The sequence below is a fragment of the Canis lupus genome, chromosome X (genome assembly GCF_048164855.1).
Source record: "Canis lupus baileyi chromosome X, mCanLup2.hap1, whole genome shotgun sequence".
Lineage (NCBI taxonomy): Eukaryota > Metazoa > Chordata > Mammalia > Carnivora > Canidae > Canis > Canis lupus.
This window is the reverse complement of record NC_132876.1, coordinates 8414583-8702940: the sequence shown is the minus strand read 5'-3', so window position 1 is coordinate 8702940 and position 288358 is coordinate 8414583. Positions and strand designations below refer to the sequence as shown.

Below are 288358 nucleotides of genomic sequence, written 5' to 3'. Positions count from 1 at the left end.
TCATAGCTCTAGAGTTCCATAGCCCAGTGGCAAATAAAGGTACTTCAAGAAATAACACTTGTGTGGGGGCACCTGGGTGGCTCAGCGGTTGAGCATCTACCTTGGCTCAGGTGATCCCGGGGTCCTGGGATAGAGTCCCCCACCGGGCTCCTTGCATGGGGCCTGCTTCTCCCTCTGCCTGTGTCTCTGCCTCTCTCTCTCTGTGTTTCTCATGAATAAATAAAAGCTTTTAAAAAAAAGAAGTAACACTTGTATGATTGTCACCATGCTATGAGTTGTTAGCATCATAACAACTGTTGTGTTAGAATCACAAACAATGGGGAGGGAGAGGTCACGCCCTTTTAGTTTATGGTGAAATTCTTCAAGACAGTAATGTCTGTTTATTGGCCCTTTTTTTATTTTATTTTATTTTATTTTATTTTATTTTATTTTATTTTACTTATTTTATTATTTTATTTACTTTATTTTATTATTCTATCTTATTTTATTTTATATTTTATTTTATTTTTATTCGCCCTGTTTGTGACCTCCCATTTATGTCTTTCTTCCTATAAATTGTCTTCTCTTCCCCCATAACTCCACTGAAACATCTCCCAAGGATGACCTCCTACATCTCCAGCTGCTCTCCAGCAGGCCTTCCCAAATTGGAATTCACATCCCAATCGCTTGGGGAGCTTGTTAAAATGCAGGGTTTTTTTTTTTTTTTTTTAAGATTTTATTTATCTGCTCCCGCTTCTCCTTGTGTTTTGCCTTCCAAACCCAATAGAACCCCGATGGCAATCTGGGAAATAGGGCTTCCAAGCCTCCAGCCCCTGAGAAGGAAGTGTGGGGGCTGATTATTAACCACAATATCTGGCACACACGCCCTCGAGCGTCAGTCCTCAACTCTACTCTCTCTTCCCATTTCCCTTGCACACCCCTTCCAGGCTCCTAGGCATCGCGGTGGAAACACTTGGAATCCTTTGTGACTTCTATCTTGTTGACGACTCGCAGAGAGTCACAGAATCTTGTCAAGTCTTCAACCATCCCTCCCACATTTTCCCTCCTTTCCATTCAGTTGTCATTTCCACGGGCTCTTATTCCTTTACATTTGGAGAATCAGAGAAGCCTTTGGAACGGCTCGCCTTTGTCAGCTTGCCTTTGATCTGTCACCATCCACCTCCTTTCTCCACCTCTTCCCCATGTACTGCTACCAGCAGTAAAAAGAGCTAGCAATATCAGAATCAATTTTTTGAAAGCATGTGGACTTCCATTTTTTAAAAAATTTATTTTTTAAGCAATTTCTACACTCAACATGGAGGCTCAAACTCATGACCCCAAGATCAAGAGTCTCGTGCTCTCCCAAGTGAGCCAGCCAGGTGCCCCAATATCTGAATTGATTCTATCCATGAGATGAGCAAATTTACATATTGATGCTAGAAAAAATATTGTTTAGAGCTAGTACTCAAGGGACCCCTGGGTGGGTCGGCGGTTGAGTATCTGCCTTTGGCTTGGGTCGTGATCCTGGGGTCCCGGGATCAAGTCCCACATCGGGCTCCCTGCATGGGGCCTGCTTCTCCCTCTGCCTGTGTCTCTGCCTCTCTCTGTCTCTCATGAATAAATAAATAAAATCTTTGAAAAAAATATTTCTAAAAAAAATAGAGTGAGTGCTCAGAATGAGAGCCCCTACAGGCTCTCCACTGGGCTTTTACCTGGGATGCGGGAAGATGCCTTGGGACCAGTATGAGTCTGGGAAGAAAGAACTCAGAAAACTGAGTTCTTGTTCTGTCTTTACTCTCACTGTGTGGCTCGGACAAGTCACTTCCCCTCTCTGAGCCTCCTTTATTCTTGTAGTAAAGTGAAATGGGTAGGCTGAGCTATCATTTTCTGGCCTTAGTATTTTTTCCCCCATGCTGTTGACAGATACCTTAAAAAACACATATCATGCTTGATTTGGGGACTGGATGCATTAAAATGGCCAAATCAGAAATAAACATTTCCTCACCTGACTGCAAATCATAATAGGTAGTGGTGTTTTACTTGTCTTATAATAATGAACTCAACAACTGTATTCGTACATGCGCACACTGAGATGATGTGTTACGAGAAGGGGTGACCTATCGAACTTTACCAAATTGCTACCAGAGAGCCGACAACAACTTCTTTCTGTGCAAAAACCAAAGCCTCTCCAATAGTATGAGCTTCTCGAGGTTTTCCCTAATTTTGCACCTTGCTAGAGACATGTCTTTTTTTTTTTTGAGACATGTCTTAACAATGTTTTTTTGAGTGTCTGCATTACTGATTGATAGATATTTGAAAATCTTGCACTCTGTACTTATCGACTTATTTTTTGAAGACTTTTTAAAGAGAAGTTTGGGGTTTACAACAAAGATTCCTTTTATACCCACTGTCCCCCACAAGACGTAGCCTCCTCCATGACCAACATGCCCCACCAGAGCGGTACATTTGTCACAACTGATGAACCTACACTGACACATCATAATCACCTCAAATCCATAGTTTACCTTAGGGTTCACCCTAGGTGCTGTGCATTCTGTGGATTTGGACCAAAGTATAATGACATGTATCCATACAGAGAATGACCATATCATACAGGATATTTTCACTGCCCTAAAAATCTTTTGTCTCCTCCCATCTGCTCTCCTGGCCACCACTGATTTTTTATTGTCTCCATAGTTTTGCCTTTTCCAGAAACTTGTACAGTGGGAATCACACAGTACATAGCTTTTTTAGGTTGTTTTTTTAAACTTATAATATGCGTTTAAGTTTTCTCCATGTCTTTTCACGGCTTGAAAGCTCATTTATTTTTAGCACTGAATAATATTCTATTGCCTGGAGGTACCACAATTTTTCCATTCACTTACTGAAGGACATCTTGGTTGCTTCCAAGTTTTGGTAATTATGAATAAAGCTACTATAAATATCCATGTGCAAGTTTTTCTGTGGACATAATTTTCATCTCCTTTGGGTAAATACCAAGGAGTGTGATGGCTGGATTGTGTGGTAAGAGTATGTTTAGTTTTGTAAGCAATCACCAAACTGTCTTCCAAAGCGGCTATAACGTTTTATATTCCCACCAGCAATGGCTGAGAGTTCCCATTGCTCTACATCCTTGCCAGTGTTTGGTGGTTGTGAGAATTTTAGATTTTGGTCATTCTAATAGATGTGTGTGGTGGTAGCTCATTGCTCTTTCAATTTGCATTTTCCCAATGAGATATATGAATTATCTTTTCATATGTTTTTCTGTCATCTGAGGATCTTCTTTGGTGGGTGTCCCAGTCTTCAGCCCATATTTAAATGAGATTGTTTTCTTGTGATTGAGGTTTTTTATTTAAAGATTTTTTTATTCATTTGAGAGAGAAAGAGAGAGAGAGAGAGAGCACAAACAGGAAACAGGGAGGAGGGGTAGAGAGAGAGGGAGAAGCAGGGTCCCCACTGAGCAGGGAGCCTGATGTGGGGCTCAATCCCAAGACCCCGGGATTATGACCTGAGCCGAAGGCAGATGCTTAACCAACTGAGCCACCCAGGCGACCCTCATGATTGAGTTTTAAGAGTTGTTGGTATATTTTAGATATATTCAAATATACCATATGTGTCTTGTGCAAATATTTTCTTGCAGGCTGTGGCTTGTCTTCTCATTCTCTGAACAGTATTTTTCACAGAGGAGAAGTTTTTTATTTTAATGAAGTCTAGCTTATCATTTATTTCTTTCATGGGTTGTGTCTTTGGTGTTGTATCTAAAAAGCCATCACCATACCCAAAATGATCAAAGTTTTCTCCTATGTTATCTTCTAAGAATTTTATTGTTTTCCATTTAGGACTGTGATTCCTTTTGAGTTATTTTCTGGGAAGACTGTAAAGTTTGAGTCTAAATTCTTTCTTTCTTTTGCATGTGGATGCCCAGTTGTTCCAGCACCATTTGTTGAAAAGATGATCTTGGCTCCATTGTATTGCCTTTGTTCTGTTGTTAAAGATCAGTTGATTATATATATTTGGGTCTATTTCTGGGCTCTGTATTCTGTTCCACTGATCTATTTGTCTGTTCTTTCTCCAACACCACACTTTCTTGATGTCTATAACTTTATAATAAGTCATGAAGTCAGGTAGCATCAGTCCTCCAACTCTGTTCTTCTTCAATATTGTGTTAGCTGTTCTGGTGTATATTTTTATAATGTATATCAGTTGCTAAAAACTGACATAAGAGAATGCTTCAGGCTGCTCTTTGAAAGCATTTCTTTGCAAATGACACTTTCTGGATGGGATAGTTTTTGGTCCTAATAAATGAATAGACAAATGATATATTCATTACTTTATTGCCTCTTTTAAGGCTGGCTTTTAAAGCCTCGAAGTCCTGTTTTATCTGAGAATGTTGATTAATCACAAGTCACAGACCATCAGAAGGCAAATTGGCAGAATTATTACCATTTTTGGATTCCTCAGTTGTGTGCTGTATATCAGCATCAGGGTTCCCTATGTTTCTATCTTTAACCTGGTATATTAAAGATGAAAATTAAATGTATATGATAAGGATAAAAACAGTTGAAGTCTGAAGTCTGAACCCTGAAGTCAGTTGGTGTTGATAGATAGAGATGCATCACGAGTTAGCTCATCTATTAGCCAACCACTATACTCACATTTGACACTTATTTTTATTTTTTTGAAGATTTTATTTATTTATTCATGAGAGACACACACACAAACACACAGAGGCAGACACAGGCAGAGAGAGAAGCAGGCTCCCTGCAGGGAGCCTGATGTGGGATTCGATCCCAGGATCCTGGGATCATGCACTGAGCCAAAGGCAGACACTCAACCACTGAGCCACTCAGGTGCTCCTGATATTTATTTTAAATGGTACCCAAAGATTAAAATAAGTATTTTGTAATGGATTGATTTTATTTTATTTATTGCAAGGGAGGGAGGGATGGAGGGAAGAGGGAGAGAGAATCTTAAGCAGGCTCCATGATGTGAGGCTCCATCTCAGGATCCTGAAATCATGACCTAAGCCTAAATGAAGATTTGGACACTTAAGCAACTGGGCCACCCAGGCACTTCTATAATGGACTGATTTTTTAAAAATATGAATCCCAGTATAATTAACAAACAGTGGTATATTAGTTTCAGGTGTACAACATAGTGATTCAACAATTCTATACATTACTCAGTGCTCATTACAATAAGTGTACTATCTCTCTCTTTTTAAAAGATTTTATGTATTTATTCATGAGAGACACAGAGAAAGAGGCAAAGACATAGGCAGAGGGAGGAGAAGCAGGCTCCATGCAGGGAGCCCGATGTGGGACTCGATCCCAGGACCCCTAAGCTGAAGGCAGCCGCTCAACTGCTGAGCCACCCAGGCGTCCCTCCTTTTTTTTTTTTTTTTTTTTTTTTTTTTTTTTTTAATAAAAGTAATCTCTATGCCCAACACGGGGCTTGAACTCAAGGACCCTGAGACTAAGAGTCAAATGCTCAACCAGACTGGGCCAGCCAAGTGCCCCACAATTAGTGTGCTCTTAATCCCCTTTGCTTATTTCCCTCCTCCTTCACTCTCTCCCCTCTAAAAACCACTAGTTCTCCATATTTAAGAGTCTGGTTTTTTTTTTTGTCTCTTTTTTTCTTTGTTCATTTGTTTGGTTTCTTAATTGTGTAGTGGACTGATTTTTTAAAAGTAGAAATTGCAACAGACACAATGGCCACCATTACCACCTGAACCCTTAGGACCTCTGAGTATTTACAAGAAACACTGGGGTTAGTGATCTCTCAGGACTCTTCCAGCTATAATGTTTTAAATATCTATGGATTAAATTGCTAAAGGGCTCCATGAGCTGGAGAGATGCAAATTACTCTACCTTGTAGAAACTCTGGCAGTTATAGTTGTTATGAGACTATAGAATAAATATTTTAGAATCCTTAATTTCAGTTATCCTGAGAAATAGTATGCATTTTCCATAATGCGGTGGTTTGTTTGCTCTTTTACTTTCATTTTAGTTAGGCTATTACATTGTGTTGGGAAATTCTAGGAGGGAGAGAGGAGTCCTTTCAAAAGAAAGCCAAGAGGACATGCTGAATAAAGGAGAAAAGATCATTTGACATTTCTAAAGGTAAATTAAGTGTTATAAAATGTCAACAGGAAGTATTACTTTATCTCATGGTTATTTGATTTCTGTCTTCGATTCAAGGTAGCCTTTTTTCTCATCTTGGTATTGTGAAAAGACAGCATTATATTGAACATTTCACAAGAAATGTCAATTCTGTAGTTTTTCTCATTCATATGTTTTAACATAGAGAGCTTGTGGAAAGTGTAAGAAAATGCTGCCTATTTAACTAGACTGAAAAACAGACTGGTTCAGAGAGAAACAGATAGGAAATAAATAAGCAAAGATAAAAGCCTTTTGCCTTCTGTACTTCCTCACCAACCTTCCGTCTTTGTAGTGAGTTTTCTTAGATTCTGTATTTGTGTGTTTGGTATCCCTTAATTGCAGGGCCAAACTAATTGCCAAAATCATTTACTTCCTGTCTCGTGGTCCAGCTTTTACTGAATAAATGGACAAGGAAAAAGTAGTGTGTGCATGTTTGTGTGTGTGTGTGTGTGTGTGTGTGTGTAAACACACATATACATACAATGGAATGCACATGCACACTGGAATATTATTCAGCCAAAAAAAAAAAAAAAACAAAGGAAATCCTGCCAATGTGACAAAATGAATGAACCTAGAGGGCATTGCGCTAAGTGAAGTAAGTTGAACAGAGAAAGACAAATACTCTATGATCTCACTTATACATGGCATCTAAAGGCATCGAGCTCATTGAAGCAGAGAGTAAACTAATGGTTGCCAGAGGTTAAGATTGGGGAAAGGGATTTACCATATTGTGGACATGAAATTTGCTAAGAAGGTGGATCTTAAGTATCCTTGACACACACACAAAGGAAAATGATAACGATGTGAGATGGCAGGTATGTCCAGTAGCTTATTTTTGGTGCTGATTCCCCAATGTATGCATACATCAAAACATAAACTTGTATGTGTAAATATATGCAATATTCACTTGTCCATGATACTTCCATGAAGTTGGGGGGTGGGGAGGCAACCCAACCAAAACATAATTACAAGATTTTTCTTTGGACTGTCACTTAAGTACGCCAATGGAAGCCAAATAGCCAACAATACACTATTTGGGTGGTGCTGTCGACTCCAATGCATAGCAGGAACTGGACACAGGACGCGCGGCACCACGCGAGCTGGGTGCTGGGGAAGTGGGCCCAGGCTGCGAGACATGGACACTAGGGAATCTGATTGGTGGGTGCTGGGCTCTGGGAAGGGTGCCCACACTGTGGAGCTGGGCGGTGGGGGAAGCAGCAGGTGTGGAAGCTACCAGTGATGCAGGAAGCTAGCAAGAGGACAAGCAGAAACCAGGAAGCAAAAGGCTTCGCTGCCAGTGTCTGTCCAGCACCTTCTATTGACCAGACGTGACATCACGCCTGCTGAGAGGAAACCCATTTCAAGCGCCCACACGATTTCACAGAGCAGGCAATAGTGGCCAACTTTGTGAGAGTATATACTACAATATCATATGACATATATATATATATAGTAGGTCAGATGGCAATAAGTGGCATGGAGAAAATTAAAACAAGGTAAGAGGACAATGGGTGACTGAGTGGGATCTACTTTAGATTGGCCAAAGGGCTGATATTTGAGCCGAAGTGAGAATGACACAAAGAAGCAAGCCACGTGACCCTAGAGAGGACAAGTATCTGTCAGTAGAAGACCCAGCAAGTGCAAAAGCCCCGAGACAAGAAGGCGTCCAGACTTATTGAAGAACACGATAGACACCTTTAGGATTGGCAGCATGTCTGTTGTATGCCTGGAGCTGGGGACAACTGAAGCCACCGGAGCAGATCTAGGAGGTCTCAGTGACTTCTGCTAGCCCCATGGTATGAAATTGTTCCTTGTCTTAGTGCAGGGAGTAAGATAGTCTTCCTGAAGCTCTCATCTCCAGAGATCTCATAGGTTTTAAGTCTGTCGCTGCTCCTTGAGAGGTTGGACATGGAGTTATAGGACCCGGTGACGCCACTCCCAGGTATGTGCCCAAAGCTAACTAAGATGTGTGTTGACACAACAACTTGGGCATGAATGTTGGTAGCCGCCTTATCCACTGAAGCCCAAAGGTGGGAGTAGCCCACATGTGTACCAGCTGACGAATGAGTCAGCAAGCTGTGGTGGACCACTACCACGGAAGAGCACTGGGCCCTAAAAATGCGTGAAATACCACTACGACACGAAGGACATTACACCATGGATGGACCTGGGAACCACTCCGCTCGGTGAAAGAAGCCAGACACCAAAGACTGCTCATAGATACGAGGTTTTCTTTGGCGGGAGGTGGCGGGGGTGGGGTGGGGTGGCGGTAGTGGGGAGGGATGATGAAAATGATTGTACTGGAAATTGAATGTGGTGATGCTTGCCCAAGTCTGCAAATGTACTAAAAAGCCTCCAATTGTTCACTTTAAATAGGAGATTTGTATGGCATGTGAGTTGTATCTCAATAAGGCTGTTACGGTAAAGATCTACTGCCGACTCCTTGCATGAAAGGTCCAAGAATCCTTTGGAGTCCTTAATGCAGACCAAAATAGGGGCAGCCCCGATGGCTCAGCGGTTTAGCGCCGCCTGCAGCCCAGGGTGTGATCCCGGGGTCCCAGGATCGAGTCCCATGTCGGGATCCCTGTGTGGAGCCTGCTTCTCCCTCTGCCTGTGTCTCTGCCTCTCTCTCTCTGTGTCTCTCATGAATAAATAAATAAAATCTTAAAAAAAACCAGGATAACAAAATGACACGTCTGTCAACACGCACCTTTTCAGTGAACTGACGACCGGGATCTCCAAGTAGACTCAACCCATGGCATTATCGACATGTACATCTGAAAAGGTCTGAAAAGTCCCCTACAAAGCCCAGGTCAGTTGTCATATGGACTTTTGCCTCATTCCACCACTGGCTTATAGGAGAAACACTGAATTTGGGATCAAGATCTAGATTTGAGGGATGCCTGTGTGGCTCAGTGGTTGAGCATCTGCCTTTGGCTCAGGGCATGATCCTGGGGTCGGGGATTCGAGTCCCACATCAGGCTCCCTGCATGGAGCCTGCCTCTCCCTCTGCCTGTGTCTCTGCCTCTCTCTCTCTCTCTGTGTGTCTCTCATGAATAAATAAATAAAATCTTTAAAAAAAGGATCTAGATTTGAAACAGGGCTGTCACTAACTAGCTCTGCAACCTCGAGCTATTTACTTAACCCTCTCTGAGCCTTAGTTTTCTTTTCCTGAAATAGGTAAAAAGTAGAACAGAGGCCTACAACATTGTGAGAAGCGAATTAATTAATGTATATAAAAGTGGTTTGGAAGCGATGCAATTATAGAGATACGAGCTCTTGTTCGATGGACATTCACGCATGTATGCGTGTGCGTGCACACACACTCCAAATGACCTCCCAAACTGTGTCATTCTTTCATTTGGTAGAATGTTATCTAAATTGCATTTCTCCAGAAGCCTGTTCTGTACACAAACCCCTACTTGGCGACAGCAACACCAACCAATCAGGAAGTCAGGTTGGTTTATTGGATCAGTATGATTGCTAAATCTCCCCCCCCCCGCCCCATTTTGCAGAAGAGGAAGTCGAATTGAGGTAAGATTAAATGACTCTACTTGTGTGGCAGTCATGGAGGTGTACCACTTGAATTTTTTAAGAGAGAACTTTCTAGAAAGAGTACAGTGCGCTCTGGATGTGGTGCCTTTGGTCTCATCGTAGCATTCAAGCCTGAGGCGGGCTCTCCTTGGGCAGCTCCAGTCAGTGGCTGAGCGCAGTGGCATCCTAGGGTCTGGCTATTTCTACCTCCTACTCCAGAGTTCCCTCTTGGGCTGGAGGAGACATTCTAAAACCTACACCACAGTCTGGTTACAGCTCTTTGTAGCCAATCCTCCTTTCTTCCTCCCTCCTTTCACACCTGCCCTCCTGTGTGGCTCTCTGAAAGTCTTCCACGCCAACTCCTGCCCTCTCTCCCCCCTTATCCAGCACAATGGCCACCCCCAATAAATCTTCTGTGCTTCTAGCTCTGTCTTGGTATGTCCATTCTGGAGAACCTCAACTGACATTCTTTGGTGGAGCCAAGACTTAAACAGTCTTCCGACTCCAAGCTCATTCCAGAGAGTTCTCTGTGGCCACTGTGTGTAGCTCCCTGGGACTAACTCGAAGAGACCAGCTAGGGTCATGAACTGTTGCCCGGGTTTGCCATAACCCAGGCCCTGTAGAGTCCTGTGTGGATAAAACCAAGTTATAGAAAGAACAGGTGCCTGCGGTTGAATCCCATAGACTCAAGAGCATTCATCCATTTGGCAAGAGGAGAGAAATGAGCCAATCGATATGCTGGCAAGGACTATTCTGAGGCTTATTCATGGCTTTCCACGAAACATTTCCTGGGGGCTTTCAGTAGACACGTGCTGTCTACTGTCTGTGCCCCCCAACCCATGCCCCCGCAGATACTACCCACTACCAACCCTTCCCTCCTCAACGCCCCCACTGAGATTGGCTACACAGGATGGAGGTTTGGAATCAGATCTGAGATGGCAGCAGGGAAGAGGTAGCTTTTGTGCAGAGCAGCTTGGAAGATTCCAGATCCGCCAGGATGAGAGGATCAGAACTGAGGCGGGGAAATATGCAGGCCAGAGAGGACTACAGACTTGCCCTGGCTGCTTTGTTTTGTTTTTTTTTTTGGCTTTGCATTTTGTCCCCAGAGCCCCTAGCCGGCAAGATCTTTTGTGCCAGCTTGGCCGCCTGTAACCTCAATTAAAATGCAAACCGATAGGCTTTATTGAGCACTTACTGTATGCCAAGCTCCGTGCTAGGAAGCTTGGGGATTCCCAGACTTCCGATCAAATGGGGAGACACATGGGAGGCCAACCTCTAAATGCAAGGAAGGATGTGATCACAGCCCTAATAATAGCGCTCAGAGGGACAGCACGTGGAGAGATTGGTTCTGGAAGGGACTCTCTTGGGAAGGCTTCCTGAAGTCAGGGCCTAAAGGGCTGGGTGCACAGAGAGGGGTAGAAGTCGAGCAAAGCAGGCAGTGTAGGGACGCCTGGGTGGTTCAGTGGTTGAGCGTGTGCCTTTAGCTCAGGGTGTGATCCTGGGGTCCCGGGATCGAGTCCCACATGGGGCTCCCTGCATGGAGCCTGCTTCTCCCTCTGCCTGTGTCTCTGCCTCTCTCTCTCTCTCTCTCTCTCTCTCTCTCTCATGAATAAATAAGTAAAATCTTAAAAAAAAGAAGGCACTGGAGGTGGGATCAGTGAGAAACCCTCCCGATCGCTGACCGCAGGCGTATGGCTTCACTTTTCTGTGTGCGTTGAGCTTCGCCTCGCGCTCGTCGGTGCCTGGACTGTACCGGGCAGTGGTACTGTTCTCTTCAGGCTGCCATGCCACCGACTGGGTGGCCCCAACCACAGGGATTGATTTTCTCACAGCTCTGGAGGCTAGAAGTCCAGACCGAGGTGCTGCTGGCAGGTCGTGTCTGGTGAGAGGGCTCTTGCTGGCTTTCAGGTGGCCACCTTCTTGCTGTGTCCTCATGTGGCCTCCCTGTGCATGTGCAGAGAGAGGTCTCTTGTGTCTCTTCTTCTGCTTAGCAGGTCACCAGTTCTATAGGATTAGGACCCCGCCCTTATGACTTATGACTTATGACTTCGTGGAGCCCTATATCCCAATACAGCCCCATTGGGGTTTGACACTTCTGCGTATGATTGTGGGAGGGGGAGACACGGTTGGGTCCGTAACTGCAGCTGACCTGCCTTCTTGTCCCACTTGCCAAACAGCCCACGCGTACATGGAGAAAGAACTTTATTTTTTTACTTTATTTTATTAAAACAAATTTTTAAAATTAATTTTATTTATTTATTCATGAGAGACCCAGAGAGAGAGAGAGAGAGAGAGAGAGAGAGAGGCAGAGACACAGGCAGAGGGAGAAGCAGGCTCCATGCAGGGAGCCCGATGTGGGACTTGATCCCGGGACTCCAGGGTCACACCCTGGGCCGAAGGCAGTTGCTCAACCACTGAGCCACCCAGCGATCCTTTTAAACAATTTTAAAAGACATTTTAAAAATCTATTTATTTATGAGAGACACACAGAGAGAGGTAGGGACACAGGCAGGGGGAGAAGCAGGCTCCCTGCAGGGAGCCCAATGCAGGACTTGATCCTGGGACCCCGGGATCACTACCTGGGCCAAAGGCAGAGGCTCAACCACTGAACCACTGAGATGCCTCCACCCTTCCCCCCACTCATGTGTGCGTGCTCTCTCAAATAAATAAAACCCTTTCACAATAAAAAAAAAGGCATCTGAACTTTCATGATCAGAAACTATATAACAACTATTATTTCTTCAATGTGCCATGTGAAGATTCTAGTTTTGTTCAGTGTTTCCAACGTTGTATCTTTTTAAAAAAATGATTATATTTATTTTAAAGATTTTATTTATTTATGAGAGAGAGAGTGAGAGCGGCACAGACATAGGCAGAGGGAGAAGCAGGCTCCATACAGGGAGCCAGGATCACGCCCTGGGCTGAAGGCGGCGCTTAACCTCTGAGCCACCTGGGCTGCCGGATGTAGTTATTTTAGAGAGAGAGGGAGAGAGAGAGAGAACGAGCAGGGAGGTGACAAAGGGCAGAGGGAGAAGCAGATCCCCCACTGAGCAGAGAGCCCAACATGGGGCTCGATCCCAAGATCCAGAGATCATGACCTGAGCCAAAGTCAGGTGCTCAACCGCCTGAGCCACCCGGGTGCCCCCACGTTGTGTCTTTTGATTTCTCTCCTGGCAAGAGGGGTCAGAGACTCCTGGTTGTCCTTAGTGTCTGGAGCACGAGCATCACTGTCCATGCTGATGTTGGACCTGCACTTGGGAAATTTTTCACTCAGCGCCAGGTAACCGTGACCTGGTCAGCTGAATGGCCTCCCTTTCCCCAGTTGCAGCCTTGCCTTCCATGCTCTTCTCTCTCTCCTCTCCCCACAACCCCTGACTTCTCCACGTCCTGGAGCCCGTAGTCCTCTTTCCTCCCCAATCTCCAGAACCCTCTGGGAGTGGCCAGCCAACTGGATTGCAGGCACTGAGCTTGGCCACTTAGCCTCCGTCCCCCTCCCTGCAACCTGATAGGGCACACGAGCTGTGAGTGCCACACTGGTTCCCGAAGCCCACATCTGAATGGCTAGTTGCTTAAAGGCCTGCTGAATGAGTGCCACGGAGCAGGGTTAAGGTCATAAAGGCTGGAGCTAGAAATACCAGTTGTGAATAAACTTAGCATGCAAAGCTCCATGGAAGGGAAACGTACTTCCAACATCTCAGCATAATTCTAGAACCCTGCCTTTCCTTTCCCCGATACTGGCCTACGTATATTTTTCTTTAATATAAAAGTATTCATTGGCCATTATTTATAGATGGAAAGATCATATATATTGGAAGCATAGCGTTATTTTCACTTGGAGAATAGGATAAAAATACCTAGTTGTGATAAAACGTTCAGTCGGAATGATATCATAATTATACGCTGTATCCCCAGCCCCTGTAACGGTGACTTGGCACAGACGGGGTGCTTGCCTATTTGTAGAATAAATGAGTGAACAGAAAATTGAGATAATATTTAACAGATTAATTCAACAGAAATGCACTGTGTACCAACTAAATGTTAAGCAACTTGCTGAGGCCGGGGGCGGAGGAGGGGTGATCTAGCTGTGGTCACACCTGCTCGTAGGCCCCTCGTCTATGCCAGGTGCTCATGCTCTTTGAAGCCACGGTTTTGGGAGAGATCCACAGGGGGGACCAGCTAGATGAGCCTAAGCCAGGGACGAGCTTTGTCTGCAAAGGGCCAGAGAGTAGATATTTTAGGCTTTGTCTCCACCGTGACTACTCAGCTCTTGCCCTGTAGTGCGAAGAAAGCCATCCACGATTATGTAAGTGAATGGGGTGGGCTATATTGCAATAGAGTTCTAGGAACAAAATCGGTCAAGCCAGACTTGACTGGGCTGTAATTTGCCTACCCTGGAATCAGTGTGGGAGCCATCGGGGTGAAATATCACGTTTGCACACCTCAAATTATAGAATTTGGGAGCTGAATGGACTGTACAGATGCGGCCTTCTGTTTTATTCCAATAGCAAAATCCCAACCCTGGTAAATCCGACACTCCGCTCACCTGCCTTCCTACTGTTCAGCTCTTGGGGAACATGGATTGAGAAAAGCTCACAATCGTGCAGACTGGTTTCTGTTTAGTCAATACATGACCCCTAATGCCAGGTGAGTCCCTAGGGCTACCCAGAAACCTTACTTCATTTACCTCATACACCCATTACCCTCTAGAAGACTTGTTTTTTTAGGCTTTCACTTAAATTCGAGTTGGTTAACATATAGTGTGATACTGGTTCCAGGAGTGGGATTTAGTGATTCATCACATATAACACCCAGTGCTCATCTCAGTGAGTGCCCTCCTTCATCCCCACCCACCTCTCCTCCGGCAACCCTCAGTTCTGGAGTTATACAGTTCTCTATAGCTAAGAGTATCTTGGGGCACTTGGGTGGCCCAGTGGGTTAGGCATCTGCCTTTGGCTTGGGTCATGATCCCAGAGTCCTGGGATCGAGCTCTGCATCGAGCTCCCTACTCTGCGGGGAGCCTGCTTCTCCCTCTCCCACTCCCCCTGCTTGTGCTCTCTATTAAAAAAAAAAAAAGAAATAAAATCTTTAAAAAAATGAAGAATCTCTTACGGTTTGCTTCCCCCTCTCTTTTCTTTTAATGCCCTGTCTCACCAACCCTCCAGCACCTCCGTGACAGCCATGGATGTGTGTGCCCAGATCCCCACAGGAAAGGGGTGCAACCTCCCAACGGTTCCCTTCTTAAGGAAACATCTCAGCCTTCCAAGCAAGGCCATGTTCTTCCCAGGTGACCCTGGCCAATGGCTGAAAATGACAGAGGTACAAGGGCCTGGCCATTTTGGCCAAGGTGCAAGTCTCTAGCTCTTCCTCTTGGCCCCAGAGCTCTGCTAGGGGTTGGCCAGGACTTTTGCAGAACTCGTCACCATCTGAGGTTTTCTCCTCCTGTTTCTGTTTCCTCTACCCTTCCTTTTCACGGGTGTCCAAACCTACAGCCTAGTTTATTTTAAACAGAAATATCATATGCAGCATGAAAAAGCATTTAGAGCTAGCTTGAATCCTTTCTGGTCTTAGCATTTAAAATGTTTGTTATCATAAAAGATTTTTTTAAAAGATGTATTTTTTTGGTATTTTTTTATTGGAGTTTGATTTGCACATATAGTATGACACCCCGTGCTCATCCCGTCAAGTACCCCCCTTAGAGCCCATCACCCAGTCACCCCCACCCCCTGCCCACCTCCCCTTCCACTACCCCTTGTTCGTCTCCCAGAGTTCAATCTAGTTAAAGGAAAGCACTGAATCATCATCCTGCTAATGGTTGCTGTTGCTTTAGCTCTGTTCTCTGGAAACCCTTCACTGCACCAAAAGCACTGAGCCTTTCTCCCGGGAGACTAAAGTAGCAGTTCCAACACCACAGAGAATCACTGACCGGAAGATAACCAAGTATGCCAGGGGACTGACAGCTATTTTTCCACACCGTTCAGAATAGTAAAGGACTGTCTCCCCAGTGGCTGCGACTTGAAAATGCATTTATTGCATTTTATACTTGTGACTTGACTCTATGATACAAGAATCTTTTTTTTTTTTTTTTGAAAGAGAAGAAGCATAAGGCTTAAATAGTTATTTTGGCTTTGTGTTGATTGAATCAGTACTGCATCAGTTGGCTGGTTCTCATGTAATGTTCACACCTCCCATGTATGTGCACAGTGCTTTACAGTTGGGAGATTTTACCCTCCCATATTTCATGTGAAACTTTTTATAATCTTGGGAGGGGACAAGGACAAGCATTCTTACCCATGTCTTACATATAAAGAAAATGAGGTTCATAGAGGTTATGTCCTTTTTTTTTTTCTCAATGTCACATAGCAGGAAAATAGCACCAAAAGTGGTGACTAGACCCTAAGGTGTTCAAGTTTGACCGAGACCCTTCAACGGTACTGCATGGCTGGAGAGATATTACTCTGATGACATACAGGAAGACTTCTGTTATTTCAGCCCAAGATTTTATCAAGCATGGCTTAGTGCGTGATAGCAAGGAGATGCACAAGGAACATTTGTTTCTTTATTCTATTTTCATAAGCTGCAAAAGAAAATAAAATATGCATTAATAAAAATTCCTCTGAAGTAAAATACTTGCATGCCCTGCTTAAGTACTAAAAGCTCCAATTGTTCATATTCACTAAGACTGTATTTTTTAAAGAAGATTTTAATTTATTTATTCATGAGAGACAGAGAGAGAGAGAAGAGAGAGAGGCAGAGACACAGGCAGAGGGAGAAGCAGGTTCCGTGCAGGGAACCAATGTGGGACTCGATCCCGGATCTCCAAGATCACGCCCTGAGCTGAAGGCAGGCGCTAAACCGCTGAGCCACCCCGGGATTCCTGACTCTATTTTTTATACAAAAAAGTTTGATTGTGACTCCTAATGAACGCTTAGTGGATATAATGATTCAGGAATGGAAGAAGCAGAGAATTCTCTGCCATTGGCATTTGGCTATGAACCAGCATGCTGGACTACTGGATTAGACTCCGCAATAAGCCATTGGCCATAATATGACTGTTGGAAATATGTCCAATGATTTTTTTTTGGCCCAAGGAAACTAATGACATTGAGCAGTTATGCAAGGGTTTTCTTGTTCCTTTTATAGCTCTCCAACTAAGCAGAATAAATTCACTAGGATTAAAAAGTCGAATTTACAATAGTTTAATAAAGCCAGTGGAACTTTTAAGTGGGTAATTACACTTATCATATTAAAAGGAAATAAGAAAAGATATAATGAAGCTTATGTAAATATGATTTATTCAGGAGAAGGAATTAGGAAAGAAAACAGAGATATTTTAATTTGTACTTATGCAAGCAGTATGTGGGTACCATCTTATAGTGAAAGATGACCTCAAACATGCAGAATATAAGATAAAAATTAAAAGTATGTCTTTATTTCCCTTTTCTTTCCCAGAGATAACAACTGGGGACATGTACAAATAAATATTTTTACGTCAGTTGGACTTTTTTCTATGTATGATTCCACCCCTCTGTTATTTTCACTAAATGATTTATATTACAGGTCTTTCTATATCAGCACATATGTCACTGTGTTGAAATGGATCATATTAGGGGCGCCTGGGTGGCTCAGTCAGCTAAGCATTTGACTCTTTTTTTTTTTACTTGTTTTTATTGAAGTTCAATTTACCAACATATAACACCCAGTGCTCATCCCATCAAGTGCCCTTCTTAGAGCCCATCACCCAGTCACCCCATCCCCCCCCGCCCACCTCCCCTTCCTCAATCTGTTGTTTCTTTCCCAGCGTTAGGAGTCTCTCATGGTTTGTCTCCATTTTTTCCCACTCATTTCCCCTCCTTTCCCCTATAATCCCTTTCACTACTTCTATTCCCCGTATGAGTGAAACCATACGATGATTGTCCTTCTCCAATTGACTTACTTCACTCAGCATAATCCCCTTCAGTTCCATCCATGTCGAAGCATATGGTGGGTATTCATCTCCTCTAAGCATTTGACTCTTGATTTCAGCTCAGGTATGATCTCAGAGTTGTGAGATTGAGCCCTGTGTGGCCTCTGTGCTGGATGTAGAGCCTGCTTGAGATTCTCTCTCTCCCTCCCCCTTTCCCTCTGCCCCTCTACCCTCTTCTCACATGCCTCTCTCTAAAAAATAAAAATAAAAAATAAATGTATCACATTAATCTATAGTATATATGGTACTATAATTTATTTAGCTATTCCCCAGTTAATGACCATGTAAATAGTCACCCAGCAAAGATGGTGAGCAGCATTGTATATGCTTCTTGGTTCACATAAGGATAAATACCGAGAAATCAAATCCTGGGTTTGAAGCATCTGTGCATTTAAATTGTATGTAGACCCCACCAATTGCTCTCTAAAAGGACTAATCACTTGTGTTATCCCCAGTAACATATGAGATTAAATGTTTACTGACAAGAGTGTATATTGTTATAATTCAAAAATTTTGTTTATTATTTTATTTGTAACCTCTCTATTTTTGTCCTTCTTTGGCTCTCTAAAGGTTTGCTAACTTTATCTTTTCAAAGAACCAACTCTTGGTTTTGTCAGTCTTTTCTATTGTATTTCTATTCTCCATGTCATTTATTTCTGCTCTAATCTTCATTATTTCCCTTCTTCTGGTAACTTTAAGCTTAGTTTGTTCTTATCTTAAAGGTTTCTTGTGGTGTAAATTTAGGTTGCTTATTTGAGATCTTCCTTGTTTCTTCATGTACATCCTTATCACTAAAAACTTCCTTTTAAGGGCTGTTTTCTTTTTTGCTATATCCATAAGTTTTGGTATGTTGTGATTCTATTTTCATTTGTCTCAAGATATTTATTTCCATTTTCTTTTTTTTTTGATTCGGGGGTTGTTCAGGGTTGTGTTATTTAATGTCCATCCATTTGTGAATTCTCTAGCATTCATCCTGTTACAAATTTCTAGTTTCATTCCATTATATTATGGTCAGAAAAGATACTTGATATAATATCTAGCTTCTTGAATTTGTTGGGACTTGTTTTGTGGCCAAGAATATGGTCTATCCTAGAACATGTTCCATGTGTGCTTCAAAAGAATATGTACTCTGCTATTGTTGGATGGAATGTTGTGTATATATCTGTTAGGTCCATTTGGTCTATAGTGTTGCTCAGATCTGCTGTTTCTTTATTGATTTTCTGCCTGGATTGTTGAGAATGGGGTAGTGAAGTCCCTTAATATTATTGCTGTTTGTTTCTCCTTTTAACTTTGTTAGCATTTGCTTTATATTTTTAGGTGCTCTGACGTTGGGTTCATAAATGCTTACAATTGTTATATCTTCTTGATGGGAAATAAATAAAATTATAAATGAGACAGGAGACATTATCACTGACACCATAGAAATACAAAGAATCATCAGACTACTGTGAACAACCTATGCCAACAAACTGCACAACTTAGAAGAAATAGATACATTTCTAGAACCATACCACCTACCAAGACTGAATCATGAAGAATTAGAAAGTCTGAACAGTCCAATCATGAGTAAGGAGATTGAATCAGTAATCAAAAAACTCCCAACAAAGATAAGCCCAGGACCAGATGATGTCATTGGTGAATTCAACCAAACATTTAAAGAGGAATTAGTGCCATTTCTTCTCAGACTCTCTGGAAAAATAGAAGAGGACAAAATACTCTCAAACTCATTTTATGAGATCAGCATTACCCTGATACCAAAGCCAGAGAAGGATACTACAAGAAAAGAAAACTGGAGGCCAATATCCCTGATGAATATAGATGTAAATATTCTCAACAAACATACTAACAAACCGAATTTAACAGCATATTGAAAATATCAGACACCATGATCGACTGGGATTCACCCCTGGGAAACAAGATAGTTCAATGTATGTAAACGAATAAATGTGATTCAGCACATTACCAGAATGAAAGATAAAAATAGCACGACCATCTCTATAGATGCAGAAAAAGCATTTGTCAGAAATCAACATCCTCTCTCTTTTTTGAAAGATTTATTTACTTTTTTGAGAGAGTGAGGGGTGGGCGAGGGGCAAAGGAAGAGGGAGAAAGACTCCAAGCAGACTCTGCACTGAGCATGGAGCCTGTTGCGGTGGCTCAATCCCAAGCCAAGACCAAGAGTTGGATGCCTAATCAACTGCACCTCTCTGGTGCTCCCAGAATTCAACATTCTCTCTTGATAAAAGCTCTCAAACAGTTGGGTAGATAAGGGACAGATCTCAATATAATAAAGGCCATTTTTAAAAAAGATTTTATTTATTTATTCATTATCTATCTATCTATCTATCTATCTATCTATCTATGGGGGGTGCAGAGGGAGAAGCAGGCTTCATGCAGGGAGCCCAACGTGGGACTAGATCCCAGGTCTCCAGGATCATGCCCTGAGCTGAAGGCGGCGCTAAACCACTGAGCCACTGGGGCTGCCCAATAAAGGCCATTTGTGACAAGCTCACAGCTAACACCATACTCAGTGGTAAGTGGTTGAAGGTTTTTCCTCTAAAATCAGGTACAAGACAAGTGTGCCCACTCTCACCACTCCTATTCGACATGGTATCAGAAGTCCTACTCAAAGTAATCAAGCAAGAAAAAGGAATAAAAGGTGTCTGAGTCAGAAAGAAGTAAAATTCTCTCTGCAGATGATGTTATTTGACATATAGAAAATCCTAAAGACTCCATCAGAAAAACTGCTAAAACCAATAAACAAATTCAGTAAAGTTATAGGATACAAAATCAATATACAAAAATCACTTGTATTTATACACACTAAGAAGGAATTATCTGAAAAAGAAATGAAGAAAACAATCTCATTTACAATAGCATCATAAGCAATCAAACACTTAGGAATAAATTTAACTGAGGAAGTGAATGATCTATATGCATAACACTATATGATATTGACTAAAGAAATTGAAGAAGACACAAATAAGTGGAAAGATAGCCCATGTTTATGGATTGGAAGAATCAATACTGTTAAAATGTCCATACTACCCAAAGTAATTTATAGATTCAGTGCATGCCATCAAAATTGCAATGGCATTTTTTATAGATATTGAAAAAATAATCCTAAAATTAATGTGGAACTACAAAAGATCCCAAATGGACAAAACAGTCATGTAGAAATAACAAAGCTGGAGACATCACACTTCCTGATTTCCAACTCTATTGCAAAGCTAAAGTAATCCAAACACTATGGTATTGGCATCAAAACAGGTACATCAACCAATAGATCAGAATGAAGAGCCCAGAAACAAACCCATGCGTATACAGTCAATTACAATATACAATGGAGTCAAGAATACATAGTGAGGAAGTATCCAGTTTGCTGGCCAAACTGGATATTTACATGGAAAAGAATGAAACTGGGCCCCAATCTTACCCCACTCATAAATATTAACTCAAAATAGATAGAAAATTTAAATGTAAGACTCCAAACCTTAAAACTCCTACAAAAAATAGGGAAATTTTTTCTCGATGCTGGCCTTGACAGCGATTTTATGGATATGACACCCAAAGTATAAGCAACAAAAGCAAAACAAGACAAAACAAAATATACATTTCTGATATTTCCCACTCATTTTTCTCCGATTGACTTATTTCACTCAGCATAATACCCTCCAGTTCCATCCACGGCGAAGAAAATGGTGGGTATTTGTCATTTCTAATGGCTGAGGAATATTCCATTGTATACATAGACCACATCTTCTTTATCCATTCATCTTTCGACGGACACTGAGGCTCCTTCCACAGTTTGGCTATTGTGGACATTGCTGCTAGAAACATCGGGGTGCAGGTGTCCCGGTGTTTCACTGCATCCGTATCTTTGGGGTAAATCCCCAGCAGTGCAATTGCTGGGTCGTAGGGCAGGTCTATTTTTAACTCTTTGAGGAACCTCCACACAGTTTTCCAGAGTGGCTGCACCAGTTCACATTCCCACCAACAGTGCAAGAGGGTTCCCTTTTCTCCACATCCTCTCCAACATTTGTGGTTACCTGCCTTGTTATTTTCCCCATTCTCACTGGTGTGAGGTGGTATCTCATTGTGGTTTTGATTTGTATTTCCCTGATGGCCAGTGATGCGGAGCATTTTCTCATGTGCTGTTGGCCATGTCTATATCTTCCTCTGTGAGATTTCTGTTCATGTCTTTTGCCCATTTCATGATTGGATTGTTTGTTTCTTTGCTGTTGAGTTTATTTTTTTTTAATTTTTATTTATTTATGATAGTCACAGAGAGAGAGAGAGAGGCAGAGACACAGGCAGAGGGAGAAGCAGGCTCCATGCACCGGGAGCCTGATGTGGGATTCGATCTCGGGTCTCCAGGATCGCGCCCTGGGCCAAAGGCAGGCGCCAAACCGCTGCGCCACCCAGGGATCCCTCTTTGCTGTTGAGTTTAATAAGTTCTTTATAGATCTTGGATACGAGCCCTTTATCTGATACGTCATTTGCAAATATCTTCTCCCATTCTGCAGGTTGTCTTTGAGTTTTGTTGACAGTATCTTTTGCTGTGCAAAAGCTTCTTATCTTGATGAAGTCCCAATAGTTATCAGAAAGGGAGACAGAACATGAGAGACTCCTAACCCTGGGAAACGAACTAGGGGTGTTGGAAGGGGAGGTGGGCGGGGGGTGGGGGTGACTGGGTGATGGGCACTGAGGTGGGCACTTGACGGGATGAGCACTGGGTGTTATTCTATATGTTGGCAAATTGAACACCAATAAAAAATAAATTTATTTTTTAAAAAAGAAAATAAACATTCTAGCAGGTAAAAAAAAAAAAAAACAAAATACACAAAAAAGCCTCCCACAAGTGGAACTACATCAAACTAAAATGCTTCAGCACAGCAAAAGAATCAACAAAATGACGAGGCGACCTACGGAATGGGAAAAACTCCTTCCAAGCCATGTATCTGATTAGGGGTTAATATCCAAGATATATAAAGAACTCCTACGACTCAATAGCAAAAAACCAAACAAATTCAATTAAATATGGGCAAAGAACCTGAATAGACATTTTTCAAAAGAAGACATTCAAATGGCCAAGAAGTACATGAAAAGATGCTCAGCATCACTAATCATCGGGGAAAAGCAATTATAAGCCACAATGAGATATCACTTCATTCCCTTCAGAAAAGCTGTCATGAAAAAGACAAGAGATAACATGCGTTGGCAAGGATGTAGAAGAACAGCATTTTTTCCATTTTTTAGAATTTAAATTCAATTAATTAACATATAGTGCATTATTAGTTTCACACTTGATTTTAGCCAAAAGGCCGAGTAGTTTCAGAGGCAGGGTTCAGTGATTCATCAGTTGTATATAACACCCAGTCCTCATTATCTCATGTGCCCTCCTTAATGTCCATCACCCTGTTGCCCCATCCTCCCACCTCCCTTCCCTGCAAAATGGAACTTTTGTACGCTGTTGGTGGAAATTTAAATTGGTGCAGCCACAATGGAAAACAGTAGGGAAGTTCCTCAAAAACTGAAAAATAGAATTATCAGCGATGGCTTAATCCCACTTCTGGGTATTTATCTGAAGGAAAAAAAATTACTATCTCAAAGGGATCTCTGCATCCCTGTATTTATTGCAGCAGCATTATTTACAACAACCAAGACATAGAAACAACCTAACGGTACAAAGACAGATGAAAGGGTAAAGAAAATGTATATATATATACAATGGAATATTAGCCACAAAAAGAAGAAAATCCTGCCATTTGCCAAACATGGATAGACCTTGAGAGCATTATGCTAAGGGAAATAAATCAGAGTAAGACAAATACCATAGGAGCTCATTTTTATGTGGAATTGGGAAATATCAGAAAAGGAGACACAACATGAGAGACTCCTAACTCTGGGAAATGAACTGGGGGGGGGGTGGGCAGCGGGGGGGGTGACTGGGTGACGGGCACTGAGGGGGGCACTTGATGGGATGAGCACTGGGTGTTATTCTATATGTTGGCAAATTGAACACCAATAAAAAAATAGAAATGCAAAAAATAAAATAAAATAAATAAACACATTTGGCACCTGGGTGGCTCAGTGGGTTGAGCAACCAACTCTTGATTTTGGCTCAGGTCATGGGATCTAGCCCCACATCAGGCTCTGCGCTCAGTGTGGAGTCGGCTCGAGCTTCTCCCTCTCCCTCTGCTCCTCCCCTCACTCGCACTCTCTCTCTCTCAAAGCAAAAATCCTTTAAAACAAATCAAAAAGCAACAACACATACATACTCATGGAAACAGAACAGACTAGAGGTTGCTAGAGGTTGGGGATGGAGGTGAGGGAAATGGAGGAAGGTGGTCAAAGGGTATAAATTTCCAGTTTTAAGACAAATCCTGAGGTATAGCATACAGCATGGGGACAATTAGTTCATAGTGCTGTATTGCATATTTTAAAGTTGTTGGGAGAGTAGATTTTTTGAAAGATTTTCTTTATTTGAGAGAGAGAGGTGGGGGAGACTTCCCACTGAGCAGAGAGCCCAATGTGGGGTTCAGTCTCAGGACCCCAAAATCATGACCTGACCCAAAGGCAGGAGCTTAACCCGCTGAACAACCCAGGTGCCCCGGGAGCGTAGATTTTGAAAGTTTTCACCACACCAGACAAAAATGGTAACTATGTGAGGTGATGTATGTGTTAAGTAACCTTATTGTGGTATTTATTTCTCAACAGATATATATATAAAATCACTACATTGTATACCTTAAACTTACACAGAGTTGTATGTCAATTCTATCTCAATAAAGCTGGAAAAAGTTTAAAATTTTGCTTATCTGATGGACAAACAAATCTAATGCTTGGTTTTAATTCTAATTTTCCTAATTAATCATCACAGTACATATAAATGTTATATATTTATTGCCCATACTACCCTCCTATGAAATGTATTTATGATTTTTCTTGTTTCCCTGTTGAGTTTTTGCCTTTACTTTAGGTTGGTAGATCTGCATATATTCTGGATTTTATTTTTTAAAGATTTAATTATTTGGGGGGAGGGCAGAGGGAGAGTCTTTATTTTATTTTATTTATTTATTCATGAGAGACACAGAGACACAGGCAGAGGGAGAAGCAGGCTCCCTGTGGGAAGCCCAATGCAGAACTTGAACCCAGGACCCTGGGATCGCCACCTGAGCTGAAGGCAGACGCTCAACCACTGAGCCACCCAGTCGTCCTGAGAGAAAGAGTCTTAAGCAGATTCCATGCTGAGCATGGAGCCCAAGGTGGGGCTTGATCCCATGACCCTGAGATCATGACCCGAGCCAAAACCAAGAGCCAGACCCTTAACAGACTATACCACCTGGGCACCCCATATTCTGGATTTTAATTGTGTCTGTAGTTTATTATTTTCTCTAAGCCTTCCACTTATATATTGCTTTTCCTTATGGTGTCAATAGTTAAATGATAAGCATTTACATACTCAAATCTGTTTTTTTTTTTTTTTCCTGTAGGCTTCTGGTTTTTGTGTCTTACTTAGGAAGGCCTTTTCCACTTTGAAAACAAAAAATTCTCTTAATTTTTCCAGCATGGTAAAAATTGTGTAGTTTTCACACACAAGTCTTTAATCTGTATAGTTTAATTTTTAATGATACAATGAAAAGATCCAATCATGTTTTTCGCAGATAGACAATTGTCCCAAGACTACTTGATAAATATTCAATTTATCCCTGACTGGTTGATTACATATTAAGTTTTTCTATAAACTTGCATTTTTTTAGACTTTATTTTATGTTCCACTGATGTATTTTTCTAGTCCTGTGCCAGAGGTACACTCTCTTAATTACTATAACTTTATAGGTAGGGCTACTGCCTCACTCCAATTGTGATATATGAAGTATATTCCCTGATTCCCATGCATTTTCTTTTCCAAATAAATTTTTGCATGAGCTTGCAGAGTTCTATACCAAAAAGGCTAGAGTTTTAAAAATTGGAACTTGCATTAATTTTATGGATTATCTCTGGTTACGTTCCCTTTCTCATTCCTAAAGTTAAATACTTGTGCATTTATCTGGTCTTCTTTTTTTCTCCCAACAATGCATTCAGATTTCACAAAGATTCGCTAATTGTATTTTTTTTTAATCCTGGCTTTTACACAGGCAATAGAAGTAAAAATATATACAGAGAACTACATCAAAATTAAAAACTTCTGTGCATCAAGGGACACAATCCCTTCATTGTGAAAAGTTACAGGGTGAAAAGTCACCCTATAGAATGAGAGAAAATATTTGCAAATCATTTATCTGATAAGGGTTAATATCTAGATTATGTAAAGAACTCTGTCAACTCAAGAACAACAAAGACCAAATACCTGCCATAAAAAATGAGCAGGGCGCCTGGGTGGCTCAGTTGGGTGGTCGGTTAAGCAGACCGACCCCTTAGTTTCGGCTCAGTTCATGATCTCATGGGTCATAATCTCATGGTTGTGAGATCGAGCCCTGGGTCAGGCTTTGCTCTCAGCTGGGAGTCGGCTTGAGGATTCTTTCCCTCTGCCCTTTCCCCCCACTTGCTCTCTCTCTCTCTCTCTCAAGTAAATAAATAAACCTTTAAAAAAATGAGCAAAGGACTTAAATATAAATTTCTCCAAAGAAATGTACAAATGGCTAACAAGCACGTGAAATGATGTTTGACGTCACCAATCATTAGGGAAATGCAAATAAAAACCCTGAAGGAGATATCAGCTCACACCCAGTTTGATTGGCCAGTATCAAACAAACGAACAACACAGACACACCAGAAAATAACAAGTGTTGGTGAGGATGTAGAGAAATTGGAACCTTTCTTTGTGCACTATTGGTGGGGATGTAAAACGGTGCAGCTGCTATGGAAAAGTTATGGCAGTTCCTTAAAAAACCTAAACAGAGAATTGTCATATGATCCAGCAAGCCCACTGCTGGGTGTACACCCCCCAGTGTTACACTGGTATCTCAAAGACACATTTGTACGCTTCTAGCAGCATTATTCCCAGTAGCCAAAAGGTGGAAGCAAACAAATGGCCAGTGGTAGAGATGAGCGGATAACCCGAATGTGGTATATACACACAATGGGATATTATTCCTCAAAGAGGAGGAATCTGACATGTGGTACAACATAGGTAAACCTTGAGGTCCTTATGCCAAGTGAAACAGCCAGTCACCAGCAGACAAGCACTGTATGATCCCATGTACATGGGTATCTAGAGTCGGATTCATGGAAATAGAAAATAGAACAGTGGTTGCCATGGGCTGGGGGCAGTCGGTGTTTAATGGAAGTGGAGTTTGTTTTCCAAGATGCATAAGCTCTGGAGATTATTTACAAACAATGTGAATATACTTGGCCCTACTGAACTATACACTTAAAAGTGATTAAGGTGGTCAGTTTTATGTTATGTGTGTTTTTAAAAAAGATTTTATTTATAAAAAAAAAGATTTTATTTATTTATTCCTGAGAGACACACACACACAGAGGTAGAGACACAGGCAGAGGGAGAAGCAGGCTCCTCGCAGGAAGCCCGATGTGGGACTCGATCCTGGGACCCCGGGATCACGTCCTGAGCCGAAGGCAGATGCTCAACTGCTGAGCCGCCCAGGCATCCCTGTTATGTGTATTTTATCATAATTTTAAAATCTCGCTTTTGTCTTTATTAATCAGGTCTATGTTTCTAATGTTATCCATTACTTAATTTTGGCTTTCATTTGTTGTAAGTCCTCCCTTTTGCTTCCTTTGCAACAATTTTATTATTTTTGTTAGCATTTAGAGTAAAAAAGAGGTGTGTTGATATTTCTCAATGTGATTGTGAACAAATGTCAAAATTTCTTATATTTCCAGAAATTTACTTTATATTTTATATTTGTTATTATTTTTATTTTTTAAAGATGTATTCATTGATTTTTGGAAGGGGTGGAGGAGAGGCAGAGGGAGAGAGAGAGAGAGAGAATAGATCTCAAGCTGACTGTCGGCTGACCATAGAGCCTGATGCTGGGCTCAATCTCACAACCCTGAGATCCTGACTGAGCCAAAATCATGAGATGCTTAACTGACTGAGCCACCCAGGTGCCCCTATTTTATGTTTGTATTTATCTATTTATTTACTTATTTATTTATATTTTTAAAGATTTTATTTATTTATTCATGAGAGAGAGAGAGAAGCAGAGACACAGGCAGAGGGAGAAGCAGACTCCATGCAGCGAGTCTGATGCGGGACTCGATCCCAGGTCTCAAGGATCATGTCCTGGGCTGAAGGTGGCCCTAAACCGCTAAGCCACTGGGGCTTCCCTATTTTATTTTATTTTATTTTATTTTATTTTATTTTATTTTTTTAATTTTATTTATTTATTTGAGAGAGAGAGAGAGTGAAGGAGAGAAAGCATGGGGGGAGCTGCAGAGGGAGAGGGAGAAGCGAGACTCAACCCCAGGACTCCGGGATCATAACCTGAGCCAAAAGCAGATGCTTAACTGACTGAGCCACCCAGGCGCCCCTACTTTATGTTTATTAAATGTTGCTAGGCTCAGAGAGGCTTCTGGATGACTAATCTTTTAGGTTTTAGATTGAACATTTTTTTCAATACTAAAAGTTATCCTAAAACCCCCAATTCAATCTTTTTTTTCAAAAATATTTTATTTATTTGAGAGAGAGAGAGAGAGAGAGAGAGAGAAAGCAGGGAGAGCAGCAGAGGGAGAGAGAGAAGCAGGCAACCCTCTGAGTGGGGAGCCTGAACTGGGTTTTGATCCCAGGACCCCAGGATCATGACCTGAGCCGAAGGCCGACACAACCAGCTGAGCCCCCCCGGGGCCCCAATTCAATCTTTTTGGGTGTGAGTTCTCCTTTGTATTAGTATCAACACACCTGCTTCTTCCCAGTAGCTTGTTGGCTGGTATATTCATTTTTTTTTCTTTCTGTCCCTTCACTTTCAATCATTCTCTGTCCTGTTGGAATAGATCTGCCTCTTATCAATAAAACACACCTGGATTTTGAAATTTGCCTCTGGAAGTCCCTACCTTGTAATAGTGGAATTTAACACATACACATTTACTGTTATTGCCAATTTGTTTGATCTTATTTCTGCCACCTAAGCTGATGTTGTCTGTTTGCCATGCCCTTATCGTTTTGCTTTCTCTGCCTGCCATTTGTTGGGCTGTTCAAAATTCCTTCGTTCCATTTTCCCTACTGGTTCTATTTTCTAATACTTTACAATGTTTATACATACTTAAGTTCCTATTTTTTTTCTGTAAGCATCTAGCACAAATCAGCATTTTTATGCTCCTTCTGAAATAGAAGAAAGTCTATTACTTTCTTCCATTCCCCTAAGATCCCTTGTGTAGTCTTCATTTCAGGTTTTTGTTCTATTTTGTCATCAACGTAAACACATTTATTTAGATGTAACCAGATATTATACTGCATTCTTTGCTCACCACTCATGTGTCCTGTATCTTCTCTCCTTCCTTCCTTCCTTCCTTCCTTCCTTCCTTCCTTCCTTCCTTCCTTCCTTCCTTCCTTCCTTCCTTCCTTCCTTCCTTCTTTAGTTTTGTTAGAATGAGTCTTCAAATATTTCTTTTAGAGAGGGTCTCTAGACAGTAAACTTTCTGATTTCTTGTTTGTCCAAACATGTCTTTAGCCTACCCTCGCATTGGGATGGTGGCTTGGCTAGATACTGATTTTTAGGTTCAGAATCATTGTTGTGCAGATTTACTAATGATAAGTCTGGTGCTGGTCTGATTTTTGTTTTCCTTCTCTGGAATCTCTTCAGATTAAACATCTAAAATATTGCCAGGATGTGTCCAGATGCGGGAAGCTGGTGTGGGGAATGGGGGGGGGGGGGTTCCTGTCTTCATTCACTCTGTGCGATAGTGGATCCTTTTACATTGAAATAGTCTGTGTTTCCTCCACTCTCAGGATTGTTCTCCTGCTTCTTCTCAGATTATTTCCTTTTATCCATCCACTAGGTTCATGTTTCCTTGACTCCTATTAGTGGTTTTTCGAAATTTGTATCTCTGAGTGTCCCCCTCCCCCACTATTCCATACCTTGTCACTTTTTTTCTACATTCTGAGAGATTCCCTCAACTTTATCTTACATATCATGAATCTAGGTTTTCCCCGTTTCTATTTTGTTATTTGGCCCTTTTATTAAATGTCATATTTTGCCAGTCATAGTTTTAGTTGTTAAATACTTTTGTCTTACTGTTGGATTGCTTTTCATCATAAAAGCCTGTTCTTTTTTTAAAGATTTTATTTATTTACTCATGAGAGACAGAGAGAGAGAGAGAGAGAGAGAGAGGCAGAGACATAGAGAGAGAAGCAGGCTCCATGCAGGGAGCCCAACGCAGGACTCAATCCTGGGACTCCGGGATCACGCCCTGAGCCAAAGGCAGATGCTCAACCGCTGAGCCCCCCAGGCGTCCCATAAAAGCCTGTTCTTAATGAATGAAATTTCTATTCACATTCTTCTAGGTATGCAGGCTTCTCCTTTGGTTCCTAAGTTACCTGTTTTCTATAGAGTTAGTTGAGGACCTTTGTCCAAGTTCTACATCTTGGTTCTTTTCTTTTATCTTCCTTGTTTCTCTCAGATCTGAAGATCTTTATTTTTTATTTAAATTTTATTTATTCATGAGAGACACGGAGAGAGAGGCAGAGACACAGGCAGAGGGAGAAGCAGGCTCCCCATGAGGAGTCCTTTGTGGGACTCGATCCCAGGACCCAGGATCACAACCTGAGCCAAAAGCAGATGCTCAACCACTGAGCCACCCAGGTGCCCCGTGTTTTGTTTTGTTTTTTAATTTTGAATGAAGACTTGGATTAGCTAGATTAGCTAATGGATAATCTAGATTAGCTAGATCCAAGAGGAGCAGTTCTGTTGGCCCTATAGTACTCTCCCCCACATTACAGCAGCTAGTTGACTGAGGCTCTGGGTGAGGGTGTCAACTGGAAGGCCTCTCTACCAGGTGGGTTGGCTTAGAGGCCTCTGTAATCCACTGCCAGTAAGAGGGCTTTAAGCTGCTGGTGGAACACATCTCTCTTCTAGGCAGTACTGCTCTCCCCACCCATCCACATGGTGGAGGCCCGTAACTACCGCACTCATGGTGGAGGCCCGTAACTACCGCACGGCCTTCTCTGCTTCTCCATCAGGATCCTAGGCTCTGGTAAGGAGCTTTGTTCAATCAGGTAGATCGTTTTGGTTTTATTTTTTAAAAAGATTTTATTTATTTGACAGAAAGAGGAAAGGGAGAGCACATGCAGGGGAGCAGAAGAGGGAGAGGGAGAAGCAGGCTCCCTGCTGAGCAGACAGCCTGATGCAGGGGCTCGGTCCCAGGACCCCGGGAACATGGTGTGAGCCCAAGGCAGATGTTTAACTGACTGAGCCCCACCCAGGCACCCCCATTTTGGTTTTAGTTGAAGGCCAAATGCCACAATGTGTGTGTGTGTGTGTGTGTAGCTATGGGGATTGCTGGGAGGGGGTGATGTCTTTCTCTTAACATTCTGAATATGGTGTATTAATTACCTTAAAAAATCTCCCAGGGATCCCTTGGGTTCTTTGGTTTCTTTATTCCTGGAGTTTCTATAACTCTGTCATTGCCTTAGAAGTGGTTTGTTCCTTCCTGTCCTTTAGACGGTGTCTCCTCTTGTTTCTGCATCTCAGACAACTCACTTGCTTTTATTTCGAGAAGCTCCTCAGAATTTCTGAGTCCTTAGCAGTATTTCCTCTTATTTTTCGGGGCCATTGTAGGTCTGGGTGCATTTGGTGGCGGACGGGGGAAGATGTGTATAACAACACATGTGTATAACAGGTCTGTCAGTGTTAACAATTTGAGCAGAAGTTCAGGTAGACGTGTGATGAGTCGAACACCATCTCGGTGAAAAATGACAGCCATCCTCTCCTCAGCATCTTTTCCAGGCCTGGTGGTAGGTACTTCAGATGCATTTTTTCTAAAGCTCACACACTCTTAGGACGTAAGTTCCATGTGGACGGGGACCATCAGATGTCTTGTCCACTATTAGACACCTAGTGCCTAGCGCAGCACCCAGCATATAGTAGCTGCCCAGTAAATCTTTGCTGAATGGAAACCCTACCAGTAGGGTTACCAGTAGGGTTTTACTGCCATTTAGCAGATGGTGAAACCTAAGCTCAGACAGGTTTATTAGCATCCTCTAGATTGTAAGCCCTGGAGAGAGGGTGCAAATACAGATCCCTATGTCCCAAGCTTGCTCTTATGTACTATGATATATTATAAGGGGTTCTTTCAGTGAAGCTCTAGAAAAGAGATGTGAACCATTGGTCCAGAGCTCAGTTTTTCTCTCTATAATGAAGTTGTGTATCAAGATTTGCTCTTGTGTGTGATGCGAAACAATAATCTCTTCTCTAGGCAATGGACAGAGATTTTAGATGGGAGAGATGTGGCTTTAGAGCCATTCATATTAATAAGGCCTGAGGCTTTTAATTTTCTGTGCGTTCAAAGTGACCTCACAATGTGAAAAGATTAATGCAAAAATTCACTTTAAGGCAAATATATAGAAGTATGATGCCCAAGTCCAGTCCCACTGTATTCTATACTCATTAGCTCTGCTCTGAGGGTTCTGTTTGTCTCTGGGACATTAACCAAATATGTCACATGTGACATAGTAAAGGACCAAGTACATTTTCTATCTGGCTGTGTTTGTGTTTCCAATTTACACTTCTCTCTTTGTACCCCAGACACCGCCTTCGCTGAAGACCCCATCATTCTTTGCCGTTCCACCAACCTACCAGCTTGTCTCTCTGTCTAGAGTCTTGTCACTTCAGATCCATCCTCTACGCAGCAGCCAGAGTGATCTTCCAAACACAAAAATCAGATCACAACATACCTCTTACTAAATCCCTTTAATGACTCGCTAAGGGTCCAAAATAAAATAGCATTAGAGATGATGACCTGCACGATCTGGCCCTTCTACCCTCTCTGGCTTCATTTCCCGTCACTCCCTTCCCTCACGCTGGGGGAGGAGGCAATGCTGAACTGCAGTTGAGGTAATTTGATGAATTGGGGTCATGGAGTGCAGATACTCAGGATGAATGCATTATATCGTCCAAGTCTGTGCTTTCCTACATTATATGGCTAAGCGTTATTTGGTGCTACGGATATTAAGGTAGAGGTCTCAGAACCCAATTGGATAAATACAATCAGTATGATTACTTGCAAATGCTTATTCATCAAGAGTGGCAAGTTGGCTAGATTCCAGAAAATGGAAATCTTCATCTCCTAAGCCTTTTTCTAAGTTACAGACATATTGGAGTTCACTGGCGTATGGGAGGCAGCGGCTAAGGGCAGGCCAGAAGGCCCTTGCTCTCAAAGCTAGAGAAGCCAAACGGTCCTGGGTGCCTGAGGCAGCCCAGCAGTTCAGGGAAAGGAGGTTGGGAAAGGCAAGTCAGCACAGTGTTTACTCTGGCTTGGCTCTTGTCTTATTTTGGGTTTCCTCATCCCCTTTCTAGCTTAGGGTACCCGGACAGAATTCAGGGTCTTTGAGATGAATTGCATTCCTCAGTTTAACCAACAGCAATCAAGGTCATCATTCACTGAACCATTCGTTCGTTTGTCATTTATGACGAGACTACAGTGTGAGGCAGTGTTGGGTGCTGAGGTCGAGTAGTTGGAGGGCTAGGTTCTGTAGCAGACAGCTCCAACATCTGGGTGGCTTAGCCCCCGAAAAGCTGAAACTTCTGCTCTCATCGCAGTCCTGTGTCGGGCAGTGGAAGAGACCTTCCACTCTCAAGACCTTCCACTTGGCTGCGTGCAGCCATTCAGTGAGCTGGGCTCCCTTCATCCTGAGTTTCACCCTGCTCTTGGACCTTGGAGGCCTCTCTCATTCGGTGGGCACATGGAGAATGAGAGAGATGTGAGCCAGGCCTGGGAGAGGCACTTATCCCTTCTACTCACACCCCTTTAGCTCAGCTCAGTAGTCACATGGCTGCTCCTCAATACCAGGGAGACTGGGAGACACAGTCCTCCGGTGGATCTGAGGAAGGAGAGGAGAGCACAGGCATTAGTCATCAGTAGCAGCGGTGACGGGTGGGGCTCATCGAGATTTCGCTTTATAGAGATATGCAAAGAAGTTGAGATCCAGGGGTGTGGCTGCCAAGGGGATATAGTGGGAAAACACGGGGTGGGAGCGTGGCAAGCATAAAGAACTACTGAGGAGGCACCACTGATTTTTCCAAGAGAGAAAAGTAGGGTCAAGTGTCTAAGTGTCGTTATTATCCCTGGATTTTCCAATAGCTCGACAAAAGTCTTCTTCTCACTCATGCTTTCCAAATACCACTTAGCTGAGCTTCGGGGAAGAAACCCAAACGAAACACATCACTTTACCAGTCCCTCGGCATTGGCTTGAGCAGTGCTCTTGGCCGCATCCTGAGCTACGGAGGCGGCCAGCCTCTGCCCTTCACGTAGTTCTCAGCCCAGGGAGGAGGGATGCGTGTAGGCCGCTACCCAGGCACCACTTGGAGCATGCTCTGCGCTTCTGGTCCAGGGACATGCTGTCATGCAGGAGGCCAAGCGAGGAGACATTCATCCCTGCATGGGGGGGAGAGGGCTTGGGTGGCAAGGAGCGTGTCTGCATTGGAGCCTTAGGGGATGCGCAGAGGGAGAATGGGAAAGAGTAAAAAAAAAAAAGAAAAAAAAAAGGGAAAAAAGAATAGGAAATGGTGGGTTCTAAGGACACCTGAAGCAGGAAGAAAGGCATGAACAAAGACATGGGGAGATGAGAGTATGTGGGATCTCTAAGGCATTTCTCAGGAGCTGGTGGCTTATTTTTTAAACCCCAGTGGGGGGCACCTGGGCGGCTCAGTGGTTGAGGGTCTGCCTTCGTCTCAGGGCATGACCCTGGGGTCCTGGGATCGAGTTCTGTGTCAGGGTCCCTGCAGGGAGCCTGCTTCTCCCTCTGCCTGGGTCTCTCTCTCTCTCTCTCTCTGTCTCTCATGAATAAATAAATAAAATCTTAAAAAAAATGAAACCTCAGTGGTCTTGAGAAAGACCTTTTGTGACAACTGGCTGTCCTAAGGGCGAACGGTTTAAAATAGCGACTTCTGGATCAGTGCTTACAGACCGAGACTATTTTACATCAAACTGTGGTGGCCGTTTTGAGAGATTGTGAGTTTTCTCCTGGGCAAGAAAGGTTTCCACACGTAACTACCAGCACAGCAGAAATCTTTGTGACCCTATTTATGCTCTGTCCAGTTTATTCGTTTTTAGTTAACCTCATGTGACATTTATAGTCTGTGGGGCACTGTTCTAGGAACTTTGCGCCTTCACCTGTTCAATTCTCAAAACAACCTAGTGAGGTAAGGGTCATTACTACCCGCTTTTTACCAATGAGGAGACCAAGGCCCAGCGACATGCAGGAAGCTGCCCCAGCAATGGGGTGGGGGGCGGGTTTCGGGCCCCCAGCAAAGGAAGGCTCCAGAGTCTGGGGCTTTTACCGGGTGTGCGTGTGTGTGTGTGTGTGGGGGGGAACTTTCCATCATCGGTTCACACCGATCAAGACACACGGAGAGTTGTTCTGTCTACACCTCAAGGAATGAACAGCTGAAGGGGGACTAGGAGGTCACGTGCAGAAGCGGGGACTTGTGCGGAGGAGGCCCCGAAGCTCGGCGGCGGGGCGCTAGCGGGGGACCGGGATGGAGGGGGCTGTGGAGTGGGGGCGGGTGGGGGGAGTAGAGCGTGGGGGGCGCCCGGGAGCCTGCGGAGGTGGGGCAGGGGGCTGGAGAAGGCCGGCCTGCAAGCCAACCCAGCCGGAGCGCAGCAGCAGGCTCCGGCAGCAGGTGGTGGGGAGGAGGCGGCGCGAGGCACGACTCTCCGGCTGCGGCCATCTGTCGTCTTGTCGCTTGTCTGCCAGTCGGATTTCGCTGGGTGACTTCTCCAAGCCCACTGCCCTTCAGCCGAGGCCCGGCTGGTTGCTACGGACAGTCGCAGGCCTTCAGCTGGCTGGCTTGGCTCGGAAACCCTCAGGGTGCACACCCAGCTGTCCCCTTCCCCGGAGGGTCCCGTGCGCCCAGCGCCTCTTGTCCTAATGCCAACCCCCGCTCGGCCGGGGCTCCTCAATCCGGAGATGACGGGAGGAGACGGCAGAGGGGAGGACCACCCACCCGCCTGCGCTTGGAGCGCCCGGGGGCCCGGCGTGGGCAGGTGCACCCGGGGAGCTCTGCAAGTGAACTGGGTGCCGAGATGGACCATTCTCTGCTTTCAAATCAGTTGCTCGCACCCACTGAGCTCCCTTTGCCATGGCAGCGGGTTTGGTTCCATCACTTTTAACCCCCTCGTGTCGCTGTCGCTCGTGTCGCTCTTCCTTTGACCCCAGTGACTCCCCGGGTGTTCTTTTTTTTTTAAAAAAAATTTATTAATGATAGACATATTAAGAGAGAGAGAGAGAAAAGCAGGCTCCATGCACCGGGAGCCCGACGTGGGACTCGATCCAGGGACCCCAGGATCACACCCTGGGCCGAAGGCAGGCGCTAAACCCCAGAGCCAGCCAGGGATCCCCCCTCCCCGGGTGTTCTAAGAGAAGCATGCCTTGTTGGGGGTATTTCGGCCTGGTGGTTAGGACAAAGAGGTCACTCTCCCTCCTCTCTGGCATTTTCCAAACCAGGTTGACTAGCCTTGGGCAAGCTGCTGAAGTCTCTGGGCCTCTCTGCTCGCCCGTCTGCTGCCCACGCGCATGCTGAGTCTCCGCCGTGAAGGACCCGCTCAAGTACAAAGAGTCAAGATGTGACACCCTCCAAGCGCCTGTGCCCAGTGCCACGCGCGCGCCCTCAGCTCAGCCCTTGGGTCATTGGTTCAGGAGGGTGTGCAAGCCCCCAGACGGGCGCCCGCAGCCTTCAGGTGAGTGGCAAGCCATTTCCATGCCCGATCTGCACGCACTCCTGTTCACAGGGCTCGGCCTTGGCGAAGGGTGCGTTGGCTGTTGCTGGAGTTGCCTCTCTCTGGGGAGGTTTTCCCTCCCCAGGACACAACTTGTCAAATTACTCATCTGATCTATCCCAGTGACTTGCCATTTCATTTTTACTTCTTTCATTTTTATTTGAATTTCATTATTATTATTACTTTTTTTCCAAACGACTGTCACCTCCTTGACAGGACCTGCGTTTCCGATTCAGAGGGCAGACTGCTGTCTCAGCTCGGTTATTTCACCCCATCTTTCTTTTTTAATCGAGGCATCGTTGACACCTAACACCGCCTGACTTCAAGGTGGACAGCGTGTTGATCTGATCCATTTCTATACTGCAGTATGATTATCAGCCTAGGGAAGCATCAGCTGACACCCCATCACATAACATAATTATCATTTTACTGTGTTTTTCCTCAATCTTGAACCAAAGAAGAACCTGTTCTCAGATAGAAATTGATGGGCGTGTGAGAGGTGGCCACCGCGCAGGTGCAAGTCACGGAGCGTTGACAGGTACATGGGTTAATAATTGATTTAGGTCGATTTTAAAGGTCAGCACATCTTCCTTCCTGCTTCCAGGCCCCAGGCCGAAGCTCCCATAAACTAATGGGCAATTTCGGTTTTACCAGGTTTCCTTAATTCCCAGGCCAGATGTGTTAAATCTCCCCCTGGTTTCTCTTAACAAAGCGACAGCAGGTTTTAATCTTCTTGTACACGCAGCAGCAGCTGTGCAAACATTTCATTAACCAAAGAAAAGTGGGGAACATTAAACCTGTGGGTACCTTGTGCCTAGCATTTGATATCAGCAGACTTTAAGATGCCCCAAAGTAAGGATAAATCTGTGTGCCTTAAATTCTACTTTATTTCAAAAAGCTTGAGTAGTCATAACAAAGAAATTAAACTCCATCTAGGGAATTAAAAAATGTAAGAAGACTCTCTGAATTAGTATGCAGCTACACAATTCTCTAAAAGCATATGTGGCAGAAATAATAAAACAAAGCAACTTCCAGGCAAAAATTCGCATTCTGAATGGGAAAGCTATAAAATGTGAGGCAGGCAAGTCTTTTAAATGAAACGCCGTTGAATATAATATATTTACATGCTGTCCTTCACAAGTTTTTGGAATTATGTTGACATTTGTTCTCAAGATACAAAATTGTTCGAAGATAGCTGGAAAGTCAACACCGGGACTTTGATTTGTCTTGGTTTTATTACCATTAAAGTGATTTATTATGTTTATTTCATAGTTCTCCTCCCTGGGAATTTTTAATGCTTTGCTGATATTTTATTAGTTGGAGAATTTTCTTTATACCAACGAATCTGCCTATGGATTCTGTACTTACTGGTATAAAAAGTAAGGCCAGGTTTCTACTGCCTTCCTCGCTCATTTTTATGTGAACGTAATTCATACTATGTACAAACAGAAATATTTATTGCCTACTTTCTATCTTCTTTTGGTTTTCTTTTGTTTATTTTATTTTATTTATTTGTTTTTAAAGTTTCTCTGTAAATTCCAGTTAACGCACAGTGTAAGGTTGGTTTCAGGCGTACAATATAGCGATTCAACACTTCCTTCACCCGGTGCTCATCGCACCAGGTGCACCCCTTCATCCCCATCGCCTCTTTTGCCCCTTCCGCCACCCACCTTCCTTGCCTCCTTTCTGTTTTAAAGGACACAGGGTGCATGCTGCTTCCTCCATGCAGTCCTCTCTAATCCTGTAGTAGAAAATCATTTCCCTTAATCCTCTGGTAGGGCTTATTTTTTTTTAATACCTCCCTCATAGTATTCATCATAGAGTTCACTGTATGTGTCAATAATCTTACTCCCCAGTAAGCTCCTTGAGGCCAGGTGCTAGGAGCTGATCCCAAGTTGTATCTACTTACAGCCGACACTTGGTCCCAAATGTCTGCTGAGTGAAGACCTTGGGTGGAACTCAATGCTTGCAGTGAGAATCATACTTTCGTCCTGTTCAGCCGCTTGTTTCAGTGAGTGTACACCCCCTTCCCCAGCTGTGTGCTGAGTCTGGACACAGAGAGGTGAGAATCACAGTCCCTGCGTCCAAGGGGCCCACATTTCAGGAAGGAGATTAGCAAATCAACAATTAACATATCTGGCAGGTTTAATAAAATAACCTCATAGTTATTTTGGATTAAATTCGTTTATATTGGGGGCAGCCCTGGTGGCTCAGCGGTTTAGCGTCACATGCAGCCCAGGGCATGATCCTGGAGACCTGGGATCAAGCTCCCTGCATGGAGCTTGCTTCTCTCTCTGCCCCCTCCCCCCCCGCCCCTGTGTGTCTCTCGTGAATAAATAAATAAAAATCTAAAAAAAAAAAAGAATAAAATCTAAAAAAAATTCGTTTATATTGGGATGCCTGGGTGGCTCAATGGTTGAGTGTCTGCCTTTGGCTCGGGTCATGATCCTGGAGTCCCGGGATCGAGTCCCACATTGGGTTCCCCACAGGGAGCCCGCTTCTCCCTCTGCCTCTCTCTCTGTGTCTCTCATGAATAAATACATAAAATCTTAAAAAATTCATTTATATTACATTTAAAAAGATTTGATCAAAAGAAAATTCTTTTATTTTTTAAATTATTTTTTTCTAAAGACATTCCATCTTTTTAAAAAAACTTATTTAAATTCAATTAGCATACAGTGTATGATTGATTTCAGAGGTAAAGGTCAGTGATTCATCAGTCTTCTGTATCAGTCTTGCTCATCACATCATGTGCCCTCATTAATGCCCATCACCCAATTACCCTGTCCCCCCACCCACTTCCCCTCCAGCAACCCTCAGGTTGTTTCCTATGGTTAAGAGTCTCTTATGGTTTGTCTCCTCTGATTTTATCTTGTTTTATTTTTCCCTCCCTTCCCTTATGCTTCTCTGTTTTCTTAAGTTACACACATGAGTGAAATCAGATGATAATTGTCTTTCTCTGATTGACTTATTTCACTCAGCAGGATACCCTCTAGTTCTAACCGCGTTGTTGCAAATGGCAAGATTTCTTTCTTTCTTTTATTTTTGGTGACTGAGTAATATTCCATTGTATATATATATATGCCACCTCTTCTTTATCCATTCATCTGTCCATGGACATCTGGGCTCTCTCCACAGTTTGGCTATCGTGAACATTGCTGCTATGAACATTGGGGTGCAGGTGCCCCTTGGGATCACTACATTTGTATTTTTAAAAATATATATTTATTTATTTACATTTGTATCTTTAGGGTAAATCCCTAGCAGTGAAATTGCTGGGTTGTAGGGTAGCTCTACTTTCGGTTTTTTGAGGAGCTTCCATACAGTTTTCCAGAGTTTTCCACCAGCGTGCATTCCCACCAACAGTGTACAAGGGTTCCTCTTTATTCGCATCCTCACCGTCATCTGTTGTTTCCCGACTTATTATTTTTAGCCATTCTGACTGGTGTGAGGTGGTGTCTCATTGTCTCATTGTGGTTTTATATTTCCCTGATGCCAAGTGATGTGGAGCATTTTTTTGTCTGTTGGCCATTTGTATGTCTTCTTTAGAGAAATGTCTGTTCATGTCTTCTGCCCATTTCTTGAATGGATTATTTGCTCTTTGGGTATTGAGTTTGGTATGTTCCTGATAGATCTTGGATACTAGCCCTTTATCTGATAAGACATTTGCAAATATCTTCTCCCATTCTGTAGGTTGCCTTTTGGTTTTGTCAACTGTTTCCTTTGCTGTGCAAAAGCTTTTTGAAGGCAAGTGCTAAACCGCTGAGCCACCTAGGGATCTGTGCAAAAGCTTTTTATCTTGGTGAGGTCCCCATAGTTCATTTTTGCCTTTGCTTCCCTTGCCTCTGGAGCTGTGTCTAGCAACAAGTTGCTGTGGCCAAGGCCAGAGAGGTTGATGACTGTGTTCTCTTCTAGGATTTTGATGGATTCGTGTCTCACATTTAGGTTTTTTATCCATTTTGAGTCTATTTTGTGTGTGGTATAAGAGAATGGTCCAGTTTCATTCTTCTGATGTGGCTGTCCAATTTCCCAACACCATTTGTTGAAGAGACTGTCTTTTTTCCATTGGATATTCTTTCCTGCTTTGTCAAAGATTAGTTGACCATAGAGTTGAGGCTTCATATCTGGGTTCTCTATTCTGTTCCACTGATCTATGTGTCTGTTTTGTGCAAGAAAATTCCTTTAAATCTAAGCAGAAAGGCTCAGTCTCTGCAGTTCTTTCCTTTTCCTGTAGGTGATACTGATTTTTATTTGGAAGTTGCAGAATTCCACCTAGGCACCATGCATATGTATGGGGGACCCCGTTACCAGGGAAGCCATGTAGGTCTAGGGCTTACAAAGGTTCTCAAACCTTAGTGTCTTTAGGAATGACCTGGAGTGCCTGTGCATTCCAGAGACTTAGGACCAGAGGCTTTGTTCCTGTAGACCTGGAATGGGGACCAGGAAAGCCCCTTCCCTCTCCCCCTCCATGAACACAGACTCCACACCAACAACCCAAGTGACTCCGATGCAGGGGATCTGCAGACTGCAGAGACATCATCTTAGACCTTTCTAGCATAGTGCCCACCAACGAGTTCATTTTTGGTGTAAATACAAGTCCTTAGTCCTGAGGACTAACTGCCAGTTCTTGGGGGTGTGGTAGGGGGAGACATCTCAAAGGAAGCCATATTTGAGCAGAGTGAGAACAGAAGGTTCAGAAGGACTTTCCAGACAGAAGGAACAGAGAATGAAAAGACTTGGGGATCAGAAGGGGCCTGGGTAGCAGGAGCTCCACAGGCAGGCTGGGGCGGTTCAAGTCAGGGGCAGAGGGAAAGCAGTAAGAGCCCCAGCTCTACTAGCTGCTAGCTGAATGATCTTGGGAAGATGCGTAACCTCTGTGAACCTGCAAGATGATGCTAATAACGCCTACCACACTGCTAATAACGCCTACCACATTATTAGATGATGCTAATAACGCCTACCTCACTGAAAGAAGAGGTACGTGAAGCACAGAACATTCACCTGGCTCAAAGCAGGCCTTTAAGAAATGGTCATTGTTGGGGCACCTGGGTGGCTCAGTTGTTGAGCATCTGCCTTTGGCTCAGGGCATGATCCCAGGGTCTTGGGATCGAGTCCCTCATCGGGCTCCCTGCAGGGAGCCTGCTTCTCCCTCTGCCTGCGTCTCTGCCTCTCTCTCTGTGTCTCTCATGCATAAATAAATACAATCTTAAAAAAACAAAAAGGAATGGTCATTGCTCTGATTAATACCATCCATGTGATTGGAATTCTCCAGTAGTAAAATGAGTACATGAACATAAAGTAAAAAAAGAAACAGAGGCTCTAAGATTCATAAAGCCACATCCATTTATTCATGAATTATCAAGGGAATTGAGGCATACCTGAGATCCAGGCTTTAATCCTCTTGCTCATTGAACAGCATCTATAGACGACTTAAAACGTGTCCAGCACTGGACAATTCGCTCAGTTCTTTTTTCCCTTTTTGCTGTGTAGACTCAGCCAGGAGGCTACTTTGTTCTATTTCATCAAAGGATAAAACGTGTTAATCCTGAAATCCCGGCCCAGTCATACCCATACTCCCTCTGCACGAGCAGGATCCTCTCTCTCCGAGGATGGCAACTCCCCGCTGTCTGGGGGACGAAGCCTGAGTTCCTCAGTGCAAAGGCACAGGTGTCAATGACCGGCCGCCCCCTGCTGTCTACACCAACTTGAAGCAACATCTGATGATTTGAGAGGATGCATCTTCCTGGTACATAGCTGTAACTCAAATACATTCTTCCCCAACCCAAACCTCAAACTTAGCTACAGACCAAGTCTTTTAAATATTCAATGTGTATCCTATCGAATGAATTCATTCTTGTCAGTCTTTGCAACAGTGCCTGGCTTTTGGTAAGTGCCATCCATATGTTAAATAAAATAGAGAAAATATTTTCAGCCTTATGAGGAAGGGGGCCATGCTAAATGCTCACTCTCTCCCCACTTCCTGAAAACTGACGCAAGCACACCTGGTTTTTTGGGTTCTTTGTTTTGTTTTGTTTTAGTTGCTTTTTCGCAATTGGTCATTCCAAAATAGATCTCTTAGAGAAGCCTTTCCCAGCCCAGTGATAGGAGCAGTGAGCAGTTGGGTAAATTATTGGAGTTGAGAAGGGAAACAAGTCAGCAAACATATTAAAGAATAAACATAATGTGCTGGTTTGTAGACAAGTGCTTGAAAGTTGGAGTTCTTGAATTCTTCAAACTATGCTTTTTTTTTAAAAAAAAAGATTTTATTTATTTATTTAAGAGAGAGGGAGAGAGAGAGAGGGAGAGCATGGGGAGGGGGAGGAACAGGAGAAGGAGGCTCCCTGCTGAGCTGGGTGCCCCATGTGGGGCTCGATCCTAGGACTCCAGGATCATGACCTGAGCCCAGGGCAGACACTTAACCAACTGAGCCCCAGGTGCCCCGGGGCTTTCCCTTTGGAAGATGATTTTCCTCTCTTCTTTAGAAACTCCTCTAAGAAGTTTCTACTCCATCTCCTTTTGTGACTTCATAAATTTGTGTTTTTGCTTACGCCTGTATTTATACTTTCTTTTTTAAAAGATTTTATTTATTCATTTATTTATTCACAGAGAGAGAGGCAGAGACACAGGCAGAGGGAGAAGCCGGCTCCCCACAGGGAGCCTGATGTGGGACTCGATCCCTGGACCCCGGGATCACGCCCTGAGCCGAAGGCAGATGCTCAACCGCTGAGCCCCCAGGCGTCCCTAATTTATACTTTCAATAAGGCTATTAATAGCCATCTGTCCTGAGCACTTGTCCTGTCACTAGGATTTAGTGACCAGGCGAAACTCAACATCCTTGAAATCCCTGTTCCCTGCACTTGATACATTCATAGCCTAGCGGGAGAACAAGACATTTAAGAGTAACTAGAGTACTCATTTCAAGTATAGTACTCATGAGTACTGATTTTGTGCCATGTACCATACAGAGTACTTTTCATGCCATAATCCCCACAGTAGCCCTGCAGGGTAAGGATTAGTACTGTTCCCATTTTATAGATGGCAAAATTGAGAGATGGGAGGGAATTGTGAGCACATCAGAATACAGCTTAATATTTGGTCAATTTGAGTCACTCTGGTCTTGCTTCAGTGGAGACAAGTAGAAATACCCTTGATATCAAGACAACTCTCTGTGCATAAACCAGATTCAGTCATGGGAATGTTGTACAGAATTCTATTCAGTGACTGGATGAGAATAGACTCTTCTAGGACCTGGGAGTCCCTCAACCCTTCTGAGTCAGGGGGACAAGGCCTGTGGGCTAGAAGGCTTGGTTTGCCATTTGGGGAAGCTTGGGGATAGGTATCTTTTCTAATTTCATACTTAAGGTTTTGGATGCACCATTTTCTTTTTCTTTTTTTTTTTTTTAGATTTTATTTCTTTATTTGACAGAGAGCGAGAGAGGCACAAACAGGGGGAGTGGCAGGCAGAAGGAGAGGGAGAAGCAGGCTCCCCGCTGAGCATGAAGCCCAATGTGGGGCTCTATCCTAGGACTCCAGGATCAAGACCTGAGCTGAAGGCAGATGCTTAACCGCCTGAGCCACCCAGGCGCCCCTATCTTATGTGTTCGTTGGACAAGTTGGAACATGCCTGGCTGGAAGAAGGCACTCAATAGTGGTACCTGTTATACATATCTTACTAAGGAATTGTTCTTACTTTGCACTTCTTTCAATCTTCAGCCTCTGCCACTTTGTAGTGATAACTAAGTTCCGCGTGTAATGACAACGTATGTCTTTTCTACAGACCACTGAAGCAGCCATGCTTGGTTGAAGCAGTTTGCCAACTTCCTTTACACGTGGTCCCCTCATATTTGATTGGGATTCACTTGCATTTCTGCCGTTGCATAGTCTATTTTCCTGGTGCATGCAATAGACGCTCAGATGGGAAGACTGCTGAGTTCAATTAGGAAGAACAGCTATTTGGAGGCACTTGGCTGGCTCAGTCTGTGGAGCATGTGACTCTTGATCTTGGGGGTTGTGAGTTCAAGCCCCATGTTGGGTGTAGCGACTACCTAAAAACAAAATCTTAAGAAAAAAGAAAGGACACCCATTTTGAATCCTATACTGCAATACTGTTCCATATTTGAGAATCTTTGAAGAATATTCCATAGCAGATGTTGCAGAATGTAGGAGGGAAAGTGTCCCACCCATTAATGAGTCATAAAAATCATGTCAAGATTCTGTTTACTTAACCAACATTTTGGAAGACCTACTATGCACTGGATTCTCTGGTAGGCACTGGGGATACAATAATGGGGGGAAAAAGGTTCTTGTCATTTAGAAGCTTGTAGCCTGGTGTGAAAAACAAGCAAGCAGATGATTAGAACAGGGATGGCAAGTCCTATAGTGAAAATAAGCAAAGGCACTGTGGGGAGCCAGGAGCAGGACCTAGCCCAGTCTCCTCTTAAAAGCTGTTTTGCTGGAAGAATGAGACAAACTCCTCACAGAGCACAGGCCCAGGCCCACCCACCCTTCCTCGCACTTGCAATATAGTAGTGACCTGCCAAACATTCTTCATGGCTAAACCAATTCCTATCCTTGCTTGGCCCAACTGGAGGTAAATTTGTCAAAAAAATATTGGCAAGGAAGAGAAATGGATAAAATCAAACCAGACAAAGCAGCATGTCAAAATTGTGTCAAAATTGAATTATCTTTTATCACTGTACAACTGTACCCACATACACACACACACATACCACACATACACACACACACACACACACATGCATGAACACAGACACAGTTAAGTTTTGTGTACCCTGAGGCAATTTTGAAATGTATTTATGTGCTTTTATGCATTTCTGGCTATTTATCCCTCATAAAATATTTTTGGTAATTTCTATAAATGACAGGAAAGTTTTGCAGTGAGTTTCTTCGTTAATAACTTTTATTCTCTTTTTGAATTGAAAAAAATTCAATTCATTTTCCAATTATACCCTGTTTTTCAATGCTGCTTGAATTTTAAAATTTTGCCTCTGGCTCGAAATGAATTGTCAGGAAGTAAAGTGGTCAAAAGCAATGTTAGCAGCCACTAGTTCCCTTATTAGTGACTTGAGTCTATCTCGAGGTGATTCCAGAGCATGTGTGATAGTTCCAAGATATTTCTTCCATTTTCTAGATCATTTTTTTCTTTTTAAATTATAATTCGTTTTTAGTCAGAGAGGCTTCTTTTACCTATTTAGTATTTCAAACTTAAAATACTGTAAATTGCTTTTTATTTTGGATTTAAGTAGGGTTAAGAGTCTTCATGGCAAAGAAAAACAGAAAGAAATCTTTTAGTAGGAATAAGGATTAGCAGTTTGGTTTTTGGATAATTTTGAAATTACATTTATAAATGTTGATTTAGCATTCGCATCAAAATGTGAAGAGATGAGAAATCTGTTCTGTTGATCGCTTCTTATTTATTAATCCTTACAATACTAGGAGGCGTTTTGTCGCTTTCACCAGACTTAATTAGATATTCTAATTGGCCCCCGAGCTGGGCCAATCAGTGTGAATAAAGAGAATGTAGACAAGACCTGCCAAATACTGACCCGATCACTACCTGGAAACATTCATCTTCTGGCAATTCATTGTGTCAGCTTAGATGCCATTTCAACCAAATGTTTTCAAACAAAATATTCTATCTCCTTTCTATAGTCCCCAGAGTTCAGTGCTTGAAACTTGCCTGTCGCCAAGGCTCTTTCTTGCTCAAAAAAGTCCTCTGCTGAGTTAGCAGGACAAATTGCAGATTTCTCAGCTTGGCCTTCCGCACTGAGGACAGAGGAGATACGCGATGACTTCTGTTGGTCATCAGAATAATATTATTTTTTAGTGTGCTTAACATGTGCTAGACACTGCTAAGGGCTTTTCATGGATTCTGTTCTAGAGTCGCACAGAACAGTTCTGTGTGGCACGTGCTATTGCTGCCCTCCTTCTCCGCATAAGGAGGTGGGAACTCCGAGACGGTGGTAACTACTCCAAGGAGACTCTGAATTCGAACTCATCTCTGTTGGACCTTACATTCTTTTCATTGCTTTCTGCCATATTGCTAGCCATATTTCTCTGGCTCAAAATCCTAGCTCTGCCAGTTAATTTTAATTTTTGATTTTTTTTAGTCACGCCGAAATATGCATAGCATAACATTGATGCTTTTAGCCATTTTGAAGTGTACGATTCAGTGGCATTAAGTAATTGACAATGTGGTACAACCATCATGATTATTTATCTCCGGAACTTTTTTGTTACCCCAAACACAAACTTGTCACCCATTACACGATGACTCTCCAATTCCCCTTTACCCCCAAGTCTGGTCGCCTTCCTTCTATCTTCTCTCTGTGTAAATTAATCTGTTCTGGATGCCTTATGTAAGTGGAATCATAATATTTGTCCTTGTATGTCTGGCTTAGTTCATTCAGAATCGTGTTTTCAAGATTCATCCACGTTGTAGCATGTGCCAGAATTTCCTTCCTTCCTTTTTTTTTTTTAAGATTTTATTTATTTATTCATGAGACACAGAGGTAACCACTGTTACCCTCTGCCTTCATTCTCACTCTACAGGTTATATGAGTTCAGGGTTTTTTTTTTTTTTTTTTTTTTTTTTTAGATTTTACTGATTTATTTATGAGAGACACAGAGAGAGAGGCAGAGACATAGGCAGAGGGAGAAGTAGGCCCCCTGTGGGAATCCCGATGCGGGACTTGATCCCAGGACCCCAGGATCATGCCCTGAGCGGAAGGCAGACACTCAACCACTGAGCCATCCAGGTGTCCCAAATTTCCTTCCTTTTTCAAGGCAGAATATTCCCTTGTATTGTTTACCACATGTTTATTCATTCATCTCCTTAAGGGGATCTGGGTTGTTTCCACCTTTTGGCCATTACAATAGCGCTGGTATGAACATTGGTGTACAAGTATCCGAATCCCTGCTTTTCTTTTGAATATGTGATTAGGAATGGAACTGTTGGTTCATTGGCAATTCCATTTTTAATTTCTTGAGAAACCCCCATCTTCTTTTCTACAGCAGCTACACCATGCTGCCTTTCTGATGACAATGCGCAGGAGTTCCGATGTCTCCATATCCCCTCCGACATTTATCATTTTCTGTTTCCTTTGTAGCAGTAACCGTCGGAATGGGTGTGAAGGGGCATTTCATACAGGTTTTGAATTGCATTTCCATAGTCACGAGTGACGTTGAGCATCTTTTCATGGGCTTATCTGCCACTGGTGTAGCTTCTTGAGAGATACATCTAGTCACATATTTTGCCCATTTTTAACATGGTTTATGTGGCTTCTGTTGCTGCACTCTTTAATTTTTAATAAAAATATTTAAGGAGAATGAACTACATAGAGGCACTGGGTTAGATACCTTGAGGGACACAAAAATAAGATACTTGTGACCCTTTTTATAAAATTTATTTTTTATTGGTGTTCAATTTACCAACATACAGAATAACCCCCAGTGCCCGTCACCCAATCACTCCCACCCCCTGCCCTCCTCCCCTTCTACCACCCCTAGTTCGTTTCCCAGAGTTAGCAGTCTTTACGTTCTGTCTCCCTTTCTGATATTTCCCACACATTTCTTCTCCCTTCCCTTATATTCCCTTTCACTATTATTTATATTCCCCACATGAATGAGAACATATAATGTTTGTCCTTCTCCGACTGACTTACTTATGACCCTTAAGGAGTAGTAGCAGTAGGGAAGCTAGAGAAGAACAGAAAGGATGAAGAGGTAAGGCTGAGAAGTGTCCGAGGAGGCTCTGACAGGGGAGGAGACATGACATGTCTTTCAAGTGTTTTGAGAAGTCAACAGAGAAGCCTGCACAATGAGTTTTAAGAGAGATTGGATTTCAACAGGTGCAGTCAGGGGAGGCAGGACATTCAGGTAGAACATGTGGCCTGATGAAAACTTGGATGCAGGAAAGCTCAGGTCAGGTTTGTGCACCAGCAGCTCACCCAATGTGTTCACAACGGGTGGGGAAGGCTTTACAGCAGAGGGCCTGGAATGTCAGAATAACAGATTTCTAGGTGTTAGAAGTAATGCTTTAACAAGCAGTAGGAGCTTGTGGAAATTTCTGAGAAGGGAAGAGATCTGAAGAGGGCTGGGTCTTGAATATTTCCTCCATTCTCATGTGTTTGTTTAGCTGGATGTCACGTGGCCTCTAGTAGATACTTGGTACGTGTCAGCTGTCTGATAAATGATTGATTGATAGCACAGAGCCCTAGGCCCCAGTCCCTCTTCTGATGTGTTGTTTATGTGAAGATGTAGAAAATCAATGGATTTTTTTAAACAGTCTGGCTCTCTATGTAATTATTTTGTCAAAGCTACCAAATGGTTTTCCAGAATAATGAATGGGTTACCTGAGTGTGTCTTATTCCAATGGATTTTACAGGGACTGCAGCTGTTTTATGAGAGTGTGTCTTTGCTGAGACAATTAAAAAGAAAACAAGGCTGTTACAAATAGAGCATGGGACTCCAAACCAGCCCTCCATCATTTTCTGGTTGCAGATATGAAACCCAGTCAGTACCAGCCTACATTCTGTGGTTCAGTCCTGTGATGGCCAATGTGAATAGTGGATTATTTATTTATTTATTTTTTCAAAATAGGCACGATTCATATTGAAATCAAGAGAGAGAAGGACAAGGTTTTCTTCCAGGCACCAGATTGGATGGCATATTTTCTTCTTCTACACAAGAAGAGTGTTTGTGCTTTCTGAGATCAGCGGAAATTGAGGCATTGGCGAGCTTGTTTAAGTGCTTAGAGTAGCTTCAATGATAAGCCACGAGGCCATGTACATGGTTCTGTAACGATCTGAAACAACTCAGACTCACTCTTAAGGGCCAATTTCCACCACATAAAGATGTTATCATCAGGAAATGAAAGGGAAGACTGACATTCAGAAGTTGCAATGAATTGATGTAAATACTTAAGGATGAAGAACACTACATTTACTGGGTACTTACCATGGGCCAGGCACTGTGGTGGACATTCGACACATTTACTTCTCTCAACATCCCTGTGGGGTGGCTGCTATTCTCCCCAAATTATAGATTGAAGTGGCAGTTATGCAGTAGTCGGACTTGACTCCAGGATCTATGGCTTAGCACAACAAGGGTTAATTTCTTGTTCCTGTCGTGGGGTGACCTGGCTTAACAAGGGATTCTATTTCATGCGGTCTTTGAGGGACATGGCGTTCTTCTATCCAGAGCTCTCGCCCTCTGAGCAGGCCTTGGAACCCTCCACTGGACTGTTGCATCCATCTAGTAGGTAATGAATGGAAGGCAAAACCATGGATGATGGTGAGGGGTGCTTGCACCCCTAGTAGATCCTTAGTACAGATTCCACTGGCCCAATCTCAGCCATGTGGACCCATGTAACAATTATTAAAATGTAGGCCATTAATGTGAGTCGTTGAATGGGAAGAGAGCTTTAAGATCCAATCCAATCCCCCATCCAACACGCAATCTCTGTCTACTTGCCTTATGTGTCTTGGTCTGCTAAGGGTCCACCCTTAAAGCATCGCAGGACCTCCTTGTGAAAGGCAGATAGGTGTCTGAGGGCCATTAAATTTAGAGTGTTGGCCATAAAAGGCTTCTCTGTTTCTGTCAGGACCTCAGTCTGCTTTTGGCAATGGGCACATAGTCAGGAGTGATGCCCACAAGAGCCACAACTAGTAGAATTTACTGAGAGTCATTGTGTACCTAGCATTGTAGGGGGACATTATATGGACTATTTTATTAAAGATTTTATTTTTAAGTCATCTCTACACCCATGGTGGGGTTTGAACCTACAACCTTGAGATCAAGTGTCATGTGCTCCACTGACTGAGCCAGCCAGGCACCCCATTATATGGATTATTTAATTTGTTTTTATTTTTTATTTTTTTAAAATATTTTATTTATATATTTGAGACAGAGAGAGAGAGAGTGAGTGAGCACGAGTGGGGTGGAGAGGGGGCAGAGGGAGAGGCAGACTGCCCGCTGAGCAGGGAGCCCAAGACGGGGCTCGAATCCAGGACCCTGGGGTCATGACCCGAGGTGCCCTGAATTACTTTAATAAATGACAAATCCCCATGAAAGTGGCAGTGTTTTTATTCCCATTTCATAGGTATGGAAACTGAGACTTGGCATATAGCCTCTTCAAGTTACTCAGCTAGGAATTAGCAGAGCCAGATTGCAACACAGGGCTATTGTGCCCTGAAGCCTGTGCTCCCAAGTACCAAGGACAGTTACAAGTTTCACTGGCACCTCCTGCCTCAGAAAAAATGGAGGGTAGGGGTGGGGTATGACACTTGCCTAATGTTTCCACAGGACAGGGGGGAGGCAGGAGGGGCAAAGCACTGCTGCTGAGCACTGACTCCTTGGGGGTTCAGAACAGGTTGTGGTCACCTGGGCGTCAGGATTCCTAATGATCGATGCAAGGTCAGGCCTTTGGAAGTGTTCAGTGTGCATTGTGCTGGAGTTGAAATTAGGATTTGCTCAACACACTCTGGAAAGGAATTCCACTGCTTCGCGAGAGTAGCATGCTCGGCACTTTGTCTAGTTAAGGAAAAAAAATAAAGTACATTTACCACGATGAGCACCGAGTAATGCGTGGAGTTGCTAACTCGCTCTATTGTACACGTGAAGTGGCAAAGATATGGATAGAATGGAAACCAGATGACTCAATGGTGTCTTTCCTGGTAAAGAAGCTTCAGCTGAGTTTCCAACAGTCACCCAATAGCAGGTGATATAAACTCATGAGCATGCTTTCCTTTCAAATCATTTGCTGTCAGTAAATCGAATTCTTAGGTTGTATGGGTCCAGAGATTTTCCTCTTATCTTTAATGCAAAGAAGATGGAACGTTCTGGACACAACACTCTCTATTCTTGAAAGTCCCTGGAGCCTCCAAAAGTGTGACAATTAGATTCATCCTCATTTCTAATTAATTTAAACTTGTTGGGAAACATTTTGAGAGAACAAGGATGCCGAGCCCATGGCAGAGCAGGGGTGAAAGCTTTGGCAGGCAACTCTTCAGTCCCCGTCGCTCACTGTACTCCAGTCACACTGGCCTTTTTCCTGTTTCTTTTAAAAAAGATTTTATTTATTTATTCATGAGACACACACACACACACACAGAGAGAGAGAGAGAGAGAGAGAGAGGCAGAGACACAGGCTGAGGGAGAAGCTCCCTGCAGGGAGCCCAATGCGGGACTCAATCCCAGGACCCCAGGATCACAACCTGAGTCAAAGGCAGACGCTCAATCACTGAGCCACCCAGGTGCTTCTTTTTCCCATTTGATGAACACATGGAGCTCACCCCTGCCTCAGTTGTTCTCAGCTCAGGGCCTTTGCACTTTCTGTTCCCTCTGCCTGTGGTGCTCATCCATCAGCTCCTTGTATGGCTGCCTCCTCCTTATTCTACTCTGGTGGAAGAGTGCCCCAGGGTCAGTAAGTGACTCCAGGTCATTCCTGAGATAGGAATCCTTGTGCACCGTTGGCGGGAATGCAAACTGGGGCGGCCACTGTGGAAAACAGTGTGGAGCGTCCTCAAAAAGTTAGAAATGGAACTACCCTAGGATCCAGTAACCGCGCTACTGGGTATGTACCTCCCAAATTCAAAAAGTCTATTTTTTTTTTGTTTTTTGAAAAACTCTTACTTTAAAGGGATACATGCACTCCGATGTTTATAGCAGCATAATCTATCATAGCTGAGGATCCCTGGGTGGCTCAGCAGTTTAGCTCCTGCCTTCGGCCCAGGGTGTGATCCTGGAGTCCCGGGATCGAGTCCCACATCAGGATCCCTGCATGGAGCCTGCTTCTCCCTCTGCCTGTGTCTCTGCCTCTCTCTCTCTCTCTCTCTCATGAATAAATAAATAAAATATTTTTAAAAAATCTATCATAGCCAAACTATGCAAGCAGCCCAAGTGTCCATTGATAGACAAATGGATAAAGAAGATGTGTATATATACACACTGGAATATTACCCTGCTGTAAAAGAGAGAGAATGAAATTTTGCCATTTGCAACAACATGGATACAGGTAGAGAGTAAGATACCAAGCAAGAGAAGCCAGTTGGAAAAAGACAGTTACCATATTATTTCACTCATATGCAGATTTTGTAAAAAAATATTTTATTTATTTATTTGACAGAGAGAAAGTGAGCACAATTGGGGTGGGGAAGGGGCAGAGGGAGAGGGAGAAGCAGACTCCCCGCTGAGCAGGGAGCCCAATGTGGGGCTCGATCCCAGGAGCCTGGGATCAGACCCTGAGCCAAAGGCAGACACAGACGCTCAACCAACTGAGCCACCCAGATGCCCTTGGAATTTTTAAAAAAGATTTTATTTATTTATTTGAGAGAGAGAGAGAGAGAGAGAGAGAGAAGGAGTGTGTGTGTGGGGGAGGGTCAGAGGCAAAAAAAATAAAAGTAAAAATAAAATAAAAAATAAAATAAAATAAAAATAAAATAAAAGAGAAGCAAAAAATAAAATAAAAACAGTACTTTTATCATGATGAGCACTGAGTAATGTACAGAATTGCTAAATTGCTATATTGCAATAAATATATATATATTGTTATATAATACACTTAAAACTAATATAACACAGTATGTTAACTCCACTGGAATTAACATTTAAAGACTTGATTAAAAAAATAAAAGCAGACTCTCTCTCTCCCTAGTTCAGAGTTCCATGTGGCTTTGTCTTTCACTCCTTTGTAGAAATGCGCACACTGTGATCACTTGTTCATGGAGACATTTTTATTTTTCACGACCGTGGTTGGGGTCTGCACTCCTGACATCTGGTAGGTGGGGGGCAAGGACGCGGCTAAGCATCCTGTAGTACACAGCACAGCCACCATTAATTAAGAATTAATAATCCAGGCCGCCTGGGTGGCTTAGTCAGCTGAGCATCTGCCTTCAGCTCCGGTCATGATCCCAGGGCCCTGGGATCGAGCCCCAAGTCTGTTTCTCCCTCTCCCTCTGCCTCTCCCCCCGCTGCTCGTGCTCGCTCTCTCTCGAATAAAATAAATAAAATCTACTGGCAAAAAAGAATTAATTATCCAGCCCCACATGTCCATAGTCCTGGAGTTGAGAATCTCTGGTGTGAGACTGTAAGGCTCAGGAGGGTAGGGATTGTGCCTCCTGTATTTATCATTATATTTCAAGCTTCTAGAACAGTGCTTGGCACAGTGACTATGTGGCAACTGAGTTAATGAATGGATGGGTGACGATGAAGGGACCCGAGGAAAGGATTCCTGACTCCGGATATGGCCCTTCATGTTAGCAAGGTGCCAGGATAGGCTGCTGTGTTCTGTGCTGCTGAGCTCTGGGCTGGCAGGTAAGCTCAAGGCTGCATATCCCGGTGGGGTGGGGAGAAGGTTCCAGGCCAAATCCTAGGCGTATTGGGGCCAGACAACCACAGTCATGCCAAACCAAGCAGGCGGAAGAAGCAGCTCCCAAACTATTTCTCATCTTACAAATCCTTGTTATTCACCGTCTCTGTGACCTGATTTTGGAAACATGAGTTAATAGAGACAAAAAGGTCGAAATGATCAGATATAGCAAAGTATGTAATTAGTCATGTGCGGATTCTTTTTTTTTTAAAGATTTTATTTATTGGACAGAGAGCACGAGTAGAGGGAAGGGCAGAGGGAGAGGGAGAGGGAAAGGCAGGCTCCCCGCAGAGCAGGGAGCCCAGCTTGGGGCTCCATCCCAGGGCCCCCGGATCATGACTTGAGCCTAAGGCAGACGCCTAACCCACTGAGCCCCCCAGGGGCCCAGTCATGTGTGGATTTTTACATATCATTCATGTGCACACCCACACGTACACACACTCAGCCTGTTTGGTTTTCCTTGATTTCAGTCATGCTGTATGGTCAGTTTTATGACCCTACACCTCACTTAACAACATTACATGGTGACCTTTTCATACCAGGGTGTATATTAATAGATGCGCTTTAGTCTTTTTAATGGCATTCCCTCAAATGTGTGTTTCAAAATTTAACAATCCCTTATTGGTGAATGTGTAGGTGGTTTTCTGTTTTTCATTTTTACAAAAAATTTTTTTTTTCATTGACTTTTTTCATTTGAAAAAAGTGAATTTTTCATTTGAAAAATGAAATTTTTTCATGTCATCTCAGCTTCGTTGACTTATGGCTCCCAGCCTTCTAGAAAACTTAATTTAGTAATTCCGTGCACTTCCGGGCGCCTGGGTAGCTCACTTGGTTAAGTGTCTAACTTCAGCTCAGGTCATGATCCTGGGATCAAGCCCCACGTCTGGCTCCCTGCTCAGTGGGGAGCCTGCTTCTCCCCTTGGCTCTGCCCCTCCCCCAGTCTTGAGTGTGCTTGCTCTCTCTCTCAAATAAATAAATAAAATCTTTAAAAAAAAATCCATGCATCTCCTCAGTCTAACCCAATAATTTTTTGGTTAATGCTTGATGTATACTTCAGCTTCCCTTGGTAAAAATGAAAAATTGCTCTCCTTCTTTTCCCTCCTCTCTTCTTTTTGTCCCTGGGGTAATATAGCTGGCAGTGGGGACTCGTATGTCATCCTGGCGTCAGAGAAAGACCACCTAGCACCTGCTTGCTGTCATTTTGGACATTGCACATTCATCCCTCATCCCCATTCTCTGGTTTATGGTCAGTTCTCATTCTTATAGTCTATGAAGTTGCTGTGAACACAGATTATACTAATGACTACTGAACCACTGCGCTCTCTCTCTCTCTCTCTCTCTCTCACACACACACACACAGAGCTAGATAAACAGGTATGTATACACATATCTCACATAGATTATAACCCTTTTGCCACGTAGATTATAATCTTTGATCATAAAATCAGCTCATCTTGGTAGTTTCCATTTTCTTTACAACATCTAAAAAAAGAGTGAACCAGGTTCAACAGTGTTCAAACACACACACGCACAACCAGGTTCAAGAGTGACTTTTGGAAGCCGCCTCACTAAGAGGTGATAGAGTTGGGATTCAGACCTTGTGCAACTAGCCCCAAAGCTGGAACTTTCGCGCTGCCCCTGCTGGCTTCGTTCTCTGGTCCTCTTGGGGTAAGAGCTGACATAGGACGGCCAGGCGTCTCCCTGCTACACCTCATCTGGGAACTCGTGGGGAAAGTAACCCCGAATTTGGCTGCTCTGGACATGCCTGCTAATGACCAGGAAAGTGCTCAGGAATTGATCCTGCAGTTAAAATAACTATCAGTGAGGAGGCAAATTCACAAATACAGAACCCACAAATAAGGAGGACCAACTGTATCTTTATTGCCATGGCTTCTCTGGTTATTTTGAAACTCGGAGCTGAAAATGCAATTCATTGCTCTTTTTGGGTTATTTTGGGACCTCCCCGAGGGCTAGAAACTTCAGACTTTAGATCCAGTTGGCGGAGATTAACTCACATGATTTCACAAGATTATCACTCAAAAGCCTTTCCTTGTTCAAAAACATGAATAACTCGTTTCTTAGTTTTCTCTATACTAAATATGAGGGTTGAGTGAGGTGGTTTAGGGTCAGTTCTAGATATGAGATTATGAGTTTCCTGTGGCTGCTGTGACAAAATATCCCAAGGTTAATGGCTTGCAACAACAGAAATATGTTCTCTCATAGCTCTACAGGCTGGAAATCCAAAATCAGTATCACTGGGCCAAACTCACAGTGTTGGCAGGGCCACGCTACCTCCATAGGCTTGAGGGAAAAATTCATTCCTTGTATCTTCCAGCTCCTGGTGGCTGCCAACAGCCCTTGGTTGGTGGCCATATCACGCCAATTTTCAAGGTTAGCGTCTTCAAATCTGTCTCTGCTCCGTTTTCACATCTTGCTTCTCCTCTTATGTGTCTGTCAAATCCCTCTCTGCTTCCTTCTTATGATGTAGGTGATACCATTTCAGGCCTACCTGCATGAACTGACCATCTCAAGATTTTTACCTTAATCACTTCTACAAAGAACCCTTTTCGTTATAAGGAGATATTTACAGGTTCCAGGGATTGGGACCTGATGTCTTGGGTGACTGTTGTTCAGCCGACTACAGTAACCATCCATGAATTTTTTTAAAAATGTATTTATTCCTGAGAGAGAGAGAGAGAGAGAGAGAGAGAGAGGCAGAGACGCAGCCAGAGGGAGAAGCAGGCTCTATGCAGGGAGCCTAACGTGGGACTTGACCCTGGGTCTCCAGGATCAGGCCCTAGGCTGAAGGCAGGTGCTCAACTGCTGAACCACCAGGGCTGCTCTCCATCCATGAATTTTATGTCTCTCTGCAAAGTCAAAGATGAGGACCTAGAAGCCAACAGAAAAGGTGATCTGTGGTGCTTCCTTACATATTTCTTTCTTTCTTTAAAAATTTTATTTATTTGAGAGAGTGGAAGAGAGAGAGAGCATAAGCAAGGAGAGGAGCAGAGGGAGAGGGAAAAGCAGACTCCCCACTGAACATGGAGCCCAACGTGGGACTCAATCCCAGGACCCTGAGATCATGACCCAAGCTGAAGGCAGATGCCTAACCGACTGAGCCACCCAGATGCCCCTCTATTCATATTTCCATTCACGTGAGCTACCAGACTCGGTCTTTGCCTGGAGTTCTAGAACTTTACCTAGGTGGATTATTCATTCCAAATGAGCTCAGAGAATGTTTTAGGTAAGATCTAGTGGGCAGTTGGGTTGTGCTCTTGTCAACATTAGCTGCAGAGCATCCAAGGCATCTTTATGGGAGAACCTGGTAACAGCAACTCCTCTAGAGCCATCTGACAATGGACTTGCACCTGCTAAGGACTCCCCAGGACAAATGTCAAAGGAAAGTAGTATAACTTCTTTGCCTTCCACAACTGGCTGAAGTGAAATCTGTTGTGGCATATTAACATGTTACCTGAGCAGGAACCTGATGCTACATAGGTTTAACTTTAGTCCCATATAGAGAGGTACTATGAATGAAACACAAGGAAAATGAAATTAAATGAACAGAACACTTTTGGATTCCCACCCCTCAAGCCATTTTCTCATTTCCCTCTAAGAATTTGGAATTACCACTTCAAGGCAGCGTAGCCTTAAATGGCCAAATATTTATAGAAAGACTCACATGTTTTCTATAGAATTTCTGCATCCCCATAGGAGATAGGCTTCCTCTTCACCGATGAACAATCTGGTATTTATGTGGTGGTGATATCTGCCACACGCGGGGGTGTGGCTTTGGAAATGCTGGAGATCTGTTGGCTTGTTTTAATCTCTTTGAATTCTTGTGTTGGGTGACTTGTGGCCCAGTTGACAGACAGAGATTACAGGGCTAAATAAGACTAATTTTGCCACAGTAGATGCTTGATTTCATGGATTTTTTTTTTCTTCAGGTGTGAACAAGACTGTCTTTTTCTTTCTGGTTCAGCCACATAATTGGAAATTAAGAGCCTGAGTAAGAAAGATGAATGTTGGGGATCCCTGGGTGGCGCAGCGGTTTGGCGCCTGCCTTTGGCCCAGGGCGCGATCCTGGAGACCCGGGATCGAATCCCATGTCAGGCTCCTGGTGCATGGAGCCTGCTTCTCCCTCTGCCTGTGTCTCTGCCTCTCTCTCTCTCTCTGTGACTATCATAAATAAATAAAAAAAAAAGAAGTGGTTACTTCTTTCTGGAAATCTTTACTCAAAAAAAAAAAAAAAAAAGAAAGATGAATGTTTTGTCTTCATAGCTACTATTCACATATACCCCTTCACTTGTGTATCTGAATCTATAGGAGTCCTTGTTTCCATTTCTTCTTCTTCTTTTTAAAGATTTTATTTATTTATTCATGAAAGACAGAGATAGAGAGAGACAGAGACACAGGCAGAGGGAGAAGCAGGCTCCCTGCGGGAAACCCCGATGTGGGACTTGATCCCAGGACCCCGGGATCACACTCTGAGCTGAAGGCAGACGCTTAACCAATGAGCCACCCAGGCGTCCCCTTGTTTCCATTTCTGATGGTAGAATTAATCTCCACCTGATGTTTTTTTAAATCAGGGACACTAAGTAGCATTGATTATAGACTCTGGGACACTAAGTAGCATTGATTATAGACTCTGTTTTCAACAGCATGGTCTCTGGTATGTATGTATGTATGTATTTATTATTTTTTGGAAGTATGTATAATTGAGGTACAATTAGTTTCAGGTGTACAGCATAGTACTTTGACAATTATATGCATTACCAAATACCCCGATAAGTGTAGTCACCATACAAAGTTACTAAAAAGATTATTGACTATCTTCTCTATGCTGTACTTTTCATCCCTATGACTTCTTTCTTTTTTTTCACATTTTATTTAAATACTAGTTAGTTAACATCTAATGTAATATTGGTTTCAGGAGCAGAATTTAGTGATTCATCCCTTACATACATCATAACACGTGTCCTCTTTAATGCCCATCCCCCAGCTAGCCCAGCCCCGACCCATGTCCCTCCAGGAACCCTCAGTTTTTGATTTTTGTTTTTCAAATTTTTATTTAAAGACTTATTTATTTCATAACTGGAAGTTTGTACCTCTTAGTCCTCTTCAGTGCTTTTATCCGTCCCCTACTTCCCTTCCTTCTGGCACTACCAGTTTGTTCCCTGTATTCATGAATCTATTTCTGGTTTTTTTTTATTGTTGTTTGGTTGTTTTGTTTTTTAGACTCCACATATCAGTGAGAGCATATGGTATTTGTCTTTTTTTTGGTCTGACTTATTTCACTTAGCATAAAAGCCTCTAGATGCTCCATGTTGTCATGAATGGCAAGATTTCATTCTTTTTATGGATGAGTAGTATTCCATTGTGTAGATACACCACCTCTTCTTTATCCATTCATCTACTGGTGGTCACTTACATTTATTCCATATTTTAGTTATTATAAATAAAGCTTCAATAAACATAGTGGTGCATATGTCTTCTAGAATTGTTTTCTTTGAGTAAACACCGTGAAGTAGGATTATTGGGCCCTATGGTGTTTCTATTTTTAATTTTTTGAGGGTCTTCTATACTGTTTTCCACAGTGGCTGCACCGTTTTACATTCCCACCAACAGTGCACAAGTGTTCCCTTTTCTTTGCATCCTCACCAACACTTGTTTTTCACATATTTAAACCACCTAAAAATGCACTATGGCTTAGTAGCTTCCTGCGCCTTCCATCAACTCTCATCACCTTTCTTATGACTATCCTAGTACGCCCTCCCAAGTGCCCCCAACAGTTATTCCTCTGAACTGAAACAACTGGGTTATAGTTCAGGCCTGGTTATTACTGTGAGGCAAAGCTCTCAAGGGAATTTTGTGTCTAGTTACATAATAAAGTAGGGCCACTTTTGTGATTTTTCTCTACAATTTCCGGAGTAGCTTTCAGAACAGACTGTCTATGCTGATAAACTAGATGTTAACTAGTTTAACTAGATAAACTAGATCCAAGGCATTCAGCCTAACCAAGTGCAGTGAGAATTTTGGGGCAGCCTCTTCCAATGTGCTATCTTATCTTCATTAATGGTGGTGATTAGACTCTTTGTTATATGTATGCTGCTTGCTTGCAAGGATCATTTGAGGTGGTTTACAGCAAAAATATGTTTTTGATAAGACTGTTAAAAAAAACTCCATGGAGATTGAGGAGGAAGCAGTAACACAGAGGAGTACCTCACTAAGACAACAATGACCAGTTGACTATGAGTTTCCTGGCTACCAGGATATAAAAGAAAACACAATGAGTTACACAATTCCTGTGATCTGATACAAAGAAAATGTACACTTTCTTTATGGAGGGGCGAACCACATTCTGTTTACTAAGTTCTTCCTGGGGTCACTGTTTGGGAGAGGAGTGGTTGAGCATTCTAAAAGTTATTTATCATGGGGATCCATATGCATGAGACATTGGACTACAAAACTGAAAGCATCTTTGAAAGCTGTTTATCATAACATGCAGAGAAGCATCATTCATTGTCACTTTGAGCATTAAATTTTGAGTATTTATATTGAGCATTAGTAAACGCCAAGGGCATGATGATAAGGCAGTCATCAGGAAAGGTGCTCAGTGGGGAACTAAGAGTTAGGCCCCCGCCAGATTTGTTTGTTCATTGTTTTATTTTTGTGATTGTTGTCTTTTAGGTATGTTTTTTTTTAATAATCTGCTTTGGAGAAAAGTCTCACATTTGGGGGGCACTTGGCTGGGTCAGTCATTGGAGCGTGTGACTCTTGATCTTGGGGTCATGAATGCAAGCCCCAGTGTTGGCTGTAGAGATCATTTAAATAAATAAACTTAAAAAAAAAGTCTCACATTTTATACTTTATGGGTAGGTCAGACAAAATGATGTGTGGTCTTGGATGAGCTGACTCTTAAGAGTTCTGTTTGACTTTGGCCATGTTTTCTTGGGATTTATAAAAATGGAAGGATAATTTTCTCTGAAGCACACAGCAATATACTTCTGGTTCTTAATAGCATTACTCATTAGAGTGTAATTCAGTGATATTGCTCCTGAGACCCGAGAGGCCATAGTCAGGCTTTTTTGGCCAATAGACCTTCACTCTTAGAGCAGAATGAATCGACAAGTTCTTTTGATACGAGAAACTGCTTGCTACCTAATAGCTTGAGAGAATAGTATCATTAAACTGACAGCAGACAAGCATGCTTTCAAAGGGCAATATTGCAGAATAAATAAGAGTTCATCTTGTTCTGTATCTGAGGAAAATAAATGTACGAAAAGGCTAAAATGTTCAATGATTCCAAATCAAAGCTCCATGACATTTGGATTGGAAACCAGGAAGCCTTGTCCCTACTTGGCCACTCATTGGCCCTAGGCTCTTATTCTTTATGTTCCACTTTACGATTCTACAAAACAGTAGTGTGGGATTACATGATATCTCAATGGCTTTTAATTTTATTCTTATTTTCTAATATTTTATTTTTAAGTAATCTTTCCACCCAGTGTGGGCTCGAACTCAACCCTGAGATCGAAAGTCACCTGCTCCACAAACTGAGCCAGCCAGGTGTCCCTAAACGTCTTTTCATTTTTAAAAATTACTTTTTAACTTAAAAGAAAAAAAATTATTTATATTTGAGAGAGAGACAGAGAGAGAGTGAAAACAAGAAGGGGGAGGGGCAGAGTCAAAGGGAGAAGCAGGCTCCCTGCTGAGCAGGAGCCCCACATGTGGGGACTTGATCCCAAGACCCTGGGATCATGACCTGAGCTGAGGGCAGATGCCTAATCACCTGAGCCACCCAGGCTTCCCTGTCTTTTCATTTCAAAAGCTAGTTTTATGAAATCCAAAAAAGATTACATCAAGCTATAGCAAGTGACTGATTATCAGAATGAAATGTAAAAATGAGTAAAGGTCTGGTTCTGCACTTGGGTCAAAAAGCAAACTATACACCTACAGAATGTGGGAGACATAACTTAATATTAACTAATGGGGTTGCCAGGTAGACATTTTAGGACTGTGAACATCACAAGGGTTGGCCGTATTGTGTAGCCACTGAAACAGTTCTTCAAATCCTTCTTCAGATACATCACTTCAGAGGTGTGTTACCTAGACTGAGAGAGGTGAAAGCCCCAGCCCTGTTGCAAGGATTCAACCGTGTTGAATGGAGAATAGAAATGTGGGATGGAGAATGGGCTTTCCTATATCACAGGAAGAGCCCATGGAGGAACAGAGGCTGGTTGGCTGGAGACGAGAAGACTCAGGGAGGACATGAATATTGCCTGTGGATATGTTAGATGCCCTTTGAGATCTTTCCCCCTCTTTCTCCACTGCCTTTCCCCGTGGCTTCTGATTGGCTCAGCCAATGAGAGGTGCCAACAAGAGGTTGCTAGGGGAGGAGCCAAAGAAAGACCATGTATTTATTTTCCCCTGTCCTTGCTGAGCTTTGACCTGGCAGTGTCTGTGCTCCTGCCCTGAAGGCCATAGCTCCTGTAGGGTTTCCTTCTCTTACAGATGCATCTCTCTATATAATTCCTCCCCTCGTCTCCTCAGCAACTTTCTAGCTCAAGGTTCTTTCTTTTTTCTTTTTTAATTTTATTTATTTGTTCATGAGAGACAGACAGAGAGAGAGAGAGAGAGAGAGAGGTAGAGACACAGGCAGAGGGAGAAGCAGGCTCCTTGCGGGGAGCCTGATGTGGGATTGGATCCCAGGACCCCAGGAGGCAGATACTCAACCACTGAGCCACCCAGGCGCCCCCCAAGGGTTCTTTAACACCCTTTTACCTGCCCCCTCATACACAGTCTCGTTATTAAACTTTTTAATTATATCTTTGAAGGCACCATCTGTTTCCTGCCAGTATCCTGATGGACATATGTCTTCATGTAGAAGACAGATGAAATTGTGGCACCGGAAGAAAGTGCTAATGTTAAGCGATGGAAGGTTTGAGGAGAAATAGTTTGGTTCAACATTTCTACCACTAGAGCTCTCCGAAAATGGAGCAGGTTACCTCAGAAGGTAGTGAGCCCCTGTGCCTGGAGGCATTCAAGCCAAATATCACAAGTTTAGGGGGAAGGGGAAAGTGAGCAGAGATGGGAGTTTGTAATAGATAACTTTTCAAATGCCATTTAATTTGATGTTGTAAGAAACAGTCAATTGTGTTGAAATATTTTCTCCCTTTTGTTCCCCTCCCCACATCTCTTCTTGTTTTCAGCTTTATTGAGGTATAGTTAACAAATAAGAATTGTAATGTATTTAAAGAGCGCATGATTATATATACATAGTATTTAATTATATATAGATTTATAGATATAGTGAAAGGATTCCCACAATTGAGTTAATGACATCCATCACCTCACAGATTTACTTTTTTTTTTTTTTTTGGTGAGAATGCTTAAGATCTACTCTCATCAAATTTCTTTTTTTAAAAAAGATTTATTTATTTATTTATTTATTTATTTATTTATTTATTTATTTATTCATGAGAGACACAGAGAGAGAGGCAGAGACATAGGCAGAGGGAGAAGCAGGCTCCCTGCGGGGGGAGCCCCATGCGGGACTCAATCCCAGGACCCCAGGATCAGGACCTGAGCCAAAGGCAGATACTCAACCATGGAGCCACCCAGGGATCCCCTTTCCTTCCTCCCTCTCCCCTCTCTCCCCCTCCTTCTCTTCTTTCCTTCTTTCTATTCATTCTTTCATTTCTTTGTCTCATGGTTCCTCAAGAATACAGGTGTCAAGAAGTATGCAAGCTGCTTCCTTAGAAGGTTAGGAGGGGCAGCTGTGCGTTATAAAAGGAAAGAACACAGAGTCCATGCGGCTCATGCCTGCAAAGAGTTCACAGTCTCATAGGAAAGACAGGCAGATGCTGACAAAATATTTTATTCTTGTTTTCTCGAACTCTTCTGTATGTTGGAAATTCTCCCGCCACATGCCCACACATTAAGTTTTTCTTAAACCCTTCCTCACCCTCTGCTAGTCCACGCTTCATCTTTGCCTGTGCTTTTCCATATTCTGAAATGCCCCTCCTACAGCCATATCCTTGTAGCTGATTCTCACCCCTCACAGTTGCCTCTCTTGACTCTCTCTTTTAACCGTTACCATGATGACACTCACAGCCCGGGCAAAGGGAAGCGCTTGCATATTGCTCTCTGCTTCCAACCAGCATAATGAATGGTTTGTGTCCTCTTTTTTCCCTTGAGAAAAGAAGCATAGTCATAGTCAAACATAAGAAAACAACCTGTAGTTATGATAAAACTTGGGAAAGAACATATAAATGCAAGAAAGCAAACCCTGATCATTAAGATTGAGGAGGAAAAGAAAATGTATCAGTAGTGTTGAGAAGCCTGATAAACATTTAAAATCATTGTAGCATCACTAGACCAGAATTCTTTTTCTTTTAAGGATCTTTATTTTTATTTTTTAAATTTTTAAAAAAGATTTTATTTATTTATTCCTGAGAGACACACAGAGAGAGGCAGAGACATAGGCAGAGGGAGAAGCAGGCTCCCCATGGGGATCTCATTGTGGGACTTGATCCTAGGACCCCAGGATCACACCCTGAGCCAAAGATAGACGCTCAACCACTGAGCCACCCAGATGCCCCTCTTTTAAGGATTTTTAAAAGTGACTTTCAAGTTCTTACACTTGTCAGCCTTACTACCCCCAAATACCTTCATCATATTAGCTGCAGTGGGATCCTGCATTAAGACCACAGAAGACCATCATACCCAACTTGCTGGTCTGGTTTTTGAAACTTCCAACACTCCACTATTCCTTTAGGGGTCATTACATTTAGAGATATTGGATTATGGATTTAGAAGGTAATAATCTCTTTCAGTCATATTACGTAAATGCATGTTGCAGAAGAAAGAAGGAAATCAAATGAAAACCATTGTACATAGATTGTTCTGAGCCAGGCTAAAGAGACAGTTCCTAGCAAAGAAAGTTGTCTTCTCTTGACTGGGACTGGTATTGAGGATAATAAGCATGTGCTTTGTATTGTGCTCACTATAGTTCAAAAGCTATTGGTGTTCCACACCGCTCATTGCCCCCAGCGTGACATTTAGAATGCATGGCACTGCTAGTCCCAACCCTTTACCTGTATCTTATTTCTTATTTGAATAACCATCACTGAGTCAAATGTCCTCTCTAGTTGTGGCAGCTGTGTGATGTACTAATGAATATTCAACATAAAGTGGTATGGGGTAGGGGTATGGCATATTGTCTCATTTCCAAAGGTATGGTTTGGAATTGGGTTAACTTTTGCCATTTTACATAATATGAGAAATGTGTATCTTCCACATCCCAGAGCATCGAAGGGGAAATCTCTCCAACTTTGTGTGCCAACCTTTGTGTTGTTGGAAAAAGACAATGTAGCTAAGTAGATACCACATCTTATGCAGTTTTTTTGGTGCTCACCTTTTTTTTAAAAAAAAAAAGATTATTTATTTGAGAGAGAGAGAGAGAGCAGAAACAAGGAAGAGGAACAGAGGGAGAGGGAGAAGCAGACTTCTCACTGAACAAGGAGCTTGACTTGGGGTTGGATCCCAGGACCCTGAGATCATGACCTGAGCTGAAGGCAGATACTCAGCTGACTGAGCCATCCCGGTGCCCTCATCTTTTTTTAAATATTTATTTATTTATTTGATAGAGAGAGAGAGAGAGAGAGAGAGAGAGAGAGAGAGAGAGATGAGAGACCAAGGGGGCGGGAGGGGCAGGGGAGAGGGAGAGAATCTCAAGCTGACTCTTCACTGAGTACGGAGTCCAATGTGGGGCTTGATCTCACGACCCTGAGATTATGACCTGAGCCAAAATCAAGAGTCGGATGCTTAACCGACTGAACCACCCAGGTGCCCCTGGTGCTCATCTGTTACTGTGATGCTGACTAGTCTAAAGTTAGATAGTGGCCCTAAACATCTTTAGTATAGACCTGCACTCTTCAATACAATAATCATTCTCCATATGTGGCTATTTAAATTTAAATTAGTTAAAATGAAATAAAATAAAAAAAAATTCAGGGGTGCCTAGGTGGCTCACTTGGTTGAGCTTAGCATGGAGTTTGCTCGTTCCGTTCCCTCTGCTCCTCCCGTCTCATGCTCTCTCTCTTTCTGTCTCTCTCTCAAATAAACAAAAATCTTTTTTTTAATAAAATAATTTTTTATTGGTGTTCAATTTACCAACATACAGAACAACACCCAGTGCTCATCCTGTCAAGTGTCCCCCTCAGTGCCCGCCACCCACTCACCCCCATCCCCCGCCCTCCTCCCCCTCCACCACCCCCAGTTAATTTCTCAGAGTTAGGAGTCTCCATGCTCTGTCTCCCTTTCTGATATTTCCCACACATTTCTTCTCCCTTCCCTTATATTCCCTTTCACTATTGTTTATATTCCCCAAATGAATGAGAACATACACTGTTTGTCCTTCTCCGATTGACTTACTCCACTCAGCATAATACCCTCCAGTTCCATCCACGGTGAAGCAAATGGTGGGTATTTGTCATTTCTAATGGCTGAGGAATATTCCATTGTATGCATAAACCACATCTTCTTTATCCATTCATCTTTCGATGGACACCGAAGCTCCTTCCACAGATTGGCTATTATGGACATTGCTGCTAGAAACATCGGGGTGCAGGTGTCCCAGCGTTTCATTGCATCTGAATCTTTGGAGTAAATCCCCAACAGTGCAATTGCTGGGTCATAGGGCAGGTCTATTTTGAACTCTTTGAGGAACCTCCACACAGTTTTCCAGAGTGGCTGCACCAGTTCACATTCCCACCAACAGTGTAAGAGGGTTCCCTTTTCTCCGCATCCTCTGCAACATTTGTTGTTTCCTGCCTTGTTAATGTTCCCCATTCTCACTGGTGTGAGGTGGTATCTCCTTGTGGTTTTGATTTGTATTTCCCTGATGGCAAGTGATGCAGAGCATTTTCTCATGTGCATGTTGGCCATGTCTATGTCTTCCTCTGTGAGATTTCTCTTCATGTCTTTGCCCATCAAATAAACAAAAATCTTTAAAAATTTTTTAAAAATTTAAAAATTAAGCCCCCACTTGTGTTAATGTGCTTTTAATTGCTCAGCAGCTACATGTGGTCAGTAGCTACCTACCTATTGGACAGTATAGATATAGAACATTTCCATTATAACAGAAGGTTATAATGGATAGCACTAGTATAGACAACTCCCTTATTCATTGGAAATCCTCACATCCCAAAGCTAGGGTGAGTAGTAGAGATATAAGCACACGAGACAACTATAAAGTAATGAATATTCAGATGACTGAAGGGAAGTGGGGCCTGGAAAGGTATGCTATTCTAATCTAGTGTGATTTAGAAAAAAATATTTTTTTATTATCTGTATGCTGTTTAATTTGAAGAATTAATAATGCATTAAAAGCAAAACAATAAAGAGAATTTTGAAGTGTTTTGACATTTACTGCATAGCTTTTTACAGTTGCAAAAGCTGATATATAATAACATATAAAAAGCTTTTAGCAGTCTCCAAATGTAAGTGCTATGGTCTTTTTTCTTTAGGATTTAACAACTGGTTTCCTGAAATGGTTCTTAAATATTGACCTAGCTAGAAGCAAAGCCTTGGGGGACTGGGCTTGCCCCAGTGTAACATTGCATGTCATATTGCATTAATGTCATGTAGCACCACAATACGGCAGTTTCAATACAGGTGTGAGAACACATGAATATCCTATGCAACAAATAAATGGTATGCATCTTCACAGGAACACCATTGAAATAATACCCATTATATTTTAAGCAGCTTTCTCAAACTACCTATGCATTAGCAAAGAAGTACTTCAGAAGAACTGAAGCATATCCAGGTTATTTAAAACTAGCAAATCAAAGATTAGAAAGATTGCCTAAATAAAGTCCATCTCTTGTGAGTGGTCTTAATGAGGAAGATGAAAGACATGATTCTGGAGTTTCATCAGGTATAATTCAGGTGTCTGTTCCTTCCTGTTTATATGTTCCACTATTCGCATGGAATGATGAGGGCACTGTAAATGAGTTATTTCAAGATGCCAAATGCTCTAGTATCTAGCAAAGCACTTTATTTCCATGGGATGTTTTACTCAAGTTGGCAAATCATGGGCACAGAGATTTTGAAGATAGCACTTACATATCAAATAAAGGAAAGGGCTTTGAAGTTTTATTTTTTCCTAAAAATATGTTATTGAAATACTATTTTATTTTTGCTCTTGGGTCATAGATGTCATTGCACAGTCAACTGTCACCAGGGAGGACTATCTAGTACACATGCTTCTCTTGGCCAGAGAAAAAGTAGACCAATTAGGAGGTAAGTAGGCAGTTTTTAACTCTAGTGTACATTTCTGAGTGGTACCCACTAGGCAAGGAGTTCTCTAATTCATTATTTCCAAAATGTTCATGATATTGTGAATCATTTGGAGAAATTGCTAAAAAAAAAAAAACCCTCCAAATTTACAGTCCCACACCAAAGAAGCTGAAGCACATTCTCCAAGAGAGAAGTTTGGCAAGCTAGATTAACAAGCTTTCCAGCTGATTATCATAATCAAGAATTTTGGGAAACACTTCCTATCTTGCTTCCAGACCAAAGATTGGGGGATCATTTTAAAAATGTTTCATTCTGCCTGACCTAAATATTAAGGAACTGCCATAGAATTCAAGAAAATGGTAAAAAAAAGTTTGGTAGTTCTAAAATTCTTTTCTAGTTGTGATAATTTTGGAGATGAGCCCTGGAACTGAGAAATAGTCTGTCTTATTGGAATCATCCTGATAGATATATAATTCATATTAAATAGGGGAAATCCATAAGAATGGTACATTCTTATTATATGGATGCTTTGCTTTTTTGGGTTCTGCTCATGTGGCTTATGCTTATGTAGTACCACTGTGGTCAGAGATATGATCTGGGAAGAAAGATTGTGATCTTTAGCCTAGGAGTAATGATACTGACTGTGTTTCTCTTCCTATCACTTGTCTCAAACCTAGTGTTCTGTATGTAGGTGGAAGTTAATGCATGGTGAAATAATAATTATTGAAATAATTATGCCACCTTGGTGATTCCATGATAGAGACATCAGGGTATGATTATATATAATATACAGAATGTTCTATATAAAAACACATGCAAGACTTCTGTTTCCAGGCAAGATGAAATAACAGGATCCAGGTTCACCCTCCCACCCAAAACATATATATATATACATATATATATATATATATATATATATATATATATATATAGATAGATAGATATAGATAGATATATATCAATGGTTTTTAAAGAAAATGTACATCAAATGACAACAAACAGGGGTGCCTGAGAAATGGAAAATAGACAAGGTGAGTCTTACAATTGTTTCAGCTTATTCCTTAAAAGAATTTCCAGGCTGTACCACAGGAAGAAAAAATTAAGGTGGAGTCAGGTGAATTCCCTCATTTGAGAAGATAGAGCCAAGGGACTGAGGGCTGGAGTCTGTAGGACAATGTACTGGAAAGGAAAGAAATGAACAAAAATAGAAATATTGACATCCGCAGAAGTTCCCATTCATGTATTCAGCAGAATATATGCATTTGAGGAAATCATCCCAGGGCAATGAAAGAACCATCTGAGAGGTTTAGAAGGAACAATACTCCGTGTTAACATGGGGCTGGTAATAGTGCCAGTTTCCACTGGCCAGATAGGAAAAACTCATAATCCATGGGGCAGTAGGTATAGTATTCAGAAGGAACTTGCCTTAATAGTGGGGGAATAATTAGCCTTAGACCAAACACTTCTTATCCCACTTGATACCTCATAAAAGCAAAGCCAACAAAGGATCAAATTATTTCTAAATAAGTTAATTGCATCCCAGAACAAAGCTTAAGGATAGTTATAGAAAGACAAAAACATCCAACATCCAATAAAGATAAAATTTACAAGGTCTGACATCTATGAAAATTCTCAGATATGCAAAGAAAAAGGAAAATAAGTTCCACAATAAGGATAAAAATCAGTCAGAACCAATCCAGACTACCACAGATGTTAGAATTAGTAGACAAAGACATTTAAAAGATTATGACAACTGCATTACATATATTCAAAAAGTTAAGCAGAGATGGATGATATAAAAAAGACCCAAATCACACTTCTAAAGATCAAAACTGTAATGTCTGAAATAGAAATTGTACAGAATGGGATTAAAGACAGATTAGAGGGGCACCTGGGTGGCTCAGTGGTTGAGCGTCTGCCTTTGGCTCAGGTTGTGATCCCGGGGTCCTGGGATTGAGTCCCACATCAAGCTCCCTGCAGGAAGCCAGATTCTCCCTCTGCCTAAGTCTCTGCCTCTCTCTGTGTGTCTCTCATGAATAAATAAATAAAATCTTCAAAAAAGACAGATTAGACATTGTAGAAGATAAGATTAGTAAACTTGAAGACAGCACTAAAATCTCTCTAAAATGCAATACAGAAAGGAATATGCACCAAAAAATGAAATAAAAAGCATCTGAAACTGCTGAGACAGTTATAAGCACCCTAATATATGTGCAGTTTGAGTCTTTGAATGGGGGAGCAGAAAAGTGTTTCAGAAAAATGGCCCCAAGTTTTCCAAATTTGATGAAAACTATAAACCCACAGGTCCATGCAGTTCAACAAATCCCAGCGCAAGAAACATGAAGAAAATTAACCAAGACATAACATAATAAACTTCTCAAACTCAGTGATAAAGAAAAAAAAATAGAAAACCTAGAGGTGCCTGGATGGCAAGGTCAGGTAAATGTCTGACTTTTGGTTTTGGGTCAGGTCATGATCTTAGGGTCCTTGGATTAAGCCCTGGGCTCCCCACTTAGTGGAGAGCTTGCTTGAGGATTTCTCTCCCTTTCCCTCTGCCCCTTCCCCCGTTCATGCATGTTCTCTCTCTAAAATAAATAAATACATCTTTTAAAAACAGTTGTAGAAAAGTTACATGTCAACAAATTGGACAACCTAGAAAAAAAGGGATAAATTCCTAGAAACATAACCTTCCAAAACTGAATCAGATAGAAATAGAAAATTTGAACAGACCAATTACTAGCAATGAAATTGAATCGGTAGTGAGAAAACTCCCAATAAACAAAAGCCCAGGACCAGATGGCTTCACAGGTGGATTCCACCAAACATTTAAAGAAGAATTAATACCGGGGCACCTGGGTGGCTCAGTTGGTTGAGCATCTGACTCTTAACTTCACGGTCATGAGATCAAGCCCTGTGTTGGGCTTTGCACTGGGCATGGAACCTGCTTAGGATTCTCTCTCTCCGTCTGCCCCTCCTGCTGCTTGTGCACTCTTTCTCCCTCAAAAAAAAAAAAAAAAAAAAAAGAAGAAGAAGAAGAGTTAATACCTATTCATCTCAAACTATTCCTTCCACCCCCAAAAGAAGAGGATGGAAAACTTCCAAATTTATTCTATGAGGCCAACATTACTCTGATACCAAAACCAGATAAAGACACTATAAAAAAATAAAACTATGGACAAACATTAACAAGAGAAAAGATGAAAACCATATGATCGTCTCAAAAGATGCAGAAAAGGCATTTGACAAAGTACAACATCCATTTATGATAAAAACTCTCAACAAAGTGGGTTTAGAGAGAATATACCTTGACATAATAAATGCCCTATGTGAGAAAAACCACAGCTAACCTCATATTCAATGGTGAAAGAGCTTTTCTTTTAAGATCAGGAACAAGACAAAGATGTCCCCTTACACCACTTTTATTCAGCATGGTGGTGGAAGTCCTAACCACAGAAAATCAGACAAGAAAAGGAAATAAAAGGCATCTAAATTGGTAAGAAGTAAATCTTTCACTATTTGCAGAGGACATACTGTATCTAGAAAACCCTAAAGACTCCACCAAAACACTAGTAGAACTAATAAATTAATTCAGTAAAATTACAAGACACAAAATTAATATACAGAAATTGGTTGCATTTCTATACATTAATGATGAAGCAGCAGAAAGAGAAACTAAGAAAACAATCCCATATACAATTATACAAAAAATAATAAAATACCCTGGAATTATCCAAGTTGGTGAGAGACCTGTACTCTGAAAACTAGAAAACAATGTTGAAAGGAATTGAAGATGACACAAAGGGAAAGGTATTCCATGCTTATGGACTAGAAGAACAAACTATCCATACTATCCAGATCAGTCTAGGGGTTTAATGCAATCTCTATAAAAATAAACAACAACATTTTTTCACAGAACAAGAACAAACAATACTCAAATTTGTATGAAACCATGGAAGACCACCAATAACCAAAGTAATCATGAGGAAGAAAAACAAAAGCTGGAAGTGTCACAATCCCAGATTTTAAGATGTACTGCAAAGCTGTAGTAATTAAAATTATATGATACTGGCACAAAAATAAACACATAGATCAATGGAACAGAATAGAGACCCAGAAATCAGCCCATGCTTATATGGTCAATTACTCTATGACAAAGGAGGCAAAAATATCCAATGGGAAAAGGCAGTCTCTTCAACAAATGGTGTTGGAAAACTAGACAGCTACATGAAAAAGAATAAAACTGAACCACTTTCTTACACCATACACAAAAATAAGCTCAAAATGGATTAAAGATGTAAAAGTGAGACCTGAAACCATAAAACTCCTAAAAGAAAACACAGGCAGTAATTTCTTTGACATCAGCCATAGCAACATTTTTCTAGATGTGTCTCCTAAGGCAAGAGAAACAGAAGCAAAAATAAACTATTAGGACTAGAGCAAAAGAAAAAGCTTTCACACAACAAAGGAAACCATCAACAAAACCAAAGGGCAACCTCCTGAATGGGAGAAGATATTTGCAAATCGTATATCCAATGTGGGGTGGATATCCAAAATATATAAAGAGCTTATACAACTCAACATCAAACCCTTCAAATCATCCAATTAAAAAAAAATGTGCAGATGACCTGAATAAACATTTTTTTTCACAGAAGACATATAAATGTCTAATAGATGCATGGAAAGATGCTCAGCATCATTCATCATCAGGGAAACACAAATCACAAATCAAAATTACCATGAGATATTACCTGACACCTGTCAGAAGGCTAAAATCAAAACACAAGAAATACCAAGTGTTGGCGAGGATGTGGAGAAAAAGAAACCTTTCCAACAACAACAAGAAAATATACAAAAAAAAAGGAACCTCTGTGCACTGTTGGTGGGAAGGCAAATTGGGGCAGTCATTGTGGAAAACAGTATGGAGGCTCGTCAAAAAATTAAAAATTGGGAGTACCATATGATCCGATAACTCTACTACTTGACATTTACCTGAGGAAAATGTAAACACTAATTCAGAAAGAAATATGCACCCCCATGTTTATTACAGTCTACAATAGCTGAGAGACGGGAGCAGCCCAAGTTTCCATCAATAGATGATTTCTGGGGATCTAATGTGCAGCGTGTTGACTACAATTATAACACCGCGCTGTATATGTGAAATTTGCTAAAATAGTAGATCTTGAATGTTCCCACCATAAAAAGGTGCTGGTGTGAGGGGATGGATGTATTCATTAGCCAGATTGTGGTAATCATTTTCACACTGTATATGTGTACCAAATAATCCGAGTATACACTTTATATGTGTGCAATTCTCTTCATCAGTTATACCTTGATAAAGCTCGTATGATGTAGGGAGAAACGCGTAATTTGGGGTAGTACAACCCAACACTGCAAGGTGTTCCCCTTTCCACTTTTTAAAAAAGACTTTATTTATTTCCCAGTGAGAAGGAGCAGGGGGAGGGGCAGGGGGAGAGGGAGAGGCAGACTGCCCACTCTGCAAGGGAGCCTGATGTGGAGCTCAATCCTGGGATTCCAGGCTCATGACCTGAGCTGAAGGCAGATGCTGCCTGAGCCACCTGGGCTCCCCTCTACTATTTTTTAAAATTTAGATTCAGTTAGCCAACATGTAGTACATTATTAGTTTCAGATGTCATGTTCAATAATGTATCAGTTGCGTTTCACACCCAGTGCTCATCACATCCTGTGCCCTCCTTAATGCCCATCACCCATCCTCCCACCCACCTCCCCTCCAGCAACCCTCAGTTTGTTTCCTAGAGTTAAGAATCTCTCATGGATTTTTCCCTCTCTGATGACTTCGCCTTCAATTTTCCCTCCCTTCCCCTATGATCCTCTGTGCTACTTCTTATATTCCACATATGAGTGAGACCATCCTCTCCCCACTTTTGATAGCCTTCCAGTGAGAATGCTAAAGATTCCGAAAAAGATCGCAAATGGTGTTTCAGATTTGCTCTCTCTTGGAGCCTTTAGAAAAATGCAGTGACAGGTGTATTTTATTACCAAGTGTAGGAAGAAGAAATTGGCTCTTTCCTTCTGTGGAGGGGAAAAGCTGAGTTTTCATTGACTACTCTTCATAATTTTCTCAAAAAGAAGGTGCTAAACAAAATTCATTAAAAACTTCCTCTGGATGCCTTACGGTGATATTTTATGCAGAAAAAACCATTAAGTACACTTTGTCTTTTGAGGCATAATAAATGGAAATGAATTTGCACGTTTCATGAAGGCTTTGTCTTGTAATTTCAATAGGTTTTCATGTGGGATTGTTTTCCCAAGTTCACTTTTTGTAATTCTATTTTTGAATATGTATTGTGAAATTCTTTAAACCTATATATGTCATAAAAAATAATAGCTGAAGTAGCCCTTAGGGGAAACTCCATAATATTGGTATAGCTATTTTAGTGCATTCATAATTGAATGGGCGAGCAGAAGAGCCATGAGTTTGTGTTTCTTATTATACAAAATCTGCTGATATAATGGAATATGTTATGGCCACTATATTTTGTACCACCATAATGGCACGCTGTTGTGTGGCACTAATAGGAAAACTCTCTATGCCTTATAGGTGTCGGTACCTTCAAAAAATAAGCCAGAAAGAGAAATGAAGCATAGGCTTTTCACCCATTTTCATTTGAAGGTGCTTTCTCCTGGGAAAGTAGCAGTTTTAGGTTGCTTGTGCTTGGTGGCAAAGAAGAAGGCTGGGTTGGTAATCCCAAGACCATGGTCTAGAACAAATTTTGTTACTATCCTGTCTTAGGCAAGTCACTTTCTCTCATCAGGCAAAAGAAGGACTTAGATTCAATGTCCTTTGAGGTCTCTTTGCATTGTATAGAATTTAAATAGTTCCTTCCTGCAAAATGGAGAGGATACAGGAAGAAGTCAGGCAAGAGTCCTTATTTTTTTTTATTCAAGCAAACCTTAAAACAAGATTAACCATGGAATAACAAAATTTCAGTGGAGGGGGGTGGGAGTGACTGGGTGATGGGCACTGAGGGGGCACTTGATGGGATGAGCACTGGGTGTTATTCTATATGTTGGCAAATTGAACACCAATAAAAATAAATTTATATAAAAATTTTCAGTGAAAAACCAGTAAATTCTACAAACACCACATTTCTTGTGAACAGACAATAAAGGCACTAAATGAGACATTCGAGAACAAAAATGGATGAACATAGGGGGAGGGAAGGAAAAATAAAACAAGATAAAAGCAGAGAGGGAGGGCAAACCGTAAGAGACTCTGAACTCTAGGAAACAAACAGGGTCGCTGGAGAGCAGGGGGATGGGGGGACGGGGTAACTGGGTGATGGGCATTAAGGAGGGCACGTGATGGAATGATCACTGGGTGTTCTATGCAACTGATGAATCACTGAACTCTACCTCTGAAACTAATAGTAGAGTTTATGGTAATTAAATGGAATTTAAATTAAAAAAATTAGACATTCAACAGTGCAGAGTGAGGAAATGGTGTGATGGGATGAGTATTTTAAGTGAAAAGTTACAGCCGGTTATTATCCCAAAGTATGTGTAGCAGGCAATGTTACTAGAATATAGTAATAATTTAGTGCATTGATACAGAGGCTGACAGTTGACAAATTTCTTTGTTACATACAGCAGCATTCATTTTCCATCAAAGTATGTGCAAAGTGAAATTAAGGACTATCCAAACATCACTTAGAGGGTCAGAGTAGTAGCCAAGGCCAAAGAGCACTAGTTATGTACATATCCACAGAGATGTGTTGGATGAAAAATAGCAGCTGTAAAGCAGACCAAAAGTGGTATTTTCCTTAAAGAAACACTCGATTCTTTTCAAGGTTTGAGATACTTTCTTTTTTTATTTTATTTTATTTATTTTATTATTTATTTATTTATTTATTTTGGTTTGAGATACTTTCAAGAATTCAGTTACCACTTGCAGTTGAAAATGCGTATGTGAGCCTCCTCCAAATTACCCTTTAAAGAAAGGGGAGCTATTGCATTTCTTTTTGCAGATGTTCCCTCAATCAAGAAGGTGAGGAGCAATCCTACTTTTTAGTAGAACCAATGATTGATGAAATGAATCAGTGAATTCATTGTAGATGTTCTGGGAGAAGTGCTTGACAATTTTTCACTAAATTCTGGTTTGCTATAAACATGTTCAAAGAAGTAAAGGAAACCACATTTAAAGAATTAAAGTAAAAAAAAGAATTAAAGTAAGGTATGGTGACAACTTTTCATTAAATAGGGAGTATCAATAAAGACATAGACATTAAAAAAATCTGGTTTGCAACTTGTGTAGAAGAATATCCAAAATGGGTTTTTCTTCATTGATTAACCGCAATAGGCCTTCGCTGTTCACCTGTTTGAAAATGTAATTTTTCCAGTCTCTTCAAACAAGCAGGGATGTTACCTGTAGGTTAGTTCACTGCAGGAACTGCAAGTTCTGGGGTTTCAGCAAGGTCGCGAGTTAACTTGTTCTTTGTGAGGAATCTTGTTCTTCCTAAATAGCAATTTATGGAAATGAAGGCAATCTATAAAGAATGTAATACAAAGTATTCTTGGAAGAAAAGAGTCCTGATGCTTATCCCTAATCAAGGCAGAAAAGACATCCAGAGATGCTGCGGGAGTAGGAGAAGGTGTAGGGGATCAAGGAGCGCGAGCACCAGGGGCCGTGTGGAAGTGTTGAATCACTGTGTTGTAAACCAGACACTCATATGACGCCCTATGTTAACTAACTGGAATGTAAGCAGAAACTCAAAATAAAAGAAGAAACAACAAAAGTTAGGAGAACTCGTTTTTAGCTCTAGTTGGACCACTTACTCATTGAGCCTCAAAAATCTTTTTCTGTAATCAGGGATGCTATTATTAACACGGCCCGACTCAGAGAAGCTATAGGGATAACCAGCAATGAACACACACGCATAAAATCCCAATGCTGAAAACTGTAATGCGCTATAGAAATTATATTCACAGTGTATAATAAGATTCCAATTTACCAGTAGCCTTTAATTGTATGCTAACGATAATGATAAGAGCTTTAGGTGTAGAATAAGATGGTGCAGATTTAAAAATTTTATTTGTTTATGTATTTATTTATTTTAAAGATGCTGCAGATTTTTTCATTTTTTCCATTAAAAAAATAATAATAAATTTATTTTTTATTGGTGTTCAATTTGCCAACATACAGAATAACACCCAGTGCTCATCCCGTCAAGTATCCCCCTCAGTGCCCGTCACCCACTCACCCCCACCCCCAGCCCTCCTCCCCTTCCACCACCCCTAGTTCGTTTCCCAGAGTTAGGAGTCTTTATGTTCTGTCTCCCTTTCTGATATTTCCCACACATTTCTTCTCCCTTCCCTTCTATTCCCTTTCACTATTATTTGTAGTCCCTAAATGAATGAGAACATACACTGTTTGTCCTTCTCCGATTGACTTACTTCACTCAGCATAATCCAGTTCCATCCACGTTGAAGCAAATGGTGGGTATTTGTCATTTCTAATGGCTGAGGAATATTCCATTGTATACAGAAACCACATCTTCTTTATCCATTCATCTTTCCATGGACACCAAGGCTCCTTCCACAGTTTGGCTATTGTGGACATTGCTGCTAGAAACATCGGGGTGCAGGTGGCCCGGCGTTTCATTGCATCTGTATCTTTGGGGTAAATCCCCAGCAGTGCAGTTGCTGGGTCGTAGGGCAGGTCTATTTTTAACTCTTTGAGGAACCTGCACACAGTTTTCCAGAGTGGCTGCACCAGTTCACATTCCCACCAACAGGGCAAGAGGGTTCCCCTTTCTCCGCATCCTCTCCAACATTTGTGGTTTCCTGCCTTGTTAATTTGCCCCATTCTCACTGGTGTGAGGTGGTATCTCATTGTGGTTTTGATTTGTATTTCCCTGATGGCAAGTGATGCAGAGCATTTTCTCATGTGCGTGTTGGCCACGTCTATGTCTTCCTCTGTGAGCTTTCTCTTCATGTCTTTTGCCCATTTCATGATTGGATTGTTTGTTTCTTTGCTGTTGAGTTTAATAAGTTCTTTATAGATCTTGGAAACTAGCCCTTTATCTGATAGGTCATTTGCAAATATCTTCATCCCAATCTGTAGGTTGTCTTTTGTTGACTATATCCTTTGCTGTGCAAAAGCTTCTTATCTTGATGAAGTCCTAATAGTTTTTAAAATTTAAAATTTTTATTTATTTGTTTGTTTATTTATTTATTTATTTATTTATTTATTTATTTATTTATTTATTTAAAAGATGGTGCATATTTAAAAAAAGAAAATCCACTTCAGCCCTAAGTAGCTATGCAGGCTTGAGCGAGTCTTTTCCCTGGACTGGACCCACATTCCTTCTCTTAAAAGTGAGTGAATTGAAGCAGAACAATAATTTCCAAGTTGTTATAATATGTGGAACAATGTATTTAAATGAAGCCTCCTGGAGAAGCTTATTATTTCACACACAGATAAGACCAGGACTGCTCGGGTTCAAGTAGGGGTAAAGGTCCTAGGCTCTCGCCCTTGAATTTTATCTCTGTCTCTCCCTCCACAGCCCCTGAGATGACTCTTCGAACCGATTGGGTTAGAAAACTCTGTCCAGGTTTAAAATATTCTTTTCTGATTTTCATCCTTGTAACACAACCTTGTGTTTGGTCTTAACTCTATGGAAGTGCCGATGGAATTAAGGAATGTAGCGTGTCAACAACACTGTGTCTTCAGATCATGGAAGTCTCTTTCCCCTTGACTTTTCGGTGAGGAAAGTCACTTGGCAATATACATTTTGATCTTGCAAAGGTCCAGCTTTGCTTAAGGTTAATTTTTCTTCTTAAGAATGGATCAGTCAAAAGAGAGGGAGGTAAGGCTTGGTCTATTTAGCATGGATGGAGTGTTTTCTGGGTAGGTATCTATAAAGAGAGTGGGACACTGGGATTTTTATTCTGGTTTAAAGCCAGTACCAGTACTGTCAATTTCTTTTTCTTTCTTTCTTTCTTTCTTTCTTTCTTTCTTTCTTTCTTTCTTTCTTCTGATGTGATTTAGAGTCATAATTATTGGCCCTAGAATCCTGTATCCGTGACTTAAGAGTGTTGGAAGGATTAAATGAGATAATTCATTCAAAGCTTCCCAACCCACAGGGGATGATAAATTAGCGTTCGGTCCCTTTTTCCTTCTCTTTGAAAATAGGAGTGCATTTCGCTGCTATAACGTGGCTATTGATTAAACACTTTGTGGCCAACCTTTCCTTCATCCTTATGGGGAAGATGGTATCAAGTATGAATTTATGCGTAGGCTCCAAATTCCGTTTGGTCCATGTTAATATTCTTCTCTGTATTATAAGGGAAAGGAGGGGAACTGAGTGGAAAAAATTAGAAAAGGAGACAAACCATGAGAGACTCCTAACTCTGGGAAACAAACGAAAGGTTGCGGGAGAGTAGATGGGTAGGGGGATGGGGCAACTGGGTGATGGGCACTCAGGAGGGCACTTGATGGGATGAGCACTGGGTGTTATACTATATGTTGGCAAATTGAATTTAAATTTTAAAAAGTAATTAAAAAAATCCTTCTCCGTAAGAAAACCTGTCCAGAAGGCCATCATGTCAGACTCAGCATGAATGAAGATTTCTCCTCCTTCACCCAATTCTACTCTTGTATTTGAAGGAGGACCGGCAGTACGAGTGAGTACTGCCCCCACATCGAGATCTTGGTCGTGAGGGGGAATTCGAGGGCTTTTATATAATCCAGAACTTGGTAGAATCAACCCTTCACTAATTGAAAGTATTTTTTTCTTGGGTATTAGATGATCTGCAGGTTTATGGATAGCCTTCCTAGACCCAAGTCCCAGTGAGATTTGTCTTTTATGATCATAAAAATGCACAGGGAAATGGCAAAGTATTCGAATATTGAATTAAAATGTGTTTACTATTCTCACTGTAACACTGTACCGATTTTTATTACATTTATTCTGTTTCTTAGAGCATAACAGAATATTATATCTAAGGCAGAAAGCCCTATGAAGATTGCAAGGAAATTTGAATTACATTTTCATATATCTACAGTGTCATATGACAAAATGAAAAATGTAAATAATATAGTTAGTTCTCAGAAAGATCGCCATTAGGATCCATCTTATTTTATTAAGATATATCAATGTCAGTGAAAGCCAGCTTTTATTTTCTCAACATGCTAAATCATTGTGTGACTTTGTGTTGCAATGTCCATGGGTGGTTTCAACAATCCAGAATGTGACACGTCTGTAACGCCTCTCAAATGCAACTATTTTTTTTTCTGATTTAATTAGAATCATCTAGAGGTGTTAAAGTCTCATTATTATTGGATCCTTGAGGGCTGTGACTGTGCTTTCTTAGTGCTTTGTAAACCTCATAGCACCAGGGGTGTTAATAGACAGTTGAGGATGACATTTTATATGTCAATAGTAGCACAGCAAAAGTGTTTAATAATACACATGGAGAAAAAAATCTTTGCTGCTACGTTTGTGACATTTTAAGACTTCTTTCATGCTAAGAGAATACTGTAGGTCATACAAAAGGGAGACCAATCAAGGTACCACAGGATTTGAGTAAGAACCAAACTGTTCTCATTTGGACTAATGGGGATTGTTTTATTATAAAATAGTTCAGACGTACAGAACCTACCGTGGAAAGTTTTATAACACCCACATGTACACCACCCAAAATAAGTAAAGGTGCTAATATGTTGCATATTTGCTTCACAAATTATTTTAGAAAAGAAAATGTTTCAGATACATTTTGATTTCTTCCTTTTGAATTTCTTTTTTATCCCTTCCTAGGGGGCAACAGGCTGAACCTGGTATAGAGAATTCCAGTTCCTGCTTTTATAATTTTACTATGCGGGTGTGTACCCATAATCAATCTATCATACTGATTTGTTCATTTAAACATATGCACAAGTGGTGCCCCACTGTTCATATCATTTTGACTTACTTCAGTCACATTATTTGGTGTTTCCACTTAGCCTGATGTTTGTGTGTTTCTTTTATTTTTCCTCTGGCTTCCTGGGATTTAGACTTGTCTTTACCTTCGCTAGCCCTATATCACTCTCTCTTCATACCGATTTGGAAGTTTTTACTTTGTATTGACAAGGTCCAAGACATGGGGGAAAATACAGATTACACACTCAACAGGGGTTATTGAAAAGAGTGTGATGAAAAGCTGCACGCCAAGGGGTGGGCAGGGTTAAGGAAAATGAGGGTTCTTGGATAATCTTGGGGCTCCTACAACAGGCTCAGAGAGACCGAGAAGCTGTTACCACCTTGAGCTCTGAGAGGCACGAGGAGGGGGTGTTTTGCAGGGCCCAGCAAGCGCAGCAGCCGCAGGAGAGGGCCACCCAGCAGGTGCTGTGGCCTTTCGCAGGGGAACGCTTGGCCAAACCAAGACGTCAGAAAGGCCAAGAGGCCAGCTGATGCACTTGTTAGAGGTCAGCCTTTAGATGCACAGAGCGGGACAGCAAGAACACTCAGCTCGATGGGCAGATGGAGAACACCCGGTGTAGGCTCTGTTTCTGCTCCTTTAATGGCAACAGTTAATGTTTTTAACCCACCTGTGTAAACTCTTAAAGCTAATCAATAGCTCTGTTCCTTAAGCCTTCAGAAAAATTCAATCCAAACTCTCCCATCCCATGTGTGTCTAACACCTTACCTTGGTTTCGGCCCCTCCCTGTTCTTTTCACCATCGTTATTGTTGTCACTTGTTGTCAATATTTACTGTGATGTGACAAGATATGTTAACTCATTTTTTTGCCTTTTCATCCTACTTCTTCCATATGCGTCCAGTTTCCTTTATTTTTTTAAAAAGATTTTATTTATTTATTCACGAGAGACACACAGAGAGAGAGGCAGAGACACATGCAGAGGGAGAAGCAAGCTCCATGCAGGGAGCCCAACGCGGGACTCGATCCCAGGACCCCAGGATCACACCCTGAGCCGAAGGCAGATGCTTAACCACAGAGCCACCCAGGCGTTCTCCAGTTTCCTTTATTAACATAGAAAGTTTTTTTTTTTTTCTGTGGAGGCCCCTAGTGCCCTTAAAAGTGGGGGCCTGGCTCTGGGGGGGATGTCTGCATTAACTGCTGTGGGGTTTCTCCAGGTCTGGTCTTGTGTTCATTCTCTGTGCCCAACGGGCCCTGCATCTCTGATTTCCATATATGAGGGTCACTTGTTTTAACCCAAGGTATGGTGAGGCTGGGGCTGGGGCAAGACAGGGAAGGTTCCTTGCTCTGTCCTTGGATCTATGGAATCTTTTTTTTTTCTTCTAGCTCCACTTTTTAAAATATTTTACTTATTTATTCATGAGAGACAATGAGAGAGAGACAGAGACACAGGCAGAGGGAGAAGCAGGCTCCATGCAAGGAGCCCGATGTGGGACTTGATCCCGGATCCCGGGATCACGCCTTGAGCCGAAGGCAGACGCTCAACTGCTGAGCTACCCAGGTGTCCCTCCACTTTTTTTAAAAAAGATTTTTAAATTTATTCATTTGAGAGAGAGAGAGAGAGAGAGAATGAGCAGGGGGAGAGGCAGAGGCAGAAGGAGAAGCAGACTCCCTGCTGAGCTGGGAGCTGGCCAGGGGGCTCGATCCCAGGACCTGGAGATCATCACCTGAGCTGAAGGCAGACGATTAACCATCTGAGCCACCCAGGGGCCCCGTCTAGCTCCACTTTTGATAGACTTTTTGGGATAGACTTTATTCAGGAAGCCCAGTTCTAGCTTCTCAGCCCCACGCATGCCCCAGGGCATCTTCCAAGTTCCCACGCCTCTTACTCCCCTTGGGGCTTAGAGGTCCAGCTTTATTTTTGTTACTGGGGTTTCCCTTTCTTGCTTTTAGCCTTGGGTGTATACTTTTTTGAAAAGAAAGACGCATTTCATTCAGTACTTTTATTTGTTTGAAGGCAGAGGGGATGTTTTCTGTGTTAGCTTCGTTGACCACAGTGACTGGAAGTTCAGTAAGGGGTTACGTGCAGCTCCAGCATCCTGGGGCGAGCCCCTCTGCGTTGCGCTGCTACTTCTGTTGCTCTTTTGCATCCACTTTACCTGTTCCTTTCCTTTCCCTGCTTGGGTGTTTTGATCTCTCTACCTTACTTGGCTTATTTTTCCTTCTCTTGCCTTTTTTTTTTTATGCTCAATTCAGATGATTATTTTCATACGCTATAGAAAAATGGAAAGCTGCCAGTCTCCTTATTATACCTTCAATTCTATTTTAAGCTTTTCATTTTCTAGTTGTCTCTCCAAAATCTTATTTGACTCTGTTGTCTCCACTCACTGGATGTCTCCCCTACTCTGTGCAAGTTCTTCAATTAGTGACATCTCACCATCTCTCCCGATGCTCATGCCCATATCTTGTCACTTGCTGATTTCATTTGCTCCTCAGCTTGCTGCATTTGGGTAGTTGCCTGGAGACAAATTCTGGGCATTTTTTTTCCCTCTAGATATCCAGGATGGCAAAACTAAAGCACTAAATAAAACTGCCATCAAGTTATTTTTTAATGGAGATAATTTTTCCTCCCATCTCTGGTTAATTTTGCTCAATTTTTGGAAGAAAATAAAGATTTAGTTCTGGGGTAAAAAATGAAAGGAAGATGTAAACTGTAAATAGACACTAACCTGGCTGCAGCCTTGTTTTTATTCAATATCTGAACCTGAGAAATCCATGAGACATCGCCAGTGTAACCGTGGGAGAAAGATCAGCACTTAGGTTCTTGGTTTGTATTGAATAGTCTTTTGAAGAGATTTTTTTTCCGAAAATTATTGGGTCTACATAGTCAGTTTTGCAACCAAACAGGGATTATCTTTTCTGCTTCTTATACAGCTCTCCTTTGCTTCTTCTGTGTTGTTATTTTTAGTTTTCTAACATCAAGTGTATCTTAATTAAAACAATACATGTACAGAGTTTTAAAAAACCCAAAAGCTTATAAAAAATATTGGGCACTCCTCTGCCCACGTGTCTCAGCCTTGTTCCTCAGAGGCAACCTACTTCCAAATCTTTGCCCTCCTTCTTTTGGATATGCCTTCCATATTTCTAAATAATGTGAACATGCTGCCAGTACTTGATTTTTTTTCAATTCCAGACATTAGTTGTTATCTTCCTCCTGCCAAAAGTGTAGATTTAGCGCTCCCGCACCACCCCCACATAATCTAGTTACCCCTCCTCACTGGTCTTTTTTTTTTTTTTATAAGATTTCATCCATTTATTCACAAGAAGACACAGAGAGAGGCAGAGACACAGGCAGGGGGAGAAGCAGGCTCCCCATGGGGAGCCCGATGCAGGAGTCAATCCCAGGACCCCAGGGTCATGACCCCAAGCCAAAGGCAGATGCCCAACCACGGAGCCCCCCAGGTGCCCCCCTCCTCACTGTTCTAATAGGATCACAATGTTTGCTTTACTGAATACTCGGTGTTCGCAGTATTTTGTCTTGATGAGAATTGTTCTCCACAGAGCCCTACATGCATCCCTTCTCTGTTACGACATTCTGTTTGGCCTAGAATGAACATTTGCTGTGTTTTTTCACTTTCTTACTCTTCCATATGCAGTCATTCACTTTCCCCCTCAACTCTCCTGAATGAATGTAAACCCTTTCTTGAAGCACATCAAATATTCTAGCAGTTTAGGGCTTTTTCTTCCCGGAGCTGTCTGGCTGTCGCAGCTATTCTTAGAGTCCGGAGGCCTGTTGCACAGCTGGAATCTGATTATTTCCATTGACCCCTGTCTTTGGGATCCTCTTTGCCATTCTCCCGAATTAGAGCTCCTGTGGCCACCGGCCCTTGGGGTGGTCCGTTTCCTTTGAGAGGCTTGTCCAATGGCCTGCTTAGGGGATACGTAGCTGAGTTCTAAGCATCAAGGAGGGAAGACTCTGACCTGCAGAAGGGCCCGGTACCACTCCTCTCTCCCTGCATGGATTGCAGCAAATCACAGGGCCAACCCAGAGTCAGGGCAACGGAATTGCAGAAGAGCCCGAGAGCCAGCAGTGCAGTTCTGTGGTAACTGCTGCTGTCAAAGACTCTTTGGGTAAGCACTCAGGTCTCACATCTGCTTAGCCAACGAAGGCCCATCCCATCTCCACCTTCTGACAGGCTGTTATTATTTTTTTTTTTTTTATTTATGATAGTCACACAGAGAGAGAGAGAGGCAGAGACACAGGCAGAGGGAGAAGCAGGCTCCATGCACCGGGAGCCCGACGTGGGATTCGATCCCGGGTCTCCGGGATCGCGCCCTGGGCCAAAGGAAGGCGCCAAACCGCTGCGCCACCCAGGGATCCCCTGACAGGCTGTTAACCTCTCCTGTCTGCTGCGGTTTTCTTCTTTCAGTTTTTGGGCCTTTCTCTTTTTTGTATTGTCATTTTACTGAGGATTCTGGAAGGAGTGCTAGCAGTCAGATATGTTTAAATCTACCCTTTTAATATCAGACATTACCCCCCGGCCCCATTTTTTGTTACCTCCCTCAACTACTCTCCTACATCAGTGGCACTTAGGTGGAACTTGTTTATGAAGAGGTATCAGATAACCACATCCGTAAATAATTCGGCTTGATTCTCATTAGATTGTTGTTCTCACTGCATTTGGCCTAGGGTAATTTTACGGTCATATGATGCAGAAATGTTATTTGTTAAAAAGTATCTGTTCATTCAGTTTGCAAAATCTGAAAAAAAAATATTGCAGTGGGCAATGATGGGGTCTGAAGTAAAATGAGATTTCTTGCTTTTGATTTTGTTTCTGTTTTCCGTAGACAGCAGAATGAAGGTGTGTAGTTGTAGGATGAGCTTCCCCGGGGTGGACCTGTCAGACCCAAAAGGGGAAAACAGATCTTTAAATCCACTGCATGTGGGGCATCTGGGTGGCTCAGTGGTTGAGCATCTGCCTTTGGCTCAGGGCGCGATCCGGGGGTCCTGGGTCCTGCATCAGGCTCCCTGGAGGGAGCCTGCTTCTCCCTCTGCCTATGTCTCTGCTCCTCTCTCTCTCTGTGTCTCTAATGAATAAATAAAATCTTTAAAAAAATAAATCCACTGCATGTAATCTGCGAAGTTATGAGCTTTGACTGTAGGGAGACAATGGAATGTAAGTGAGAAGAGTAAAAGGTTTGATCTAGGACTTCCCAACCTTCCCCACATATTAACTATCTGACTCTGAGTACTTTACCTCTCCAGTTCCCAATCTCCTTGTACCTCAAATTGAGATAAACATACCCAAGTCACGAGTTTGCTGTGTTGATTAAATGAAACATTACGTGTAAAATAACATTTCCAAGTATAAGCCCTCTGGGATGCTTTATTCCAGAAAGTGTAGAAGAGATTTATCCCTAGAAAATGCCTTGACATACATGCAACATTTTTATACTAGGATGTTCACTGAAAAGTTTATAATGGCAAAAAAGGTAAGACAACCAAAATGTTCATTGGTAAGTGCTTGTTTACACAAACTTTATGATCCATTCAGAGAGAGGAGTACTATGCAAATTTTAAAAAGGAATTTAATTATTATTTTAGGCACATAGCATAGTGCTTAAAGTATAAACTGAAGAGCTCGACTACCTGGGTTTGCCTTCTGGTGAGCCACTTACTAACTGCATGACCTTGGACAAATCACTTAACTTCTCTATTAGTTTCTTCTTCTATAAAATATGGATAATAATATTAGGTTATTCATTGGATAAAGCTCTTAGATCACTGCCTGGCATATAGTAAGGCTCTATAAATGTTTTCTATCATCATTTATAGCTAGATAAGAACAGATTATATGTTGTTGCATTTTTAGAAATGCTTTGGCCATTTTGTCTTACAGATTGAATTCTTTAAAATAGTTTTGCATATCCTAACATTTTTTAAAGGATTTATTTGTTTGTTTTAGAGAGAGAAAATGAACACAGGAGGGAGGGGCAGAGGGAGAGAATCTTCAAGCAGACTACCCGCTGAGCATGGAGCCAGATGCAGGGCTCAATTACTCTGAGATCATGACCTGGGCCCAAACCAAGAGTCAGATGCTTAATGGACTGCACCATCCAGGTGCCCCATTCCAACATTTTAAAAAATATTTTATATATTTATTCATGAGAGACAGAGAGAGAGAGAGAGAGAGAGAGAGAGAGAGAGAGGGAGAGGGAGAGAGAGGGAGAGGGAGAGGGAGAGAGAGAGAGGCAGAGACACAGGCAGAGGGAGAAGCAGGCTCCATGCAGGGAGCCTAATGTGGGACTCCATCCCGGGACCCCAGGATCACGCCCTGGGCGGAAAGCAGGCGCTAAATTCCTGAGCCACCCAGGGATCCCCTATCCCAACATTTTTTTTATGTGTCAGTTGAAGAACCATGTTCAATAAGGCATAGGCATTTGACAAGGGGCAGACAATAGGAGAAATGCACTGGGAACATTAAGCATCTCCTTATTCTAGAACATCATTGAGTCCATAAACATTTTCTTAGAGCAGATGTTCAGTAATACATCTGACCTTTGGGAAGAGAAAAAATATGGATTTATTCAGAAGGCATATTGCCAACACAAAAATCATCCCTGAATAAATTCATGGGTAGATTGATTGATTTTTGTATTACCATAATGAAATAGAGGGAAATAGAAAATCTACTGCAGTGATCTGACTTACAGCTAGAAAAGCTAGGCAAATGTTTATTTCTGTGATCTTAGCAAGGTCATGTAATGGCCTTGCCCTTGTACTTGCTCGGCCTCTCACCTATAGTAGTGTAGTAGACACACAATCACACTAAACCTTGTATTTCCTTTAAGCACCAGATTGATGATTTTCAAAAATATTACTTGATTTTATCTTTACAACAACCAGTAACACTATGAATTCATTGGGGTGAGTAGTTTATTCCTTGTGACAGGTAAAGGAATAGGCACTCCTGTCTAAAGTCACTTGTGTTAAAGAACAGAAGCTGGTAGATGTTAAAACTGAGACTTCCACCCTGGTCTACTGAATGTAAGTCCAGTGGTCTTTCCACTATACAGTCACTTATTCAGCCATTTGATTAGTGCTGTTAACTTTGTGAAGACCTATGCTAATTGGGACTCAAAGAAGTAGAAGGAAGTCCTGACCTGTTACACTCTGTTCATTTGATTGAGGAGACAAAATCTGAAAGAGCTCAAAAAAGAGAGTATCACATATGATAGTGGAAGTGGCCACTCTGAGCTAGTGATCTTCCATGAAGCCTTGATGGAGGAGAAAGACCGTACACCGTCCTAGAAGTAATTAGGATCTTTGGGGTATCATGAGGGTTGAGAAGAGGTGACAGACAGGATTAGCAAACATTTGGAGAACAAAATAAACTTGCCCATTGTTGAGAGGGACAGAAGGAGTGGAGGCAGGAAGGGATGAGAATACAAGCAGGTTAAGAAGACAGGGCTGGGGCAGCACGGGTGGCTCAGCGGTTTAGCACCTGCCTTCGGCCCAGGGTGTGATCCTGGAGACCCGGGATCGAGTCCCACATCTGGCTCCCCAGAGGGAGCCTGCTCCTCCCTCTGCCTGTGTCTCTGCCTCTCTCTCTCTGTCTCTCAAGAACAAATAAATAAAATCTTAAAAAAAAAAAAAAGAAGATGGGGCTGGTGACGACTGCCTACCTAGGTCAGGCTCAGGCATTGGCTGTGACGTTCTAAGTGGCAGAGAATCACCAGAAGCTATTGGATAGAGAAATGAAATGGGGCAAATTTTAGGAAGAGTCCCCTGGCAACAGTGGAGATGCTGAAACAGAGAGGGGGGTTGCCTAAAAGGAGGAACCTGATATTCCAATAGTAACTGCCTTGCACACGAAGTGTTTAAGGAATAAATCCAAAGTAGGGCAAGCAGTACCTGCCATGGAGATTATTTTGTTTTATGCCCCCCGTTAACTCTAACTGGAGGAAGGTTCCCCAGTAGAAGATGGGAAACAAAAAGATGAAGGGATTTCTGTGTGTGATGAGGAATTACCTTCCAAGCAGTGCCCTCTCTCTAAATAGTTTTCCCCCCATCTAAAACCACTAATGTCCAGAAACCTCCACTCAATTCACAAAAGTAATACATGACACATCTGTGGGTAACTTGTCAAAGGCAGTGGTGGCTTGGATTCATACCAGAGGAGAGCCACACCTCTGAACTTCAAGAATGTGCATGCATTTGGATGAAATAGCAAATAGGTCCAGTGTAGCTAAAACTCTAGACAAATGAAATTTTGTGGCTCAGGCAAAAGGCCTCTGTACTTCAACTGCAGACAAGGACTCTTCTGTTCAAATATCTGTTCTAGTGTACAGATATGTGTACATTGATTTGGAGCCACGAGAGATATAAATACAAGAGATTTTGAGCAGAATTCCAAAGGAAGAGAAGGATCTAGACCAATACAAATGGTACAGAATATACTTTCATTTTCTCATTGCCTTACATAACAGTGGTTGATATTTAACATATAATCCACACTAGATTTATCCTTTTTTGGTGGTTAATGCTGATAATAATGAGGATTTTCCATCTATGCACCTACACATTGCTTATTTTCAAGGATACTTTTTATGCTAAGTACAATTATTCTCAATTTATAGTACACTACCTCCTCTCCCAAGTCAATGCTTACATTCCCTAAAAGAAGATTGTCCAAAGAGGAACTAGTTTCTTGGCACATTATAAGGGGAACTTGGAGATGAGTTGATGACAGCAGCAAAGTAGGAAAGATAAAGCTTACAAAGGAGAGACCAGCAACTCAGGTAACTGTCTGGATATGATGGTGAGGAAGGAGACCCTCAGACAAAAGTCTACCAAAAAGCCTGTGGCCCCGAAGAATGGTGGTGCCCCTTCAAACAGTGAGTTGGAGGACACAATTTGGAGGCTCACCCTATATGCTTCATGACTGTTATTTTAGATTTGAAATGGAGGTGAGACCCTCAAGCAGAGGTAACCTGCAGACAGCTGGAATGTGTGGTTAGAGTTTTTCTTGAGAAAAGAGAAATATCCATTTAAGAGATGCCCATATAAAGTTGAGTCGTAGAAGGTTGTGGTGAGGAGAATGGGAAGTGAAGATCAGAAGGCGTAGGTCACAGTGAAAAGAAAGAGAACAGTAAGACAGTAGAAGAGTAACTGTAAACATGGCCAGCAGATAAGGTTGCCCGGTTTTGCAAAAAGATCCCCAGTTATATTTGAATTTCAGGTAAACAACAAAAGATTTTTTTCAGAATATCTCAAAGATTACATGGGACATACTTATCTGAAAAAAAATTCACTGTTGGGATCCCTGGGTGGCGCAGCGGTTTAGCGCCTGCCTTTGGCCCAGGGCGCGATCCTGGAGACCCGGGATCGAGTCCCACATCGGGCTCCCGGTGCATGGAGCCTGCTTCTCCCTCTGCCTGTGTCTCTGCCTCTCTCTCTCTCTCTCTGTATGACTATCATAAATAAATAAAAATTAAAAAAAAATTCACTGTTTATTTGAAGTTCAAACTTTACAGTTTAACTGGGCCTCCTGCGTGTCTTCTGGCAAATCATATCATTTTGACTTGATAACACATCAAAAGGTTTAGAGATATAGAAGGGTCATGAGAAGCATTTACTCCATGTTTTTTTCCCTGTCCCTGAAAGGTGAGTTTTTTCAGTTTACTTTAGGAGGTAAATGCAATGGAGAATATGCTTTTATGTTCTGAATTTAGGATAATTTCAGAATGGCAAAGTCATATGCAATTTTGGGCAGATGAACTTGGATCTGTTTTGCCAGTAGTTTCCTGTTTATTGATTTTAGAACTTTGTCAGAATTCATCCATGCTCGTTGGCAGAGTAGAGGTCACTATGCGTTAATGTAATTTATTTTATAAAAATGTTGATCAAATTATTTACATTACGCATTTCAAGTAAAACTGTGTTTCTAAAAATACGATACCAATTTAGCAATACTAAAGACCACAGTCAAGAAGAATGCGAGGATGGGAAAATTCCTTTTGCCTGCAACAATATTGAAATTTTCATTTCAAGGTATTGGTTTTTACGGTGCTTTGTCCTTAAAAATAGATAAATTAGATTCATATTTTGTAATGCATTTTGAGTCCTTCTAGTGCACTAATCCACTGGAGTGATCACCTTCAAAAATGTCAAGAAAACAAAATCCAAAAGGTATATATTGATTTTTTTATCAGTATTTAAACTCGAAGTCCAAAGACACTTTGCAGCTCAATAACATTCTAATCAAATTATATCTACGTTTTTTCTAAATCAATTCTTGCCTCATGCTCTGTAGCTACAATTAGTATGGTAATGAATATTATCCTTGGTCTACCATGAAATAAAATTTATAAGGTTGTCATTAAGAGATTGATCCATAGATTAAAATTTTTTGTTTTCGTGGAGTGTAAATGTTAAACTGTCCATGAGTAATATCTTCCATGGGAAACATTCTGCAATCCAGAAAAGCAATATATCCCACAAATGAAAAGTAAACCATCAGCTAGGTTTTATCCTCTTGTAAAATAGAAATACTTTATGTTAAAATGGAAGTCCAAAAATAAGACTCAGAAAACATTTAGAAAACACTCAAGACAAGCAAAATTCCCAAGTGAAAGACAAACTTTCTCAGAATAGTCTTAACATCCCTTAGAGACGACTTATTTGAGTGGCAGAAGCTTGCTTATTTTTTTTGCTATTAATTGCTTCCTTAGGCAACATGTTTTGCCCCCTTGAACCTCTGTTTTCCTCTCAGTACAATGATAATAATATTTATCTCCCTTACAATTTTGTTGTCAGGATTAAACGAGATACTACATATAAAGTATGCCCCATTGTCCCAGTTACATAAAGTGCATTTGATGAATAGCAGCTATTAATATTATTGTAACTGTTAATGTTATTATTATCATCACTATTAACTAATTCAAATGCAAAGATATGGAAAAGTAACATAAGACTTATGAAAAATCCTGCAACAAAAGAGAAGATGAGGAAAATAGGAAGAACTTCAAAACCGTGATTTTCCTGAAAGATATTTAACATGTGAAAAGAAAGTGAACATATACTTTTTGTAATAGGATAAAAGAGACTTAAATGAAATAAGAATGTAACAAAAGGAAAACCAAAGTATTATTCATTAGGAGATGGAAAAATCTAATTGGATTTTGTAGGAAATGTATTTAGCAATAAACCTAAAAACAACGTAAAATTCACAGTAAACAATTTATAAAAATACACGTCACCCTGGATTAATTAAAATATTAGTACAATGGCAGGCATCTATTGTTGGAAGTTCTTAGTAATTAACGTCACATCACACACAGTGTCTACTCAACTTGGGGCTGTCTTTGCCTCTTGTCAAGGAAAGCTACATCTATCTTTACTATATTTTGATGTGCTATTTTAATCAAGATTTATGATAGTTAAGTCTCTTCCCCTACCTTATCTATTATTCTGATTTATCTAAGGGTTCATTCAATAAATATTTTCTGTGTGTTTACTGTATGCTGAGTACTAAGCAAAGTACCGAGGATATAACTGTAGGCAAGATAAGCATCTTCTGTAGCGTCTTGGAGTCTCTGGTCCTGTGGATAAAGAGGGTCATTAAACAATAATCATAAAAAAGAAATGTGAAGTAGTTGCTGGAACAGATACTACAAAGGAAGGATCTGATGATTAGGGAGAGGGTTTTCTAAAGAAGAAATGACGGGCCTGAGGTATGAAGTATAACTAGGTAGACAGAAAGGAATGATGTCCCAGTCTAAGGAGGCTGTGTAAGAAGAGCCCTGTGGTGAGAGGGGACAGTGACTGAAAGAATGCCAATGTGGTGGAAGCATAGAGAGTAAGGGTGATATAAGAACAGGGGGAGGGTTGGACCGTAGAGAATATATTAAGTGTTTTTTTTTCCTAGTAGTAAAGAGAAGTCATTAAAAAGTTCTGGGCAAGGGAGTAATAAAATCGCTTTTTGCATTTTTTTTTTAAAGATTACCCTGGCTGCAGGGAGAGAATGGTTTGGAGAGGAAACAGAGTAGTTGCAGTTAGGAGGTCATTGCAATGGTTTAGGTGAATGATGGTGCCAGCTTGACTGGGGTGGTAGTAGAGATGGGGAGTAGTGGGTGGATCCTATTTAGAGATAAACTGGAATCGGGGATCTTTGGATGTGGGATTAAGGGAGTAGAGGTAACACCAAGGGCAGGTCTCGAATGTCTGGCTTATCTAACAGGATGGACTGTGGTGCTCTTAAATGAGACACAGAACAGCAGAAAAAGACAAAGTTTTGGGTAGAAGGCTTGTGAGCTCAATTTTAGAAATACTGATTCTGAGGTGCCTTTGAGACATTTGGGGAAAAAAATTTCCAGTAAACAATTTGAAATACAAGGCCGATAGGGAAAAAGTCTACTTTGGGGATGGAAAACTAGGAGCCATTTCTATATAGGTGACAACTGAAACCATAAGTGTGCATGACTTTGGTTGGGAATGAGGGGAAAAGTGGGCTTAGAACCAAGTCATGATGTACTCTAATATTTAATGACCAAGTGGAGGAGAACACGTCTGTCACAAAAATGAAGGGAAAACAGACAGGAAGGGAAGGAAAAAAAATAATGTATGACATTATCCGAGAGAAGAGAGTGTTTCCAAAGGAAGAGGAGTGGCCAACCATATTACATGTTGTTGAAGCCAAGAAAGATGAGAAATGGAAGGTGTCCATTTGCTTTAGCAACATGAAGGTCTTTGGTGACTTTAGTTGTGATGTCGCTGAAAAATTGATTGGGTGAATTGAGAATGAATGAGGAGATGCCTGGGTGCCTCAGTGGTTGAGCATCTGCCTTTGGCTCAGGTCGTGATCCCGGGGTCCTGGGATCGAGTCCCTCATTGGGCTCCCTGCTCAGCAGAGAGCCTGCTTTTCCCTCTGCCTGTGTGTCTGCCTCTCTCTCTCTGTCTCTCATGAATAAATAAATAAATAATCTTAAAAAAAAGAGAGAGAGAATGAATGGGAAGTGGAAAAAAGGCAGACAGATCAGGAGTACAGCGGACTCTTCTAAGAGATTTGGTTATGAAAGAAGAGATAGGAGATCAATCCCGAGTAGTATGGGGTTCATTGAAGCTTTTATGAATGTTTTTTGAATGGTGGAGGCTTGAGCGTGATTAAACCTCATGGGGGGATCTATTTGAAAAGGAGAGATTGAATATGCAAAAGAGAGAAAGGATAATTGCTAGGGCAAGGTGAGGGATGCTGAAAAAGATGGGACCCTAACATTGGTGAAGAAATTGGCCATAGGTAGGCGAAGTGGTTCCTATATTGTTAAGGTGATGGAAATAGAATATGGCCTAGGCATGAATATGTGTTTGGTGGCAGAGAGATAAGAGCATTCCCACCCAGACTTCTATTTTTTTTTTTTTCTGTAAAGTAGCAGGTAAGACCATCTGTGAGAGGGAGAGGGATAAATGGTGGGGTGGTTGATAAATCATATTGCTGTTTGTGGACAGTGGGAATGTTGATTAAAGGAATGCGGAAGTCTTGCTAGGCGGTGCTCAGGGCCCATTTGCAGCTGATGGTCATGAATTTACAGTGGAACCAATTTGTATTTTTGTGTGTAATATGGTGTCCAATATTATGCCAACAAACATTTTTCAACAAGGGTCCCAGCTTGAGCCTAAAATATGTTTACTATGGGAATCATTCATGTCTGCAGGGCCACTTAGAGAAGCTCACAGATGTTAAGGGCTGACACAATCTGCCGCAGTGGCATCTGAAGTATGACAAGAGTGAAGCTGTTGCGTAGAGTTGCAACGTCCGCATTAGTTCAGCCGGAGTAGAAGTGACCACAGGCGTGCCGATGACTCTTATTTCCCAATCCTTTTCAGGAGCTGGAAGAAAATGATGAACTTAACCTGGATATTTCTGGAGTGCAAGTTTAGGAAAACTTTCTTGGCAATATGAGAAAGCAGAAATATGTTGCGGAGGCAGAGGAGGCTTATTGAAATTTTAAATCAGAGAATTCTAAAAACAAGGGAATGACGGATTCAGATATGGTAGTTGTCACGTGTTTGCTTATTCTTCTGTAGGGCAGGGGTTTCCTCTCTCCCTTTCATTGATTCCCGGGAGGATGATCTCTGCCCTTTTCTCCACTTGGATCTCCATCCTTCATTAACATGCCTTCCTCCATGAGCTCTCTGCGGTGATTGTAATTGATCATCTTTCTTTAAACTCTGTTCTATGAAGGCACATAGGACAAAGGTGATGATGCCAGGTGTGGCTTTCTGCAACTTACTTTCTAGGCCATTGTCTTAGGGGGTTGGGAGGGCATGCTGAAGAAATCCTGCCTAAAGAACATATGCTCTCAGGAGCAGGTGTGGCATGCATGGGGTTACACTTACTAATTAAAAACATTCTCTGGGTTTTAGCACCCCCAGTGAAACATGCCCATGCTACCACTGTTCCTGTGTATCTGTAAATTGAAGATGACGGCAATATCTGCCCTGGACTGCTCAGATCCATGTAAGGTGGCTTTGAGATAATGGGCAAGCAAGGGCTTGAAGACTAACTGTCAGTAAATAGGAGAATTTGCTATTTGATGATCCAGATTTTCTTTCATCGCACAGCTATTTTATGCCCTTAGCTTTGAAAGCAGCTGTGAGTTGTGTTCATCTTTTCCTCGTTCGATCTCCAATTATTCTGTAAAGACTTTTCCTCTCAAATTCATTCATCACATACTGAAAGGGCACCATGCACCAGGCAGCTGTGTACTAGGTGCTGGGGTGCAGTGGCAACTGTGACAAACATGGTCCCTGCCCTCAAGGAGCTTATTATCTTCAGGTCCTGTAGGTCATACAAGTGCTTCCTTTCCCAACCACATATGCAGATACCTTGGAAGAATTTCCATTTATTATTTTTTTGAAGATTTTATTTATCTATTTGAGAGACGGAGAGAGAGAGAGAGAGAGAGAGCGAGAGAGAGAGAGATGGAGCACCCATGAGCAGAGGGAGAGGGAGTAGCAGACTCTCCGCTGAGCAGGGAGCCCGATGCGGGACTCGATCCCAGGTCTCCAGGATCATGACCTGAGCCAAAGGCAGACACTCAACCGCTGAGCCACCCAGGCATCCCAATATATACAGATTTCTTGATTTTATTTATTTTACATAATACCTGGTTTTAGAGCATCAACACAGTAGTTGCTAAGTAACCACATTGCTCTAATGGCCCTGAGATTTTATTGCAAGGGATATAAAAGAATACTGCTGTAGAAAGCATTTTATTTAGATAAATACTCTTCCTGTTATGCCAACAGGATTGATTGCTTTGCTTCTAAGGCTTGTCTATACAAGCGGAGAATTGAAGTGACCATTGCTTTCAAAGTAAAAGCACAAATGTTGACATAAATTAGCCACTTGGCTGAACTTATTTATGAAATTCACCAGTGAATTGATGGGGTTTCTACTTCACTACCTGGCTATACTCGGGGCAGTATTCAACCTCAAAAATACCATTTTGATAAGAGAATCTTATGCATATTGTCAGATTCCCCTCCCCTTTTTTGGGATACTTGTCAAAGGAAGGCACGTTTGCATACACATTTGTAACAGGGGTATTTTGATGTATACCCAAGGGTGACTTTTTTCTTTTTGTTTGAAGAATACTCTGCAAAACTTTCCCCTTGGAAGTTGGAAAAAAAGCATGATAAAAGCCAATTTGGGGAGATAGTTGTCTTTTCAGTTTGTGTATCATTTTCTAACCCCACTATTGTTAAGTGCTGGGGAAAAGAATTCACAGCTTCTGCCTTTGAGGAATTCACAATCCAGTGAGAAAAAAGGATATACAGGGATAATTGCAGGAGTGGGATTACTACTATCACAGAAGTTTTGTGCTGATATGAAAGCAGGAGGGTTGAGAGCAAACATATCTACCTGGTCAGGGAAAGAGTCGGGGAAGGCTTCAGGCAGTTGGTGTACTGAAAATAAATGGCGCTCAGGAAAGACTAAGCTAATATGGAATAGGCCCCATATCTCTTGACAAGCACCTCCATATTTTGGATAAAATAAAAACATATACAATTCATATATATGTATGAGTTTAACAATAATAAATATAAAACTTTAACATAATATATAAAAATAAGTTTCATATATTTATACAAGTTGTATGTGTATTACATATAACTTATGTTTAATTTTTATATATTATATGTTTAATTATAAAATTTTTTATATGTTTTATTATATAAAACAGAGAGGAGAGAGATTGAGAGAGAGCTGACCTCAAACTAAATTACCAGAAATGAAGAGAAAACATTTTTTGAAGACTTTATTTATTTATTCACAAGAGACACAGAGAAGAGGCAGAGACACAGGCTGAGGGAGAAGCTCAACCACTGAGCCACCCAGGCGCCCCAGAAAAGAAAATTAAAGCCCAAGCAGTGACTGTAACCTGCTGTTTTCCTGGTGTCTCACAGGGAGAGGAAATCCTGTACCAAGGTGGCAAGAAGGCAAGAGGGCTGGAATGAGACCTCTGGAGAATTAACCTAAATATGGAGTGAGCATGTTTATAAGAAGACACTCCAGGGATCCCTGGGTGGCGCAGCGGTTTGGCGCCTGCCTTTGGCCCAGGGCGCGATCCTGGAGACCCGGGATCGAATCCCATATCAGGCTCCCGGTGCATGGAGCCTGCTTCTCCCTCTACCTGTGTCTCTGCCCCCTCTCTCTCTCTCTCTCTCTCTCTCTGTGACTATCATAAATAAATAAAAATTAAAAAAAAAAAAAAAAGAAGACACTCCAGACTGGAAATCACCCTAATGACCATCAAAGGTAGAAAGGATGCACTGTGGTATAGTCACACAGGGAGGTGCAACGCAGGAATGTGTACTAGGAAATCCGACTGTGCACAACGATATAGGGGGGTCTCAGAAACAATGTCAAGAGGGAAAAAAAAGTCAGACACAAAGGAAGTAGGTACTATATGACTCCATTTAGATAAAGTTCAAAAATAGACAGAAATAATCTATGCCATTAGAAGTCAGGATAGTGGTGAACCTTGGCGATGAGAAGATAGTGAATGAAAAGGGAAATGGTGGGGCTTCTGGGATGTATGTAATATTCTATTCTATTATTATTATTATTATTATTATTATTATTATTAGGGTGCTGATTGCACAAGTGAAAGTCTGTAAAAATCCTTCAAGCTCTATAGTTATGTGTCCTTTTCTATATATACAGTATGTTTCAGTAAAAAGTTTTTATTTTTTTAAGACTTTATTTATTTATTTGAGAGAGAGAGGGAGAGACCACACAGAGAGGAAGAGGGGGAAGCTCCCTACTGAGCAGAGAGCCCCACACAGGGCTCGATCCTAGGACTCCAAGATGAGGATATGAGCTCAAGGCAGACACTTAACAGACCGAGCCATCCAGGGACCCCTCAGTAAAAAGTTATTTTTATTTTTATTATTTTTTTTTAGTAAAATGTTTTTAAAAGAGAATTGGAAAAATTTCACCAACTGGCCTTGAAGGCAGTAAGGAAATTCAACTTCTGTATGCTTCCTCCTATGGTGTGAAAAGAAGTAGAAACATCACCTGTGAGAAATCCCAGATGTGTGCCACAGATAAGGATGGGTTCTAATCTTACACTGCTTGTGTGAGTTAGTCCCACAAGTTCTCAAAATAAAACAAAAATGGTACAAAGGCCATTAACATCTGTGTGGGAAACCGCTTAAATGGAAATACAAAACCACTTCGTATGGGCATTTTTGCAACCCACGGCATGTACAACTCAGTGAGAAAAACAAAACCAAACCAAATAAAGCCACTTTAAACTGGTGATTTGGCACACACAAAAAAAGTATATGTGAAACAGGCTATCACGAGCAAGACCCAGATAATATAAAAAGCTACAGATTTAGCAAACCAAGAAATGCAGATAACAGGATGAGCTGGAAAAGACTACAAGTATGTCTAAGATGATGATGAATGTAAAAGAAAATCCAGAAGTCGTAATGAATGAACTAGAGAGCAATTTTTTGAGAAAGAACTAATAAAACATCAGTAAATAAAATGGGAAGAATAATATGAATACATATAATTTGATCAACTCAATAAGCCAACTTAATTGATGGATAGATACAGAATACTTTACCCAACAAATAGAGAATACAACTTTTTCAAGCTCACATGGAATATTTACCAAAAAATTACCTTGAACTAGGCTGCGAAAGAAGTCTAAACACTAAAGGATTGATACCATGCAGATCACATTTTTGCAATTACAACAAAATTAAAGAAAACAGAGCAAATAGCAAAGGAAGGCCAACATGACTTTCACATGTTTGATAATGAAAAGTATACTTTTTAATAACTCATGAGTCAATGACAAAATCTAATAGAAATTAGGCTTTAGTGATGATTAAATGATAAGAAAAGCACTTCAATTCAAAAATGAGTAAAGCTACTAAACTGGTACCTGGATAGAAAACTTTAGCCACAAAGTGTTATATATCAGATAATGCCAAGAATTAGTATGTTGTAGTCAACTGACAAATGTAGAAGAATGAAGTAAGAGTAATCAGAACAAAAAGAATGACACAAATTACAGATCGTTATGAAATATAAAAGGATTTTCTGGTTAGATCAGTAAATCAACAAACCCAAAGTTTATTCTTTTGAAAAGAGACAAATATCTCACAAGATTACTCAAAGGAACAAATACAAACGTTGGCAAAAATAGAAGAAAGCATTAGGAATTTAGCAATAACAATAGTGTGGAGATTAAAAACATGAAAGGATATTCAAAACAATTTGTCAGTAAAATTAAAAACTTCACTGCAGTGGAATTTTACTAGAAAATATTTTTTTTACATTGAAACAGGATATGTTTATCTCAAACCAGTTGATTCTACATAGTGCTTTTCCTTTTTCCCTAAAGATTGTATTTACTCACTCATGAAAAACACAGAGAGAGGCAGAGACACAGGCAGAGGGAGAAGCAGGCTCCTTGCAGGGAGCCTGATGCAGGACTCGATCCCGGGACCCCAGGATCACGACCTGAGCTGGAGGCAGATGCTCAACCACTGAGCCACCCAGGCGCCCCTGCTTTTCTTTCTCAAATGCTATCTAGCAGAGAAATCTGAATTAAACAAAATTTCACAACTTTCTCAGTTTGGACAGTTAGCTAGTATTTCATTTTTATAAAATCATATTATTTCAAAGTAAACGTGCTATATTTAAATATTTTTTCTTCAAATTCATGATCAAAATCCATCTGAAATGATTCTTAGCACATGCCTTTGAGCTTGGAAATCTCTCTTGGTGGATTTTATTTTTTTTTCCTCAACCACACTAAGAATTCTGCTCTGCCCAACAGCTGCCAGCATCACTTCCTTAACAAGAGCTTAAAAGAGCAAAGACCCATATTTCAAGGCTGTTAGAAAATAATTGATTTCTTAGGGCACGATCCTAAAGCACCTGGTAATATTCCAGGCTGGCATAGATTTAGATTTTTCCTTTGTCTTGCTAAAACTAACTGTATAATGCAAGAGTCCTTTTATTGACCCACCTGATCCAATTAATCTATGAATTATATTTTTAACCTTATCACCTCATTGAAACTGAGGGAAAGTATTTCAGTTTGACATATTTCTTACTCGTCTTAACCTCTTGATATAAAAAGGCAGGATTTCTTAGCGCTAGGTCCTGCCATAAAATATATGAAGCAGAAAGAACTGGCATGAGTGAGATCTGATCCAAATCAACCCGGAAAGAAAGAAATGTTGCAAATAAGAAAAAAATGTTGCATTTATGTCACACAGTTTAGGAGGCGGGTAGAACCCCATTGTGTCTTTGCGTGTGTCCATGCACCGCGACACACACCCATCTGCACACACGTGGACACTGGGGAGCCGGGCAATGCACACATTACCACCCAGCTCCATTCTACAGGTGGAGAAATAGACTCGCAGTTGGAGCCTCCCTGGTCATATGCAATATTTTCATATGCAAATATTTGTGGCCCAGTTTGCCAGGCTTTTCTCCTTTCCACTACAGACCCAGCTAAGTTGAGGCATGTCACTCACCCTCTTTGTTACTTGCTTAGTCACTCTTCCTCGGTTGCCTGCCATGTGCCAGGCCCTCCAGATGAGTGCCCTGTGTAACTGGCTTCCCTTCGTCTTATTTCCCTCTTTTTTGAGGCTCACCATTGCCTTCCATGCTTCTTTGCCACTCTCTGGCACTCACCACCAACTAATTCAAGTTGCACCGAGGCAGGCCAGGGCTGGATACCGTGGGTTTCTCTCACTAGCGGGGAATCCTGTCAAGTGATTCTCACTTCCATGCAAAGAAAAAAAAATGGTGATTTGCTTGCTGAGCAGAATGCCTTTCTGCATTGGGCCATAAATCAAATCTCATGGAAAGATAAGAGGGAGCACTGAACACGGGGGAAAAAAGGCACCGTCCACAAATTTGAATCTATATTGGGAAATTTTCTCAAATGTCCTTGACACATTTTTACTAGAGTTGGGCAATTTAGGGGAGCTATTAATTGGATAGGGCCATTACACGTGGCCCTGATTCTTTGGCACAATAAGGTGCATGGCTGAGATCTACAGACACCTTTTGGCTGCTCATTTTAAGGTGACCCTGGATTAGGCCCCTGGCCAGTTCATTATTATTATGGATGCCCAATCTTTGACTCGGACTGTATTTCCTCCCAGGGACTTGAGTATGGTCGACTTCTGAACTGCAGGCTGCCAAAAACCCTAATGAAAAGTTACCAAACGTCCCATGATGTCATAAGACCCAGTTACAAAGGAGCTTCTTGATTTTCCCTTGTTTTCAAATAACCTGGTCAGCTAAGCAACCCTTTTCTTTCCCCAAAACAAAAGGTTTTGCATATGCATTCACACAGCCAAAGCATTGCTCATTCCCAAGATGGCAAGCGAAACGGTATTGGGAGTCCCTATACTGTAATGATACGTGGCAGTTTTTCCCTATTAAAATGCCAGGATTCATCGCAGCCTAGCAAAGGTGTCATAACAAAAGCATTTATCCAGGTTCTTGAGAAAATACAATCAGAGCTAATGGGGGAGAGGCTGTGCATGAATACTAAGTGTTATTTTTTTATGTTCGGAGTCTTTCCAAGGAAACACGGATGGGTTTGGGAAAAAAATAAAAACATACAATATTAATTCTTTTTGAGATGGGCTGGTGCTTAGAAATGTCTGCATCTCCTCCCCCCCCGCCCCGTGAAGTTTGGGGTGCTTGGGTTGATCTATCCGTCTGGGTGATGCGCCAGGCCCAGGCTCCTTTGTTGTGAACTTGTGTAGTCGCTTGCCAAGTCCACTGCAAGCAGGCGGCTGCCTCTCCTTGCCTGCCACATGTTAGTATGCACAACCAAACTCGTGTGGAAGTGTGGCAGATATGTAGGTCACTTAACTGCCGCAGTAAAATACAAATTCACGGGGAAATTGCTGACATCATTAGTATAAAGCATTAACATCTGCAGGTTACACATGCCAGACACATAATATCTGTTAATTATCGTTGTAATCGGAGGCCACTGGGAGCGTGAATCAGGATTTATGTGAGAGTTTTGCTGCTTTGAGAAATACAGGATTCTACTTGTAGCATTGAATTTATGAAAATGAAGCAAGTTCTATATGTGTGTAGGGATATAGGTGATGCAAACGTTTTTGAGATTGACTCCAATTTGTTGGTTCTTATTTTCTTTTTTTCCCCAGAGACACTTGATGAAGCTTAGTATTGGTAATCCAGAAACAGAAACTTTCAGGTTCTTTGTCTGTAAAACACAGGGTCCGTTAATTATACCCGAGGAAAAAAAACAAAAGCAAAAAAACACCACGGGGATCATTTTGTTAACACTATTTACTTCTCTGTTGTCTTGTGTGACTTCATCATTATACTGACACAGTGATCCTTACCCTTCCCCACTGTTTTCAATCAAGTTCAACATTTCACATATGTTTTATGTAATTTTTTTTTTTTGGAGAGAGAGAGAGAGAGAGAGGATGGGGAGGGGCAAAGGGAGAGGGAGAGAGAGAGAGAACCTCAAGCAGGCTCCATGCCCAGCACAGAGCCCCACATGGGGCTCGATCTCATGACCCTGAGGTCATGACCTGAGCAGAAACCAAAAGCCGGCCACTTAACCGTCTGAGCCACCCAGGCGCCCCTATCTTATAGGTAATGTGTACTTCAGTTTTTGATTCTGTTGATGCTGTATCGAAACATCTGTTGGAGCTCCCTAATAAAGCTGATGCTATATTATAACTGCGTCTATTGAAAACGCGGGTGGCCCGAGATGAGGGACTCACCATTTTAATGAGTTCAAGGGATCTGTAAAAATCCATAGTAGAGGCTTTTTATTTTTTTAAGATTTTATTTATTTATTCATGAGAGAGACACAGAGAGACAGAGAGGCAGAGACCCAGGCAGAGGGAGAAGCAGGCTCCATGCAGGGAGCCCGACGCAGGACTCGATTCCGGGACCCCAGGATCAGGCCCTAAGCCGAAGGCTGTGCTAAACCGCTGAACCTCCCAGGCTGCCCCACAGTAGAGGTTTTATAGGTGAAATTGGGAGTTTGGAGGATAGGGAAATCATTACCATTATAAGTGACTAGTGGCTTTCCCTAGATTTGACAGATTTGATGCTTTGTGTGTGTGTCTGTTTTTTTTTTCTTCCCTCAAGTCCCGTCCTTGGCAAAAGGCAATATCAGATACCGTTTAGAAGCTTCCTTTGCACTGATATTTCTAAGCAGTTAGTGATATATAACTAGATTCTCCAGATGCCCTTTCCCCAGGACGGCGACTGATATTCAGTCTTTTTCTACTAGCATATTTGCATTATTATTTTTTTTTTTTTGGTAATTGTCATATTCCCCCTTCCAAGATTACACATACTTAGAACAATTGATTGGATTCAAATGAAGACTTGGACCCTGAAGGAGATTTTCCTGAATAATTTAATGATACATGGAGGCAATGCATTGGAATGAGAAAATACTAGAAGGGCTGCAAGTAGCATGTAGATGCTATGAAAACTGGCGACATAAATGGACAAGGATGAGGAAAGTGATAAGTCACCATGAAACATCTGAAAACCTGCAAGTTATAGTTATATACTTACAGGGAGTCCAAGCACCACATTCTAGATGCAAATTAATTTTGGTCCACAAACAAGGCATGTGGCTTTAACTTCATTTTCTTAAAAGAATTTAATTTTGAGGGGCTACCGGGGGGCTCAGGGGTTGTGTCTGCCTTTGGCTCAGGTCCTGGGATCGAGTCCCACATCGGGATCCCTCCGTGGAGCCTGCTTCTCCCTCTGCCTATGTCTCTGCCTCTCTCTCTGGGTCTCTATTTATAAATCAATCAATCAATCAATCAATCAATCAATCAAATCTTTAAAAAAAGAACTTAATTTAGATTTTACAATCCTAATCTCTAGGGTAGCAACAAATTACTGTGAGTCAGTTCAGGCTCTTTCCCTCTCCCTGGGCTGTGCCCGAGTGCTGAGGGAGGATCTGTGGGTCAAGGTGTCGGAGACTCTTTTGTCTTCGGTTTCACCTGTCCACCCTGATATCGAGGAGCCCCGCATAGTCCATCCTGTCTGCAGTAAAACGGCCAGGCAGATCACCAAGGTGATACCCGCCATTCCTCACCTTGTGGGCCCTTTGGGTCCCTCTGTCCTCTACCTTTGTCTCACGTCGGGACACACAGAAAAAACACTGTGCTGCCTTCGCATCACACTTGGGGAAGGAGCATCCAGGGTACTGAGTATGGCTCGGTGGTCCGTGTGAGCCACGCAGCCGGTTTTACTTAGTAGCCTGGCACTTCCCTGATCTACCCCTTGGCCACAGTCTATCCTGCCTTCATATTCCACAAACTACTTCTTTTATTTTTTTTGGTTCAATTTGCCAACGATATAGTCTAACACCCAGTGCTCATTTGACGGGTCAAATGCCCTCCTCAGTGCCCATCACCCCCTCACCCCATCTCCTTCCACAACCCTTTCTAGAGTGATTTGCCTACCCCTGGGGCTAGGTCGTCTCTTTGGGACCCAACTCTTTCCTTGACTTCCCCTCCGATTTTCTCTTTCCCCCTAGCTTGCCGAATTCCATTCTAGCCTAGGGAGTGAAGATGTCTTTCTCTTACTCATGAGCGTTCTTTCCAAATTCCTTCTTCAAGAAGTATAGGGTTTTGAGTTTCACAAGCTAGGGAGATACTTTTGCTTGATGCTGTCACACCCCTTCTCTGAATGGTAATAAAATTATCTGGGAGTTCCAAGTGGTGGGACAAAGTGCAGGAGAGGGAAAATCAAGAAATTGCATTGGTTAATATTTCAAAAATGTTATCTAGCCATATGGAAAGCAAAAATTGAAAATGCTAGAGAAGAAAGGAGCACAGTGATCCTATATGCGTCTCCTAAGACAATATTGGCCTCTGGGGCCAAATGAAGTTCTTGGTTATGATGAGAAGGGAGACCTAATGCAGAGCTTTCTTCTCCTGGGACTGGGAAAGATCCTGAAGGTAAGGGCATGAGATTTGGGAGTAGGATCATAATGCAGAGGAATGCGGGCATGAGCACATAGCATGGAGCTTTCTGAAACCCCAGGGGAAGGTCAAAGTCACTTGCCACCCCCACATCAGTATGCTCTATCCACCTGGTCCAGAATAGGCCCCAAAGGAGATGAGCAGAGGCCTCATTACTCCTGCTTGGGCCTGAGAAAGGAGACTGCCAGACCCAGGGCTTTCCCTAGGATCTCATGAGGCTACCAGTTGCCCAGCTGCCTCTCCCCTGTTTCCCACTGCTTCCACTCCTTGAGACACTATCAACCTCTTGGGTATGCCCACTGCCATAATATGGACTCCAAAGAGCCAGCGAAGAACAATAACACAGCTCCAGGGTTTCAGAGGCCTGTTCAATGTGTACAGATGAGCCATATACTTGGTGAATTTGAAATTTAAATGGGAAAATAAATGCCAGAAAATAGCCAAAATGAATGTAAAATAAAAATCATGAGAGAAATTGCCTTACCAGATATCAGAACATAATATGAAACCATCATAATGAAATTCATTTGTTCATTTATCTAAATGGTATTTTTAAAAAGATTTTGTTTATTCATGAAAAACACACAGAGAGAGAGGCAGAGACATAGGCAGAGGGAGAAGCAGGCTCCCTGTGGGGAGCCCGATGTGGGACTCGATCCCAGGACTCCGGGATCATGACCTGAGCCAGAGGCAGATGCTCAACCGCAGAGCCACCCAAGTGCCCTATCTAACTGGTATTTAATTGATCTCCAGATATGAGCTCTACCCTGTTCTAGTTACTGGAGATAAACAAAACAGACAAAACACAGAGGAGTAGAGAATAAGCAAAAGAAAAACTACTTAAACATAGGGGAAAATTATAGGCTTATAAGTGGGGTGGGGAGGGCCGCCTGGATGGCCCAGTCGATTGAGCATCTGACTCTTGGTTTTGGCTTCGATTGTGATCTCAGGGTAGTGAGATCGAGCCTCGCATTGGGCTTTGTGCTCAGTGGGGAGTCTGCTTGAGATTCTCTCTCTCTTTCTCTCTGCCCCTTCCTCTGCTCATGCATGTACTCTCTCCCTCTCAAATACATAAATGAATGAATGAATGAATGAATGAATCTTAAAAAATAAGTGGAGTGGAGAAAAACAAGAAAGGGATGGGCAGTGCAGGGGTGCGGGGTGCGGGGTGCAGGGAGCAGGGCTCACAATTTAAAATAGATTGGGGGCAGCCCAGGTGGCTCAGCGGCTTAGCACTGCCTTCAGTCCAGGGCCTGATCCTGGAGACCCAGGATTGAGTCCCACGTCAGGCTCCCTGCATGGAGCCTGCTTCTCCCTCTGCCTGTGTCTCTGCCTCTCTCTCTCTCTCTGTGTCTCTCATGAATAAATAAATACAATATTTTTTTAAAAATAAGAAATAAAAAATAAAATAGATTGTCAGAGAAAGTGGTCCTTGAAGCAAAGGCCGGACAAAGGCGTTAGCCAAGCTGCTACCTGGGGTAGAGGATCTCAGGCCTGGGGAACAGTCAGGGCGATTATTCTAATGTATATCAAAGGAAAGCAGGGAGGCCAGTCCCCTGCTGCTGTGATGAGAATTGATTGAAGAGGGTAAGGGTGGAAACTGGGAGACCAGTAAGGGAGGCGCTTGTAGAGTAGTACAGGTGAGAGCTAATGGTGACTTGGGCCACCACTGTCCGATTCTGGCTGCATTTTTGAAAACAGAGTTGGCAAGATTTGTTGACAGACCATTTATGGGCTGTAGGAGAATGACTCAAGTATATCTCTAACATTTTGGGCTTGGGAAACCAGAATGATTGGTATAGCACAGGAATTAGGGTATCAGACTCTTCAGCCAGATAACACGGGCTGGAAACTTTCCTCTGCAACTTGCTAGCTGTGCCCCTTGGACAAGTTACTTAACCTTTCTGTGCCTCCTTTTCTTATCTATAAAATGGGGGCTAACAGTATCTACCTCATAGAGTTGTTAGAAGGACTGAGTTACATATGAATGAGTTGTATGTAAAACACCTGACACATAGTGAAAGATCGCTACCGTTTGGTTTTACTGAGATAAGACTATGAAAGGAACAAGGGGGAGGAGAACCAAGTGTTTGATTTTGGAACATTTTACTGGGATCTTTTGGTTGGCTCGCTTGGCCTCCCTTCTATATTTTCTAGCACTTTCAATAAGTGTGCATATCTAGGTCCCTGTCTTGAGTCCCTGTTGCTTATAATAGCTAATGTGGTTTCAGTCTTCTTTCCTTTTTTTAAAAGATTTTATTTATGTATTCTTGAGAGACACAGAGAGAGGGGCAGAGAGAGAAGCAGGCTCCCTGCAAGGAGCCTGATGCAGGACTTGATCCCAGGACCCCGGGAGCACGCCCTGAGCCAGAGGCAGATGCTCAACCCCTGAGCCACCCAGGTGCCCCTCAGTCTCCTTTCCTGAATCCAGACTGATAGGGAAGTGATGAGTCTTGGGTGTCTAGCGAGCACACAAGTGAAAATGTTGAGAAGGTAGCCGAATGCAGGCATCTTGAGTTCAGAGCAGAAGAAGGGCTGGAGATTTAATTTGGAAGTAACATGTAACTGATGTTTAAAGCTATGAAACAATGAAATGGCCAAGGGAGTGAGTACAGGTAAAGAGTAGCTTCAGGGAGAGAACCCTAAGGTTTTCTACCATTTAGAGGTAATGCTCTGGAAGCCGAGTGGATAATGAAGTGCTTTGCTGTACAGGAAGCTGCAGCTGCTAGGGAAGGTGAGATAAGAATTGACTCTTGAATTTAGCTTGGTGGAAATCATTGGTGCATGTAACCAAAGGACATTGAAGGAATGGATGTGGGATGGTGGTTGGGGCAAACTCTTGACTGATTAGAAATAGTGACAGCAGTCTAGAAGCTCAAAGTCTTAAAAGAATAAGGAGGATTAGCCTGGGTCAGTGGATGCCCCTGCAAATGATGCATAATGGGTTATACAGGCTGGTGGCACAGGGTTCAAAGCTCGCCCAGTGGTATGAAGAGGCCCTCAAAGAGATTTCAGATTTCTTTAGGAACAAAAGATAAAGGGGAACATTCAGTAGGTATTGGTGATATTGGTCTAGAAATAAACAGGTAGAAATAGACCTTTATTATATATAAGAGTTTTATGTCAACTACTTAGGTAGTTCTGGATTATCAAATGATGGGGGCATAATTAGCACTTCCTCTGGAGGAAAATAAAAATGTACCTCTATCTTATACCAAGTACAAGAGTAAATTCCTGATGGAGTGAACCTTAGCTGCTTTTTTTTTTAAAGCTTTTATTCATTTATTCCTGAGAGATACACAGGGAGAGGCAGAGACATAGGCAGAGGGAGAAGCAGGCTCCCTGCGGGGAGCCCAATGTGGGACTCGATCCCAGGACCCCAGGATCATGCCCTGAGCCAAAGGCAGATGCTCCATCACTGAGCCACCCAGGTGTCCCCAAACTCTGCAAGAATGTTTAAGAGACTACAAGGTGTAAGCAGGGATGAGGAAAATCTTAAATAAGATCATATGCTCAGAAGCTGTGACAGAAAAAAATGGACGTTTGTTATATACATTTTGTAGATATTATTGAAAATTATAGTTAAAGTGAATAAACAACAGGCTTGCAAAACAGGATTGCCACACAGAATTCAGAAAGAGAGGTTATATCTGTAATATATAATGAGTTCTTACAAATTAAAAAGATAAAGAATCCAGCAGAAAAAGGTACAAAGAAATGAATAGGCCACTTTCAAAAGCAGAAATCCAAATTGCTGAAAATGAGTTAAACAGTGTTCCAAGTAATTAGGAAAATGCAGATAAAACGAGATCTCACTTTCAACAACACTAACATCTATTTTTTTAAAAGATTTTATTTGTTTGAGAGACAGAGAGAGAGCACAAGCAGGGAGGGGGGTGCAGAGGGAGAGGGAGAAGCAGGCTCCATCCCAGGACCCTGAGATCAGGACCTGACCCTAAGGCAGATGTTCAACCGACTGAGCCACCCAGCGCCCGAACACTAAGGCCTAAGGCTGATGGGCTGCAAAGATAAGAGTATTCTCTGGCATTGCTGTTAAGCTGTGGATTATTATAGTCTTCTGGGAAAGAAATTTCATATTATAAACATTAATAAAATTATGTACCCTTTGACTCATCAATATCCCTCCTAGTGATTCTACTTCACAGAGAAGCCCCTGTTTATAAGAATGTATATATGTGTGTATTTAGGAAACAAAGCAGAGCCCTAGCAATAAGGAAAGCCTTAACTAAATTATGGGTCATCCACACTGTGGATTATTAGAAAACCATCAAAAATAATGAATGAGAGCTATATTGAGTGGCGAATGGGGGAGATTCCATGGTATATTTTTAAGGGAAAAAAAAAGACAAGATGTGCATAATCACTTTTTAAAAAAGATTTTACTTATTTTTTGACAGAGAGAGCGAGCGAGCAGGAGAGCACAAGCAAGGGGAGTGGCAGGCAGAGGGAGAGGGAGAAGTAGGCTCCATCCCAGGACCCTGGGATCATGACCTGAGCCAAAGGCAGATGCTTAACCTACTGAGCCACCCAGGGGCCCCCTGTAAAATCAATTTTTTATAAAGATGGTGATAAAAGCTACCTCTCTGTATGATTATGCAGAATCACTTTGTATATATATGGACTTGGAGAAAAATAAAGGATAGAATGTGCTAGCTTTTCAATCTGGGTTACTCAGGTTGGTAGAGATGAGACAAGAGAAGTGAGAGCCAAGCTGAATAGTAAAAGAAAACTGATACCCGAAGGAAAACCATGAAATAGCAATCCAACAAAAAATGCTTTAATATGGGCGCCCAGGGATCCCCTGGGTGGCGCAGCGGTTTGGCGCCTGCCTTTGGCCCAGGGCGCGATCCTGGAGACCCGGGATCGAATCCCACGTCGGGCTCCCGGTGCATGGAGCCTGCTTCTCCCTCTGCCTGTGTCTCTGCGCCTCTCTCTCTCTCTCTCTCTCTCTGTGTGTGTGACTATCATAAATAAATAAAAATTAAAAAAAAAATAATATGGGCGCCTGGGTGGCTCAGTGGCTGAGTGTCTGCCTTTTGCTCGGGTCGTGATCCCAGGGTCCTGGGATCGAGTCCTGCATCGGGCTCCCTGTGGGGAGCCTGCTTCTCTCCTCTCTGTCTGTGTCTCTGCCTCTCTCTGTGTGTCTCTCAAGAATAAATTTTTAAAAAATATATTTTTTTAAAAAAAGAATGCTTTAATAAAAGAAGGAAGTTAATTTCAAGTGAGAGATGTATTCTTTTTTTTGAGAGATATATTCTTGACCATAGATTTCATGATATACCATTTACAAAGGCATCCTATATGTATATAAATTGTGTTATATACATTAATGGCCCATGTGGTTTTTTTTTTTTAAGTAGGCTCCACACCCAGGGTGGAGCCCAACACAGGGTGCAAACTCATTACTGTGAGATCAAGACCTGAGCCAAGATCAAGAGTCAGACACTTAACTGACTGAGCCACCCAGACTCAGTGATTTTTGTTTTAAATGACCAAAAGATATTCTCTCTTTGAGAAGAGTAGAATCTTCATAATATATTTTTCTGGCCACAGGTGGCTGTACTCTTTCCCTCTTTCCACTCAATGTCTTATATTTTCTCAAAGACTTTATTTTTAAGTAATCTTTTCCTCCAGTGTGGGGCTCCAAGTCACAGCCCCAAGATCAAGAGTCATATGCTCTATTGACTGAGCCAACCAGGTGCCCCTCAGTGTTCATATTTTTCACTGATCGTTATTTGAGGATCATATCTTAAATTATTTAACAGGAAAAGAGAATTGTCAAATAGAGAGACATTTGCGGATTGCCCCACCCAATAGTATATTTATACACTATTTGGCATTGCTGATGACAGATGCCATGTTTGAACTTTTCAATCTCTGACATGAATCATAGTTTTGTTCTCTTGAATCATATAGAAAAATTATACTGTTGCAGGGATCAAGCCAGGTTATTTTGCTTTCAAAGACATTAGAATGTGTTTTCCTCTGTGTGTTATTCCTAATATGCATATATTTTAGTATTCCTTCTCAAGAAGCCCCAAGTATTATTCATCTGTTGTAGCCATTTTCATATTTCCTGTAGCTTACAGTGTCATCACTGAAACTCCTTTTGCTAATTTACTAACTGCATTGCTAACCTACAACTCCACCCCTCCCTAGGAAACACACACACACACACACACACACACACACACACACACACACACACAATTTTATACTTCCTTTGTCCTGAAGAGTTTCATCCCTAAATCCACTGTGCCTCTATTTTGTAACATGTCTAGTTTGCCTCATTCATCAATCCGATAAAATATTTCAAATAACCCTGGACCTTTGGGCTATCCATAAGACGTATTTTTTCCCAACTCAGAATCTTGGTTTGGTGGCGTTTTTGCCTTTTATAATTTGCTTTGTAGCCAAGCCAGTTTGCATTATTTTTTTTGGTTAATTTTACTGAGGTATAATTTATGGACTTGGGTAACCACCACCACAATCTAGACATAGAATAGCACCATCAGCCCGAAAAGTCCCTTGGTTCTCCTTTGCAAGTAAATACAATTGTCTCACCTCCAGCCCTAGGCAACCACTTGCCTACATCACTCTCTATAGTTTGGGCTTGATTAAGAATTTCATATAAATGGATTCATATAGTAGGTACTTTGTTTTTGGGTTATTTCATTTCCAAATTCTTTTGAGAGTCAGCCATGCTGTTGCAGTTACCAGTCGTCCATTTTTAGAAATTTTTGCGTTAGCATCCCATTGTACAGATGCACCACAATGGATTTATTTACCTGTTGGTGGACATTTGGTTTGTTTCTACTTTTTTGGTTATTTCGATAGAACTGCTGTGAACATTCATGACCAAGTCTTTGTTTGGACATACATTTTTATTTCTCTTATGGAGATATCTGGGAGTGAAATCATTGGGCTCTGTGGTAAGTCTGTATTTAACTTCCTATGGAACTGCCAAACTGCTTTCCATTCCCACGGTGTATGAGTTTCAGTTGCTCCATGTTCTCACTAACACTTTTAATTATCAGTCTTTTCAAATTTTAGCCACTCTAGTAAGTGAAGAAGTATCTCATGTTGGGTTTAACTTGGATTTCCCTCATGACTAACAGTGTTAAACATCTTTTTAAGTGCTTATTGGTCATTCATATATCTTTTTTTAAAAAAAAGATTTTATCTATTTATTCATGAGAGACACACAGAGAGAGGCAGAGACACAGGCAGAGGGAGAAGCAGGCTCCCCATGGGGAGCCTGATGTGGGACTCGATCCCAGGACCCCGGGATTCAGGCCCTGAGCTCAACCGCTGAGCCATCCAGGCATCCCTCATATATCTTCTTTTCTGAGGTGCACATTTAAATAGTTTGCCCTTTGTGTTGGGTTGTTTTTCTTCTTGAGTTATTGAGGTTCTTTAGGTAATGTGAATACTTACTTTTTTGTTGGAAATATATATTGTGAGTATTTTCTCCCAGTATGTGTTTTGCCTTTTCACTTTCTTTTTAAAAAATTATTTATTTATTTATTGATCGATCGATTGATTGATTTATCTATTTGAGATAGGGAGAGAGAGAGAGAGAGAGAGCATGAGCAGAGGGAAGGGCAGAGGGAGGGGGAGAAGCAGGCACTGGGGCTCAATCCCAGGACCCAGGGATCATGACCTGAGCCGAAGGCAGATGGTTAACTAAGTGAGCCACCCAGGCGCCCCTTGCCTTTTCACTTTCTTACCAGTGTATTTCCTTTTTTTTTTTTTTTTTTTTAAGATTTTACTGATTTATTCATGAGAGACACAGAGCGAGAGGCAGGGACATAGGCAGAGGGAGAAGCAGGCTCCCTGTGGGGAACCTGATGTGGGACTTGATCCCAGGCCTTCCAGGATCATGTCCTGAGCCAAAGACAGACGCTCAACCACTGAGCCACCCAGGCATCCCAACAGTGTTTTTCCAATACCAGAAGATTTTAATATTGATAAAGTTCAATCTGTCCATTTTTTCCTTTGGCTTGTGTTTTTTGTGTACTACTTAAGGAATATGCCTAGCCAAGATTATGAAGATTTTCTTCTAAGAATTCTTCAAAAAGTTTTTGTTTGATCTTCTCCTTTTAGATTTCTCATGTTTCAATTAATTGTATATGAGATCAAGGTCAAGGTTAATTTTCTTCTAAGTCAATATTCAATTGTTTCAGCACCATTTGTTGGAAAGACTATTTTTCCTCATTGGGCTACCTTGGCACCTTTGTCAAAAATCAATTATGTATGGATTTATTTCTGGAGTCTCTGTTCCATTGGTTTACATGTCCCTCCTTTACAACAATATAATACTATCTTGATTACTGTAACTTTATATTAATCTTGAAATCAGGTGGTGTAAGTCCTCCAGATGGGTTGCTTTTCAAAATTATTTTGGCTCTTTTGCTCCTTTATGTTTCAGTACAAGTTTCAGAATTGGCTTACCAATTTATGCGAAGTACTTTGTGTATTTTGATTAAGATTGTGTTGAATTCAGAGGCCAATTTGGGTCAATTTACATCTTAAAAATTGAGCCTTTTGATCCACGAACATGGCAAATCTCCATATTTGTTCAAGTCTTTAAAATTACTCTCATCAATGTTTTATAGTTTTCAGGCTACCAGTACCACATCCATTTTATTAATCTGTCTTGCTTTTGGTTGTCTTATAAGTATTACCTCATAGTTTCATTTTCCAGTTGTCCATTTTTTTGAAATAGTTTATTTTTTGCATTGACTTATATCTGGAAAACTTTTGTATTTTCTTATTTTTTTGTAGATTTCTTATAATTTTCTACAAAGACAGTAATGTCATCGAGGAATAAATCCAGCTTTTCTCCATCCTTTCCAATCTCTATGCCTTGTATTTACTTTTCTTCCCTTCTTTTACTGAATAGAACCTCTAGTACCATGTTGAAAATTTTCTGGAGGACACTTTCTATTTGTTTTTTTGGTTAATTTGGCCCTATGGAATCATATAGGAACTTGGCTATGAAGCCCCTCCTGCTTTAGATAAGCTCTCAATTACTAAATTGATATTCAACCACACTAGTAATGAGAAATATATACATTTAAATAATGATGAGATACATTTTTTTATCGATGAGACTTGCAAAATTTGGAGAGCCAGATAAATAAATATCAAATGTTGGCGAGGATATGGGAAAAGGGAAGTCTCATAAACCGCTGGTGAGAATGTAATCTGGTACAGCCATTCTAGAGAGAAATATGACTCTCATTAGTGAAATTAACGATATTTGCACCTGTTTACTTACACATCATCTTCTGAGTATTTGCCTCACAGGAACTCCCATACAGGTTCAATTCTGAACTTCTGGATGATAGAGAGAATTATGGGTTGGGTGTCCATCCCTGATGTAGTGGCTGCACACCATAAAATGATCTGCAGATATTAGAAGTAATGAACTGGGTTTATATATGGCAACATGGATAAATCTGTAAAAGGTATCACTGACTAAAATAAAAAGAAACAAAATGAGTTCTATAGCATAAGGCAATTTCTGTAGCTTAAAGCCACAGATACACACACACCATACTACAAATTTTATAAGGACAAATATATAACCGAGGGAAAAGGCAGTAGGTATTAGGAATAATAATGGGGAAAACACAAATTTAATAAAATAACACAGGGACCTTGAACTTCCCATAGCGATGAACTGAGGAATATGAAGAACTCAAGTGTTTAGTCCTAAGTTTAATATAATAAAGCATTTAAATTCTCGTGCAGTACTAAATGAGAGTAGGTCATACACCAATATAGGTAGTGTGATCCCATTTTTGTTTTTTTTTTTTTTTTTAAGATTTTATTTATTTATTCATGAGAAACACACAGAGAGAGGCAGAGACATAGGGAGAGGCAGAAGCAGGCTCTCTGGGAGCCTGATGTGGAATTCGAGACCAGGACCCCAGGATTATGACTTGAGCCAAAGGCAGATGCCACCCAGGTACCCCCTTTTGTTTTTAAAGCTTTATCCACAGGCCTAAAGGGCCATAAGCAAAAGTGTAAATATATGAACTGTAGTTGTCACAACAGGAATGTGGCCAGTGAAAGGAAGAGGGGTTTTCAGTTTTTATTTGTCCCATCACACCTTTCTCAGTTTCCAAATCCTTCATAATAAGAATGTATAGCCTTCACAAGAAAAAAGAATAACTTATTTTACTACAACCATGTCAATAAGAAAATTATACGTACCAACATTTCGGCAAATTAGCATGATCACCATTATTCCATTGAAATGAGTAAATCTCTGCTTCAGGTCACAGAACACCAATAACCCACAGAGGCATAGTTTGAGAGAATACCTGTCCTCCAGGCCAAGGCCTCACTTTGCCGTGAATACACAGTTCCTTTGCTCCATGAAGAAAGCGTTGCTTCAATGCGGGTGTTTTGTGCGTTGAGAATGATAATTAGCCTGATGGGTGCGGGCTCTTTTTTGGGACCAAGACTGTCACCGTAAGTCTTAGAAATAGTACACAGTAAAGCAATATGTTTCTAAAGCTGGAGTAAAACTAAATTAATAAGGCCTTAAACAGTTAAGTAATTAGAAATATAAAAGCTCTACGAGCAAAAATGAAAAACCAACTAATGGACTGCGGTGAGCATGAGGAAATGATTCTAGTGCTATAACAGAAGCAGGGGTAGCCTTCAAACTTGCAGAATAATAAGATTTTAAGGTAACTAGAAAACATCATGAAGCCCTCATAGAAACTACGACGTGGGAGTGATAAGAAAATATTGTTTTAATTCAATAAAGGAAGTCATTGAGGGAAGGATGGACCAAGAACAGCTAGACATTTCAGGGTCAAGGCCTCTTCACTCTCCCACCTTGACCAGAGCTTATTCGTAGAGCTCATGTTGAGTTTCCTGGTGTCTGCTGAGGGAGCGGGAGGTCTGTACGTTTCTATAAGATGCTCTACAGTGAATCACACAATAATTACATTGACAAGTGTCATTTTAAAAAAGATTTTATTTATTTATTCATGAGAGACACACAGAGAGAGACAGAGACATAGGCAGAGGGAGAAGGGAGCCTGATGCGGGACTCGATCCTGGGATCCTGGGATCAGGACCGGAGCCAAAGGCAGACGCTCAACCGCTGAGCCACCCAGACATCCCAACAAGTATCACTATTTTTAAACTCGGGTTTAAAAAGTGAAACTGACTGTTTCATAAGTCTATAAATGTCTTTATATTTTATTGCTTTTGAACTCAGTGGGTTTTCACCTTTGCATCTAATGTGAATTATATGTCCGTCCAAAACATTTCCTGTGAAGTTGAAAAGCCCCACTTGTGCAATTTTAGAACTATTTCATTCATTTGCAAACCAGGCCAGGCCATTCCCTACTTAGTTGTAGTGTCTCATATTCTTTTTCAAAATGTGGTTTTTCTGGACCATGATAGTCTGTATCAGAATCCTGAGAGTGTGTATTTCAGAATGTATATACTTAGATCCCATCACTTGCAGGTTCTGGATCTGAAACAAGTGTCCTCCTTCGAGAAGCATTGCTCCATGGGTACAGAGATCCCCTGTGTCCACCTTCACAGGAAGAGGAGGGAGTGTTGATCTAAATTCATCAAATTCAATGGTACCGATCAGTTCCTTGTGATGGTAGGTGGACACAATATACCTTATTTAAAGATCTAGGGAACTTGGATTTGACCTCTTTTCATAGACTTTCATAATAAGAGTGAGGCAAAAAGGGTGAGATCCTTTCCCTTCTTTCCTTCTTCCTCTTCTATTCATGAAGCTGTTGAAACTGAGAGGGGCATAAGACCAGCTCCCCCAAATTCTAGAGACTCTGGCATTTCTCTTATCCTCTACCTTCTCTTTCTATACTCTCATGCCTAGAACTTTGATTCCTCTGCTCTAGGCATTGCAAAAAAATGTGTTCTTATTCTCTTTGGATGCTTTTTCCCTGACGCTCACAGGTGTTTCTTAGACCAGATGTATAGTTTGCAAATATTTTCTCTCATTCCATAGGATGCCTTTTCACTCTGTTGTTGGTTTCCTTTGCTGTATAGCAAAAACAAAGACAAACGAGTATTGGTGAGGATATGGCCTTTATTTTGTGATTATTTCTGATTGACTAGTTAGGAAAAAGGGGAACACCAAAAGGTTCAGACTTGTTTACTGGATATTATTGACACTGTAGCTGCCTATTCAAGCACGTCCCCCTTTTTTCCTTCCTACAAAAACCTTGATTGTGTTTGGGTAGACATTTTCCACCCATGTGATTCAGAAGAGAGTGACCTCATCACCAGCTTTAGGAGTATATCTTGATTTTTCTAAGCTGGTGTTTAATAATGACGATGCTATCAATATTTTGTAGGAAAACTATTTGTTATATGGGACTATCCTAAACATTGCCAGTAGTGCTTCCCAGTCATTATGACATCTCAAAACACCTCTGTAATTGTCCATAACCCCATAGAGTGGTGTTTAACAACCCCTGGTAAGGCACTCATGGGAATCCCATTCTCCTTGTTATTGATTGATTGATTGATTTTTAAAGATTGTATTTATTTATTCATGAGAGACACAAAGAGAGAGGTAGAGACATAGGCAGAGGGAGAAGCTGGCTCCCTGCGGGGAACCTGATGTGGGACTCGATCCCAGTACCCTAGGATCACGACTTGAGCAAAAGGCAGATGCTCAACCACTGACCCACCCGGGCGCCCCTTGCCATTGATTCAGTTTAGGAATGGACACGTGACTCTATTGTAGCCAATAAATACCCAAAGGAGAATCTACTGGGGTGAGGTGGTTCTTTTTTTTTTTTTTTTTCTCGTTAATTCTTAAGTGACACTAGAGAAGATGGTCCCTTCTTTTACTTTTGGACTTTGTCATGTTAGTATTTGGCACTGGGAACTATTGTAGCCATTTTGCCACCAGCCAGGGGATGACACAAGTGGAAACTATTATAGCGAGTCTGCATGTTGAAGGGTATTTGTCTGGTATATAGTGAAATACTGACATTGCAGGACACTAGGGTTAGTTGCAAGAGAAAAGTCTTTGAGTAGGTAGGAAGGTATGGGATCCCGGGGCCCTGACAGAAGTGTTGCTTCAGATAGGTGTCAGGACTGATCACCTATTGAAGTAGGGAAGATAGAGTTCATAGGAAGAGTGAATTTACAAAGGAAATATGGTTTGATTCTTGAAGAGCACGGAGTATGACATTTGAGATTTGCGATCCTGAATTTCGTGTAAGAAGAGTCGGTTTCATTGGTATTTTTCTCCAGCGACATTTAGTTTCTTAAACAAAACAAAACACTCTGGGATTTGGGTTTTATCAGTACTTGGGCTTTGTTCATAGAGAAAGACAAGGGAATAAGGATGAGCATGATATAGGTCACTATACTAGGCTGTGGAAGACATGATGAGTAAGAAGATAAGGGATGGTATTAGGAGGCATCAAATCGCTTAAAAAGTGGCAGGGTAATTGTTTGACAGGTAATTGTGTGATCACGAAATTGTCGGAATGGGTGTAGTAATAGAAGTTGGAGGGCACCTGGGTGGCTCAGTGGTTGAGTATTTGCCTTTGGTTGTGATCCCGGGGTCCTGGGATCGAGTTCTGCATCGGGCTCCCTGCAGGGAGCCTGCTTCTCCCTCTGCCTATGTCTCTGCCTCTCTTTCTGGGTCTCTCATGAATAAGTAAATACAATCTTTAAAAAAAAAGTTGGAAAGGCAGGAGATGGTCAGTCTGTGGGGTACCTAAGAAATGAAATTTTAGAATCAGTTCAATTAATAGTGGTAGTGAGATCTGTAAAGTTAGACATAAAGTTTTTCAGAGAAGGGGTATCATATTGACTACACATGCAATCAATAAAAATACAGGTGACTAAATCTCATAGGTTTGGAATTTGTAAAACACTTTGTTGAATAGTTCGTGGGTCAGAGAAGAAATCATATTAATAGGAAAATGCCTATGGACAATGAAGAAAATGTTACATATCAAAATGTACTCGACACAGCTTGGGCATGTACAGTCTTAAAACTTCTATAAGAAGAGTTAGCTTAAAATTAATGAGCTACCCATTAACCCCCACCCCCTGCCCTCCTCCCCTTCCACCACCCCTAGTTCGTTTCCCAGAGTTAGGAGTCTTTATGTTCTGTCTTCCTTTCTGATATTTCCTACCCATTTCTTCTCCCTTCCCTTCTATTCCCTTTCACTATTATTTATATTCCCCAAATGAATGGGTGTTATTCTGTATGTTGGCAAATTGAACACCAATAAAAAATTTATTATTAAGAAAAAAACTTAAAAGGAAAGGCAGTCCTCTATTTTTATCCTAAAAAAAAAAATTAATGAGCTAAATGTCCTAAATAAGAAAAAGAAAAATAGAATAAACCCAAAGAAAGCAGAAGGAAGGTAATAAAAAGATTAAGGCAGGAATGTATTAAGCTGGAACTTATATATACTAGAAAAGATCAACAAAGGCAAATTTTATTCTGTGAAAAGATAACTAAAGCTGATAAACCTCTGGTAAAAATTGATCAAGAAAAGAGAAGTACAAATAAAGCATAATGGGAATGAAAACAGGGATATAATGACAGATACAGTAGGGATTCAAAAGTAAAGAGGATGTTATGAACAATGTTATGATACAGTGTTTGAAAATTTACAGTATATGGATGAATTCCTAGAAAAGGAAACATTGCTAAACTTACTTTAAAAAAAACTGGGGCTCCTTGCTTCTCCCTCTGCCTGTGTCTCTGCCCCCCGCCGTCTCTATGAATAAATAAATAAAATCTTTAAAAAAAGATTAAAAAATAATAAAATAAAAAAAACTGGATTTGTCTCATAGCATTAAAGAAACGGAATCTGAAAGGAAAAGCCTTTCCACAAAGAAAATATCAGGCCCCAATGGTTTTCCAATGGATTTTTACCAATCGTTCAAGGAAGACGTAAATCTAATATTTGCAATTCTTTTTTAGTAAATACAAACAAAGATAACACCCTCATCCATTCCTTTTTTTTTAACGAAGATTTTATTTATTTATTTATTTGAGATAGAATGAGAGCTAGAGAGAGAGCACAAGAGGGGGCGGGGGGAGGGCGAAACAGACTCCCCACTGACCAGGGAGCCTGATGCGGGACTGGATCCTGGGACCTCAAGATCATGACCTGAGCCAAGGGCAGACACCCAACTGGCTGAGCCCCCCCAGGCACCCCTCCCCTATTCTTATCATAAGACTAGTAGAACCATAATAACAAAGAAGCCGAGAGCAATATGAAAAGTAAGTATAGGTCAATCCCACTCATGAGCATAGATGCAAAAATCTTAAAATACTGAAAATAGATCTTGAAATATACCCTCTAACCGTTCACGGCTCACCACCTCCACCACTACCATCCTGAGACAAGCCAGTACCACCTTTTGCCTGGATTAGTATGATAATAATATCCCTGCTGTGAAATTTCCCCCCGTTCAACACAGCAGCCAAAATGATCCTTTTAAAATGCACAACAGGGGGTGTCTGGGTGGCTCAGTCCATTGAGCATCCGACTCTTCAGTTCAGGTCATGAGCTCAGGGCTGTGACACTGAGCCCCACATCGGGCTCCATGCTGATCAGGGAGCCTGGTTAAAATTCTCTCTCTCCATCTGCTTCTCCTCTCCCACTCACTCACTCTCTCAGTCTCTAAAATAAAAGAAAACGAAATAAAAAATAAAATGCCCATCAGATTTCATCCCTCTGCTGCTCAGCGCTCTCTAGTGACTCCCATCTCCACCAGTGAGAGAGTCTCACCATAAATGCGCTTCAAGATCCTAAATAAAGTCAGCAAACTGTGGTCCAGGAGCCCATTCCAGCCTGCCCCCCATTTTTGTCTGGATTTTTCTTTTTTACGTATTTTACATATTCTTGACTTATCTTCATATTTGAAAAATAATATGTTACAATAAAAACAAAGAGCAGATTGCATGATGTGAAAATCATGCAAAATTCAAATTTCAGTGTCTTAAGGAAAGGTTTATTGGCACATGGCCACACCCATCTGTTTACACATTGCTGGTCACACTGGCACCCTTACTCCTTGAAAATACACTTGATGCTCTCTGCCTGGGTTGCTCACTCCCTCTTCAGTTCTTTCGGGTCTCTATTTGAGCATCACTTTATTGCTGAGCCTTTCCTGGCCATCCTCTATAGAACTGAAACCACTTCTCCACTCCCTCCAAGCACTCCCCATCCACTTTTCCTGTTTTTTGTTTTTGTTTTTTGTTTTGTTTTTTTTTAAGGGTGGGCACAGAGGGAGAGGGAGAGGGAGATTCCTAAGCAAGCTCCACCCTGGGTGTGGAGCCCAACTCAGGGCTCAATCTCATGACCCTGAGATCATGCCCTGAGCCCAAATCAAGGGTCAGATGCTTCACCAGCTGAGCCACCCAGGCGCCCCCTGATGTTTTTTCCCATGGCATTTGATTACCATCTAACATCTTCTCTATACTTTACTTATATATTTTGTTTATTTTTTACCTCATGCTGGGGAGAAAATTTTGTCTTTTGTTGACAGCTGGCCTGACACAGAGAACCTGCCCCCCAAATGCCGAATAAATCAAAAGAAGAGTTGGCGAATGACAAAAATAGTCGCAGTTATCGAATACTTACTGTGAGACATTGTACTTTTTGGTCACTGTTCTCGAGTCATGTGACAACCATGCAGAGTAGGCTTCAGTAGCCCCATGTGATGGAGCAAGTAGCTGAGGTCCAGAGGGGTTATGTGACTTACCCGAGCTCTGGAGAGGGACACAGAGATTCAGGGCCTGGTGAGCATTGTAGGCCTCAGAAGAAAGGCAGTAAGAGGGGGAGAGACTATCATAGGGAGGATCCTGAGCTGACCAAGTCCCCCCACCCCACCCCCGACATCCTGGGACATTTATATGTTCAAGATAAGGATTTTGCTGGTTTGAGGAGTGATTTAAACTGGGACGGGCTTCCTTGTTCTATGCAACGAAGCAAGTCTGATTCTAAGGCAGTTCAAAGAGAATATACGTTTTGAGAAAGACCATGAATAAATCAGTCCCTGGGCACAGACGTGGCAAACGTGCTTATCGTGTTTCCATAAATACCACCTGTCATGGTCATATCACAGATGATGGCTATAAAATAAATATCACGTGGAGTTAAAAAGCTAGGGAGACAGAATGCATTGCTAGGCCCTAATCACCAGTGCAAGTGAAATATTTTGTGGTATAAAGATGAAACTAATAACAGTCATTAAGGACCAACACTGCTGCACTTAGGGGCTAAGATTCCATTTGCTCTGAGGATTGAGGAGTCTAATTTCATAGTTGGTAATTTGGTAGCCGCGCAAGGTTCTTTTATGAAATATTTAATGTCTCGGAATCAAATATCATATTTATTTGTTTCTCTTTCTTCAGGGGCAAATAAAGTTGCAACTGTTCTTTCCTGTCATTTATCAAGGTTGCCAAGTGAAGCTTCGTCAATGTGATTTCTATACCATCTCTTGGGTCTCTGCAGTAAATATCCATAAGGCAAGCCAAATAGATGCGTCGGGTTATCTCTGGGTCTGACACTCACCTCGGTTTTCACATTAAAATCATCTGGAAACTTTGAAAAAGCATCCATGCCTGTGCCTGGCACCCAGACGTTTGGATGTAATTAGTCTGTGGTGGGGGCATGGGCACCAGCATTTTTTTTTGCAGCTCCCCAGGGAATTCTGCGGGAGTTGAGAACCACTGCTCTGGAGCTGGACTTGCACATCACACAGCCACATAGCAAAACTGAACCTACAGAAAAACGTGACTTGTCTACATAGCATAGGCCCTCATATCTGTTCTGGTTACTAAGACTCCTTGGAGAGTATCTCCACCTGACTCCTGTTCATTCTATCCTTTATTCGGGCTTCTGTTGGGTTGGGTTGTAGCCTATGTGACACGAATGACCAGAGACTAAAATGGAAAGTAAAAAACTCAGAGGAGTCTCTTTTTTAAAAAAAATTTCTTTAAATTTTAATGTAATTGTATGTATGTATGTATTTATTTATTTTACTCAGAGGAGTTTCTTAATTTGTTCTCCAAATTGCTGAGAAAAGAACAGTGATATTCCCATGAGTCCATTTCCTTTCCTTTCAACAGATGTTTGTGAATGAGAAGAGCTGCCTTCTGGCAGCCCCGGTGACTCAGCGATTTAGCACTGCCTTCAGCCCAGGGTGTGGTCCTGGAGACCAGTGATCGAGTCCCACCTTGGGCTCCCTGCATGGAGCCTGCTTCTCCCTCTGCCTGTGTCTCTGCCTCTCTCTCTGTGTGTCTTTCATGAATAAATAAATAATTTTTTTTTAAAAAAAGAAGAGCTGCCTTCTAGTGGTTAAGAGTCCAGGCTCTGTAGGCAAGCAGCCTGATTTTAATTCCCAGTTCTGCAACTCATTAGCTCTAGAGATTGTCCTAAGTTATTTACCCTTTCTGTTTCCCAGGTGTCTTATGTCAAAACAGTGCTGAGCTTAATTTCTATCAGAAAATTAATAAATGCCTTTCTATCAAATATTACTCTAATTATTTAGTGTTGGGTGAAAGCTACAGCCGAAAGGGTAGGTGAGGATGGTGAGGAGGTTTATTTTCATCTGAAATCTATTGGCCTCGGGGCTGGGAAGACTAGAATACTCTTCCTGGGTGATCTCATTCAATCCAACCAGAAAGACTCTCACTTTTATGTAGATGCTCCTGGATCACTCTCTCCAGCCCTGGCCCACTCTTAAATTCGAGTTCTATATTTACAAGTTCCCTTGGGTCATCTCCAACTGGACATCCCCTCGGGGCCTCCAGTTCCTCAGACCTAAACTGACATTTCCTCTGTCTTTTTTTCCCTTTTTAAAAGATTTTATTTATTTATTCATGAGAGACACAGAGAGAGAGAGAGAGAGAGAGAGAGAGATGCAGAGACGTAGGCAGAGGGAGGAGCAGGCTCCCTGCAAGAAGCTTGATGCAGGACTCGATCCCAGGACCCCGGGATCATGCCCTGAGCCAAAGGCAGACACTCAACCGCTGAGGCACCCAGGGGTCCCTGACATTTCCTCTGTCAAACCCCAGTCTGCTCCGTTCTTCTTTTCTCAACATTGGATTACAGCCTTGCCTCTGCCTTAGAAAAACCTTCAACTATCTCTGTACCTGTAACAGGTCAGGGATTACCTAGTTCTGTCTGTTTTGCCTCCAAGTGTCTTTTAAATATATTTACCCTGCTTCTTTTTTTTTTAAAGATTTTATCTATTTTTTTAAGAAAAATATCATGATTTTTATTTATGTATTTATTTATTTTTAATAATAAATTTATTTTTTATTGGTGTTCAATTTATTTGAGAGGCAGAGGGTGTGTGTATGAGCCAGAGGGAGGGGGGGTAGGGGGCAGGTGGAGAGTGAGAAGCAGGCTCCCCACTGAGCAGGGAGCCTGACTCGGGGCTCCCAGGGCCTGAGATCAGGACCCCAGCCGAAGGCAGACGCCCAACCGACTGAGCTACCCAGGGGCCCCCCTCCCCTCCTCACCCTTCTTTTTTTTTTTTTTTTTCCTCCTCCTCACCCTTCTTACTGTGCCTGCCTCGCCCCAGATTGGGAAGGCAGCACGGCAGAGAGGAGTGATAGGTCATTGACTTCATCACTTGTGAAATCACCTTGTGCAAACTCCTCTTGGCAGCCTGAGAAACACAGGATGAGGCGCCAGCTCCGCCACTTAGCTTGCTGTGTGGCCCCGACAAGGTAACCGAACCTCTGCCTTCCAGTTTGCTGATCTGCGGGATGGTGATCCTCACGCCTCTCCTATGTATACGCCCAGTGTAGTGGACACAGAAGGCATTCCAGAGCTGGGAGCTTCCTTCTGGATCTGTTGGTGCCTATCGTCAGAGCTGGCAAGCAGCCCAGTTCAGCAGCCAATGGGAATTTTTAAACTAATTTTATGTCATACTAGCATCTTCTTGCAGAGCGTTCAAGTCAGGTGGAACTCTGAACCCATTGAAAGCTCCTTCTTGGGACGCCTGGGGGGCTCAGCAGTTGGGCGGCTGCCTTTGGCTCAGGGTGTGATCCCGGGATCTGAGATCGAGTCCTGCATCGGGCTCCCTGCATAGACTCTGCTTCTGTCTCTGCCTGTGTCTCTGCCCCTCTCTCTCTCTGTGTCTCTCATCAATCAATCAATAAATCTTTTTTTTTAAAAAAGCTCCTTAAGTTCCTTTATTCCCTTGCACCTGTGTCTACCCCAGAGTCTCTTTCCCGCGTCAGAATTCTGTCACTCCAGACTTGACTCCACACGATTAAAAACAAACAACCAAGCAATCAAACCCCTTTCTTTGTTCCATTATCTCCTCTCCTGGTCTTTATAATATAGATCTGCTCCTCCTGTCTCCCAGAAAGAAGCCTCCTTAGGCACCAGGAATGGGAAGGAGAGCAAGTGGCTGGTTGGGGTCGGGGGGAAGAGGGGAGAAGAAGAAACCAGGAGGCCAAATAGAGGATTCTCTTCCTCGAGGAGGGGGTGGCAGCCTGTAAAATGCCGTAAGTTAACAACATTTATCCTCTCCCAAGAGCTATTATTCAAGACTTAACATGGGTTGGCCTTGTCTATTGTAACTACCTCCCACCCTGACTTCCATCTCCCCCTCCTCCAGTGTCTCCGTGGCCCCTGTTCCCTCTGGGACCCCTTTTTCATGCTGTCACCAGGGTACATTCTCTCTAAATAACAGCTCTCACCATAGCAATCTATCTCTGGTACCCGCCCCTCTGCCCCTCGCCCGCCCTACAGAGGGGAAGGCCACAGCCCTTAGGACAGGATATAGAGGGAAGCGCAGTGCACATCTCTGGCACCTGTGCTGTGTCTCTCCCTCAGTTACAGCCCCGTCTCCACTGTCCACCCGGTGTACTAACTAGTGAGAGCGCACTGTCCTACTCCAGGGCTCCATGAATCTGCATGTGTTCCCCCCACCACCACCTGGAAGATCATTCTGTCTTTCTCTTTATGTGTCTATTTGTATTTTCATACTCGAGAGCACTGAGAAGCACTGGGCTTTGCTTTTCCTTGTGATGCACAACGCTGTGTGTTTCTTATTCTGTAGGATGCATTCATCAGACAACAAATATCAAGAACCTCCATGCCCCAGGCCACATAGTTCTTCTGGAAGACGTCCAGGGGTAGAAATCTTGCTTCTCTCCACCTTTCTACTACCCTACATTGCATTCTAAGTGCCAGATGCTGTGTCAGACATTAATGATGAAATGATCCTAGAGTGGGCATCTGTTATAAAAGCCCCTTAGAAAACAAACATAACGTCTGTTTGACTTGAATTGTAACTGGACTTTCCTGACATCTCTCGGTGGTATTAGGGAGTGGAGTTCTTTTTTTTTTTTTCCTTAAGATTTTATTTTTAAAATCTTTTTTAAAAGATTTTTTTCTTTTTCCTTAAGATTTTATTTTTAAGGAATCTCTACACCCAGCGTGGGGCTCCAACTTGCAACCCCGAGATCCAGAGCCGCATGCTCCACCGGCTGAGCCAGCCAGGCAACCCCACATCAAGGAGCAGAAGTCTCCTTAATGTGGAGCAGATAGACAATAGACAAGGACTAATGCTAGTCCTCTCCCGCATTTTTCTATAACCGCGTCTTACCCTATTAGGCCACATGATTGACCAAGACCAAGACGCGATTTTGAACTTTTTAACATGTGGCTACATGCATTCCTTTCTGTGATCGCTAAAAATGCATCCCTAATTTTACTATCCTTTCCAGGGCGGAAAGAACCAGAATGACCTCACACGGCCCCGGAGAGGGGAGTGGATGAAACCCCAGCTGTAGCAGAGAGTTCCAATTTACTGCCACTCTGCTGATTATATGCTTGTATATTTCCTGAAATAGTGAAAAGCTGTCCGGGCTGTACGACAAATAGAAGACAGACAAGATGGCCAATGGGAGGGCTTTGTAATCTGGGAGACTATGGTGAAGTGAACACTGGGTATCTGTACTGATGATCTCGAAATGTCTGAGGGATGTTTGTACCACTTAGGGGTCATAGAGTAAGGTATGGTTCCTTTTTGAAGACTTCCTAACTCAGGGTGAGGAGGTGCATGTGGCCACTACTACATCGGCTACCAGAAATCAGACCCAGGGATAAGGATACTGTCACATTGGATGTCACCGCATTTGGAAAGCCTGTAATTATGGCACTCATGTTTACCCTGCTTTTTAGCTTAGAGGATGTTTTTATAAGCACCATCCAATTTGATCCTAGTGACAACTATAATATAAAGACAAGTCTAATTGTCACTACTGTCCCCTTGAGGGAACCGAGGCAGAGTGGAGATGACTTGCCCAGAGTCACTCAGCTCGTCCATAGCAGGACCCAGGTCTATCATTTCACAGGATCACGCTGCTGAGTCTCTCTTAAATAATGCCTTCTGTGTGTGTGTGTGTGTGTGTGTGTGTGTGTGTGTGTGTGTGTATCCTCGTCTTATCATGTACATTAAAATATATCAGGCAGTGACCAAATCTGATCATGGGACAGATACTTTTTTGTGATTGCGTAAGGTGGGGAAGGATGACCAAATTGAACTAATTCTTTTTTTAAATATAATTGAAGTTCAATTTGCCTAATTCTAATGAAGACTCATCAGTATGAGGAAATGTTGAATTTTATTTTTTATTTTTTTTAGTATTTTTATTTATTTATTCATGAAAGAGAGAGAGAGAGAGGCAGAGACACAGGCAGAGGGAGAAGCAGGCTCCATGCAGGGAGCCCGATGTGGGACTTGATCCTGGGACTCCAGGGTCACGCTCTGGGCCAAAGGCAGGTGCTAAACCCCTGAGCCACCCAGGCCTCCTGAAATGTTGAATTTTATACAAGTCTTAGAATATGCTGATTTTCTCAAAGGGATTCAGAAAGACATTTTTTTTTCCAGTTTTATGTCTTCCCAGATTTGAAAGCATGCATTCTTTATAGGACCAGGGGACTGAGCCAGAAGAAGAGGAGAAGGAAGCTGCTGGTTTTGAACTTTCACTGTGAGCCAGATGTCACGCTGGCTGCTTTTCGTTGCCTCTCATTCCAACCTGCCAACAACTCTGGGTTCCTGGAACAGAGGAGGTCCTCAGGATGTGGTACTTTCAGTGTCGAACCCAGGAAGATGGGCGCAACCTACCTGAGGTTAGTATTATAAATTCCATTGAATGGATGTGGAATCCGAGGCTTGATGGGATGAAGTAATTGCCCCCAACGTGTATGGTTCTCATGAAATATTTGTACATGGAAACAAAAGAATATCACAGTTCTTCTTCCACGAAATCTAGGTTTTCAGTTCATATCTGGTGGAGATGAATACCCTGCATTGGAAACACAAAAGTCAGAATCAATGTTAGATTACAAAAAAAAAAAAAAAAAAAAGCTGTGGGGGGGCTTGGTTTGAAAATACATCTCTTTGAAACAAGAACATTTGCATCATTTAGGATCTACCTTTGAATTACAATCTTAGAATTTAAATAACAAGAATGAGATGCTAGAGGAAGAGAGAACTGAGAATTAAACCTTAAAGGGGAAGGACTAAGAATGGAGAAAAAGGAAAGTGTATAAGGAAGTGAGAAAAAGGGGATCCCTGGGTGGCTCAGTCTTCCCTTGAGCGTCAGTCTTCAGCCCAGGGCATGATCTGGGAGTCCAGGGATCGAGTCCCACGTCGGGCTCCCTACATGGAGCCTGCCTCTCCCTCTGCCTGTGTCTCTGCCTCTCTCCTCTCTGTGTCTCTCATGAATAAATAAAATCTTTAAAAAAAAATCACAAATACCCAGCTCAGTCTGGGAAAACTCTAAAAAAAAAAAAAGTAAAAAAGTGAGAAAAAGATAAAAAAAAAATAATGGCCTTAAAATGGCCAGTTGAAAAGAAGTGCAGGAGATGGAAGACCAGTCACCAGCAAACAGAAAACAAATTCTGGAAATTGTTACTGGGAAGGAGCTCTGTAACTGGGGAGTGGCTTGCGAGTGAGCGGGAGTGCAGGAGAGGTGATGCTCTGGGCCCAGCTGCCTGCCTGTTCGAGGATGGGAACTAAACCTGAGGATGCATTTGGTTTTCAAACTGTTTTTTCACTAACAGAAGTTCTATGCACAAGGCTGCAGGGTCACTGCTTATACCCACCCCCACCTCCCCTTGGAGGATGTGGAGAAAGGGGAACCCTCTTGCACTGCTGGTGGAATGTGAACTGGTGCAGCCACTCTGGAAAACTGTGTGCAGGTTCCTCAAAGAGTTAAAAATAGACCTGCCCTACGACCCAGCAATTGCACTGCTGGGGATTTACCCCTAAGATACAGATGCAGTGAAATGCGGGGACACCTGCACCCCGATGTTTACAACAGCAATGTCCACAATAGCCAAACTGTGGAAGGAGCCTCATTGTCCATCGACAGATGAATGGATAAAGAAGCTGTGGTCTATGTATACAATGGAATATTCCTCAGCCATCAGGAAGGACAAATACCCACCATTTGCTTTGACGTGGATGGACCTGGAGGGTATTATGCTGAGTGAAGTAAGACAATCGGAGAAGGACAAACATATCGTCTCATTCATTTGGGGAATATAAAAATAGTGAAAGGGAATAAAGGGGAAAGGAGAGAAAATGAGTGAAAATATAAGTGAGGGTGACAGACCATGAGAGACTCCCAACTCTGGGAAACGAACAAGGGGTAGTGGAAGGGGAGGTGGGGGGGTTGAGGTGACTGGGTGATGGGCACTGAGGGGGGCACTTGACGAGATGAGCACTGGGTGATATGCTGTATGTTGGCAAATTGAACTGCAATAATTTTTTTTAAAGCACCTATTGTAAAAAAAATTCAAAAAAGGATACAGAACGCAGAAATGTCATGGTGCATACGGTCTGAAATCCCTGACATGGAGGTCTCGGGCAAAACCTGCTTTGTCTTTAAGGGGTCTGTGCATCAATTTAAAGTCTGATTAGTGGTGTTTGAGTATGGATGCTAACCCCAGGGTCTCTGGCAGTGCTGCCACTGGGAGTCTACAAGCATCTAGAACCTTAGTAGCTTTGACAGAGTAGTCTGGGCACTTGGGGAATTTATACCAAACCTATTTTCTGAAGGAATTCACATAAGTGACAGGAGACTGTCAATTTATACCAGAAATTGAGCTATTTATAAACTGGAAAAATGTATTTAAACCTAAGAATGGCTTCAGTAATGCGTGAATTCATAAAAGAAGCCTTATGAGTACGAAGTTCTTGGTAGACCTGTTTCAACATGAGATAATTGAATATACACAACAATGGTAAACTAACCTTCTCTTATTTTCTCCTTGTTTCCTTTAGAATTGTGGGTAAGGCTGTTACTCCTCACAATTTGATATATAAACAAAGCCCCCGTGTCTTTCTCCAAAGTGATTCTGGCAGAAACCTAAATATCTCAGACCTTTTAAAATATAGACACCCCCTTCACCTAATTCAGGATGGGTTAAGTCAATTAGGTTATGTATAATAATCCTTTCCTTTCCAATCAACCTCAAGCCTGAGGTTTCCATTCCTTCTGTGCTGTTTCTGGCATTTTCCTTACCTGTCATCTCTCTAGAGAACTCCTGTCAGTTTTCTTCATCCTCTGTCAGAAAATGGAGCCAACCTCCTCTCCTCTTTGTCTCATTGTATACTCAACATAATCTTATACGAGACTGTAAACACCTTATGTCCATGCTTTCAAACAATTACTCCATAAATTACCAAATGCTTTTTGTTGCCACTCTTGGCTTGGTGAAAGCACTCAAGAAGTACTCGACTGTTTCCCTATTGACTACAAGAAGTGTTCTTAGAAATTCTACCCTTAGCAGCAGCTTGAGGAATCTAAGCAGACCTGGATGAGTGCTGCTACTCCACCCACAGTATCAAACAATAAGGGGTGTAGCTTTTCCATCGAAGGATAGGGTGTGGAAGTGCCCTAAGCCTGTGACATGTTCATATTACTCCATGAAGCAAACACCTGGCTTGAGGATAAAGCTGCATAAGCAAATGATCAAATTCTGAGCAGACTCCCTCTTTGAGTTTAGTCTTGCGCTGGCACTTAACAATCCCATGCATACTTCTTCTCAGGTGATCTCCCTCGTATTTTAATTCTCTTCCTCCCATTCAGAGGGGATAGCCTATCATCCTTACACACTGTGCCTGGCATACAGTGGGTGCATATTCGTGCTCAGTGACCAATTATGACTGGAAATAAGAGTGTCTTTCTTTTTTTTTTTTACGATTTTATTTATTTATTCATGAGAGACATATATATATATATATATATATATATATATATATATATATAGAGAGAGAGAGAGAGAGAGAGAGAGGCAGAGACACAGGCAGAGGGAGAAGCAGGCTCCCTGCAGGGAGCCCGATGTGGGACTCGATCCTGGGACTCCAGGATCACGTCCTGAGCCCAAGGCAGACGCTCAACCACTGAGCCACCCAGGCGTCCCGAAGAGCGTTCTATAACATGACACCCCACATCACTAAGGAAATGAGGGAATTCAATGAAGGTCCAAGCACAGGCACAGGGTGATCTGGTTTTCTCTAAGCCACCCGAGCCCCTTAACAGAACCCTCTGGCCCCCCACGAGCACTCTGGTGTCTTAATGCTGGAGGAGTTGAATACCACGTGGGATTCGTCTTGTTTAGAGTTGCATGTTGACAGCTTTTTTTTTATCAGCGAAATTATTCATAAAGAAGAGAGTGCACTGGAGACATCCTAGACATCTGTCACTCCCGAAATAAACGAGAAGATGTAAAATAGGAGGAAAAGAAGAAGAAAGCACAATTCAGATTTTCCTTTCCCATTGTCAGACATCATTCCTGGCTGGGCACTCAACGCTCTCATTTATCTGAAGTGCTGCATTTCGTGTCTTTCCAGAGTCATCTGCTACTTGACTGTCTAAGCGGCAGGGCAGTTGTTATTGTTAGTATTTGTAGAGATCTTGGAAATCTGTGCAGTGTTAGGTGATTTTTTAGTGCATGTGTTGTCTGCCTCCAAGTTAATTAAATTTTGAGTCCGGGTTAGGTTGAAACTGAGAATCAATTCTCTCTTGCTGTTTCTTGTTTTTGGTTTTGTGTTTGGTTCATGTTGCGGGTTATGCTTAGGGCTCAAACATTATGCTTGGATGAGGTGAATTGGACTGTTACTAGAGATAGTCTATTTAGTAGCCACTCGTTATTTTCTACCATCACGATAGACTCTTCTGGGTTTACCTCTTTCTCTTTTTTGTCATCTGAAGTTTTACTTGCCTCCAGAAGAGATGTCAGTCACCAATTCGTTTATTATTTTTTGTACTCTATTAGGACATAAAAACATCTCTTCCGATTCCCCCAGAACTTCATTCATGAAATCCCAACCTTCCTCTTTGTCCTTGCCCTCCTTTATAATTTCCAACTTTTGTTTTCAGTTTCTTGGACACTTCCCTAAAAGCTGCCGAACAATCATGGAACAGAAATGTGGAAGACACATTGAATCCTTCATTACTGTGTGAACCTCCTGCCTTTGTTTTTAGTTCTGAAAACTTTATCTTTATTATACCTAATTATCAGACTTAACATGCCTTCTAAATTGGAAAGGCTGTGAAGAAAACAACATTTTTCCAAAAGTCTATTTTCTACCCTAGCTTTGCTTCTAAGAAGCTGCAATGATAGCAAACTTATCTTTGTTAGCTAATAACAAATGAGAAGGAATAGGAGACAGTCAAAAAAAGGTGGGGGGAGGGAGAAATTCTGGGACCAAAAGACCCAAGCAGGTGGGCATATTTCTTCTGAGAGGCAAAGGGAGAAAAACATACAGCATGCAATTAAGTGGGAACAAGAAAGAAAGGTAGCAGATGCCAAATAATAAGATGAAGAGAGAAAGGTGATGAGGAGGTGAAAGAGACATCTGGGGTTCTGGTGAGGAAGATGTGCATCCAAAGCCAGGCAGCAGAGCCCATGGGCAGAGATCTGGGGGTGGAGGGGAGCAGTGCTGGGGACAATGAAGGGAAGGAGAGGGAGAGGCAGTGGAGGGGGGCAAGGGGAGGAAGAGAGTGGGAGGAGAAGGAGGAGAAATGGGAAGAAGAGAGAAGATGGTGGGTAGAGAGGGAGGGAGGGCAGGTGAGGGACAGGAACGGAGGGGTGTAGGGGGAAGAAGCTGCTGGAAAGCAGAAGAAGGAGGGAGGGAGGGAGAAGAAGAGCGGGAAAGAGGGTGGAGAAGGGAGAGAAAGAGGGGAGGAGAGGCAGGGAGAGGTAGAGAGGGAGAGGTCTTGAAAACCTCCTTGTGGTCCAATCAGGTGCTGGTTGCGGTCTACCAGCTGGATCGCTACCCACCAGCCAGTGTGGGACATAAACAAATGTTTAAAGTTCAGTACAACAAGCTCCTCATTAGCGTTTAATTAGCCCAAGTTGCAAGTTGACTGATGTTTCAATCAGAGAAAGTTTCTGCACCTGCTATTTGGGCGGCCTTCTCTTGTGCTCTGACACCCAAGCCTGCTGGATGCAGTTGCACTTGAGAGGGAGATCTAGTAGCCATCGAGTGTGATGGCCATACTGTTGGCTCCGTCCTGTCCGAACCTCGCATCCAAAAACGATGGAACTGGAGGGTATCATGCTGAGTGAAACAAGTCAATCGGAGAAGGACAAACATTATATGGTCTCATTCATTTGGGGAATATAAAAAATAGTGAAAGGGAATAAAGGGGAAAGGAGAAAAAATGAGTGGGAAATGTCAGAGAGGGAGACAGAACATGAGAGACTCCTAACTCTGGGAAACGAACTAGGGGTGGTGGAAGGGGAGGTGCGTGGGGGTTGGGGGTGACTGGATGACGGGCACTGAGGGGGGCACTTGATGGGATGAGCACTGGGTGTTATTCTATATCTTGGCAAATTGAACAATAAAAAATAAATTTGTAAGTAAAAAAATAATAAAAATAATAAAAATAAAAACGACAGGGCCTATTTAAAGAGGGCCCACTTTTGCAAATACCTTTGGAGGTTTTAACATTCAGGTGCTAAGTGTCAATGCTTTAGTGCAGTGGTCGTCATGTTGAGGACTTAGGTATCTCACCCTGCCCCGACGGGCACTCAAACAGCCTGGCTGAGAAGCCCAGCCCCACCATCGGCTGATCCCCTGGAAGAGGAGACTTTACATGGTGGAGGGAGGAACATACTTCACATTTTTGCACACATTACTCACCATGGATAGTATTCCCTTGGGTCCCCGCTTTGAGGCCATAGGGCTACCTGTCACATGTGTTTGCTGCAGGCCCGTATGACTTCCTGAAGACAGGAGCTGGGGGGCTTTACTCTAGTTGTTAAAACATATCTTATTCATTGTCTTCCGAGGCTCATGACAGGGCTGTTCATTAAGCAGCAGCGTTTTTATCCCATATCACCTACTTTAGTGATCAAAAAACAAGCTGAAGATAATATTCCTCACTTAAGCCTCAGCCGGGTTTCGGACATCTGGTTCATACTGGGTTGGGGCAGCTTCTGGTGTTAAGTCTAAATCCTCCTTTGGTGACTGAACAAAGTACTTTATGAAAGAAAACATCAGGTGACATTACATGGATGGGACACAGAAAGTGCCTCCCACCTTGTCTAGCACTTTTTAAGTGGACAGAACCAGTAGCCACCTTTATTTCCTGAACAAAATCTCTCTGCCTTTAACTGGAACTGTTATCTTTTATTGATAACATTCATTGGTATTTTTCCTAATCGCTCTAGTAACACGATTTCTTTGTCGAAGATATAAAAATCTTGGAAGAGAACAACAACAACAACAACAACAACAACAACAAAAAAGTAAAACCACCCATGATTTCACCACTCAGAGATACCCAGGAACATCGTGGCATTTTGGTGTGCATCATCCTAGCTCATATGGTGTGCGAGCGTGTGCATGTACATGCAGGGGGTGCAGGTTGGGTAGTTGCACAGAGTCCCCACGTTGAGAAGGCCCTGGGCTTGATTTAATGATCTGCTGTCTCCTTCTTGAAATTCTTAATAAGTTGTATATGAGGGGCCCCACATTTCCATTTCGCTCTCAGCCCCATAAATTCTATGGCTGGCCCACACTCATGGTAGGATTCAAGCAAAATCAGAATGACGCTCAGAATCAAAATCGGAACATGTACTATTCAGTAGCCTGTCTTTTGCACATCATCAGCCCTGTTCGTTTTCCCCCGTCACAGAAGATTTTGCTCCGACATGATTTGCATGACCACGTGGTGTTCTACTGTCCAGACCAGTGAGCCCCCCTCTCCCCCACACTGTGTTCACAGTTTGGCTCCCTCACATTTCTATCCTTTCCAGTTTAGGAAGAATCCATCATAAGTCCTGAGGGGACATAAGAGTGCATCACTGAAAACAAGGCATTTAAAGATGTATTTCTTTCTTTCTTAAAAGATTTTATTTATTTATGAGAGACACAGGTAGAAGGAGTAGCAGGCTCCATGCAGGGAGCCCGATGTGGGACTCGATCCCGGGTCTCCAGGATTAAGCCCTGGGCTGAAGGCGGGCGCTAAACCGCTCAGCCACTGAGCTGCGCCCTCAAGATGTATTTCAAATATACTATCTAAGGAGGTGGTGACGTTAAATTCATCCTCACACTATTAATTCTCAAAAATGCTCTCTTGCAAACTGTGTGAAGAGCCCATTTTACCTACTGGAAGTATGAGTTGTAGGAATTACCTTTCTACTTTAGTGGAATTCTGGGATGTGCATTCAATGATGTGCTAGGAAAGTCAAGGAAACTCTTACCCCCGTTATTTTATGGGGATAGGATTTTACTTGCCTTTCCCAAGCATCTACTACCTGAGAGAGGAGAAAAGACTTTATAGCTGACCTACCACTAAAACCTAGTACCCGACGAGAAGGAGGGTGTCATACTGTATTCTGAATAAAAAAAATTCCTGTGCTTGGTAATAACTATGATAATGTAACTATTTTTAAAGAAATAGTTACAAGGGAGGAGAAATCGCTTTTCTTCAATATCGGGGCAGTATAAAATGATGGATGAAGAGCATTTGAAAAATGAGCCCAATAAAAGATTCTCTAATTGCGGAAAGAAGTTCAAAAGTGATTTTGCAAATCAAAGAGAACATTTGGGAATAGATCTCAAAATGAAGACGGGAGTCCTACATCTTTATCACAGCAAGAATGGTGAACCAGGCAAGCTTAAAAGGTGGTCACGTGAAAGAGAGAAGAGAATAGAATCTTGATTGTAGTAAATTTAAAATTGGCCTGACTAGAAATGGTAAGTTTAGCAGAAAGGCAGCGGAAATTATACTGGAACTTGGCACAGCTCTCAGAATGTAGATTCAATGAATAATAACAGTCACAAGCTCATGGCTTTAAGAGCTCATAGAATCGTCGAATATACATGCGTAGTTCCTTTAAAAAGCTCTGCTTCCTCCCTAGGTTTGGTCTGGAGGTTCTCTTTACAGATTCGGTTAAGCCAGTTTTATTGATTTCTTGCAAATGTGATCAGTTTCCAATTATATGAACCTCTTGTCTCTTCAGGAATCTTGCTAAACTGGAGCCAGTAAGAGTGTGAAGGATCCAAACTGTGAACACTTGGGTCTCATTAGGCATCAGTTCATAGTGCTTGTCCCAGACATCCACTAACATAGAAAAGTAATGCTTTTTCTACCTCTCATACTCTCAGTGGGTAAAGCAGACTCTTGACACCATTTATAAGATATAAGCATTTCTTGAGAATTTGTGGTATGAGAATTAATTTTACATATCTACCTGCTTGGATAGTGCATTTGAAATACATAAATGTGTCTTTCCGTGCATTCTAGGTTACTGGTGTTGATGTTTTGTCTAACTGAACTATAAAAACTCCTGTTTTCAGTTCATCTAACAATATAGTAATTTGAAGATTGAGAAAGAGCTCAACCTAGACAATCCATGTATGATGAATGCCATGCTCTAGGGGATGACAGGGGACCAGAGGAGTGGGCAGGAGACTGGCTTGACATGATCTTTTATGTATAGCCAATTATAGAAAGGAAGCAAGGGACAAGACCTTAGGAGTGCCAGTCACAGAAAGGGAGTTCCCTACTGCACAGGAGAAGAATCGAAGCTTCCATACTTATAACATTTGGTGCCACTGCATGGCTGCACTCTGTCCTTCTACTCTCCCTAGCCTTGAAGTTTGAATCTCTTTGGCTGGAGGCTTTGATTTTGCTGTGAGAGACAGAGGTCCAATCTACGGCTGCTGGAAGGGAGAAAGGAGGTGGATAGGTAGAGAATCCTTACCTAGGTCCACAGGGTGACTAATGGACTATAGGTCAATGTACTGAGGTTTTTTACTCCAACCCAAAGGAATCTATCTGCGTAGGTCACAGAACTTGTGTGTCTTGTGAACTAACAGGAATGCTAAATGTTACAAAATTCTAAATAATTATTAAATAATCTTATTAAATATTTTTGTAGCAATTTTTTTCTATACTGAACAATCTTATAAGTAGATGAGGAGGCTACTTCTGGTTAGTTGCCCCTACTGCGTGGAAACCCATGGAATTAATGTACCACAATTCACTCTAGGTTTTAGATACTGTCTCCCTACCACCACCAGTTTAGACCGTAGAGCTGGAGTACTTTGCTGGAACCAGAGTGAATAAAGCACTGGGGGGTAAATAAAATATATGATCCCTCAAGAAATCCAAGGTGTGGAGAGGATAATCTCTTCCAAAAAACGGTGCTGGAAAAACTGGATATTCACATGCAAAAGAATAACATTGGGCTCCCGTCTTATACTACTCACAAAAACTAATTTGAAATCAAGTAAAGATTTATTTATTTATTTATTTATTTATATTTTTTTAAGTAAAGATTTAAATGTAAGACATGAAACTATAAAATTTGTAGAAGAAAACACACAGAAAAGGCTCCTTGACATTGGTCTTGATGGTGATTTTTTTGGATATGACATCAAAAGTGCAAGCAACAAAAACAAAACCAATAAGAGGAGATGCATTGGGTGATGCATTTCACTGCATTGGGTGAAAAAGCTTCTGTACAGTAAAGAAAACAATCAACAAAATGGAAAAGCAACCTACAGAATGGGAGAGAATTTGTAAGCCTTATATCTGATAAGAGGTTAATATCCAGCATATATGAAGAACTCATACAACTCAAAAGCAAAAAACGATGAATAACCCAATTAAAGATGGGCAAAGGACCCAAATACACATTTTCTTTTCCAAGAAGATATACAAATGGCCAACAAATACATGAAAAGGTGTTTAACATCACTAATCACTGGGAAAATGCAATTTTAAACCACAATGAGACAGCACCTCACATTTGTTAGGTGCTGGCAAGGATTTATAAAACAGTACACCCTTGTGCACTGTTGATTGGTGTGTAAATTGTCATAGCCACTGTGCAAGACAGTATGGAGGTTCCTCAAAAAACTAAAAAGAAAACTACTATCTTATCCCACTTCTGGGTGTGTATCTGAAGGAAATAAAATCACTCTCTTGAATAAATATCAGCACCCCCATGTTCATTGCAGTGTAATTCACAATAGCCCAGATATTGAAACAACCCAAGTGTCCATTGATGGATAAATGGATAAAGGTGATATGGTACATCTCCGCCACCACACGCATGCACACACACACACACTGGAATATTATTCAGCCACGAGGAAGAAGGAATTTTTCCATTTGCAACTACATGAATGAACCTGGAGGATGTTATGCTCAGTGAAATAAGCCAGACAAAGAGAAATATTGTATGATCTGACTTATGTGTAGATCCAAAAAAAGTCTTACTTAAAGAAACAGAGAGTAGACTGGTGATTACCAGGGGCTGGGGCATGGGGTAAAGGGAAGATGTTGGCCAATGGGTACAAATCTTCAGTTATCAGATGAATAAATTCTGGGGATCAAATAATATACAACATGGTGACCGTAGTGAACAATGCTGTTTTGTGTACTTGAAACACAGAGTAGATCTTAAATGTTCTCCCCACATACAAAAGCATGGTAACTATGTGAGGGGATAGATGTGTTAACTGACCTTATGTTGGTGATCATTTCAACATAAACATGTATCTAAATCATCACATTGTACACCTTCAACTTATACAATGTTATATACCAATTAGATGTCAATAAAGAAGGATGGAACAAAGGAACCCAAAGTGTGAAACACTACACAGCACAGCAAGCTGGGCTCAGATGTGCACTTCCACTTAATGTGCAAACCTTGAGCCTACAAACTAACATAAAAACTAGTTTGCAACACTGTCTCTTAGAGATGCTTCCTTAGCTCAGTCCATTCAAGGGAGAAATGCAAGAGAATGATAACTTTCATGGAAGATGAGCTCTAGGGTAAAAATACCTAAGTAAATATGTAAATAGAAGCAGTTACAGACCAAATGCAGTCAAAGAACTAGAGCCAACAGAGCAGTTTAAAGACATCTTAAAATTAATATATTTACAAGTTTCATATACAAAGAAAATGACATTTTTTGGTGCATTTTAACAGGCAGCTAGGACGTGTGTACCAAAAGATATGAATAGTAATTGAGCAGAAATTTTACAGATTAAAACAAGTAGTTGACATGAATCTCAATAGATGGGTTGAATATTACGCTTGACACAGCTGAACAGATCATTAATGTACTGAAAGATAAAATGAAAGAAATCCCCCCGCCCCCCGATCAAAAAATAAAGAAAAAAGAAAGAAAATGAGAACCTGCTGCTATGAAAAGAAGAGCATAGAGAGAATATCTCAGAGGAAATACTCAGAGAATATTCCAGAAATGAGCATTTGAGAAGTGGCATGTGCCCTTAGATCAGAAAGTTTCACAGTTGTCAAGTTCAGTTAAAAATACCCGCCCTGAATGCATTGTAATGAAACGACATGAAGAGAAAACATAAAGAGTATAAGGAGAGAATTTAACGTAGACAGGGACAATCTTCTGTGATTGAGATTCGTTTTCTCAGTGTTTTCTTAGAGCTTTTCCTTCCCCTGAATATTGCATCTGCTGTTTGGGTGTCTCAGAACGAAAGGAACACAGAAACCCTTTGATCCGAGATTTTATTTATCCATGACACACCTCAGGACTAGGGAATCATGCCACGACCGAGCCAGATTTAGGAGGGTCACTTTTACAAAGAGCATTTTTTTGTGTGTGTGTAAAGCCGAAATGCTCCAACATTTTATCCAGCCTTCTCCTGGCGACTCTCCACTCCCACGACAATGTGGCAAAAATGGTACAATAAAGAGTTCTGCTTGTATCTTCCTGCACCACCAGTGTTCAATGTCTTGAATTACCCAAGGCTCACGCCACGGCCCGGCCGGCAAGTTGTCAGTCTGCCTTGAAAATAACACATTACCTAAATTTGTGCATGAATTTAACTCTGTGTATCAGAGGTAACACCTCTGAGATACATTCGAGAAACTGGGAATCAAACACAGTTTGCTAGGAATGAAGTGAACAGATAAGTCAGTGTGCAAATTTGTGGCTAGTGCCAATTATTTTGCCTTGAGGAATTAAGGGGGGGCCGGATAGAGGACCTATGCAAAAGCGTCCTGCCTTTTAGATTTCCCTGATTAATATTAGGCCTCTGCAATCTTAATAAATTCATATTCTTGAACATTATGATAAGTTAAATATTCATCTACCTTTCCTCCGGAGTTTTCATGGCTTCTATAGTTTACGATTAGCTCTTTAATCCATCTGGAAATTACCTTGGCATTTGATTTGAGGTGAGGTTTTACTTAAGTGGTTTCCAAATGGTCATCATCTTTTCTTGACATGTTAAAGGAATATTTCTTTTCAACTGTTTTGTAGTAATTGATTTTTTTTCAGCTAAGGCATTTTTATTTTTTTATTTTTTTATAATAAATTTATTTTTTATTGGTGTTCAATTTGCCAACATACAGAATAACACCCAGTGCTCATCCCGTCAAGTGCCCCCCTCAGTGCCCGTCACCCATTCACCCCCACCCCCCGCCCTCCTCCCCTTCCACCACCCCTAGTTCGTTTCCCAGAGTCAGGAGTCTTTATGCTCTGTCTCCCTTTCTGATATTTCCCACACATTTCTTCCCCCTTCCCTTATATTCCCTTTTGCTATTATTTATATTCCCCAAATAAATGAGAACATATAATGTAGTAATTGATTTTTAATGTATTGAGTTTTTTGAATAATAAACTCTGTTTCAGGGCAATCTAGTCTGTTCAAGTGATCTGCTGATTCTGTGTCAATACCAAACTCCTTTAAGGCCTGCGACTTCTAGTTCATTTTAATATCTGCTTGAAGAAATTCCTGCAATATCTTTTTTTGAAATATTTAACTATTACAGGTATCAACTGTTTATTTTTCCAGATGAATATTGGAATACAGAATATAATTTTAAATCTGTTTTTCCTATATTTTGATTTAAAACTATGAACTAGGGATGCCTGGGTGGGTGGCTCAGTGGTTTAGCACCTGCCTTTGGCCCAGGGCGTGATCCTGGAGTCCAGGGATCGAGTCCTGCGTCGGGCTCCCTGCATGGAGCCTGCTTCTCCCTCTGCCTGTGTCTCTGCCTCTGTCTGTGTCTCTCATGAATAAATAAATAAAATCTTAAAAAAAAGAAAACTATGAACTAATTTTAGAGAAGGGGTATAATTATAACCTTAAGCATGTCAATTCATCTGCAGTTACATTTTATTTTAAAAATCTTTAAAAAATGACAAAATCTTTCAAATCTTTTTCATTTTCATCATTTAGTTTCAATAAACTTCCTTAGTGGCATTTCTAAATATTTCAGGTGTTTTGCTTCTATTGTATGTAATTTCCTATTTAATTAGCCAACTTCCCATTTTGTTTTCTGAATGATTATTGCCTTGTGCTCTGACTAAACAACAACAACAAAAAACTCCAAAAAGTCTTATTTGATTTCATTTTGTTGTCCTTTGGTCATTTCTGCTATATATTCTCAGTAGACCATTAGCTCTTCTTGAATTTTAAACATTTTTTTTTGCCGGTTCTCTTATTCAGAGCATAAAAGTTCATGGCTGTTACTTCTTCCTGGTGGGATGTGACTTTTATCCATGAATGATATCTTGACTCGGTAAAGAAAACTTAGGTTGCAACCTTTTTCCCTCAGAACTCTGTGGACACTGTTTCACTTTCTTCCCTGCTCAAGATTGCAGAGCAGACATCTGAGACCAGACTGGTTTTTGTTCCTTTGTGAGGTACCTGGTTTTTCTGCTGAGCTGTAAGTAGGATCTTTTTTTCTTTGCCCGTGTACTTCTAAAGTATCACCAGGGTAAGTCTAGATGTTGTTCTAGTTTCATTAACTTTAACTGAAATGCAATGGACCGCTTTGATCAACATGTTACAGCTCAGGAAATTTGTCTTCTATTATACTTTGATTATTGTTTCGGCTCTTTTTATTTTGGTTTCTTCCCCAGGAGAGCCAATCACCTACAATTTCAGTCTTTACTTTCTCTTCTCCTATCCACCTTCTCTCATCACTTCCATCTCTTTGTCCTTGTCTTGTGTCGCTGCGGTGTCAAACGTGCTTGGAGAGTTCAGGTTCTGGCAAGGGGTAAGGCATCAGCAAGTGATAACTGTATAATTATTATTATATCCACAGCCTTCCTTTATTCCGCTCTCATGTCATAAGTGAAGTTCATGAGGTCCATTGGTGTGGATCTTTAGGATTTATAAAGCATTTTGCAGCCATTCTTTTGGTTGACCCTCATAATAACCCTTGGAGATGAGAATAGTATTATCCCTACTTTATAAATGGAAGAAACTGATGTTCAGAACAGTTAGGTAATCTGCCTAAAATAATCTAGTTGGGTAGTGGTCGATCTAAGAAAAGGACCTCTTTCTGGGATGGATTCCCAGGTCACTTCTTCGTGGAGCAGCATTGCTCCCTGGTTTCTCTCCCCTTTAGAATACAAAACTCTCCAAAAGAAAGCATTAGCTATGGAATTTCTGCTTGAGGGATTTGTGTTCTCAGGAAGCAACAAATCATTATTTATCACTTTTTTCTTTGTTTAGACAGACGTCACGGCATTTTCTCTTCTTCAAACAGATATTCTAATCACTTGAGCCCCTTTAAGCAATTGAAGCAATTGTAATCACAGATGTCCTTGATCCTTCCTGCCATTCTCATTTCCAAAAATAGAATCCTTGCTCAGGATTCCTCATGAAATTGTACAGTTGAGCCTTTGTGTTTTAAAATCCTTATTATTTGAAAATAGCTTTATCTGCAAAGTTTATTACCAAAAAAGGAAAGAAAAGAGAAAAGAAGTACCTTACTGCAGATTCTGGACGTATCTCGTCTTTCATAAAACCTTTCTTCACGCACTAAATGGAAGTTGTACTTAACTCTGAAACTCGGTGTTTCATACTCATTGGTATGAATGTGATCGTGCATTTAGGATCTTGCAAAAGCAGATTCTTTATTACTTGTTGAGGATTGAGGCATTGAATTTCTGAAGTTGGAAATACAGATATTGCAGGGTGAATTTATAAACAAAAGGTATCTATTGATCTGGGTCTTGACTTATTATGTGTCATTTGCATTTAAGCCCGTGTTGCTGTGTTGGTAGGGGGCCCTGCACACACACACACAAATCGTGGCCTCTTAGGGCCCTGTAGTAACTGAGATAAGATAAAGACTCATTTTGTTTTGGGAGGTTTTGTTACCCTTTTGAAGCCAGAAGACCTGCTGGAGAGAGTTCTGAAGCATCCAGCTCATCTGAAGTTCAAGCTATACTATTTCTCTGTAATGAGCAATGGGAGAGTATTGCTCTTTGCCCCTTCCATGGTAATATCTTCTTTCCCACACCCTGTGCATTATTTATGTAATATATGCTTTCCCCCACCAAGTACATTATTCCCATTTTGGGCTCTCACATACTTGGAGGTGTAAGTTCAGGTGAGAATATTTGAAGATCCAAGAATGACTAAATTGTATATATCAGAGCAGTTGAGACTTTGTCAGAGAGATATTAATAGAGGTGGAAAGAGAGAAGTCTAGGCAAAAGCATTCTGAAAGCAATTTCATGGCCCATAAAGGGAACAAAGCCAAGTCATTAGACAAATATGAGGCCCCTCAAGGTAATTCTATCAACACCAAGGAGATAAAGCCACATTCCTGGTTCAGACTCAAGGGGAAGGCCAAGAAATTTCTCAGCCCCTGTGCCTTTCTGTTCATTTCAATCTCAAGCTACGTTTCTTTAGGTTAATTTTAATTCTCTATGGCATCCGACTTTTTCTGTCTTAATACACAATAAATAACAACACATATCTATGCAAATATATATAGATATTTTCAAATGGATATTTTGAGTGCCTGCTGTGTGTCAGGCTCTAGGTTGAGGTTACCTAAGAATCAGAGACCTGTCCTTTGTAAGCTTTACTGTTTTATTTATTTTCTTTTTAAAGATTTATTTATTCATTTGAGAGAGAGAGAGAGAGACGAGCAGGGGAAGGGGCAGAGAGAGAGAATCTCAAGTAGACTCCCTACTGAGCGTGGAGCCCGACATGGGGCTCAGTCTCACAACTCATGAGCCAAGATCAAGAGTTGGACACTTAACTGACTGAGGTACCCAACTGCCCCAAAGCCTTACTGCTCTATGCTGAAGGGGAACAGAATATGCTACCCCCAAATATGCCACTTTGGCATGTGGTGCTGAAAAGCAATCAAGACCCCATAGACTCAGGAAAAGCCCCTTTCCTCCCTCTTAACTGCCTAAAAGGACTTAGAAATGGGGCCTATTCCAGGAAGAGAGCTATTGCTAAAGAGTTTCTCATCTCAAGAGAGTTGTTCTCATGGCTAGGCAAACATTTGTTTACCAAACATTTGCTCTTCCTATCTTCCTGTGAATTGCCATCCACCCCATCGATGGCCCAGACTTTTACCTCTTTCCTTAGGTCTGGATGGCATCCAAGCCCCAAGTGGCCAGCTGCCTTTGAATCTTGTATCTTTGTGGGGCTCCCATACATACATTAATTTTTTTTCCTCTGTTAATCTGTCTTTTTATTATTATGGGGTGGGGGTGGGGTGGGTCTCAGCCAAGCACCTTGAAGGATAGAGGGAAAGTTATTTTTCCCCCCCTACAATGCTTTCTGTTCTCCTTTGTTCCTTTCCCTCTAGGTATGTGTTTTCTTTATTAAAGTTTCTTTAAAAAAAAGCCCAGTGCATATGAGTTTTGCCAAGGCCTCTCGGCTTTATCCATACCAAGTTTCTCATCTTCAAAGGGCAACCAGTACCCGCCAGCCCCCCCACCCCCGCAAGTGAGGAGCTGTGGACATTCATGTAAGCAGACCTTGAGAATAGCGCTGCTGGGTGAACTGAGGAGATCCCTGGGCCCTGGGGCCTTGAACCAGTCAGACCCAAAGGAGTGACTGAAGGTTCTTGGTCTTGTTACAAGAACGAACTCAAGGACAGATATGCAGCACAGCAGATGAGTAAGAGAAAGGGGAAAGTTTGTGAGAGGTAAAAGTACACTCTTGAGACGTGGGAACAGGCCTGCTTCTGAGCAAACTAGAGAGGGAGAGAGAGGGGAAGAGAGAGAGAGAGAGAGAAAGAAAGAGAGAGAGAGAGAGAGTGAGAGCTGTGCACTCTGGGGGTTGGGTTCTATCCTTTATTGACAGTTGCTAACCAGGGACTGGAATATTCATTACTTGGGAAAGGAAGCAGGGTTTTGAGCTTATGCTTTCTAATTCAGTCAGGGGGTTCCCATTATGGTACCCACCATCTTGGGCCTGTCTGGTTTGACCCGGCTGCCAGGACAAGCCTCTGACCTTCCTGATAGCTGGTCACGACTTGCTTGTTGCTGGCCTCTGGGTGTCCTGTTAGAGTCTAACTAACTGCCTCCTGTAACACTGTGAACTCTCATTGGGATACATTAATAATGCCTGATCTTCTGAAACCATCCCTCCCCACCAGAGATTTCTTGCAGGCCTTGAGAACTTTGTGCTTTGCTTTCACTCAGGAGGCCAGTGTCCTGTTTCCCGAGAAAATTTGTTTCCCCATGTATCCTGAATTTGTTTGAGTTTGTTTTACAGAATCTATATCAGGTAATACTTGGGTCTATATCAATAATAAGTGGCTTTTCACATGTGGTCCTTACTGAGGACACACTGACACTTTGACACATCTTTTTCTGCAGTAATATAGTAAGTCCCTAGACCCTGATAAAGATGAAACAGTTAAATTCATCAAGGGTGTTCTGAATACTGTAAGTTATTTCTTACCTAACCTGGCTTCCAGAAATAACACACCCCAGATAGAGGAACCTCATTTTAAAGGACACTCAAGGCCAAATCAACCATCTTAATTTGACAGATGTTGCTTAGCCAAGTGTTTACAGTACAAATTTCCAGATCTGAATTTTGTTGCCTTAACTCATCATCTCTGTACTGGGGAAAATAAATGAAAGCTAACACAAAACTGATCTCCCACATGTGTGGTTTTAAATAAATAATGAAGACGAAAGGGAAGCATAGGTGCTGAGCTGCCCTGTGAGTGCCGAAGTCATTAGAGTTATGCAGTCTTTGCAGCCTACTCCTTCCCCATCCTTAACTCTCTGCATTTAATAAGAGAATGAGGGGAAACCTCTATGCATTTTTCCAAATAAATCTGTCAGTATTTTCTAAGGTAGTAGCAATAAAGTAGGGAAAGAAATAGGTCTCTTGAAGCGAACATGATCTTAGAGCTCTTTGGTAAACATATCAAATGAATGCCAGGCGATTTGGACCAATATTTGTGTTTTGTTTGTTGATTGTTTTCCTTTGTCTTCTATGAGACAAGTGTCAGTTTTATCATACCTCAAGTATTTAATTCTTCTGCTTATTCTTGAAACTGATGACATCAGATCTTTTCTGCAGTTCAAATAATCAGCTATGCCACAGCACGGGTGAGCCTCGCTCACTTGATGCCCTTGGTTCAGATGCTCTCCTCTCTTGCCAGGCTTATAGTAATGGCAAAACCCAGCACAGAAACTAATGGTAATGGGGAGGGGAGGAGCGCAGACACCAAAGCGGGGTGTCTTGACTTTGCCTTTCATCATGCCTCCCTGCTCTCACCCACACTTTCCTCCGCTAAAAGCTTGCTATTGGAACATGGGAGCAAGAACCATGTGTTTATTTTCAAATGCTGTTCCCTTTGGTTGATGTCTTTGTGGTTCCAGCACAGAGAGCTATGAAAGTATCCATTGGTGGAGATGACACTCTCAGAGTACTCAAGCCAAAGCATTTTTGCAACAGCCTAATCATCTCTAAACCTACTTCTATTTTCTGTAGGTATTGATAGCATGTATCAAAGCGACAAAGTTGAAATGGAAAAGGCAATTGTCAGCTAAATGGAATGAACGTGTTTATTGGCCAAAACTCACATGGTAAAAATGTCTTCTCTAAGTGTTTCAGGGCTCCTGCTCCTATTCTCAACCTCCCTATCAGTGGTCCCCAAAGCCTGACCCTTCCTCCAATCTCTCAACCCCAGTCTGGGCACGAGTCTGATGACAGTAATGGGCATTGTGCATTAATTCATGTGATTCCTGATTGATACCTGATTAATACCTCTCCCCCACTAGAGGTCAAATTCCATATTGGCCACATTTTGTTCACTGCTATATCCCTTGTACTTAGAATAAGATCTGGTCTGCTGTAAGTTTTTCATTAATGAGAAGGACGGAAGAACAGAAAAAAGGAAGGAAGAAGTAAGGACAAACTCCTATAAAGGGGAAAGTTAGGGAACCGTGATGCGAAGTCAGTTCCTGGAATAGTAGATGTGTGGAAGTCCAAATATAGGAGGCTCTGTGGCAAGCAGAACGATGTCCATGTCCTAATGTCCTAATCCTGTGACTCTGTGACTGTGTTACCTGACTTTGCACATGTGTCTTGAGATGGGAAGGGCATGCTGGATTATCCAGGTAGGCCCAATATAATCACACAGGTCCTGAAAGTAGAAGAGAGAGACAGATGTCAGAGTGAAGCAGGGTCAGGCGCACTTGACTCTGTTGCCATCTGGTAGCAGAGGAAGGGAGCCACAAGCCAAGGGGTACAAGAAGCCACTGGCAGTGTAAATGGCAAGGAAATGGATTCTCCCCTAGACCCACCGACAGGAACAAGGCCCTGCTGACACCTTGATTTTAGCTCAGTGAGACCTATGTCAGGCTTATAACCTCCACAAATGTACAATAATAAATTTGTTTCATTCGTGAATGCTAAATTTGTGGTAATGGCAATGGGAAACTAGTACAGGACCCATGAACACTTCCTTTTCTTTCTTTTTTTTTTAAGACTTTATTTATTTAGTCATGAGAGACACAGAGAGAGAGGCAGAGACAGAGGCAGAGGCAGAAGCAGGCTTCCACAAGGAGCCCAATGTGGGACTCAATCCTAGGACCCTGGGATTATGACCTGAACCAAAGGCAGACGCTCAACAACTGAGCCACCCAGGCATCCCCAACACTTCCTTTTCTTTTTTTTTTTTTTTAATTTTTATTTATTTATGATAGTCCCAGAGAGAGAGAGAGGCAGAGACACAGGCAGAGGGAGAAGCAGGCTCCATGCACCGGGAGCCCGACGTGGGATTCGATCCCGGGTCTCCAGGATCGCGCCCTGGGCCAAAGGCAGGCGCCAAACCGCTGCGCCACCCAGGGATCCCAACACTTCCTTTTCTATATGTTACTAGGGACATCTTCTGGCTGCTAATGAACCTCTTAGGTGATGGTTTATGTAAAGAGGTTTTTTTTTTTTTTTTCCGTAAAGCATAATAATTATAGGAGTGCTTGGCTGGCTCATTTGGAAGAGCATGGAACTCTTGATCTCAGGGTTGTGAGTTCAAGACCCACCTTGGGTGCAGGGATTACTTAAATTATTAATTTTAAAAAATAATAATTACATTAAGAATAAAAATAATAAGAATAGCTACCAATCATAGAGTACCAGTTAATATATAGTAGACATGGGTTTTTTTGTTTTGTTTTGTTTTGTTTTGTTTTGTTTTTAGGATTTTATTTACTTATTTGAGAGGAAGAGCAAGAGAAAGCATGAGTGGGGGCAGGAGGCAGAGGGAGAGGGAGTAGGCCCCTCACTGGGCAGGGAGCCTTATGTGGGGCTCAATTCCAGGACCCTGGGGTCATGATCTGAGCCGAAGGCAGATGCTTAACTAACTGAGTCACTCAGGTGCCTCTATAAGTAGTTTTTGTAAGGATTAAAATGTGACATTACATAAAAGTACTTAGCACATAGAAGCTTAATATAGTTATGCCCTTAGACCCAGAAAGGAGGGGTTCCTTTGCTGAACTCCATGATTTAGAGGGTCCTGGGTAGTAGAATTACATATACCAAAATTAATTTATTTTTCAAAAACTCTGAGTACCTCTGCCATTCAGAATCTTGTGTTCAGTTCTGGCATCGTGTCACCCACAGTGCTAAATTTCCATCCTCCTAACACTGTTCAAGCCCCCTATTTCTCTCTTTTTTTAGATTTTATTTATTTATTTATTCATGAGAGACACAGAGAGAGGTAGAGACATAGCAGAGGGAGAAGCAGGCTCCTTGTGGGGAGCCCGATGTGGGACTCGATCCCAGGACCCTGGGATCACACCCTGAGCCAAAGGCAGGCGCTAAATCGCTGAGCCACCCAGGCATCCCCAAACCTCCTATCTCTTGTCCTATGTCCTCAAACAAAAGAAAATGTGTGCAAATGCAGTTGTGCCACTCCTGACATCTGAGAGGGACAAGGGACACTGCCTCAAAGTACAGGGAACATTTGAGTTGTAGAAGAGCTTAAGGAACAGAAAAGATGAGTTAACTCTTGTGTCTTCTTTGATACCATGATTATGGTGGGGTCTTCTATAACATTGTTTACCAGTAGTACCAAGTTCAGACTTTCTTTTATTTTTTATGCTTATGGCTCTGGAAATACAAATTAGCATGGTATTCTTTTTTTTAAAAAATATTTTATTTATTTATTCATGAGAGACACACAGAGAGAGGCAGAGACACAGGCAGAGGGAGAAGCAGGCTCCCTGAGGGGAACCTGATGTGGGACTTGATTCCAGGACCCCGGATCACATGCTGGGCTGAAGGCAGATGCTCAACCACTGAGCCACCCAGACGTCCCTAGCATGGTATTCTTAATAGCTGCACATAGGAACAGAAGAATATTTGTTAATATTCAGTAATTTATGCTTTCATAATCTTATATTTATAGAGGTATAGAGGTAATATATATAAAGTCAATTCTCTACACGCTAATCTATAATGTGTGATATCAGTTCTTTACATGAGCAAGGATATGAATATTTAACATTAGAGTTATGAAGTCTTATTTTCATAAAATGATTTAATAATAATTTAAAAATTAGTATAGTTAATTAAGATTTCCCCCAAAGTATAAGCTTTATTGACCTAACTTTGATTTAAAAATTTTATAGCTGTTAATTGTAATTTATATTTAAGTGTAATATATTATTTTGCATATTTAAAAGAACATAACTGGGCAGCCCGGGTGGCTCAGCGGTTTAGCGCTGCCTTCAGCCCAGGGGGTGATCCTGGGGTCCCGGGATGGAGTCCCACGTCGGGCTCCCTGCATGAAGCCTGCTTCTCCCTCTGCCTGTGTCTCTGCGCCTCTCTCTCTGTGTCTCTCATGAATAAATAAATAAAATCTTAAAAAAAAGAACATGAGTTTTAGAACGATGCAATTTTTATTTTTCATTTTAAAAATAATTTACATTCTTACAAAATATACTCAAATCGTGCATACTTTGAGTACAACTAGAGTTTTAATCCTTTACATTATTATTTTCAATTAACACAAATGATACAAAAATCTTGATTATAACAGCCTAATTAAAGATTATCGTGAAATAAAGTTAAGAAAAAGACATCACATTGAATAAATTTATAATAATTGATGAACTAGGTACATATTTTGTTACTCGTTCAAACATTGCCAGCCAATCAATAGAACGCTCAGATCTATGTAATAATATTTTAGTCACCTTTTACATCTTGACAACTTTCAGTAATGTAAAAATCATGGTTTGGGATCCCTGGGTGGCACAGCGGTTTGGCGCCTGCCTTTGGCCCAGGGCGCGATCCTGGAGACCCGGGATCGAATCCCACGTCGGGCTCCTGGTGCATGGAGCCTGCTTCTCCCTCTGCCTGTGTCTCTGCCTCTCTCTCTCTCTCTCTCTGTGAGACTATCATAATAAATAAAAATTTATAAAAAAAAATCATGGTTTGATGCATTTTGGGATACTGTTATTGTGAAACTGTAGTTGTTAAGAGTAGATGATAAAACAGATGTTACCTCACTGTTTAACCAGTTGACTTACATTTTTAAAATATTTATATATATTTGCCTCCATTTGTATTTTTGCCCTAGGGTCCTGCAAGTAGCAGACCTAACTATTATTAATTTCTTCTTACAGATGAGGAGAATGGGGCTTAGAAAGGCAAAGAAAAATTTCACCTCGTTGGGGGTATGCTGATAAACGGGGTCTCCAAAATGAACAAACGAATGAATGGTTTTGAAACAATGGTAATTTGCAGCATCTGACCTCTCTGTGATCTAAGTATTCTCATCATGGTTGATTTCAAGCTACAGTGTTGCCTCGGCCAGCTCAAAAAAATCCACAAATTTGATGGGCTCTCTTAAGTTGGTGCAAGTCAACTCTAGGACACCACCGCCAAGTCGCAGAGCTAGCGCCTGACATCTGTTCCTGGGCCATCCTTGACACCAGGGCACTGCCTCCCCGCCGCCAAACCCAGCCCCAGCCAAGAACATATGCTCCTTGGTCTCAGTTTTGTGGGCTCTGATTTACTACTTGAGAGGTGACCTCACTAACCTGCCAGTCCTGACATCACATCTACCCGCCTACCTACTTTGAAGAAGGCTAAACACAAAATCTATTTGAATGCACAGCTAATGAATGTGGTAAGTTTCATTTGAAATGTCATACTTGCTCCTGAGATGGTTCCACTCACAGTTCAGTGAACCTTTAAATAGGTATCATTTTAAGGCTGGGATGGCTTACCCATTACGGTTAAGTGATTAGCCTAAGGCTACTGTGGAAAATCTCTTTAAATCAAAAACCTCCATATGACATAAATCTGTATTGGGAGAGGCACAAGGACCTAGGAGGAATACATTTTACTTTCAAATCCATTCTTCTGGGGAAATAAAAAGAAGTGCAGGTTATCTAGGAAAAGAAAGATCGTTCAGGCCCAGGCCCAGACCGTTGTCAGCAGTGGGCCAAAGGGAGGCGCATTATCCAGGTTCTAGCAGCGCCCCGCTTTGGAACCAGGCCCAGGTCTCTCTAATATTTCTGGTCTTTGAAGAAGAATCCACACAGTAGGATCGACCTCAAATTCTAAGGGAGTTGGCATTGGAGCGGCATCAAAGTGCCTCGTCTAGTGTCTCTTTAAAGGGGACTTTGGGTCCTTAGCCAAGTTGTATTGCAGGACTTTCATTAGTTTCATTTGTCTGCTTTTCTCCCTTCCTGCTGACCTGCTAGAAGGACACGGATGAGGGAAAAAATGAGAAAGGTGGTCCTGCTAATCAACTGGAAAGAGGCAGGTGGCTTAGCCGTCTGGGAAGCAGATGCATGGAGACACAATGCGTTTTCCAAAACGCCGAGAAGAGGCCCTTAGAAATCAGTCATCTGCTCGAGCAGATCCTGTTCCTCTACGTAGCAGAACATGGGGGGCCCGAGCCAGTGCACAGCCTGGGGGGCTGGTCCTGCTGAGCTCCAGGGGCCTGCTCCTGGGCATGGAGGCTCCTTTTAGGAGTTTTTGGGGTGGGGGTGGGGGTTAGGGACCACGATGAGTGCCAGGCAGGCACTTGGGCTGTGCAGTGAGGCTGAAGTGCAAGGCTGGGAGGTAATGAGGGAAGAGGATTCCAGTTGGGAGTAAGACTTTTGGTATTTGGAATTTGGAATTCATGGAGGCAGCCGAGTCCCTGGCGCTTTTTGATGTGGCTCATGTACCCAAGGTCAGGCAGTGAAGTCAGCTACAAAGTGACCTCCTCTTGATGTGGAGACAGTACCTTGGGGACATAGGGAACCGGGGTTCAAATCCCACCTCTTCCATTACCCAGATGTATAGGGCCCCTGCCTATCCCTGTGCGTCTTTGTGCCCAGATGATGCTGTCGTGTGGTTAACGATGACTCCAGGTGACTGTGGCCAAAAGGCAAGTCTGGGAACTCCAGCTGTGGTGTCTTGTGACTAGAAGGTGGCCCTGGCTATCTGTCTCTGCATCACCTTGGAGCTTGTCGGAAACCTAGCCTACATACTACTGGCTTAGAATCTGCTTTCTAACCAGATCTTCAGGTGATTTCTGTGCACCTTAGCATCTGAGAGGCCCTGTTCTCATCCTCTGCGTCACTACCAAGGAGTCATTGGACCGGTTCTGGAAACACCTGGGAGCGGTTACATTTGGTAGTCTGCTCCTGGAGAGGCAGGGGAGAGGAAGGCTATTGCTTTGCTAGATCTAGGTGGACCACTTTCAGGGTTTTTGGTCTCATCTTTGAAGCCTACTCACCACCATCGAGGCCAGGCAGGGAACGTGAAAAGCTCAACGTGTGCGAGTGTAAACAGTTTCCAACAGGGTAAATAAGACTTGGCTGCATAGTTAGGACACAGCTCACCCTTTCCTTGCAGCGAGGGTCAGCCTGGGCTCATTCGGAAGCGGAGACAGCGGAAGGCACACAGCAGAGCCCGTAAGAAATTCCGTCCTGGTGAACGAGGTAAGTAAGGTAATGTTTCCTTCAAGCATTTCATTTGGAGGATTGGAAGGATGATGTGTGGTCATAATCTTTTCAGTTCTTGGAAAGTATGCGACTGGGATGTTCCCTTCTGCTGTGATGGTATGAAAGAGTGGTCAAGTGCTCGGTTTGGAACCCGTCGTTTTCTTGATGAATTCGGTGGACTACAAACTACATCAAAATACGTTTTCTGAGATCTTTATTCACAAACAATTTGGGATTTAACACGTCCAATTTCATGCAGCTGTGGGTTTCACCATCTTCTCTGTAGGTCTTAAGCAATTATTGATCTACACATTGCTTTTCAGCCTGTTTCCGGTACCTTCTGGTGCCTGTATTGGCCACGATGACCAACCTACATTTATTCTTTATTTTTTTTAAAGATTTTATTTATTTATTCATGAGAGACACACACACAAAGGCAGAGACATAGGCAGAGGGAGAAGCAGGATCCCTGTGGGGAGCCCCATGCGGGACTGGATCCCAGGACCCCTGGATCACACCCTGAGCCAAAGGCAGAGATGCTCAACCACTGGGCCACCCAGACTCCCCCAACCTACATTTAATGGAAAGAAGGTTATTTACCATAAGGATAGCTTTTTGTAGCAGTAGCTTAGGAGTTTTGCTCGTTAAATCCCTATTGCGTTATTATTATGACTATATCAAATTATCCTTTTGATGCCTCCTATCAGCAGATGAGAGACCTTGTTGAATTACAGTTAATAAGTAGAGCTAGCGTGTGGTGCTTTACAATTAATGAAACATTTCAAGTACCTAATCTGATCTGGACACTGGGAAGATATTATCATTTTCTTCTCGGTACACATGAGAAAACTAAAAATGAGTTCAGAAAATTGCCCAAGGTCACGTAGCAAGTAGACTGTGGAGTGAGGACCCCAGTCTGGCTCTTTATATTCTCAGGTTCATCCTCCCCTCCCTGCACCAGTCCACAATACATTCAGGAAGATCTGGATGCTTCCGTTAGGGCCTGTGTCCTCTTGGGAGTTGGGCTGAATTGCTGGTTGTCGTTCAATTTTACTGCCACGCCTTCACATTTCTAAGGAGGAGCCGGCAACTAGTCTTCTGTCCCCAGAATTCCCTCACCCGTATGGCTCAGGGTTACAGCCTTTCAACAAGAGGGTCACCTGTGCACAACAGTTTGGAATGCAGGAGAGGAATAGAAGCTATTATTTTTGGAAGACAGGTGCAGGCCGACATGAGCGGGCCTGGGGTTTGAAGCCATTTAATGGGGAGTTTCTTGAGAATCACTTGCATCTCAGACTTCCAGAAAGGCACAAATTAGCACACATTCCTGTCCAGGGTCATTTCTCCACTGCTTTGATGTTACTAGATTGTCTGTGTGATTCCCTTGACCTTTTCTCTCCTGGCACCTTTAATTCTTGTATATGCGGCTCTGTCTGGGTGGGGGGAGGTAGGGGTGGAGGGCTCTTCCATCCAAAATGCCTTCTATCTCCCTGATTAAATCCCAAATGATAAAGGAATCTGGGTGAAAAGTGCTTTCTCTGGGCCTCCTGTAGTTTCTAACATTTCCAGGACTGTTTCTTTCCATAAGTAATTTTATTGCCTGTGAAACTGATATTTTAATTGTAAACTGTTTGGAAAATCAACCATCTCTGCAATGTAGACATCACTCCACAGAGTTACACCATAGTTCATCCACTTCTATTCCTATTGGTAAACATTTGGTAAACATTTTTTTATTCCTGTTTTTTTTTTTTTTGTTGTTGTTGTTGTTATGCTACACACCACTGTGATAAACATGTGCATAGCAAGCTCTATCTGAATTTTGTATTTTTCCTTAGCGCAAATTCCTGTTCTGGGTCATTTCTTTTTTTTTCTTAAGATTTTATTTATTTATTTGAGAGAGAGAGTGAGCGCACAAGCAGGGGAAGAGGCAGAGGGAGAGGGAGAAGTAGACTCCCTGCTCAGCAGGGAGCCTGATGTGGGGGCTTGATCCCAGGACCCTGGGATCATGACCTGAGCCGAAGGCAGATGCTTAACTGACTGAGCCACCCAGGCGCCCCTAGGTCATTTCTTTGGTCCCTGCATTGCTCAAAATCCTCAGCAATTGCCTTCTGTGAGCCAAGCATTGCATGAGGCATGGGATGCTGTTCTCCAACAGCTATGAACTCCCTTAGGGCGGAATCTGTACAGTCCGGAGTGTACTAGGCAAAGGACATCAAATACTTTGACCTTTATGCAGAGGAGGACATAGTAATAGGATGGACCTAGGAGGACTTCCTGGAGGAAGTGACATTTACTGAATTTAAAACAGCAAAGAGAGGGGTGCTTGGGTAGCTCAGTTGGGTAAGCAAAGGACTCTTGATTTGAGCTCAGGTCATGATCTTGGGGTCCTGAGACCGCTCAGGTCCCTGCTCAGTGGGGGGATCCGCTTCTCCATCCCCCTCTGCCTTCCTCCCTGTTCTCTCTCTGTGTCTCTAAAAGTAAATAAGTAAATAAACCTTAAAAAGCAACAAGAGGCAGGAATGAAGTAGAAAAGCATGGTGGCAGAAGAAAAAGCAGGGAAAGGGAAGGGGGTAGCAGAACGGCGTTCTCTGAGGGCACTGCCAGGTTCATTATGCCGAGAGCAGAAGTCAGCCAAGGGAGAGACTGGCCTACTGTTTGGAGTTCCTCCCCCGTGCATCCTGCTTTACACCACTAGCTGTCTCCCTCCGCAGTCCCACACACTCCCAGGGCCCCTGCTAGGTCTCTAAGTCTCCGTTCAGGTGTCCTCTCCTCCAGGAAGCTTTCCCTGATAGCCCTCACCCTCTAGATTGGGCGCCCCCTCTTCATGCTTTCCGTGTGTCTGAGCATTTAGGACAGTGCCTTTGACCTTAGTAGTTCACGTCGGCTTTGCTACCAGCGGGTGAGGGCCTCAGGATGGTGTTTTATGTGATTCTTCTGTCTTGCAGTGAGCACCTAGGACGTGCTGTGTGGGTTGGACTGAGCTGGATGTGGCCCCACTGCTTATTATTCATCTTAAGGTGTTTAAGCAGATTGATTAACCTCTGAGCGGGCCAGTTCTTTTTTATTTTATTTTAATTTTTTTTTATTGGAGTTCACTTTGCCATCATTTAGCATAACCCCCAGTGCTCAAGTGCCCCCCTCAGTGCCCATCACCCAGTCACCCCAACCCCTCGCCCACCTCCCCTTCCACTACCCCATCTTCATTTCCCAGAGTTAGGAGTCTCTCATGCTTTGTCAGCAGGCCAGTTCTTGAATGTGTGACTCAGGGATACTTTCTGTCCTGCCTGTGTCATATGTTGGCGTTGTTACGCAGATTACGTGAGATGCAAGACAGCATGCTTTAATAGAAAGCACTATGAAACCATGAGTTATTAGGACAATGCCCTGGTTTCAATGAAAATGTGGTATTTGTATGAGGCTTTTGACTTGGGCCAGCGAAGCGATGGTACCACCGTGGCTCAGAATGCGCCTGGATGGCATCTTGGGGCACTGTCCATATAGGTTGGTGGTGGCAGCATCTGAGTGTTTGACGGCTACGCCCGACTTGATGGTCGTGCAGCCTTGTGAGCCTGCTTCCCTCCCCATGGCCTGGGTGGCTTACACGGCTCCTCGATGACCTGCACGGTTTTCGGGTCCTCCTGCCTCAGGGGTCTTTCAGGCGATTCCTGCAGCCAAGTTCCATATTCCCAAAGGGAAACATGGCCTTCTGGTTGAGTACTGTAACTATTTCAGCCGACCTTGAACCTTTAAAGAGCCACAAGTCTCAGAGTCCCTGAAAGGTTCCCTGACCCGTTCAGCTTCCCAATCCTTTCTGTGAATGCAGGTAAAGAAGTTCTCTTGGAAAACCCCCTTGGGGATCCACCTGTTTTGGTCCACACCAAACCACTATTCCAAAATGGAACCCGGACATGGCAGTTGTCTCTTTCCTTGGAGTGATCACCCGGTATCATCAGGGTCCTCTTTGCTCCTTATTTAACCTCTGTCAACAATGTCAGAGAAATTTTAATCCTCCAGTTACATCTGTTTTTGTTCCATTTCCCTGCAGATCAGAGAATAGGGCCCGTTCATCTCTGTAGCTCCTTTCTCTCTTGGCTCAATGGCTTTCATCCAGTAGCTGCTTGATAATATTTGCTGAGTTGAATCACTAAGACACCAAGTCTCATGATTACCCAGTCACACTTCATGCACTACGCCAAAACCCTCTTTATCTGATACGGAAACAACCGCAGTTTCACATTTTTTTCAAAACCTGAGGTTGAAATTAAATATTGATTCTCCTCCCCCCCTCCAAAGCAGGGAACCCTAAGAAAAAAATGTGTGGTGCCTCTTTGCTATTCTCTTTACATACTATTCTGTATTGTCCCAGTACAAGGAGGCCAAGTACACTGAGGATTCTTTTCTCCAGCAATGAGGTTAAATATACACCATCCCAGATTCCCTTGCTAGTCTGCCTACTTCTATGGCAGGTAGGTTGAGGGCCGGAGTGGAGATATGAAAAGCATTGCAAAGCTAATTAACCCAAATGGGGATCACAAGTAGGTCAGGTTCAGTATCATACCCCAAACCCCGCTGGATAGAAGAATATACCTGATGTCTGTCTGCATTGCTGCTGGCAGGCTTAAAACTCACATGCCAAGAAAGGTCACCTTTTCTCTCTAATACAAATACACCACCTGCAAGTAATCTGAGTTCTTAAAAAGCAAGCTAGGAAAGAGTGATAGAGCAGCTCTTCCCATAAACCTTGCTTTTCGACTGGAGTCATGATTCCTTAGAGAGGCAGATGGGGCCCTATAAAATGTCTGGCCCCATAGTCCCGAGTTACCTGTGGGTAAAATGAGGCAGGTAAACCCAGGGCTTGAGGGAGCACATCACAGAGGGGCTGAGAGCATGGACTCGGGGGTCCTGTGCAAACTCCACCTCCAGGACTCCCTAAGCCTCACTCTCAGGAGGTCAAGTGCTTAACAGGCCTGATGCAGTGCCTGATGGGCACAGGCCATGGGTGCCCGGGGACAGGGACCTACCTGCCTGGTGGAGGTTAAAGACCCAGACATTTTCCCAAATACCAGAAGTGCCTCCTGCAGACCCGACAGCAGGGCTGTATGTTGCATGACCCAAAAAAGCCAAACTGTGACTCATGAGTAGACTTTAAAATGCGCGCCAATTCCGCACAAGGAGCCAGTGGGGTTTTCACCGAAAACTGGAACTGATCGTTTTACAGAGCTGAGCACTAAGTGCCATTAAAGTGCTTAAGCAAAGGCTGTGCCAGCAGCTGTCAAGGACCCTGTAGTCGGGGTTGAATGGCTGAACGGATGCCTTTTTATATCCTTTTAACTCTGGAAAAATATAATCCTTACCTGGGGAAAAGAATAAACCAGTGCCTTCGCTAAGGCAGCCAGCTAATAGTCACCAAACTGCCTCCATAGCTCTCCTTGTCCTAGTACACCCCCCCACCCCCCGCATCTCATCTCTTGATCTTTCAATAGCAGTGGACACAGGGATTCCTCTCTACTTCCGGAAATACTACCTTCACCTGACTTCTGGAACTCTCTTGGGCTTTCCTCTTACCTTTCCGAGGGCTCCTCCTCAGTCTCCCTTGCTAGATCCTCCTCATCTTCCCAACTTCCATACCTTGAAGCGCCCAAGACTAGGTCCTTGGATGTCTTTTGCTCTCTGTTTCCGAGAATCCCCTATGTGATCTCATCCAGGATCATGGCTTTCTATGTCCCCTCTAGTCTAGTGACTCTCTGCTCGATCCCTGCGTTCAACTCCCAATTCACACATCCGGCTACTTACTGTCTCCAACTGAGCATCTGAGAGACATCTCAAAATTAACGTGCCCCAAACTGTCTTAGTCCCTCCAGGCTGCTGTAACAGAATGCCAGAGACCGGCTGGCTTCTAAAAAACAGAAGCCTCTTTCTCATGATTCTGCAGCCTGGGAAGCCCATGATCAGGGCACTGGGTGTCTGATGAGAGTCTGCTTAACCATCTTCTCACTGCTGACCCCACATGGTGGAAGGAGCAAAGGAACTCTCGGGGGCCTTTTCAAATAAGAGCACTAACCCCATTCATGAGGGCTCTACTCTCCTGCCAGAAACATCTCCCAAACGCCCCACTTCCTAATACCATCACATTGGGGATGAAGTTCCAACATAGGAATTTGAGGGGGACCAGAAGCATTGAGTCTGTGGCAATAACCAGAGTCTTGATCTCTCAGCAAACCCTGCTCCTGCTTCCTTATTTCAGTAAATGGTACTGCATCCTTTTAATGGCCACTCTATCCACAATTGCAGCTCCCACACCATCCCTATCCTTCCTGCTTGATTTTCTCTCTGTGTCTCCCCTGCTAGAATGTAAGCTCCAGGAGGGTAGGAGTTTTTGTCTATTTATTACCCTATCCCTAGGGCCTAGGAGAGTACCTGGTATATAGTAAACGTGCAAGGGACATTTGTCCAGTGAAAGGCTATGTTAGTTAGGATATAGAATTGGCTCCTGCAATAGATAACCTCAGGTAAGAGTGGCTTAGACAAGATCGAAGTTTCTTTTGCTTTCAAATTAACAGCCCAGGTATGAGAAGTTCAGGGTAGCTGTGATGGTTTCACAGGGTCAGCGACTGGGGCTCTTCCACTCCCAGACCCTTACTGGTATGATACTGTGAAATGTGAAGCCAAGGGGACTGGGGGAAGGGTGCCCTTTTCACTCACACCCTATTGGCTGTAACTTAGTCACGCTTTTCACACTGAGCCTGGGAGGAGGCTGGGGTATACAGCCCTTTCTTCCGGGAAGCTCTGTGCCCAGCTCAATCTGGGGTTCTGCTACTAAAGAAAAGGCAAGAAGAGACATTGGGGACCAACCAGCAGTGGCTAGGTCTCTGCTACTGCACCCCAACAAGGATGTGAGATAAACAGCCAAAGGGTTAATTGACATTTCCTCCCTTTGGGTGGGTACAAAGGTGTTTGCTATTCCTTTTTGTTCTTTTCTGTATCCTGGAATATTCCAGATTGACAAATAAGTATTTTAAAGGACAAAAGACGCTTCTGTTAGAGCATAAAACATTCTTCTCTACTTGGGTACAGAAGAGATCGCTGGTCACATGGCCCCTGGACTGTGGCATTGGGCGGATGCACACAGAGCATTTTTGTCCTCTCTGGAAACAAACAGTGGCTTACCATCCAGACTTCAGCATCTTATGATTTGCCTTCCTCTCCCTGTCTTGTCTTTCTCACACAAGGGCACCCTCCCTCCTTAAGCATCCCAGCCCAGTTGGAACCCGGATGGGCTCTCTGTTGCTAGGGCACGCAGCCTTCCCTGACACTGGACAGTCCTTCACGGGGGTTTAGAGCACCTTTATGCTCCTCCCCTTTCTGTCATCCCTGTCCGCCGCAATCTCTGTTTTGATAAAAGCATCTTTTCTGGTTTTCTAGAAATAGTTGAATGGTTATGATGCTCCCTATTCACTTCAACTTCAGCCTGTTCCAGTTAATTGATGTAATCATTCAAAAATGAATGTGTTTTAAAAGATATGCATGCGTGTAGGAGGGATTGCAATTGTGGTTTAAAATATCTACACCTAGTCAAAAACATAGCATTATATTAAACCGGAATGGAACAAATTGGCCAAACACAGTTGAAATTCCAGAGAGGGATGATAATAATTTCATAAAGCATATGATGGCAGCTGCGCTACTTTACTACCGCCACCACAAATCCCCAGTGAGATGGTTTCCATGTGTGAGTGTTTTATGTATTCATTATTTCTTCTAATTCCATTTAATTTTAATTTTGGTGGGGGAGAGGAACATATATGGTGGTGAATATAGAATGCTTCAAAAAATAAAAACCCCCAAACAAAACCCCAAGTCATACACGGTGATCAGCAATGTCCTGACAGCTTCACTATTCACTAGAATGTCAGGTTACTCTGACAGTTGTGTTTTCCTTTATGCCTACGAACAAAGGAGGGCTCGGTGACCAAATCTGCAAATACTTCTGAATGTGCTCAGTCATCAACTCTCTCCTGACCCTGTCTTTCCTGCCTGCTCTCATAAACCAGGAAAACCTCTTTTCACAGCCTTGTGTAGCTTGAGGAGATCGGTCATTTGCTACCCAAACTCTCTTGACTACCAAATCACTGTAATTGCAGTCAAAAGCAACAAAAGAAAAAAAAAAAGATTGTTCCAGTAACAAAGAGGGCACCTGAAAATTTCTGCTCTCTGGTAGTATGTCAGTATAAATGAAAATTTTAAAAGATCTTTAAAATTTATTTATTCATGAGAGTCATAGAGAGAGAGGCAGAGACACAGGTGTAGGGAGAAGCAGGCCCCATGCAGGAAGCCCGATGCAGGACCCGATCCCGGGACCCCAGGATCATGCCCTGAGCCAAAGGCAGATGCTCAGCTGCTGAGCCACCCAGGTGTCCCAGTATAAAGAAATTTTTAATGTTTTGTTATGCATCATATTCATAGCCTTAAATATGAATGAATAATGGAGAAATGCATTTGAAAAAGTAATTCTTTTAATAATCTTTGAAAAATATGAAGTCCTCTTCTTCGCATCTTGCTCACTGGGGTGCTGACTAGGCATTCTCCCCGTTAAGGCCTCCCGCCACTACTACCGTGTTGCCTCTCACTTATCTGCTGCTACTCTGGCCTTGTTCGGCCTACTGTGTGTGTGTGTGTGTGTGTACATGTGTGTGCAAGAAGGAAGGCATCTGCTCCTCTGCAGGGCATTTCTCATGCTTACCTGTCTTGCTCTATGTGGATCCTGGCTCCTTTATGTGGTCCTAACCGTGGTCCTGCCCTGGAAGAAAGGAGCTGACTTTGTATTTTATTTTATTTTTGCAGGGTTGGGGGGTAGAGAAGGGGACAGGGCACCAAGGTGACTTGATCCTCCTGTGAATGAGGGAGGTTACTTCCTTGAGTTTCCCCATAATATGAGTTGCCTGAAATGTAATTGATGTCTCATTTTTACAGAGATGCAGCCTATATCCAAAGTAATGGTGGACGATCACTCATCATGCCAACATGTGTTTCTTTTAGCTACCCTGCTCCCCTCACCTGAGGCCACTGTGGCAAGTAGAAGCAAGGGGTCCTAGGAAAAAAAAAGAGAAATAATACACAGCAAGGAAAGTAAAATTGGGCAGATCAGCCTCACGTCCTCATCAGAATACCCTCCTTCCAGAGCCAAACATGGAGCTTTTGGTTTTGTTCCAGAACTTTCTGCCTCTCATCCAGACTTGAAGGTAATTTGCTCTTTGAATGTATCCTCAAATTCTTTTATTCTTGCTCAGACTTTCTCTGTGAAAATTGGGAAAGCTTCTAATAACATTTTGTGACTTGGAGATGGTAATGACATATGATGTGGGGCTCATAATCCAGTGTGAGGCTACTGTGTGCACAATTTCTTTATTCAAAAGTAGCATCAATTGACAGAAATGTATCTCTGCAGAGGCTTTAGAGAGACTGGAATAAGGGGATGAAATAACAGGGAAGTCATTCCATTTATTTATTATCTGCCAGTAGTTTCTGGCTTTTATTTCACACATTCTATGTCCTTGTGTTAAATATTGTGACTATGCAGATTCTTTAAGAGAGATATTTTAAGTCATTATAAGTAAGATTTTAAAAAAATTTTGAAATTATGTTCAATGTAACTATTCACGATTGTATTTTCCTTTGATATGCACCGAATGAGTTTCTCTGAAATATTATATGAGTGAGTTTGAATTTATACATACTGAGATTTGGCACATCTGATGTAGTTCAATATATCTCGATATCTCATCTCTTCCTCCTCAACGGTGTTAAAATTTCGTATTTATAGAGCAATAAGGTGAACACAAAGCTTTTATTTTATAGAACAATAACGTGCACATGAAGCTGACATCTTTTCTCGTGTTGGTTCAAACATTAATTTTACGATTTACAAGTGTAATTGTGCCTCACTGTAAAGAAAATATTTGATCTTGCCATTGCCTTTGGAAATAATGCTTGATTTCTAGAGAAAATAGATGCCGTGTTCAATGCTTTGATGGTTATTTACTTCCTTTGGTCAGTGTCACCAACACTTACCATGATATTTGATAGGCTTGGGCTCTGATTATAAGGTGGCAGGTAATTTGGCAGGTCAGAGGGTGAGGAGTGGGCAGTAAAATGGGTTTCTCATTGGATGAGAAGCACCGAGTTAAAAAGTTCCTGAAGGCTCCACTGGCACGTGCAGGTTGGGCACCCACTCTAGATTAAATATGTGGAAAGGCATGAGACAGTTTCCAAACAGAATAGACAGGAAATCATTGTCAATGAAAGTAGGCAGGCATTTGTCATAACCGTCCTCACCCACCCCCGTGTGAGGGTTTTCAGTGTCTAAGCGACTGCTGTGTAGGCCTTCAGAGGTGAGTCAGGGGGTGACGCCGGAAGAGTGTTGGAGGGTGGTGTCATCAGTGGCATTGCTACACCGCTTTCTCTCATGGGCCTCTGAGGCTCCTGCCTCTCTCTGGAGCCCTTTGTGTTTTTGTTTCTCCTAAATTAAAAATTAAAAGCGATGTATGGCAGCTTAAACACTGTTGCAGTTTGACAAATTTATACCTCTTACTGTACCGTCTTTCTCTATTACATTCCATGTTACTTAATGTGTATGTGACAGTGATTTTGGAGGTGGAAAACTGCATCGATGGGGCAGCTGGGTAGGCACAGGAAGTGGATACTGGGGGCATCAGGTGGTTCAATCGGTTAAGCATCTGCCTTAGGCTCAGGTCATGATCTCAGGGTCCTGGGTTCAAGCTCTGCATTGGGCTCCCTGCTCAGCGGGGAGTTGGCTTCATCTTTTCCTCCCTGTTCTTGCTCTCTCTCTCACTATCTCTGTCACAGTCTCTAAAATAAATAAAAAATTTTTAAAGATTTTATTTATTTATTCATGAGAGACACAGAGAGGCAGAGACACAGGCAGAGGGAGAAGCAGGCTCCATGTAGGAAGCCCAATGTGGGACTTGATCCCAGGACCCCGGGATCATGCCCTGAGCCAAAGGCAGATGCTCAACCATTGAACCACCCAGGAATCCTGAAAATTAAAAAAAATCTTTAAAAATTAAAGAAAGTGGACACAGGAGAAAGAGTCACCAAATGGCCAAGACTCAGAAAAACCATTATTACAAGTCCCTCATCCTGGGTTGTGCATCTCTCTGGTGGGAGATGATGGAGCTAAGGAGCTATGGTGAGAGACAGTAGCCCTGAGCAACCAGGGAGGTGGAGAGTAGCTTGTTGGCAAAGGTGACAGGTTTTGTGAAGCGATCGAGGGGACGTGCCTGGTAAGTGCCGATGCTGAAGATAAGTAGAGGTGCCCTGAGAAAGCTGGGTGCCTTAATATAGGAACGAGAGAACCCAGGATCCAGTTATTTTGAATCTGGTTAATGTGTAATATCTTTGAGGGGTGCCTGGGTGGTTCAGTCAGTTGGATGTCTGACTCTTGCTATCAGCTCCTGTCATGATCTCATGGGCTGTGACATCGAGCTCCACACTAGGCTCAGCCTGAAGTCGGCTTGGGACTCTCTGCCCCTCCCCACCACATGCTCTTTCTCTGAAATACAGAAGTAGATTTTTTTTAAAAAAAGATACCTTTGAGTATCCATTTCCTTCTCTAAAATGGGGGCCTTAGCACCCACTTTGCAGGACTGTTGGGAGGAGTAGAAACGAGGTATGTAAAGCTCTTAGCATAGAGCCTAGGACCCAGGTCATTCTCATGAAATTGCTCTTGTTCTGGCCCAAGCTAGAGACTCTACAACAAACAACAGGAAGAACGTGGGTTGTGTTAGGAAGCCATTTCAGGAGCTTTGGCAGCTGAACAATGGTTTTCAAGACAAAACAAAACAAAATGCTCACTCAAAGCCCATCTCTACTACCAGACAACATAATATCTGTATTTGAGAATGACCTGTTTTCTAGGTGTCTACTTTGGCTTTGTATTTGACTCCATCCTGCAAGAGGATTGTTTGAATCCTCTTTAGGCTTTCTTTGGGTGAACTCTTACATGACCTGAGCTGTTCTGCAAGGCTAAATGTTCAGGTGAGGCTCCCACTGAGAAGTACCTACAGTTGCCTGGGTAACGCTGCCCTTTCTTTATGGGCAGATGTCGTGGATGCGCCTGATGTTTCTAGTTCTTCATCAACCCGTGAAGGCCTGCCAGTCAACATGGATATTGGAGGCCAGTGGGATGTGAGAGGCTCTTCCGTCCTCACTCCAATTGCTTACCTGACCTCTTTCCCAAACCCGTTTTAGGACTCCAGATTTCTTTCTGTTCCCTTCCAGTCCATTGCTGCCCACAAGCCTGCATGACACGCAGGCAGCAAATTTGTTCTACCGACTTTAAACTCCTGAGTCACAACCTTGTTTCCAACCTCCAGAAATCAATTGCGAATGAAAAGACTAAGAGGGGATGGCTTATTATTAGGCCAGTGATAAACAGATTTTTACAAGCTTTGGTTTTGTCTGTGTACCAGTTCTATTATCTCTACCGCAAATTATAGAGCTTTTCTGTGCTGAGCAAAAAGGGTATATTGTTCTTATTTAGACACTTTTACTTTTAACTAGAAATCCAGCTCAAAATAGGCTCTTAAATAAGCCCGCTTGAACTATTTATGAAAAAGACAGACTTTAGAACATCTTAATGCATATTTATCTCTCCCTACTTCCATTATTCTGTATGGGAGCCAATTTGAGACATTTCTTGATAATTAAACAATATACCTTTGACATAGGCTTTGCTTGTCACCCTTAATCCCCAGTTATTCTCTGGTGGAAGCATTTTTCTCCATTGCTTATGCTATTAACTACCTGTCTTCAGAGGAAATGCCCGCTGACTCAAGGAAATGGGGGCTTGGATTACGATGAGAAAGGGAAAACTAGTTGCTGGCAGCCAGAAGCTAGACTTGTATGATCACTATGTTTAGGTGTCATCATGTGACGGTCTGGCACTCACTGCTGGGCCTTGGTATTCTTTTGTTGGACATAAACAGTATCACAAATCATCAATGCCCAACGAGACCACTCTGTGACTGTGATGGATCAAGACAAAAAGACTATTTCATAATCATGCCTGGATGCAGACAAAACGTGAACATTATCCAAGACACAGAATACCATTGTTCCCCCATCCTGTCTAATAAGAGTGACTGATGCTTCTTTACCAATTATAGCTTTAGCCCAACTCTGGTCTGTCCTCCCCATAGGGAGGATTTGTTGAAATAGCCAATTATAGGGGCTATTTCAGTTAAGCTCAGTCAGTTAAGCATCTCCCTTCAGCTCAGGTCATGATCTCAGGGTCCTGGGATTGAGTCCCACTTTGGGCTTCCTGCTCAGCAGGGAGTCTGCTTCTCCCTCTCCCTCTGCCACTCCTCCACCCCCATTTGTGCTCTCTCTCTCAAATAATAAAAAAAAATCTTAAAAAATTAAAATAAAATAGCCAATCATAGAATTATCCCACTTCCTGATAGCATCCAATCCAGAACAAAGCTCTGTTTTTTAAAAGCTTCCCCAGAATCCCCTAATATAAGCCCCAATCCTTTATAAGTTCTTTCTAACACCCTCTCCTAGAAACGTTCCCCCATGGCGTGCATTCTTCCTCCTTGCAGTGAGTAATATACACAACCTGTTTAACTAATGGTGTGTTTCTAGCGGTCTTTGGTTTTGAGGGCATTGACAGAAATGGACATTCCACTGAGATTCAGCTGATATACTCTCTTCTTTGGATCAAGACTCTCAACTCAGTAAAACTGCACATATTGGAGATCCTTGTATTTCTCTCTGCTTGACAGGCTACCCTGTCCATAGCTGAGAGCTAAATTCATGCTGAATTTACCTTCAGTATTTCACTGAAGCCCATCAGCATTGGGCTTATTTTGTTTTCTTAGGAGTGAAGTCTCTTGAGATATCTTTGTTACCCAATCGTTTTTATATTTTTCCTTGGTAAAATTGTTTTAGTGCCTTCTGCTACTTCCTCTTAGGATTTGTGTACTGTTCTAGTGTCTTGAATGTTGTTTGGCCATAAGAAGAAAACCCTATAGGGAGACAGTGGGTATAGTCCAGTAAGTCATCCATGCCCAGGTCCTGGGGACTGAGAAGTTCAGAGGGTCTCTACAGGCAAGTGTGATTTGGACAAATACTGTCCTGGGCACCATTTAAAGATCTTAAAAGGACTTCCTCTTCATTTCTGCCTTTGTGTCCCAGAGAGTTGCCCTGTTCAGTTTTATCTACCCAGAATTGGGAGTTTTTATTTGGCCTCTGAGTGGTGATGGTCAACCTTTGGCCAAACACCAGAGACACTGAGTTATATGAGCATCATTCTTACAGATTGTTCAGTTCTCACAGGGGTAGGAAACTTGTACAACCCTGCCTTTTACAGGCTGAGCACTTGCTTCTGTCATGTTTTCTCACTATATGGCTGAATTGTATGCTTATTTTTCTTACTAGAAGGATGTCAACAGAAACGATTTGGAATAGCAGTGCCACTTTGGGGAGCTTTTGATATGAACAATGTTTTTCATTTGAAGGGTACCTTAGTACAAAAGGCAAAATCCCCTGAGAAGATTGTCCATCTTGCTTGTCTCAAAGAGAGATCATATATACATATATATATTTTTAACATGAGAGGCATTCGTTCCTTCTTTTCTGTGCTTTGAGGATTAGTAAGTGCTGGCTTTTTAACTGTATGATCTGATAAAATTCTCAGTGGTCCAAGTTATGCCCAAACCAGCTGTGTCACTCCCTTTTGTGGATATGTAAAATCTGTTTTTGTGCATCTGAACCATCTTCCCTATCCTTGCCTGGAGCTGGCTCTTTTCCATCGCCACCCCAGCTTCTCTTTCCTATCTTATGAAACTTCAAAGATCAACCAAAATAATTATTTTACATGCACTCTAAGGATATCTAGTCTAGATAAGCAACCAGAATTGTTTAAAAGACTAAAAAAAGGGAAAATTATTACATGGTGTTTCTTTTTGTGGACACTGAAAAATATACGCACATAATAGCCTTTTTAACACTACAGCTGCAAGATTATAACAAAGTGATTTAGTTTCAAGATAAAATAAGTTATGTAGCATGAATCAATCTTTAAAAAATTAGTTTGCTAGTATAATATTTTGATTTGTTCAAACCAGCATTAAATTCCTTATAACTTAAATTTCCAATAGTTCCTATATTGGTTTAATGAGCTTAAAAAGTTATCATTGTTTCCACAAATTGTGTGAAATTTAAAAATTTTATATAGAAGATTATGTTAAACTAAATTGAGTGACAGTAATGGATGTCTCTTTGAAGGATTTAATTTTATGTAATTTTTAAAATGCTATCACTCATAAAGATTTAATGTGTTAACTAAGTTGGGATTTTCACATCTTTAACCTTAATATCTTATACCTCAGTTAATTAATAAATGATCTTTGAATGTCTGCACACTTAAAAAAAACCAACAGATACAAAACACTGGTTATACCAAACATTTTCATTTATTGTTTCTTAAAATGACAACAGATTCAATAGATTAACAAACTGTGCAAATATACTTTTTAAAGATATTTCAGTATACAAATTCAACATACAAAACTCAATTGCATTTCTATTCTAAAAACAAAATGTCTGGAAAATAAGAAAATAGCCCCCTTTATGACAGCATCAAAAGAAGTAAAATACTGAGGAATATAAATTTAATTAGAGGTGAAAGATCTGTACACTGGAAACTATAAAATATTGGTAAAAGAAATTAAAAATATACATTTAAATGTAAAGATATCCTGTGTTCATAGATTGGAAAGAAATACTGTTAAAATGTCCACACTACCCAAAGCCATATATAGACTGAATGCAATCCCCATCAAAATCCCAATGAAATTTTTCACAGGAATAGAAAAAACAATCCTAAAATTCCTGTGGAACCACAAAATAGCCCAAATAGCCAAAGACATTTTGAGCAATAAAAATAAAGATAGAGTCATTACACTGCTGGATTCCAAAATACACTACAAAGTTATAGTATTAATACAGTATGGTACTGGCATAAAAAAGAGACATATAGACCAATGGAACAATTAGTGAGTGCATATATGAATCCACATATATATGATAAACCAATCTTGGACAAATTTTCCAAAAACACACAGTAGGGAAAGGATAGTCTCATCAATTAATGGCATTAGAAAAACTGGGTCCCCACATGTAGAATAATAAAATTGGATCCTTATTTCACATCATATACAACAAAACTGCAAGGAAAAAAAAACAGGGAAAAAAAACTTGACATAGGTCTGTACAATGATTTTCCTAATATGATCATAAAACCCATGCAACAGAAGCAAAAATAAGTAAATGGGATTGCATCAAGGTAAAAGCCTCTTCTCAGCAAGGGGATGAATCAACAGAATGAAGAGACAACCTACAGAGTGGTAGAAAACATTTGCAAACCATATACCTGAAATATCCAAAATATAAAAGGAACTCAATTCCATAGCAAGAAACAAATAAATGGAGTGAAAAATGAGCAAAGGACCCAAATACACTTTTCTCCAAATAAGACATACAAATGCCAACAGGTGTATGAAAAGATGTGCTGAACATCACTAATCATCAGACAAATGTAAATCAAAGCCAGCCTGGAGGTCACTCAAAAAATTAAAAATAGAACCACCATATGGTCCTGCAATCTCACTTCTGGATATATAGCCAATGGAAATAGAATATTCAAAAAAAAGATTTTATTTATTTATTTGATAGTGAAAGAATGAGTGAGAAAGAGAGAGAAGGAGCAGGGGAAGGAATACGGAGAAGCAGATTCTCCACTGAGCAGGGAGCCTGGTTCAGGGCTCTATCCCAGGACTCTAGGATGATAACTTGAGCTGAAGGCAGATGCTTAACTGACTGAGCCAATCAGGTGCCCCGGAAATAGAATAGTTTGAAGAGATAGCCCTACTCCTATGTTCATTGCAACATTATTCACAATAGCCAGGGTATGAGAACAACCTAAGTGTCAATCATTGGAAGAATGAAAAAAGAAAATGTGAGGAAAAAAGATATAAAACAATGGAATATTATTCATCCTTTAAAAAGAGGGAATTCCTGTATTTGCAACAACATTGATGAACTTGGAAGACATACTGAGTGAAATAAGCCAGATACAGAAAAATGAATACTGCATGGTCTCACTTATATGTGGAATCTAAGAGAGTAGAACTTTTATCAGAATAGAATGGGGGATACTAGGCCTGGAGACTGGGGGGAAATGGGGAAATGTTCATCAAAGGCTCCAAATGTGCAGGATGAGATATTCAAAGAGAGCCCAGTAGGTAGAAGGGAATATCAGATTATAGTGTACTTAGTATTCATTATTGCTCACTCATACTTTTCTAAAAATGTAGTTACATGCTCTGTTCAAAAGACTTAGGTTCTGCTTATATAGGACTTACTTGATAATATAGGTTCATCCTTGTTAAAAACTCAGCATTCTGACCATCTATGTAGCAGTGTACAGAACACCATTACACCTGCCACACTGACCCTACAGATCCCAGAGAGAGTTGTGGGACTTCCTCCTTGCCCTGGCTCATGTTCTGGATGTGACATTTGTATAGGCAGGCAGCAATCAATACTTCAGTCAGTGCCATCAGAAATTTTTGGTGGACCCAACTCCAGGCAATTCCTTTACTTCAGTGTAAGGTATTAACATACCTTGACGGTCAGTCATCTCCAATAAAATTATCTTGTGCTTCTAAGTACAGTACAAAGCAAGATGTGACTCAGCAGTAGGGGATTTTGATGGAAGGACATTTTGGTGGAAATACAGAAGCCACAGAAACTGCCATAAGCTCTACATGGAAGCATTAGTGTGTAATCTGGAAAGAGTGCAACGGCAGTTTTAGCTAGAACTTGACTTTAATCTTGGTCAGATAGTTAACAGCTTGGTGACCGTAGGATGGTGAGTTAATCTTGTTGAGTTTCAGTTACTTTGCAGAGTTGTTGAAAGTATTGTAGACAATGCGTAATAATACACTTATCAAGATCCTTAGCTCACTGTGGATATATAGCATAAGTGTTAGATGCTTTCGTTGTGGTGTTTGATTAGTATTACCATCTCCTTACCTCAGCCAAGTATAAGATGTCAGACTAAAAGAAATGCATCACAGAAAGTTTAATATCACATTTCTTTTTTAAGATTTGTTTCCAGCTTTACTGAGGTTTAATTGACACATAACACTATATAAGTTTAAGGTATACAACATAATGATTTGATATACATATATATTGTAAAATGTTTCCTACAATAAATATGATTAATCCTTCAGCTCACGTAATTGCCATTTTGTTGTTGTTGTTATGGTGAGACTCTCTTAGGGGCTTTCAAGTATACCATACACTGTTGTTAACTGTACATTACATCTCCAGAGTGTATTCATGTGATACCTGGAAGTTTGTACCCTTTGGCAAAATATCTCCCTGTTATCCCTCACCCCTCAACCCCTGGAAACCACCAATCTACTCTCAATTTCTATGAATTTGGCTTTTTATAGATTCCATATACAAGTGACAACACATAGTGTTTGTCTTTCTTTGTCTGATTTATTTCACTTAACATAATGCCCTCAAGGGCCATCCATGTTGTTGCAAATGGTACAATTTCCTTTTTTAATGGCTGAATAGTATTACATTGTATATACTACATGTTCTTTATTCATTCATGCATCAATGGACATTTTGGTTTTTCCATGTCTTGGCTCTTGTGAATAATGCTGCAGTGAACATGAGGGTGCAGATATCTTTCTGAGATAGTGAATGTCATATTTTACATTACCTGGAATGCCTGATGTACTTGCTTATTTATTGATTAATTTAAAGATTTATTTATTTATTTGAGTGGGGAGGGACAGAGAGAGACAGAGACAGAGAGAGAATCTCAAGCAGACTCCAAGCTGAGTGTGGAGCCTGGTATGGGGCTTGATTTCACAACCCTGAGATCACAACCTGAGTTGTATCCAAGAGGTGGATGCTTAACCAACTGAGCCACCCAGGCACCCCTGATGCACTCATTTATTTATGACGTATTTATTGTAAACAAAAGACTTAAATATCCCTAACCTCTATTGAAGGTTGCTGTCTACTGGTTGGCTACAGATAGTTAAACATATAAAATAGACCTTGTAAGCTAGGTGATGACCTTGGTGGGGTTTTTTTTTTCAATGTAAGTGAGATGGGAAGCCACTGGAAGGTTCTTTTATATTTTAACAAGTTTACTTTTCTTCTGTGGGGATGCAGACTAAAATAGGGAAATCATAGAAGCAGGGAAACCAATAAAGATGCTTTTGTGACAATCTAGGCAGGAGATAATGGTGGCTAAGGCCAGGGTGGTAGCAAGAAGTAATCATATTCTGGTTATATTTTCAAGGTAGAGCCAAGAAATTTCATGACAGCTTGGGTATGAAGTGAAAGAAAGAGGAGTAAAAAAAATGACTTCAGTTTTGAGCCTGAGGAATTGGAAGGAAGAAATTGTCTTTAATAGAGATAGAGAAGAGTAAAAAGGTAATTTAAATTTAGTTTCTGACATGTTCAATTTGCGGGCACCTATTAGACATCCAGGTGGAGATCAGTCAGGGTTCCCCATCAGTAGGAATAGAGTGAGAATTGGGTTAATGGCTAAGCCCTCAAGTACTTGATCATTAAGAGTTTGGAGAGATGATAGGTACCAGTTAAAGAGGGTAAGATAGATCAGCTAATGAAATAGAAAAAAAGACTGGAGGTTTGGTGTGCTGATAGTCAATAGAGAATGTATTTCAAGTCAAAAGAAGTAACAACTGCATTAAATGCTGTCGATGGGACAGTAAGGTGGAAGACTCAGAAATGTCCATGGGATTAAGCAACATGAAGGTCATTGCTGGCTGTGAAAAGAGCAGTTTCAATGTAATGGCTGGGGCAAATGCCAGATTAGGGTGTGTTCACGAGGGAACATAAGTCGTCTTTTCGGTATTGGAAATAGATAGTATGGACTTCTCTAATTGGGCATGGTGAATCATAACTCTTTTGTAATTGTAGTGGGAAGGGGAGAAATAGAGCAGAGACTGGAGGGGGAAATGTGGTCAAAAGAAACTCTTGTTGTGAAGATAGGAAAAAATAGAATATATGTTTAAGGAATTATACAAGAATTAGAGAAAATATTAAAGCAAGACAGAGAAGGAATAATTGCTGGTTTGATATTCTTGAGTCGGTGAGAGGAGATAGAACCTAGTGCATGGGTGGAGGTGTTGGCCTGCTCTAGAACAGAATTTATTCTAGTAATAGAAGAGAAAGTACCATATATAGACAAAGGTTTAGGCAAATGGAAGCAGTGATGGTGGGAGCTCATAGAATTTCTCTTTTGATTATTTCTATTTTCTCAGTGAAATAAGATGTAAGGTCATGAGCTGAGAATAAGGTTGAGGGAAGAGGGGCTGGGGGTTTAAGGTGAGATGAAAGTGTGGAATAGCTATTTAGGAAGGTGGGAGAGTGGATGAACTGGGTCCTGTGCTCTTATTGCTCTGGCAGCCTTAAGTGACCTGTTGAGTTGAGGATCTTGGCCCATGAATGCTAAGTAGTCAACATGATTTTGTGTCTTTCTCCATCTGTGTTCAAGTGTACATGTGTGAAGTGCAAAATAGGCAGAGAGCCGAACTTAACTGGGGTTATTTTTGCCCAAGTATGAAGATGAAAGAGAGATGCAAGAGAGTTTGAATGTTTGTGAGGGATTGAATCATGAGCCTTAAACTCGATAGAGGGAGAGGTAAAGGTGTAAGGGAGTGATGGGGATGCCAAGGCTGTAGGATTAAAGGATTCTAGATTCTTGTGTGGTCAAGGATTGTTGGGTTCAGAGGTACTGGAGAGAGTGGATTAGAAAGATCAGAGGTGGTAATGAGATTGGAAGGCTCGCAATTGTAATTGGGGAGAGAGCATGGTTATGGGAGTGAATGAATGAGATTGGATGGCAGATACAATTATGTGGAGGAGAGAAGGTCAAGGAAGTGAAAGGACAATATGTTGAATCAGCCATGTGAGACTGAAATCACCTAGATGGTGGCACCTGGAGGAGAGGAAGGTATTCCTTTGGCTCCCTAGGTCCCCTTCTAGCCCCTCCCTCTTTCCTAATTACCACCCCCTGGCTTTGAACCCCATGCTATCAGATTACCTCCTTCTACTATAGTCATCTACAGACTATGGTTCGAGGCACAAGGTGAGAGGTCTTCAAGGAAAGCAGTGTCAGGTTTCAGCTAGATTCTAAAGGAAGAAGGGAAAAGAAACATTGAGAGAAGAGCTGCGGGATATGAATGATTTTGCTGACAAGTTCCAGAAGGCAGTGGAAAGGTTTCAGACACTGGGAAGGGGTGAGGGATAATGTAAAACCAAGGGATGTAGTAGTGGGGGGGTTGGGGATCAGGGAAGGGGCTTCTGGGAATGCCGAACATCTTACAGTGATAGATGTAATCTGGGATAATTAGTGAAGGGGAGGAAGAAATTCTCCTTGGTCCAAGCTTTGTCTAGCAGGACTAAGAATCAAATGTTTATGAGACAAATGAAGAATGGAAGAAAATCAAAGTTTTGTTACATGTACATGGAGGCCCAATAATGAAATTGAGACCTAAAGAAATGACCAAGACAGGGGCACCTGGGTGGCTCAGTCAGTTAAGCATCTGCCTTTGGCTCAGGTCATGATCCCAAGGTCCTGGGATTGAGGCCCGCATTGGGCTCCCCACTCAGCAGGGAGTGCTTCTCCCTCTTCCTCTGCCCCCTCCCTGCTTGTGCCCCCCCTTTCTCTCTCTCTCTCTCTTAAATGAATCAATAAAATCTTAAAAAAAAAAACAAAGAAATGACCAAGACAGGGAGTTTTCATACTTTTTTAGACAAAGAGTTAACATGTCTGTGAGAAATTGACAGGACAAAGAAAACCTAACTTTGGGGTTTCAATTAGTAAAGAATTCTAAACAGGATTTGGGCTATGGTAGTGAATTAGTAAAAAGTAACAAGCCTTCTCAGCTTTCAGTTCCCCATCCCTGGTGATAACAAAGCCTCTTTAGCTACTGATACAGGGAGAGTACATTTTATGAGGGAGATTTATTTCCTGCTTTCAGCGGGACAGAAAACATTCTGAGCGTCCTTCTTGTGCAGGTTGTCTCTTAACTTTCATTTAAAAAAATCAGTAAGGATCTCTGGGTGGCTCAGTGGTTTAGCACCTGCCTTTGGTCCAGGATGTGATCCTGGAGTCCGGGGATCGAGTCCCACATTGGGCTCCCTGCATGGAACCTGCTTCTCCCTCTGCCTGTGTCTCTGCCTCTCTCTCTCTCTCTCCCCCTCTCTCTTTCTCTGTCTCTCATGAATGAATAAATAAAATCTTAAAAAAAATAATCAGTATGCCAAAGTGGCACATTTTGGGGTGGCCTGCCCTAGGCACCTACAAAAGCCATATGTAAAACTATGTCACACACTCTACTGATAACTTTCTACAACTTCATCTTGGCTAAAGTTATGTGTTGTACATTGTGGAATAAGACAGTGCATGAAAATATTCTGTAAACTCTTAAGCACACTATAAAATTAAAATATTACTATTATTGAGATTATAATTATTATTTCCTGCAACATCTGAAATCCTAGAAAGCAAGATCTCCATAAGACGCTGGAAATTTTGAATTGAAAACCTTTAATGTTTGAAGGTCCTTCCATATATGATTGTTCACATGCGTGCAACCTAAATCAAGAATGAGCACAGGTGAAAGCGTGTTTGGAATGCTACTGTTTGCACACACTGCTCTATGAGCAACAATAACATGAACTTGATGGCAGGCTCTGGGTTGGGTGTTGCTCAAGTGTCCTAGGACCAGGACTTGAATGGTATTTAGAGTTTGACTTTACTTACCTTTCAATAACATCTCCACAGGCATTATCTGCTAGTCATTGGACAACTGGTTCTAGAACTCTTTCATTAGAGGCTCAAACTGTCTTATTTACCTCTTTATGGTATGATTTCTGGCCCTACAACAACTTGTGAACATCCTACTGTTTCTTCAAAGATCCACTAAATGGAAAGAGAGAGATCCCCCCCTAAAATCAATAAAAACCGTTCAACACCTCGACATTTAATAGTGAAGCTTGCAAATTCCAAAGATAAAGAGAAGATCCTTAAAGCAGCAAGAGACAAGAAATCCCTGACTTTTATGGGGAAGAATATTAGGGTAACAGCAGACCTCTCCACAGAGACCTGGCAGGCCAGAAAGGGCTGGCAGGATATATTCAGGGTCCTAAATGAGAAGAACATGCAACCAAGAATACTTTATCCAGCAAGGCTCTCATTCAAAATGGAAGGAGAGATAAAGAGCTTCCAAGACAGGCAGGAACTGAAAGAATATGTGACCTCCAAACCAGCTCTGCAAGTTTTAAGGGGGGCTCTTAAAATTCCCCTTTAAGAAGAAGTTCAGTGCCACAATCCACAAAAACAAGGACTGAATAGATATCATGATGACACTGAACTCATATCTTTCAATAGTAACTCTGAACGTGAACAGGCTTAATGACCCCATCAAAAGGCGCAGGGTTTCAGACTGGATAAAAAAACAGGACCCATCTATTTGCTGTCTACAAGAGACTCATTTTAGACAGAAGGACACCTACAGCCTGAAAATAAAAGGTTGGAGAACCATTTACCATTCAAGTGGTCCTCAAAAGAAAGCAGGGGTAGCCATCCTTATATCAGATAAACTAAAATTTACCCCGAAGACTGTAGTGAGGGATGAAGAGGGACACTATCTCATACTTAAAGGATCTATCCAACAAGAGGACTTAACAATCCTCAATATATATGCCCCGAATGTGGGAGCTGCCAAATATTTAAACCAATTAATAACCAAAGTGAAGAAATACTTAGATAATAATACACTTATACTTGGTGACTTCAATCTAGCTCTTTCTACCCTCAATAGGTCTTCTAAGCACAACATATCCAAAGAAACGAGAGCTTTAAATGATACACTGGACCAGATGGATTTCACAGATATCTACAGAACTTTACATCCAAACTCAACTGAATACACATTCTTCTCAAGTGCACATGGAACTTTCTCCAGAATAGACCACATACTGGGTCACAAATCAGGTCTGAACCGATACCAAAAGATTGGGATCGTCCCCTGCATATTATCAGACCATAATGCCTTGAAATTAGAACTAAATCACAACAAGAAGTTTGGAAGGACCTCAAACACGTGGAGGTTAAGGACCATCCTGCTAAAAGATGAAAGGGTCAACCAGGAAATTAAGGAAGAATTAAAAAGATTCATGGAAACTAATGAGAATGAAGATACAACCATTCAAAATCTTTGGGATGCAGCAAAAGCAGTCCTAAGGGGGAAATACATCGCAATACAAGCATCCATTCAAAAACTGGAAAGAACTCAAATACAAAAGCTAACCTTACACATAAAGGAGCTAGAGAAAAAACAGCAGATTGACCCCACGCCCAGCAGAAGAAGAAAGTTAATTAAAATTCGAGCAGAACTCAACGAAATCGAGACCAGAAGAACTATGGAACAGATCAACAGAACCAGGAGTTGGTTCTTTGAAAGAATTAATAAGATAGATAAACCATTAGCCAACCTTATTAAAAAGAAGAGAGAGGAGACTCAAATTAATAAAATCATGAATGAGAAAGGAGAGATCACTACCAACACCAAGGAAATACAAACGATTTTAAAAAGATATTATGAACAGCTATACGCCAATAAATTAGGCAATCTAGAAGAAATGGACGCATTCCTGGAAAGCCACAAACTACCAAAACTGGAACAGGAAGAAATAGAAAACCTGAACAGGCCAATAACCAGGGAGGAAATTGAAGCAGTCATCAAAAACCTCCCAAGACACAAAAGTCCAGGGCCAGATAGCTTCCCAGGGGAATTCTATCAAACGTTTAAAGAAGAAATCATACCTATTCTACTAAAGCTGTTTCGTTCTATGAGGCCAGCATCACCTTAATTCCAAAACCAGACAAAGACCCCACCAAAAAGGAGAATTACAGACCAATATCCCTGATGAACATGGATGCAAAAATTCTCAACAAGATACTAGCCAATAGGATCCAACAGCACATTAAGAAAATTATTCACCATGACCAAGTAGGATTTAACCCTGGGACACAAGGCTGGTTCAACACTCATAAAACAATCAGTGTGATTCATCATATCAGGAAGAGAAAAACCAAGAACCATATGATCCTCTCATTAGATGCAGAGAAAGCATTTGACAAAATACAGCATCCATTCCTGATCAAAACTCTTCAGAGTGTAGGGATAGAGGGAACTTTCCTCGACATCTTAAAAGCCATCTACGAAAAGCCTACAGCAAATATCATTCTCAATGGGGAAGCACTGAGAGCCTTTACCCTAAGATCAGGAACACGACAGGGATGTCCACTCTCACCACTGCTATTCAACATAGTACTGGAAGTCCTAGCCTCAGCAATCAGACAACAAAAAGACATTAAAGGCATTCAGATTCGCAAAGAAGAAGTCAAACTCTCCCTCTTCACCGATGACATGATACTCTACATAGAAAACCCAAAAGCCTCCACCCCAAGATTGCTAGAACTCATACAGCAATTCGGTAGCATGGCAGGATACAAAATCAATGCCCAGAAGTCAGTGGCATTTCTATACTCTAACAATGAGACTGAAGAAAGAGAAATTAAGGAGTCAATCCCATTTACAATTGCACCCAAAAGCATAAGATACCTAGGAATAAACCTCACCAAAGAGGTAAAGGATCTATACCCTAAAAACTATAGAACACTTCTGAAAGAAATTGAGGAAGACACAAAGAGATGGAAAAATATTCCATGCTCATGGATTGGCAGAATTAATATCGTGAAAATGTCAATATTACCCAGGGCAATATACACGTTTAATGCAATCCCTATCAAAATACCATGGACTTTCTTCAGAGAGTTAGAACAAATTATTTTAAGATTTGTGTGGAATCAGAAAAGACCCCGAATAGCCAGGGGAATTTTAAAAAAGAAAACCATATCTGGGGGCATCACAATGCCAGATTTCAGGTTGTACTACAAAGCTGTGGTCATCAAGACAGTGTGGTACTGGCACAAAAACAGACACATAGATCAGTGGAACAGAATAGAGAATCCAGAAGTGGACCCTGAACTCTATGGTCAACTAATATTCCATGAAGGAGGAAAGACTATCCATTGGAAGAAAGACAGTCTCTTCAATATATGGTGCTGGGAAAATTGGACATCCACATGCAGAAGAATGAAACTAGACCACTCTCTTTCACCATACACAAAGATAAACTCAAAATGGATGAAAGATCTAAATGTGAGACAAGATTCCATCAAAATCCTAGAGGAGAACACAGGCAACACCCTTTTTGAACTCGGCCACAGTAACTTCTTGCAAGATACATCCACGAAGGCAAAAGAAACAAAAGCAAAAATGAACTATTGGGACTTCATCAAGATAAGAAGCTTTTGCACAGCAAAGGATACAGTCAACAAAACTCAAAGACAACCTACAGAATGGGAGAAGATATTTGCAAATGACATATCAGATAAAGGGCTAGTTTCCAAGATCTATAAAGAACTTATTAAACTCAACACCAAAGAAACAAACAATCCCATCTTGAAATGGGCAAAAGACATGAAGAGAAATCTCACAGAGGAGGACATAGACATGGCCAACATGCACATGAGAAAATGCTCTGCATCACTTGCCATCAGGGAAATACAAATCAAAGCCACAATGAGATACCACCTCACACCACTGAGAATGGGGAAAATTAGCAAGGCAGGAAACCACAAATGTTGGAGAAGATGCGGAGAAAGGGGAACCCTCTTACACTGTTGGTGGGAATGTGAACTGGTGCAGCCACTCTGGAAAACTGTGTGGAGGTTCCTCAAAGAGTTAAAAATAGACCTGCCCTACGACCCAGCAATTGCACTTTGGGGATTTACCCCAAAGATTCAGATGCAATGAAACGCTGGGCCACCTGCACCCCGATGTTTCTAGCAGCAATGTCCACAATAGCCAAACTGTGGAAGGAGCCTCGGTGTCCATCAAAAGATGAATGGATAAAGAAGATGTGGTTTATGTATACAATGGAATATTCCTCAGCCATTAGAAACGATAAATACCCACCATTTGCTTCAACGTGGATGGACCTGGAGGGTATTATGCTGAGTGAAGTAAGTCAATCGGAGAAGGACAAACATTGTATGTTCTCATTCATTTGGGGAATATAAATAATAGTGAAAGGGAATATAAGGGAAGGGAGAAGAAATGTGTGGGAAATATCAGAAAGGGAGACAGAACGTAAAGACTCCTAACTCTGGGAAATGAACTAGGGGTGGTGGAAGGGGAGGAGGGCGGGGGGTGGGGGTGAGTTTGTGATGGGCACTGAGGGGGACACTTGACGGGATGGGCACTGGGTGTTATTCTGTATGTTGGTAAATTGAACACCAATAAAAAATTATTTTATTGGAAAAAAAAAAGATCCACTAAATGTCATCTTCCCCCCAAACAGGGATATCATCTTTGCACTTTACAGGCTGCTTTGCACTTTACAGGCTGCTTTCATTTTGTCCTTTCCTTACGGATGAGGAAACCAAAGATCATGGGATTAAGTGACTAGGACAATGATTATGCTAATAGTGTATACATACTATACTATAATATGCTATACTCATACTAAACATTTCATAATTTTTCCCTTTGTATTCTTTATAAAGTTTTTTTATTTGAATATAGTTGACACATAGTGTTATATTCATTTCAGATGTACAAATTAGTCATTTAGCAATTTTATACATTATGTTATGTCCAGCACAAGTGTAGCTACCATCTGTCCCCTTACATCCCTATTATGACATCACTGACTGTATTCCTTACCCTCTTTTTATTCCCATGACAACGCATTCCATAACTGGAGGCCTGTGTCTCCCACTCCTTCACCCATGTTGCCCATCCCCCCATATCCCCTCCCCTCTGGCAACCATTGATTTGTTCTCTGTGTTATAGGTCTGATTCTGCTTTTCAATTATTTATTTATTTTTTTAGATTCCACTCATGCGTGGAATCATCTGGTAGTTATCTTCCTCCATCTGACTTATTTCACTTCGCATAATACCCTCTAGGTCTATCCATGTCATCTCAAATGGCACAATCTAATCCTTTTTATGGCTGTGTGATATTTCTGTGTGTGTGTTTGTGTGTGTGTGTATGTGTGTGTGTGTGTGTGTCACATTTCCCTTATCCATTCATCTATTTATGGACATTTAAGTTACTTCCATGTCTTGGCTATCATAAATAACACTGCAGTAAACATAGGGATGTATGTATCTTTTCAAGCTGGTGTTTTCATTTTCCTTGGGTAAATACCCAGTAGTAGAATTATTGGAACAGATGGTATTTTTATATTTAATATTTTGAGGAACCTCCATATTGTTTTCCACAGTGGCTGTATGAATTTACATTCCTATCAACAGTGCACAGAGCCTCCTTTTTTTATAAATTTATTTTTTATTGGTGTTCAATTTGCCAACATATAGAATAACACCCAGTGCTCATCCCATCAAGTGCCCCCCTTTCTCCACATCCTCACCAACACTTGTTTTTTCTGGTCTTGATTTTAACCATTCTGGTAGATGTGAGGTGATAAGCTCATTGTGGTTTTGATTTGCATTTCCCAGATGATGAGTCATGTTGAGCATCTTTTCATGTGTCTGTTGGCCATCTGGATGTCTTCTTTGGAAAACTGTCTATCAGGTTCTTTGCCCATTTTTAAAATCAGATTTTTTTTTTTTTGGTGTTGAGCTGCATAAGGTTTTTATATATTTTGGATCTTAACTCCTTATTGCATATGTTATTTGCAAATATCTTCGCCCATTCAGTAGGTTGCCTTTTTGTATTCTTCATGGTTTCCTTTACTGTGCAAAAGCTTTGTATTTTGATGTAGTCCCAGTTGTTTATATTTGCTTTTGTTTCCCTTGCTTTAGGAGGCATATTTAGAAAAATATTGCCATGGTTGATGTCAGAGAAATTACTGCCTATAATTCTCTTCTAGGATTTTTATGATTTTGGGTCCCACATTTAGGTCTTTAATCCATTTGACCTTATTTTCTATGTGGGGTGTATGAAAGTGATCCAGTTTCATTCTTTTATAAGTAGCTGTCCAGTTTCCCAGCACCATTTATTTAAAAGACTGCTTTTCCCCATCATATATTTCTTGCCTCCTTTGTCATAGATTAATTGACCCCATAAATGTGAGTTTATTTCTGGGCTCTCTATTCTAATCCATTCATCTATGTGTCTATTTTTCTTTCTTTTTTTTTTAATTTTAATTAAGTTTTTAATTTTATTTTTTTTATGATAGTCACAGAGAGAGAGAGAGAGAGAGGAGAGAGAGGCAGAGACACAGGCAGAGGGAGAAGCAGGCTCCATGCACCGGGAGCCTGATGTGGGATTCGATCCCGGGTCTCCAGGATCGTGCCCTGGGCCAAAGGCAGGCGCTAAACCGCTGCGCCACCCAGGGATCCCTATGTGTCTATTTTTGTGCCAGCACCATACTATTTTGATTACTACAGCTTTGTAGCATGTCTTGAAATCTGGAATTGTGATACCTTCAGCTCTGTTCTTCTTTCTCAGGATTGCTTTGGCTATTTGGGGTCTTCTGTGGTTCCATACAAATTTTAGTATTACTTGCTCTAGGTTTGTGAAAAATACTGTTGGTATTGCATTGAATCTATAGATTGTTTTGGGCAATATGAACATTTTGACAATATTAATTCTTCTAATCCATGAGCATGGAATACCTTTCCATTTGTTTGTGTCCTCTTCAACTTCTTTTATCAGTGTTTTATAGTTTTTGGACTACAGGGCTTTCACCTCTTTGGTGTAGTTTACTCCTAGATATTTCATTTTGTTTGGTACAATTGTAAATGTTGTCGTTCTAATTTCTCTTTCTGTAATTTTGTTGTTAGCATTTAGAAATACTACCAATTTCTGGGTATTAATTTTGTATCCTGCTACTTTACTGAATTCCTTTGTTACTTCTAGTAGTTTTTAGGATTTTCTATAAATAGTGTCATGTCATCTATAGTGAGTTTAATTTCTTCTTAACCAATTTGGATACCTCTTATTTCTTTTTATTTTCTGATTGCTGTGGCTAGGACTTCCAGTACTATGTTGAAAAAAGTGGTGAGAGTGGACACCCTTGTCTTGTTCCTAACCCTAGAGAGGAAGCTCTCAGTTTTTCACCATTAAGGATGATGTGAGCTGTGAGTTTTTCATATGTGGCCTCTGATCCATTATGTTGAGGTATGTTCCCTCTATCTCCATTTTGTTTGGAACAAAAGCAAAAAGAAAAACAAGACAAAACCAGAAGTATTTTTAAAAGTTAATAATAATAATAATAATAAACCAAAAGTTAACCTCCCCCAAAACCACAGCTTGTTTTCTGTGCCCCAGCATGGCAGGGCAGCTGGTATGGGCTTGCAGACCCTGGGCTTGTTGAGCATGTGAGCCCATCGAGATGACCATACCCAACCAGTATCCAGAGCCTGCTCAGGTCTAGGCTTTTAAGCTGGGATAGGAATGTAAATCGCTTCATTCTCCAACTTCTCTGACCTGGAGAACAGCTCCTTCACTACTTGCCTGTTCCAGTGTTGTCTCTTTTATATGCCAGTTGCTCTTTTCAACTGCTACTTTTTTTCTGTGCCCAAGGATAGAGGGGTCTGTCCTTTCCCATTGCTGTTCACAGCATCGGAGGTGAGGTTCCCTTTGTTACTGTGTCTCCGTCTCTCCCGCTGTTGTCTTGCTATCTTTGGTTGTTCCGCAGCTGTTCATTCAACCCTCAGTTCTGCTGCAGGGGGAATTGTTCTATCAATAGGTGTAATTTGGTGTGTTCTGTGGAGGGAGGTGAGTCCAGAGTTTTCCTACCTTGTGATCTTGAACCAGAACTCCAACATTTCATAATTTTTGATGGGTGGAATCAATGATTCCTCCCTCCAGAGGAAGAACTATATCATGATTGTTAAAAGCCTTAGTTTTAAAATAAAAAAACACCCTTGTATTCCAATCCCAGGTTTGCCACTTCTAGCACTATGATTTCAAACAAATTAGTTCCCTATATTCTTTGAGTTCCAGTGTCTTCTGCTGGAAAAAGGATATACTATCATCTTTATAGGATCATGGACATGAAATGTGAGAGTGGGGGGAATGCATGTAGCATGGCACTCCCTAAATATTAGCAATGGTTATTAGAACTTCAGAAAGTTGGCTTAGAGCAACAGGCAAACTTGTGTTTTGACTGGATCTAAAGGCAATGACACTAGTTTGATGCTACCAGATAAAGCACAGAATGCATAGTTAAATTTGAATTTCATATACATTTCAAATATAGGAGTGCCTGGCTGCCTCTGTCAGTAGAGCATGTGAGGCTTGATCTCTGGGTTATGAGTTCAAGCCCCATGTTGGGCGTGAAGTCAACTTAAAAAAAAATAAAGAACAAATATATATGTTTGGTATGTGTCATGCAACATTTGGAACATGCTTATAAAAAAGTACTCTTCGGGATCCTTGGGTGGCGCAGCGGTTTGGTGCCTGCCTTTGGCCCAGGGCGCGATCCTGGAGATCTGGGATCAAATCCCACGTCAGGCTCCCGGTGCATGGAGCCTGCTTCTCCCTCTGCCTGTGTCTCTGCCTCTCTCTCTCACTGTGTGCCTATCATGAATAAATAAAAATTAAAAAAAAAAAAGTACTCTTCGTTTTTCAGTTTAACTGAGCCGTCCATATTTTTCTTTGTGGAATCTGGTTACCCTATGGGTTCCCTTTTGGAGCTCTCATTTTCTTGAATTAGTAAACAGAGGAACTCACACTTGAGCCTCAGTAGACTAAATCATAGTCTACACTGTCCTGCACTATGGTATGCTGCATGTGTATCCTAAGTATGCAGTGAGGTCTATAACCAAGGCAGGTAATCCTGTGAGAAAATACGGTGGGAAGTGTCTATTTACTCCCATAGAGGTCTAGGAGGTCAGCTATCCCGCCTGCTTTGGAGATAAGACCTGGTTAGGGCCCATTCCCATGGGCAATGGTCTACTAGCTCTGTTCTCCCCCTTATGTCAAGGCCCAGCTCACTTACCTGAGTTTTTGCCAGGTTGTTGCTCACCATTCCTGAAATTTGCATCTCTGAAGCAGACACTGTGGCCTTTCATTCCCTCTCAACTTGATATTAAGTATGTTACTCTCGTGTGAAACAGGGGCAGCAACACAAAATGAGATTTTGGCATGTGTTTGGGTTCCACTGATAATGAGGATTCTAAACCACATACACTTTTTTCTGGATAGTCTGCTTTGTCTCTTTAGAGGCAGAAGAGAGACCTCTCAGCAGAGCAAGCCCAGGGTAGGGCTGAGTGATCTCAGACTCCTCAGGGAGGCCCCAGAGGAGGCATTTTAGAATTCAGATTTCGTGGCAGAGGCCATATTCCATTGCTCCTTAGAAACTTGTGTGAGTGGGTTAGTCCTGCCCCTGTTCCTCCCCGTCTTTGATATTTATGGCCTGCTGTCCTCCTTCGGAAGGGGCATTGTATCAGATTGTATGAGGCAAGCAAGGGAGAGTGCAAGACTTTGTCGGCCCCCTATTAGAACCAAAGCTACTCAACCAAAGCCTTATCTAAGATGCTGATTTCTGCAATTAGAAGATGTCACACACACACACACACACACACACACACACACACACACAACCAAGACAAATATTCAGCCATGGTACTTTCCTTTAGACACCACCCTGCCCCCCCTCCCGATCTCCCCTTCCCCTGGCCATCAACGAACTGTCCCTGATCCCCTTTCATCATGCAGATTTCAGGCCCCATAAATCCTGGCCTGGAAGAATTATATAATCTTCCTGCTTACTGTCAGAAGCAAGTATATTTCATTTGTTTTAAGGGACTGCTTTGTTCTCAGATTATTGGTCTGAGCAAAGAGAGCATGATTAGTTTGCATTTCATACCATACAATCTGAGGATAGTTCCTCACAAGGATTTTTAATAAGGGTTTCCTGGCTTAGCTCCAGGATCCAAAGTGTCCTCAATTGCAGGCTCTGAGCCACTTCACTTGCTCTGAAATGTAAGCAGTAGTTGTGGAATTGCGCTCTGGGAGAGAGAGAGAGAGGGAGAGAGAGAGAGAGGCCAGCCTGTCGCTCATATGTAAGGATGCTAGGATGCAGGCCTAGAGGATGCACTTGAGTCCAGACAGAGACTCAGTTATGCTGTGCTGTGAACTGCATCAGCTGGGAGCCTGAGAAATTCTCAAAGATCTATCCCATGATTCTCCGCAAAATGTTCCACATCAGCCATGCAGCTTTCAAGTTGGGGATTTTTTTTTTCTTCACTCAGCAATAGGCCCTATACAAATCAGAGTTTTATTTCCTACAACAAAACAGATCTTTGGAATTTAAATTCTCCCCAGTATACCCATAAGAAACAAATTAAATGCAAGCATTCAAGCCAGGTGTGGGGTATCGCTACTAAGTGTTATAGACCATACATCTTCTATACTCAGAATAAATGTGATATCTTTTGCCTAATGGTGCCCTTTTCTTGCATTCTCTAATATTTACCCTGTGGAAAAATATTAGTCCAAGCCTGTGAACTGTTTGTGGTGCCCTCTTTAACATTACCTGTGTCAACTGTCCGCTGGCCTATGAAGTACAATGGGTATTTCAGTCTTTTTTTTTCCTTCCCAAAGGGCCACAGATTACTAAATAGCTCTATACATTCAAGGATTTAGAGTTTCCTGTGAGTTCTTTGTGCTCACAAAAAGACATTGAGCACAAGTATCCCTCTGAATTGGTAATTCATCTCGGTTTTCTTTGGGCTGGTTTTGATGATATTCATCAATTTAAATGATACCCTCGCAAACAGATCACAATTTATACTTTTTCGAACGCTGTGGCTTTATAACTTATGATAAAACAATATGACCATTAGATGTTCTTTTGTTTACCACTGGTCAATAACATCTTAATATGAAAAGCATCTCGCCTACAGTTTCGTTACACATAAGAAATTACCAAAGGTTGCTTTAAACTCCTAATATAGCTGTGTGTGAACTTTCCAAGAACAACTCAGACACCTCTTCCTGCCACTTTATGCATAAATTATCCTATCAAAGAGCTGGTATTTATTCTGAGCTCTTTGAAATTCTAATCACTTGTATACACCTCCCCAGGCCAGTTGTCTTTTGAAATTTGGATTACTTACAATTGGCTATTCATAAGTATTGGAATATACAATGTGGAGTGCCACCCATTTAGGAGCCTTTAAAGATTCATTGTTCCATTTTCTTTAATGGAAATTTAAATGTTTGATAATGATTTTTAAATGACTCTGCAATTTTCTGTATTTTAATATTAATATCCTTTATAATATCTTCTGTGCACATTGAATAGCTTTTTAATTAAACAGATATGGTGCCCAGAAATCATGGGCTGGGAACCACCTAAACATGTCATCAAGTTAATTTCTCTTGATTTGACCCACGTGGCGTGGGTCTGCGCTGGGTTGTGGGTTCGTGTGCTTACAACACACACAATCTCTTTTCCTAAAAATATCTATAGAAGAAAGATTTATAGTCTCACTTGATATCAAATTTATGTTCCATTCACTATGATTTCATATATCTCATATCTTCCTGCAGTTTTGGTTCTTACCCTGTATCTGAGGTGAAATATGCCAAAACATATGCCGATTTTGTCACTTGCTGGAGGACAAAATTTATGATCACTTTGATTCTTCCTAGATGCTGTGAAGAAACATCAGAGGGACCTTTACTTATAGTAGGCTCCATACTTATAGGCTCCATACTCTACTACTTATAGTAGTCACTTTCCACTTATAAGATGCATTTTTATGATATATTCGTTCTTGAATACTACCATCCACATGTAGGTTGGTTCTCATCTTTCTACGTGTGGTTTACCACAGCAATTTGTTCATGTGTCTGTCTACTTTTAAGCCTACTCTCCCAAGTCCCCCAACTTCCTTCTACCCGATTTGCAAGTAACTGTATTATAATGACTTTGGTGAAATCACTCTTCTTTTCAAAAGACTTTGCTTCCATTCCCTACATCAAACCTGCCTCATCCTCTCCAACGCGTGGTTACCTCCCCATCTCTTGTCCTCTTCCTCCTCTGAAGTGAGCATTTACTGTCATTCTGCTCTTGAGTAGAAATTTTGAAATTGGGGCACCTGAGTGTCTTAGTTGGTTAAGCATCTGCCTTTGGCTTTGGTCATGACCAGGGTCCTGGGACTGAGTCCCCGCATCAAGCTCCCTGCTCAGCGGGGAGTCTACTTCTCCCTCTACCTCTGCCTACCACTGCCACTGCTAGCTCTCTCTCTCTCTCTCTCTCTTTCTGTCAAATAAATAAATAAAATCTTAAAAAAAGAAATTTTGGAATGGATATTGGTTGTTATTTACTAGCCGCATATGTGTATCTCATCCCCAGTATAGGACAATTACATCCTTAGAACAGGAATAGCACTTGATACTTCTTAATATTCCTGAAAACACCTGACAAATGGCTTTGATTGGGATAACTCTAACTTTCTATTTATATACAAGTGAAGACAAACAGCTAGAATTATTGTAAGCCCTCAGTGTATAGGTGATATTTTCATATATATATATATATATATATATATATATATATATATATATATATAAAAGTTCCATGTTAGTGGTGTAGATGAAGAAAAAAGTAATATTTTAAATGATTCCTAGTGGAATAGCCCATTGTTCTGGGAAGTGGAGTAGCTTCATTGTTAAGTCTTTTCTATTATGATTTCATCTATCAAATAAAAAAAAGTTAGCACATTTTCTTTTCCATTTTTCTGGCCTCTTTAAATGGTTCTTCCTCATGCACACATATTCTATGAGCTTATAAAAATCTAGTCACAAAATTGTTTGTTTTCCATAGCAAGTTTAGAACACATACTATTGCATTCATTTTGACCCATTACTTCTCATTGTCATTCTTCTTGGCATTCTCATATTGATTCACCTCTATAGCTTGACTCATGAATTATGATTTAGATGATACTGGTTTCGTTACCTCTGTTGGTCAAACTTCTTAGGATTGCTCTGGCAACCTGTTATTTGCCCTTGTCATCATATACTAAAAATGAGGCAAGAGAGGTGCCTGGCTGGCTCAGTCAGTAGAGCATGTGACTCTTGGTCTCAGGGCTATGAGTTGGAGCCTCATGTTGTGCATAGAGCCTACTTGAAAAATAATAACAATAAATGAGATAAGAGATACACCTGGAACTTTAGGGAGGTGCTCCAAAGGAACTACCCAATATGTATTAGGCCTAGCTAATATGAGAAAGTGATCAGACAATAATAGCCTTTGTTAGATACACTCAGTAATATTTTTTTAATTTATTTTTTATTGGTGTTCAATTCGCCATCATATAGAATAACACCCAGCGCTCATCCCGTCAAGTGCCCACCTCAGTGCCCGTCACCCAGTCACCCCCACCCCCCGCCCACCTCCCCTTCCACCACCCCTAGTTCGTTTCTCAGAGTTAGGAGTCTCTCATGTTCTGTCTCCCTTTCTGATATTTCAGTAATATTTTTTAAGGATTTATTTGTTTTATATACAGAGAGAGAATGTGTGAAAAGTGGGAAGGGCAAAGGGAGAGACAATCCTCAAGCAGACTCCCTACTGAGTGGGGAGAGGGGAGTGGGGAGACCAATGCTGGTCTGGATCCCAGGACCTGAGCTAAAATCAAGAGTTGACCACTCAACTGACTGAGCTACCCAAGTGCCCCTTATTATTTATTTTTAAGATTTATTTATTTCTTTGAGACAGAGATAAAGCAGGAGGAGAGGCAGAGGGAGAGGGAGAGAGAGAATACTCAAGCAGACTCTCCACTGAGCCCGGAGCCTCCATCCCAGGACCCTAAGATTATGACCTGAGCCAAGATCAAGAGTCAGACCCTTAACCAACTGAGCAGCCCAGGAGCCCCTAAAACAGAGTACTTATAATGATATCATTTTATATAGCTAGAGTTAGTTATCTATATTGTTTTATGCCTAGGATTCAGTTCACACAACATTGGCCCAAGCAGCATTCAAATGAATTCATATTTTCTGAATGATTTCTCTTATATAATGCTAATGATAGAAAAATTGATTCTGTGAATTATTCACCAAGTTTAAAAGAACTTAGAAACTGTTTCTGCATTTCTTAAATGGATTTTTTTCCCTTGAGAAAATCAAGAGCTGCTCATTTTTGTGTTTGAAGCCAAAAGATATTTTATTTCATTTTACTTCAGCAAATGTTTCTAAACAAAAGTTTCTGTTTATTAATGATTCTACACTGGGATATTTTAGGAGATCACAAAATGTTATCTTTTCAGAGCATTGTTAAATTTAGGTTAACCTGGTTTAATCTTCTGTGAAAAACTAAACTTTGAGCTAGATTATTAACCTATCATGTCTTGAAAGTAAATCTAAGATACTATAGCAAACCATCATATTTGGTTTAAAATGTTCATATCTAGTTTCAGATTATGCGTTCAGTATAATGACAGAAAAGCAACTAACATTTTAAAAACTTCATCTTAGATTTCTAAAAAGTCATTGAAGGACGCGTTTTCTATAGTAGGTTAAAATTTAAGTACTTGAGTTTTGACTAGATGAGATTTAATATCCGTGATGCTTAGGCAGCAAGTATCAGGATATATTTTAGAAGACATTCTGTTTTTATTTTCAAGAATGAAATTTAAGCGTCCAGAAATTGTTAGTTTAGATAGAACACTCATGTGAGAATCCTAAACTTAGAATTGGGTGTAACATAGTGTATCAGGATCATTTTGGCTGTATATACAATATCCAACTAAAAGTGGCTTGAAGATGAAGGACATTTATTATCTCATGTAACATCAAGCCTGAAGCAGGCTTGGTTCATTCAAGGCCAAATGACAACTTCAAGGGCCTTGGCTCTTGCTGTCTTTCTGCCCTGCCATACTCAACATGTTGGTTTTCAACTTCAGACTTATACCTTCCTGGTTATACAATGGCTGCCAAACATTAAATTCTCACTGATCATATTCATAGGCAGGAAATACTGATCACGTTCACAGATGTTGCCTCATGTACCTCTTTTATAAAGGAGGAAGATCTCCAGAAACCTCCTAGCAGGCTTATCCTTAGATATTGCCTAGGATCCAGCCACAACCATGACCCCCTGTAAGGGTGGATGGAAATTGATCTGGTGCTAAATTACAAGTTGGGAGATTTCTGCTTCCAGGATGATGGAGTAGACCTACTTTCTCTTATTCCATCCAGTAAGTACAATAAAAACCCGAGGCATCAAAAATAGATTACAAGAGATGGGGGGTAGGGGGGTGCGGAAGATAGACAGACAGGCTCGGGACTTTCCTTGATCCAAGGAACAACATAGAGATAAGTTTCCTAGATTTGCCTTTTGCTTTATATATATCCCAGAATTGGGGACCAACAATCCAGAATACCAACAAGTGCAGACAATTAGCCCCATAAAACCTGTTCTCAAAAACAAACAAACAAACAAACAAACAAAAAAACAAAAACCTGTTCTCTCCAGTCAAAGGATCAGGAAAAGGGCAGCTTAGCAAGACAAGAAACGCTGAGAATATAGTCCCTCCGCTCCAGCTGAACACCACAGAAAGCACTGTGGATGCATCCTCACCAATGCCAGCAAAAGCTAAGTGGTGAACCTGGACTTCCACCCCAACCACCATGTACACCCTGCCAAGGTTGTATTGGAGAACTGAGCTGGGTAATGGACTTTCATCACCTCCAGCTGATAACAAGATATTCCTTCAACTCACAGTGTCATTAGAGATCATGTGGAGAGCCAGCCAATACTTTCACTTTCACTATAAAGTAATATGGTGTCCCTCTGCCTCTCTGCTACAGTGGTATCAGAGGAGGCCCAGGGATAAGTCTATCACCCCACACAGTGTCAGAGGAGGCTACATGGGGAGCAGTAATGATGGACTCCTAGCTCTTTCCACCCGAGAAGTATCCACAAAAGCCTAATGAGGCGGCAAACATGCAGCTCTGCATAACTGTAATGAGGAGCCTTCCCCCTCAGTGTCAACAGAGGCCCAATGGGGAATATGGACATCTTCCTCCACCTGGCAATAGCAAGGTAACACACCTTCTGCCAGAGGAGACTCAGAGGAAGCCAGCTGAAACGGAATGTTTAAATGGTATTCAGAACCTCATAACAATTTGCCACAAATATTCAAGTTTTAATAAAAAACGACTCACACCAGGGACCATGGAGATCTCATACTAAATTAAAAAAAAGAATTAAGAATCAATAGATGCCAATGCTGAGCTGACAAATACTGGATTTATCTCACAAAGATTAAAGCAGTCATCATAAAAAATGCTTCAGATCAGCACTTATGAACATGCTTGGCGTAAATGCAAAAACAGTCTCAAAAAAGAAATAGAAAATATAAAGAAAAGTCAAATGGAATTTTAGAACAGAGATATACAATAACTAAAATTTTAAAACCTCAACAGATGGGCTCTGTTTCTTTTTTTTTCTCACCAACACATTGGATAACATAGAAGAAATGGATACATCCTTAGAAGCATAGTTTCCCAAAACTGAATCAAAAAGACATAGAAAATACGAACGGTTTAATAACAAGTAAGGAGATTGATTCAGTAATTAAAAAGCTTCCAAGAAAGAAAAGCCCAGCACGGAATGGCTTTACAAGTGAATTATACCGAACATTTAGAGAATTAATGCCAATGCTTCTCAAACTCTTCCAAAAAATTGAAAAGGAAGGAACACCACCAGATTCATTTTATGAGACCAGCATTACTCTGATACTAAACCTAGAGAAGAAAACTATAGGACAATATCCCTGATGGAAACAGGTGCAAAATCCTCAAAAAATACTAGTAAATGGGATTCAGCAGCACGTTAAAAGGACCATACACCATGATCAATTGGGATTTATCCCTGGGATGCAAAGATGGTTCAACATGGGCAAATTAGTAGACACAATATACCACATTAGTGTAATAAAGGGTTAAATATCATGATCATCTCAATAGGTGCAGAGAGAAACATTTGAAAAAAATTAATATTGTACTTTTGTCTGGATGACCTATCCATTGATGTAAGTGGGAAAGTAAAGTTCCTTACTATTGTATTGTCTGTTTCTCCTTTTATTTCTGTTAATATTTGCTTTATATATTTAGGTGCTTCCATTTTGGGTACATAGATGTTTACAAATGTTATATCCTCTTGTGGGATTGATCCTTTTATCATTATGTGATGCCCTTCTTTGTTTTTTGTTACAATCTTTGTTTTAAAGTCTGTTTTGTTGAAAAATAAATAAAGTCTGTTTTGTCTAGTATGAGCATTTCTGCTGTAGCTTTGTTTTCATTTGCATTTGCACAGAATATCTGTGTCTATACCACATACATTTGGTCTGTATGTGTTCATGTTTGAGTCTCTTGCTGGCAGCATATGGAAGGTTTTGTTTTTTTTTTTGTTTTGTTTTTTTGTTTTTTTATCCATTCACCCACCCTATGTCTCTTGGTTGGAGAATTTAGTCCATTTACACTTAAAGCAATTATTGATAGGTACATTTTTATTGCCATTTTGCTAATTGTTTTCTGGCTGTTTCTACAGTTCCTTTCTCTCTGTCTCTTCTCCTTTTGGGACCCCTATAATGCAAATGTTACTCTGCTTGATGTTGTTCCAAAGGTCCCTTAAGGTATCTTCACTTCTTTTAATTCTTCATTTTGTTGCTCTGTATGTTTTCCATTGCTTTGACTTCTGGTTTGCTGATTTGTGCTTCTATTTCATTCTGTTGTTGAATCTATCTAATGTATTTTTTAGTTCAGTTACAACTTCTGTTTGGTACTGTCTTATATTTTCCATTTTTTTGAAGTTCTCATTGTGTCCATCCATTTATCTCCTGAGAGTCCTGAGCATTTTTAATTTCCATTACATATTTTATTTCTATTATTAGATAGAATTGCTCTTCTATGTTTCATTAATGTCTTTTTTTCTGGGGATTTGTCTTATTCTTTAATTTGAATGACATTCTTCTCTCTCCTCATTTTTGCCTGTCCCTCTATATTAGTTGAAACAGCTACCTTTCCCAGTCTTGAAGGAGTAGTCTGTGTAGGAGATGTTCCATGTGGCCTGGAAGTGCCATCCTCCCTGGCCACTGGAGCCAGACACTCCATGAGCATCTCTTATGTTAGCTGCCTATGCCTGCCAGCTGTGACAGGGCTCAAACTGCTTGCCCAACTTGGTTGTAGCTTGTCTGCTGTGCAGGAAAAACAGGGCTTGGAGCTCTTGCCTGGAAGAGTTGTCACTAGGCTGCTGTGCAGGGAGGGTGAGGTTTAGCAGTCTCATCTGCTGGTGGTGGCTCAGTTTCTGTGCAGGGTGAACAGGACTTGGAGTGCTCACCTGGCTCTGTCGTATCATGGGTGCTGTGTACCCTTGTAGGGACACGGAGCACTGATCCAGGCTGGTTATGGTGTGAGGTAGGCAGATCATGCCCTCCAGTGCTAGCAGGCTAGAAGGAGGGCACCAGAAATGGCACCTGTCAGCTCTGTTACCAGCAAGTTAGGGTGAGATTGCAAAAATGGTGTCTGCCAGCACTTCTGTCCGTGGATAAAGTCCCTGTAATTTCCTGCCTCTCTGGGAGGAACTTTAGAATTAAGTGGGTTTTTCTCACTTATGGTCCAGGAGATTTTCGACCTATTGCTTTTACACTGGATCTTGGGGTGAGTGGGTTTGCCCATGAACTCTTAAGAGCAGAATCTGTTTCTTATAGTTCTGTGATTTTCCTGGTCTAATCCCTGTTGATTTTCAAAAACAGATGTTTTGGAGGCTTATCTTTTGTGCTAGTCTCTGGAGTCAGTGTGCCTGATGTGGGGTACAGTACCTTCATTCCTTACAAGAGAGTTCTGTATTTTTGCAATCCTTCCTGGTTGTGGGATCACTGCATTTGGGGTAAGATCCTGGGGAAGGGATCCCTGGGTGGCGCAGCGGTTTGGCGCCAGCCTTTGGCCCAGGGCGCGATCCTGGAGACCCGGAATCGAGTCCCATGTCGGGCTCCCGGTGCATGGAGCCTGCTTCTCCCTCTGCCTGTGTCTCTGTGCCTCTCTCTCTCTCTCTGTGACTATCATAAATAAATAAAAAAAAATTAAAAAAAAAAAAAGATCCTGGGGAAAGCCATGTCTCTGCCTCTCTCCTACCCTTTCTGTTTTGTGTCCCTTTTTTGTTTTGTTGTGGAAGAGCTTTCTATCTATATCTCAGGTCCTTTTCAGAGAAAAATCATTCCATACGTAGCTATGAGTTTGTTTTGTCAGTGGGAGGAAGTGAGTTCAAGTTCTTCCTATGCTGCCATCTGGACCCCTCTTTGCATAGAAAAAAAATTCTAATAGCAAAGTCTTTGCTCTCAATGACTTGAGCCCAATAGAGGGTAACAGATATGGATAAATAAGGCATGGAAGTGTTGTAGGTTTTAGAGAACATACACAGGGTTTACTTCTTTTCTAAACCAATTTTTAAAAGTTCGTTCATTCATTCATTCATTCATGAGAGACACAGAGAAAGGCAGAGACACAGGCAGAGGGAGAAGCAGGCTCCCTGCAGATGGCCCGGGGATCATGACCTGAGCCAAAGGCAGATGCTCAACCACTGAACCACCCAGGCATCTTGGGTTTAATTCTTTTCTAAAGGGGGAAGTTGCAGTAGGAAACATTTAATAGAAGAGGAGATGCTTTAATTGTTAAAAATGACTAGATAAATGGTGTGGGCACAGAATTTGGGTGGTATTTTACCTAAAGAAAACAGTGAAAGTTGAGGCTTACTGAGTTCTGGGTTTTAGAATGGGGCACACTGAGATAAGGGTTAAAAAATAAAGAAACCCAGGGGTGCCTGGATGCCTCAATCTCAGTCCTGAGTTCAAGTCCCCACGTTGGGCATGGAGCTTACAAAAAAAAAAGAAAAGAAAAGAAAGAAAGAAAGAAAGAAAGAAAGAAAGAAAGAAAGAAAGAAAGAAAGAAAGAAAGAAAGGAGCCCAGATTCTAGATAGCCTGTTATATATTCCCTATTAAGCAGTTTGGGCATAGTCCCAAGGAAGAGGAGTCATCATGAGATGAAAGCTCATTCCTCATGCATTCATGGATCTTTTGATTACTGGTATAAACTATAATGGAAGATAATTTGGTAAGCAAAATCTTAAGATTTGTTGTTAATTTTTCTATCATATGGTAGTCAGCTTAGCCCCTCTATTCACCTGACTCTGAAAGGAGGTGTTCTGAGTATTTCCTAATTTCCAAATTGCAGTAACTTCCCCAATTTTCTCTCATTAATTCCATTATTCTCATGAAAAGATTTTAGTGGGGCTGGTGGGAAAGAGTGTGGGTTGGCAGGTCTTAATGAAAGATGACAACATGGTTAAGTAGAATTCTGAAATATCCTACTATTTCCACCTTTGATATTCCAAGTATGTTCCCCAGGGTGCGTGCCCTTTTCTTATGGTTAACTGACCCTAAACAAAAGCATGGACAAAACCTAAGTAGCTATTCTAATTATCTTACAAAATGAATAATGAAAAGCAATCATGTATAAGTAATTATATTTAAAGCCATTTTACCTTAAGAAAGGAGTCTGCTATTGAGAGAGAAACCAAAGTGTGAAGTTTTCTACCCTTTTTGAGTTCTCTGCTAATTGTATTTTAATATCTATAATTAGTAATATCATAACTCATTCTTTACCTCAAGCAGAATGACAGTTAACTGAACCTGTGTCATAGAAAGATAATTCTGGGTGCCTTGCAAAGGAGGGGTGTCAGCAAGTCCATGCCAGAGGCAAGGTGGCTGGTTAAAAGGTTCTTAGAAAATCCTTTCAATTGACTTAAAATCTACTTGACTGCAGCTTCCAATGGTCAGAGTCTCAGTTTTAGAACCTGTATGGCATACAATTTTAACTGCATTTTGCTCCATTTGGCAATTCTATACCTTGTCCACCTCCCTCCTGATACTGTCCCAAATCAATATTGCTTTAATGTGCTAAACCTCAGTTCCTTTGCAAATTCCTAGAGGTTGACCATGTAGCATTGTCAGCTCATTTGAGTGTCCTTTCCCTTTTTTCAGTGCACTATTAAGGAAGTCTTTTGAAGTGGGAGTGGCTCTACAAAGAAAGGAATTCTAGTGCCTGAAGATGGTGATTCAGTACAGGTATCTATATAAATGATGGTTGTTAGGCAGAAGAAAGACAATTTATATTTTTTATGGAGTTTTTTTGGCTTTTTTTGGGGGGGGGTGAGAGGGCAGTTTGCATGCAGCCTATTTAGGGCTTTAGCTTTTATTTTTTTTAAGATTTTATTTATTTATTCATGAGACACACACAGAGAGAGAGAGAGAGAGAGAGAGAGAGGCAGAGACATAGGCAGAAGAAGAAGTAGGCTCCCCATGGAGAACCAGATGTAGGACTGGATCCCAGGACCCTGGGATCATGACCTGAGCCAAAGGCAGATGCTCAACCACTGAACCACCCAGGTGCCCCTAGGGCTTTAGCTTTTGTAGTTATTACTATATGAATCCATCCTGGAGTGTGTTTCCCTTCTTCACTCCTTTTATAAATTCTTCTCTTTACATATCTCTCATTTCTTCTTTGCTGCAATCAGTGACCATACTTTTATATTTTAAAACTCAAAATATGAGCTCCTTTAAAATCTGATAAATACAGAACTGCATAAGGGACTCTGTGCAGTTCAAACATTAAAGACCTCTATGAAACATGTCTATGTAAATATTTATTACAACGTTTCCTCTTAAAATGCATGATGATCATATTTCCATACTATTACATTTAGATTTTGCTATTTCCTTTTAATCATCTGTCCAATATTCCTTTGGATGTCTTTTCCATAAATTATTTAACCAGGTTCCTCTTGATGGATAATCAGATTGTTCCCAGTTTTCCATTATTATAACCAGTATTGCTGAAAGCATAGAACAATGAACATGCATATTAATATAACTAGAGTGCAAATACCTAGAAATTACATTGCTTGATTCAAAAAGTATAAGAATTTTTGAAATAATAGAAAAAAATCTATATTGGTCTCTGTCGCAGGTTCCTGGCACAGAGCTCCTAAAAAACCTTGTAATTTCACAAGAAGAGCATTAGGAATATTTTTTGTTCTAATATTTGGCCTTTGACCCTGATTCCTGACACAGAGATCCTTAAATGCCTGATTATTTCCTGGGTGGTAGGAGTATATTTTGTTCTAGTGAAGTGAGTACTGAAAGGTTCCTGGCTGCTGGCTGGTCATCAAGCCATAATTTAAATTCTCCAGAAAGGAGAGAGAGGATGGACATAGAGTTAATAATAGGTCATACTGACCTGATGAAACCTCCATGAAGATCCTAATAGTACAGTCCAGGCTGCTGAACACATGGAGATCTTGGAGAGTGGCAGGCCCAGTGAGGGCATGGAACTCTGTGCCCGTTCCCATACTTTACCCTAGGCAACTCCTCCATCTGGCTATTCCTGAGTTATATACTTTTATAGTAAACCAATAAAATAGCAAGTAAAATGTTTCACTGAGTTCTGTGAGCCACTCTAGCAAGTCGTTCAAACCCAAGGAGGGGGTTATGGGAACCTCTGATTTATAGCTAGTGAGTCAGAAGTGCACATAACAATCTTGACTTGTGTTTGGTGTCTACAGTGGGTGGAGTCTTGTGGGACTAAACCCTTAACCTGGAGGATCTGACACTATCTCCAGGTGGGCAATATCAGCTTTCCATTTTTCACCATTACAAACCCTTAGAATGATGAAGTTTCCTATATTATTCAAATCACTGTCATTTTCTGGTCAGAATTAAGAGTTGTGATTCCATTCTTTATGTTGTGTATTGGAGCACAGTGTTGAGCACAGCATCCACTACCCTCTTTGTTATAATTGCCCTGCAATGGAGAGAAGAATTCCCCATCCAGATTCTTTCCAATGTTGAGATGGCTAATGCCATTAGGTACCAAGAGGATATGAAGATTTAATGACATAATGAGGCTTTCTGTGGAGAGCCAGGTGGCTCCCAAATAGGTCAGAAAATGACTTAAAAGCTAAGAGGGGCAACTGGAGTTTGCTTTTATTATGGTTAGGGGGTGGGGCTACGGTGAGGATTCCCACAAATGGGCCAGGCTAGAGGTCAACTTCCTGCTGATACCAAAGGAGATAGCACACAGACATTCTTATTTCCTTGCCCAATTGTGGTACAAAAGGGGAAAAAAGAGGAGCGGAGCTGGTCAGAAAACATAAAAAAAAAGTAGAGTCTGATTCTTTGCTGTGTCCTGCGTAATATATTCTGATATCCATCCTTACTCTGGATTGTAGTTCCTGTTTCTCTGTAGAAGCTGATCCCTTTCCCCAGCTCCACAAATGAGCCTGATCAGTATCAGGGAAGTCCATTTATTGGCCAATTATGAATTTAGAATTCAGGCTTATGTCAATCAGCACACAGGAATGTTCCTGCCATAGGGAATTTGTGGGTGACCAGGTTTCATCCTATAAGGTGTACAGAGAGGTTTCCTTTTTGGGAGTTGGGGTGGGTTTGCAGGAGGGCAAGTCTAGGAGAGTTTTCCCCTACTTAAGAAAAAACCAGCGTCAGAGATAAGCTCTCTTCCCTTGGACATTGCCACATGCCTACATCCCACTGCCAGCTTGCTCTTCAAGGGAACAGTAGGAAACAGTCAGATTCTGGCTTGTGTCATGTCTGAAGAGTATCCTACCTCACTACATTTTTAGTCATTTGAGCCAAACAATTGACTATGTTTATATTAATTTTCGTATGATTTTCTGTTGATTTGTCTCAAGACAAAGTCTGATACTCATCCATTTATCTTCTGAGACAAAGAATTTTCAGCAAAAGTCTTGCTGAGTGGTGTGCTTTTAGAAGAATGAAATTATCTGTAGACAGCTAAAGATCCCTTTTCCATCACTAGTTTTTTTTTAATTGCCAGTTTCATTCTGTACTGGATTCCATTGTACTTATTATGTTCTTCCCGTCTCAAGAATTTATACTCTAATCTGTTACATAATTATATCACTTTGGTTCCTCTAATTTTCTCTTCACACGAGGATTTTATTTAGACCTGAGGTATTCTTTTTTGGACAGCAAGTGATAATTCTTTGCACCATTCTTTTTTGAACTGCTTATTTTGAGTAATGAAAATCCTTACATTGTCATTTTTCCTTCATGAATTACATTTTAGGAATTGGTCCCTTCCTGCCAAGTTTTGAGGCCATTTTGAAGGAAGTTAAACAAGTATATTAAGTAAATTCAACTTGATAATGATCTTTGGTATGTTCTGTTCTTTTGTTGACCTTTGTCCCCATCGTTTCATGTTTTATCTATTCTTTAAACTCTTTGGATTCCAATGTCTAGAATTATTCCTAGGAACATTCAAATTTATATATTGTACCATTTTTATTCCACATGCCTGTCACTTTTGGTAATGATAGAAACTTGCTAGTTTGTACATCATGTCAAATGTCAATGCCTGTAAATTACTGGAAAACAAAAGGAATATTACAAGATAACCTTAAGAAATACTATGATTTAGTGATTTTTTTCTTTTTAAAAATCATTTCCACCGATACTTTAATAGAAGCAATGTACTCTTCCCAGGAATGATTAGATTCAAGTTGTCTAAATTTCTTCTGAGAGAAACTTCAAGGAGAAGCTGTCAGTTTATCATACTGGTAGTTTTGTTGTATGTATGAATATGCATTTAGTAATATATTCAAAAGAGATTTACAAGGTGAAATATTGGTAGTATATCGAATGGTTATTATATTGTTAGAATGATAATGAGATACTGGTTTTTAATTCTGTTTCTAGGTAATATAGATGTTAATATTATCTAAGTAATATTTTTATAATTTTTAAGGCAATACCTACATATTTACATTGAAAATCTTTGTACCTGCCTTCCTTCCTCTTATCAGTGTGTGTGTGTGTGTGTGTGTGTGAGCATTTTAGTGCAGGGGAATTGAGCGAATGTTTATGACAGTATTCACTTTGTTCCCATCTAGCAATTCTACTACTTATCACCCTCTGACAGGCAATTAGTTCCTGTTGTGTAATTAATTATTAAAGTCATCTTATTGCATTTTTAAAAACTGGCACACAATATAATGTAAATCACAATGATTTCTATTCTACTAAAGTGTGTAATGCTATTCTGTCTAAATAAATAACGTTTGTACTTAATGTAAAGGAGATGGATTATTGTCACCATGTGAAAGCTAGAATAATTTTCTTTAATGTCATCTCAGCAAATATATTAGTTGTGCTACATCTATATTGGTGAACATCTTTTCCCAGCTGAATAAATGTACATTTATTACAAATCGATAAATTACTGATTTAGTTCAAATATATTGACACCTCCTGAATTTCTCAAGGTTTTAAAATTATCAATACAGTTACCAGCAGTCCTTACTTTCAAATATTAGCTACAGCTTTGTCAGAAGTGGAAGTTGTTGGGGCATATGGGTGGCTCAGCTGGTTAAACATCTGCCTTTGGCTCAGGTCATGATCCCAGAGTCCCAGGATTGAGCCCTGCATTGGGCCCCCTGCTCAGTGGGGAATCTGCTTCTCCCTCTCCCTCTGTTCTTCCCTCCACTTGTGCTCTCAGTTTCTCTCTCAAATAAATAAATAAAATCTTAAAAAAAAAGTGGAAGTTGTTGGGCTGACTTAACACCAGAATTTAGATCAGCTACCATACAATTAGAAAGGTATAGAAAGCTTCAAGATATATGATCAATAAGAATTTTTCCAGGTCCTGCAGTGTGCTAGATACAGTGTTAGGAAATTTTGTAAGTAACAACACAATTTGATAGTATTGAAATTTATTTAGAATGCCTTTTGTAGTTTGGAGGCTTTAATGCATTCCCCAGCACTAAATTCCTTGGATGAGAGACCAGACATATCAAATAAATGAATGCCTTATGATGGAGTGAGGTTTGGCAAAATGGAGAGAGCAGTCTCTGTCTAAAGAGAGCTACAGCTACTCGGTTCATCTTTTTTTTTTTTTCCTCAAATAAAAATCTGAATCCAGTGTTGTGATAACTTCAAAGTAAGCTTTGTGCCCAATGTTGGGCTTGAACTCATGACCCTGAGCAAAAGTTGGATGGTCTATTGACTGAGCCAATGTGGCACCCTTGTGATAACTTCTATTTTTTGAGGTGAAAATGGAAATTTAGATTTTTATGTGAATCTACTGACTTAAAATTTTTTTTTTAAAAAAAGATTTTATTCATTTATGTGGCAGAGAGAGAGAGAGAGAGAGAGTACAAACAAGGGGAACGGCAGGCAGAGGGAGAGGGAGAGGGAGAAGCAGAGTCTTCACTGAGCAGGAAGCCTAAAGTGGGCTTGATCCCAAGACCATGGGATCATGACCTGAGCAGAAAGCAGACGCTTAACCAATACAACCACTCAGGCGCCCCCCTCCGCCGCCCAGGAGTAGAATTCAGTGATTTATCACATATAACACCCAGTGCTCATCCCAACAAATGCCCTCCTTAATGCCCATCATTCATTCATTTAGCCCATACTTCCTCCCACCCTCCACCCGAGTAACCTTTAGCTTGTTCTTTATCATTAGAGTCTCTTATGGTTTGTTTCCCTCTGTTTTTATCTTATTTTATTTTTCCTTCCCTTTCCCTATGTTTATCTGTTTTGTTTCTTAAATTCCACATATGAATGAAATCATATGGTATTTGTCTTTTTCTGACTGACTTATTTCACTTAGCATAATACTCTGTAGCTCTATCCACATCCTTGCACATGGCAAGATTTCATTATTTTTATGGCTGAGTAACATTCCATTGTATATATGTACACCACGTCTTCTTCATTCATCAATCAATGGACACTTGGGCTGCTTCCATAATGCAACCAGATCACGAGACTCCCCTGCATAAAACCTTTCGATGATCAGTCATTGTCCTTGGGATAAAATAAAGTCCAAGTTCCCCTTTATTGGATTTGTTATTAGTGAAAATCTTCTCCCGTTCTGTGTGTTGCCTTTTAGTTTCATTGACTGTTTCTTTTGCTGTGTTTTTTATTTTGATGAAGTCCCAGTAGTTTATTTTCTTTTGATTCCCTTGCCTCGAGAGACGTATTTAGAAAAAGTTGCTATGGCTCATGGCAAAGAAGTTATTGTCTGTGTTCTCTTCTAGGATTTTTATGGTTTCAAGACTCACATTTAGGGCTTTAATCATTTTGAGTTTATTTTTGTGTTTGGTGAGAGAAAATGATCCAGTTTTATTCTTTTGCATCTTGCTGTCCAGTTTTCCCAAGACTGTTTGTTGAAGAGACTGTCTTTTTCCCATTGGATAGTCTTTTCTACTTTGTCAAAGATTAATTGACCATTTAATTGTGGGTTCATTTCTGGATTTTCTATCATGTTCTGTCGATCTACGTGTCTATTTTTTTTTATGCCAGTAGCATACTGTTTTGATCACTACAGCTTTGCTTTTGTTTTTCAAGTTTGCTTTGGCTGTTCAGAGTCTTTTGTAGTTCTGTACCAATTTTAGGATTGTTTGTTCTAGCTCTCTGACAAATGTTGTTGGTGTTTTGAGAGGAATTGCTTTAAATGTGTAGGTTTCTTTGGGTAATATAGACATTTTACTCACGTTTGTTTTTCTGATCCATGAGCATGGAATGTCTTTCCATTTCTTGGTGTTGTCTTCAATTTCTTTCATCAGTGTTTTCTAGTTTTCAGAGTACAAGTCTTTCACCTCTTTCACCTAAGTTTATACTTAGGTATCTTACTGTTTTTGGTGCAGTTGTAAATGGGATTGAGTCCTTCATTTCTCTTTCTTCTGCTTCACTATTGGTGTATGAAAATGCAGCAGATTTGTATATGTTGATTTTGTATCCTGCAACTTTACTGAATTTGTTCATCAGTTCTAGCAGTTTTTTGGTAGTCTTTTGGATTTTCTATATAGAGTGTCATGTCATCAGCAAATAGTGAAAGTTTTTCTCTTCCTTGTTGATTCAGATGCCTTTTATTTCTTTGTGTTGTCTGATTGCTGAGGCTAGGACTTCTAGTACTATGTTAAATAACAGTGGTGAGAGTGGACATCCTTGTCTTTTTCCTGACCATGGAGGAGAAACTCTCAGTTTTTCCCCATTTAAGATGATAGTAGCTATGGGTTTTTCATAGATAGCCTTTATTATGTTGAGTTATGTTCCTTGTAAACCTAAATTGTTGAGAGGTTTTTTTTTTAATCATGAATGGATGCTATACTTTGTCAAATACCTTTTCTGCATCTATTGAAATGATTGTATGGTTCTTCTCCTTTCTTTTATTTATATGATGTATCACATTTATTGATTTGCAAGTATTGGACTAGCCTTGCAACTCGGGAAATGAATCCCACTTGATTGTTGACCCACTATGACTTTTGATTGCAGCATTTATTCCATTTACATTCAAAGTAATTATTGATAGATATGTATTTATTGCCTTTTTATTACTTGTTTTGTGGTTGATTTCTGGAGATTTCTCCTTATCCTTTCTTGTGTTTCTCTTTTTCATGTTTTGCCAGTTTTCTTTAGTGATATATTTGGATTTCGTTCTCTTTATTCTTTTTCATGCTTATTAGAGGTTTTTGATATATGGGTATCATTAGGTTAATAGATAACCTCTTCTGCAAATAGGAGTTTTTATTAATTTGGGGATCATTTAAGTTTATTTTTTAATTTTTTTTAAAGATTATTTATTTATTTATTCATAGAGACACAGCTAGAGAGAGAGGCAGAGACACAGGCAGAGGGAGCAGCAGGCACCATGCAGGGAGCCCGATGTGGGACTCGATCCCGGGTCTCCAGGATCACGCCCTGGGCTGCAGGCGGCGCTAAACCGCTGCGCCACCGGGGCTGCCCATCATTTAAGTTTAAACTCATTCTTTTCTCCTCTCCTCCCCGCATTTCAGGTATGTCATAATATTTTATATCCTTTGTGAGTTCCTTGACTGATTTTGAGAGAGAGAGAAAGAGAGAGAGAGAGAGACAGAGAGAGAGAGAGAGATTGGCAGAGGGGGAGGAGAGGGAGAGGGAGAAGGAGAGAGAGAATCTTAAGCAGGCTCCATGCCCAGCATGGAGCCCAAAGTGAGGCTCAATCTCATGACCCTGAGATTATGAACTCAGCCAAAATAAAGTCTGATCCTTAACTAACTGAGCCACCCAGGCACCCCTCCTTGACTGGCTCTTACAAAATATTCTTTTTTTGCTGCTTTTGTGTTTCCTTAGTTTATTCTGTCACTGTTGGTCTTTCTTTTCTACTCAAAGAATCCTTTTTTTTTTAATTTTTATTTATTTATGATAGTCACACAGAGAGAGAAAGGCAGAGACATAGGCAGAGGGAGAAGCAGGCTCCATGCACCGGGAGCCTGACATGGGATTCGATCCCGGGTCTCCAGGATCGCGCCCTGGGCCAAAGGCAGGCGCTAAACCGCTGCGCCACCCAGGGATCCCAAAGAATCCTTTTTAATATTTCTTGCAAGGCTGGTTTATTGGTCATAAACTCCTTTAGCTTTTGTTTGGGAAACTCTATGTCTCCTTCTGAATGATAGCTTTGATGGATAGAGTATTCTTGACTGCAGATTTTTCTCATTCAGCCCTTTGACTATATCATGCCACTTTCTTCTGTCTTACAAAGTTTCTGTAAAAATCTCCTGCAAACCATAAGGTTTCTCTCCAAGAGCAGCACAATGCCCTCCAGGTGCCAGTCTAAGCCTCACTAGTTGCAAGAACTCATGAAATTCAGCCCCTCTCATTTTCTAAGCCAATGGATATGGGGAAGCATTCTTCCTGTGCATTCCGCTATGTGCTCCTCTCTCTCATCTCAGCGACCACAGCTTCTCCCCTCTGCAGTGACCAGGTTCTGTTTCTCCCCTAAACCATGTCTCTGTACTTCCTACCTTCTTCAGTGTGGCCTCTTTTCTCCCTTCAATTGTGATGTTTGTTCAGTTTGATTTCTAGGGTATTTAGGATAATTTGATAGTTATCTAGTACTCATGGGATACGGCAAGTGCAGGGTTCTCCTACTCTGCCACCATCTTCCTGTCTCTGTATGATAAGGAAGATCATGTCAATGGCAAGTTGAGAATATTTTACCTCTTCTTTTCTAAATAGGATAGCTTTTATTTCTTATTCTTGTTTAATTTCCCTGGTTAGAGCTTCTAGTACATATTAAATGGAAGTGGTGTCATGATGTGGATTTTGTCCACCCTTTTAAAAATTCATTTGTTGAGATCTTAACCTCCAGTACTTCAGAATGTGACCATATTTGGAGACAGGTCTTTACAGAGGTAGTTAAGGTGAAGTGAGGTCATCATGGTGTATCTCAATCCAATATAACTGATATTCTTACAAGAAAAGAAAATTTGCACACAGACATAAACAGGGAAGATTATGTGAAGACACACAGAGAGATAGCCATCTACAAGCAAAGGAGAGGTCTGGAATAGATCTTCCCTTATGGCCTTCAGAAGAACCAACTCTACTGACACCTTGATCTCAGACTTCTACAGAACTGTGAGAATAAATTTATGATGTTTAAGCTGCCAGTCTATGGTACTTTATTATAGGAGTCCAAGCAAAGTAATACCAGTTGTGAGAGAAGACACCATAGTCTTGCGCCTGATGTTATGAAGAATACATTCAGTGTTTCACCAGCGAAAGATTTGGTGAGTTCAGAGATTTTGGGGAAGACCAAATGAAAAGATATGACTAGGAGATATGGCATTATTGCACAATAAATGGTAGTGGGAATAGTTTGGACAGAGGGGAAGTTCCTTGGAGTAGACTTTCCAGAGACAGTGGGGCAAATCACCACCAAGAAGGAGAAGAGGGCAAGAGAGTCCCTGGGAGAGGGAGCTTATGTGTCTAGGTGATGTTGCTCAGCAGCACTGTTGGGAGTCTGTCAGAGAGCTCCAAAGGGCAGCAGTGGTTTGGGGTATTTTATAGACACAGGATTTACTTTATCTATGGCTAGCAGATGTTGGCTACAAATTTTCAGGATATGCAAGGCAGGCACATTCTGAATGATGAAAAATAATATTTTGAGGGCTGTCTTCCAGGAAATTAGATGTGTAAACAATTGAGTTTGGTACTAGTAGACCTCCCAGTGTCCTATGAAGAAACAAATGACAAAGAGGCCAATATACAGAAACTATTTTTTACCCATTTTAGGACAACTGTGATGCTAGCTATGTGTTTTTATAACTAGTCTGAACAAGTTGAGAAAGTTCTCTTGTCCTAGTTTATTGAGCGTTTTTATCATGTTGGATTTTGTTCAGTACCTTTTCTATATCCAAGGAGATAATCATGTCATTTTTGGCATGTATTTTGCAATATGTTATATTATATTAATTGATTTTTCACATGTAAAACTGATCTTGCCTTTCTGGGATAAATACCACTTGGTCATGGTGTATAATCTTTTTCATATTTTGCTGAATTTGGTTTGCCAGTATTTTTTTGAGAATTTTTATATCTATATTTGTAAGAGAAAATGGATAGTGGTTTTCATTTCTTGCAATTTCTTCTATTTTTTAAATCAAGATAATAACAGACCTCATAGAGTAAATTAGGAAGTGTTCCATACTCTTGTACTTCTTGGAGAAGTTGTGAAGAATTGATATTCTTCTTTCACTGTTTGGTAGAAATGACCAGTAAAGGCATCTGGGCTTGGCCTTTCCTTTGTGGGAAGATTTGAAATTATGTATCCAATGTTTTTACTTGTCATATTCAGATTTTGTTTATCAATTCAGATTTCTGATTTTTTCTTATATATGTTTTGGTAGTTTGTATCTTTCAAGGAATTTGTCCATTTCATCTATCAGTAGTTCATTGTGCTGCCTTATAATTCTTTTTATTTCTATGAGTTCTAGTTATGTCTCCTCTTTTATTCATGATTTTAGTATTTTGAATCCTCTCTTTTTTGCTTTGTCAGTCTAGCTAAAGTTCTGTTAATTTGTTTGTCTTTTCAAAGAACCAACTTTAGGCTTCATTGATTTTCTTTATTGTTTTTCTATTTTCTGTCTTATCTATTTCCACTCTAATCTTTATTATTTCCTTTCTTCTGAATGATATGTATTTAGTTTGCTTTTATTTTTCTAGTTTCCTAATGTAGAAATTTGTGATGCTGATTTAAGATTTTTCTTTTTTTAAGATAAGCATTTGCAGGTTTAAATTTCTCTTTAAACACTGCTCTAGCTGCATCCCCTTAATTAGGTTTGTTGTTTTCATTTACATTCATTAGCAATTAGGCAAGACAATGAAATAAAAGGCTTCCAAATCAGAAAGGAAGTAGTAAAACTGTCTCTGCAGATGATATGATCTTACATATAGAAAATCCCTAGTACTCCACCAAGAAATTGCTAGAACTAATAAATGAATCCAGTAAAGTTACAAGGTACAAAATCAACATATAGAAGTCAGTTCCATTTCTATGCACTAATAAAAAACCATCTGAAGAAAAAATAAGGAAAATCCCCCTTATAAGAACATCAAAACAATAAAATACTTAAGATAAATTTAACCAAGGAGGTGAAAAATCTGTACACCTATAACTATAACGCATGGTGAAAGAAATGGATGAAAATGCACATAAATGGAAAGATATCCTATATTCATGGATCATAAGAATTAACATTATTAAAACGTTCATATTACCAAAAGATGTCTATAGATTCAATGCATCCCCTGTCAAAATTCCAATGACATTTTTCACAGAAATAGATAATCAATCCTAATGTTCATATGGAGCCACAAAAGTCCCTGAATAGCCAAAGCAGTCTTAAGAAAGAACACAAGCAGAGGCATCATACTTTCTGTTTTCAAACTATATTACAAAGTGATGGTAATAAAAACAGTATGGTACTGGCATGAAAACATATGCATAGGCTAGTGGAACAGAACTGGTAGCCCAGACATAAACCCACACATCTACTATCAACTAATATTTGGCAAGCAAGCCAAGAATACTCAGCAAGGAAATGATTCACAGGAAAAGAAAATAATTGGACTCATATCTCACACCTCTCGCAAAAATTAACTGTAAATGAATAAGAACCCAAACCATGAAACCTTTGGAAGAAAACAAGAAAAATCTCCTTGGCGTTGCCTTTAGCAATGCTTTTGGATTATGTCATCAAAAGCACGGGCAACAGAAGCAAAATTCAACAAATGGGACTACATCAATCTTATAAGCCTCTGCACAGTGAAAGAAGCAATCAATAAATTGAAAGGGCAACTTACAGAATGGGAGAAAATAATTGCAAACCATATATCATACGAGGGGTTAATATCCAAACTATACAAGGGACTTCTACAACTGAATGGTAATGAGACAAATAATCCAATTAAAAATAGGCAAGGATCTGAGTAGACATTTTTACAAAGGAGATAGATAAATAGCTAACAGATGCATGAAAAGGTGCTCAACATCACTAATCATAAGGGAAACGCAAATCAAAACCACAATGAGTTACCACCTCACAACTGTTTTATTGGCTTTTATCAAAAAGACAAAACATAAGTGGGTTGTTGAAGATGAGGAGAACTGAGAACCATTATGCCCTGTTGGTAGGAATGTAAGTTGATAGTTATTATGGGAAACAGTATGGAGGTTCCTCAAAAAAAAATAAAAATAGAACTACATATTATCCAGAAATTCTAATTCTGCATATATATTGGAAGGAAATGAAATCACTACCTGGAAAGGATACCTGCAACCCTGTGTTCCTTGCAGCATTAATCACAATAGCAAAGACACCTAAGTGTCTGTTTTTTTTTTTTTTCCTAAGTGTCTGTTAATGGACAAATGCATAAAGAAAAAAAATATATGTGCATACATGTACACACACAGTGGAAAATTATTCAGCCATAAAAAGAAGAAAATCCTGACATTTGTTACAGCATGGATAAGACTCGAGAGCGTTACAGTAAGTGAAATAAGCCAAACAGAAAAACAAGTACTGCATGATCTTTCTTATATGTGGAATCTAAAAAAGCTTAACTCACAGAACCGCGGAGTAGATTTGTGGTTGCGAGGAGCTGAGGGTAGGGGAAATGGGGAGATACTGGTCAAAGGGTGCAGACTTTCAGTTATATGATGAATAAGTTCTGGGCTTTAATGTACGCTGTGGCGATTACAGTTAACAATACTGTATTGTACAGTTGGAAGCTGCTGAGAGTAGAACTTAAATGTTCTTAACACACACACACACAAATAGAAATGGTTCCTATGTAAGATGATAGATATGTGTTAACTAACCTTATTATGGTAATTATTTTGCAATATATATGTATAGCAGATCATGAAGTTGTAGACTGTAAGCTTACACAATGTTATATGTTAATTATATTCCATACAGTTGAAAAAATATAGATGTAACCCCTGTTTTAGGGGCAGGGTGTTTCTAGTCTTTGAGCCTTACTCTGATTGCTGAAGGGCAATTCTTATTTTCTCTTTCTCTTGTTCTCTCTTAACATTTTAGGCGATCTACCCTTCTGTTTGTTGCTCACCACTCAAATCTCCATTGTTTTTCAGAATTCCTTTATCTATGAACTTCCCGCATTCTATGCCAGATACAGTCAGTCTGCTTAGAAAGAGCTATGGTTATTTCCTTTCTTATAGCCTGCTTCTCCACCTGAGCAAGGCCTCGTTCTACTGCACTGGGGATGGGGACAAGGATGGTGGCTTGCTTCTCCCGGTGTAGACTCTGGATCTATGAGTGGGAGGACTAGGTTGTGATGGCAGCCCCAAGTCTTTTCACCTTGCCCTTTTGAGTGTGGAACCTTTACCCTATAGATAAACTAAAGCCGGGGCCTGCCTCATCTTGGGTAAATCTATGTAAATGGAAGCTAGTTAGGTAAAGGGAGCCCCAATCCTCTGGCTGCATCTGCCAGAAATATAACTTTGACAACAGAGCCGTTGGTGAATGAGAGATGCTGGCATTATGACCCTCTCGTGGCGTATCTATTTCAAGATGCCATCAGTTGTGAGATTTTTAAATTGTAAGAGGATTTAATACTGAATTCTTAGAAAAGAGAAACCGTCATGTTAAATTTTAGGTTTCTCAAACTAAAATATATGGCCCCAAATCAATTGAGTAAGAAATTGTGAATAATTGAACCCATATTGTGAAAGTAGAGCTCTAAATGGTTATTGAAAGTGTAACTTAGGCAGAATTTTTGTGTCTGGAAATAACTTTGGATTAACTAACTCTCCTCTGTAATCCGTGTACTCCATCTAACATAGAGATGGCTGCATCTTGTATCGTGGCTGTTAATTATTGCTGAGAATTCTCTGACTTGCTGATAGTTTTCATGTCTGCTTCCTTAGATCCAGATATTTTGTCTTTATTTGCATAGAATGTAAGATATGTCCCTCTCTTCCAAAATACCCTGCAGAATAGCTTCTATATTATCTTGAGAAAAAATTTCACCTGGCCCCTCCATTACCACCCAAACAGCTCTGTTGTGCTCTGTTTTCATAACTTGAGAGGGCTTGCCACTTTCCCACCCCTGGCTATGTCTCATGATGAGAGGATAGAAACTTCTAGATTAACTCTTCCCCGGCAAACATCTCGAATATTGTATAACTTGACAAGTGCTTCTGTAGTACTCACTACTTTTTGGACACTTACATAATCCTCCTAAGAATTCTGGGAGTACAAACCTAGGCATTGGTATTATTACCCACATTTTCAAAAGTTTCTAACTAGGGGCACCTGGGTGGCTGAGTGGTTGAATGTCTGCCTTTGGCCCAGGGCGTGATCCTGTGGTCCTGGGATCAAGTCCCACATCAGGCTCCCCGCAGGGAGTCTGCTTCTCCCTCTGCCTATGTCTCTGCCTCTCTCTCTCTGAGTCTCTCATGAATAAATAAATAAAATCTTAAAAAAAGTTTCTAACTAATATGCTTTAGGATGCATAGCTGACAAGTGTCAAAGCTGGACTCGGAACTGATGAAATTTGGCTTTAGACTCTACACTGTTAACTACTATTATCTATGAGGATGAGTGAATTGAACAAAGCTCCCTAAGGGGAGCCAGAATTTCACTTCTGTTCTCTTGACTCCTTGTCTGGTATTTCCCCAGCTTCCCCCAATCCCTCTCCCTGCCACTAGTGTTTCTCTCCACTGTAAGGGGCTGTAGGAGAGGCTGGAATCCTTTCTGGATGGCCTCCAATGGAAATCTACTTAACAGCAGAGAGCTAGAGGGAAAGTGCTGTGTATTGGTTCCCAGGGTCTTAAGCTTTATCTTTCCTGCCACTACTGCCACTGCTTCCATTCCAGCTGGCTTCTCCACCCCTCTTCGATGGCTGCCTTCATTCACCTAGCCCCTGAAGAATCACAGCTGTGCCCCCTTTTCATAATCCCCAAAGCTCCCAAACCAATATTCACTTGAACGAGCTTCTATCACTCTGTACACATACACACCAGAAGCTATTCCTGGGCGAGATGAATGAAATCGTTCTTTGTTGCTATGACAAGTTCACAGGCAGCCAAGATTTCCCTATCCCATTTAGAAATAGAGGCAGGAAGTTACTAACATCTATATAAGTACTGAAAATTAACTGATTTCGCATTAGATGCCCTTGAGGTACCCAGGCCTCCGGCCAACTTCATTCCCATCGGCCCCCCTAAGCCTCAGGACCTTGGACTTTTTGCCAAAGCTGCTTGCTCAGCTGTAAGACCTCATGCTGTGACAAAGATAACTGACTGTATACATTAGAAGTGCAAGCTCTAGCGGGCACAATGAGAGCTATATAATCCCACAATCTAAGGGAATGTTTCACACCTATTTTGCCAAAGTGTGTATGTGTTAGTGAATGAGGATGCTTTCTGACAGTAAAAATCCCTTCTTCTGCATTACCATATTACACTTATTTCTTGTCTTCAAAAGGGTTATTTCCTTCTAAGATAGTTCCCAGAAGAAACTATGGAGCCAGTAAATATTACAACTACCCAAGTTTTATCTTGGTGAAATTCGTATTACAGCATTTTCTTCTACAAAATTATAAAATCTTGGACTGGGCTCATCCCCAAAAGTCGGTGGGCCCTTTCTTTGCAATTCTGGCTACAAAGTTGGCTGTGAATTCATTCTAATCTTCTGTGCCCTGTCCTACACTGCTCTCATGACATTTTACATGTACACATATATGTGTGTATAGCATTTTATTTTTTTTAACATTTTATTTTTATTTTATTTTTTTGACATTTAAAAATTTATTAACTTATATATATTATACATTTTTACATAGTAAAACAATTTTTCTTAACATTTCACAGCCAGAAAGTAAACACAGTCACTTTTTTTGAGTGTTTACAATTGAGTTTTCTTACAATTAGCTCTCTCTAAAGCAAGCAAGTGAAGAAGAAAAACATTTCAGTTTCCAATCTGTCCTTTTGTCTAAGTCAAGACTGTATATACATTGTATTCTATATCCCATGGTGCTTAAAAAACCAAAAGCCTAAAAATAATACAGAATTGATAATTGATCAGTGGTCAGTCTGTTGAAAATATTTTCTTCAGTGAGAGAAACTTTACCTGTGTTAAGACCATGCAAATAATTTAATCAGTTATGTTCCAGAGCTCTGGTAAAAGGAGTAAAAAGCCATGGAGAAAGAGTTATCATATGAGTAATATTTACTCCTCAAGTGTGCACAGAACTTTCTAGTTTTGATTTTTTATATATGGCTCTATATATGATATGTAAATCATATATATAAATAGAAAATATTTTTATATCTCACTTGATACTACATATCTTATTTGATCCAAAACCAAACAAAGAAAATTTTGCATTTAGCAATGTGACTTCGAGGAGTTTTGAGAGCTCCTCACCCTGACCTGTTGCTGTGGAACCAGTCTACCAACTACAAATTCCATTTATCTCTGTGAGGGCAGGGGTATGTATTCCCAGGGACAAGCACAGGGTGTAGCAAGTATTGCGGGTTTGGTAAATGTTTGCTGATTAAAGGAACTGATGACCTGTCTTAGATAGGAACCCCCACAATAGGTTTGTCTTTCCCACCCGGCATCTCTGTCGGGGTTCATGGGTAAGTACAGTTCACTGGTGAGGCCATCTTCCTAGTGTGCGGTCAGGTTGGAAAAAGAAAGAAAAGAAAAGAAAAGAAAAGAAAAGAAAAGAAAAGAAAAGAAAAGAAAAGAAAAGAGAAAGAAAGAAAGAAAGAAAGAAAGAAAGAAAGAAAGAAAGAAAAAGGAAGGAAGGAAGGAAGAAAGAAAAGAAAGAAAGAAAGAAAGAAAGAAAGAAAGAAAGAAAGAAAGAAAGATGGCTGTTATAAAAAACAACAACAACAACAAAAGGTCAGAAATTGTCATAATTATGTCTATGTCCCTGAGTTCTTCACTCTAACCAGTTGTGGCCCTGAGTGCCTGGGTTGGCCTCACTCTGCTGCAGTGTCCCATTGCTGTGAAGAAGGTTCGTGTGATAATCTTTAAACCTTATTGCTTAAAAGGATGATGCTGACAAGGTTTCTATCTTGCTTTTGGCCTTCTGAATTATTCCTGCTCATTGTGATCTGGGCTGATCTTCACCCAAATGGCCATTGCTTGCGTCAGCCTCCCTATTAGTGATGGCCATATTTTTGCCGGCCTTAGCCTCTTTTTTAAAAAAAAAAAAAAAAGATTTTATTTATTTATTTGTGAAAGACACAGAGACAGGCAGAGACATAGGAGGAGAGAAAGCAGGCTCCTTGTGGGGAGCCCAGTGTGAGACTTGATCCTAGGACCCTGGGATCATGACCTGAGCCAAAGGCAGATGTTCAACCACTGAGCCACCCAGGTGCCCCTGATCTTAGCCTCTTACCCCAAGGACTGATTCAGAAATGTTCTGCTCTCTCACTTGAATCCTCTGGGTCATGACTTATGTACTAGCTGATTGTTCTCTTCAAGAGTAACATTTTAAAGCTTCATTTTAAAGGAGGAGGCATTACTGCCTGGAGAAGGCACATAGCATAGATCCATTAGTGTGGCAGCAGGAGGCTGCCTTCGGAGATAGTATTAAGCATTTTCTAGGTGTGGCAGCCATGGAGGTGTGCAGCTCTGGTCTCCTTTCAAGAGAATTTGGTGCAAAGCACACAGTGGACCATGGGTGCTAACTGCTATATCTTTATATTCACCATAGTACTTTCTTCATGGCCACACTTCTGCTAGGGACTCCTCCCAGTTAGGAACCAGTCACAATAGAGGTACCAGCACCAAACCATCTTTGCCTGATAAGGGACTCCTCTAATGAGCAGACTTTGCTTGGTGCCTTCTTATTGGTCCAGTTGAGAATTTCTCAATACTATAGTTATGAAACCGGATCAGCCTAAAGTCCTTTCCTACTTATTTCTGCTCTTTTCCCCTTTATCAATATATCTCTTGTATGTCTAGTCTCATCTCTGTATCTGCTACTCAGAGGAATCAAATTGACATGGGTCAGACAAGTTACCTCTGCCCCTGGCCCCGCCAAAAATAGATGATGAGTTTTGAGACTGGCTCGCTCCCTGCCTGGCTGGTAAGAACAACATCTTTGTGAGTGAAGTACGAGATAAGGATAATCCTCCTCACAACATGATAGCCAAGTTGCTGAAGATTTCATCAGTAATGACCTGAGAGGATGTCCTGGTACAGAGGAATGTACTTGTTGGAGTGAAAATTTGGACACTTGAAAGATTTGGTTGTGGTAGTGAAGTTGGGGGAAGGGATGCCATCGAGAACAGTAGAATGTGACTAGTTACCACTAAATGGCATTGCCACCTGAAGAAAGATTTAGAAAAACTGAGGGTGCTTAAGAAGTAGTTAAGATCTAAGTGTGTGAGCTGAGTCAGAGAACATTTTTGATAGCTTACAAAGAGGCCCTTCTATAGTAAAAGAGCAAACAAGATGAAGACAGACTCAGAAATTAATAAAGTTCTGGAACTCCAGAGATATTTTAATGCTTCATCAGGGCTAGTTTGTTATGCTAAGTTCTGGGCCCTGATTAGAAAAACCTGGGACCTTGAAATATGAAATGAGTATACCTAGGTGTATGCACTTTAGAACTTTGGCTCAGAATCTGCATTTGGCTCAGGTCATGATCCCAAAGTCCTGGGATAGAGTCCTGTATCGGGCTCCCTGCTCAGCGGGAAGTCTACTTCTCCCTCTGCCCACCACCCCCTACTGTGCTCACTCTTGCTCTCTCTCTCTTGCAAAAATTAATAAACAAAACCTTTTTTAAAAAAGCAATAAAAAAGAATTTTGCTCAGAAGACATCCCTGAAACTTCAGAGCTTGCAGAGGTGGTCCAGTATTCCTATGAGCTAGTAATCCCCTCCTATGTGAGAAGACATTGGAGAGAGAGACCTTGTTCACACAAGCAAGAGGTGATCCCCTTAGAAACAGTCTTATCTACTTTCTTGGTTGCCAGGCCAATAATTAGGATTAAGTTCTAGGAAAACCCAGGTAGGAAAGTTTTGGAAAGATTATACCCCAAATGAGCTGCAAGAGTTAGCTAACATGAACTGGCAGGAACCAAGAGAGTACCCTTGGACTTGGATATTGAAGGTGCTTGATCAACATATCCAGATCATAATACCAGATAAGCAAGAATTCATTGAATTGGAGCATGAGAGTATATTCAATACTTTTGCAAGGACCTTAGTGGATGGTGCAATGTTACTACTGGATGGATACTTTATTTTTTTAATTTTTAAATAAGATTTATTTCTTTATTTGAGAGAGAGAGAGAGAGAGAGAGAACACGTGCTAGGGAAGGGGCAGAGGGAGAGAGAGAGAAACCCCAAGCAGACTCCACACTGAACACAGAGCTTGATGTGGTGCTCGATCCCATGACTCCGAGATCATGATCCAAGCTGAAACCAAGAGTTGGATACTCAACTGACTGCACCGCCCAGGCACCCCTAGGATGGCTACTTTAGAGACCAGGAAAAAGCAATGGTGCATATACAGTGAAGTGGAAATCTCTGTTTCTCTGGCAGATGAAGAAGGAATAAAAAGGCGTTGGGAGGTGAGCATGCTTAAATAGATGTAATATGTGATGCCAGAAGACTTTCAGAGGACTATGTTCTATAGAAGGGCCCAGATGACTCACGCAAATATGTTCATGGGAAGGCACCAGTAAGTGTTGGCTGTCTTCTGCAGGCCAAAGCTATAGAGAAAGTCACAGAGGTAAGCTTTTTTAATATTCAAGGAAATGATGAGGCCCTCAATTAATCAAGGCCTGGTGGTGGTGTTTAATTGTCAGAAGCCAGAGATAAAATTACTACAATGACCACCAAGTTTGAAGGAACAACATAAGAGGGTTGGCCCATAGGGAGCTACAGAGATTGTTGATAGCTCTATTTACTAGGGACAAAATAGGAAGTAGACAGTAAGAGTGCTGCTTAATACCTACAACCAGACAAATGGCAAGAATAGAGGAGCAGGAGGCTGATGGTTGTTGGTCCAATACAAATTCATAGTCCCCTGCTCAGTACCTGGATCTGAGCCATTTTTCAGATGTCAGATCCATATGACTGAAGAGTTTGAAGCATCCCCAGGAGTAATGACTTATGCCACACCATGGCCAGTATATACTGTAATGATTTCCCCATGCCTTGCCCAAAGGGACTTGTGGCCATTTATTTGGATAACTTTACACTGAGGAAAGGGGAATACTCAACATTTTGTAGACTATTAGATACAGGGTCTGAGTAGACATTCATATCTAGACACCCAAAGTGTCATCATGATCCTCCTACTAGAATGGGAGCTTATAAAGCCAAATAACAAATGAAATACTGGCTAATAGTACTGGCCTTCAGAACTACCCAGTGTTCATTTCTCCAGTTTCTGAGTGTATGATTGGGTTAGCATATTTGGCAGTTGGTATCCACATTGGGTACTTAGTTTGCCAGTTAAGGGCTATCAGGAAAATACCAAGTGGATGCTTCTAAAACTTCCCCCTCCCATTATCAAGCCAAAATAGTGAATAAAAAGCAATATTGCAGCCCCAGGAGGAAGAGAGGATGATAGAGAATAGTTTGGTCCCTATTATATCTCTCTTAATTTGGCATTCTGGACTGTGAAGAAACCAGATGGACCCAGGAGAATAACTGTAGACTACTGCAAGCTAAACCAAATAGTAGAGTTTTTTTTTTTAATAGTAGAGTTTTAAACCAAATCATAGTTATCATGCCAGGGTTTCAAGCAAAACAGGACCTGAGGGCATAAGCAGGTAGTCCAGACCCCCCCCCCACATTACCACCCATCATGATTGCCCAAGAGTCTCACCTTTATTGCACACCACTGGCTGTATGTAAAACCCATATGGTTAACTGGAAGAGAAGGAAAAACCTTAACATTATCGTATAGGTGGATTAATTCAGCATGTGAATGCCAGCCAGAAATGGATAATGGCTGTGTTATAGTCATATTTAGGGATGGCCTTGAGAGAAAGAGGAGAGAGGAAATTTTCTCAGTGTGTGGAGCTAGGCATGGTGCATCTAGAAGGAGAAATGGCCCTAGGTGAAATTTTGAGCAAATACCTAGGCATCGCTTAATGGCTTGTCTGTATGGCCAGGGGTCTGGAAGTCAAAGGATTAGAAGATTGAGTAAGGAGATTTGGAATAAGAGTATGTGAATGAACACGTAGGAGCAGACACAAAGTATAAAGGTTTTCCTGTCACATATCAATGCCTACCAGAAACCATCCACCATGAAAAAAGCATTGAATAGCCAAGTAAACACTGATGACTCAATAATTTATAATTAGCCTTGTTCCATTGCAGGTCTCACAATAACTGGCATATTGGGCACATGAAAGGACCCCCATAGAAGAGATGGAAGCTGTGCATGAGCCTAACAAGCATCGATTCTCACTAAGACCAATCTAGATACTTCCGCCTCCGAGTATCTGACATATCATGGTAATGAGTCCCCCAGGATAGCACTAATTATTCTTGAGATCAATGTGGGTCACTTGATAGCAAGTCAACTGTATTGGGTCCTCCTAAGAATATGGAGAGAGATACACTCTGAGTTGCAGGTATAGAGGAAGGGCCTCAAACTGAGATTAGAGCAGCAACATTGAGAAAAAACTTCTGACACACTAGCCAAAGTATAAGTAAATCTAGAGGAATTTGCAGCTGGTGACTCACTGAGGATAATGACAGCAAAGACAAAACCCAAACTGAATTCAACTCCTGATGAGATTAAGTCAACCTACAATAGTCATGATCTGACAAAAGAAGGTTGCCAATTTGCAGTCATTAAATCTATTTACCTGTCTCTACTATCCTATACACAATATCTGGAATTTAACAAAACATGATACATAAAAAAGCAAGAATAAACAATCCACTTTCAAGAGATAAGTCAATCAATAGAACTGTATTCAGATTTGACCTAGACATTATAATTATCTGACACAAATTTTTAAATGATTGTATAATTATTTGAAAAATTTTAAAGGAAAATGTGGACAACACCTATGATCAAATAGGGAATTTCAACAGAAAGATGGAAACTATAAGAGTCAAGTGAAAATCCTAGAAATAAAAAAACAAAAAGTCACAGAAATAAGATTTATATGGGTTTGTTATTAGAACCAAGAATTAATGAATTTAAAGATGAGCCAATGAAAATCACCCAGATTTAACATGAGAAAAGACTTCTAGGATAATCTCAAATGTTATAACACATGTACAATTAGAATCCTAGAAGTGGGGCAGCCCCGGTGGCGCTGCGGTTTAGCGCTGCCTGCAGCCCGGGGCGTGATCCTGGAGACCCTGGATCGAGTCCCACGTCAGGCTCTCTGCATGGAGCCTGCTTCTCCCTCTGCCTGTGTCTCTGCCTCTCTCTCTCTGCATCTCTATGAATAAATAAATAAAAAATCTTAAAAAAAAAAGAATCCTAGAAGTGTTAAACAAGTAATAAAGAAAACTTTTTAAAAAATTATGAGATATCAAAACACAGACCAAAGGTGCTGGAAGAACCCCAAGCAAGATAACAGGGACACAGGCACATACCCTGCTAAACACATCATATTTCAATTATTAAAAACCAAAAAGAGAAAATTTTAAAGACAGGTAAGAAAAAAAGGTATGTTACATATATCAGGACAAAGTGTGTATTAAAGTAGACATTTGACCAGTCAGAAATTAGTGGACTATCTTTGAAGTGATGAAAGTAAAGAACTTTCAGCACAGTTCTATACAGAGGAGAAATATATTTCAAAAATGAAGGAGAAATAAAGTAATTTTTGTATTTAATAAATTACTTTTTATTTATAGTATAGTATAAAAAGACCCCCCTCAAGTTTATTACTGCCAAAACAAGAAATGTTAAAGGAAGTTCTTCAGGCAAAAGGAGTAGGATACCAGAGAGAAACATGAACCTATATAAAGGTAATTAAATGCTCTAGAAATGGTTAAATGAAAGGAAATATAAAATATTTTTTCTTACTTTAATTGCTTCAAAAGAAAATCAAAGTGCAAATGATAACACTGTATTCTGAATTTATAGCATATTGAAAATAAATGGCAAAATTGGACAGACTGTGGGTTTTTATACTATACAAGAAAAGATATATTATTTGAAGATTGGCCGTGGTTAAAATTTTATCATTTAAACATGAGGGCAACATCAAAATTAAGAGTATAAATAATAAAGGAATATAAACAACTATATGTAAATGAAATATAAATATAAAAGCATAAATTTTATATAATATTTTAAAGTATAAATAATAAGCCAATAATGGAGGTAAAATGGAATCATGAACATCTTACAAAAATCCAAGAGTAGGAAAAGAAAGAAAAGATTTGCAAAGAACAGATAAAAAACAATTAGCAAAATGGTACATGTTAGTCCAACCAAATCAGTGGTTACATTAAATGTAATGATTACTAGACTGGGTAAAAAAGGAAGGCTCACCTATGTGCTGTCTGTAAGAATCTCAAATATGAAGACACAGGCAGTTAAAATTCAAAGGATTGAAAAAGATATACCGTATCTTTTTTTCTATATGTTCTAATACTAATGAACAGTGGAATGACTATTAATATCACACTGTGTAAACTTCAGGACAAGAGGTATTGCCAGGAATAAAGAGGGACATTATATAAGATAAAAGAGATGAAATAACTAAGAAGACATTACCAATCTTAAATATGTATGCAGCAAACAAAATAGTTTTGAAATATAGGAAGCAAAAATTGTCAGAACTGAAAGGAGAAATAGACAAATCAACAACAGAAGAAGGCTTTGTTTTCAAGTACAGAAACAACATCAAACAACACACTGTAGGCCACGAGCAATCCTCAACAACTTTAAAAGAATTGAAATTATGCAAAGTGCATACTCTCACTTATAATGGAATTAAATTGGAAATCAATAACAGATACATATAGAAAATTCCCGAATATCTGGAAACTCCATATCCTTAAGTAACCCATGGGTCAAGGAGGAAGTCATGAGGACAATTTATTTTTATTTTTTATTTTTTATTGTATTTTTTAACTGGAATTAGATTTGCCAACATATAGCATAACACCCAATGCTCATCCTGTCAAGTGCCCCCTTCATGAGGACAATTTAAAAATATTTTCAGTTGTAGGGCACCTGGGGTGGCTCAGTTGGTTAAGTGTCCAGCTCTTTATTTTGGCTCAGTTCATGATCTCAGGGTGGTAAGATTGAGGCTCATGTTTGGCTCTGCACTCAGCGCAGAGTCTGCTTAGGATTCTCTCTCTCTCTCTCCCCCTCTGCCCCTCCTTCCCCAAGTGGGCACATGCTTTCTCGCTTTCTCTCTCTCTCTGTAAAGTAAAATAAAATCAATATTTTCAATTGAATTTAAATGAAAATATATTAATATCTGTTGAATGAAGCCAAAGCAGTGTTCAGAGTAAAATTTATAACATTGAATGTTTATATGAGAAAAGGAGGAAGGTCTCAAAATAAAAATCCAAGTATTGCTAAAAAATTCATCAAAATACGAATGAATTTTAGGGAAAGCTTGTGTGAGGAACTAAATAAAAAGATAAATAATAAAATTTAAAATAGAAAAGCAATAGAGAAATTCAGTGAAACTAGAATCTTGTTCCTTAAGATCAATAAGCCTGATAAAACTATAGCCTATCCGACTAAAAATGGAGAGCACACAGAAATTACTAGTATCATCAATAAAAGAGAAGACATTGCTACAGATCCTATAGACATTAAAACAATAATGAAGAAATATTATAAACAATTTCATGTCCATAAATTAAACTACTGAGATATTATTCTCTTTCTGTCCTGGAAGGGACAATTGTTCAGTTGTACAGGATAGTTTCCTATTCTGCATATGGATTGCATTTCCTGCCTTGAGACCCTTAGCTAGCATAATCATCGAAGGTGTACAGACTTTCTGATCCACAATCATCAAATGCCACACAACATAAACTATGACTAGGAGACTCCCTTCACAGTGGATGACACGTGGGAATGAGTCCATAACGGTGTTATCTGCTGATTGTATCACATAACTCCACTCTCCAGTTTGGATAGGAAAAGCCTATGGAAACCAGAGCTGAAGTGATGCTGTGTTATTTCATGTCTTTTTGATACTATCCATTCTGACTGGTGTGAGGTGATATCTCATTGCGGTTTTGAGTGATGCTTGGAAGTGTACTCCATGAAGACGGGATGCCATCTTTCAGGATTCAATATATACATTGTTTCAGAGCCTTGTATTGGTTCTGTGCCCTTAAGAGAAATAATGCATGGATCCAGGAGCCAAATATCATTTACTATCCCTCTTGATGACTCATTGGGACACTTGTGCATCAGGGTTCTGTGAGTTAGAGCTCATGGTTCTACTCTTTCCATAAGACCAATGGCATAAGTTATGGCTGCTGCTTGGAAGCTTGAATTTCGTCTTGCCAAAGGTAATCCTGATCCTTAGCAGCAAGTAGAGGTAAAACTTTTTACACGATGAAGACTAAGAAGAGTATGTGTGGACCTCTTTTGGTACCGTTGTTTACTTATAACAGTGAACGAGCACTTGCAGCAAGGCCTTGACTGAGAAATAGGAACACAAAAGTCTTAGTGCCTCAGGAATAAATGTTTGTTTCCTAATATGAGATGAGACAACAAGATGTGCAGAGGTGATGGGTAAAGGTGAGAGGCATGTTGGGTGGATAGGTAAAGATGGAGGAGGTTCATTACATTTGTGGCCCTGACACTGACTGCTGTGATAGAAGCTATGGAGATCATCCCACTGACTTTCCTCTTCTGGGGGAAGAGCAGCCCAAGAAAGCCATTTAGAAGATATTCCCCACCCAAACATGAAAGGAGATTAGATGTGTGTGAGAAAATGGGTGAGTCGTGATGGCAATGATAGAACACAGTTGAGATTATCCTTCAAAAGAACCTCACTGGGAGCATGTTTGACTGATGGTGTCCTGTTTCTGCTTCTTTGGCTTTGCTGTGCTGCTGTAATTGAGACCACATTTCTCCAGGGCTGCTCCTGGTCAATAACCAAGCATGGAAGGTGTCCTAGAGGCCGGCTTTTTCTGCCCAGGATGGGGTTTTTCTAATGAGCAATACCCTACTGACCTGGCTGATAATGTCTCAGCACGGCACTTGGGTCTGAACTTCTTTACCAACTCCTCTTCCTTCCTTTCTCCTTTCCCAGGTATCAGATCTGCATTGCTGTCTGAGGACTCTCCCTACCTGCTCTTGTTCCCACCTCCTTCATCCTTCACAAGTGAATCCCTCAATAAATATCTTGTACACCTAATCCCACCATAGAGTCTGCTTTTTGAAGGCCCCAAATGGACATACCAGGCTCTGAAAGATCTGGACGTTAGTATATAAACAGGATAACAAATAAAATGCCCAGAGTGATGCTTAGCATATAGTGGACACTCAATAATTTATTCCTTCTCACTTAGCAAATATTTATTAATCATTTCCCATGGGCTAAGAACTGTGCCAGGCACTCTGGATACCAGGGTAAATAAGATAGATATAATCCATCCCTGCTTTCATAGAGACCATGGTTCGATAGAACACATGGAGAACTAAGGACGCCATTGCAATGCATGCTCTACTTGTTATGGTAGGTAAAGACAGGGTGCTCAGGGAGCAGAAGATGGAGCACCCAACCCAGAGCCTGTGGGTCAGGGCAAGCTATCCAGAAGAAGTGGTATATAAGGTGATCCCAGCAGGGTATTAGCGATATGAGGAGGATATTTTAGACAAAAAGAAAAGAAAAAAAAAAAAGAAAAAAAAAGAAAAAGAAAAAAGCATATACAAAAGCTTCATGGTGAGAGAAAGAGAACAGGGCATCCTGGTTGGGCTTTAGTATTATCCCTTTGACCCATTTATCTTGATTCCATACCAAATCCTTCTGGCTTCATACCTCAAGAAGTTCAAACGTTCTGTGGATTCATTCTTAGCAATGGAAGGTCCCAAAACTCTGCCTGGACCTGAAACTATGTGGACAATCATCTGACTCAGTAGCATTAGCAGTTACATTCATTAGCTCTTCAAATCATTCAGTTGCTATAAAAAGCTGACACTGCTTTTATTCCTCTAGAGCTGGAAATACCTCTCTTTTTCTTGACATAGGGACAAGGTCATCTATTCCCTTAGTCTTCATACAGAAATTTTCAGGCAGGACTCGTTCCGCACACATTGTATATTAAAAACCATTAGAGCAGCATTTTTGAGGAAATAAATCCCTAAAGGATTTCCTAAGGAAGCACAAAGACCAAGGATTTATTTGCCAGTGCTAGGTAATGCTACTCATAGACTTGAATAAATCTTGTTACAAAGGGAGATGATTACCTCATTTACCCCTTCATTCACCAGAATCTTGAAAGCAATATTTTAACAATACCTTAAATTATTGTACTATGAAATTAGCTGAATGTGTAAAGTGGAATACTATGTGTATGTGTATGTATGTGAAAAAACATAGCGAAATAGAAACATGCTACACACATACACACACACACGCACACATGCAGAGCTCCAATCTGGGTCCTGTCATGTGGTGGTTCTGGTTATGTGTTATGCATCAATTATCTTCTGTGCCTCATGCTAACCTGCATTCTGACACCATCTGCACTGATATGACTGTCTCTTTATAGCACCTTTCCCCATCCTAGGGGCAGGGAATCCTTGGTCATTCTGACTGCAGTTACCTGAGGTCACACATTGATTGCAGAGTCTTTCACATCTTTATTTGTATTTTCTAATTTTTTTTTTTTAGTAAACTCCACACCCACCGTGGGGCTCAAATTTATGACCCCAAGATCAAGAGTCACATGTTCTTCTGACCAAGCCAGCTAGGCACTCCCTTTATTTATATTTTTAAGGTTAGTTTTCCTTCGTTGGACATTCTCTAAAATTCCAATTGTCAATTTTGAGCCCTTTTTTTATTTTTAATTTTTTTTTAATTTTGAGCCCTTTTTGATGTTCACTGTCTCCATTTTTGTTGTATAGATGAGAAGGTTTTACTAATCCCTGAACTATTTTGAGGAAGATATTTCTTAACAGTTTTGGTATAACCAGAAAAAAAATCTCCCATTGCAAAGACATTAGGGAAATGAAGATCCTTTATGTTTCACTATATACTCTTTCTCCTGACTACAAACATCTAATGGTTTCTACGTTAGCTCTTTTATGCTGACCAGCTATAGACCACATATACTTGACACAGGCAAGTTTATGAAGCGGAAAGGGTGACAAAACAGATTTGTTTGTCTCAGTTTCTAAAAGCCATCCAACAGCCCTTAACTCTCTCTAAAAGTCACCCTAGAGATACACTAAAGAAGGACCTCTTAAACTAATGACTACTATGGGGATATTTTTCACTTTTGATTTGTTGCAGTGAAAATAAGGCAGCAATATATATAAAGGGAGTAAACACTATAAACAATACATTTAATCGAATGATCTTGACTATAATTGTTTTAAGACTACTTCTCTGATCAATTAAGGTTATCCTCTAGAAAGCCTAATATAACAAAAAAAAAAGTTCAAAAGGTGTCAATGTCTATGTACCTAACAGCACAACCTCTGGTATATAATAGATTGTCAGGAAATTTTGTTTAGTGAACGAATGTATGACAGTGATCTTTATATTCTTTATATTTTATGCTCCCTGGGCTATCATTCTTTGCATATATATCCCTTACTGGATTGTGAGCTCATAGATCATGAGGCAGAGATTTTTTTTCTATGTTCCCAGTATAGAGGACAATGCCAGGAACATAACAGATGTGCAAAGAATGTGGGTGAAGTGCCTAGTTGCACAGGTGGGTAGAACTAACAAAAAAATAAATCAGTACGTATACGTTTATAGTTGTCTTATTCAGAGATAAACATACTATTTGGATTCATCTGAAACAATTGAGTATGATGGGACCCTAAGTTATGAATATCCTTACCTATCATAACATTTTTTAAAGGGAAATTGAATCTGTAGTGCCTTCTTTTGGTTTAAAATAATGCTGCAAAGGTTTTCTGTTACCCAAGGCTTCACAGTTCAGAGTCCACACAAGTAGGACAAGTGGATCACATTTAGAACTGCTTGTTTTTCCCCCTTTCAAATATTTTTACTGATGTGTCTAGAAAGACTACTATCCAGAATGATTATTTTAGGGTTCAGAGAAGAAAATAATTTTGAAGTAATAGATAAAGGGTACAGTCATTGTTTGTGTCAATATGGACTTTTTACTCAAAAGAACATTGACTTAAACCTTATACCTTACACAAATGCTGAATCAAAATGAACCATAGATTTAAATGTAAAACTATAGACTGTAGAAGATAGAATATAAGAAAGTTTTCAGAATCTAGAGATAGCCAAAGAGTTCCTGGACTTGACATTCGAAACATATCCATGAAAACAAAACAAAACAAACAAACAAACAAAAAAAGAAACCTATCCATGAAAGAAAAAAAAAGATAAACGGAACTTCATCAAAATTTTTAAAAGCTTTTACTCTATGAAGGACCCTGTGGAGAGAATGAAAAACCAAATTATGGACTGGGTGAAAATATTTGTGATGCACCTGTCTGACAAAGTAGCTGTATCTAGAATACATAAGGAAAAAACCCTCTCAAACTCAACAGTAAAATGACAAACCAACTAGAAAATGGACAAAAGATAAGAAGAGAAATTTTACAGATGATAGATAAGCACATGAAGAGATGTACAACATTGCTAGCTATTAGGGAAATGTGAGTTGAGGCCACGATGAGATATCCCTACACCTACAGAGCCAAAATTGTGAGAAAAAAAAAAAGCATGCTAGTACTAAATACTATTCAAGATGTGGAGACACTAAATCTCTCATGCGTTGCTGGCGGGAATGTAAAATACTACAGCTATTCTGGAAAAGACATTGGCAAGTTCTTTTGAAAAACGAAACAGGGCAGCCCTGGTGGCTCAGTGGTTTGGCCCAGCCTTCAGCCTAGGTCCTGATCCTGGGGTCCGGGGATCGAGTCCCATGTCGGGCTACCTGCATGGAGCCTGCTTCTCCCTCTGCCTATGTCTCTGCCTCTCTCTTTCTCTCTCATGAATAAATAAAATCTTTTTAAAAAATTAAAAAAAATAAAAACGAAACATACAGTTACTACATGCCCCAGCAATTGCACTCCAAGTCACTTATCTTGGAGAAATGAAAATTTATGTTTATATGGAAACCTGTAGATGAATGTTCCTAGCTTTTGTTCACTGTAGCCAAAAACTAGAAATAATCCAGATGTCCATCAATGGATGAATGGTTAAACTGTGGTACATCCATACCACCTGAGTGATAGGAGTGTATTTTGTTATTTGTAAGAAGCCCTTTTCTTTCTTTCTTCTTTCTTTCTTTCTTTCTTTCTTTCTTTCTTTCTTTCTTTCTTTCTTTCTTTCTTTCTTTCTTTCTTTCCTTTTCTTCCTTTCTTCCTTTCTTTCTTTTTTATGATTTTATTTATTTATTCCTGAGAGACACACAGAGAGAGGCAGAGACACAGGCAGAGGGAGAAACAGGCTCCCTTGTGGGGAGCCCAATGTAGGACTCGCTCCCTTGACCCAGGATCATGCCCTGAGCCAAAGGCAGATGCTCAACCACTGAGCCACCCAGGCACCCCTAAGAAGCCCTTTTCAATCACACTTGAAATTATGCTAATGAGATGACTTAGTGTGAGGGCCCTAGGTAGCCTCTGAGGGGTTGGTCCCCAGATGAAATGATTAGAGGGCTGAGATGTTTATCCCCACCCCCTACCTCTGAGGAGGGAGCTGGGGATTGAGTTTTATCAAAACCCTTGTTTAAAGTTTATTTAATTTAATTTCATTTTGTTTATTTATATTTATTTTTAATTAATTAACTTATTTTTAAAAGATTTTATTTATTTATTCATGAGAGACACACAGAGAGAGGCAGAGACACAGGCAGAGGGAGAAGCAGGCTCCCCATGGGGAGCCTGATGTGGGACTCGATCCCAGGACCCCAGGACCATGCCCTGAGCCAAAGGCAGACACTCAACCACTGAGCCACCCAGGTGTCCCTCTTTTTTCACTTTTTTAAAAAGATTTTTATTTATTTATTTGAGAGAGAGAGTGTGTGTGTGAGAGAGATCAGGAGCAGAGGGGAAAAGCAGGGGGAGAGGGAGAAGCAGGCTCCCCGCTGAGTGGGGAGCCACACATAGAATTGATCCCAGGATCCTAGATCATGACCTGAGCTGAAGGCAGGGATGTTTAACCAACTGAGCCACCCAGGCACCCCTATTTTTTAACATTTTGAGGAACCTCCAAACTATTTTCCAGAGTAGTTGCACCAGTTTGCGTTCCCAACAGTGCAAGAGGGTTTGCATTTCTCCATATCCTCGCCAACACCTGTTGTTCGTTGTGTTGTTAATTATATCCATTCTGACAGGTGTGAGGTGGTATCTCATCATGGTTTTGATTTGTATTTCCTTGATGGTGAGTGATGAGCATCTTTTCATGTGTCTGTTGGCCATCTGGGTGTCTTCTTTGGAAAAGTGTCTATTCATGTCTTCTGCCCATTTCTTAACTGGATTGCTTTTTGGGTGTTGAGTTTGATAAGTTCTTTATAGTTTTTGGACACTAACCCTTTATCAGATAAGTCATTTGCAAATATCTTCTCCCATTCTGTAGGTTGCCTTTTAGTTTTTGTTGATTGTTTCCTTCACTGTGCAGAAGCTTTTGATCTTGATGAAGTCCCAATAGCTTATTTTTGCTTTTGTTTACCTTGCCTCTGGCAATAAGAAGTTGCTGGAGCCGAGGTCAAAAAGGTTTCTGCCTGTGTTCTCCTCTAGGATTTTGATGGTTTCCTGTCTCACATTTAGGTCTTTCATCCATTTTGAATTTATTTTTTGTGTATAGTGTAAGAAAGTGGTCCAGTTCATTCTTCTGCATCTTGTCCAGGTTTCCCAACACCATTTGTTAAAGATACTCTTTTTTTCTCTTGGATATTCTTTCCTGCTTTGTTGAAGATTAGTTGACCATATTGTTGCGAATTCATTTTTGGGGTTTCTCTTCTGTTCCATTGATCTCTGAGTCTGTTGTTGTGCCAGTACCATACTTTGATCACTACAGCATTGGAATGTAGCTTGAGGTCCAGAATTGAGATGTCTCCAGCTTTGCTTTTCTTTTTCAAGATTGCTTTGGCAATTTGAGGTCTTTTGTGATTCCATACAAGTTTAAGGACTGTTTGTTTTAACTCTCTGAAAAACTCTGGTCTTCTATTGACAGGGATTGCATTAAATGTGTGGATTGTTTTGGGTAGTATAGACATTTTAACAATATTTGTTCTTCTAATCCAGGAGCATGGAATGTTTTTCCATTTCTCCATGTCATCTTCAATTTCTTTCACAAATGTTTTACAGAGCACAGGTCTTTCACCTCTTTGGTTAGGTTTATTCCTGGGTTTCTTATGGGTTTTGGTGCAATTGTAAATAGGGTTGACTCCTTGATTTCTCTTTCTGCTGCTTCATTATTGGTGTATAGAAATGCAACAGATTTCTGTACATTGATTTTGTATCCCATGAATTTACTGAATTAATCTATCAGTCAGTTCTAGCAATTTTTTGGTGGAGTCTCTTGAGTTTTCTATTTAGAGCATCATGTCATCTGCAAGTAGTGAATATTTGACCTCTTCCTTGCCAGTTTGGATACCTTTTATTTCTTTTTGTTGTCTGACTGCTGTGGCTAGGACATCCAGCACTATGTTACATAGTAATGGTGAGAGTTGAAATCTTGTCTTGTTCCTGACCATAGGGAAAGGTTCTCAGTTTTTCCCCATTAAGGATGATATTAACTGAGGGTCTCTCATATATGGCCTTTATGATGTTGAGGTATGTTTCTTCTATCCCTACTTTGTTGAGGATATTTGTCATGAATGGATGTTGTACTTTGTCAAATGCGTTTTCAGCATCTATTGAGAGGATCATATGGGCCTCAGAAACTTCCAACTCTGCATTCCGCTGCTTATAGAAAACTGGCAGTATTGTAACCCTCTCCTTTTTCCCCACCACTGGTTTTGGCGAATCGTTTCCTTGTGCAGTCTTCTGCATAGGTTTTCCCTTTTTTCCCCTTTTTCTGTGCTCTCTTTCCCTCTCCCCCTCCCTCTCCCTCAGTCTGTCTCACTAAACCCTCCCACACATCCCTCCCCTGGGCATCACCCAGGGCTCATTTCTCTCACTAATCAGCTCTCTGCACTTCCTACCTTCCATGGGTTATTTTTCGGGTTTGTAGACATGCAGCTTTGTTCTCTAAGACTTCCGATCAATTTCTTGGGTGTTCAGAATGATTTGATATTTATCTAGCTGTGTCCAAGGGAGGAGGCCAGCTTTGGGTTGCCCTATTCCTTGGCCATCTTCCCTCTCTCCAGCTAAAAACTCTTGAACAAGGAAATTCAGAGAGCTTCTGGGTCAGTGAACAACACCCTATTGTGCTCAGAGGATGGTACCCTAGGGAGGGCCTGAAAGCTTGTTACCCTCTCCAGCGCTCTCCCCTTGCCCTATATGTTTGGCTGTTCCTGAGTTGTATCCTTCTATAACAGGCTAGTTAACATAAGTATTCTGAGTTCTGTGAGCCATTATAGCAAATTATTGAAACTGAGGGAGTGGATTTAGGAACTCCTAAGTTTGCAGTTGTCTGGGCAGAAGTTCAGGTGGCATGGGCCCATTTGCAGCTGGCATCTGAAGCAGCTGACATCTGGAGTGGGGTAGTCTTACAAGAGTGGGCCTTTTAACTTGTGGGATCTGAGGTAAACTCTAGGTAGTGTCAGAATTGAATTGAATTTGTTGGACTCCCAGATAATAAGAATTGCAGAGGCCTCACACTGCACAACTCCATTTATGTAAAATCCTCAAATGATAGAATGGAGACAGAGGCACATTAGTTGTTAGTAAGGTTTAGGGATGGTGCGGGTCAAGAGGGGAGATTGTGACTATAAAGGAGTAGCGTGAAGGAGATTTTTGTGATTGAATAATCCTGTATCTTGATTGTCAGGGTGGATTTTACACAAATTTGCACATGTGATAAAATGACAAAGTCCCATACTCACACTTTATACAAATATTAATTTTCTGGTTTTGATATTGTGCTATAATTATAGAAGATTTAACTATCAGAGGAAAGCTGTGTTAAGGTTGGAGTTGCATGGGACCTCTCTGTACTACTCTACTATCTTTGCAATTTCCTGTGAATCTACAATTACTACAAAACTAAAAGTTGAAAAAAATCCCTCATAATCACCATGGACTCCTCCATCTCTCTCTCCACCACTAAAATCTAAAATTACTGTCTGACTCTCATCATTATTTATATGTTTTTCTCCATCCCCATCCCTACTGCCTCAATACCGTCTACCAGAATTTCTTTCCTTACTTATTACCATACCTTTCTAACTAGGCTCCAGGCTTCCATTCAGGCTCTCTCCAAGCCAATTCCCATTCTGGTGAAGTGCTATTTCAAAAAGACACATATTATATTATCATAGCATACTTCCTCATGAACCTTTTGAGATTCCTCATTGCCTACAGAATTAAGTGTCAATTCCTCGGCATGGCACTTCAGGTATTTTACAGCTTCCTTTTTAAGCCTCTTTTCTAATTCCACTTTGTTCCTACCACACTAGGCTAACCATAACCACCCTTGCCTAATCTTAGCCTATACATTTGCTCAGGCTGTCTCCTTCACCTCCATTGCCCTTTGTTGACTTTCACAGGCAAGCTAAAAATCCACCCAGACTTCAGCTTCTGGCTCAAATATGCTGTTCTCCATAATGCTTTTCTTGGTTATTCTAATTTTAATTTTATTTATAAATTTGCATGCGTGTCTTCATTCAATATAGGAAACTGAATATATGTCAGTCACTGCTGTATTCTTGGGATAATAAACACATATCTTCCTTGACTCCAAGTAACTCATATTTTTATTTTAAAAAATGTATTTATACTCTTCCGCATTTGATAAAGGATTTTTTTGTTTTTTTTTATAAATGATTTTTAAGCAGATATATTAAATGTATTTACTGTAAAAATATCAAGATATTGCAGTTAGAATAAAGGGACTAGTTGATTAGAATAGTAATAGTAGGAGTAAAATTAATATACAAGGTAAATTGACTTCAGAACTCTGGCAATATGGTAATAAAAGGTGTTTTACAAATTTGATGTCTTTTACTGTCATTTTGGTTGGAGGTGCTGGAGATCATACCTTAAGAGAGAAATTATAATGCAATCTGGTAAATGTTCTAAAAATGTTACATATCAAGAAAGATGCTGGAGGGAATGAGTTACTGTTTAAGAAAATCAGAATGTGTTTCTGGCCATAGACGGTTGGCTGCATTGTACTTTATAAAAGGTAGAGATGGGCAGAGACTTTAAAAGCAGAGAGAATGGTGTGCATAATGGCACAGTTATGAAAGAAGAGTAGGACAAATTTTAGGATGGTGTGATTATAGGGTGCATATAGATAAAAGGGATGGTATGGTTGGAGTTAAAACAGGAGAGTTTTATTCCCGACTGCTACCCCCTTGTACACCAGGTAAGGAGTTTTTATTCTATCCTTAACTGGCATTCTTTTTTTTTTAAAGAAAATATTTTATTTATTTATTCATGAGAGACACACACAGAGAGAGAGGCAGAGACACAGACAGAGGGAGAAACAGGCTCCATGCAGGGAGCCCGACATGGGACTTGATCCCGGGTCTCCAGGATCATGCCCTGGGCCAAAGGCTGCGCTAAACCGCTGAGCCAGCCAGGCTGCCCCTTAACTGGCATTCTTAAAGGTGTGTTTTTCATAACACCCTCTTGTATCATATTTAGTTGAATTCATTTTTTTTCTCTCCTCACAAGACTGTGGGCTCCTCAAAGACAATCAACATTTCTCATTGATCTTTGTACACCCAACGATTAAAACCTTTATTGACTATGGAGAGTGTGTTTGCCGACTGGCTAAAGCAGAGAGATCTCTGGTCAGATAGGACAAAAAGATTCCGTGACTTCCCTCCCCTTTGTTTATAAGCATTTTTATTTTACCACCTGTGATTCAGGAATGCCATCTGGCAGTGTTTGTGATGGTAGACAGTGGTAAGATAATAAGCACCTTCATCTGTGCTGCAAACTTCCAGCTCTGCTGTGTCACAGAGTAACATGATCCTGGTAGTTGCTATGGTAGAGAAAGGTTTCCTGCTGCAGAGCTTGTTTTTGAAACTATTTTTACAGATGACTCAGAAACTGAAATTAAATATTTATAACCATTCATTGTATTGCAGAAGGAAAATGGTCCATATAGACCATCTAGGGTAACCACCCAATATTTTTTAATTTGAAACTGAGTCTAAAAGAAGTTTTTTTTTTAAATCACCTGAGTTCACACATTTAGAGATTCTGAGTTAAGACCAAAGCCCAGGACTGACTCCTAACACTCGGTCCATAGCTTACTTCTAACACAAAGCTTTATGTTTCCTCCACTTTGGGGGCGGTAAAGCATTCCCATTTATGATGTCTCCCTATTAACATTTCTTTAACCAGTGAATTAAAGTCCCAAAGAATACAGTCTTTTTTAATTGGCTGAATGACAGTCAACATTATATTTTACAACCTTCACCCTTGATTCTATCAAAATAAATGAAAAATATCTACCAATAGGGATTTCTATCACTTCAGAAAATATATAATCAAACTTTTAGGAGGTTTTGGAGGCTGCTGGTAGGGATCTTCGACTTGGGGAGCAGAGAAATACATAGAATTTATTATGTAGGTATTTCTTAAGCAGTAACTGTGGGCTAGGAGTGATGCTAGTCTATAACAATATAATGACATACAGAGAAGAGTGATTTCAGGAAGATAGATGTTAAGTTAACTTTGGATAGAAAGGACTTGATATTCAGAGAACTGGGTAACAAGAAAATGAAAGATATCCTGCTGATTCTACTGTCAAAATATCATTTATACCCACTTCCTGAGCTGCAGTTCTACAACAACCACCGCTTGTTGGAGACCTTATCAGTTTCTCACGGAATTCAATGAAATGCTTTTATTGTATTTTCTTCTATTGTCTGTCATATGCTCCCTGATGGATACATAATTAGATAGATAATTAAATCTCAATTTACCTTTATATGTCACAGGCATAAAAATTGCTCCTTTTTTGTTTGTTTTTCCAAATTGAGGTTCAAACCGTGTTCATACATTACTGAGGTAGGAAAGATTTTATTATGCCTGAGTTGCACCAAACAACAGTCCTTCTATGTAAAATGAGGGCTTAAGACAGCTATTCTCTCAGAGCCTTTCAAGATCTAATAGTCTTTGAGTTACCAGCTTTCTTACTCTTGCAGGTGATTCAAATGATATTAAATTCTAGCTCCCTCAAAATTCAACCGAAATAACTTCTTGATGAGAAAAAGATGACTTCAGTCTTACTAAGGTAAGAAGGACCTGTGAATATGTTAGGTTACATAGCAAAGGGGAATTAAGTTAGCAAGTGGAATTAAGTTTGTTGAATACACATTTCTCTTAGCCATCTTTTTCTGACTTGAATCCAATGGTTGGCATTCTATACTAGTCTTGAACCTCTCTAAAGATTTAGTCTCTTGAGCTACTGTAAGGGCTAGAATCTTAGTGAGGGCTTAGAGATGAGGGACCTGACATACAATTAGCTAGAACACTTTATTTTTTATTTTATTTTTTATATTTGTTTGTTTTTTATTTTTTTATTGGAGTTCAATTTGCCAACATATAGCATAACACCCAGTGCCCATCCCATCAAGTGCCCCCCTCAGTGCCCATCACCCAGTCACCCCCACCCCCCGCCCACCTCCCTTTCCCCCACCCCTTGTTCGTTTCCCAGAGTTAGGAGTCTCTCATGTTCTGTCTCCCTTTCTGATATTTCCCACTTATTTTTTCTCCTTTCCCCTTTATTCCCTTTCACTATTTTTTATATTCCCCAAATGAATGAGACCATATAATGTTTGTCCTTCTCTGATTGACTTACTCCACTCAGCATAATACCCTCCAGTTCCATCCACGTCAAAGCAAATGGTGAGTATTTGTCCTTTCTGATGGCTGAGGAATATTCCATTGTATACATAAACCACATCTTCTTTATCCATTCATCTTTCTATGGACACCGAGACTCCTTCCACAGTTTGGCTATTGTGGACATTGCTGCTGTAAACATCGGGGTGCAGGTGTCTCGACATTTCACTGCATCTGTATCTTTGGGGTAAATCCCCAGCAGTGCAATTTCTGGGTCGTAGGGCAGATCTTGGAAGCTAAGCAGGGTCGGGCCTGGTTAGTACTTGGATGGGAGAACATTTTCTTTAGCCTCCACGTTACCTCCTTTTATATGTGCCCCTTCCTTAATAATAGCTACCTACTTAGTAAGCATTAGAGCAATCAGTATTTCTATTATCTGTTGACCATACTTAATTAGGCTTCCTACTGAAGACAGCAGCATTAGTAGTTTGCAAAGCACTCTAAAATCATACACTATCCACATAAACCCTATCTGCTACTAGAGTATCTGTTTACCTTCTTACCTCTAGCCATGTAACTTGTTCTGATGAGAACAATGAGTCCTGCCACCTAGGAAGATTTTGCTAATGGAAAAATGGTATTTGGTGTGCATGGGATAGAGGAAAGCAGAGAATGGGGGTGCCTGGGTGGCTCAAGTGGTTGAGCATCTGCCTTCGGCTCAGGCTGTGATTCTGGGGTTCTTGGGATCAAGTCCCACTTCGAACTCCCGACAGGAAGCCTGCTTCTCCCTCTGCCCATGTCTTTGCCCCCTCTCTCTGTGTCTCTCATGAATAAATAAATAAAATCTTTAAAAAATAGGAAAGCGGAGAATGACTACTCTAATTATGACTCTAATGCTCCAAACAAATCTACATCCCTGCCAAAAGGATTTTCTGACTATGGGGATGGGAGTGGTACAAGGAGTCATACAAAGTTTGATGAGTCCGTTGTCTAACAGGCTTCTAACTCTTCTGTACTGGGATCCCTGGGTGGCGCAGCAGTTTGGCGCCTGCCTTTGGCCCAGGGGCGATCCTGGAGACCGGGGATCGAATCCCACGTCGGGCTCCCGGTGCCTGGAGCCTGCTTCTCCCTCTGCCTATGTCTCTGCCTCTATCTCTCTCTCTCTCTGTGTGTGTGTGACTATCATAAATAAATAAAAATTTTAAAAAACAATCTAACTTTTCTGTACTTCTGTAGCTTATGGTTTGTGAGGGTTTTGTATGAGTTTGGGTAGAGGTTTAGATAGGTCAATCTGAACTTTCCTGGGTTAAGTCCCAATAGTGCTACCTATATCAGATTATTTTACCCACGAAAGAGTATGGTACCTCTTTAAGATCTTCTATTTAGGTTTGATTTAGACATAAGAGTAGCAGTAAATCAATGTCTAAATTAGCAATAATCTTATCATGAATAAAAGAGTCCTGAAGGATTTCAGGACCTGGCAATTCCCTTTGCATAATCCCTTTGCATCAAGTTAGGCAACGGGTATCACAGAGGAGGAAATAATGTTTTTTGGTGAAAGGTCTGAGGGTGATTATTATGGGCTAGAACATGGGGAATGTGTGAATTGTTAGAGATACCTACCACCTGAGAATTTGTTGATTCCAAGGGAGATGTTAACAGTGGTAGATTTAAGGATCATTTTACAGTGTTTGCATGCAGATAAAATGTATTCAGATTGTCCTTGTATGTTCTGAGAAATTTCTTCTTGTGGGTTTAAGGGTAAGAACAGGAAAGCTGGTGTTTTATTTCCCTTTGGAATACCTTTGTTGATAACTCACATTATAGTTTTCCCTTTGTTTTCTTAGGTAACACAGGATAATTTTTTTCCCAGTATCTTTTCAGTTTAGAATTTGTACGAGTGTCTGTTTTGAGAAACTTCTTCTTCCAGTGGGTAATGACTGGGATGGGAACATAATTTTGTTTTCTTCTGTAAGGCCATCGATTTATTTGGAGGCTTATTTTGTCTCTAAGTCTCTTTCAAAATGTTCAGAGAGATATTGGAGGCGTATAAATGGGGCTCTTTCCCATGCTAATATCTGCTTGCCTTTTAATTCCTTCCCAACTACTGGCTTAAGACACTTCACAAAAAGTGAGGTGAAAGATGAGAACATGTATGCTTCAGAGTTTATTCTGAATGCCGTAAAGGTGTTAAGATGCTTACCTTTGAAGTCTCCAATGGACTTATTTTTTTTCTTACAAGACTGGGTTGTTGGTTACTTAATAGATTGCCCAATCTATTTTCATAAGAAAGACTGGGGATAGGCTACAAAAGACACTAATATTTAAAGCTTTTACAAATTTTTCTGGGAATGGATTAGGCTAAGGATTTGAATGGCTGGTGTCACCGTGAAGATTAGATGGCCTCTACAGACCCTCTTCTCATAGACTTTGTATAAAGAAATGCTGGACTTTACCACAAAGCTGCAAAGGTTAATGGTTTACATATACTTGATAAACTGATTTAAACTTTTTCTGTAAGAAGAAAGCTTAAGGACACTTATTTGAAAAAAAATAAAGTCTCATTTTCTAATTTGCTTTCTCATTAGTTCCTTCCAAAGTAAGATCTTAAAGCTCTGAATGACACTTTTCTCATAATGAATCCTCTCAGGACATTGGGTAGCCTGTGAACAGTACAAAGGGAAAAGATGACATTTTAACTTTAAAAGCTTTATTTTCAGTATAACCATTCCTAATTGAATTTTTTCACTTCTTGTTCCATTAAAGCAAAATAGAAATCAGCACCAACTATTCAGTTTCCGAGATTTTAACATGTGATGTTAATTTATGCAAGGTATTTTGCATGAGGTTGCATATGTATTGTGTATATACTTCAAGTTAAAGGCTTTATGTTCTAGAAAAAAAAGTTAATAACATGAAAATTAATAATATCCTTAGTTATAGCCCTAATGAGATGAGTACTGGCATTGGTGTTAAAAAACAAAATTCAATCAGGTAAATTTGAAGATCTAATTGGCTTTATTAAGCGATTCATGAACCAGACAGCATCCCATCTAGCAAGTAGAGAGATGGTCCCAGGAGTTCCACAAAGTGGAAGGTTGTTATAGCAGGAGGGAGGGGCAAGGAAGTTATTAGCCAAACAAAAGAAGGGATTGTTTCATCTTCTTCTGGGAGAAGGGAAAGACAGGTTTTTTGGGGTTTTATTTTGTTTTGTTTTGTTTGTTTTTATCATACAGATGATCTCACTAATGCTAATCAGGAAATTTCAGATCAACTCCTAAAAGGTCACATTGCTGGGAGAGGGTGAAGCTGATTGAGTTTTGGTTTGCTGTTGTGGCCAACGACTCCATTTTGGGCTTTAAAACAGTGTCAAGTGCCATTTTATACATTTCCCTATATTGTGCTAACTGATGCCCAGAGTAATTGAACCACTCTTAAAAAGGAAGAAAGGAAAGTGAAGGGGAACAGAATACGCCACTCCAAAATATGCCTTTTTTTGTTTTGTTTTGTTTTTAGGATGATTTTTTTAAGGATTTTTTTTTAAAGGATTTTTTTTTTAAGGATTATTTTTTTTTAAGGATTTATTTTAAGGATTTTTTTTAAGGATGATTGTTTTTGTTTTAAGGATGATTTTGAACTAATTTTAAGAAACAGCAGACACAGAAAAAGTCTGAAAACCCAGTCAAAGTTGCTGTTTGTGTAAGGCACACTCACATGTATAAGAGAAACCTCCATTTGTAAGACTGTCTCCTTCTCTGTACCAGGAAGAAGATGACTCTAAATCTGCAGAAACTTATCAGTGAAGTAGGCCCCCAAAACTTAAATCTGCATAGCAACCTTACCCTTGTTTACCATGCTTTTCCTGATAACCTCCCTTGACTGGCTCTCCTACCCCCGACATCTTTTGTCTTTAGATGGAGAGAGTATTTTAGTTGGTCTGTTGAGCCCTTTCAGGGAGTTACTCAGTTTTCCTGGGTCTCTCCCATGTATACAGGAGGTATTCATGTTATTAAATTTCTGTGGTTTTACTCTATTAATCTGTCTTTTATTATGAGCAAGGATCTTAGCCAAGAACCTAGAAAGGTAAAGGAAAAATTATTTTTCCTCCCCTACAAAAGGAAGGAAGGAAGGAAGGAAGGAAGGCAGGAAGAAAGGAAGGAAAAAGAAAAAAAGTATGGCATTGCATACCTATTTTTGTTAAATCATACACAGAACTATATAATGAAACTGCATGGAATACATTTCAAAATCTTGACTTAGTATTACTAATGAGCAAAATTAGGCCGTGAACAATTACCAGGTTATTACCTTTATTGGTCTTTATGGCATTCATATTATTGAATAAATTGTTAACTCATTAATCAATTATGATTAAAATTATCAAGTGGTTTTTACCAGCACTAATTAAGCACTCTTGTGTAAAACATGTCTATCCAGAGAACTAATACTCTATACATATTATCAAATAATTTAGAGTATTTTAAATATTAAATTATATGTCAAGCATTCAAAATGAATTTGAGATGAGGAGAAAAGCATATTTAAAAAAGCATAGGGATCCCTGGGTGGCGCAGCAGTTTGGCGCCTGCCTTTGGCCCAGGGCGCGATCCTGGAGACTCGGGATCGAATCCCACGTCGGGCTCCCGGTGCATGGAGCCTGCTTCTCCCTCTGCCTGTGTCTCTGCCTCTCTCTCTCATTGTGTGCCTATCATAAATAAAAAAAAATAAAAAATAAAAAATAAAAAAGCATATTTTCCAAGCAATGAACATTAGTTTCTTATTTTGCAAATTTCTTATTTTAGGAATTGGAGCAGCTTCTGAGTTTTATTTCTATTATTTGTCTTTTATTTTTTTCTACCACATGAATAAATTGACAACCAGAAAATTCAGTTTAAGAAATTCTTTTAAGAATTTGGTATAAGGGGATCCCTGGGTGGCTCAGCGGTTTAGCACCGGCCTTTGGCCTAGGGCGTGATCCTGGAGTCCCAGGATCAAGTCTCACATCAGGCCCCCTGCATGGAGCCTGCTTCTCCCTCTGCCTGTGTTTCTGCCTCTCTCTCTCTCTCTCTCTCCCTGTGTCTCTCATGAATAAATAAAATAAAATCTTAAAAAAAGGATTTGGTATAAAAATTGATTGATGTTGTATATTAATTTTACTATGAAGCAAACCGGCCTGTCACACCTTTAGAAAAAGACCACAAAGAATAGCAGAAAATTTTCACCAATCTTATATCTGATATGGAACTTGAATAAAGACAACACAAAAACCTCAATAACTCAATAAAAAAGCAACCCAATTTAAATATAGGCAAGGAACTTGAATATACATTTTCCAAAGAAGGTACACAAATGTCCAATAAACACATGAAAAGATGTTCATTAGAAAAATGTGAGTGAAAATCATGAGATATTACTTCACACTCATTAGGATTGCTATAGTAAAAATAACAGATAATAAGTGTTGTGAAGATGTAGAGAAATCAGAATACTCATACACAGAGAAAATGATGCAGCCTCTGGAAAACAGTTTGATGGTTCCTCAAAAAGTTAAAAATGGAGTTACTATGCGACCTTGCAATTTTATTTTTAGGTATACTCTTAAGAGAAATGAACACATATTTACACAAAAACTTGTACTCCATGTTCATAGCAGCATTATTTATAATAACAAAAAGTTGAAATAATAGAAATATCTGTTCAATGAACAAATAAAATATGGCATATCTATATGATGTAATATTATTCATCCATAAAAAAGGAATGAAGTACTGATGCATGCTACACCATCAATAAACCTTAAAAATATGCTAAGTAAGCATATTCTCAAAAAGAAGCCATTCACAAAATTCCACAGGTTGTATGATTTCATTTTTGCTAAAATGTTCAAAATAGGCAAGTCTATAGGGGCAGAAAGTATATTATTGGTTGCCTCGTGTTGTGCAGTTTGGGGAGAAATAGGCAGTGACTACTATTGGGCCTGGAGTTTTTCTTTAGGGTGATGAAAATGTTTTAAAATTGATTGTGGGGGCACCTGGGTGGCTCAGTGGTTGAACATCTGCCTTTGGCTCAGGGCATGATCCTGGGGTCCTGGGATCGAGTCCCACATCGGGCTCCCTGCATGGAGCCTGCTTCTCCCTCTGCCTATGTCTCTGCCTCTCTGCGTCTCTCATAAAAAATAAATAAAATCTTTAAAAAAATAAAATTGATTGTGGTGTTAGATGTACAACTCTGAATATACTAAAAATGATTGAATTGTGCCCCTGAAGAGAGTGAATTATATGGCATACAAATTATTTCTCAACAAAGTTTTCTTTAATTGCATTTGTACTGTGATATAGAAAAATGACTCCTGAAGGATATCCATATCCTAAATTCTGGGATCTGGGATTATATCACCTTACATGGCAAAAAGGTCTTTGCTGATGTAATTAAGTTAAAGATCTTGAGATGGGAGATAATTTTGGATTATCCTTGTGGGCCCAATATAACCAGAAAAGTTCTTAAAGATGGAAGAGGCATACAGAAAATCAGAGAGAGAAATCTGAAGATGCTACATCGCTGGCTTTGAACAGGTAGGAAGGGGGCATGAACCTCTAAAAGCCTCTAGAGGCTGGAAAAGGCAAGAAACAGATCCCCTTCTAGAGCCTCCCAAAAGAGTGTATCTCTGACAACACCTTGATGTTAGCCCGATAAGACCCACTCCAGACTTCTGACCTTAGGAACTGTAAAGGGAATCCATTTATGTTGTTTTCCACCATTAGGTATGTGGAAATTTGTTACATCATCAATAGGAAATTGATGCCCATGCTATGTGTTGCTTTCTGTGCTATGTTCTGGTGATACTGCCTTCATGTTGCCTACAGTGTAGTAGTGAACAAAAATAATTTTGGAACTGTTAAAAGCATTTATTATTCTTCTCACATACAATGATCTAGTCTGGAATAGCTACCAGACCAGAGATTCCAAAGCTTTTAGGGCTCAGGGACATTCTACGCTCTTAATATTACTGAGAACCCCAAAGAGCTTTTGTTTCTGTGATTGTAATCTCCTGATATTTACTGTATGGGAAATTCAAACTACAAAAACATTTTGAAGTCATATTTTTATTTTATTTTATTTTATTTTTTAAGATTTATTTATTTATTTATTCATGAGAGAGAGAGAGAGAGAGAGAAATGCAGAGACACAGGAGGAGGGAGAAGCAGGCTCCATGCCGGGAGCCTGACGTGGGACTCGATCCCTGGACTCCAGGATCACACCCTGGGCCTAATGCAGGCGCTAAACCGCTGAGCCACCCAGAGATCCCCCTTTTAAAAGATTATTTATTTATTTTTTTATTTAAGATTTTATTTATTCATGAGAGACACAGAGAGTGAGAGGCAGAGACACAGACAGAGGGAGAAGCAGGCTCCATGCAGGGAGCCCGACGTGGGACTCGATCCCGGGACTCTAGGATCACACCCTGGGCCAAAGGCAGGCACTAAACTGCTGAGCCACCCAGGGATACCCTGAAGTCAGATTTTTTAAAAAAGATTTTATTTGTCTATTCGAGAGAGAGAATACAAACGGTGGGTGGGGGGTTGGAGGGGCAGAGGGAAAGGGAGAAGCAGACTCCCCACTGAGCAAGGAGCCTGATGCGGGGCTCAATCCCAGGACCCTGGGATCATGACCTGAGCTGAAGGCAGACACTTAACTGACTGAGCCACCAGGTGCCCCATGACGTCAGATTCATTGAGGTACTACTTACAGTCATTTATATTTTTTTAGTGACTAGTTCTGAGAGTTTTGACAAATGCAATCATTCATGTAACCACCACTGAAAGATAGATATAGAACATTTCCATTATCCCCCAAAGTTTGCTCTGCTGCCACTTTGTATTCAATTTCTTACACCCCCAGTCTTTGATAGCCATTAATATGTTTTCCATCTCTATAGTTTTGGTTTTTCAGAATGCCACATAAATGGAATATCTGGTTTTCTGTCACTTAGCACAATGCATTTAGTATTCATCTATGTTGCTATAAAACACAAAATTTTATTACCTTGAGGTTCTATGGATCTTACAGAGCTAAAATCAAGCTCTCAGCAGGGCTCTACTCCCCTCTGGATGCTCTAGGGGAGAAGTTGTTTCCATGCCTTTTTCGGCCTCTAGAGCCTTTTCTATTCTTTGGCTAGTGGTCTGTTCCTCTCTCTTCAAAGCCAGCAACACCGTATCTCTCTGATCCTCCTTACATCTTCACAGTTGTCTCTGGCTACCACCAGGAAATGTTTTCAGCTTTTAAGGACCCGTTAGATTAGATTGGCCTGCTTGGATTATCTTGGATAATTTCCTTATCTTGAGATCCTTAACCTTATTCACAAGTACACGTTTTATGATGTAAGGTAACATATTCACAGGTTCCAGAGATTAGGACGTGGACATCTTTAGTGGGTCATTTTTTTTTCTGTCCATCACAAATTCCTTTTTATTGCTGAATATGCTATTACATTGATGTACCATAATTTATTTTTTTAAAATTTGCTTTTTAAATTCCAGTAAAATTAATACAGTATTGTATTAGTTTCAGGTGTACAACATAGTGATTCAACACTTCCACACATTACTCAGTGCTTATCACGATAAGTGAGATACCATAATTTGTTTAGCTGCTTGCTTACAAGTTGATGGGCATTTGACTTGTTTTCACTTTGGGTTGATTATGAAGAAAGCTCCTATTAACATTCTGTGGGTCTGCGTTTTCATCTCCATTGGGCAAATAATAGCTACATAATTATATTTCTTAGTATCACCAATCTTCTCAGAAGAGAGTTTAAGCCTTAGGAAGCTTTCATACTTACTGTGGTGGATACAAGGTTTTCAAAATTTTAATTTTCACTTGAGACTTTGAATTTTATCATTGGTAGTTGTTTTCCTTGAAGTGATAGGTTCAGTTTGTTATTTTTTCAAGAAACTATTTGCTAAGTACCTGTATCTGACAAAGGCATATGCTTTTCCTTAAGACAACCATCCTACTTCCCTATGCAGAAGGGTTTTCTGTGTACTCTTCATGTGTTACACAGAATATTAAAAAGTCATGACCTCATGGCCAAGATTTAATTAAAGTTATAGTTATCCTTGCTTCTTCAGGAATAGTCTTAACTGAGACTGACTTTTCTTTGGGACCACTGCCTTAATTCACGCTCAGGCATGATCTGCCACTACCTTCACACCACTGGTGCCAATATCCACACAGTGAGAGGGCAAATAATGTCTTACTACTATTCTGAACATAGTTTTAATCTCACAGACCCTCTGAAAAGGTCTTGGGGACCTCTAAAGGATTATAGATCACCCTTTGAGAATAACTTCTATGAATAAATCATTGTCCATAGACTCCTTAAATGTATAGTTTATTTTCATTATCCAATAAAACACTCTGGCAAATATAGAGAAATGCCAAAGTACTAAAAATATTTAATCTATATTTTATATATCTGACACACTAATATCTTTTTTATTTTAGTAACTGAGATGATGTTAGGGTGATTTTATCTAGCTTATAATCATAAGTCAATTACCATTTGTTGAAAAATTCAATGTAAAAAGGCTTTCTGGGAGGTAATGATAGTATCTCTATTTTATAGATGAAAAGTTTTTAGTTCAGAGAAGATAATTAATTTCATAAAATTGAGTGAGGTCAAAATTTAAAGCCAAGTCTGTCTTAATTAAATAACTGGGATTATTCTGCTATATGACGTTTTCTGCCCATAATGTAAATAGTAACTCTGGAAATGAAGTGAGGATAATAATAGAAGTCAATAATTAACATGCACATATCAATATACTTCTATTCCATTTTATATATAAAATATTGAATTGATCATTTTATATGAAACTCAGCTACCCTCCATCAACTTTTCCATGGATGTCATTTTAAATCTCTCTTGGGATATATAGTTCAGTTTCAAACCTGAGGTTTCTAACAACTGTCATTTGATTTATACAGTCACAAATTAGCAAAGTCAAAATTGATTAATTTTTGTCACTGTTCTGTCCTTAATCTTCCCAATGTTTTCTAACTAATTTCCTTGTAATTTGTTTTTGGAGATTGCTGGTGGTGGAATTATGTTTGAGATCTCCCCAAAGAGAATTTCATCAAAATTAAGAACCAAGGTTGAAATGATATATTTACATTGTTTAGAGACATATTGGGGTTACATTTTTTCATGAATCCAGTTCATCTCCAGACAGTGATGGCCATGTCCTTCTGATACTGGCAGAATTGGATATGACATAAATGTTTGATTGGTCTAGTGTTTTGTGATTTTTGTATGATGTCCTCACATAGCAAAGTCAGTATTACTACAATTCATTATTCATGGGTCTATGCAAACTCATAGTGAGTTGCAGGGTGAAGGGTCGAGATGATCAGCTGAATCGACCTCCTTCCATGTTGAACACTCGAAACCAACTACAACCTTGAATTTATTATTATACTTCTATGACTGCCCCTTTCTTCTCTATCTACTGGGGTTATCTGATTTGATCTATACCTTAAATGCGGATATGGGGGTAGTGGAAAGAACACTGGACAAGTAGTAGAATGACTTGAGATCTGGCAAATACTGTAATCTTGGGTTTGTCTCTTTCTGGGTCTCAATTTCTTTGGCTGTGAAAAGAAAGTATTGGGTTAAATGAACTGAAGTCCTCTCCAGCTCTGTCTGTGTGAGTGTAAGGGAAGAGAAGGGAAACTTGTGATATAATATACACCTACAGAATTAATCAAATTAGGATCTAAAGAATGATACTGTATAATGGCTTTTTTTCTAATTCTGGTCAGAATGATTGGTCCAGCTTATGGTAAGGTCATAGAGAGACATCCATTTCTTTTGAGGTTGTTCATACAGCATTCTGTATAATATGTTGAATTCAGCTGTGTTTAAAACACCACAAACATACGGGCTCAGTTTAATGGATGAAAACAGTAGTTCAAAAGTAATTTAAAAACATGGCAACTCCCCAGAATTATCTGAATGGATTTATTTGTCTTTAATAGTTCTGCTAGCCTGATAAAGATGTAATCTTGAATTGAAAGCATCAATAAAAAAGAGAGCATCAAAATATTTAATTTAAGCTATTTTTAAAAATTCATGACAGCTCATTAAATGGACTTTAAGTGAGCCAGAAGTCCAAAGCAGATTAAATTGTATTCAAAGTTTATGCTAACCAAATTGAGTGACTGTTTAGAATATTGTCCTTTCTAAATGTACAGTTTTGGCTGCTAAAAATGGTACAACACGGCGGGGTAGGAGGGTAGCTAAGATGCCGGTGTAGTGTGATGATCCTAAGCTTGCCTCATCCCTCTAACACAGCTAGATAACTATCAAATCATTCTGAACACTCAAAACACCAACCTGAGGACTGATAGAACAAACTGCCCAACTAGAGGGAGAGAAGAAGCCACTTCAAGGAAGGTAGGAAGCGTGGAGATGTGTTTCCGGGGAGAAACAGATTACAGGTACTGCTGAGGGCTGTGAACCCTGGTCACAGAGGAAGGCAAGAGAGTGGAACACACAGGGATACATAGAAGGAGAATACTTCCCCAAAGCCATTGGCTGTAAGAACAAGAGGAACTGGATATCATGAGTTTTTACAACCAGTGGGGCTCAAAGACCGGAGTGTTAGAGGTCCTTGGGCTTTTCTGTGATAGAAACCTGAGGACACTGTCCTGCTCCTGGAGAAGGGTTAGGCAAGCAACCCGGGGCACATGGTTCCATCTAAGGATTGCCTAAAGGGCAAAGGGAGAGACTGTTCATATTTTTTGGAGCATATCTCTGAGAGGTGGCATGCCTCCTGGGGGACAAAAGAACCAGTAGGTGCCATTTCCCTCACCTGCCCATCAGCATAGGTGCAGACACCTTCTGAGTGCAGCTGACTGGGACACTGCCTGTTTAACTGGCTTGCTCCAGATCCCATGTCCCTGTGCTTTGGTGTGACTGCCCTTCAGCATCAAACCTGCATCAGTCCCCACACAGTGAGACCCTTTCCTAGAGGACCAGCATAGATCCCTGCAACACCAGTTCCCTGAAGTTTGGAATGTTGAAAGTCAGCAGGCCTGGCTAGGGTAGAGCCCAAGATGTGCTGCACTGCTCCAGGCAGGTAAGTAACCCAGAGACAGTATGAAATCAGGGATCTGAAAAATGCCTGTGATGCATGAAGGGAAATTATTTGTTCCTCTGAAAGTGCTTCCCTGAGAGTAGTAACAACAGGGGGACCCCCCCCCCCCGGGACAAAGTAGTGGACTGGTACCATTTTTCTTCCATCCCTTCAGCATAAACCAACTTCAGTAAAAAGCACAGCATCAACACTGGTTGCCTAAACTGATTACTCTGAGTCCTACCCCCTGTACTCTGATGGGAATATTCTTCTCAGGCAAGTGTGCCTAAGTACCAGTGTAATGGGCCCCTCTCCCAGAAGAGCAGAACACACCCACAAGCACCATGTCTATGGAACACGGGGTTCTGCAAAGGTTCAACTTTAGTAGAAATAGCACCAGGTCTCTTAGCAAGCAGACCAGAACACGTCTACTTAATACTCACCACACTCTGGCCAAGGTCCCAACTTCACTCCCAACTTCAGGCAAGGAGAAACTCTGCAGAAGACTGATCTGAAGGATAGAGCAGCCAAAACACAGCAGCAAAGTGCACACCAGAGGTACTTACTGAAGCTCTAGGCCCTGGACATTATATGACCTCTTATTCATAAAGCCATTCCTCTCAGGAGCAGGAAACACAACAGACTTTTCTAACACACAGAAGAAGACAGAGACTTAGACAAAAATGCCAAGATGGAGGAATTCTTCCCAAAAGAAAGAACAAGAAAAGGTCACAGCTAGGGATCTAATCAAAGCAGATATAAATAATATGCCTGACCCAGAATTTAAAGCAACAATCATAAAGATACTAGCTGGGTTTGAGAAAAGCATAGAAGACTTCAGGAAGACCCTTACCATGGAAATAAAAGAGGTAAAAACCAATCAGCCTGAAATGAAAACTGCAATAACCGAGATTAAAGACCAACTGAGTGTAATGACTATAAGGATGTAAGAAGCCGAGAAATGAATAAGTGATATAGAAGATAGAATTATGGAAAATAAGGAAGGTGAATAAAACAGGACAAGAAAATGTTGGATCACAAAAGTAGATTTAGAGAACTCAGTGACTCTAACAAATTTAACATTCATATTATAGGGGTCTCAGAAGAAGAAGAAGAAGAAGAAGAAGAAGAAGAAGAAGAAGAAGAAGAAGAAGAAGAAGAAGAAAAAGAAGAGAGAAAAGAGGGCAGAAGGTTTATTTGAAGAGATTATAACTGAAAATTTCCCTAATCTGGGGAAAGAAACATCCAAATCCAGGAGGCACACAGAACCCCCATCAAAATCAACAAAAGGAGGCCAATACCAAGACATATTGTAGTCAAATTAAATTTGCAAAATATATATAATGCAATATTTCTCAGCCATAAAAAGGTATAAAATCTTGCCATTTGTAATGGCGTGGATGGAGCTAGAGAGTATTATGCTAAATGAAATAAATCAGTCAGAGAAAGACAGAGAAAGACAAATACCATATGATTTCAGTCATATGTGGAAATTAAGAAACACAACAGATGAATGTGGGGAAAACACAACGAGTGAATGTAGGGGAAAAAAGAGGGACCAGTCCAAAAATAGACTCTTAACTATAGAGGACGAGAGAGAGAGAGAGAGAGAGAGAGAGAGAGAAAAGAGGGTTGCTGAAGAGAGGGGTGGGCACAGGGATGAATTAAATGGATGATGAGTAGGTATTAGGAGAGAACTTGTGATGAGCAATGAGTATTGTATGTAAGTGATGAATCACTAAATTCTGACTTGAAACTAATGTCAAACTGTGTGTTAACTAACTGGAATTTAAATACAAACTTGAAAAAGCAACAGAAAGAACACAGAGCTACTGTATTGACCCAGCAAGTACCCAATGGGCCCTATGCTTGCTGGGCTTTCCTGGAGCACAATGAGTGCCTATAGTTGCTCAAAATTCCAATTGATAATTGGGCTAGGCAGGCCTGGCTAGGATTATTGCATCATTGTGAAAAGCTCAGCCCTAATGGCATTTCACTTAGCAAGGAGGGGTTTTTAGAACTATTATCAGTGCTTTGAAAAGTATTTGTATTTATAATATTCTGTTCTGAATGGAAGGAGAAAACTACTTGGAAAGAAATCAAAAGCTAAATGACTACCATTGTTGAGGAGATCAATCAAAATATAGGAGAGTGTCTACTGTCTCAGGTTCCTGGGGAATCTTGATATCAGGCTTTTCTTACTCTCTACTAAGCCAGACAGGAAAAAAAAATCAGGATGGCTTTAGTAGAAACAAGGACCACAGCATTAAGGGTGGTCCCTGATTCAAGGGAATTTCAGGGAGTTAGGAAGGTAGGAACAGTATCTTTCCTTAAAATGATTTCTGCACAAGGGAAGTTCTAAATTAATCATAGTCCACATGCTGGTTTAAGGAAAGCATTTCCAGTTATCTTGGAATTATATTCTGTTTCATCGTAGCCTCAGTGAAAACAGATCACAGCACTACTGCAGATTACTGTGAAACATTTGAGAGAAGAAATTTGAGAATATGGAAGAGATAATTCCACAAGGCTATGAAATTCTGAATCAAAAATCAAGAAGCATTAGTCACCCGATGAATAAGGAAGGCTCATCTCTAATCAGAGCGTATGTATAGACACTGAAGCATGGACCCCAAACATAGGCAAGTCTGTGCTTTCAGATTTTACTGGATATATTGCCTGTCAAGAACATTAATGTTAGCACATGTTAACATATGCATTAGACTATATATGTATCAACCCCGAGGTACAAAGGGTCAGAGAAAACAAGTGGGCTCATCTTGAGAGGGCTGTAGTTGAATTTCACTTCAAGTGATTTTTTTAAAGATTTTATTTATTTATTCATGAGACACACACACACACACACACACACACACACACAGGCAGAGACACAGGCAGAGGGAGAAGCAGGCTCCATACAGGGAGCCCGATGTGGGACTCGATCCTGGGACTCCAGGATCAGGCCCTGGGCTGAAGGTATCACTGAACCACTGAGCCACCTGGGCTGCTTTCACTTTAAGGCAGAGGTGTAGAATGTTCAAGAACATTGCTGACTGTGATGTCAGAGTCCTAGCAGGGTAGGATTGTGGGTAATTGCAGAGCTAAAGCAGCTCAAAGCAGTGTGAAGGTACACAGAGATGAGACTAGAGCTCTCCTAGAAGTTATGTTTTGGATGATGACCAAAAACAATGGATAGGTGAGGGATGGTGGAATGAGTTCTGAACCAAGCCAGACCTCAAGAGGTTTGGCAACTACCAAGAATGATTCAAACTGGACTTAAGTGGTTGCTATGTTTTATTTCAAAGCCAACAAGGAGGCTCCAGAAAGGGTTATCAGTGAGATACAGGGTACCTGGCAGTGCTGGCTCCCCAAGCCTCCTGTTATCTCACCCAGGATTACCCAGAATGAGCAGTTTGGGGGGAGGCTCATGAGTTTTGAGTGGGGTGACCACAGTGGTCAAAGGGAGGTTTTGAAGTCTTATCGCCTTGTAACAATGAGATAAGTGTGGTTGACCCTTAAAAGTTAACCAACTGCTTGTGTCATTGGTTAGCTTTCTGGTCAACAGTAGGCTGTTAGTAGTTAAGTTTTGGGGGAGTCAAAAGTTATATGTGAATTTTTTGGCTGTGTGGGGGGTTAACACTCCTAGCTGCTGGGCTGTTCAAGGGTCAACTGTATATTACTTTGAGATTGATGAATAATGTTTTGTCATTTGACGTGCTTCAGCATTTGCTAGAGAGCCAGGTAGATTTATGAGTGGCTTTCAAAATATATAAGTTGTAGAGTCATTTTATTAGCTATTTCCGTCCAATCAAATAGTCCCTTGTGGAGTAAACATCTATTCCATCGTGGTACCAACATGGCAAGCTAGACAATTTAGCAGAGAAATTCAATTTTGTTGGAATATAATTTATGATATTATTATTATATTAATATTGTATTAATCAGAAAGTTGATTGATTTTCAATCTCTTCTTATGCCGGTTCCTGACTGTTAATTATTCTATCTTTACGTGATAATATCAGGCAGTGTGAACTCTCTGTTCTTACTCTCCTTAGTGAAATTCTTTTAGCTTTTCTTAGAGTTGAATTTTAGAATAATTTTGACAGATTTAAAGAAAAAAGGTCCTGCTCCAGTTGTTATTGTAATGGTACTAAATGCATGCAGTAATTTAACCATACTTGGCATTCCCAGAGTATGGAGAGTTTTCTTTTCAGAAATCATGAATTCTTCATGTTTTCAAGTCTTCTTTTTTTTTTGCCTATCAATACCATTCTGTACTTTTTGTTATAACATGCCCCGCTTCCCCATCTTGTGTTAAGGAATATTTTGTTGTTATTTCCACTGGGTATAGGACAACCCTAGAAATATTTTGGTCATTCTCCCAAAGGTTGCAGATGTAGAGATCCTGAAGGATATATTATTTCTTCCTGTGTCTACTAGAGGTCTCCAGAAAGAATCAAACAAAGCATTTGTGCATACTTTAGAACACTGTCTTGCTGAATGTACTTCAGCAGTTCATTGGTTTTCTGAGGAACTATTTCACATTCTCTCTGCAGCAGTGGTTTCATTTCTTAAAACACAAATATACCGTGAAGTTAACAGAATCATGAAAAACATCTTAAAGAACAGGACATTTCACTGACATTAACAGACTTAGTGTAACTTCTTGATGTGACAGGAATGTACTTTGTGGGGCTAAATGCAAAGGTACTATTATTCATTCTTTTGACACACATTGCGAGAGTGCCCTCTGCTATGCACCTGACTATCCTTTCTTTTTGGTGGGAGGAACATTTAAGGTCTATTCATTTAGCAATGATATAGCACAGAACTATTAACTACAACCTCTGTGATTTACATTAGATCCTGAGAACTTAAACTGGAGGTTTGTATCTAGTCTGTTTCTGTGAGTTTGGCTCTTTCCAATTCAACATATAAGTGAGATCATGTGGTATTTTTCTTTCTCTGTCTGACTTATTTCACTTAGTGTAACACCCTCTAGGTCCCTCCTTGTCATGAATTGCAGCTTGTCCTTTCTTATGATTGAATATACATGTAACTTCTTTATTGATTGATGGACACATTGAGGGACTAGAAGAAGATGATGCTGAGCTTTTTCTAGATGAGTGATAAGGTGGCAAGTGAGGCCTTCAGTTAGGGTAGGAGATCTGAAAATAAGACAGCCTGGGAGTGGGAAGGGGGAAAGGAGGGAGAATCGTGACTGCTGTCTTTTGGGGTGAAACTGGTTGGAATGATTTCTTGTAATTTGTGTGTATTCCGTGATTAAACTGTACACCTCTAGAATGCCTAGCTACAAGATTTTTTTTTTAGCATGGGCATTTTCACCTGGATGATCCTGTGATTTGCTGAGGATCCTCTGGGGGAGGAGTGCAAAGAAGTCATATAATGGATGCAAGTGGCAAGCTAAGGAGGTGCAAACTCCTTCCACTCATTGGTAATGGTTAGAAAGTTGAGAAAGAGAAACAAGCACCTCTCAAATTTTGGCTTTTATACACCACTAATAATATATTTAGCTAAGAAATGAGGGCCAGGCTTCAGTCCCGAGGACTCCAGAGCCCACTGGCACGTCAGAGTAAATGCAAGGAGGACTTCCTGCTAATCGTGCTCCAGTTTTCATGAGCTTGTACCACCTAGTAATCCCCTCACCAAGTACCTCTACTTGAGGTTGGATTTACTGGGAGGAGATGACTTTTATGCACTGAGCTCAGGGAATAATTGAGCACTTTCCAGTGAGGGTAACAGTTCCTCCTAAAGACAGACTAAGATCTGAAAGAGAGAACATTGGAAAGGGATGAGATCTTTAGAACCAGCTTTACTTCTCCAGGTTCTATCTCAACTGGGCATTTCTTGCTTTGTTCTGTGGGGAAAAATCTCTTAGAATCACAGTTTTTGAAATGATAGCAATAAGAAATATTTTTTCCAAGGAGAGTTATCGTTTTCTAAAGTATTTTACTGTTTGAACTTTGATCTTTACAGATATGACTATATGGCAGCCTATGAAGGGAGAACACTGGGGAGCCTGGTAGACCAGGAAGGAGAGGTGGCCGTACAGGAGGCCTATGGCTTAGGGCCAACGCAGGGCCCTGTCACTGGGCAGCCCATGCAGCTCACCGGATCGGCCATCTCAGCAATGGACTCTTTTGAGAACTATGAGACTACAGTGCTTCCTCAGGCTTCTTTCCAGTTCCAAGGACTCGAAGAGTTTTTCACAATCTCCCCAGATGACTCAATCACAGATATATATGACCTTGACTTTTTGTTCTCAGATGTCGGTGAGGACAACCATCAAGACCGTACCCCAAAACCGGTCTCAAGCTACAGTCCCTCCGAGCTCAGCTGTCCAAGCTCGATGCAAGAGGAACCGATGTCCACACCGACCAACCCTTGCCAGATGACAGAAGAGAAGAGGACCGAGGCAGAGGAGGGACTGTGCAACAAATGGAGAAGAATCAGGAAGCTGTGCGTGGAGAAAAGAGTGCCGGTTCGGAAAACACCGCAGATCACTCCGGATCCAGTGCCCGAGAGGAAGAGAACAGCGCCCATTAACCCTGCATACACCATCCGAAAGTCCCGAGCTACCAGCAGCGTGCACCTGAGACCGTGCAGGGAGAGGGTGATCCACCTGCTGGCCCTGAAGGACTACAGGAAACCCGAACTGCTCATTCGCCTTCAGAAAGACGGCGTCACCGAAAACGACGTCAGCTCGCTTGGAGACCTTCTGCAGCAAGTGGCCAATGTGAACCCTCAGACTTCTTCATACACCCTCAAAGATGACGTTTTCCAGGAGCTCCAGAAAGACTGGCCTGGCTATAGCGAGCTAGAAAGGCAGTCCCTGGAGCTGGTGCTCTCCCGCAGAGTACAGGGGCTGCAGAGTGCCGCAGGTGCCAAGGGCCCAGAAGCTTCTATGTGTCCCCAAGCCGATGCAGTGGCCTCCCAGGAGCACCTGTTCACCGTGGCCACTGTGCACTTGGCGAGGAGGAAGATCCGAATATCTCGCCTGGCGCAGGCCCCGGCCACGCAGGGAACCCTAGGTGGCCGCGGGAACGACCCCGCTCCGTCGCCGCGTTCCGAAGCCGCCGCCGCGGCCCCCGCCCCGGCCCCGGCCCCGGCCCCACCGGCGCCCTCGCCGCGCCTCGCAGGGTCACAGCCGCCCGGGCCGGCGACACCCAGCAGCAGCGGCAGAGCCTGCAGCGCCGCCGCAAGACCCGCGCCCCGAAACGCGCGCGGCCACCGGACTCTCATATCTAAGATCTTCGGGAGCCGCCGCGGGAGACAGGTCGCCGTGAAGACGTTCCCCTCTCTTTCCATTCAGTTGACCTACCCAGAGCGCATGCAGGGGAGCCAGGCGACGACGCAGGACCACCAGAGTGACGGGCCGCGGGGACAGGTCAGCGAGCCCAGGGGCCAAGGCCGCGCAGGTGAGCACTGGGGCTGCAGCGCTCCCGCGGGGGCCCAGGCGGTGCCCGAGGTCCCCGGGTACCTGGCCACCTATGTCACCATCGTCTCCCCCGAGCAGCGTCAGCGCTACGAGCAGGACTTCCGAGCAGAGTACGATGACTACCAGGCCTTGTACAACAAGATGCTGTCTCTGTCCAGCATCTTTATTGACCTAGATACGCAGAGGAAGCGCTTTCCTCCAGAGTCGAAAGAGTACCAGGAGATCAACGAAACAATCTCGCTAGAATACCAGAAGATGAAGCAGAGGAATCCGAACTATTGCGCAGAAAAACAAAAGTGCCAGGATCTTTATGACAAGCTGGTCCACATCAAAAGATTGGTGAATGAGTATGACCAGAAGCACAGAGGATCACAGCACTAGGACGGGGCTGGACTCCACACAAGCAAACAAAGGCTGACTTATTTCAGGGTCTGGATGCCTTGCTCTACGAGTCTAAAGGGATGAAACAGACCACTTTGTGGGAACGCTCAACATTACCGTTTTCTTTCTTTCTATGTTTCTTTTGGTTTCACTTCTTCCTTCTTGGGATGTTTGTTGGTTTCGGTTTTGTGTGTGTCGATTTCTGTTGATCTCCCTTTGATGTTATTTTGATTTTTGTCTATTTACTTTTCACCTCATTTTATTGTGCTTTTGTGTACCTCTGAAGCTGTGTCATCTCATCCCTTTTGACATATAACATTTGTGTTTTCACTCCCTTAAAAAAAAACACACACCAAGGATCCAGTACCTTTAAATGAAATTTGTATCCATTGAAAAAAATAAAGACCTATATAATGAATAATATGAAAAGACTTTGGACAGAAATAAAAAAATTGCAATGAGAAATATGAATGCTAGCGTCTTTCTTTTAACCTTTAATGCAAAAGCATCCTTAAAACATCAAAGTTGAGAAATTTGGGCAAAATACTATGGTTCTTCAAACAGTGCACATTTTCACTCCATTAGGTTTATTTTTGAGTTTGCTTAAATCTGTTACCTGTATTTATCTCAGGGAACACATATCATGTGGTCAAACATGCAAAGATTTTTGACAGAGAGTGAGCAAGGATGGAGGCGGGCAGAAAGGGAGGGAGAAAAAAATTTTAAAAAATGAAAGGGAGGGAGAAAAAATTTTAAAAAATGAAAGGGAGGGAGAAAAAAAACTTAAAAAAAATGAAAGGGAGGGAGAGAATTCCAAGCAGACGCCACACCCAGCACGAAGCCTGATGCCGAGCTTGATCTCACAACTCCGAGAGAATGACCTGAATTGAAATCACAAATTGGACACTGAACTGACGGAGCCACCCAGGCACCATCAAACATGCAAAGATTTTGACCTAAACAACTCAATTCTGTTGTCTTTTCAAAGTATTATCATTTGAAATAGGAAACATATTTACAGAACTAAGTTATTTGGGGGGGGCAGGGGGAGGTACAGAGGGACATGGAGAGAGAGAATCTTAAGCAGGCTGCAAACCCAGTGTGGAGCCTGACTTGGGGCTCCATCCCACGACCCTGAGATCGTGACCTGAGCCAAAATCAAGAGCCAGACATTTAGCTGACCAAGCCACCCACGTGCCCTACAAATCTAAGTTCTTAGATGTTTCCTGAAATTTGAGTATTGTCTTTATTAGATATTTGTCTCCACCATCCCAGAGACAGTTGGTACATACCAAAGGATGAGTTGTATACAATAGGAAGCCTAATGATAAAATAAAAACTTATAAACTTACCAACCAACTTAGGAATTAGAACGTTCCCAGTGCCCTTGCTGCTACCTTTGTTTTCCTCTCATCTACCCTGTGTCCCTACCTCCCCCAAAGTGGCAAACACCTCCTCAAGTTTACTTTTATCTTTCCCTTGCTTTTCTTTTTTTAATACTTTCATTATATTTATAAGCATCCCTAAACAGTATATTGTTCAGTTTTTGGATCTTCATGAGGATGATGTCATACTACACGTAACCATCATCTTAGTTCTTTCAGTCATTCTAATGCTTCTGGGATTTCTTTATGCTGATGAATAAAGCTATAGGTTATTCATTTTCTCACCTCAAAAAAAAATAATTTTCTCACCTATATGTCAGGTCATCAGGTGACCTCAGCATAATTTAATTATCCAGTCTCTTGTTATTAGACATTGGGTTGTTTCTCATGTTTTGTTACTACAATGTTGCTGTGACCACTTTTTACACGTTTATCCCTTTCTTACTTTTTAAAGATTTTATTTATCTATTCATGAGAGACACACAGAGAGAGGCAGAGACACAGGCAGAGGGAGAAGCAGGCTCCCCACTGAGCAGGGAGCCCAATGTGGGACTTGACCCTGGGATCACACCCTGAGTTGAAGGCAGACACTCAACCACTGAGCCACCTAGGTGTCTCTGTTGATGCTGCATTTAAGATGTTGGCCAAGCCTGGGGGGTCTCATCGGAGGTTTAATTGAGGAAGGATCCACTTCCAACATCACTTCTGGAGTTCTTGACATGATTCAGTCAATTCCTTTTGAGCTTTGAGCTAGAGCCTTGGTTGCTTTCAAGATGATGGCTGGATATAGACTTCAGTTCCTTGCCACGTGGGCATCTCCATGGGGCAGCTCATGGAGCCTAGTAGTGGGCTTTAGTAAAGAGTCTGCTAGATGGAAGTCATAATCTTATATAACATAACCACAGAAGTGACATCCTATTTCCTTTGCCATACTCTGTTGGTTAAAAGCAAGCCACAAATTCTGTCCACACTTAAAGGGAGAAGATTACCTAAGGACATGGCTGCCAGAAGGTGGGATCACTGGAGGCCATCTCAGAATTTGTCTGCCACAACACTCATCTTTAAAAAATTCAAATTCTTTTCATATAACCATTTTCAGCATTCCCTCTTTCAACCAGTTTATTATGCCATTCCTCACATTACTGTATGAACAACAAAAAAAGAGACATTCATTTTCTGATAAAACACCTGTGAACAACTCATGCTGTATAAAATATCAATTCATACAGTCAGAATATCTTTCAAATTAGGTCTCAGAAAGTCATATCACAGGAGATGGTCTTTGAAAAAAGTAAACATTTTGATTCAATGTTCTTTAAATCAGTACACATCAATATTATTACATTCTTAGCATATGTTTGATTAAAACTCTTCCTCACTTTTAGAATGAAAACATTTTCATTTACTGACTGGTTCCATTAGAATATCTTTCTGAATGTTCTTTACTCACCAGAAGTTATGAATGCCTCTGCTACATATTCATTTATTAGCATTTATATTTATATTCCCTAGAAGTAACCTCAACAACTATTTTACATGCTTAATAGTACCTCTGTGCTGTTTCTGAAAGGGCAAGGTGGCTTGCTTTGCTTGACAAGCCATATGCTCTGATCTTCTCTTTCCATGATGAGATTTTAGCCTTGATGTCCTTCACGCTTTTCAAATTCAGCTCGAAAAGCTGTACCCAACAGTGTCCAACTTCTACAATCTCTGCATACGTCTCCTATGTCATAGCTACTCTGGTTGAAGATTTCCTCATATATAAATTGTCTTGCCCATAGAGGGGCATTTCTCTCTGTACTGGATTACAGGGGCTATAAGCGATCAGGAAAGTCCTGCCAGAAGGGACTGTTTGGAGATGACAGTGTTTAACAACACAACACTAAAAGTTCCATTAGCTAAAATACTGGGAAGCCAACAAATGCCCGTGTGTGTGTGGGGGGGAGGTGAGGGGAGTATAGCCTGAAATTCAGAACAAGGAAAGGTAGTGCCTTCATGGCCAAAGTGTTCTATGGCAACTGGGATGCAAATTGCATCTGAGTGCCAGGCAGTAGACTGGGTGCTTGAGAAAACTGGTTAATAATACAGTTCCTGCCTTTGGGCAGATTTCAGAGTATGTGAAAGAGATAATTAAGAATATTGCTCTGACAAGGGGGAAGCCGATGATGTTGGGGAGCAAGGATGGGAAGCAATAATAATCAGAGATGTCTATCATGGAGCATATTTCAGGCACTACATGCAGTTCTTTATCATAATTTTCTGACTTAATTCTCATCCCAATGCTGTGAGATAGGTGGTATTATGTCAGTTTACAGAGGTGAAAATTTTGACTTGTAGAGTTACAGTGTTTTGACCAAAGTTGTGGGACTAGGTAATGAGACTTGAGACCTAAACCCATTCCTGTCTAATTTAAAGCTTCTACATGAGGAAGTCCAAGCAGGCATGCTACTGACAGAGATTCAAATGAGTAGATAATCAAAACAGTAATAAAGACTCATTGCCTTCTATAGTATTGTGGCAGGAGACCAGGTTCTGAATTCACAACTGGGCTTGAATCTTGACTCTGCCACTTTCTGTATAACTTTGGAGAAATTACAAAATAGCTCTGGAGATTGGTTTTCCTATCTATTTTGGTGATAATAATACCCACGTGATTATTGTGCCTAGTGCGAGGTAAGCACTCAATAAAAGAGCTGATCTTGTTATGATTACTTCGCCCTATTAGATGTGGGCATGCGTGTATTACAAATCAGCAGGCAGGGGGATTAGCTTCAAAGTTATCAACAGAATGAGGAATATATACTATGGCTTGGGATCCATAGAGAAACACTTCAGTGAGAAACATGGAAAAGATATCAAATGGATTGTTTGATGAATTCAGGTCCATGAGGCCTCTGAAGTCAATAAAAATTTGTGGTGGGAAGCTTCCCCTAGGCTATACAGATACAGTAATAAAAAACAGGTTTGGTTCTAGCTCAGGACCAATGCCGAAGCACACATACCAGCCAGGCCTTTTCTTACAGTGTCATATTACCTCTTAGAAGCAGTATGATAAGGTTGACAGCCCAGATGATTGGTGACTCAGGGGACCAGCATTCTATTTTCCTTTGCTGAATTTTCTCATGTGGGTCATTTAACAGGGATAAGTTGATCTCACAATGTAGTAATGGCCACATTAGACCGAAGAGCTACTATAGATTCTGTATCTGTGTGGGGTGGCATGATGGTAGTGGTAGTTGAAGCTATGGGATAAGAGAGTATAGTTGCTAAGGAAGTCAATGGGGAGAAAAGTGTCAATGGCTGGTCCTGCCCTGGAAAAGGCACCAACATTTAAAAATACAAAAGGAAGAATAGAAGCCAGCAGAATGGCCAGAGAAGAAAAATGGAAACTTCAGTGTCTGGGAACCAAGTGAGAAGGTAATCCAGGGTTTCAAATCATACAGAGAAATCGAGATACTTAAGTTCAACTCCCCAAAGAGCAGCATGAAAATGCTGAACTCTGGGAATCCTGCAAGACTATATTAGGATCCCTGCTCCTTCCCCAACAGAAATCAAAACTATATGTTGATTCTAGTTCCAGAGATTTTCAATGTATTTACCTAATTTTAAAAAAAGGTGCCCTATGAGGGCACCTGGGTGGCTCAGTTGGTTAAGTGACAGATTCTTGGTTTCAGCTCAGGTCATGATCTCAGGGTTGAGATTGAGCCCTACATCGAGGTCTGCCTTAGTGGGGAGTCTGCTTGAAGATTCTCTCCCTCTGCCCTTTTCTCTGTTGTGTACACACTCGCTTGTGCACTCTCTCTCAATAAATGATCTTTAAAAAAAAAGGTATGAAATACTTAAATTCAGTAACTTGGTCACTGACAAATGATTATTCTTGGGATGCCTGGGTGGCTCAGTGGTTGAGAGTCTGCCTTTGGCTCAGGGCATGATCCTGGGGTCCTGGGATTGGGTCCCATGTCAAGCTTTCCACAGGGAGCCTGCTTCTCCCTCTGCCTATGTCTCTACCTCTCTCTCTGGGTCTCTCATGAATCAATAAAATTAAAAAAAAAACAAGAAATCATTAATAAATTTTGGCACTATTAGCTCTACAGTTTTAACTGTCACCAACATTTTTTTTTTTTTTGCTGGTGTTATATAATTGGGATGAAATAGTGTTTTAGAAGTCCTGAGGCCTGAGTACAAAACAAAAAGGATTATTAACCATCTAATTTACAGAAAATAATTTTGAGATATTAGCAGAATATACACTCATTATACCATGTGGGTTGCTAGTCACATATGTGATATTTTCATTTTTATTTTTTGCCCCTTTGAGATACTTAAAACATTGGCTGAATGTTTTGCTTCTCCTGTGTTTTGCAAGCCTTTAAAGTATTTGAGCAATACACATCCTCTTTTTAGTTTAAGTTCACGCTTCCTGTGCCAGGTATGACATTCAAAATTTGAAGTTAATTGTTTCCCAATTTCAAGTGGAGTGATCTTTGACATTAACGCAATGAAATTTTCTCCTATTTTCTCTTCAGGCATACATGAATCTTTCCCAGGTATAACGGAGGTTTAGAATATCATCTCTTTGTTGGTCTACCAAGCTGTCCCTTCAAGGGACTACCTGTCCTCCTTTCAAGAAGATGAGATATCAAATCTGACTTAAAATCGCCCTTCTCGGTTCCATGTCCTTGTCTGCCATTTGTCTAATTAGGTGCTCACTTGATACAAAATTGGCTTTCCTCATTCATTAAAGCTGTTGAAACAGAAAAGCATGTTTCTGCCTTTTCTTTTCATAACATCTCAAATTAACTTCCACTATGACGTAAAACCGGGGAGGAGTAGTGATGGCCTCACCTACCTGTTCTAGTGACACTTCTTGTCAAATAATGAATGACTTTCAGATTGAAATGAAATAGCTGGCACAGCTAGCTCAGGGACAATTGATATCACTATCTTGAATCTTCTGGTCGCTGCACTTGGTTTTGACAAGGATAATTCAGATTCAGTGTAGAGATGATAATTGGTAACCTCTGCTTCCCGTGAAGCCATCAGAGAAACGTGGGTACCTGGATATGAGAGACTTTGAAAACCTTTTCATCTGTTTTTCACAGCAGAAGCATATATAAAGAGCACAAACATGTTGAACAGCTAAACATTGTAAATTATATCTTTACCAAACTTCTGATGGTGTAGTGTGAAGAGAGCTTGTGTATTTGAGCTTATTCTTCTTGAAATACTTTTAAAATGACTACAGTTCACAGGATTCTGTGCATATGCTCAATTCCTTAGTAAGAGTTTAATCAAGTCAGCACTAGATTAATAAAATATACTACGCAATGTTATCATTTTCCTTAAGAGATCTCTATGGGACACGAAATTTTTGATATTGATATGTAAGGCTCAAAAGGTAGACCTATGCAATCAATTATGTAATGATACGGTGGCTTGGGATTTATAGAGAAACACTTGAGTTAGCAACACAGAAGAAAATCAAATGGACTGTTTGATGAACTCAAGTGCCTGAGGATTTTGAAGGCAACCCAAAAATGAGAAGAAAAATTTCACCCACCCTATACAGATGAAGGAATAAAAAAAACAGGTTTTGTGGTAGTTTGTGACTAAAACTTCAGCAAATATGTCCAGTCATTGCTTACAATGTTGCCCTGTCTCTTGGAAGTGGCGTGATGACAGTCCAGTTGACTGGGGAAGCCCAGAGACCAGCATTCTCTACCCTTGCCAGATTTTCCCAAGCAAGTCAGTTGCCCTGTCTTTGCATCAGATTCTTCTGACATGGGTCTGAAAATAAATGCTGTTTCTAAATTATTTCAAACTGTATTGAACGACTTCAGACTCTTCCAGGAGTGCCCTTTATTCTTTTGAGCTTATCAGTGGATAGTCCTTGAGACAGGATTAAGATATTTTACAGATGAGAAAACCAAGACCCAGAGAAATAAAGTGACCTGCTTACTTTAGGGTTTCTTAGTTTTAGCACAACTGACATTTGAGCTGGATAATTCCTTGTCATGGGGATGGAGTTAGCCTGCACATCATGGAATGTTAAACAGCGTCTCTGGCCTCTATCTATTCCTTAGATCCCGGTAACAAATCCCCAGTCATTGGCATGTCTCCATGACATTGCCAAATGTTCCCTGGGGGGCAAAATAGGCCCATATTCGGAGCCACTGGCCTGAGTAACACAGAAAGACAGTGGCAAGATTTAGAAGTGGAGTCTCGGCCTCCTGCCCCCTACTCTGGTGTTGCTCAGCTGCACTGCCTTACACATGAATTGGTACTTTGAGTGAGGAAAGATATCAGGTTAGTTCCCCTTCCCTTGCCAAGAGATGACCTTCTCTGGAGTTGGTACATTGCATTGCTGCATTATAAATCCCACACTAGCATAATGAAAACGTGTAAATAGAAAAAGGCCAGGTTGACGTGTGTGAGTGATCTATTGAAGAGAGACCTTCGTTATTTACAATTATTAAAGTATAGTGTGTGTCTCATTAATGCTGAATATATTCAGCAGTGTATGTCTGACAAAATTAGGCATTACAGCAAACACTCATTTCAGTATGCAGAAGTCAAATTCAATAACCACTTCATGAATACCTTCAAGTTATAAATTTCATCTATATTAATAGTTGAATAGCTTTATAAAACACACAAATATTCTAATGATATGAAAACAAGTTTGACAGAGGAGCTATGTATCCAGGGGAGGACACTATGACACGTTATAGGATGATTTTAAATAGGGCAGTCAGGGAAAACTTTACTGAGAAGTGGGCATTTGAATAAGACTTAAAGGAGTCATGAGAGCAGGTCATGCAGAAATCTGGAGAATTCGCATTCTCAGGCATAGGGAAGGGCAAATGCAGTAGCCACAAAAGAGAAATAAGTTTCTGAAATGTCTGAATAACATCAGGGACCCCAGTGTTTTGGAAACACAGTAAGTAATTGAGCTGTGGGAGAGATAACAAATCTAGATTATGTAAGGCCTTATAGATATGGCTTTGGTTTTTCTGAGTGAGATGAAAGGACTCTGGAAGGTTTTAAGTGAAAGAATGTTATGATCTACTTAATTTTAGAAGGAATACTCTGGCTGCTGGGTTTAGAACATACTATATATAAAGAATAAGAATCAAAAGAGGGACAGTAGTTAGGATGCCACTAGAATTAATTCACATAAAAAATAGTGGGAGCTTAGTAGAGAATTGGTGGAAGAAGTGCAGGAAATATGATCCAATTTGTGGGTATTCTGAAGGTATATGAAATATAGTTTTCCTAATAGGCTGGATGTGGGATGTGAGAGAGTTAATGATGGCTCCACATTTGGGGCCTGAGAAATGTGAAAGATGGTGCTGAGATGGGGAAACCTGTGTGAAAAACAGACTTGGGGGAAAGACAAAGACCAGGGTTTGCTACAGGCTATATTTGAGATGCCCTTATTTGTTCAAGAGTTTAAATAACTTTTGGGGGCAGCCTGGGTGGCTCAATGGTTTAGCACTGCCTTCAGCCCAGGGTGTGATCCTGGGGACCCAGGATCAAGTCCCACATCGGACTCCCTGCATGGGGCCTGCTTCTCCCTCTGCCTGTGTCTCTGCCCCCCACCCTGTGTGTGTCTCTCATGAATAAATAAATAAAATCTTTAAAAAAAGATTTAAAAAGTTTAAATAAGTTTTGACTTGAGAGGAGAGGTCCTGGATGGAGATATGTATTTTGGAATCCTCGGCATAAAGTTACATTTAAAGCTGCAAGACTAGACAGGATCACTAAATAAGTTAATAGAACATTCAAGAAATGAGCTCTGAGGTACTCCCACCCCTGGAAGTTTGGTAAGATGAGGAAGAATTGGCTAAGGAGACTGAAATGACCATTTCTGATTCTTTCCAAGAAGTTAGCTGGATGTAGACCTGAGTTTCTTGCCATGTGGGCATCTCCACGGGGCAGCTCACAACTTGGCAGCGGGCTTTACTAAAGCTAGCAAGGGAATGAGTCTGCTAGCAAGATGGAAGTTATAATCTTGCATGGCATCTCCATGGTAGTGACATCATATCACCTTTGCCATACCCTCTGGGCTAAAAGCAAGCCACAAATTCCATGCACACTCAGAGGAAGAGGATTCCATAAAGACATGAATAGCAAGAGATGGGATCACTGGGGGCCATCTCAGAGTCTGCCACAACTCACATTGCCTTTAAAAAAAACTCAGAAGTAATTATTTTGAGATAACCATAAGAAGAATGCTAGGATAGCATGGTGTCATGGGAGCAAAGTGTAGAGAGTGTGAAAGGAGAGATGACCCACTGTGTTAGATGCTTCTGATAGTGCAAATAAGATGAAGAGTGTGACAGTGATTGGATTTAAATACATGAAGGTTATTTGTGACATTGACTGCTACAGTTTTGGTGTAATGGTGGGGTTGATCTTCTGATTGCAATGGGCTCAAGAAAGTATGAGAGAAGAGGAACTGGAGGTCTCAAGTGCAGTCAAGTCTTTTGAAGAATTTTGGGGCTAAGAGGAAAAGAGAAGGGGCACCTGGGTGGCTCAGTGGTTGAGTGTCTGCCTTCCACTCAGGGTGTGATCCTGGGGTCCTGGGAGCCTGCTCCTCCCTCTGCCTCTCTCTCTGTGTCTTTCATGAATAAATAAACAAAATCTTTAAAAAAAGAGGAAAATAGAAAAAGGGAAGTAGCTACAATAGATGTAAGGCCAGAAGTGTTTTAAGACGATAGGAGAAATCATAGCATGTTTGTATGCTGATGGGAAAAATCCAACAGAGAAGGAAATTAGAATGATTCTGAAAAGAGAGGATAATTGAAAGAGTGATGTTATTTTCTTTCTTTTTCAACTTAAAGACATAAAACACTTTATTTTAAAAATTTCAAGGATGCTTCAAATGTCCATTTGTCAAGCACCCACAGAGTTCTAACCATTGTACAGAACATTAAGACGCTTGTTTGTACACTTTTAGAGCAAAATGGCCTGTTGCACTCATTTTTGCATGGCATTGACATTTTAGTCCCTCTGACATAATGTGACCAATTCTTTGAGGCTTGCTCAAGAAACAGGTTTCTGATCCATAGACATAGATCATGCAAGAATTTTCTTTATCAACTGTTACACTTTGTGTCCCCTCCCTCTGAAACCACCACCACCTTTTCCTCCTCTGAAGCCTCCACCTCCACTTCCTCTCCCACCTCAGTCACCTCCCCTCTTTCCCCCTTAGCCTCCTTTGCCACCACCTCTTGGAGGTCCCTTCTCACCTGGAGGTCAAGGTAAAAACCTTTACAGTGGTAGCACTTTATATGGGTCCATATAGAACTTCTGCAATGTTTTAAAGGAAGATGTCTTCATATTTCTGACAATTTAATGAAGAAATAAAAATCTCTAAGCTGTCCAAGTATTTCAATCACTTTGCCAAGTTGTTCCTTGTTCTCTAAATAAACTGGAGTGTTGAAATAAGGCCCATATTTTCTTCGGTAGTACATTTATGGACTATGTCATCTTCACAGGGATGAGGAAGTCTCCTAATAAAACTACATGTCCCAGAGGTCCCTGGTCTTGGTCACAAGAGGGTGATGTTATTTTCTAAGTTTGGGTCTTCGGGAAAAGTGGAAGAGATAACCTTAAAGTAGAGCACAGACAATATGGGCAGGAAGGAGGGCCTAGCATATGTGAATATTTATGAGAAGGAATAGAATATATGTTGTTAAAAAAAAAAGAATATATGTTGTTACAGCGTGTAAGGTTCTTTTCTGAACTTCTTTCTTTATCTGTTTCTCTTCCCCCTCCTTTTTTTTTTAAGCAATGTCATCAGCTGTGAGTAGAGGTTGAGAAGAAAGTGTTGGATATCTGAAGCAGAAGAATAATGCAGAAAATAGATTTCTATGACAATGAGGGAGGGAGAGAATTACAGAAATATATTACAATTGCCTAACAGCATTCAAGGCCTTCCCTAACTTCAAGAGATTTAGAATGGAAATCTTTCTGGGTTTCCAGAAGTAGAGGAGAAGCAGTTAAATGAACATCTAGCCTACAGATGGACTCTGTAATATAAGCTAGGTAGAGAGGAATGAAAAGTTACTAAGGGTGATGAGCCTTGGTGAGGAGAGGATAACTGGAGTTGGGGTACTGGAAGAAATGAACTGCAAATATAGAACATAGTAGAATGAGATGTTTGAAACAAACTATGGAGTGGCTTTATCTTTGGTTATGACAGGGTCTAGCATATACCCATGGGAGTAGAGGAATGAGATAGGGTGGAAAACAAGAACACCTGGGAAGAGGAAGTCAAATAAAATATCAGGGTGTTTGAAGCATTACCCATGTGAATAATGAAATTACCACGGATTACGGCTGAGGTAGTATTGGTTAGTGACAATGAGCTAAGAGATAAAATCTCCAGAAAAGGATGGAGAACTTGGCCATTTTCAAGGTCATTACAAAGACAGAGTGTTGACCACTCCATGTTGTCACCCTTTATAGATATTCAAAGCAAAGAGATTTAGGGAGGGAAAATGAGAATGTAATTAAAACATCCTATAGATAGTTTGAGGGGGCTTGCCATTTTCAAGGTCATTACAAAGACAGAATGTTGACTGTTAATCTGATATCATCCACCTCCTCTCAATACCTGAAGCCACTATAGTTAACTTTACTCTCTTACCAAATTGTAACATTTGTTCAGATAATCAATGAATTGCTTAGTAGTCACCTGTGACTGATCTGGAAGTGAATCACTAAGTGTGGAGATTTTCCTCCAAGTAAAAGTCTAAAAATGAAAACCGGAATCCTTATTTTAGCTGAAGGCCTCAAAAATCCAAGAAAAAGTAATCCAATCAAGATCATAGTGTTAATAAGGAGCAGAGCCAACAATAGAATAAAACTGAGTTAAGATTGACAGATTTAGTCAAAAAGCAAAATAAAATAAAAGCAACCACAGCAGCAATAACAACAAACAAAAAAAGAAAACAGGGTGGTCTCTTAAGTTTGGATTTCACGTGAACAATAAAAATTTTTGGTGGTAGTATGGCTCAAATATTTCCGCGAAACAGTCTTGTACTGGTTGTCTCTGCCTCTGTCCCTGTTGCTAGAGATCCCAATTGTATAAGTTATATGGTGTGTGTGTGTGTGTGTGTGTGTGTACTGGAAGAGGGTTGCTGTAAGGACAATGGTTTGGATTTTCTTTGTGTTCAGCATAATACCATTAGAGTATTTTATGAGAGTTGAAGGCTATTATAACCAAAAGCCAAATAAGCCAAACAGATATTTGCAGAAGGGCTGCATCATCACCCCAAGTATGCATCTCTTCTAAGGACTGCTTCTTGATTCTCTTTCTGATAATCTAACAATTCGAGAACTTCTCACCAAGAACAGTTGCAATTTCTGGGGAGAAGAGAAAGTTTGTTGGAAGGTTGGTCAAGTATACTCACCTTTACCATTTTCCTTGCTATGATTTCTTTTATACTGATTTAGAATCGTGTTATTATTATTTTTTAAAATATTTTATTTATTCATGAGAGACAGAGAGAGAGAGAGAGAGAGAGACATAAAGAGGCAGAGACACAGGCAGAGGAAGAAGCAGGCTCCATGCAGAGAGCCCGATGTGGGACTCGATCCTGGGTCTCCAGGGTCACACCCCAGGCTGAAGGTGGTGCTAAGCCGCTGAGCCACCGGGGCTGCCCCCAGAATCTTGTTATTAGCACAGAGAGATACTATTTATAAACAGACACAATAAATGTTCACTAAGCAACATATATTCTCCATGAAACCTTTTTTCTGAAGCCATTGCCTGCTCTCCTTCACTGACAGAACCTTTGGTTCCGCAGCTATTCCAATTATTTCTAAATGACTTAGCACATCATTAGAGATTACAACTCTCTCCTGGACAAAATCAATCCGTTTAAATAGGAAATGATTTGCTCCCAGATTAACAGAACATTAACATTTCAAACTATTGACTAAATATGTCAGCCTTTCAGATTTAAAATAAATAGACTTGCAGACACCTGGGTGGCTCAGTACCAAGCATCTGCCTCTTGATTTTGGCTCAGTCATGATCTCAGGGTCATGGGATGGAGCCCTGGGTGGGGCTCCGTGCTCAGCCCAGAGTCTTCTTCCCCCCCCCCCACTATTGCCCCCTGTGTCCCCCCCTTGAGTGCACATGCTCTCTCTCAAATGGATAAATAAATAAAATCTTTTAAAAAATAAGTAGACTTGCAGTTACCAAAATGATGAGGTGGACAAACAAATCATGGCTGGTTTCTTGTTATTTTCCACAAATGGTAATAAGGCATTTAAAAAAATAGATATGAGAAACTTTATTTCCTTACTGTTAATTTGGCTCTGCTCATATGCTCTACTTGATTTGAATTGGACTTAATCAGTTATTAGGCGTACTTTTTCTAATATCCTCTTATAAATTCTTAATTTTTAAAGGTATAATGTTTTAGTTTCTTAAGATGCTTTAGAAATGATGATCATTTACAAATATAAGAAAATAAGTCACACAAGGCAATATTCAAATATTAATTAGCCAGTTGAAAACTTCCATAAAAATGAATTAGTAACTAAATTGTCTGGTGGTATTAGTTAGGTTTTTGGGAATTATTAGCTTTCTTAGGTTGATAATAATTTTCCTTTTACTCCTGAGTGCATATACTGTGCCATTTATTACTCATAATGAAACTGTGCAATTATTTTAGATGTTAAAACCAAAGCTCAGAAAGTTAAGTGACTGGGGGAGGGGTGTGTGCCTGGGTGGCTCAGTAAGTTAAGCACCAACTCTTGATTTTGGCTCAAGGCATGATCTCAGGGGCATGAGCTTGAGCCCATGTTGGGCTCCCAGCTCAGCGTAGAGTCTGCTTGAGATTATCTCTCTCTCCCTCTTCCTCTCCTCCCACTCGTGCACTTGCTTTCTCTTTAAATAAATACATAAAGAAAATCTTTGGGTTGCCTGGGTGGCTCAGTCAGTTAAGCATCTGCCTTCAGCTCAGGTCATGATCTTGGGGTCCTGGGATTGAGCCTTATGTCAGGATCCATGCTCAGTGGGGTGTCTGCTTCTCCCTCTCCCTTTGCCCCTCCCCCAGCTCACGTTCTCACTCTCAAATAAATAAATAAAATCTTTTTAAAATAAAGAAAGTTAAGTACCTGGGTCCAATATCATGCAGCTAGCAGGGCTGCGATATAAATTCCAAAGCCTGTGATCTATTTGCTGAGGAGTTACACAAAATCTTTGGAAAAGAACTCAATATTGATCGGTGGTATATTTTGTGAGAGGTTTTTTGAGTATTCTGAAAAAAATCATTATCACTAATAGACAATAAGTTATTTGTATACTGTTTTGCCATTATCAACATACTTTCATTTTTACTACCTTATACTATCTTGTTTTCAGTTTAAACTCATATCAGCCATCAGAGATAGATAAGGTCAGTATATTTAGCTCAATGTTACCAATAAAATAACCAAGAGATTAAATGCTGTTGCCAAGGTCATAGATGAAGCAACAGAGCCAGGAATCAGGTCCAGACCTCTTGTCTCTAAGATCTCCTACATCATGTAGGTCATGCCCCCCTTTAAAAAAAAAAGATTTTATTTATTTATTCATGAGAGACACAGAGAGAGGCAGAGACACAGGCAGAGGGAGAAGCAGGCTCCATGCAGGGAGCCCAATGTGGGACTCGATCCTGGACTCCAGGATCACACCCTGAGCCAAAGGCAGACGCTCAACCGCTAAGCCACGCAGGCCTCCCTGATAATGCACTTCGGATGCCACCCTCACTCACTCTGCTTGGGCTCTGACAGACTGCATCAGGCATCCTTCTTTTGCAGATGCCTTCATTCCTCCATTTGGTTCCTCATACCTCATGCTGGGCCTCTCTTCCATGGTGATGCCCATTCCACATACTCAGGCTCTGATAGCCTTCTCTGTGCCACATGAACACCTGCCTTGCTTGTCTCATCTAATTCTTTAGGACCGAGCTGTTCTGGAACAGAAGAGGAGGAAAGCCTCTAAAGGGATATGGTCCATGAATGAAGGACAGCACACAAAGACAGCTTCGTCTTTACTTAGTTTTCCCTTTGCAGTTTTCTGGAAAAAAGTAGCAGTCTCACTGGACTGAAGCTATTAGCAGTCAGGGCCTGAGGCTGTCAGAGTGAATGGATACTGAGCGAGGATATCTCTAGAGAGGAGAGAACCACACAATGGGGATTCCTCATTCTGTGTTTCTCATAAAAGATATAGCTGGCTCGCTCCAGAACTGCACACAAGTAGGGCGAGACTCCAAGGAACCCTGCAGAGATTAGCAACTAGGATGCTAAAGAGCTGAACAGAGATTCCAACTGCTATGTTTTCAAGGCATTTTATTTGTATAATTATTTGTTTAATATTTTATTTTTCTTCCCACATGGAAGAAAAAGTGCATGGCATGTTTACTCTCTCATCAACTCTGCACTACTTAGACCATATTAACATAATGTAGATATCATGTAAAAAAATGTAGAAATCATGTATTTTCCACTAGGCCTCTTCAACAATTATTTTTACATTGACATTGAGTTCTATAACCAATTTAAATTTGCTTTAGGTTTGAAGCTCAACCCTGAACCACCTCAACAGCAGACCCTGATTGTAAACTCTCTGTGCAGTTCTCTCTGTATAGTGGGTTAAGTGTTTGAGGTCAGTCTTTTTAAAATCATAATTCTACATCCATGGGTTATTCAAAATGGTGTTTTGTGTGTGTGTGTGTGTGTGTGTGATCTCACATAACAGCCTGATTGGAATAATGGCAAATGGCATGACCAAGCAATGCACAAACGGATACATACAAACAACCAGGAAAAAATAGGCAAAGTGCAAACTGTTCAACATGATTAGCTCTAGCTGGAATGAAAAGTAAACCAACAGTTATTCACATTTGAAACATCAGAAAGTAGGGATGTCTGGGTGGCACAGGTGGTTAAGCATCTGACTCTTGGTTTCCCGTCAGGCTGTGATCTCAGGGTCATGAGATCGAGCTCTGGGTCAAGCTTGGCACTCAGCGCAGTCTGCTTAAGACTCTCCCTCTGCCTCTCTACTCTCTCTTTGAAATCAATCTTATTAACCTGTTCATATCCATTTTTCTGGTGGGGCTATTATAAATATTATAAATATTGTTGCTATAGACATACTTTAACATATACCCTTGTTTCAAGAGTTTCTTCTAGGGTAGCAGTTCTCCAACTTTGGATCTGCAACAACTTAGGATCTCATTAAAGTCTTAAAAATAATTAAGAACCCCAAATATGTATATATGTGTATATATGTGTGTATATATAAACATTCTATATTAGATAGTAAACTGAAAAATTGATATTTATGTCATTTCATTTGAAAATAACAAACCCATTACATGGTATTAAAATATTTCAATGAAGAGTAACTATATTTTTGAAACAAACAACAAAAACAATGGGAAGAGGGGCATTTTTTTACCCTTTGCAAGTCTTTTTAAGCGCCCGGATTATGAACAGCCAGTAGGGTCAACGTTTCTGTTTCTGTGCTCAATCTATTGCAATATATCATTCTGGTTGAATTAATTTTTTCTAAGATATGCATTTGAAACCACCAATTTACTTTAATAATGCTTTAACTGCATGCCCTAAATTTTGATATGAAATATTTTCATTAACGTTCAGTTTGAGAGATGCCTGGGTGGCTCAGTCGTTTAAATGGCTGACTTCGGCTCAGGTCATGATTTTAGGGTCCTGGGATTGAGCCCTGCGTCTGGCTCTCTGCTCAGTGCTTCTCCCTCTCCCTCTGCCCCTCCCCTGCTTGTGCTCTATCAAATAAATAAATAAAATCGTTTAAAAAATTCAGTTTGAAACGTTTTATAACTGTTACTATTTTATTTTCGGCCTATGTTTTATTTAGATTTGTGATGTCTTCAAAATGAAAGTTCAAATTAGGTTTTCCAAAATCTTTATTTTCAGGGTTACCATTTTCCCTGTTAATTTCATACTTTCTCATTAGTTATTTGATACTTTTAAGAAGTTGTGGGGACATTTTGTTTCATGACATATATGTGCATCAAATCATCACATTGTACACCTTAAACTTACATTTGTTCTATGTCAATAATATCTCAATAGAGCTGGGGCGAAATGGCAGCAGGAGACATGGCCTGTGTGTATAGATCCAGCTTCTTTAGTTTCCAGAGTATTGGACTGAATAACCTAGCTCACAGTTTTTACAAAAAGAGATGCCTTTAACAGCTTTTTAATTATTAAGGTTTTTTCTTTGAGATTTTAGAAATTCCATGTGGCTCTTTTATAAATCCCAATAATATTTTTAAAAAGAATATCTTTCTTCTCTTTTATGCATTTCATTTAAAAATTGTTAAACCATGTATTCCATTTTATTGTTTATTTGTTTAAATATAAATACACTGAATTCGAGATTTTGTATTAGATAATGCCATTAGGTATAGATTCTGGGCTAATTGTAGAGTTTATTGTTTCTGCTGATTCTGTTTGGAAGTGGATTATTTTCTGGCCTATTATGTTTTTGGGAGCTAACAACTAGTTCTTTTTGTGGAGATTCTAGAAAGCCCTAATTGGGGACCCATCTCTCCAGAGAACGTTAGCATTTGTTTCTTCCAAGAACACCAGGATGCTACTCAACTAAAAACACTTGATTGTAATCTCTTGTCTTTTTTTCCCCCATGCTGCAGAGATGATGTAAATTTGAGCCTCTTTGCCCGCCTAAGACTGTGCTAATGTTAGGACTTTTCAGAGGAGACTCCTTTTTCACTTAGACTCCAATATGAAGCAGAAATTTCCTTATTATCTTTTTTTACTATCTTGTGGATTTTTCTCCCAAGCCCATCTTTTCACTGAAGATGTGGGCTTTTCAGAATCCCAAATTTTTACAGAGGATTTTAGCCTTAATTCCTTCCTGTGAGGCTCAGGGCTTGAATCCGTTCCTTCACTTGGCTGAATAACAAGTCTCTTGGTTATCCAGATAGAGAAACACCGGCAGAGAGCCACAACAGATGCCGCTTTAGCTTCAGCTTAATAGGTTGCTTCTCGGCCTCTTCAATTTGACTCTTCATTAAGGTATTGTGAGTTCAGATATACATTAAGAAGTTTGGTATTTTTATCTGACTTATCTATCCATTTTATACTGGAGTGATTTAAAAAAAAAAGACTTTATTCATTCGTGAGAGATACAGAAAAAGGCAGAGACCTAGGCAGAGGGAGAAGCAGGCTCCTCGCAGGAAGCCTGATGTGGGACTCGATCCCTGGGCCGGGATCATGACCTGAGCCACCCAGGTGTCCCAATACTGGAGTGATTTTTAAAGCTATTTAATATACTGCCACAAAAAGCAGTCTCATAAAGGTCTTTTTAAGGGCACTATTATATATTTTTCAAGGTCATGGTGAAGGGAATGCCCTCTGAACTCTCTCTGGGGGTATAAGTAGGTACACATGTGAAGGGCACACAAATAAAATCTTCCTCATTGGTTCATTCTATACATTATATCTAGGGATTTCTGACATTTCTATTATATTTATTATGACTACCAATACTAAGACTTTGTAGTCAACCAACCCGGCAAACAGAAGCCATCTTTAATTTTTGCTAACCCATCCGCAAAGGACACCTATATTGATAATTTTGACCCAATATGAAAATGCTTTCCTTTTCCAAATTAGAAGAGCCCTGTAATCTATGTTCTATCTGACTTGTGTCCTGGCATTAAACTTTTAAATTAATCTCCCAGAGAATACCAGGATCTGGCTCTATTATTAGACAAGGAGGAGCACTGGCTTTTCTCAGGAGGTAGCTCCCCAGTGACAGCATTAGTAACTGCAAGAAAGAGGATAGAGAGGATATTTCTATTTATTAAGGGAGGTGGGACTTCAGGTTTGGGAATACCCTGAGACCTCTGTATCAGCTGGTATTACCCTTCTATTATCCCTATCCAACTTGTTCCTGTTCAATACAATAACTATGTAGAGAATTCGGGAAGCTGTGAATTTAACTGAAATTATGATTTTATAGCTAACAGGGTCATATTAAGTATTTGGTTTTCCTCTTACTCAACTCTATAAATATAAGAGACAATAGATTCATTTAGCATGCTCATGATCATATAAATCCCTGCCTTGACACTAGAGTTCAAGGATTTGAGAATCTTGTTCTTTTTCCATGAAGTGTCCAGATCTGTTGGAATAAACCAGCTGCACCCCATGGCCCTTGAGTTTCTGCATATTGTCCTAAAAAGTGACAACCACTTCCCCAAATTTTACCTTCAATGATCACCACATTTTAGGTGCCCAGTTGCCTAATATAATAATCTATTTTGTCATTGTATTCCATGGGCTACTGGGTGATTATCTATCAACATTAGTGGGATCTTTCAAAGCATTCAATTCACACTAAGTAAGATAATTAATCCTAGTTTCCCTATATTTCTTGGTATCTGTGGCATGCAACACATTCATTGTAATGATCTCAGTATCACTTCGAGTTCTTTTTTTTTTTTAAGATTTCATTTGTTTATTTGACAGAGAAAGAGAGTGAGAGGGAGAATAAGCAGGGGGATAGGGAGAAGCAGGGCTCAGTGTGGGGCTCGATCCCAGGACTGTAGGATCATGACCTGAGCCAAAGGCAGCTGCTTAACTGACTGAGCCACCCAGGCACCCCTCACTTGGAATTCTTGGTTGCAAACAACAGAAACCAATTCTAGTTGACTTAAGCAAAGAAGTCAAGTATATTGAAAGGATGCCATTTTTCTCACAGAACTGACATAAGGGAAGGAAAAAAGCATGTTCAAAATATAGATAGGAATTGAGGGCGATTAGGGTTTGCCTTCAAGTATGTTCAGATAATAGATACCTGAAAACAAACTAAAAAAGGACAGAAGTGAAATGAGTAAAGGCATGGTTTTAAGTTCTAGTATGTCATGTCAACAGGGATTGGTCAAGCAGTGAAGCAAGTAACTTCAAGAAAGGCAAAATGAGTTTCAGGAGAACTAAACCAAATAGGACCTTAGCAAATGTACAGAGTAAGCAAATACAGGCCACAAGATAGGAGCTCAAGCCAAATTGGAAAGAGGCAAACAGTAATGCAGTTTCTGTAACAAGTTAGCAGGTTTATGTAAACAGCATATCAGGACTATGGCTATAACCAAATGGTAAAACTTTGCAAGCTTATGTTCTAATCTCAGAACAACCACTCCATTTTGTATAAAAAGATAAGAGGTTGCATAATAAAAGTCAGAAGTAGAGTCTACTTGGTAGTTCTCTTGGGATTCCGGCAATTGCCCACAGCAGATTTTTAAAAAAAAGAAAAACCCACATTAAATAGCAAAAGGTTAGGTGAAGTTAGATCAGAACCATAACTTGGTTTTGATATTAAGGTTTTATTACAAAGAACCATAAAGCTCGAGAAGAGTCTCTATTGTATTTGGGGCCAAGCTTTGGCATTTTGGCTTTTAAATTTCATTGTTTTTCTTTCTATCTGTGTCCTCAAAACATATTCAAGCAAGTACGCCTCAATAATTACTACCTGCTTTCCCATTTGAACTTTGCCTAATTAGGCAATGTCATTCTCAGCACCATAGGCCCGCTTATTAACCTGGAGAGGGAAAACCTGTGAAATCACAGTTTCTTTTCTTCCTTTGTCCATTTGTACAGTTTTTCCAATTAGAAGAGACCTTTGTGGGAAATGGTTATATATTGAGCTCAAAATATATTGGAATAGTACAGATTTGGGGGGAAGATAATCATTGTTTTCTCAACAGCCATGAACTTTCTCTTCTAAAGAGCAAATATAAAACCTATTTTAAATTGGAATACTATTTTCAGTAAGCAAAACTGAGAACCATCCATATTAAGTTTAAAATATAAATTCTAAAAAATCATTCCTGTTTCAATCTGTCAGTATTGATACATAGGTTTGCCTCAAGCATTCAATTTGACCTTTGCAGTGTCAACCTCAAATGTCATCTTTTCTAAGATTGATATTAAAAATTTAACTTCTTTCTTGCCAATATGATAAAAAAATATTGTAAACGACAACTCTTAAGATTTGTTGGCTTTATCCAAAAGCAAAACTAAGATAAGGTCATTGATTTTAGGTTTTATCACTCTGTTGTAGCTTAGGTCTTTGGAGAAGGATAGTTTGAAAAGTTTAGTTTTCTCGATGGATAATCAAATCTAAAGATTAAAAATTGTATGCTATTGCATACAATTTATCAGTATTTATCATATAAATAATTTTACAGTATTTATCATACTGTATTGGTATTATATATGATATGAGCTGTTTGGAAAGAAGATACTGAAACCAACCTTCATTATGGCTCCCAATGATCCTTGCCTCTTATATTTATGCCCTTGTGTTGTCCTTTCCCAAGTGAATCAGGGCTGACTCTCTGTAACCAATAGAATATAGCAGAAGTGGCAGTTTATGGCTTCCAAGGTTGTCATAAAAAGCAATATGGCTTCCACATTGATCTCTTATGACTCGCTATGGGGAAAGCCAGCTGCCATGTGAGAAGAACTCTCAAATAGCTTCCTGGAGGAGTTCATGTAGACAGAAACAGTGCTCTCCTCTTCTCAGCCAGCACCAACTTGCCAGCCATATAAGTGAGCAACCTTGAAAGCTTATCCCCCAGCCATAGTCAAGCCTTCAGATGTTTGCAGCTCTGAAAGACATCTGATTTAGAGATGGAATCACAACTGCCCAGTGAACTACTACTGGAATTTCGGACTTAGAGAAACAATTAGAGATAATAAAAACCTATTGTTGTTTGAAGCTATTCATGTTGGTGGTACTTGTTATGCAGCAATAGGTAATTAACCCATAAGGGAATGTGTCTGACTTACTATGAAGAGTTGGCAACCAATAAATGTTTTCTTTTCCTGTGAATGAATAAATGAATTTCCAGAGAAGTAGAGAATCTCTAAAAAGCAATGCTGATTTGTAAGTGTCAACTCCTCTGTCTGAGGCACCTGTGGTCAGCCTTTCTAAATGTGACTCGCTGGAAAAAAGGCCCCTGCTGCATCTTTCCCAGTTTATGATACAGTTAATATCAGCAATGCAAATAGACACAATAATGCTGGTGTCCTCTTCTTTACCACTCTGTGTTATCAAGATGTTTCCTTGGCTGAAGTTTACTAAGATGACCTAATATTTAGGATCCTGGTTTCCTTTGTAGTTACAAGGGTCTTTGCTCATTTTATGGGATCAGTCTGCATTTGCCTGCATTTGTCCTCTTCTCAAGCCTCCTTTGTTTCTCTAAAGTTAACCTATTTTATAAAGCAGTGTTGTAGGTAGAAGGAAATCTGCCCATTTTTTTCTCCCTTTGACCTTATAGAAGATAACCATTGGTAAACTTTTTATTCTAATGGAAAATAATTTCAAAGCTATTCTAATGAGGCTGATTATGAAATGTTACCTATAGCTTATTAAAATCTGCAAAATCCTTCCCCATGACAGCCATTGAATAATTTTGGCTGAATAAAGCAGTAAACAAGCTATCAATTCTCTAACTAATGTTTTGTTTTGTGTTTATATGTCCTCCTACACTGATTAATCTTGGACCAAGTCAACCAAATTGGCTGGATGTTTTCGTGTCATATATACACAGTAATAAGGTCCAGGAGCAATGGTAGTCTGAATTTTTGCCTTATTTGTATCTAATTTTTATTAATTTTATTTTCTATCTCAAGAATACTTATTTTTTATTTTTTAAGGTTTAATCTAAATTCCAGTTAGTTAACATACAGTGTAATATGAGTTTCAGCTATACAATATAGTGATTTAACACCTACATACAACAACAGGTGCTCATCACTGTATCAGATTTTTCAAGAAAATTAAGGCACTAACCCAAATAATTTTTCCTCTTCTCTTTAAGGAAAAGTTGTGTATCATCACCATGCCAAGTTTTAAATTTTTACTATATATTTATGTGTTTATAAATACTATGTAGGCTTATTATGCTATTTAAAAATTTTCATAGGGCAGCCCTGGTGGCACAGCGGTTTAGCGCTGCCTGCAGCCCAGGGCGTGATCCTGGAGACCCTGGATCGAGTCCCACGTCGGGCTCCCTGCATAGAGCCTGCTTCTCCCTCTGCCTCTCTCTCTCTCTCTCTCTCTGTCTCTATGAATGAATAAATAAAATATTTTTTAAAAAGTCATTTAAAAATTTTCATAAACTTGATTAATAGCTAATAAGCCTAATAAGAAGATAAGGCCCATAAACACTACATTAGCCTTTGTAGATGATGATAGCTTTGCTTCTTACTAATTCCAATATTTTTTTCTTGTTTTATGTTATCTAAAATCATCAGTATTCAATTGATAATGATGATGTTAGACCTACTTCTCTTGTTCTTAGATTAGAAGGGAATGTTCTTAGAGTTGCACCATTAAGATATGGTGTTCACTATAGATTTTGGAAAATACCCTTTATCATGTTAAGGATGTTCTTTCCTTTCCATTCTTAGGTTGATGTTACATTTTACAAAATCAGTGATCTATTGACATAATTCAAAGGTTTTTTCCTCTTTAATATGGTAATGCCTTGAATTAAATTAGTAGATTTTCTTTTGTTAACTCATCTTTGCATTCCTTGGGTCAAATCTATTTGGTCATGATAAATTATTTTTTATACATTGATGGAATCACTTTACTAATATTAATATTTAGTGTTTTAGGTCTGTACTTAAAATTTTTGAGAGATGTACTTATAATTTTTGTTCTTCATCTGGTCCTTGTCTGTCTGTTAGGATTTTTAGAAGGATTTTTATTTATATACTTGAGAGAGAGTGAGAGAGAAAGGAGGGGAGGGAGAGGGAGAAGCGGACTCCCTTCTGAGCAGGGAGCCTGAGGTGGGACTCAATCCCAGGACCCAAGGATCATGACCCTAGCTGAAGTCAGATGCTTAACCAACAGAGCCACCCAGGCTCCCTGGTCCTTATCTGTTTTGATAGCAGCTTTGCTTTAGTTTTGTAAAATGATTTCGAGTTTTCTGTGTGTGCATGAGTGGGGCCGAAGTAGTTCATTGAAGGACTCACAATTGGTAAATCTACTGGTATCTTTTGGCATGATCACATTCTCTAGAGGGATGCAGACAGTCACACAAGTGGCAGTGATGGTGCGTGGGTGGGGGTAGGGGCATATATGCTCAGCTATGAGTTTTCTAGGAAACAAAATGGAAAGTAGTCATTTTTACCTTCGACTGTGTGTAGTATTTAAAGATATGGGCTCTGGAAGTGACCGTCTGCTTAGTCCCCAGCTTTGCCACTTAATAATAAGTTTCATCCTTAGTCAAATGATTTAAACATGCTATATCACAGTTTCTTCAAATATGATGAAGAGAATATTATAGTACACATCTCATAAAGTAGTTGTGAGTATTAAATGAGCTGACATAGGGGCTTCTGGGTGGCTTAGCCGGTTAAGCCTCTGACTCTTGATTTCAGCTCAGATCATGATCCCAGGGACAATGAGATCAAGCCCTGCTCTGGGCTCTGCACTGGGCATGGAGCCTGCTTAGGATTCTCTCTCCCTCCCTCCTCCTTTTGCCCCTCTCCCTCCCTCCTCCCCTTCTCTATAAAATAAAATAAATAAATGTACTGACATAATGAAATGCCACACTACCCTCTGGCACCTAGTAATTACTCAGTGAATGCTAGTTCTTCTCTACCTCCTTGACCTCTTTCTTTTCTTCCTTCCTCCCATCACCACTCTCTGTTCACTTTCCTGTCTTCAGTAGAGTGCCCCTGATACCAGTTGTGCCTGGTGTTAGAGTCTCTTTGCTTTAACATCTCTACAGAGTCTACTCTTCTGCTAGGTCGATGGAGGTTTAATCACTTACTTTCTGTGGGAGAAGCGAGTGGACCTACTGACTTTTAGTTAATTTTCTGGTTTTCAGTTCCACTCATTTACTTTTACTTTCGATTCTAAATCATTCTGGGGATTATGTGGCCTGAATAAGCTGGCTTCTTGGTTTTCTGAACTGCTGCTACCTTAAATCAGCTATTCCCATTCTGTATGCTGTAAAGCTTTCAAAATCGTGTTGCCTCCTCTCCCTCTTTGTTATAGGTCTCTACCTTTTTAATTCTTAAAAAAAAAAAAGATTTTAGTACTATATTCACATAGTTAACAAAACAGTACAGAAGTAATTCAATAAAAATCTCATTCTTCCCCTGTACAGGCACATTGGTGACTGCTTTTATTAGTTTCTTATCTATCCTTTCAGAGTTTTGTTAGGCAAAAATAAGCAAATATGAATATGTATTCTTATTTTCTATCATGAAGAAGGTAGCATACACACTACATACTATATACTATTGGACCTTGCTTTTTCTTTTTTTTTTTTTTTTTTTATACTTTATTTTTTTTTTATTGGTGTTCAATTTACTAACATACAGAATAACACCCAGTGCCCGTCACCCATTCACTCCCACCCCCCGCCCTCCTCCCCTTCTACCACCCCTAGTTCGTTTCCCAGAGTTAGCAGTCTTTACGTTCTGTCTCCCTTTCTGATATTTCCCACACATTTCTTCTCCCTTCCCTTATTTTCCCTTTCACTATTATTTATATTCCCCACATGAATGAGAACATATAATGTTTGTCCTTCTCCGACTGACTTACTTCACTCAGCATAATACCCTCCAGTTCCATCCACGTTGAAGCAAATGGTGGGTATTTGTCATTTCTAATAGCTGAGTAATATTCCATTGTATACATAAACCACATCTTCTTTATCCATTCATCTTTCGTTGGACACCGAGGCTCCTTCCACAGTTTGGCTATAGTGGCCATTGCTGCTAGAAACATCGGGGTGCAGGTGTCCCGGCGTTTCATTGCATTTGTATCTTTGGGGTAAATCCCCAACAGTGCAATTGCTGGGTCGTAGGGCAGGTATATTTTTAACTGTTTGAGGAACCTCCACACAGTTTTCCAGAGTGGCTGCACCAGTTCACATTCCCACCAACAGTGTAAGAGGGTTCCCTTTTCTCCGCATCCTCTCCAACATTTGTTGTTTCCTGCCTTGTTAATTTTCCCCATTCTCACTGGTGTGAGGTGGTATCTCATTGTAGTTTTGATTTGTATTTCCCTGATGGCAAGTGATGCAGAGCATTTTCTCATATGCATGTTGGCCATGTCTATGTCTTCCTCTGTGAGATTTCTGTTCATGTCTTTTGCCCATTTCATGATTGGATTGTTTGCTTCTTTGGTGTTGAGTTTAATAAGTTCTTTATAGATCTTGGAAACTAGCCCTTTATCTGATATGTCATTTGCAAATATCTTCTCCCATTCTGTAGGTTGTCTTTGAGTTTTGTTGACTGTATCCTTTGCTGTGCAAAAGCTTCTTATCTTGATGAAGTCCCAATAGTTCATTTTTGCTTTTGTTTCTTTTGCCTTTGTGGATGTATCTTGCAAGAAGTTACTATGGCCGAGTTCAAAAAGGGTGTTGCCTGTGTTCTTCTCTAGGATTTTGATGGAATCTTGTCTCACATTTAGATCTTTCATCCATTTTGAGTTTATCTTTGTGTATGGTGAAAGAGAGTGGTCTAGTTTCATTCTTCTGCATGTGGATGTCCAATTTTCCCAGCACCATTTATTGAAGAGACTGTCTTTCTTCCAATGGATAGTCTTTCCTCCTTTATCGAATATTAGTTGCCCATAAAGTTCAGGGTCCACTTCTGGATTCTCTATTCTGTTCCACTGATCTATGTGTCTGTTTTTGTGCCAGTACCACACTGTCTTGATGACCACAGCTTTGTAGTACAACCTGAAATCTGGCATTGTGATGCCCCCAGCTATGGTTTTCTTTTTTAAAATTCCCCTGGCTATTCGGGGTCTTTTCTGATTCCACACAAATCTTAAAATAATTTGTTCTAACTCTCTGAAGAAAGTCCATGGTATTTTGATAGGGATTGCATTAAACGTGTATATTGCCCTGGGTAACATTGACATTTTCACAATATTAATTCTGCCAATCCATGAGCATGGAATATTTTTCCATCTCTTTGTGTCTTCCTCAATTTCTTTCAGAAGTGTTCTATAGTTTTGAGGGTATAGATCCTTTACATCTTTGGTGAGGTTTATTCCTAGGTATCTTATGCTTTTGGGTGCAATTGTAAATGGGATTGACTCCTTAATTTCTCTTTCTTCAGTCTCATTGTTAGTGTATAGAAATGCCACTGACTTCTGGGCATTGATTTTGTATCCTGCCACGCTACCGAATTGCTGTATGAGTTCTAGCAATCTTGGGGTGGAGACTTTTGGGTTTTCTATGTAGAGTATCATGTCATCGGCGAAGAGAGAGAGTTTGACTTCTTCTTTGCCAATTTGAATGCCTTTAATGTCTTTTTGTTGTCTGATTGCTGAGGCTAGGACTTCCAGTACTATGTTGAATAGCAGTGGTGAGAGTGGACATCCCTGTCTTGTTCCTGATCTTAGGGGAAAGGCTCCCAGTGCTTCCCCATTGAGAATGATATTTGCTGTGGGCTTTTCATAGATGGCTTTTAAGATGTCGAGGAATGTTCCCTCTATCCCTACACTCTGAAGAGTTTTAATCAGGAATGGATGCTGTATTTTGTCAAATGCTTTCTCTGCATCCAATGAGAGGATCATATGGTTCTTGGTTTTTCTCTTGCTGATATGATGAATCACATTGATTGTTTTACGGGTGTTGAACCAGCCTTGTGTCCCAGGGATAAATCCTACTTGGTCATGGTGAATAATTTTCTTAATGTACTGTTGGATCCTATTGGCCAGTATCTTGTTGAGAATTTTTGCATCCATGTTCATCAGGGATATTGGTCTGTAATTCTCCTTTTTGGCGGGGTCTTTGTCTGGCTTTGGAATTAAGGTGATGCTGGCTTCATAGAACGAATTTGGAAGTACTCCATCTCTTTCTATCTTTCCAAACAGCTTTAGGAGAATAGGTATGATTTCTTCTTTAAACGTTTGATAAAATTCTCCTGGGAAGCCATCTGGCCCTGGACTCTTGTGTCTTGGGAGGTTTTTGATGACTGCTTCAATTTCCTCCCTGGTTATTGGCCTGTTCAGGTTTTCTATTTCTTCCTGTTCCAGTTTTGGTAGTTTGTGGCTTTCCAGGAATGCGTCCATTTCTTCTAGATTGCCTAATTTATTGGCGTATAGCTGTTCATAATATGTTTTTAAAATCGTTTGTATTTCCTTGGTGTTGGTAGTGATCTCTCCTTTCTCATTCATGATTTTATTAATTTGAGTCTTCTCTCTCTTCTTTTTAATAAGGCTGGCTAATGGTTTATCTATCTTATTAATTCTTTCAAAGAACCAACTCCTGGTTCTGTTGATCTGTTCCACAGTTCTTCTGGTCTCGATTTCGTTGAGTTCTGCTCGAATCTTTATTAACTCCCTTCTTCTCTTGGGTGTAGGATCTATTTGCTGTTTTTTCTCTAGCTCCTTTATGTGTAAGGTTAGCTTTTGTATTTGAGTTCTTTCCAGTTTTTGAATGGATGCTTGTATTGCGATGTATTTCCCCCTTAGGACTGCTTTTGCTGCATCCCAAAGATTTTGAACGGTTGTATCTTCATTCTCATTAGTTTCCATGAATCTTTTTAATTCTTCCTTAATTTCCTGGTTGACCCTTTTATCTTTTAGCAGGATGGTCCTTAACCTCCATGTGTTTGAGGTCCTTCCAAACTTCTTGTTGTGATTTAGTTCTAATTTCAAGGCATTATGGTCCGAGAATATGCAGGGGACAATCCCAATCTTTTGGTATCGGTTCAGACCCGATTTGTGACCCAATATGTGGTCTATTCTGGAGAAAGTTCCATGTGCGCTTGAGAAGAATGTGTATTCAGTTGAGTTTGGATGTAAAGTTCTGTAGATATCTGTGAAATCCATCTGGTCCAGTGTATCATTTAAAGCTCTCGTTTCTTTGGAGATGTTTTGCTTAGAAGACCTATCGAGTATAGAAAGAGCTAGATTGAAGTCACCAAGTATAAGTGTATTATTATCTAAGTATTTCTTCACTTTGGTTAATAATTGATTTATATATTTGGCAGCTCCCACATTCGGAGCATATATATTGAGGATTGTTAAGTCCTCTTGTTGAATAGATCCTTTAAGTATGATATAGTGTCCCTCTTCATCTCTCACTACAGTCTTTGGGGTAAATTTTAGTTTATCTGATATAAGGATGGCTACCCCTGCTTTCTTTTGAGGACCATTCGAATGGTAAATGGTTCTCCAACCTTTTATTTTCAGGCTGTAGGTGTCCTTCTGTCTAAAATGAGTCTCTTGTAGACAGCAAATAGATGGGTCCTGCTTTTTTATCCAGTCTGAAACCCTGCGCCTTTTGATGGGGTCATTAAGCCCGTTCACATTCAGAGTTACTATTGAGAGATATGAGTTTAGTGTCATCATGATATCTATTCAGTCTTTGTTTTTGTGGACTGTTCCACTGAACTTCTTCTTAAAGGGGAATTTTAAGAGGCCCCCTTAAAATTTCTTGCAGAGCTGGTTTGGAGGTCACATATTCTTTTAGTTGCTGCCTGTCTTGGAAGCTCTTTATCTCTCCTTCCATTTTGAATGAGAGCCTTGCTGGATAAAGTATTCTTGGTTGCATGTTCTTCTCCTTTAGGACCCTGAATATATCCTGCCAGCCCTTTCTGGCCTGCCAGGTCTCTGTGGAGAGGTCTGCTGTTACCCTAATACTCCTCCCCATAAAAGTCAGGGATTTCTTGTCTCTTGCTGCTTTAAGGATCTTCTCCTTATCTTTGGAATTTGCAAGCTTCACAATTAAATGTCGAGGTGTTGAACGGTTTTTATTGATTTTAGGGGGGGATCTCTCTATTTCCTGGATCTGAATGCCTGTTTCCCTTCCCAGATTAGGAAAGTTTTCAGCTAGAATTTGTTCAAATACATATTCTGGCCCTCTGTCCCTTTCGGCGCCCTCGGGAACCCCAATTAAACGTAGGTTTTTCTTCCTCAGGCTGTCGTTTATTTCCCTTAATCTATCTTCATGGTCTTTTAATTGTTTGTCTCTTTTTTCCTCAGTTTCCCTCTTTGCCATCAACTTGTCTTCTAGGTCACTCACTCGTTCTTCCACCTCGTTAACCCTCGTCGTTAGGACTTCTAGTTTGGATTGCATCTCATTCAATTGATTTTTAATTTCTGCCTGATTAGCTCTAAATTCTGCAGTCATGAAGTCTCTTGAGTCCTTTATACTTTTTTCTAGAGCCACCAGTAGCTGTATAATAGTGCTTCTGAATTGGCTTTCTGACATTGAATTGTAATCCAGATTTTGTAACTCTGTGGGAGAGAGGACTGTTTCTGATTCTTTCTTTTGAGGTGATGTTTTCCTTCTAGTCATTTTGCTCAGTGCAGAGTGGCCAAAAGCAAGTTGTATTGGGAAAAAGAGAAAAAGAGAGGAGAGAAAGAAGGAAAGAAAAGAGAAAGAGAAAAAAAAAGGGAAGAAAAAGAAAAAAAAAACGAAAAAAAAAAAAAAAAGAAAAAGAGAAAGAAAAAGAAAGGAGAAAAAAAAGGGGGTGGGGGAAGGAAACAAATCAAAAAGCAAAACAAAACAAAAACAAAAACAAAAACAAAAACAAACAAACAAAAAAAGAACCACCGGGGAGTATCTTCTGATTCTGTGTACTTTAAGTCCCTTGGCTTCTCCTGGAAGTTGTCCGTCTAGCTGGTGTTCTGGGGGAGGGGCCTGTTGTGCTGATTTTCAGGTGTTAGCAGTTGGGGGAGCTGCTGTGCCCCTGCCTGGTGCAGGGCTCGGTGGGGGTTGTTCACCCCGTGAGGCCGCAGGAGGAACAGCCCCAGTGGCGGGGCAGCTCTGGAGCCCTGGAGTCAGCTCCGGCAGGAACTCCGTCTG

General features: G+C 40.8%; 1 protein-coding gene across 10 annotated transcripts; it reads left to right on the top strand.

Moving 5' to 3' along the window:
* Positions 1–142803: 142803 nt before the first annotated feature.
* On the top strand, positions 142804–257562 carry LOC140627348 (RNA polymerase II elongation factor ELL2-like). Of its 10 annotated transcripts, none has more exons than XM_072815562.1 (5): positions 142804–142940; positions 152131–152636; positions 163489–163691; positions 250352–250626; positions 255255–257562. In XM_072815562.1, exons 4-5 carry the CDS (start codon positions 250601–250603, stop codon positions 257095–257097), a joined length of 1869 nt encoding a protein of 622 aa, XP_072671663.1. In that variant the 5' UTR covers positions 142804–142940; positions 152131–152636; positions 163489–163691; positions 250352–250600; the 3' UTR covers positions 257098–257562. The 10 variants fall into 10 exon arrangements, 8 of the variants coding, with proteins under 8 accessions (XP_072671663.1, XP_072671662.1, XP_072671664.1 ...); XM_072815561.1 differs by having other exon boundaries at positions 142838–142991; XM_072815563.1 differs by lacking the exon at positions 250352–250626 and adding an exon at positions 236481–236569 and having other exon boundaries at positions 142838–142991.
* Positions 257563–288358: the final 30796 nt, after the last annotated feature.

Coding starts and splice junctions, on each gene's coding strand:
- LOC140627348 (XM_072815562.1), top strand. CDS start 250,601: ATGCAATATTTCTCAGCCATAAAAAG. Junction 250,627..255,254: donor TATTTCTCAGCCATAAAAAG/GTATAAAATCTT, acceptor TGATCTTTACAG/ATATGACTATATGGCAGCCT.